Source organism: Odocoileus virginianus, chromosome 22, assembly GCF_023699985.2.
Source record: "Odocoileus virginianus isolate 20LAN1187 ecotype Illinois chromosome 22, Ovbor_1.2, whole genome shotgun sequence".
NCBI classification, from domain to species: domain Eukaryota; kingdom Metazoa; phylum Chordata; class Mammalia; order Artiodactyla; family Cervidae; genus Odocoileus; species Odocoileus virginianus.
Window position 1 is genome coordinate 18651858 of NC_069695.1, and position 221019 is coordinate 18872876.

The window sequence follows — 221019 nt, forward strand, 5'->3', positions numbered from 1 at the left end:
TCCCTGTCCTTCATTAACCTCCGGAGTTTGCTCAAATTCATGTCCATTGAGTCAATGATGCCATCCAACCATCTCATCCTCTTCCCTCCTTCTCCTCCTGCCCTTAGTCTTTCCCAGCATCAAGGTCTTTTCCAGTGAGTCGGCTCTTTGTATTGGGGTGGCCAAAGTATTGGAGCTTTAGCATCCATCCTTCTAAAGAAAATTCAGGGTTGATTTCCTTTAGTATTAACTGGCTTGATCTCCTTGTTGTCCAAGGGACTTCTTCCTGGATAAGAAGTCCAGGGGTGTTCCATTTGAGGTCAGTTGTGGAGTCCCAAGCCTGGGGGTAAGGAGGGACTAGATGATTGTATTAAATGTGTACAATTTACTTAGTTTTCTCTTAAAACTTCACTTTTGTTCATACTGAAAACTTCAGAGTTAGAAAGACATTTAAAACTTCTAGTTATAATTCTCTAATTTGATAGGATAAATTGAGAGTCAGAGAAGTTAAATGACTGGCACCAGGCCATTCAGAAATCAAATCTTGTTTCCCTGGGGCTAAACCTCTTTTTGCTGTACTGTGCTGCCTCTTATACCAGATCTAGAATGCTATTTATAAGGAAATGTCATTTAAGGCATGTTTAAACAGATCTGCCAAAACAGTAGTTGTGGGGTGCTTAAAAATAAGGACAGAATCCAATTTATTAGCGGGCTTCACCATATATTCCACTGACACAAAATTCCTCAGAAGTGTGGCTCACAGCCATTCTCAGACATATTCCAGGTCTGCATAAAATAGAGGACAAGCATTTAATGGTAGTTTTAAAAACATAGCTGATAGTAAAGCAAAATTGAGTCATTTTTCCCATACAGGAAAGTAAATGAGATTGAGCTATTTGATGTTTTCATCCACTTTAACCTGTGATGCAACTCTGAGACTGGGGAGGGGACCCCATATTACAGTAGGATTATTTCTGGAAGAATTATTAGCACATCAGATAATATAACATGGGAAGCATTAGTCCACTTGTTAAAAAAAGAAGAAAGATTATATTTAAATGTAGACAAAGGGGAGATGCTATAAGGAGAGGAGCCAGGGAGGATGATGGACAGTGAGGTTTCTGAGATGGTTATCACATCTCTGAAAGATCGTTAATTTGGAGTAAGTGACCATAACCCATAGATAGCAGGAAAGAAAAAAGGGTTCAAAGGGTGGAAAGGATGTGTCTTGCTGAGGAAACAACAGTTTGAACACAAGATGCATCTTTTCTAAAACAACAAAGCCCTTTTCCTCCAGCCCAGCAGATGAAGGAGAATTTTCCTGAAGAAGGAACCCAGAGGATGGCAAGGAGGACAGATGATGTAAAGATGCACAGGGCAAGGACAGGCAGCTCCGCAGCAGAGGAGGGGGCAGAAGTGGCAAAGCTGATGCTCGCCAGTGAGACCCCCTGGACCCTCCCAGGAAGACCAGGGGTGGGCGGGGCAGCACAGCGCAGAGCAGAGCAGTGTCTATCTTCCAGTCTGGTTCCATGACCTTCCAGCTCTGAGACTTTAGCAGATCACTTCATCTGCAGCTTTATGTGAAGGATTTAGCGGAATAATCTATGTAAAGTGCTTAGCTGGATGAAGTATGTTCTCAATAATTATTCCCTCTTACTGGTTTCTAGCACAGAATAGGCATTTTATAGATTTGAATGTTCTTCCTAACCTTCTTAGGGGGAGTTTTCTCATCACTACCTAGTAGAAGGCTGAGGAGCTCAGAAAGCCTAGAGCTAGGCTCTTAGGAAAGAGTTTATGGATCTCCTGCAGCTAGATTGATAGTCTCTGCATCTGTGTGCATGCTCAGTCATGTCTGACTCTTTGTGACCCCATGGAATGTAGCCCACTAGGCTCCTCTGTCTGTGAGATTTTCTAGGCAAGAATACTGGAGTGGGTTGCCATGCCCTTCTCCAGGGGATCTTCCTGACCCGGGGAGCCCTTCTCCAGGGGATCTTCCTGACCCGGGGATCAAACCCAAGTCTCCTGCATTGCAGGCAGATTCTTTACCATCTGAGCCACCAGGGAAGTCCCTGGATACATTTGATACTCTTAAAAAACATGCTTGCCTTCTAAAACATGCAAATAATTGAGACAAATTTATAACAGCTCACACTCAAATTCCACTTGATAGTTGGTTAAAGGAAACGAACTGAACTTTCAAAAATAGAGAACTACAATTAAAAAATCATCACACTGGTTAATCCATATCTCCAGTATTATTTAGTAAATTTTAGCAACATTAAGATACCATTATATACCGTTTTACTAAATACATAGAAATCATGAAATGCCAATTTTGGGATTTGTTGGATCTGAGACTGACATAAATTGTTTTAAATAAAATTTTAAACGTTTCTGGTCACATTTTCAATTGTTTAGTTTCTCTGGGGGGAAAAAAAAGGCATGGTGACCTGTGAAACTACTGGATATAATTTGGCACAATAATCCTACTCTATGGAACGTTCTACAAGGAAATACACAGATTAAAAAGTTATTTACTTAGAAATATTTACATAGTAATGCTATAAATATGACTACAAAATGAAAACAACTGGGAAAACCCAAACGGCTAAGAATAAGAGAGAGCTTAGCAAAGCCTGTCCCATGACAACAGAAGATCACTGCAGGAATATAAGAAGGTCAACTGTGTGACTGATGCATGAAAATGTGAAGTAAAATTAATTTTCTAAAGCAGACTGATAAAAATGTCAACTGTGAAAACGCTGTTGACATATGGAAATAAAAATTAAAATTAATTTGAAAGAGCAGAGCACACACCCTTTCCTGATTTCCTCTATGAGAAAACAACATCCAGCAAAGATAGTAACAGAATTTGGAGGGAAATAAATGAATTGAGTTGGGTTCATTGGATTCTTGTTCTTTCCTTCAAAGGTGCTTAAGTTGACCTATATTCATTAATAAAACAAGACCACAGGAATTTTATGGGCAGCACAAGAACTCTATGAATAAACAGACATGTCCACGCCCAGGCAGTGTAATTAGGAAACACTTGCCTTTTCTTCTCTGACATGGCCCATCCTCAAGGCAGGTGACCCCGTGGTTTACTTGGGAACATTTCTTCCTGATAGATACGCCCAGTCTGGATCATGTTAGTATTTTAGAATGGTAATAGTTGTTGGTTAGTTTCTTATGGTATAAAGAAGATAGCTGATGCACAATAAAATATTAAATCAATTTATATAATAGCAGTTACAAGAGTTTATGACAATCATGTCATCATGAATTACAAACCCATGTTTCAGTTATGACTCCGTAGGTCATTCTGTGCTATGGCTAAGATCAATCTTCCATCTGAGTCAAGATACATACAAGTCAAAGGAATGCAACCCCCAAACATTCTAGCTCAGTTCCTCTGCTGGAAATATTTTGTTACAAATGAATGCATGGATGAAATTACGGAGGAGGCAAAATTCTAAGAGAAAGATAACATAAGAAAAATAAAATTAGCTCTCTGGGATACAGAGGACATGAACAATTCTTTTTTAGAAGAACAAAATTGTCTTTGAAGTCACCTGTTTTATCCTAAAAACCCAGGCACATTTTGTCTCTGCTCCATAATATAATCCCTGTTTATTTTAATGTAAAAATAATGTTTTTTAATCATAAGTAAAATAATTTAATTCTCCCTCCTGTCAAAGCTAGAGACAAATTAACATTCCAGGAAGATGCCCATGGTTTTGTGTACTTTCAGTGCCTGCTTGTCCACTCCTGGGGGAGGACTAACCCCCACTTGTAAAATGGGGTTCAAGAATACCCCCTAAGCGAGCAGATTCGAATAAAGACATTAAAGTCACAAAAAGCCTGTTTGCTCTGCTTATAAGATTGCTTTTTGCATTTAAATTTGTCTTATTTCAAAAAGAAAGTGAAATCAGTAAATCCTTCCTAAGGTAAAGGAGTTTGTACACAGTTTAACAAATTATTTCCCAAATACTTTTATACTTGGTGAAAAATAATAAATAGTATTAACTTTTGCTTTATCACATATTTATTGTGGATTTGTGGGAAAAAAAATGCCACTAGATGCTTTCTTATTAGATATCTTGTTATTTAAGATAGGATGTTCTCAAGGCTGGATTGTCAGAAACCAGTGAAACCTAATTAACAACATTGTAAAAAGAAAGGAAAACCATAGAAATAATATTTATTTTTCCATTTGTAAAATAAGAAAAATGATACTAATTACTCAAGGTGGTGAGAGATGATATTAAGACCGAATGAAAAAGCACTAAAGGAGCACTGACAGTATGACAAAAAACCAATATTGTACAAGTGTAATTTACATAATCTGCTACTTAAAAATCTTCCCTCAGAGGTTAAAATGAAACATTAACAATGATAAAGAAGAAACACCTGGATAAATTGTTACCAAAACCTCTAACAAAGAATATTATTGCATAAAAATTTTGAAAATACTATTGAAATATAGGACAAGTACAGTAAAATATAAGTGGGTTGTAAGACCTTACCTACTTGCTGAGTAGACAATGAAGCAATTCAATGAACACAAATCAATGCATGGTACTCTGGCTTAGGGGTACTCATACACATGAAAAATTAAATTTGATTATTAAAACTGTTTGTGACAAAGTAGAACATGGGTTTGGGCAAGCTCCGGGAGTTGGTGATGGACAGGGAAGCCTGACATGCTGTGGTCCATGGGGTCGCAAAGAGTTGGGCACAACTGAGCAACTGAACTGAACTGAACTGAGAAGTCCCATCTTTGGATTCATGTTTGCTGTTCACTTACCTTGGTGGTGGTTCATTTCCAGGCTTAATTGAAAGCCTGGGGAAGAAAGATGAGAGCAGAGGACTGGCCTATGGATTGGAGCTCTTTAATAGAAACCAGCATGAGTCTCAAGATTGATGTGCTGTGCTGGAACCCAAGGTAAGATAATGGAAGATTCAGAAGGGCAATCAGATTTTGTAAGATGGAGTTTATCAAGTTGCATGTCTAGAGCTCTGTTTAATAGCCTCTCTGGGTCATTTTAAATGTCAGAGTCCGAAGAGTTGGCACCAAACAGAGATAAGGACTACGGACAAACAATATAAAACGGGGGGTGGGGATGAAGTTAATTTAACTCGGGAAATGAGACAGTGATTGAAGTAGGACAGGGACTTCCCTGGTGGTTCAGTAGCTAAGACTCCGAGATTCCAGTGCGGGGGGCCTGGGTTTGATCCCTGATCAGCGAACTAGATCCCACATGCTACAACTATGATTCCACATGCTGCAACCTTAAAAAAAAAAAGACCACACATGCTGCAACTGAGATGCATCACAGCCAAATAAATAAATAAACAAAATAAAATACTAAGAACAAAATAAAGAGCAGGACTCCAATCCCAGACAAATAGGCTGCTTACTTGTATACCTTTCAATCTAACAATGATAAGTGAAAGCAGAGAAAGAAGAATTAGAAGATACAGAAATGAAAACATACATAGGAAATATTCAATAGCTCCCTGGGATTGAACTATAGACACAGTAACTCTTGTCATATCAGCCTGGTCACCCTGCAGGGTTTACTGAACAATTGGTAATGGTCTGTTCTGGTGGTTCTTCCAATGTGCCCACCCGTCTTCACAGCCGCTCCACATGTGTAAACAGAGATGAAGTCTTGGGATGCTCAACACAGGAAGGTCTAACTTTCATCCTCTCGAGCCTATGTTGAATGACTCTCTTCTGCAGTATGTTTCTGATGAGCATTCATTCAGCTTCCCTTTGCACAGGATGAAGTGACATCAACTCTGGAAACTTCTATTGAGCACTTACTCTGTGCAAAGAATAGCGTGAGGTGCTGAGAAGGAAGTCAAGTCCAGTTAGAAATTGGAACTTGGAAAAGTTTCCATTTTGAAGGACCCATCCTGAGCCAAACAAAGCCACTGAAACAGATTAAAATAGGGCATCCATTTCCATGTTGTAGAAACACATGAGCATACAGTGGAATGCCAGAGCTGAACTCAGGAGTTCTGGGTCTGGAAATATGAAAGATGAATGACTGTTTACATTTTGTAGAGAAAGAAATATTTCGTGCATGATGGAGATCTGCAGCCAGTTGCTGTTGTTCAGTTGCTAAGTCGTGTCCAACTCTTTGTGACCCCATGGATCGCACGCCAGGCCTCCCTGTCCTTCACCATCTCCTGGAGTTTGCTCAGACTTATGTTCACTGAGTTAGTGATGCCATTCAACCATCTCATTCTCTGTTGCCCGCTTCTCCTCCTGCCCTCAATCTTTCCCAGCATCAGGGTCTTTTCCAATGAGTTGGCTCTTGGCATCAGGTGGCCAAAGTATTGGAGCTTCAGCTTCAGCCAGAGTCAGTATCTAAAACTAGGGCTAGGTGCTCTCTCAGCACCAAACGAGCTAGAAAACAGTTACTTTTGCTGCATACTTGCAGTGCAGCCAGAAAGAGGAAGGTGTGGGAGCAGGGCCAAGGCCCTCACAGCCTTGGTGAGTGTGCCTGCATTTTCCTCGCATTGTTGTAGGATGTCAGGCTAAGGCTGCTGAGAAGAGACCTGATGCTGGACAAGGCAGTGAGGCCCAGGCAAGGCAAAGGACAGAGAGCAGTGAGGAGTGGGAGAGGAGGAAACACACCTCACCCAAAATTATCTGAAGATGATTAACACCGATGAAATGACAGCCACACTGGGAGATGAATTTTCCAGTGCAGTGTGCGCTCCGTTGTTTCAGTTAAGTCTGACTCTTTAATGACCCTATAGACGAGCTCTTAGTCCATGGTGTTCTCCAGACAAGAATACTGGAGTGGGTTGCCATTTTCTCTTTCAGGGGATCTTTCCGACCCAGGTACTGAACCCTTGTCTCCTGAGTCTCTTCCACTGTAGGTGGATTCTTTACCCACCGAGCCACCGGGGAAGCCCACAGATAGGAGAACATCAAAATAAACTTACTGAGTATGCTTAAGACCCTCCCAGAAATAAAGGAATAAAGTCCATGAAATAAGTCATTATGAAAAAGAAAAAAAGTGACTATCTCATCCTTGCATGAAATATTCCCGTGATATCTCCAATTTTCTTGAAGAGATCTCTAGTCCTTCCCATTCTATTGCTTTCCTCTATTTCTTAGAATTGTTCATGTAAGAAGGCCCTCTTATTACTCCTTCCTATTTTTTGGAACTGCATTCAGTTGTCTATATCTTTCTGTTTCTCCCTTGCCTTTTGCCTCTCTTCTTTCCTAAGCTATTTATAAGAAGTTGACTGGGCATCAGGGAATATCCAAACTTTTTCATGTGAAAGCAAATAAGCAAAAACAAGGTCCTGTTGTATAGCATGGGGAACTATATTCAAAATCTTGTGATAAACCATAATGGAAAAGAATGTGAAAAAGAATGCTTATGTGTGGATGACTGAATCACTGTGCTATACAGCAGAAATTAACACATTTTAAATCAACTGTACTTGAATAAAAATTAACAAAAATAAATAAAGACATAAATAAACATCGAGTTAGCTAAAAAAAAAATAAAATGCCTAGTAACCATTAGTGTTCTAAACCCCATCACTCATGATGGACTATTGCTAATGTTAGACTAACCCACAATGTAGCTATTTAATTTCAATCTGCAGCTGTTCAAATTAAAGGGATTTACTACACTTGCTTTTGAAAAGTTCTGTAATAAGTGTAGCAATGCATTCCTGCTTATATTTCCATATAATTTGAATAACGGTATCATTTAAAACAGATGTCAGTTTCTTTGAATACAATCATATGTTGCTCTCAGCACTATGCGCCCATAGATTTATACTTAAGTAACCCAATATGAGGCTTTATGCCTGTATCACCTGTTTTATTGGTGCATCTTCTTTCTTATTTAAATCTAGCTCCTGAAAGCAGTGTTTTTGTTTTGTAAATATGTATGTGTATGTTAAGTCACTTCAGTTGTGTTCGGCTCTTTGCGACCCTATGGAGTGTAACCCGTCGGGCTCCTCTGTCCATGGGTCTCTCCAAGCAAGAATATTGGAGCAGATTGCCCTGCCCTTCTCCAGGGTATCTTCCTGACCCAGGAATCAAACCTGCATCTCATGTTTCCTGCACTGGCAGGCGGGTTCTTACTACTAGCACCAACTGGTAAACCCCTTTTGTAAATATAAGCCAAATATGTTCAATAAACATATTGTAAAAATAATTGTTTCCCCCCAAAAGTGAAGAAAAGGTGATGTAAATTCACTATTTGGATTTCAATCTAGCTTTCTTCGATTTTCTATAATATTAATATTGGTATTTCTAAGAGGCAGGTGGAACTAAATGGAGTCTTAATTCTTTCTGTGCTGGGGTCATTATCATTAAGACTTGGAGTCTTGAATGATAAACAAACACCGCTGGGATGGCCTGGGTTACACTGCAGTCATGGAAGCTCTTGTCCTTCCCCAGAAATCCTATCAGTGCCCAGGTGTGCAGCAGCGGGGGGATTCCACCCACTGAGCCCATGCTAATTTCATGTAGTCAGGTGAGCAAGTATGCAAAGGTTGCACCCTGAAGTGTGCCTGTTGTCATAGAAATACGTCCCAACTCCATAAGGTCTTTAGCATAAGCACGTTAAAATGGTATGAAAATAAGTACTCCACTTCATTAGATCAGCTCTAAATATTCTCTCTATACCAAAGCCTCTGTTTTCCTTTTTCTCTGGCTTAAATCTCCTTTTCTTAAATGATTAGAGCACAGAACACAGTTTGCATGTGTGTGTTTGTACCTGTACGTTTCTATGATCATGGCTCCTAACATAAACATAAACTGCATTAGTAAAGGGTTTTATATGTTCTTCTTCAAGAACAACACTAAATGATGTTTCTACCAAAGGACCAGTCTCATCTGAAAAACAAAACAGTTTTAGTTCTTGGTTTATGGTAGTCAATAAGAAATTCAAAAGATCATTTTGGAAATTATTGCTACTAGTGTTAAATTACTGAATTTTTTGCAGGAAGCAACTAACTACTATTTGTTTTATACCTTCCAGCTGATATTCATATACTAAAATTCATACACAGGAAACCTTCATGAAAGAAAATTCCATTGAAAAGTCACAAAATACAGTCTTCAATTGCCAACTACTTTTATTTTTTTCCTTTAATCTTTAAAACTTTTTTCTGCAATAGTTAAGTTTGATTTTTTAATTTATTTTTAATTAAAGGATAATTGCTTTACAATGTTGTGTTGGTTTGTGCCATACAACAACTTGAGTCAACCATAAGTATATATACATGTACCCTCCCTCTTGAACCTTGACCCTCCCTCCCATCCCCCCCTTCCATCCCACCCTTCTAGGTTGTCTCAGAGCATCGGGTTGAGCTCCCCATGTCATAGAGCAGCTTCCCACGAGCTATCTGCCTTATATCTGATAATGTATGTTTCAATACTACTCTCAGTTCACCCTACCCTCTCCTTCCCCAGCTGTGTTCATAAGTCTGCTCTCTATGCCTGCATCTCCATTCCTGTCCTGCAGACAGGTTCATCACTATTATTTCTCTCGATTCCATAAATGTGCACCAATATAGGGTATTTGTTTTTCTCTGACTTCCCGCTACATAACAGGTTCTAGGTTCATCTATCTCACCAGAGGGGATGCAAATTCGGTCCTTTTTATGACAGAGTAGCATTCCATTCAAAATTTATTTTTAATGGAAGGATAATTGCTTTACAATATTTTATTAGTTCCTGCAGTACAATATGGTGAATCAGCTATAAGTATACATATACCCCCTCAGCAACTTTTAACTGTAAGTGCTAGCTGCTCAGTCGTGTCTGACTCTCTGTGCTCCCACAGACTGTAGTCCGCCAGGCTCTTCTGTCCATGTAATTCTCCAGGCAAGAATACTGGAGTGGGTTGCCATTTCCTAGTCCAGGGGAATCTTCCTGACCCGGGTGTCGAACTCAGGTCTCCTGCATTGATAGGCAGATTCTTTACCATCTGAGCCACTAGGAAAGCCCTATTTTTAATTATAAGTCAGCCTAAACGATTTAATGTTCCTCCCCACGTGGGGACAAGGCTTTGTGACCAGCCAGTCGTTAAGCTCCCTGAGGGCAGGGCCTCAGCAGCACCTCCAGCTTCTGCTCCATCTCAAGCATCTACATCAGGGTCCCTGGACATCTGGGGTCGGGGGAAACAGTCGCCTTTTATTTTGAAGGAGAATCCTCTTCTCCGCGGATGCAAGAGTAGCAAAAGTCAAGAGCGAAAATGGTGGCAGCAGAGATGGGGTCGCCACACCAGAGGAGTGGCCGGACAGGGAGGACTCCGGAGGCAGCAAGTGAACCCGGAGAGCCAGCTGACACAGGGTGCGCGCGGCGGCCCGACGCGGGAGGTCGGGGGGCAGGCAGGCAGAAGTGAGTTTTGGGACCTTCTTTCCGGAGAGCCCACGCGGAGGAAGCCGAGCCCACCCTCCCCGCACGTGGGAGCCGGACCCACGCCCGCCGCGCTCCCCTGGGCGAACCCGCGGCGGCAGGTGCGCGGGAGCATGCGCCCGGGCGGCCCCAAGCCCGGGGCCCCCGCCCCGCTCTCCCCTCCTCCCTGGCCCAGCGCCGCTGCCCTGCCGCGCGAGCCCCGCGCTGCCGCTCCGCCCAGGCCTGTCGCCGGGTCCGCCCGGCGGGTGGCGCGGCTCTGCTCCGGGTAAGGAGGGCGCCGCCGCGCGCGCCGCGTGCCCGAGACCGCGAGGGCGCCCACGCGCCGCCCCCGGTGTCCCCGCGGCGCCGCCCCCGGTGTCCCCACGCCCCGCCGGCCGAGGGGCGGGCGCGTCGCCCGCGGTGGGCCGCCGGGCGGGGGGCGGCGGTTGGGGGTCGCCTCGCCGCGCGCCGCCTCTTTCTTTCTCTGTCCCCGCGGGGCGCGCGCTGGGCTCCCCGGGAAGGCGCTGCCCACTTGTCTCCCACTTTGGACGAGAGAGGGAGGACTCCCAGGCCCTCGCCGGGCGTCGTTTCCTCCCGGGCCACAGTCCTGTGGACCGAGACCCGCACCCCGAGTCCGCCCGGCCCGGCGATCTGGGTCCTACCTGCCCCCTGCGCGGGACTCTGCCCAGTGCGCGGCGGGACGGGCTCACCTGGACTGGGCTATCTGCTCGGTCGGTGCGGGCGTGTCCCCCGTGGGGGCTCTCTGACGAGCTCTGTCCCTGCCTTTTGCATCCTCTTATGGAAGATGAAAGTCCGCAGAGTGTGCTTTATTTCGTGTAAGCTTGCAGCCACTTAGAGGGGCGGTCTTGATCCGCCCACGCCCCGGAGTGGAAACTTACTGAAAGGACAGTGTGGTGGTGGTTGTTGAGGCTGCCGCGTGTGGAAGCCCCGAGAAGAGAGCCCAGTGGGGATCCGGTGGGGACCCCTTCGCTGGGCCACGTCCCTGCCCACGGCTCACTCTCCCTGCAGGTTATTCGGTGTCCAGCAGGGGCACCAGGTTCGAGGCCCCAGGGTTGGAGCTTGTCTAGAGGATGCTTCTGGTGGGCTCAGGTTTCAGTCCTTGACCTACAGAAGCCTCTGAGGGTCTCCTGATGGTTTCAGAAAAGGTTGAAGTGGTAAACGGTGGTGGAGTTTATTCTTGATGCTTGGTAATGGAAAGATGTGGAATGTATTTAGTTCTTCACCAGATGCTAGGTAACCTCAGTTACTGCTTATTGCACTTTAGAATCTGGAGAAAGTTGTCAGAGTAGAGGTTTTTGGAGTGCACAAATGGATTCAATTCTGCCGCACTGGTGTTACTGTTGAGCAGGAAGAAAGATAACTGCTAGTTACTATGCTCTCAGATTGGCAGGCACATCCTTGGATTTGTATTGCAGGTGACCTTGACCGTGGAATTGTTTCCAAAGCACTGCTGGACAGTATTGGGGTCAAGAGAAGAATTAAACTTACTCTGCCACTGCATCGAGCTCCGGGTCTGTGCAGATGGACAGAAGGAAGGAGAAAGGGGTGCCTGCCCATAAAAAGATGATAATGGTTTAGAGCCAAAAGAAATCATCTGCAGGGCCCAGTTTGGGTGGTGTGGACATCATGCCCTACCTGGCAGCCCCCACCCTCCCAAACTAGAAAGCTTGCTTTCACCTTTCATGACTCAGCGTTTCTCCTCTGTGAGGGCTTCCCTCATTCTCAGCCAGAGTTCCTCCCTTTGACCTGCACTTTCCCAGTTCACCCATCAATGCCTGTATAGAAACATGTTCTTTTTTAGTAACCCTGACTTTAGGTTTTGCCATTTCCTTTTTATTAATTAAAAAATTGAGGTATAGTCGACATATAACATTATTTTATGTTCCAGGTTTGCAACCCAGTGATTTGATATATGTGTGCTATGGACTAATCATCATCATAAGATTAATTAACATCCATCATCTCCAATGGTTACAACTTTTTTTTTCTTACGAGTGGGAATTCTTAAGAGCAACTTTCCCAGCAACTTTCAAGTGTGCAATGCAGTATTATTAACTACACTGCACTGCGCACTTGAAAGTTGCTGGGTGGCTCAGAGGTAAAGAATCCAACTGCCAGTGCAGGAGATGCAAGAGACAGGGGTTTAATCCCTGGGTTGGAAAGATCCCCTGGAGAAGGGAATGGCAATGACTTCAATATTCTTGCCTGGAAAATTCCATGAACAGAGGAGCCTGGTGGGGCTACAGTCCATGGGGTCGCAAAGAGTCAGACACGACTGAGTGACTGAGCGTAAGTGCACACACATGCGTGTTATTATCATTAATGATAGTCATCAAAAAAGGTGGTATGTATTCTTCAAGACTTAGTCCCTGTGTTTAAGGGATACATGTATGTCCTTCAAGGGTAGGAACGGGTCCTCAGATCTCTTTATTCAGGGTGTCTTTGCTGTGTGGACATAGCTTTTTAACGTCAACGATGCTAACCCTCTGGCACCTGGTATGGTACCTGGCGGGTGCTTCAGTGTACTCTTACCAGGTGTGTGGAGAGTGGAATCCAGGGGGAGCAGAGGCTGTGCGGGGAGGCGACGTCCAGGAAGCCCCTCAGATGATGGAGCAGGAGTTGCTGCTGGAAGCCCTGGCGTTGTCATGGTGAAGGGCAGGGAGAGCGAAAGCCACTGCAGGGAGGGGGAGGGCTCTGTGCAGGCAGCCCAGGCCCCCTGTTCCTTCCAGTGTGACTTGGGTTCCCTTCTTCAGAGCTGAAGGAGATTTGAAAACCACCATTAGACCCGTGATGATTGCTTTGACTAATTATTTTAATGAGGAACACCGCTGCTGGGAACTGGGGACTTGGCGGGAGAGCCAGGTTGGCGAGTTGGGAGCAGGGTAGCAGCCAGGTTCAGTGTTTAGAAAGCTGCGTTCACAGAGATGCTGAGATGGTGACTTTGGACAGAGGAGCTCTGATGCTGGGTCAGGAGAAAGCCGGCCGGGAAGTGTTCAGCACTCACGGAGGAGGGGCAACACTGAAAAGTAGGGGAGGGAGCAGTGAATTACACAGAGAGGAGGGAGCAGCTACCTCCCTGCTGGCTGAGGTTCCACCCAGTGAAGGAGACCCCAAGAGAAACCAGGATGGTCAGATGCGGGGAAAGCAGGTGACCAGTGACAGGGGAGCCCGTGCAGAGCCAGAGGGGGAGCTGCTTGTTCAGTCGGTACAGATGAATCATCCTAACTGCGAAGATGGATTTCAACTTGGCTCGGAGGAGGTGGTGTTGGCTGCAAGGCTCAGCGTGAGCCTTTGGTCGTGTTTTGCTTTTTAGTTAGGTATAGACATGCCCCCCTTTCATTTGAATAGTCTTTTGTGGTTTACAGGGTGTTTCCTCCTTGTAGCATCGGTGAACATTTTTGTTGTTGTTTAGTCGCTAAGTCTGGTGTCCAGCTCTTTTCAAACTCCGTGGGCTGTTACCTGCCCAGCTTATCTGTCCATGGGGTTTCCCAGGCAAGAGTGCTGGAGTGGGTTTTCATATCCTTCTCCAGAGGATCTTCCAGACCCAGGGATTGAACCCATGTCTCCTAAATTGGCAGGCAGATTCTTTAGCACTGAGCCACCAGGAAAGCCCATGGTGAACATTTTGAGGGTAGTTTAGTGTAGGAACAGATGTCCAAGTGAAGAAGAATTTTTAGGTTCATTAAAAAAAACAGTTCACATAATTCCAAAGGATCCATGCAATGAGTATTATTATTAAAACAAATATAGTTATTACATTGTAGTTAATAAAACAAAAACAATGAATTAGGATATACTAGGAAGAAATAACGAAGGCAATGGCACCCCATTCCAGTACTCTTGCCTGGAAAATCCCATGGACGGAGGAGCCTGGTAGGCTGCAGTCCATGGGGTCGCTAAGAGTTGGACACGACTGAGCGTCTTCACTTTCACTTTTCACTTTCATTCATTGGAGAAGGAAATGGCAACCCACTCCAGTGTTCTTGCCTGGAGAATCCCAGGGACAGGGGAGCCTGGTGGGCTGCTGTCTATGGAGTTGCACAGAGTCGGGCATGGCTGAAGTGACTTAGCAGCAGCAGCAGCAGGAAGAAATAAAACTCTAGTTACTTCACACACACAGACTTTTTTTTTTAATATTTGCACTACTTTTTTTTTTTTTTTAGCATTTAGAAGAATGTATCCCTATTTTGCGATATTGGGGGTTTCCCTGATGGCTCAGTTGATAAAGTATCTGCCTGCAGTGCAGGAGACCTGGGTTTGATCCCTGGGTCAGGAGGATCCCCTGGAGAAGGGAATGGCAACCCACTCCAGTATTCTTGCCTGGGAAATCCCATACACAGAGGAGCCTTTTGGGCTACAGTCCATGGGGTTGCGAAGAGTTGGACAGGACTGAGCAACTAACATCCCTATTTTATTTTGCAAATACACTTTCCCCAGTGCCAATGGAAAAATGAAAGCTTTGCCCTGAGCCCAAGGGATCTGTCGCTCTGCTCGCCGGGCCCCTGTATGCCTTCTGGGTGGAGTCACTGCAGGAGGGCCCCGGCCTTGGGAGCCCCCTGGAACTCTCTGCCTCCTTTCAGCTCACGTGTAAGCTGTTTTCTTAATGAACCTGGAGGCTGGGGAGAAGGCTTGTGCATCCATTCCAATGATGGATCTTTAAGTGGTGAGAGTGTGGTGGCTGCCACAGTTACTAACGGATTGATAACGTGTGTGGAAGGTGCTGGGTGGGGGACTGGGGAACTGGCAGCCGCGGTACATCTGTTGTCACAGTGCCTGGCCAGAGAGGGGGCACTCAGCCCCGGGACAGATGGACAGCAGGGCCCTTTCTTACACGGCGTTCTGCTGTGTGAGCTCTTACCATGGCTTTTAAGATTGTGACAGCTTTAATTTTTTTTTAATTGAAGTGTAGTTGATTTACAATGTTGTGTTAATTTCTTCTGTGCAGACTCCGTTTTACACATATACACATTCTTCTTCATATTTTTTCCCACTATGGTTTATCTCAGGGTGTTGCATATAGTTCCCTATGCTATACAGTACGGCCTTGTTATTTTTAATTTCTTTTAGATCAAATCATGGTTTCCTACTTACTCCTTGTTTTTTCTCTCTTTTTTTGAGGGAGGTGAGTGCAGTTCAGTTCAGTCGCTCAGTCGTGTCCAACTCTTTGCGACCCCATGGACTGCAGCATGCCTGGCTTCCCTGTCCATCACCAACTCCTGGAGCTTGCTCAAACTCATGTCCATCGATTTGGTGATGCCACCCAACCATCTCATCCTCTGTCGTCCCCTTCTCCTCCCACCTTCAATCTTTCCCAGCTTCAGGGTCTTTTCCAGTGAGTCAGTTCTTTGCATCAGGTGGCCAAAGTATTGGAATTTCAGTTTGCATCAATCCTTCCAGTGAATATTCAGGACTTATTTCCTTTAGGATGGACTGGTTGGATCTCCTTGCAGTCCAAGGGACTCTCAAGAGTCTTCTCCAACACCACAGTTCAAAAGCATCAATTCTTTAGCACTCAGCCTTCTTTATGGGCCAGCTCTCACTTCCATATATGACTACTGGAAAAACCATAGCTTTGACTAGACGGACCTTTGTTGGCAAAGTTATGTCTGCTTTTTAATATGCTGTCTAGGTTGGTCATAGCTTTTCTTCCAAGGAGCAAGCGTCTTTTAATTTCATGGCTGCAGTCACTGTCTGCAATGATTTTGGAGCCCTAGAAAATAAAGTCTGTCACTGTGTCCACTGTTTCCCATCTATTTGGAGCCTAAATGGGGGCAAGGCATTTTTGCTGGAAGTCAGCTTCATGTCAGTCGTGTGCTGTGTGCGGGGGGTGACTAGTACAGACAACTCCTGCCTTCCTGGATGGTACAGCCCAGTAAAGGGGTGGGGGCAGACTTAAAACAATCTCTCACATAAGCGTCTGAGGATAGACTTGAAGTATATTATGGGAAAGACCAATAGACGTCCCTAAGTTGGGTTTGTGGGTAGAAGCAGCGTCTCTGAGGAGAAAGCTGCTGGCCAGGCAGGGGACAGGGCAGGGAGAAGTTCAAGGAGAGAGGATGCACATGTGTGCAGGGGGATGGGAAGGGCACGGCTCAGGTGGACAAGGGACTGCGGGGGGAGGGGGCGTGGGAGCCAGAAGCCCAGGAAGGCCACACTGAGGGTCGTGCATTCTCTTTTTCTTGCCACAAGCAGGCTTTGCAGAGTGTGAGCAGGCGTGACAGGATCTGCTTTGTGATGGGCGAGGCCCCTGTGGGCTGCTGTCTCTAGAATACTGTGCAGGTGATAGGACCCCATAGGATGCCACCACGGAGTCCAGGTGAGGGGAGGTGGGTGTGGAGATGGGCAGAGATGGGGGGACTTCTGGGGGGCTTTGCAGGCGGGATTGACAGAATTGCTTAGGGATGGGAGGGTGAGATTACTTCCCTGAATATTCGCATGAGGAGCTGGGTGAATGTTCACAGATGAAGACTGGAGTGAAGTGGACTTTGTCATGTCAGTTGCTATGACTGTTTTTCCAGTGTGCAACCTCCTGGATGTAGGTTATTTTTAAGGAGAAAACTTGGTGGGAGGGCTTGCTCAGTTCACTGCATTTTTCCAAAACCCAGTGACTGCGTGATGCGTGTTAGACACCAGGAAATAAAAGGTGAGTGATTTTGATTCAATTAGTGACAGACTCAAAACAGGAAAGAAATTCCACAAAAATCTGAACATTTGGGGATTCAGTGACTATCCATCTTAGACTCTCGGTTTGATTGACAATGTAAACCACTAACCTTTCAGCCACTCCTTTTATTGTTATTATGGTCACATAACAAAGGAAATATAAAAGTTCTCCTCTTGCATTTTGGCTAGGAGTATCCATTAATTTCTGATCATTGCACCCTCCAGTCCTGGAACTAGAAATTACCAAGGTGGGTTATTGGAGATGCCGACATGGTGCTTTCACATCTATATATTTTGCTCTCAGTTTCTGAGGATGGTTAGAAAAAAGTCTTTCCCTCCACCCCCTCTCTCTTCCAGAACAGTGAGCTTGCTGTGATTTCACTCACTGTGAATACTTGCTGTGGATACTTTTCGGGCAACTTAACGCATGCAGTTGAGCTTGGACTGGGATCCATGAAGACTAACAGACCAATAATTTGAGACGAAGTCACCAGCCGAGGAGGGCAGATCCCATGCTTAGAGCTGATTTCCAAGTTGATAGAGATTTTATTTTCTTGGGCTCCAAAATCACTGCAGATGGTGACTGCAGCCATGGAATTAAAAGATGCTTGCTCCTTGGAAGAAAAGCTCTGACAAACCTAGAAGCATATTAAAAAGCAGAGACATCACTTTGCCTACAAAGATCTGCATAATCAAAGCTGTGGCTTATTCCAGTAGTCGTGTATGGTTGTGAGAGCTGAACCACAAAGAGGGCTGAGTGTCCAAGAATTGATGCCTTCTAACTGTGGTGCTGGAGAAGACTCTTGAGAGTCCCTTGGACTGTGAGGAGATCAAACCAGTTAGTGCTAAAGGAAGTCAATCCTGAATATTCATTGGAAGGACAGAATACTGAAGCTGAAGCTCCAGTACTTTGGCCACCTGATGTGAAGAGCCAAGTCATTGGAAAAGACCCTGAAGCTGGGGAAGATGGAGGGCAAAAGGAGAAGGTGGACAACAGAGGATGAGATGGTTGGATGGCACATCGACTCAATGAACATGAGTTTGGACAAACTCTAGGAGACAGTGAAGGACAGGGAAGCCTGGCGTGCTGCAGCCCATGGGTTGCAGAGAGTCATATGAGACTTAGTGACTGAATAACAACAGCAACCCTCAAGACTCAGCCTGTGGCCTGTGCGACAGGTCTGTCGTCATCAGCATCTTACATGTCAGGGAGCTCGTGGGCAGAGGGAGAAACTCGCCCGAGGCCTGCCGCTCTGAGGTGACGGAGCCCAATTTAAGCCCCAAGACTCTGGTTCTAGACAGAGCGGGGGGCTGTGAGAGGAAGCTGAGCGTCCATGGAGCACACGGGGCCACCGGGAAGGGCTCTTGTTCTACTTTCATGCTTTGGGAGATCAGCAATGCACATGGGAAACAAAAGATTAGAACAATTTAAAACATCCTCTTTTCAGACACTTACTTTTGTTTCTGCTTCAATTCTAAGACCCGCCTTTAAGGAAGAAAATAGTTTTGTTTTCGTCTGTCACCTCAGAAAGCAAACATGGTATCTACTTGGATTAACCTGTCACTTTCCAATTTACTTTATTTGAAAAATATTTGAGTCTATAGAAGCGGTAGAGTGGGTGTGTTTTGTTGTTAGTTCACTTGACATTTGGGCACATCTGAAGCAGTTTGGAAACCAAGGGCTACGCTATGATTCCCTGTTACTTCTTCTGGCCTTGTCTTCTGAGTCTGGGGGGATGCATTTTGTTCAGTGATGGTCTTGCTTTGCGACATGGGGTCAGTGTCCTTGTTTATGGCAGGAACCACCACAGTTTGGAGTAGAGGGACGTCTTGGTGGGCTTTCCAGGTGGTGCTAGTGGCACAGAAGCCACCTGCTAATGCAGGAGACGTACGAGACACAGGTTGGATCCCTGGGCTCAGGAAGATCCCCTGGGGAAGGGCTTGGCAACCCACTCCAGTGTTCTTGCCTGGAGAGTCCCATGGACAGAGGAGCCCCAAGGGCTACTGTCCCTAGGGTCACAAGGATTTGAACGTGATCGAAGCGACTTAGCATGCCCAAATTCTTTGTTTCATCACCTCTTCAAGTCCTCGTCATCTGTATGGAGACGGGCAGGGCAGGCAGAGGGGCGTTTGCTGGAGAGCTGTTTTCAGCCGCTGACCCTGAAGTGTGTAAGCGAGACAGGACCTCACATCAGGGGCCCTAAGGAGAGTGACTGCCTGGATTCTGTGCGGCCGGCACCCAGACGGCACCTCGCCCCTCTGAGGTGGAGGAGAGCTCGCTCCTTTCAGGTGGAAAGGTGAAACGTTCTGGCTGCCCTTTGGGAAGGTCTGATGAAGGGCCGCTCCATGAAGGCTGTGTGTTTGACATGTAGGAGACAAGCTTTCCTGTTTCCGGCATGGATGGGGTTACAGAGACACGGATGCAGGAACTGGAGCGCTTCCCAGAATCTGCAGAGGCACGTCTGCATGGTACGGCCTCGTTGTTTTTCTTGAGGGATCCCCCCCACCACTGTGAGTGGCGGGACTCAGGTTTAAATATTAACATAAAATGTTATCAGATGTGTAGAATTTTTGCCTCATTTCCTATTTTAGATGATGAGTCCCTAAAACGAATAATAGTGCCTGTATCAATGTGCTCTGTGACAATAAAAAGCTTGACTAACGTTCATGTCATCTTGTGTTAGGAGGCACTGAATTCAAAATTTTCTTCCTAGTATTTGCAAAATGTAATTATAGTGGGTTAAATTCTTGGAGGAAAAAGTTTTTAGGTGAAAGAAATAAGTCAGACCACATTTTCATTTTTTTAAAAGAAAAATGATCCGAAACAAATTTGGAACAATACGTATGTACATATATATATATATATATATATATATATATATATATATTTGAAAACATTATATATCTGTCTGCTGGGTTTATAGCTAGGGTGATCACTGAGTAATAAACAAGCCAGAACACTTTGGAGGGTGAAAGGGGAGCCTGTGGATGAGGAACAGCAGGTCAGCAGGTGTGACCAGACTGTTCTGTGCAAGCCAGGAGCTTTGATCCCCCTCGGCGTAAGAACACTCGCAGAAAAATCAATATTTTAAAAAGGAGAATAAAACGAAGAGTTGCAAATTTTTATTGAATATCGAAGAGAACTATAATTGGTTATGGAGTTTGATTTTCCTCTCCTTAGAAACTGATGGAGGATGAGAAGGTTGGATGGCATCACCAACTCAATGGACATGAGTTTGAGTAAACTCCAGGAGATGGTGAAGGACAGGGAAGCCTGGATGCACTCAATGGGTGGCAAAGAATTGGATATCCCTGAACAACAATTGTTGTGACCGAACAACAGTGCATTGAATTCAGAGAGGCGGGTCCCACCACCACCTTCGCCCCCACAGTCCGCTAACAGAAGGGGCCCAGAGGCTGTGCCTTCCACGGTGCCATTGGCCAAGGCCGGGTGACGGACGGTTCCACAGCTTGTCCATCAACAGTCTCCTCTTTATTTAATACAAGAGAATGACCTTGCTTAAGCCAATTTAGCTAGTAATTGTAAAAAATAAACGACTAATGGCAAAATCTGATGTCCCTTGAGGAACTAGTGATAATGTGAAGATCTTTTTATTTGCAAACATTTTGGGTAACATTGTAAAATCTGGTATTTTCGTGCAAGGTGAGGGATCCAGGAGGCAGCTTATTATAAGGAAATAGCTGCCTGAATTTTGTGTTTTCCTTGACTTTACAGGTCTGACCCTCGTGGCTCAGTGGTAAAGAGTCCGCCTGCCAATTCAGGAGACTTGGGTTTGACCCCTGGGTCAGGTGGATCCCCTGGAGAAGCTCTGTGGGCATTGTTTTCTTTATCTGAAATATGGGATCTGACAATTCAAACCTTGTTGGTGCCTTATCTTTGTAAGAAGAGTAATTTTCCTCATTTAAATGGCTGAAATGCCTGTTCTCAAATAGGAAGGCGACAGTAGGAAAAATCCTCTATTTTTTTCTTCTTTTGAGGAAGGAGTAGAGAGAATAATTCAGACCCAGTTTAAAGTAGCCTCTGTAGCTGTTGTGTGCATTAATGATTAACTTACTTATATTTCTCTTTGACTTTATAAAGTATAACTTGATTTCACAAAGCTAAAAGGAAAATAACAGCTCCTTAGACATTCCACTGGACAGTGTGTTTCTTTGATCTCTTTGTCTTTTTGTATGTGTCTTTTCCTTTCTGTCTCTCTCTCTGTTTTTTCTTTTTTGGCCTATGTGAAACATCATTATGCTTTTGGGTTTATACATTTTGTAATCTTTATAAACTCTGTATCTAGAAGGAAGCATTCTGTTGCATTAAGCATTCGTATGTACTTTGCATCATGATGTGATCATCTCAGCCTCTAATAGATGTTTTTGGTGAGGATGATTGTAATTGCATTGATTATAAGTTTAAATATTCAAGCCTAAGTTTTAAAAAATATATAAACATATCTTCGTAACAGCAGCATGAATCAACATTTTATTTAATTTGAGAACTTACATTATACTTACAATTTTTCTTGCCATAATATATCTCTAAAAAGCCCAACAACTGTCTTCATACTTGCTTGCTCGCCTTTATTACTAGCATGGAAGTTAGGAATGTCTTCTGTGTGGCTGCTTTTGAAACATGCCATACATTTTGTTTATGATATAAGCCGTCCACCTGAATTGCTTAAAGACACCTTCTGAAGTCTAAGATTATAGTTATGAAGTTATTAGGCATTGTATAGAGTGTATATGTGATTGATAACATAGTGTTATAATTGATACTAATTAACTTTAAAATAATTAGTTAATCAGAAATCTGTTGATTACATTTGAAAAATATATTCTTTTGATTATACTTATGGGTAAATTTATAGTGTAATTTGATTTTGTCCGTTTTGAAGTTGAGGAGCTCACTTTATCGTGAAGAACTCAGTTAAAAATAAGACAGCTCCCGATGACTTATCTTCCCCTCACAAAGTAATACCGAAGCCTTTAGGTTTGAATTGCGGACTCTCTGTCCTCTGTAAACATGAAGATTTGATTTTATATTTTAGGATGGACGTTCTTAGACTCTTTGGCCTCAGGATGCTGCTATACTCTAAAAAAATTATTAAAGACCCTGCAAGTGTTTTTATTATTATGTGTGCATGCTTAGTCGCACACATGGACTGTAGCCCATCAGGCTCCTCTGTCTGTGGGTTTCTCCAGGCAAGCATACTGGAATAGGTTGCCATGTCCTACTCCAAGGGATCTTCCTGATACAGGGATCGATCTCGCATCTCCTGCATTGGAAACGGATTCTTCACCCACTGAGCCACGTGGGAAGCCCTTTTATTATTATGTATGCTTTATATATCAGTATTTATTGCATTAGAAACTAAAATTGAAAAAGTTTAAATATGTGTGCATTTATTTAAATAACAGTAGTGAATTTATAAACATATTATATTTGCATGGAAAAGAGCTATTTTCTAAAACAAAAATCTTTAGTGGCATTGCTTTGTTATCATTTTTGTTGAGTTGCTAAGTTGTGTCCAAGTTCTTGACCCCATGGACTGCATTATGCCAGGCTTCCCTGTTCCTCACCATCTCCCAGAGTTTGCCCAAGTTCATGTCCATTGAATTGGTGATGCTGTCCAACCATCTCATTCTCTGTTGCTGTTCTTCTGCCTTCAGTCTTTCCCAGCACTGGGGTCTTTTCCAATGAGTCCAATGCTACCATGCTGTAAAATGTTGTTGGTATTAGAGAGATATGCCTTGGACCTGGGGTAACATTATTAACGTCTCAGGCTTTGGGGGAGCTCCACCTGGGGCAGTGGGGCTGGAGCAGTGGCCATGTCCAGGGTTCCAGGCCAGGGCCTGCCCTCAGTGAGCTATGTGACCTCTACTCTTATTTGCTTGGGCTTCAGTTTCTCTTTAAGTGAAATGAAACGGTTGGGTTGATTTGGATCAGGATTTCATAAACTGTGCTTCCATCAAACGCAAATTCATTGAATAGGCTTTCTGGGACAAAAAGGATCTGTTTTCAGCAAGATTAGAAATACAGTTTGGATTAAAGTTGAGACTCTTCTATCAATCGTACATCTCACTACTTTTATTTTCTTAAAATTCATCAAGAGGAGAGAGTTCGTGTTTGGGGCTCCTCAGCCTTTTGAGGCCACAGAGCACAAAGGTTCAGAGCCTGGGCTTTGGACAGAGTTCACTTTGAACCCCGGCTGTGCCCTTTCTTGCTGTCTAACCTTGCATAGGTTACTCACACTCAGCTTTCCCATCTGTAAAGCAGGTACCCTGAAGATTACATAATGCCTGTAGATCAGACATTTTGTGAAATTCCTTGCAATTAGTAAATGCTTAATATATGTTAGCAAGTCTTTAAAAAGAACAGGTTCTGATCCCATGATTGACTTATATCTCACTTGATTCTTACATTTTTTCCTGATGGTGGCGTTTTGTAAGAAACACTATTAAAATTTCCTTCACTAGCTTGTCTGGTGGCTCAGAGGGTAAAGACTCTGCCTGCAATGCGGGAGACTCGGGTTTGGTCCCTGGGTCAGGAAGATCCCCTGGAGGAGGGCATGGCTACCCACTCCAGCATTCTTGCTTGGAGGATCCCAGAGGAGGCTGGCAGGCTGTAGTCCATGGGGTTGCGAAGAGTCGAACATGACTGAGTGACTCACACTTTCACTTTCATGGTTAAATTTTCTAGAGAGTGTGGGTGTCTTGCTGAGGGTGACAGTATGAAGGAGATGTAGAGTCAGGACTGGGACTTCTGATCCCTCATCCGGAGCTCTCCTCCTCCCGGGACTGCTTTTCCAACACTCATGGAGGTGAGCCAGACGTCTCTTAGGCTGGGATTCCACTCTGGAGCCTTGTCAGCTTGGCAGACCTTCTTTACGCAATTGGCTGGTGTGGACGGTTCAAGAGATTGCTCAGGGTGGAGTTATAGAAGTGTAAATTAAACCTAGCAGAGCTGGCCTAGATCATCTTCTGGGTGGTCTAACCCATTTTATCTGACAAATGAGGTCACATCTTCCAGAGCAGTGAAGTCCCTACCTTCAGTTAAGCTGTATAATTTATGGTGAGAGTCATGTTTCCACCTTGAAGTGGGGGGGAAAGGCAGGTGAGGACAGACACCCTTCTGTGAAGTCTGTCCTGCTCTATCTTTACCCGCTTGGGGCTTCCTTGAGGACATTCTTTAGTGGCTGCAGTTTTTTGTCTTCACATGCGCAGAGATTCTGCCTTGAACTTGGCAGCACTGAACAGAGTCAGCGAAAGGATGAAGCTGCTAATGGTTGATGCAAGTCAGTCTATCCTGATGACTACATCTTACACAACCTGTGGCGCTTAGCAGCTGATATACCCTTCTAGTCACCAGAGAACCCTTCATCTCTGTCCATGTGCGTGAGCTGTGACTTTTCTCTAATTTTTTTTTTTTCAAAAGACCTGATTATGATAATTGGAGCCCAATAGGTGAAGGGAATTTTCACAGTTGCTAATGTGTAGGTAGCATTTTGATCAAGGCAACTTACAATCAGGCAATCAGCATTCGGAGGACTCCTGCATTCATATTAGAAGTGCAATCTCTTTTTTTCCTCTTAAACCTTCACCACTCAGAATCAGAATAGTTCTTTGGTTGAGGGTGGTGGGAGTAGATGGTTTAACAGACAAGATACCGAAGTTAAATGAGCTCCGGGATGGAAAGAAGGCATCTCACTCTTAAGGATATTTTGTTTAGTGCTATTACATGCTAAATTCTCTTTTACGAAGTTCCACTCCATACAGACTTAGAAATTTCACATAATGTTTGGAGGTTTGGTGAGAAAGTAACAAGATACGAAGTGGCGTCAAAGACTCCAGCTTGTTATCACCATTTGCATTTAAGATAAATGGTATTTCTTAATTACAATTTTTTGGGTAGACTTAAGCTAAAATGAAGTGTCAAGTGGGAACTGGTTTGATAAGCGACCAGTGCTTTGAATGGGGTACAGCAAAAGTCAAATCTGTTTAGATTGATCTAGAAAATCAGAAAAATTATCTGTATGCAAGGATACATAGACAGACACTGATGTAGTGCACGTGGGGTTGGAAGAAGGCTGGTCTGTGTTACCTTGGTTCCCATCTCCTCTCCTGGGTGGGCCCATGGCTTCCTCCTGAGCATGGGGAAGCGTCCTCTGTCTCCCCCGTGGCTGTCTTTGGGTTTTTAATGTCATCTCACACCAAGTCCTGTACAAACACAAAACCATTTTGGATTTAAAATGTATAGACAAGAAAGTCCAGATGGCTCCTGTGGCTTTTATTAGTAACTAGAAGGAGAACTTGGAGCAGATGGCATGAGGGTGAGGTAGAATCAGTGCTTTCTGCGGGCTGTGAGCCAGCTACAGGACAGTGGGGGGCTCTGGAGGGCCCCACCTGCTGCTTACTCACAGGGCCTTTGGTTGTGGTCACGTAAAGAGGGTGAGGCCACTTCCCTTGTGATGAACCTGACAAATGCTCATGAATCACTTTGCATCCGCATAGTTCCAGGGTAAGGGTTCCCCATTGTGATCTTCATGAATTTGGATTAAGAAAAGTAATTTAAATTAGGTTAATATGGGAATGATAAAGTTCCTCTTTGCCTAGGGCTTCCCAGGTATCATTAGTGGTAAAGAACCTGCCTGCCAATGCAGGACGCATAAGAGACCTGGGTTCAATCCCTGAGTCGGGAAGATTCCCTGGAGAAGGAAATGGCACCCCGCTCCAGTGTTCTTGCCTAGAGAACCCCATGGACAGAGGAGCCTGGCGGGTTACATTCCATGGGGTTGCACAGAGTTGGACACGACTGAAATGACTTAGCACTCAGGCACAGCTCACTGCTTAATCAAAAATGATGTACGTTGATAGACTTTTAATTTTGCAGGAAATGGACTTGCATGCAATTGACAGATTTTTAAGTCATTGAGATTAATTCATTAAATCTTGCCCTATGTTCTTGAATGTAATCAAATGATAATTCTTTAGAACTATTCCATTTTGCAGACCTTTGGCGTTCAGATAGTTGCTTCTAGCTGGTGGAGTGCTTCTAGCTGATAAACTTATGGTAGCATCTATTTCACTCGAGTCTTAGGTTCTCTGTGGACAAGATGGAAGGTGGTTATTATTACTCAGCATTTTGGCTTTCAGGCTAAAAGATGCCCCCTGCCCCCAGTATCCTTGCCTAATCATAGTACTACTGAAATCATGTCAAGTGAATCAAGAGTTAATTTATTGAAAGTATCTTGAGGAATTTGCGTAGTGTGTCTTTGACGAAATTCATTTTAAGAAACCCATGTGACTTGTATTTCTATACCTTTTAACTTGTATTTCTATACCTTTTATTTGATCACATCTGCTTAACTGAAGTCCATAGAATTCTTGCCTCATCATGCGTAACATATTCTGTAGGTTTGCTGATTGAAAATAATGAATGAAATACATATGTGATTGTTGTTGTTCAGTCACCGAGTCACGTCCGACTCTTTGCAACCCCATGGACTGTAGCACGCCAGGCTTCCCTGTCCCTCACCATCTCCCGGAGACATATTGATTAACAGCAAACAAATACATGTTGTGTTTTTGCTTTAATCATGTTCTTTTGAGAGCTTCCTCGTGAACAGTCACTCTTGATGACTTGTATCACACTACGAGTATGTCCATGGCAACAGGCCAGTGTCTCTTCTGTCCTCATTTTTCAAGTACGTGTTTATTAGAGGCAGAATATGTGGGAAGCCTGTAAAACAGAATGTGACTGTGTGAAAAGAAACTGCATTAAGTTGTATTTGTAGTAAGTTACAACTTACATGTTTTAGCTAAGTGTATTGATGAACCTTGATTTTTTCTTTTTTTTAGCTGCACTGCACAACTTGTGGGGATCTTGGTTCCTCAACCAGGGATCAAACCTGCACTCTTGGCAATGAAAGCTTGGAGTCTTAACCACTGGACCACCACTGTGATTTTGTTTTCTTTTTATCTTTGTGGTTTATTCTAGGAGGCCACAGGAAGTATTTAAGGGAAAATGAAATGTAAGAAAGAGAATAATTTTGACAAAATACTCCCTGAGAGAAGTCTGTTTTCAGTTTATTTCAGCTTTGAAGCTGGTGACTAGATCTCATTTTCTTTAATTCTTCAGCACACAGGGAATCAAGTGAACAGATGGAAAAATCTCATTATCCATGATGTAGCTTTCCTGTGCATTTTACCAGCAGAAGCAGGGTCACTGCCTGTATCCTACTTTCAGGGGAGTCTGTGGTTCAAGGCTTTCTGGCCTCTGCTCTGGGGAAGGAAGGACTCATAATGTGGAAGATTGCCCAGATGTTAGGGAGCTACAAATGACACATGGTCACAATAGAATTCATATTAATTTTATCTACCACTTTATTTTTCCAGATCAGAAGCTAGAGCATGCCATTCAGAAGTTTTCTTAGCTGATGTGAGAGAATTTGTTTTTGTCATAATAGGTTCTCAACACTTTTCAACAAATAGTAATATTTAACATTGATTGAGCACTTATTTGTGGAATGGACTGTTGTAAGTGAATGCATTAAGTAATAGATATAGATTAAATTAAAGATTGACTACATATGGCCTTTGGAAGTATAAGTCAGATTTGATGGGATTTTTAAGACATTTCAAAAGAATAAACATGCATTGTTTTGGTTTGTAAGCTCCTATTGATTTTCGAGCAGTCAAGAAACTCTAATACCTATATAATTAGTGTGCTGTGGGAACATATTATTTTTGTCTCCAAGAGAGCAATTGATTTCTGAGAACCTCGATACCTTAGCAAGATAATTGTGGAGAGACAAAGGTGAAACCTCAGTGGTTCAGAAGAGGAGTTAGTAGATGCTTTTTGTAGTGCTGTTGAGATTTTATTTTCCTTTCAGTGATTTTGACCGTATTCAAAGAAAGCATTTCAAAAATAAATGAAATGGTCTTATTTAACCCCAGGTACAACTTTGGCAGATCAGTGATGCAAAGACCCATCTCAACAGGGAGGTAAAATTACACGAGTAGTGTCATAAGGAAATCAGCTCGTATCTTTTTGGTGATCACAAAGTTCCTTACCCCAGAACAAGCCGTGCTTTTAACAGACTAGGAAGTAGACTTGCTATGTATGACTTCTTTGTAGAAACGACTGTGTTTCATCTCAGATAAGACACATTGATTGTAAGCTACTCCGCTGTTTTATTGGCTTCCCAGGTAAAGAATCCACCTGTCAATAATACAGGAGACCCAAGAGATATGGGTGCAGTCCCTGGGTTGGGAAGTTCCCCTGGAGAAGGAAATGACAACCCACTCCAGTACTCTTGCCTGGAGAACCCCCATGGACAGAGGAGCCTGGTGGGCTACAGTTATGGGATTGCAAAGAGTCAACACAACTGAGCAGCTTAGTACATACATACCACTGTTTTAAGGGCCAGTGGAAAGGGAAAAAAATGCCAAAGCAGAGAGTTATATAATGTTTTCTCATCACTAAGAATTTGTATTTTATTGAAAGGATTCTTCTGTTCTTACTTTAGCATATTTTTTTTATTATTTATTACTATTATATACATTCAAAAAAGAGATATCAGCTTACTAAGTTGGATTGGGCTTTTCTAACACTTGATCACCCCCAGTGTCCACCTCTACTCACTTACTTGTGACTCAGTCATCATTCTGTGTTTTCCATATGTCAGCCTGTGCCCCATATCTCACCTATGGTTGCCTCTGCACCTCCCAAACCCATTCATTATCATTATTATTGATTCCCAATCTTTCAAACTTTAATCAATACCTTCTTTTTGTGTCATCTCTTATTAATTGCCCTAAAATTAAAAATGTCGTATTTTCTGAAGTCCCAAATAATGAAATAAAAATGATTTTGTTTTGAAGTCATCATTTATAATTTTTGGATGTTTTTGAAGGTAGTTGGAAGAGCCGACTGGATTCAGAGCATACAATATGATTAATGAGTTGGAGTAATGTTGGGACAGCGATCCAAATCCTTCCCAGCGTTTTAAATTGGGGAGCTGTTTAGAGAGCAGCTGTCCACTTTCTGTTGCTACTGCCAGTGCTGATTCCTTGCTTCTAACATTTTTATTAGTCTTGACTCTTTCAATTGCAAATGACAGAAATCCAACTCCATCTGGCATAAGCAGAACAGGGACTTTTATTAGCTCATAAAACTAAGCGGTCTTGGTGTGGTGTTGGATTGGATATGGTTAGATTCAGGGGTTCTTCACTCTCAGCACTGGATTTTGCCTTCTTCTCTGGGCTCTTCAGAAGAAAAGCTATGACGGACCTAGTGAGTGAAAGTCCCTCAGTTGTGTCCAACTCTTTGCAACCCCATGGACTGTAGCCCACCAGGCTCTTCTGTCCATGGAATTCTCCAGGCAAGAATACTGGAATGGGTTGCCATTCCCTTCTCTAGGGTAACCTCCTGACCTCGGGATCGAACCCAGGTCTCCCGCATTACAGGCAGATTCTTTACCGTCTGGGCCACTGGGGAGCAGAAGCATCGCTTTGCTGGCAAAGGTCCATCCAGTCAAAGCTGTGGTTTTTCCAGGAGTCATGTACGATGGTGAGTTGGACCATAAAGAAGGCTGAGTGCTGAAGAAGTGATGCTTTCAAACTGTGGTGCTACAGAGAATCTTGAGAGTCCCTTGGACAGCAAGGAGATCAAACCAGTCAATCCTAAAGGAGATCAACCCTGAGTATTTATTGGAAGGACCGATGCTGAAATTAAGGCTTCAATACTTTGGCTACCTGCTGTGAAGAACCAGCTCATGGGAAAAGACCCTGATGCTGGGAAGGATTGAGGGCAGGAGGAGAAGGGGGCGACGGAGGATGAGATGGTTGGATGGCATCATCAACTCAATGGACGTGAGTTTGCACAGACTCTAGGAGATAGCCAAGGACAGGGAAGCCTGGAGTGCTGCAGTCCATGGGGTCAAAAAGTAGACGCAGTTGGGCCACTGAACAACGGCAGCTGTTGGCTTTGGCCTCAGAGAAGCTCTTGGTGGCTCTGCAGCTCCAGACTTACTTCTGTTAATTTTGAGAATCTCAGAAGATTATCAAATATATCTGCCCAGGATTTCCCATCAGAGTCCTGAAATCAAATCTCATTAGTTTTTCTTAGTTTGTGTATCTGTCCTTGAAATGATCACTGTCGCCAGGAGGGTTTAATTGAATTGACTTTTTCAGGGTTATTGCATACCCTGGAACTGCGTGGCCTTGGAGTGAGGCTCTCCCAGATAAAGATCAAGAAGCTGGACAAAGGAGGAGGAGAATGTCGGGCTGGCCAAACCAGCGATTCTCTTCCTGGCACTCTAAGCAGAAGCCCAGTGGTCTCAACATGTGTAAACCATTTGGCTTATCTGAGCAAGAAGGGAAAGTAAAAACTAGAGTACTGAACCTAGAACTAGATCTCTACCCTCAGCTCTGACTCCATCAGGCTTGTAGGGCCAAATAACTTTCCCACTTCAAAGTTATATCCACCAAGTATGAAGAGTGAGACAAGCTGATGGCGCCTGAGGGTGGCAGAGGGTCAAGTTTGGAAGAGTCCTTCCTGGGAGCCAGGGTCCCTGATGTACTTTCAGCCCCAACTGTACTTTTCTGCTGGATTTCCAACTCCCAGAGACCAGCAACTGTGCTGGATCTTGCATTTTAAACTTTTTGTCTCTAGTTTCTTTTTCTTAGTCCCTCCTTCTGGGTGTCCTTTAAGATGTATGTTGGTGCCTTTTAAATTATCCTTTATGTCTCTTCTCTTTTATACTTTTTAGCACTGGTTTTCCTCTTTTGGGTGATTGTTTTAGCTCTGGATTCCAGTTTTCACTTTTAAAAAGCATGCTTATATCTATCCACAGAGCTTTTCTTACCATATTCTGTATTTTGTTTCTAGATTTTCTTTTATCAAATCTGCTTTAAAAAAAAAACCAAAAACTTGAGCAATGTTCTAGTCTTGTCTTAGAGAGTCTATTTTTATTTATTTCTTTAAGAGTTTGTACATTCTTATTTTTTATCCTTCTAGGCTTTTCCTGTTATGAAGACTTCCGGGCGTTCATTTTTTGTTGTTTGTTTTTTTTTGCGTGTGCTCACGTGTTTCCTCATGTGTTCTGTTAGTTTTAGTCTGTGAACTCACCTCCAGGGAGAGTTTCGTGTGAATTCTGGGGGTGGCCCCAGGTGGTCGAGGTGTTGCTATGGGGTAGTTTTGCTGTCACTGATTTAAGCTCTCTGCATCTCTGGGTCGGGGGTGTACGTGCATGCTAAGTTGCTTCAAGTCGTGTCTGACTCTATGACCCTATGGACTGTAGCCTACCAGGCTCCTCAGCCCCTGCTGATTCTGAAGGTGGATGGAGGGAGGGCTTCAAGTCAAGGCGGGTGGGCGGTTCCCTAAGACCTGGGAAAAAACAGACAAAAAAGGATTCTTTCCTGGAGCCTCTGAAATAGAATAAAGCCCTGTTGACACCTTCATTTTAACCTTTCAAAATCCATCTAGGATTTCTGACCTCCGTAACTGTAGCATAAACTTGTGTTGTTTTAAGGGCCTGTGTTTGCAGTAATTTGTTAGAATAGGAAAGTAATGCACACACGGATGACCCAACAATTCCTACCAGAAATGTGCACCAGGAGATGTGTTGTAGAATGTTCAAGACCACTGTCTGTAGCACTCCACACCTGGAAATTACCCAGATGCTCGTCAGAAGCAAATAGGTTGTAACACAGCCTGCATCCTCTTCGGCGATGAGAGTGACCTGTCTGCAGCTCCATGTGACAGTCCGGAGAAATGTCACAGACGCGATGGTATTAACAGAAGAAAGTGAAAGTGTTAGTCATTCAGTCCTGTCTAACTCTTTGTGATTCTGTGGACTGTAGCCCACCAGGTTCCTCTGTCAGTGGAATTCTTAGGTAAGAATGCTGGAGTGGATTACCATTCCCTTCTCTGGGGGATCTTCCCCACCCAGGGATTGAACCTGGGTCTCCTGTATTGCAGGCAGATCCTTTACCATCTGAGCCCCCAGGCAAGCCCAGAACAAGGTGTATTGTGTTTGCCCACGTGTATAGAATATAAAAGAGACAGAAGTAGCAAGTTGTGCAGAAAGTCAGAAAGACCCTTGAGATCATCCTGGCGGGGGCTTAGAGACTGAAAGGGGACATGCTTGTAACATTCTGTTTCTTGATTTGGGTGCTAGTTACATGTGTCAAGTGTGTGAAAATGTATTGAGCCGCACGCTTATCTTTTATGCATTTTTCTGTGTATCTGTTATACTTGAGTTAAAAAAAAAAACATGTCCCAAACATAGTACTGTTTTCCACGAGAGCTGTGCAGTCTGGTCCGTGTGGATGGGGCGTGATCTCCTAGCCCGTGAGCGGGAGCATCAGACCCAGAACCTTGATTGGGTGATGGGCCTGCTGCTGTCGACTGACTCCCTCCTGTTCACTGTATCAGATTAGAGAATGTTTCTGTAGTACCGGGTTTTAATTTGCCCGACAAAAATTCCGATGACTAGAATTCACAAATACACAGTGCAATCTCGAAATGCTTGTCATAGAGACATGCACTAGTAACAAAACAGTTTGATTTATTTCTGCTAATAATGTATGTTCCTGTCATTTAATGTGGCATGTCGTTTCAGGCAGCTGCGCCAGTTGTCGTGATGTGAGTGCCAATGTGTTAAGGCCACCCCTGGAAGGAAGCTTATTTCGAACAGTGCTCAGTGTTGTGACATCAGAAATTTGATCTGGGCAAGGCTCCAAAGTGGCATTTGCTGGAAAAATCTGTCGTAACGAGTGTAGCCTGCTCTCCTTGCTAAGATGTGAAGTGGTCTGTTGCCCAGATCTTGGATTCTAGTCCTGGCTGTGCTATCAGCCACAAGAGCTTAGGCAAGTCACTCATTTACACGTTTTCCCATCATAGATGTTAATGTCACTCCTTTGCTGTAAACACATGCTTTGCCTCCATGGTGTAGCCAGAGTCAGCAGCAACAAGGTTTTGGAAATGGAAAACCATTCGTTAAGGTGTAAACTTTTGGAGTAAGGCAAGTTCTAGCTGTGTTCTGACTGGCTATGTCACTTGGGGCTCGTTACCTCTGGAAGGGCTGTTGAGAGGCTGCCCCGCAGGCTTGGCACACAGGAAGGGCCGCCTGGATAAATAGTGTCTGCTGGGATGATAGTGTCTGTGGTTTGTTCTGTGTCCCTGAGGTTGTTTGAGGCTGATATTGAGGGAGCTTGTAACTTGGTTATTGGATGACAGCATTCACAGGTAATGAAACCCTCACAGAAGTTAACTATGGGGACACAGAAAATTCCTCATATGAAAGTACCCTTGAAGGTTGCATGTTTATTATAAATATTTCAAATTTGCATTGAAGTATAGAGAATAAGGAAATGACTAGCTGTATGCTGGCCATTCAGATTTAATAATCACAGCGAAAAAGTGAAAGTGTTAGCTGGTCAGTCATGTCCGACTCTTTGTGACCCCCAAGGACTGTAGCCTGCCAGGCTCCTCTATCCATGGTATTTGGCATTGGTTTTTTTGGCCACAAAGCATGAGGGATCCTAGTTTCATGACCAGGGATGGAATGTGGACCCCCTCCCCAAACACTGTAAAGAGAAGTCTTAATCTCTGGACTTCTTGGGAAGCCCCATTGCTTCCCTTTTTTGAAAAAAAAAAAAAAAAAAAAGGGAAACATTGTTATTACAGCTGAAGCCTCCTGACCCCAGACTTGTTTATTTCCAGCCATCCTGAGATATAACTATGATGCTGTAGTTTGTGTCATTCTCTGCCATGTTTTTATATCTTCTTCGATGTTGATGTTATGTCAGCAGTCATCATGTACATGATCTGTGGCATTCTGCAACTTGATCTTTTTTGTCCAGATGTATTTTAGAGATTTACCTAAGATAGAATGTATATCACTCTAGCTCATTTGTTAAATACTGTGTTGCATTCCAGTTTTTAATATATTCCAATTTCTTTGTCCATTCCTTGATGCATATTTTGGGGTATGACCAATTTTTTCTTATTATAAACAATATCAGAATAAACATGTTTCATTTGTACACATACAAGTGTCTCTGTACATCTAGAAACAGCTGAAGGTAACTGGTGGTTGTACCAGGTTACAGTTCAGTGACCTGTAATGCTTCCTGGTGCTTCCTGCCATCTCTGACACTTGGCAAGACTAACCTTTGCCAGCCTCATTCATGGTGTGACAGGATGTTTATTTTTAATATGCATTTCCTTGTGTGTTTTTTTTTTTTACCTTGCCATAGATGTTAAATCTCTGAGCCCTGGATATTCTTCCAGCAAATGCCTTTTTGCTTAAGAGAACCAGACTGAGTTTCTCTAATGAGTGATTTACATCTGCATCTTCTGTCCCTGCTCAGACTTGACTCCATGGAGGCAGAGATGCTGGGTTTGGTGTCTACTCTGTGCCCATCAAGGAGCATGAAGAACGCTGATGCCTGGTTCACAGACTCCTCCTTCTTCAAGGGCCGAGGGGTTGGAGGCTGGCAGAGTATCCAGGGCTTCTGGCCCACCTGCCTCTTGCTAACGCACATCACGCATGCTCAGAAAGGGTTTGGGGAGCTCTGCCCCACCCCATGTGTAAGAAGAAAGGGATTTAGACACAGGGAAAATGGACTATTTGGTTAAAAAACAATATGGTGTCTATTCATCTTCTTCAGTTTTTCTTTCCTTATATTGGATGACTAAGGTAACCACTTCACCTGTCTAGGAAAATCCTTTAACATTTTACAGATACAAAACAATAAATTTCATAAGTAAGTTATAAAGCCTAGCAGAAAAAGAGACACAAAGGCAACATCCGGCTTAATGAAAACATTATGATAATGTTTGTTTTCCTGTCAACTGCTATGCTGAATTTTATGTTTATCATTTCTTTTCTTCTTCAAAGTAATTTCCCACTTAAGAATATATCTCTAAGGCACATATTGAGTGCTTTGGGATGGTTTTACATTAAAAATGTAGACAGGCTTCTGGTTTCCTTCGTTCATTCAATATTATTGCTCATATTTTGGTTCTTTTAAATGTAGTTGCAGTTGTTTCATCTTCACTATGTAACATTATATTATGTGACTGTAACACAGTTTTTCAGATTCTTATAGATATTTGGATTGTTCCCAGTTCCACCCCACCTCCAGTTCATTAATTTGAACTTGCCTCCTCAGTTCAGTTCAGTCACTCAGTCATGTTTGACTTTTTGCAACCCCATGGATTGCAGCAGGCCAGGCTTCCCTGTCCATCACCAACTCCAGAGCTTACTCAAACTCATGTCTATCAAGTCGGTGATGCCATCCAACTATCTCATCCTCTGTCGTCCCCTTCTCCTCCCACCTTCAGTCTTTCCCAGCATCAGGGTCTTTTCCAGTGAGTCAGTTCTTCATATCAGGTTGCCAAAGTGTTGGAGTTTCAGCTTCAGCATCAGTCCTTTCAGTGAATATTCATGACTGATTTCCTTTAGGGTAGACTGGTTTGATCTCCTTGCAGTCCAAGGGACTCTCAAGAGTCTTCTCCAAAACCACAGTTCAAAAACATCAATTCTTTTCTTTATGGTCCAACTCTCACATCCATACATGACTACTAGAAAAACCATTTGACTAGAAGGACCTTTGTTGGCAAAGTAATGTCTCTGCTTTTTAATATGCTGTCTAGGTTGGTCATAACTTTTCTTCCAAGGAGCAAATGTCTTTTAATTTCATAGCTGCAGTCACCATGTGCAGTGATTTTGGAGCCCCAAAAAAGAAAGTGTCACTGTTTCTGTTGTTTCACCATCTATTTGTCATGAAGTCATGGGACTGCATGCCATGATCTTTGTTTTGTGAATGTTGAGTTTTAAGCCAACTTTTTTACTGTCCTCTTTCACTTTCATCAAGAGGCTCTTTAGTTCTTCTTTGCTTTCTACCATAAGAGTGGTGTCATCTGCGTGTCTGAGGTTATTGATATTTCTCCCAGCAGTCTTGATTCCAGCTTGTGCTTCATCTAGCCCGGCATTTTGCATAATGTCCTTTGCATATAAGTTAAATAAGCAGGGTGACAGTATACAGCCTTGACATACTTCTTTCCTGATTTGGAACCAGTGTGTTGTTCCATGTCCAATTCTAACTCTTGCTTCTTGACCTGCATATAGGTTGCTCAGGAGGCGGGTAAGGTGGTCTGGTATTCCCATCCCTTGAAGAATTTTCCACAGTTTGTTGTGATCCACACAGTCGAAGGCTTTGGTGTAGTCAATAAAGTAGAAGTAGATGTTTTTCTGGAACTCTCTTGCTTTTTTGATGATCCAGCAGATGTTGGGAATTTGCTCTCTGGTTCCTCTGCCTTTTCTAAATCCCACTTGAACATTTGGAAGTTCATGGTTCACGTACTGTTGAAGCTTGGCTTGGAGGATTTTGAGCATTACTTTGCTAGCGTGTGAGATGAGTGCAGTTGTGTAGTAGTTTGAGCATTCTTTGTCATTGCCTTTCTTTGGGATTGGAATGAAAACTGACCTTTTCCAGTCCTGTGGCCACTGCTGAGTTTTCCAAATTGGCTGGCATATTGAGTGTAGCACTTTCATAGCATCATCTTTTAGGATTTGAAATAGCTCCACTGGAGTTCCATCACCTCCACTAGCTTTGTTCACAGTGATGCTTTCTAAGGCCCACTTGACTTTACATTCCAGGGTGTCTGGCTCTAGGTGAGTGATCACTCCATTGTGGTTATCTGGGCCGTGAATATCTTTTTTTGCATAATTCTTCTGTGTATTCTTGCCGTGTCTTAATATTTTCTGCTTCTGTTAGGTCCATACCATTTCTGTTCTTTATTGTGCCAAGCTTTGCATGAAATGTTCCCTTGGTATCTCTAATCTTCTTGAAGAGATCTCTAGTCTTTCGCACTCTGTTGTTTTTCTCTATTTCTTTGAGTTGATCACTGAGGAAGGCTTTCTTATCTCTCCTTGCTATTCTTTGGAACTCTGCATTCAGATGGGTATATCTTTCCTTTTTTCCTTTGCCTTTCGCTTCTCTTCTTTTCCCAGTTATTTGTAAGGCCTCCTCAGACAACCATTTTGCCTTTTTGCATTTCTTTTTCTTCGGGTTGGTCTCAAAACACTCACAGGCAAGTCTGGTTCAGTCTCTTGTGGGGTCACTGCCCCTTTCTGCTGGGTTCTGATGCACACACGGTGCCCTCAAGAGTCTGTTTCCGCAGTCCTGTGTAGGTTCTGGCAGTCTGCGGTGGGGTTAATGGCGACCTCCTCCGAGAGGGCTTATGCCATACCCAGGTCTGCTGCACCCAGAGCCTCTGCCCCTGCGGCAGGCCACTGCTGAGCTTGCCTCCGAATGGAGTGTAATTGCTGGAGTTTTGGGGTCACGGAATTTGCTAGAGCATCATCAACTTTCAAGTTTACACTGCATTGTTTTCCGTGTTCGCAGTGCCCCTCAGTCTTGCCAAGGTCTAATGTCCAAGTTCTTGAATCACCATGACTTAGTGTCTCACTGTGGTTTTCTAGTTTTGATCACCCTGATCACTGACGAGGCTGAGCTACTTTCCATCCATTTCTGTGTGAAATATGTATTCATAGTTTTGCCTCTTTTTCCCCCCTGTTTGGATCATGATATCTGTCTGCTCTTGCTGCCAAAAATATTGCCTCACAAACCTCCCCAAGCTCGAGCATCTTAAAACACCACCTGCTTATTTGCACAGTAATGGATCTTTAGGTGGTTTGAAATGGGGCTGATCTGAGCTGGGCCTGCCTGGGAGGTTCATGTCAGGCTTCAGGCTCAGCATGCTGGGCCTGGCTGCAGGCTGTGCATCGGCTTGGCAGTGCTTTACCTGCGTTCATCCCGGGGCCTGCTCTGAGGGGGAGAAGGGTAACTCTGTGAACGGCGGATGTTGCACTGCAGTGGGACTGGGACTGGTTGTCAGCGCACACTTTAAGCCTTGGCTCTCACTGTATCTGCCGATTGCCAAAGAAGTATTAGGACAAACCCAAGGCAAGTGCATTTGGTCTAAGTGGAGCCACAGCAAGAGTGAGGATGTGACACTCAATTCCAGGAGAATCGAGAATTCAGGCTAGGAAAAGTGAAGGGATGGACAGAGATAGTTCATGTAAATGGTGAGCAAAACAGAAAAGGGTTAGCTATGCTGATAGCAGACAAAGTAGACTCAAGGCAAAAACTCTTGCAGGAGGCAAAGAAAACATTATGTAATGATACAGCGATCAATCAGCCAGGAAGATATAATTATAAATACGTATGTATTTAACTTCAGAGTACGTCAGTGTAAAGCAAACATGAACAGAACTGAAGGGAGACCCAGACAATAACAGGTGCAGCAGGAAACTTCAGCACCCACTTTCAGTGACGGGTGGAGGATCTGAGAGAAGGTCAGAAAGGAGATGGATGCTTTGAACAACACCGTGGACCAAGTGAACCCAACAGAAAAAAACAGAACTTTCTACTCGACAATGGCAGAATATCCTTTCTTCTCAAGTGCATATGAAACTTTCTGCAGGATTAGTCATATCTTAGTTCATGAAACAAGTCTAAAGAAATTTAAAGTGATTGAAATCATGCCAAGTACCCTTACCAGTCAGAATGGAGTGAAAGTAGAGATCAGTAGCAGGAGGAAAACTGGAGAATTCACAAGTAGGTGGAAATAGAATAACAAATTCTTGAACAACCGTTGGATCAAAGAAGAAATCTGAAAGGAAAATGGAAAATAACCTTCGGAGAAATGAAACTGAAAACACAGCATACCAGAACGTAGAGGATACAGCAAAAATAGTACTAAGATAGAATTTATTGTGCTAAATTCCTACATTAAAAAAGAGGAAAGATCTCAAATAAGCTAAGGTAGAAAAAAGAGAAGAGACTAAACCCAAAGTTAGCAGAAGGAAGAAAATAGCAAAGGATTGGGCAAAAATAAATAAGATAGAAAAAAAAAAAACCCAACTCTTGAATTGATATTTTTTAGAAGATAAACAATATATTGACAGATCCTTAGCTAAAGTAGTTAACCAACAGAGGGAAGATTCAAATAAAATCAGAAGTGAAAGAGGATACAGCTGATACCACTGAAATAATAAGGATCATTAGAGATTACCGTGAACAATTATATGCCAAGACACTGGATACGTGAATGCTCAGTCGTTCAGTCGTGTTCAACTCTTTGTGACCCCATGGACTGTAGTCTGCCAGGCTCCTCTGTCCGTGGAATTCTCTAGGCAGGAATATTGGAGTGGATTGCCATGCCCTCCTCCAGGGGGTCTTCCTGACTGAGCGGTCAAACTGCACTGCAGACTGATTCTTCCCACCAGAGAAGCCCCTTACTGCGGGATACTACTTGAATTAATCTTCTAATGTTAAGCTGACTGTGCATTCCTGGTCATGTTAAAACTTCTGTATGCTGCTGGATTCAACCTGCTAGTATTTTGTTGACGATTTTTGTACCTATATTCTTAAGGGATGTGGGTCTGTCCTTTTCTTGTGATATCTTTGTTTGGTTGTGAAATCAAGATAACAGTGGTCTCACAGAATGAACTTAAAGTATTCCATTCTCTTCTTGGGGGAGAAGAGTCTGTGTTGTGTGAACTTGAGCAGTGTTTCCTCATCTGTGAAAAGGAGGTGATAATGGCTTAAATAAAAGTTGCATTGTCATAAGAATTAATTAATACGAATGAACTGAATTCTGTCTGCAGAGGAGATCCAAGCGTGCCAGGTGCATGTGGGCGCTCAGCTCACGTTAGCTGTTACTATCAATACAGGCAGTGGGGAGCTGCAGTCTGTGCCGAACTGTCCAGATGCGTTCAGTTGTAATTGCTTATTAATTTATTCAAACACCCACTACTATGTGTTACAGGTTCTGAGAATCAAGTGGACAAACATATTTTAGCTTGTTACATCTTTGGAATAATGGGAAATCAGTGCAGTAATTGGATATTTGTATTGGCTATTTCGGTGCTAAATTCACTTTATATTCTATGCAGCAACCTAGAAACAGCTGAAATATGCGTTTTCTAATCTGTGTGGACGTTCTCTCCCTCTGGGAACACCACGTGAATTGCCCATTTGTAATTCTTTAAAGGCATGCATTATTCTTCTTGTTAATATATGTGTATTTCTTATCCATAGGGAGACCATATATGATTTACTGTTTAATCAGGAATGTTTTGGGGAGTGAAAGGTAGTGTTATTAATAGTTATTCTAGGACAAGAGGCATAAGGCAGGACTGTGCTGGGTTATCCAGGGTGTATGGACGCATAGTTCTCTCCTCCAGAATGTCTGTTAAATCATTCTTATATTCTGCAAGTATCTGTGACTGTCCTGATGATAGTAGATGATTGATAAATATTTCTAGAGGAATTCCCAAACACCAAACACACAGAGGCAGACTGTACATTATTTTTATTGTTTATTTACTACTTTAATTTGAAGTATGGAAACTGTTCACAGGCTTTCTAATTGACAATCTAATTTGTCTGCTTAATTAGGGGGTCAGTAAGACAAACATTTAGCCACTTGCAGCCAGAAAATTCTATGAACCGTGAAGGAAAATAAAAGCGATTAAGAAAGAGGATTAATTTGAAAAGTCAGCACACTATTTCCACATTCTTCACAGAAATACAAATCATTTCTACTTATCCCTGTCTTTTTGTTTAAATATGAAACACTATGTAGAAGTTTCTTTAATTGAAATCGCTTAAAATAACCTTGTCCTTTGTAGCCGGTGTTTGGGAGCTGTCACAGGAGTGCCCTGGGGCATGGCTCCGCCTGCTGCTGCTCACCTTTGCCTCTTCTAGTTTTCAAATCTGACATTATTCCTCCTCGGTGCTGACATTTTTTTTTTTCTCTAAAGCTCAGCAGGGAGACATGTGGCTGACATGACATTTGGGACCCCTGGGAGTAGGCTATGTATCCTGGAAAATCAGAATAATCCATTTATTTTGATACTGGGCCAACGATATCAGGTTCAGTTTATGTCAAAAGAAGTGTTGTGTTTGGTTGCTTAGAATATATGCTGAGAATTGATGGTCAAAGGAATTACATCAAACTCCCCGCCGTCTGTCTGTCTGTCTGTCTTTCTGTGTATCAGCCCGTCTGCCACCTGTCTGTCTGTCTATCGATCCATCTGTCATCTGTCTACGTATCATTCCTCTCCTTTGTATTGTATTTGATGGAATTTGTATCTGATTCCTTTTTCTTTTTTTTTTTGTCTGACAGAATATATGGGCTGTTAAGTACCTTTTATATTTTTGCTTTATTATTTCTAAGTCTGAAGAGAATCTGCTACTAAATTGTATTTTGAAACTTCTCAGCATAAAAATTTCTAATTTTTTCCCCAATACAATAATGTAAATTCAAGCTTTCTTGCTTTCTGAAACAAACTGAAGTTACTGAGATAATTACCAGGTATTATCAGGACGGATCACAGACGGTGAGGAGAAGATCCTTAGTAGCCAGATGATTTCAGTTTGACAAGCCACAGGGTTTTATTAGTCATACGCAGGCCAGCCTCGGTCGTGCTTAGCATGCAATAATACTTTGCTAGAGGCATCAGGTCTAAACTGTTCATTTGCATAGATGTTCGGAGTATTACCCGGAGCTAAACATGATAAATTGTATTTACATCCAACAAAATGAGCGCAGTGCTATTGAATTTAGCAGGAAAGTGTCCATTTTAAAGACATAAATATTGTCTGGCCAGAAGCAAATGGCTGTGAGGAAGTGTTGTTTGTTTGTGGGTTTTTTGTTTTTTGTATACCAAGGAGAAAGGGAGGGGAGTTACAGAGTTTGAGAACATGCTCATCTATTAGTAGTCATATAGCCCTCTAACAGGAGTATCATATGGGTGCAGAGCTAATATCCTCTGGGCTCCAAGCTTTTCTGTAATTCGAGAGATGGGCGTATGCAGTTTGGGGCACGTGGAGAGTTTGTTGACAGCGGCCTGTGGAAACAGTGAACTGTGGGGATCAGGCGTCCACAGTCCTGATCATCAAGATGCTCACAGCCTCATACGGGAGACACCTCTGCAGATGGAAACAGGACGTGTCTGAAGTGTTGAGTGTTGTGGCTGAGACAAGGACAAGTGTGGTGTGTGTGAGGTAAGACACCGGAGCCGGAGGTGAGCGAGGAAGGCTTTTCTCAAGGAGGCTCAATTGTTCAGTCGCATCCTGCAGGATGAGTAAGCGTGGGAGAGGCTAACAGCAGAGGTGGCAGCTCTGAGATTGAGGGGCCAGCACCGTGCAGGACTGGGGAGCTGTGGGCATGTGGTGTCCAGAGGACCGGAGACCTGTGCTCATGATGCATGAGACTGAAGGGGGTCAGTGAGTAGGAGCAGAGGGGCAATGAATTCAAGACAGCTGAGTAGATTCAACACCCCAGCCTGGTGGGCGTGTCGGGGGAAGGATGAAGCAACGGTGGCTCCTCCGTCTCTGGCAGAGTCAGGGCCACCATTAGCCCAGAGGTGTTTTCATTTGAATTAGAAAAAGACATATTTTCATCCTGGCAGGTAGAAACTGTGTGGCAGGAGGAATGGCCGGTGTACATGTTACTGAGTCTAAGCTCACTGTGCTCACTGCATGACAGGCCAGTAAGTCGAATGCAAAGTGTCGAGACAAGGAATACAACTTTATTTGGAAAGCTGGCAGACTGAGAAGATGGCAGACTAATGTCTCAAAATAACCGTCTTATCCAGGTCTGGACTCCAGATTCTTTTATGGAACAAAGATAGGAGAGGAGGTAAGAAGGTAAGGTAGAAAGGCCATTAATCTTGCAAATATCTCCTGGAATGGTCAGCCTCAGGGAGGAAGGTGTCCATTTCTTCCTTCCTGTAGCCACCCACAGGTTGACAGGGTCCTGAACAAAGGCACTTTGGTTTAACATTCAGGCAGAAGAACAGGTTCCCCAAGGCAGGTTATTATGTTTGGACAGAATTCTTTCAGTGCACAAAAGCAATGGGAAGCAAAGGTTAAAGTAAACGAAACAGATCCAACCAGGAGTTAATTCTTCTCTGTACCATGTAGAGCCCAGGGTGAATGTCCATTTCCACCAGACCCTTGCCTCAGTGCCCTTGTGCAGTGCACAGTCTGAACAACTGTAGGGACAGATACGGGCAGATGGGCAGCACTGTCATCACTAGTGCAAATAGGAAGAACGAGAGGAACTGGGAGGTCATGGGAGGGGCAGTGATGTGCTCAGTTTGTAGTATTTAGGGTCACTGTTCAGGCTGTATGTGTGTGCTCAGTTACTTAGTTGTGTCTGACTCTTTGTGACCCAGTGGACTGTAGCCCACCAGGCTCTTCTGTCCATGGAATTCTCCAGGCAAGATACTGGAGGGGGTTGCCATTTCCTTCTACAGGGAATCTTCCCAATCCAGGGATCAAACCCACATCTCTCACATCTCCTGCATTGGCAATCAGATTATCTACCACTGTGCCACCTGTGAAGCTTCACTATTCAGGTGGAGATATCAAATAAGTCAGATATAAGATGCTAAAACACTAGGGACTACAGGTGATTTGGGTTCTTAAACTTTAAAAAAAATTGCATGTAAATTGTGGTTAAAATTATTCACACTGCACAACCTTTTGAATCATGGCTCCAGTGGGACTCATATAATTCTAAGTTTTTGTTCTCCAGAAAGGTTAATCTGCTCTGTCAAAAAACTAATTCCAACTACTTAAATGTTGGAGAATGTCTACTACTGTTGACTAATATACAAAGACTGGTCATGAGTAACTGGATTGGTGAAGTTTTTTACTTTCTCTGCTGCAGACCACCAGGCTATGCCTTGTGTGATAAGGACCTAGTACCTAGAGTACCTCTGCCTTGACACTCTCTGAGAGTCAGATCGTGTGAGTAGAATCTGTATAGGAAAACAGCAGCCAATCCATATTGGTTAGGTCAGCTAAGCAAAACCCCAAAGATTTCATGAGAGGGAGGACCAAAAGAAGTTGTATCTATTTTTGTGATATATGTTCTAGGTAAACCCTGCTTCCCAGGTGGTTCAGATGGTAGAGTCCACCTGCTGGTGCAGGAGACGTGGGTTCGACCCCTGGGTTGGGAAAATTCCCTGGAGAAGGGAATGGCAACCCACTCTAGTAGTTTTGCCTGGAAAATTCCATGGACAGAGGAGCATGGCAGAGTACAATCCATGGGATCGCAAAGAGTCTAACACAACTGAGTGACTCAAACTTTCTCTTTCACATAAGAGATGTTAAGAAGATCAGTAGGTAGTGTACATTTGGGGTGAATTCCACATTGCACTGTCTGTGGCTCATTGCCAGTGTCCCTTTTCATTAAGTTAAAAGTTTTAATACAGGAAGCATGCTCACCTGTATTGTTGCATCCACTGAGGAGGGAGATTTGGTCATTGAGGTCGTGTCTGAATTTTGCTTGAAATCTCAATCTCATCCTTTACTTTCAATGTTACCCTTCTGGTTCTAAAGTGACATTTCCAGCCGGCCAAGCAAAATAGCACTGACAGATTAAGCATCTAAAACATCAAACTAATGATAATTGGGTGCTTTCTAAACATCTGCTTTTGAGACAGTAATGTCATACATATCTTGGATATGTAATAATTTTTAGATGCTGATATTAATATCTGTCAATGAACATCTTCCTAGACTAATATTTCCATGTGTTTCCTGGTAGGGTTTTAAAACTATTTATGGTCTTCGGTGTATTTAAAAACATCAAATAGCACATACAGGTATTAAAATTAAAAGTAAATACCCCCTACTGCTACTAAACCCCCAGTCTTTTCATAAAGGAATCAACAAACAAAAAAACAAAACACAAAAAAGTGAAAAAACCCAAATCCTTTATGCATGTACACATATATACATTATACATACATACAAATGCAACTGCTGTTCTGAACTTGGCATTTTGCACTTACATCTTACAGATGCAAATCATCTCTTTGTTTTCAGTGGTGCATAGCATTCCACTCTGTGATATACTGTAACTTATTTAAACAGCACCCCCACAGTACACATTTAGGTGGTTTATATTTTTGTTCATCACACACCCAGTTACACCCAGTGTTCTTATTCCTGTATCTTGGTATAATTTTGCAATTGACGCACAAGTAAAATCTCACCAGTAGAATCCTTGTCTTAAAAAATTTGTGCTTTAAAAATTTTGGTAAGCCTTTCATATCATTCTCGAAAGAGGTCACCCCAGGTAATACTCTGTCTGACACAGTCCAGGAGAGTGCCTCTTGTCCTTAGGCCACATTCATGTCTCTTGTGGACGACTTGCCTGCTGATCTGGTCTCCGTGGTGCCGCTATAGGCTTGAAGAGGGGGCTTCCCTGCCCTCTTAGACTCCTTCTCACATAATGCTTTTCACAACAGCCCACATAGGTGGGTGTCACGTGGGTGCCTCTGGTAGCCTTTGCCACCCACCACCCAAGGACTGACTGGCAAAGTGCAGCCACATGATAACTGGGGAAGCTAAGCATTTTTTTCAAAGTGATTTTATGGATGTTTGGTGTGTATGTGGGTGTTCTGGGCATAAAACCCTAAAGCATATGTAGGCTGTAAAATTTCAAATTCCCTTCATAAAAATGCAAGTTTCTCAAATGAAAACAGGAAATTTTATTTGACTATACAAGAATAAAATATGTGTTGTCTAACTGTGGATATAAAATATCTGATACTGAATAAATGTTAGTTCCTGATCTTCCTCTCCCTCTGCAGCTCTAAGAATCTGTGACTCTGATCTCATCGGTGAGTTACAAACTTTGAGAAGTAGAAATACAAGGCACTATTTATTCTTATGCATCTCAGAATATTACTGAATAAAAGAGAGCTCACTTATGTTGAACAACGTATGTGACTTGAATCCAGGGTACATGTAGCCTTCAGAAAAAGAGAGGGTCCCTGGAAGTCAGAGTACAACCTTGAAGGGTGAAGAGGGCCTAAGGTGTCCATATGTAATGCTTTATTTAGTTTATTTAGAAATAAAAATATCTAATGCATATGTAATATTGTTACAATGAATGGTGCTTAAATCTAACCTGGTAAATTGTACAATGAGGGAATGAATTTTGCTTGCTTTTAAAGTCTGGCTGTTCCATAAATAGGTAACCTTGAGAGAGAAGGGAGTTGAAGGGTCACAGCTGAGATTGTCTGGCCAAGGAGGCAGTGGGATCCAGGGTGTGGGGCTGGAGGCAAATATGACACCTGTGATATCTAGTGGGATTGTGACGGCTGTAATGACTTGTCTGACTAGCAGATGCTTCTGTCGGCAGTATTATGAGTGCGTCTTGGGCCAGGGGTCAGGATATTTAGATTGTAGTCTTTGGCTCAGATAGTAACTGGCTCTGTGACCAAGGTCAAGCCCTTTGCCAGAGCAGGGCTCGGTTTCTTTGTCTCTAGAACAAACGTCTTAGAAGACTTTTAGGTAGTGCTTGTCGCTCAGTCGTGCCTGACTCTTTGTGACCCCATGGCCTGTAGCCCGCCAGGCCCCTCTGTCCATGGGATTCTCCAGGCAAGAATACTGGAGTGGGTTGTCAATTTTCTTCATCAGGGGATCTTCCTGACACAGGGGTTGAACCTGCTGTCCTGCATTGCTGGCAGATTCTTTACGGTGAGCCACCAGGGAAGCCCTACAAGATTTTTAAGGGCTTTTTAATTTCAACGAGGCTCAGCGTTGGTACCCAGTGAGCAAGTAAGATGAGCGGAGTGCATTTGGGTGCCAGGCTCACAGGGTCTTGACGGAAGAGCAGAGGACGTTGAATTTGATGTTATGGGCGCTGGACTCAACATACCGACAGGAGGGGAGTGTGGCTGGCTGCAGCAGGGGCAGAGAAATCGTTTTCATCATGTCCTTAGATAATGAAAAAGGGTTTAGAGTAGGGTTATTTTAAGTTCTTACTTTTCAGTAGCATCCATTTTTTTAAAAAATCATTTTGTTCCTCCATATAGGGGCTTCATTCCCCATATATGACTTGATACCAGTTTGCATCAGCCTGTGGAATTCATTACATGTGGAGGAACCATAGAAAGGAGATGTTAATAAAAGAGGTTTAGATTTTTCTCTCCCTTTTTTAGTGTGTTAGCAGATGCTGTTTTGAAGTATACCTGAGATTTTGTTTTTGTTCAAGTATGGCCAGGTAAACAGATGGAGACGACTTCCCTTGAAACGATAGTTTGTGATTCACGTTTCCCAAGAGTAGGCGTCCCTTCACAGGGGCGGGCCCCTGTGGGGAGGCCCCAGAGTCGGGCAGAGGGGAGGAGTTGGGGGGGATCTCAGGCAGCGGCCTTTGTTTGGTTTCCTGGGAAATGAATGGGGAGGCAAGGTCAGCAAGCTGAGCATGTTCAAGATCGGCTAGGCTGGATAATTCCAGTGGTCTCTGGCTACAAGGGCTGTCTCTGATTGTCCAGTACCTGGCCCTGGGGTTGGTTTAGGGCAAGTAGATACTGTCCCAGACTGCAGGAGCTGGTAAAGAGAGGGAGTGAGCTATGCACTCAGGAGTGCTTGGTTTGCATGTCAGAGGTGTGACCCCGGCAGGCTGTTTGCTGTCTCCAGGGATTGACTCACGCTGAAAGGGACAGTCCCTTCCCTGTCCACATGGCCCTCACATGTCAATCATGGAATACAGAAAATAAAAATCACCATGAATACAAATAGGAAAAAGATATTCCATTCAGGATATTTGAACAAAATGAGGGCATTTTTGCCTCTGCGTCTGCATCTCAGTTCCAGAAGCCGTCCTGCCTGTATTTTTGTCTGAAAGTTTAATCTCAGTTATCTTCAGTCTGTGTCCCACATAGGATCAGAGCAAAAGGGAATTTTGAAAAGCAGACTTGACACAGCAGGTGAAATTCAAAGAGTAGTCTATTACTGGAGATGCTGCATAGGATTTTAGCATTTTCTGTAGTTCTGGAAAGCAGTTGGTACCGCCCTTCATTCTTATGAAAAAGGGATGACGGCAGGATACTTGGACATCCTGTGATCAAGGACTTGTCTGACAGTAAGTGAACGGAAGGGCATCTGACGGCTCCAGGCTTACAACCCAAAACTGCCAGACACACATTAGTGGGTGAAAGTCCTTCAGTTTCACTTCCTTGATTGGAATTCTGAGACAGGGAACTCTAGGCACTGATTAATTATAAAACATCACTGCAAACATGTTCTATAAGTATATAATGCATCTGGGGCTGTCAGGAGGGGACAGAATAGCCAGCCTTTTGGGTTGTTTTCTGACCTCATAATCCTGGCTTCCAAAACCATGGATTTTAAGTTGGCTAATGGAAATGTACCATAGCAAGAGACTCATTTTATGTTCCTTCAACTATTATCTCCCCTTTTTCAGAGCAGTGGTTTTTTTTTTTTTCCCTAAAGCTTTTATTTCAGTTTTCAGAACTAAAGTTGGAAACCTAAGAAGGCACAGTGATGGTTTTGTTTCTCTGAATTCATCCTAATTTCCTGAAGTGTGCTGGTAGGGAGGATAAGGAAAAGTACTCATTTTTTCCCTTTAAAAAAAAATTAACTCTATTCATAATAGCGGTGTGGATTTGTAACCTTTATGAGATAATTAATTAGTCTCGACAGAAGCAAAGAATGTTAAAGCAAGCAGGAGCTTTGGAGAACATTTAGTCCAATCCCTTTATTTTACAGACAAAAAGAAATCAGGCCCAGAGAATACATGTCACTTGTTTCCAGTTACCCAGCTCTTTGTAAGGTTACCTGACTCCCAATTCAGCATTTTTCCTGCTCTGTCATATGATGTTAAATCATTTTTTTATTTGCGAAACATTTCTAGAAATGAGGTCAGTGTATCATAAGGAAATGTAAGTTTTTTTCTGTAATACAAAATCATGATTTTTGATGCATCTATCTACACATCTATAATCGTCAGTTCAGTTCAATCACTCAGTCATGTCTGACTCTTTGTGACCCCATGGACTGCAGCACACCAGGCTTCCCTGTCCATCACCAACTCCTAGAGCTTGCTCAAACTCACATCCATTGAGCTGGTGATGCCATCCAACCATCTTGTCCTCTGTCGTCCCCTTCTCCTCCTGCCTTCAATCTTTCCCAGTATCAGGATATTTTCTAATGAGCCAGCATATATAACCTTGTTCCGTCTTAAAAACACACACACACACACACACACACACACACACACACACACAAGCATGAGGACTGTGAGTAATTTAGCTTTGAACAAAGGTGATGTTATTTTTGTGAGGAATAGGCTTCTATCTATCTAGGCAGCATTTCAATAGCAAGTTAAAATGTGTGAACCAACATTCTCATCCACTCACTGAGTGACAGACAGCATATTATGTATTTCTTTTTATGTTTGAATGATACAGTGATTATACAAATGCTTCAGTAGCTGCTGTGCTCACATAATCAGCCCTGTTTCTTGTTACCATTTCGGTTTCGCTGTAGAACCTTTATGAGAAGAGACTTGTGTTGTTTTGAATTATGTAAATTTCCTGTGCAGTGACTGGGTAAAGAGGGATGGAGTTGAGGTGAGGAGCTGCCGTAGAAAAACACACCTGATACAGTGCATCATTTCATGTTTGTAGTGGAGCAGAGGTCGATAGGACTGGATTGCTGGCTCCCCACTCCCACCTGACCCCCCGCCTCATGGCTGTGGCCTTGCAGTGCCTTGTGTGGTCCACAGACCTTCAGCAGTGGCTTCATTAGGGGACTTGTTGGAAACTCTTGTTCTCAGGCCCTTCCAAGACCCATGGAATCCAAATCTGCATGTTAACAAGCTCCTCAGGTGATTCAAGCTCAGAGGATGAGATGGTTGGATGGCATCACTGACTAAATGGACATGAGTTTGAGTAAGCTCTAGGAGATGGTGATGGACAGGGAAACCTGGTGTGCTGTAGTCCATGGGGTCACAAAGAGTCGGACACGACTGAGCGACTGAACTGAACTGAACAGGTGATTCACATGCATGTTACAGTTTGAGGAGCACTGGGTTATAGCATGTTTTGTAAGGATGTAGCTATATTACTCACACAAAAAACATCCAAAATAACTTCGGACATGAAATCTGTGGGGCACCCAAGTACTGTTCTTGAACCTGGCATCCATGCCTTCAGTCTCCTTGGACCCAACTGGTCTACTTCTGGGAAGTCTTTCATATGCATCCTGGCCTGTGTGCAAAACGCCCCGTGTGCTGTTTTTTTTTTTTCACTGCAGCGTTATGTGGTTGGAAAACAGATTGGAGTCAACCTAGACATCCGTAAGTGTGGAGTCAGTTAAATAAATCATGAAATATCCATTCAGTGTGATACTATGTAACCGCAAATAGAAGGCGCATGCTCTTACAACCTGATACAGACCTCCAAGGTATTTTAAGTGAAAAGAAAGAAAACAGTGCTATCTTTGTGCACAACAAAAAGAAATTAAATTCATTTTCTTATATTTTTATAAAGACAACTTTGCAAGGATGTGTCAGAATCTAGTAAAAATGATTATTAGGTGGAGATATTAAGAGTTAGCCAGATGGGGGAGGGTGGGGGAGGGGAGGAGAATTTTCACTATCTTTAATGTTTCTCTATTTTTACTTTGAATCGTAAGAACCCAAAATAAATTATGTGTCTAGACTAAGGCATCTCAAGGAATCTCTCATAGTCAGTTCTGTATGACTTTATAAGCAAATGGCAGTCTGACACAGTCATCTTCAGACTTGTTGGTTTGCTCACCAGCTCAGTAAAGAAACTTCAGTCATGTCTGGATATACATGGATTATTTATTTACGAAAAATTAATGTGATTTACTTTTATACAAACTGTATTTTGTACCTTAAAGCCATAGACTAAAAAAGAAACAGAAAGTACAATATAAAAATGAAATTGATTGTGTTTATTTTAATAGTTAAAAACTAGTTTGCTCTCATTAAACTATTAACATGCATGGCTCTTTTTTGAAGCCTTGATTCAGAGCGTTGTGTTGCTTATTATCTGAAGTCTTCTTTTAAGGTTTAGTTTTAGTGGCTGTCATGCTTGGGCGATCAACCCTCCTGGTTTGTCTTGGACTGAAGGGTCCCTCAGATATAAGACTTAAGTGCTGTGACCAGTTCAGTTCCTGGCAGACTGGGACAGTCCATCACCCTGGTTCAGGTGATGTATCACTAAACCCTGATACTCCTTTTCCAGCATCACCCATCAGTTTACAGTCAGCTGCTGAGTTTTCATCTTTTGTGATGACAATCAGTTTCTCCTGGAAGTTAATGAATAGTGTTGCATATTTATAGTCCCAAAAGTGAGTTGAAAGCCCACTGAAGCTCTTAATTTGAAAGATTCTAAAATTGGGAAACTCTGTGCCTTGAATTTTAAGTGTAAATTTATTATGAGTTTTTGTCAGGAGCTTACCTTGTTTATGGGCTTCCCTGCTGGCTCAGATGGTAAAGAATCTGCCTTAATGCAGGAGACCCAGGTTCAATCCCTGGGTTGGGAATGGCTACCCACTCCATCTTGTTTATGGCCACAAAATTATGTAAATAAGGCACATATCTGGATAGATGCTCTTGGAGTACCTTTCAAAAAAGAAGGGATTCTTTTAATCTTTGTTGAATGGTCGGCTTTCCTCCAGGTCACTGTGAGCCTGGCCTGCTACACTGCTGGCTCTGGGGACAGAACCTTTTTGGGGTCACTTTTGTTGTCCGTGGTTTCTACACAGGGAGTTTTGAAGGCATTTGTCCACTCTGGGAGGATTGGTGGGACTAAACTTGGACTTGGATGTTACCCTAACTGAGCTTGTAAGCTGTAGTGTTTAATAGGTCCAGCAGGCTGAAAGCTGGGGGGCGGGACGGGGGGCTTGATGGGGGCAGGGGCGACCCTTTCTATCACGTTGCCTTTGATCCTTACTTTCAGTCATGTTTAAGCCAAAAGAGAGTTAAGACAGTAACAAAGGGTTCCTCCCACATCCTCATGGATGGTGGCATGGCCCTCACTTACCCCCGCAGGGCATCAGCTGCTAGTGCTAGCCCCTCCATCCACAACGCTCTTCATGGCTTGGCTATCTGCAGAAAGAAAACTCAGTTTTCAGCGTGTCCAACAGTTACCCAGAAATGTGGCCAACAGTTACCCAGAAATGTGGTCTAAACCACATTTTTTGTGTTCTGGGAGCAAGTTGATGAAGAACGGAAGCCTATGGATAGTGTGACCCTCCCCCCAACCCCCCAAGTCATGGTAGTTGTCACCACACTTTAGTTTTATTTTCTAATGAAGTACTTGCAAGTGACATTTTTATGGAGACAGCTGTAGTTGGTTTAAGTTTATTAGGTTAAATCTATGACAGTAGTATCACTTATTGACAGCGTCACATGCTGTCCTACAGACATCATCAGTGTCAGCAAGGATTCTCAAAGACATATTTCAAGAAAGAGTCCAAAGCTCTTGTCTCTTTTATTCACCTTTTAAAAAAGCTGTAAGCAAAGCAACTTCTGATTTGTGAACATTCCCTGTGAACAAGAAAATAAATACTGCTTCTTAGTTGGTTTATATAGCTCTTTGCTTGATTTTTCCTGGGTTGGTTTAATCTTACTAATGATGGCATTTATACTCTTCTGTTGAAGTCATGTTTTAGAGGAGGTTGTTCATTTGCTCCAAGATGAATATTCCTCATTATGGTTTTTAAATACATCTGTAGATTTTAGATAACAGCTTTTTAATATTCAACTAATTCTCTGATGCTTTAAATTTCAATTGACAAATTCTGATACTTTTTCCCTGGAATATATATTCCATACATATTGTATTGACTTCTGCACAAGCAGGCAGCTGTTGTTAAATTTTCTGTAAAATATAGTTGAATGTCAAACAACATTTGTGCTATTCTTATGAGAAATAAACATGTAAATTTGATAATTCTCCTCTAATGAACTTTTAAAGTACCTTAAGAATTGAATATTTGTTGAGTAAGCCTTTTTCCCCCTCCAAAAATGGAAGCAATTGAAAATAGCTTTAAAAAATGACAAACAAGTATTGAGGGTTTTCAAAAATATTTGTTTACTTATTTGCTTATTTATTTGGCTTTGCCAAATCTTAGTTGCAGCATGTAGGATCCAGTTCCCTGACTAGGGATCGAATCCAGGCCCCCAGCATTGGAATCATGGACTCTTAGCCACTGGACCACCAGGGAAATACCCGTATTGAGGTTTTTTGAAGAGCAATTATAATGTTTAGTTTTGGCACACAATATTGAAAATTTGTGATCTTCTACCGAGTGATGTTTAAAATAGAAGTTGTTTTCTATTAAAAGCAAAATACACTGCTTTAAATTTCCTTTCTTCTTGTGCTGTCACCCCAAGTCACATCATGTTTTTTGCTGAAAAAGCAAGGTACAATACACTAATTTGACAGTTACGCAACTTGATGTTCTGCTTCATTGAAATACTCTCTTGTTATGCAACACTGGAATTGTAGAAATAAATTTGGACACTACCTGGTCCTAAGAGCAGGGTTTTTTTTCTTTTTTAAACACATTTTCTTTTTTTTTTCTTCTCAGAGAGAGGTTTTGATTTATTATGTTGTTGTCTCTACCCTGCAGCTCTATTTTCACACTAATGTAAATTGTTTTAGATTCTCTTATTTCACAGTTGAAGCATTTAATTCTAGGAAAAGAAAAGCAGATTAAGTCAACAAATTTAAAATATTCAGACCCCCAAATTAAGAATTGTTTTAGTAATTTAGTATTTATAGTAATCATTATAACAATTGTGTGTTTATCTTAGTTTATTTCAGTTTTACCAGGAAGCAGCTTCTCGTTGCTCTCCTGTTGTCAGACTTGTTTTATATTTAGTGGTCCAGTCTGCAATGTGTCATCCTGTGGCTTATACTTCTCTGGATCTGACACTAGTGTCGTTGCTGTTTTCCCAGCTGGAGAACATAGCTTAATGTTTAGAAGAAGGATAAGATTTGCTGTGTGTATACTGATGCCAGCAAGATGCTCGAAGAATGCAAATTGAATTATTTGAGGGGCTTTTGAAGATTTGTATTTTTACCACTTTTAATGGGATAAAGGAAACCATTCCCCAAATTGCCTATTGTCCTAGTATTATAATGGAGATTTTCCTCCATGTAGTTCGGGAAATAGTTTAATCTTTTCTATAGGCTGCTTGTTAAACAAAAGAGATTTAGTCACTTACCTTCTGTCTTAAAAATAATAACAAAAGGAAAGCAGAAACTGTGAACTCATACATATTTATATGTGAACAGAAAATTATATTGAAAAATAAACCTTTAATTCTTAGCAGTGATTTTACAACAAACAGGGCATTTCTTTGTAAATCACCACAAAATAATTTATTGAATGCCCAGTCTCTATCATTGACACTGCCCTCTGTGTTAGAGATGATGAAGCTTTGAGGGACCATTTGATTGACTGATGGTAAACCCAACTTGGCTTCCCAGGGGCTCAGTGGTAAAGAATCCACCTGTCAATGCAGGAGACACAAGAGATGCAGGTTCAATCCCTGGGTTGGGAAGATTCCATGGAGAAGGAAATGGAAGCCCACTCCAGTATTCTTATCTGGAAAATTCCATGGACGGTGGAGCCTGGCGGGGTATAGTCCATGGAATCACAAAGAGTTGGATACTACTGAGCTGCTGAGCACAGTACAAACCTAACTAGCTAGTGGTAGATCCAGGATTTGAACCCACATCTACAAATTCTAAAGCATGTGGTCTTTCTACTTTACCATTTCCCCTTCTCTGTAGCTATTAAAACTCAGAGAAAGCTGGAATCTTGCTTAGAAATGCGATGGGAAGAGTAACTGCTAAAATTAAAGTGTCTATACGCCCTCTGTGTCCTTGGGGACTGGCTCAACTAAGCTATTTTGACATAGTCATGCCATAAGGTCAAATTTTTTGGTTCTTTTGGAAAATCTCAGCTATAATACTCTTATGTTGTTGTTGTTTTTTTTTTTTAATTACTGACTGTGGTAGAGACTCTCAAGAGAAAACTTGTCTCAGTTAGTATTATTTGCTAATAGAGACAGCAGTGGCTAGCTGCCTGTCGTCACTTTACTTGTTGCTCAGGCTTTGCTGGGGCTGCTGCTGCTAAGTTGCTTCAGTTGTGTTTGATTCTGAGATTCTCCAGGCAAGAATACTAAAGTGGGTTGCTGTGGCCTCCTCAAGGGGATCTTCCTGACCCAGGGGTGGAACTGTGTCTCTTAACAGCTAACCTGCTGGCAGGCGAGATCTTTACCAGCAGCGCCACCTGGGAAGCGCGTGTTGTCTTTAAACCCTCTCTAGCCCTGGGAAGCGCGTGTTCGGTCTTTAAACCCTCTGTGGCCCAGCTGAAGCCGACCTGCGGAGACCCTGTTGGCCGAGCGCCCCGTGTCCTTTCTGGAGAGTATCGTTCCAGGCCTCCCACCCTCTGCTCTTGCCCCTTACCCGCCACCCTCTGCAGGGGTTGGTCTGCTCAGCTGAGCAGAGCCCGCAGTCTAGACTGCACTGTCTGAAGAACTGTTCCCTCTGCCGGGAGGATTCCTCAGGCCTCATCCAAACAGCTGGTGCCTTCAAAACCTATTGTCTTCCTTACTTGCCTTATTTTATATTTTTCTCCCTATTCTATTTTCTCCCAGCATAGCCTAGGGCATTTGGTTTTTTAAAAAAAATTTTTTTTAATGCAATGCCTTATCTCACACTAAAGTTCAGCATCTCTTAAAAAAAGGCATATAATCAAGTCCAATCTAGCCCTTAGGAGCTATTGTTTAGTCTACTGAAGTCATAGATTACTGAAATTCTCAAGTATTAATTAGCTAGATGGCCTGAAGAAGAATTAACACAGCTTCCACAAGTGCTAGACTACTTCCAGGGAGCTGCTGTGCTGAGGGATGTGGCTCATTAAGTGATTCTGAAAGACTCAGGGACGCGCCTTGAGCGTTGTCCCCGCAGTCTCTGGTTAGAGGAACTGGTCCACTTCCTGGGTATACAGACAGAGGTACTCTCTTGCAAAATAATTATATGCCAGCGGAACTAATGTCTGCATTTTTTAAGTGTTGTGAGAGATCCGTTCACTTCCACCAAAGTAATTCCCTACCTGAGAATGGAATATCAACATCGGAAAAGTGAAAACCAAATCGGTTTTAATTTAGAAGATGCCTATCTTTTATTGGCATTTATGGCTTTTAAGGACACAATGAGATATTTAGGCATTTGGGATTTTTAACCTAAATAGCCTCATTTTCATCAAGCTGAAAAATTGTCACTGGAGAAGAAGCAGGGGAATTTTTTCCAACTAGTGAACTTTTGGGGGGAGGGAACATCAATAATTGAAGCATCCCCATGCACTACAGCAGAATGCTTCCCTGTAACAAGTTGTTCTCAGTATGTGCTTTCAGGTAATCTATTATCTCTTGATGATGGTTTGCAAGTGAACTAATCTTGGAATTTAATGGGTTAAGTCACCAAACCTCCCCTCTGGCATTCTGTCACTTCTGGGTGGGTGAGTGGTGGTCTGTGTATGTATGTACTGTCACAAAGGAAAATCATGCATTTGTTTCTTCCTGGAGTCAATCGGCAGATGATATAGTGGATGAAACTGTATAAAGCACATCAGTAGGGCAAGGGCCATGTTCATAAAGCCTGTCTTATAAAGACAGTTTGTATGGGCCATGTAGAAGCCTTTTATGTATGTATGTATCTATTTATTTAAAATTTTTTAAAAACTTAATTTTGTATTGAAGTATAGTTGATTTACAATTTTGTGTTAGTTGCAGGTGTACACCAAAGTAATTCAGGTATACACGTATATATTTTTTTCAGATTTTTTTTCCTTTATAGGTTATTGTAAGATATTGAATGTAGTTCCCTGTGCTATACAGTAAATCCTTGCTGTTTATCTATTTTATGTATAGTAGTGTGTATCTGTTAAACCCATACTCCTAATTTATCCCTTCCCCTTTTCCCCTTTGGTAACTGTAAGTTTATTTTCTATGTTTGTGACTCTGTTTCTGTTTTATGTGTAGATTTGTTTGTATTAATTTTTAGATGCCACATATAAGTGATATTGTATGGTGTATGTCTTTCTCTGTTTGACTTACTTCGCTTAGTGTGATAGTCTCTGGGTCCATCCATATTGCTGCAAATGGCAACATTTCATTCTTTCTTCTGGCTGAGTAATATTCCATTATATGTGTGCCACATCTTAAGCCAGTCATCTGCTGATGGGTGCTAGAGTTACTTCCATGTCTTGGCTATTGTAAACAGTACAGTGAACATTAGGGTCCATGTATATTTCTGAATTAAGAGTCTTCATCTTTTATGGATATGTGCCCAGGAGTGGGATTGCTAAATCATATCTGTTTTTAGTTTTTGAAGGAAACTCAGTGCTCTTTTCCATACTGGTTGTACCACTTCACATTCTTGGCAACAGTGTAGGAGGTTTCCCTTTCCTCCACACCCTCTCCAGGATTTATTTGTAGACTTTTCGGTTATGGCCATTCTGACTGGTGTGAGGTGGTATTTCACTGTAGTTTTGATTTGCATTTCTCTAGTTATCAGTGGTGTGAGCATCTTTTCATGTGTTTGTGGGCCCTCTGTGTGTCTTCCTTAGAGAAATGTCTATTTAGATCTTCTGTACATTTTTTGCTTGGGTTGTTTGTTTTTCATTTTGATATTGAGTTGTATGAACTCTTTGTATATTATGGATATTAACCCCTTGTTGGTCACATCATTTGCAAATATTTTCTCCCTTTCTGGAGGTTGTTTTTTTGTTTTGTTGATGAATTTCCTTTGCAAAAGCTTATAAGTTTGATTAGGCCCCATTTGTTTAGTTTTGCTTTTATTTGTTTTACCTTGGGAGACTGACCTAAGAAAATATTGCTGTAATTCATGTCTAAGAATGTTTGGCTTATGTTTTCTTCTAGGAGTTTTATGGTTTCATGTCTTATATCGAGGTCATTTAATTTAGATGATACTTGATATATTAATTATCCTTTTTTGTATATGTCCTGTCATGGATGGTCATCTTTCAGTATTGTAAAATCAAAAAAGTCTTTTAAAAAATCTACTAAAGTTTCTTAATAATAAACTTTGTCATTTATATGTATTGAAAACAGATATTTAATTCTGTGCATTCTTTAACACTATGAAAGCAGAGGGTGGCTCAGAGGTTTAAGCGTCTGCCTCCAATGCAGGAGACCTGGGTTTGATCCCTGGGTTGGGAAGATCCCCTGGAGAAGGAAATGGTAACCCACTCCAGTATTCTTGCCTAGAGAATCCCATGGACGGAGGAGCCTGGTAGGCTACAGTCCACGGGGTTGCAAAGAGTCGGACATGACTGAGCGACGTCACACACTTCACACACACACACACATGAAAGCAGACATCGTGGTAAACCTTTACTTCGCTAGAGAAGTTGCTAAGATGCCTTCAGATTATTTATGTTCTCAATCTGTCCTGCAGAGGAGCCTCTACACCTGTCATTAGGGGTTCCTAGTGGACAGTAAGACTCTTGAACCCAGGAAAGGGCCCCGAGTTCCCTTGAGGGGCAATGCTGGGCTTTGTGTGAAGACTGAGGCTCTGGTGAGAGGGTCCGTGGAGGGGTCTCAGTTGTGCAGGTAATGGATGAGCCTGTGAGTGCAGGGGACCCCTCCGAGGGTCCCCTCTGGGGGAGCTCCTTGAGCAGAAGGCTGAGGATGCCTCCCCGACCGCACCTCCCCCACCAAGCAGAGAGGAGGAGCAGCGAGCAAGGGTCCCCGATGGAGCCCCCCGAACCCGTGTGGGAGCCAGGACCCCACACAGCACTCTGGATGCAGGCTTTCCTCCTAGAATGATAGTCATGTTGACGTAGAAATTTTTTTTTCCCCCAATTAAGCTTAAAGCTATAGAAAGCCAGGTTTTAGAAGTTTCAGTCGCTACTGTTTTAATTTTGCTGTGTGTTGGGAAGTATACTACCGAGATAAGCCTCTGGTCTGCCATTTTCTTGGTACTTTTAATTATCTGTAGTTGTCTTCACAGGGCTTCAGATGTTAGGAGAAATTATTTTTCTCTGATAGTTGTTGTCATGATTAATGTTTTGTAATAGCAAATCTGAATTCAGTAATTCAGAAGGTAATCTGACAAGGAAGCTATATTTTATTGATGATTTTTAAAGCGTAGAAAGGTTTCTTGGGAATTGAAACCAGCTATTTAAATTAGTGCACATTTATGGCTTATCAGAGTGATGGAGCCACAGAGTGAGACATTTATGCCAGAACTAAACCTCAGGGAAATCAGTTCTTTCGTATTTAAAATGATTAGCTGATTTATTAGATAGTTCCCAGTCTGAAGCTTTGCGACTATATTCAAAACTATTTTGGAGAGTTAACATCAGAAGCTTTCTGTACAAAAAAACGCTAGGATAGTGGAAGGTTTTTGTAGATAACACATGCTCTTTTTTTTTTTATAAATCAGCTCCCAGAACATCATCTTAAACAGACAGGAAAATATTAGCTATGGATGCATTTTAAAAGTTCTTTTATAATTTCTGTACTTTATATATTTCAGTATTTTAAACCTCAGTTCAAATCAGAGAATACCATACTTACTGTGTGACACCTGTTGTCCTAAACTAACGTATTATTTGTGGATTCCTTCTTATTTTTCAGGCTAATGAAGTATGATTGTTTGATCCGTTTGTTGAGCATTTAGAAACCTTTGGTAGTGAGTTTGAAGAGGTGTGTGTGTGTGAGCTCAGTTCCTCAGTCTGTGTCTGACTCTTTGCAACCCCATGGACTGTAGCCCTCTAGGCTCCTCTGTCCGTGGGATTTCCAGGCAAGAATACTGAAGTGGACTGCCATTTCCTCTTCCAGAGGATCTTCCTGACCTAGGGATGGAACCCATGTCTCTTGTGTCTCCTGTATTAGCAGGCATACTCTTTACCACTGCACCACCTGGGAAGCCCTGAACAGTTTACTAAATACCAGTTATTCCTGATTACACTTTAGTATTAATTTCCCATAACCATGACTTAACAGTTTGAATAGCAGATGTTGGTTATCTTCTGGTTCCTCAGGTTGGAAGCTTGACTTGGGTCCCACTGGGCTAAATTCAATGGGCAGGGCTGTGTCCCTTCCGGAGGCTCGAGGACTGAGGGTGGGGAATCTCTTTCCTGCCTTTTCCAGCTTCTTGAAGTCTCCTGTATTCCTTGTCTCACGGCCCCTTCCTCTATCTTCAGAACTAGCAAAGGACCATCTCTTGTGTCTTTGTTGTTACAGTCACATCTTCCTCTGACCACAATTGGGAAATCTTGTCCACTTTCAGAGACCTCTGTGATCCTATTGGATCCACATGGATAAGCCAAGGTCATCTCCCCATCTCAAGAACTGTAAGCTAACCACACCAGCAGAATCACTTTTGTCATATGACATAGTGTAGTCATGGTTTCTGGGGATGAGGTATGAACGTCTTTGGGGGCTGTCCTGCCTTCATTAGCTCTGGTTGCAGAACCACTTTGGGCTTCTTTGCGGGAGTTGGGATGGCTGTGGACCTGTTGCTAATGGAACAACACCTCTACTGAGCTCCTTTGCTTTAGGGGTGTTTAGTCATGCATGTGGCACTAGTGGTAAAGATTCTGCCTGCCAGTGCAAGAGACACAGGTTCAAATCTCTGGGAAGATCCTCTGGAGAAGGAAGTGGCAACCCACTCCAGTATTCTTGCCTGGAGAATTCCATGGACAGAGGATCCTGGCAGGCTACAGTCCATGGGGTTGCAAAGAGTCAGACATAACTGAGTGCACACAAACGCACAGAGTCATGAGTCTACAGACACAGTGCTTTCTTGCTGCACATACACAACATGATCCAGTGAGGACTAAAGGGCTCTCATCCCAAAAGAGTCCTAAAGAGCTCGGTGGCAAGGAGGCCGATGGGGAGTCATGGAATCCTTGCTGCTGCTTCGAATGTGCTTTTCAGGAATTTAATTTCACAAAACTGTTCTAGATGTTTTTACATTAAGAAATTTCCTTTAAACAGTGCTAATTTATCTTTTGGCTGATTCAAGCACTCTATTTTGCCCTAAACGATTTGCAAGTGAGCTGAAATTCAGTATTCCTTCATGGATTTTAAACTTACATCCACTGAGAGTGATTGTGTTTTGAAAGGTTAGCAAGCTGTGAGGTTAAGATATGATTTGGGGAATAATCTATATTATTTTAAACACTTGCAATGTAAAGAGAACAAATAATCTTGAATACTGTTTTAAGCATGTCCATTCATCGAAGCCCAGCAGGAGATATCTCGAGTAGGGGAGAGCCTAAATTCTGATCGACAGAATTAATTAAATTAATGAGAACTGGAGCTCTGCTCTATTCACCAGATGACCTGAGACGTGTCTAGGATACAGAGAAGCAAAGGTCAAGGGAAAGGTATAGTTAATGACTTTATGAAGAGGATGCTACCGTCTCATATAGATGGATGTTAATTTGATGACTGCCAGCATGGTGTTCACAGGGGAGTATTTTAACATCAACCCATGGTTATGTGAGTCGACTTTAAGGTGTCTTGGCGATGAAAATTACTCCTGTAGAGCAACTGGCCCCGCACGTCAAGGGGTCAATCAGTTAGCACGGAGGGATCCCAGCACAAATGTCTCTTTACAATAAACTCTACCATCACCTGAATGTTCCTATAAAGATCCTGAGCTTTCTTAGTTCTTTCTCCTCAGGTGACAGACCTGGACCACTCAGGAGCCCTGATCTGCATCCAGTCCTCTGTTCAAGTGACCATTCACCTTGTCTGTGTCCCAAGTCAACCACCTGTGCTGAACTCTTATTGGAGGCGGCGGCTGTTTCTTCCTCTCCTCCTGCTTCTCCAGCTCCTCTTCTTCTTCCTCCCCTCCTTGCCCTTCTCTTCGTCTTCCTCCCCTTCTTTCCCCTCTCCTCCTCCTTCATCACTTGCTCCTTCCTTGTATCCTGATATCTTTTTGGACTTTATGTCTCGGTGCTTTCTCTTCCAATCAGATTTTTACTCTCTACCTTCCACTCCAGTGTTGAGAAGTCCCTGTGTTTCAGCTCTCATTCTCTTATCCTTTTCTACTTTTTCTCTTGATGACTTCTGTGATCTGGATGGTACCCCAGTTGTTTTTACCTCACTGCAGGTACATATCTCAGCTCCAGGCTGGGTGCAGGTAAACTCTTCCCGATTATCCTTCGCTATGTCAACTCACAGTCTCCCCAGTCTTCTTTTCTCTTTCTTGTTGATCTCTGTTTATGTATGAGTAAGTCACCACTTAACCCAGTCTCTTAACTCTGTGCCGTGTGCGCCAAGTCACTTAAGTCACGTCTGAGTCTTTGCGACCCCATGGACTGTAGCCCCCAGACTCCTCTGTGCATGGGATTCTCCAGGCACGAATACTGGAGTGGGTTGCCATGCCCTCCTCCAGGGGATCTTCCCTGCCCAGGGATTGAACCTGGGTCTCCTACATTGCAGGCATATTCTTTATCATTGAGCCACCAGGGAAACTCATATGCATCTTTTAATTTTAATTTTAAATAATCTAATTTTTAATAATTTTATTAATTAGCAAAAATATATTTAAAAGAGTTTGTATATCTAGGGGATGAAACAAGATGACTCAAGATGTCATTCTAGAGATGGGCACAATTTGAGCTCTTCAAAGAGGAGGGCATGGCAACCGACCCAGTATTCTTGCTGGAACAATTTCATGGACAGAGGAACCTGGCAGGCTACAGTCCATGGGGTCATAAACAGTTGGACAGGACTGAGCAACTAACACTTTCACTTTCAAAGAGAATTGCAGAATATCTAGTGGCTGGCCTTAAACATCTGATACAAGAATCAATGTCTGTCTTTCCTGAATTAGGGTTTTTTTTTTTATTTGTTTTTTATTTTATTTATTTTTTAATTATTTATTTTAATTGGAGGCTAATTACTTTACAGTATTGGAGTGGTTTTTGCCATACATTGATATGAATCAGCCATGGGTGTACATGTGTCCCCCATCTTGAACCTTCCCTCCCTATCCCATTCCTCAGTATCATCCCACTGCACCAGCCCTGAGCACCCTGTCTCATGCATTGAACCTGGACTGGTGATCTGTTTCACATATGATAATACACATGTTTCAATGCTATTCTCTCAAATCATCCCACCCTTGCCTTCTCCCACAGAGTCCAAAAGTCTGTTCTTTACATCTATGTCTTTTGCTGTTTCACATGTAGGGTCATTGTTACCATGCTTTCTAAATTCCATATATATACATTAACATACTGTATTAGTGTTTTTCTTTCTGACTTATTTCACTCTGTATAATAGGCTCCAGTTTCATCCACCTCATTAGAACTGATTCAAATGCATTCTTTTTTTTAATTATTTTTTATTTTTTTCCATTTATTTTTATTAGTTGGAGGCTAATTACTTTACATCATTACAGTAGCTTTTGTCATACATTGAAATGAATTAGCCATGGATTTACATGTATTCCCCATCCCGGTCCCCCCTCCCACCTCCCTCTCCACCCGATCCCTCTGGGTCTTCCCAGTGCACCAGGCCTGAGCACTTGTCTCATGCACCCAACCTGGACTGGTGATCTGTTTCACCCTAGATAATATACATGTTTCACATCCCACCCTCGCCTTCTCCCAGAGTCCACAAGTCTGTTCTATACATCTGAGTCTCTTTTTCTGTTTTGAAATGCATTCTTTTTAATAGCTAAGTAATGCCCATATGCATCTTAACCTTAATTAATAGTTAATAATAATTAATAAACAAGAAAAGTAAAGATTAATAAGAAAAGTAAATAATAAAAAAGAAAGGAAAAAGGAAAAAGTTTTTTTTTCTATTTTTTAAACAAAAGCAAAGGAATAATACAGACTTTTCTGTAGCAACACATTTGAAACTCTGGAGTAACTGGATGATTTCCTAGCAAACTAATGACTATCAAAACGCATCCAGGAAAAGTTGGATATTTGAATAGGTCAAACAGTAAAAGAGACTGGAAGACAGGATCACAGCTGAACTATTCTTCAACTTTAAAAGAACAAACAATTCCAATGATATTCAGACTCTTTCAAGCCATGTAAAAAGATGAACAATTTTTTATGACACCAGCATATGAAATCTGAGGAAAATAGTACAAAACCAAAACTCTAGGTGACAAATACATGTCACATTCAAGTATGAAATTCTAAATAAATATTGCCAAAATAATCCAGCAGCATATTAGAAAAATGATATCTTATTACCAAGGAAGATATAGCATGCAGTAATGTAAAATTCAGCAGTGCAACAGAGTTCAGTATTATAAAATCTGCCAACATAATTCCTACATCAGCAGATTAAAAGGGAAAAGCCATACAATGATTTTTAACACTGAAAAGATTTTTGATAAAATTTAGCCACCATTCCATGCACAAATTGATATGTAAAAGACTATAATAAAAATTATTTACCAAAATATAATAGTGAATATACCAAATAGCTAAACATCAAAATATTTAAATTAAAATCAAGAAATCGAAATGCCCACTGTCATCATTGCTATTCAGTATTGTTTTGGAGGTTTTAGTGAATGAAATAAGAAACAGAATTTAATGGGTGATATAAACTTTGGAAAGAGAGCTCTCTCTCTCTCTCTCTCTCTCTCCATATATATATATATATATATATATATATATATATATACACACACAGATGATGTGATTTTATACCTAGGAAACCCAGGGGAATCTAATTACTATACCACCAGAATGTCTGGGATTTCAGTACAAATTAAGTTTACCCAATTTAAATTAAAACCAGTTGAGATTCTAATTTGGAAGTGAATTCACTGTTAACTTGGGGCTAGGGGCGGGGAGGAGCTGACATTTTTGTGGCATGTATTTTCACTTGTTCAGATATTAAGTTACATGATTTTACTGTCTCTCCTTTCTTGTTCAGCGACCCCACTTTCTGCTCTGTGGCCGCGCAGGCTCCGGGATAATGTTCCAGACAACCCTTGGCAGAGGCTTTTAGCTCTCCCCTCTCTCCTTTTGCTCCTGCAGCTCCCACCTGGACTGCCTGCTGAATTCTGGTTTTCTGGGAAGGCAGTGGTCTCCAGGAAGCTTCCTCTGTTCAGAATCAATCCTCCTTCGTTTTGTTCGCAGATGCATTGTTTGGGTTTCTTAGCTGGTGCCCATTAGCACTGTGTCTGCCTATTTATTCACTAGAATGTTGAGTACCTCCATATGCTGGGTGAGGGTGACGCTTGTTTGTCTGCATGCGTGTCTCCCCCAGTAGAGCTGGCGCAACGTGAGCACAAGTCAGATCCCCAGGCATCCCCGACATGTTGTGTCCTGACTCTCAGCGCCCACTCCATGCAGGGAAATGAGCAGCAACTGGTTTTGAATTCAGTTGTATTGGAATGAGACTCAGCCTAAATGTGCAAATGAAAAATGCTGTCAGCAGAGCACGCAGAAGTCTTTGCTAAAGTGACACCGTGGAGTTATTAGAAGGTGAAGGTTTGGGAAGTGCAGTTATATTCAGGGAGCATCTGATTCTGGGTTTATATCCCAGCAGCAATAAGTTGTTAACACTGGGAAAATTATATTTTTCCAGTGGGTACCACAAAGGGAGGCATTATTTATATCCATGTATAATAAAATTGGTTGGTTGCTACCGACAGTTGTTTTTCTCACATATTCTAAGATGCAGTCTGATAGGGCTGGATGCAACATAATGTTTGAAATGAGGTTAAGATGTTGGTGTGAAAGGTTGTGTTTATGGTTAATGGAATTGGAAAGGTGTTTCTGGGAACAGGAGTTGTAGGATTTACATGGTTCTATCCTTAAGAATGACAGCTTATTCACTCTTCATTCCTTGCCATGTTTAATTTTAGATTAGAACATCAGTAATAAACATTGTGCAGTTTCCTAGAACTAGGATTCTTAACTGTCAGGTAGAATTCATCTGTCAGTGGTTCTTCAGTCTGTATTCTCTGGGGAATGGGGATGAATATGATGCTGAGTGGTTAGAGTGTGGGGCAAATAGAGTATCTGTACTTTTGGGGTTTCCAATAGTGGGACTCCTAAAAAGATATTTTATAAGTTAAAATGGGGTCATGCTAAAGAGAGAATTTTTAGAGCTCCCAAATTGATAAAACATTTCAGTTTATTTTTAATTTTGAAATGATTTACTTTGGGAAGCAATTTTTATCTACTTTTGTTTCTATAATATATGGTTAAATTTTGATGTACATTTAGTTCCCAAAGCAAATTTGATAAATAGCTTCATTTGTTGACAAATCGTGCTTTTTTTGGCAGTTAAAATCAGTGTGTATCATTTTTAAATGAAGAGGAGAGTGTTTAAAATCATCAATATAATTAAATATGGCACAGTTACCTTCAGTTAACAATATACTGTTATAATTTTTTCTTTTTTATTGAAGTGTAGTTGATTTATAATGATCCAGGTGTACAGCAAAGTGACTCAGTTTATATATATATATATGTTCTTTTTCATTATAGGTTACTACAATACAGAAAAAAAGTTTAAGGTTTGAAAAAAATCAGAGCTAGATGATAACTAGCGGTCTCCCATAGCCTCTTCTTCCCCTGCCCACCGTGTCCTTGTGGGCATCCATCTGGGTGTCTGAGGTGCAGGGCTGGCTTCAGTCTTACCCCTGGATCTAGGTTCTCTCCGTGTCTCTAGAATAGTCCTTGTTCTTACAAGGAATGACCTTCTTACCCATTGGGAACAACCTCTGTCACCATCCGGGTGACATCACTCCACACACACAAGTTTTTTAGGAATGCAACTGTCGTAGAAAACAAGATATTTATATCCGCTTTGGAGTCAACACTGCTGTAATGTTTTTGGTAAAGCGTCATGTTGTAAATGCTTATGTGAAAGCAGGAGTGTTGAGCAGTCTTACCAGAGGATCTGCAGGGTTTGTCACGTTGCTTTCTGTGTTTAGCAAAATCAAATGTCTCATGTTGTATAGAAATGGCAGCAGATCTGGTGCTGTGATGCCCAACAGACTATGCGAGCTCCTTCATGGGAACCACACGGAGTCATCCTGCCGTCTCCAGACAAAGGCAGGAAATCCACTGATGACAGTCCCTCAGCCTTATTTAATGGTTTTGTTGTTCAGTTGCTCAGTCATGTCCAACTCTTCATGACCCCATGGACTGCAGCACTATAGGCTTCCCTGTCCTTCACCGTCTACCGGAGCTTGCTCAAACTCATGTCCATTGAGTTGGTGATGCCATCCAACCGTCTCATCCTCTGTCACCCCCTTCTCCTTAAAGTGCAGTTAAAAAATTTTATACTTTAGTACGTGTATTTCTTCGCAAGAACAGGTCAGTGTGTTGTGGTGGATAAATAGTAATAATGTGCATGCTCTGTGGGTCTATTTTACACTAAAATTTGATATGAGTTTTTCTTTATAACCTGAGCTTTGATTACTCTTTTTTGTCAATTGCATATATGAATATCAAAGGAAAAAATAGTACACATTATTTATTTCTTTTTCAATTAGTAGACCAGGCACTGGGTCTGTATTTTTGTTCCAGAAGACAGCACACTTGTTGGCATGTTAAGAAGAGCTCAGGACATTTTTATTTGACATTTAGTTATTTGTTCGGCTGCGTCGGGTCTTAGTTGCAGCATGCAGGATCTTCATTGTGTCGTGTAGGATCTATCGCTGGGGCACACAGACTCTCTAGTTATGGCAAGCAGGCTCAGAAGTTGCAGCGTGTGGGCCTCAGAGCTGGAGAGCTTCAGAGCACGGGTTCTCTAGGTGTGGTGCGAAGGCTTAGTTGCTTCTTAGTACGTGGGATTTTAGTTCCCTAACCAGAGACCGAACTGGCTCCCGCTGCATTGCAGGGCAGATTCTTAACCACTGGACCACCAGTATTTTTTTAAGTGGTTAAAAGTCCACAAGAATTCTTCCTGTCCAGCTGGGTTGAGTTTGGCTTTTGTTACTCCATCAAGTTGCTTTATTGTCTTGAGATGTTTGAATGTTTGACTTGAAGGTGTACTTTATCAGCTGTCGCCACCAACGTGCTTGCAGCTCTGACCTTTTACCATCTGCACCTTCCCCAGGAACATTTTACTGCAAGATAAACATTAAAATTAATGTTCACATAGCCCTTTTTGATCAGTCTTCTCCAAGGCCATGTGTATATGAATGTGTGTTTGTGCAGTGTATGTGTGTATTTGGTTATAACAATGCTTGTTGACAATTTAAAAACTCTAGAAAGTAACAAGGAAAGAATATTTATGTCAGTCCCACCCCTCCACCATGTATAACCATCATTAGTATTTTGCTGTTTCTTTCCAATTACTTTTCTATGCATGTGTGTTTGTGTGTGTGTGGACTCATATATGCAGAGTGCCTTGCCTGAATAGGGGCTTTATAAATATGTTGAAAAATGAATGTTTTAATACATGTAATCAATTGTATTTTAAATTTTAAGATCATAAAATATGTACTGTTTTGTGTCCTTTGATTTTTTTACTTAACTCAGAAAATTCTCAAGATATTTTATAAAAACAATTTTTGACGGCTTCATAAGCATATATATGTGTGTATGTGATATATAAATATCTTTTATTTAACCTTTCTCCCATATTACTATTACTTTGCATTATTGCTGTAATAACATTGTGATGTCCCTTTTTACGATTAACTTTTATCAGGACCACTTCCTTATCATATCAACCCTAGAGGAGGAGTTCCTGGAACATAGACTATAAACTTAAAACAATTTTTGCTTTTTACTGCCCGGTTTTTATTATCTAGAAATGATGTTTCTATTGAATTACAAAGGATAGCTATCCATCTAGAAAAGCAGAAACTTAAAGTACAAAGAAGATTGGGAAGAAATTATTTATAATCCCAGCATGTAAAGATGACTTCATTTAAGATTTTGTTTTGCACAATTTTAGTCTTTTTTAATTTCCATGATATGTTTTTACCAAAAAAGGATCACTTTATTTGCTTAACTCCTTTTTTCCGCCCTTGGTGTGTCATTAGCCTAGACTTTCTCTGCCATTCAACAGTCTTCTGCAGTGTAACTTGATGACCTGTCGTTAAAATGACATGTCTGTATCAGTCCTCTCTTGATGAACCTTCAGTTTGTTTCCAGTCACTCACAGTTCGTTTCCAGTGCTCAGTCACTCAATCGTGTCTGATTGATGGACTGTAGCCCGCCAGGCTCCTCTGTCCGTGGGATTTTCTAGGCTAGAATACTTGAGTGGGTTGCCATTTCCTCCTCCTGGGGATCTTCCTGACCCAGGGATCAAACCCACGTCTCTTGTGTCTCCTGCATTGGCAGGCAGGTTCTTTACCACTGGCACCGCCTAAGAAGCCTAGATCCGTCTTAGCTAACATTTTAAATACTAGTCTCGAGACCCATGATGACCACGCGTGCTTCACAAGCTGTAATGAGACAGCTTGTTATATTATGAACCCAGATATGCTCAGGGTCACATTATGGCCTTGTCCATGTGCTTTTTGAAATTCACCTCAAGTGTTTGCTTGTCTACCTGTTTTTATCATCTCTATGTATTGTGTTGCCCCCCAGTTTTATGATGACTTCATTGGCGTTTAACAGTTCTCTCCACCAAAATACAAAACATGTTTTGAAAGAAGTTGTACTCCACTGTTTGGTTGGGGTTTAAAACACAAGGCGTGTCGAGGGCAAGAGGGCAAGTGTGTTTGCGAACCAGACTGTGGCCTGACACCGTAAGCTGATTGCTGGCTGGGACTCTGAAGATCAGAGCGAATTCTCATTCGTGTTGGTTTCTCAGTTCTGGGGTGAAACTGAAGCTGTATTCTGATCCTGTGGTTCAGAGCCTCCTCTTAGCACCCTCTCCTCTGAAATAGTGGGGCTCAGAGTTCCGGGGTGGGAAGCAGTTCAGTGGATCTGAAGCGGTGGACCCAGACAAACAGATCAGGAGCTCTTTTGTTCTTGGGAGGGGCCCGAAGTCCCCGTGAAGCCAGCTTATCTGCGGTTCCAGCTGGGAGCCCAATGTCATGTTCAGAGGAAGGAAAATTAAAAGAAGAAAGTAGTGGCATTTAGAGTCAAGGGTGGCCCATTTCACGGCTCTTCTCCTGCAGTTAAAGGAAATTTATACTAGAAATACCCTCGTCTCATTTCCCTGGGAGAGTTTCGTTATTCAGAGAAGAATATGTGGGTTTATTGTTTCAGACACCGGAGTTAGGATTTGTAGAATCCACTCAACACGGCTAGAGTTATCAGCCGACTTTACGAGTTATTTTTAAAAGTTCCTCTGTGAAGCTCTTTATTTTGTTCTGTGTGGGTTCTTTTTCTTTGTTCATAAAGATCTCTGTTAATCTGAAGCTGCTTAAATTCTGCGGTATTTCACCCACTGTGATCTGTGCTTTCTTTCCATTTCTGAGACTATTATTTGGTCAGTGGTTAGGTTAGGGTCGCTGTACACGCATGCTCACAACACTCAACACCAAATTTCTTACTATGAATAGGTCAGTGGGCTCCAGGGGATTGAGAATTTCTGCATCTGAGATTATAGTAGAAGAGATTCGCAAAGAAACAGTAGGAATTCCATTTACTGACTTACGATGTGCACTTTTGTTGTACCAGGCATTCTGTGTTCTCCATTTGTAGGAGGCCTCCCAGTATAATCTTGACAGCAGTTTGGGATTCAAACTTAATTTATGAAAAGTGTTCGAAATAACAAGGATGTAGTCTTTAAAATGAGAGTTTAAAAATACACAATCCGCCATCCGTCACTGCCATCTTCACTGCAGCTTTGCAGCCAGTTATGTTTAATTATGTAGGTGATGATTTTTCTCCATTAGTCTAACAAATAAATGGCAGAAACAGGCGTCACTTTGAAGAAGCAGTGTCGGAAGCAAGTCGTGCTGCCTGGCCTGGGTCTCCATGATGAACGGCTGTGCTCTGCTTATTAAAGTCTCCTGAATCAGTTATGTACTCTATGGGCTGATTAATGGCAAGTTGCTGTAAATGACAGCCATGTGGCTCTTGGTCATTTTTTGACGGGGGCTGGAGCGGGGGGTCTTAGACCACTTTGAACACCTTATGTAAGCTATTGATAATCTCTTTAGAGAAGTGTTTATATCCATTTGCACACACAATTTTATATAAAATTCCGATTTCCAGAATCCTCAAAAGCATCATGGACCACCCCGGCTGTTAAGAACAGCTACACTAAACAAGAAAACAAAACATCAGTGTGTGTGTATATGTACCTGAATGTGTGCTGTGTGTAGTGTGTGTGTGTATTTTTCAAGTTCTCCATTTTCTCTGTGATTAAAACAAGAGGAAGTCAGAAGGGGTTCTAATATTCCCGATAGTTTCCCCTCTTCGCTCAGGCGGAAATCGTAGTTTCTTGAAGAAGCAGCAAGGAAGGTGTTCCGTAACCTTTCGCCGTGTGCTGGCATCTCTGGGTGAGGAAAGAGTCATTGCAGGGTGCTCGGGGGTGGGGGGTGAAAGCTGTAGTGATGGGCCAGAAAGGTGGAATTGAAAAGCAGCTATAGAAGTCAAGTTTTTGTGAGCCGTTCATCGGGTCCTTGGAGGTCTCAGTAGGTACTGATCACTGTATAGAATGGAGACGTCTCTCCACCCTGAAACCCGGGTGTCGGTTTAACCCCCTGCCTTCCTCTTCTTGTGCCTCGGGCCAGTCAGCGGGTGGTACCTATCTTACCTCCCAGGTGGGCGTGGAGTGGCTCTTGCTCCTCCCCTTAGCTTTTGTTCTTTTTCTTTTTTTCCATTTATTTTTATTAGTTGGAGGCTAATTACTTTACAGTGTTGTAGTGGTTTTTGCCATACATTGACATGAATCAGCCATGGATTTACATGGGTTCCCCATCCCGATCCCCCCTCCCGCCTCCCTCCGCATCTCATCCCTTGGATAAGGAAGCTATGGTACATATACACAATGGAATATTACTCAGCTCTTGTTCTAGGTTGGTTGAGGGTCTCATCCCCCGTTGGCTGTCCCTACATTCCAGAATACAATGTAAACTTGCGCGTAAGCACAGACCAGGGTTTGAATTCGAATTCCATGTCTTTACTGATGAGCTGGGCAACTGGTGAGATTTGTGAACCTCTCTGAGCCACAGTTTCCTCCTGTGTGGCATGAGAATGGTAATGGCCCCAGTACTGGGGACGTTAAGGTATAAATGAGCTGAATTAGATGCTGTACGTGGTCCATGGCAAATTCTTTAAAAGCCTCCTCGACCATCTTTTCTATTTCTAATCTTGCTATGTTTCTAATTAATTCTCCACATTGCCACTAACAAGATCTTAATATAATGCAATCATTTTTTTTTCTTCCTAGTGACTAAAAGCTTTTGCTAGTACATCATCGACTGAGGATAAACCAAAAGGCCCTTAACAAGACTTACAAAGCTTCTCATGACCCGGGTCCTGCCTATTTGCCTGGCATCTATATCACTTGATCATCTGTGTGCGCGTATTGATCTCTTTAAAAAAGTTACAGTTCTTTAAAAAACTTACAGTGCCATTTACAAATTTTAACAAGAAGAGTTTAAAAATAAAATGCTTTCTCTTCGTTCTGGGTGAACCACTCAAAGTAATGTGCTATGTGTACCCCTGGATCTGCCTTGATGTAGTTATGGAGACCTGGGAATAATGTCCGTATAGATGGCGTGTGTACTCATCTGCTACTGGCTCTGTATTTATCAGTACATCACAGCCTCATGACGCCTCAGCAGATCCACATCTGTGACTTGCTATTTAATAGCTGCACTGAATTCTGTTGTATTGTATCTGTTTTCTCTCCATCTGAAATGATTATGTGTGCTGTTGTGGTCAGAACATAATTCCATTTTCCTCCCCCAATGGATCATCATGGGTCCTGATGCCATGTGTCCTTACTTTCCTGATTGATCTGATAGGAAATTCCTATCAATGGGGTCTGGTGTTCTCCACAACACTGCTTTCAAACTTTTGGCACCTTGGGATCATTTATTGGTCATGTAGCACATACTCTGATCTCTGATTAACAATATCCAAAAACTTGTCCTAAGTTTTAATTATAAAAGTTTAAAATGATGATGTCTTCAGTGTCACCTCTAACCCTTCACAATGACCTTCCATAGTGACCACTCTTGTTCTTCCATCTTCATTTCTGTTTAATGAGAAAATTGTACCGAACCGTTGGTAGGTTTTCAGCTGTGATACCAAGGGTTTGGTGGTTCTTCAGGTACATGTGGGTTATTCTGGATATTTAGAGCACAACTGAACCCAGACATTTTGTTTCACCAAATGCCATGTTGACACTTACCACACTCAGAGCCTGGTAGGTTGAGTCTCTATTTCAGCGGGAGCTCAGATGCATTTGCAACTTCTTCTTTGATCACATTTGTCCCGGGAATGTGTTTTTTTCATGCTCACTTCTTTGTTGTTGTTCATCACTCAGTCGTGTCCAACTCTTTGCAGCCCCGTGGACTGTAGCATGCCAGGCTTCCCTGTCCTTCACCATCTCCCAAAGCTTTCTCAGACTCATGTCCATTGAGTCAGTGATGCCATCCAACCATCTCATCCTCTGTCATCCCCTTCTCCTCCTGCTCTCAGTCTTTCCCAGCATCAGGGTCTTTTCCATTGAGTCAGCTCTTCACATTAGGTGGTCAAACTGTTGGTACTTTGGCTTCAGCATCAATCCTTCCAATGAATATTTAGGGTTGATTTCCTTTAGGATTGACTGGTTTGATCTCCTTGTAATCTGAGGGACTCTCAAGAGTCTTCTTCAGCACCTACAATACTCCCTTCTGCAGTATTTCTATTATGTTCTTTATCAATAACATGATTGATTTTTTTCCTCACTGAGTAAAGAAAATCGTCACATGTTGACAAAAAGCTAAATTCTCTGTGGTCTAGCTGTTTATATCACAATTTGCCTACATAAAACTTCCTGACAGCTCACCTTTCATATTTACAATTGTTACATTTCGGCCCTGGAGATACACGTCGAGGTGATTTAAGCTTTTGAAGGTGTTTCTGAGATAAACCATTTACCAAGGACACTGAACTCATGGCACTGGTCTTTGGTGTCATAAGGAATTTTGTTTCTATCATCTGCTTGTAAAATTCTCAGGAACCTCTTTCCCCCGACAGTCCTCACGTGGAGGTTGGGAAACTGTAGGGCCCAGCCCTCCTCCAGCTCCCTAAAAATGCACGCCTCGGTGGCTGTGGTTCCATTCATGTCCAGTTTCTCCCATTTTTTCCCATATTGAATTATGATCAGGGAAGCACTGTTGGCTGTCAGCTCTCGCCTGTGAATAATATGGAATGTCTGCTGACGTTCGGATGAAGTTGTCCATTTGGCATACTGGTGCCCTTCTAGGGGTGGGCATCTCCCTGGTGCCCTGCTGGTGCTGGCTCTGCCCTTCCTTCTGCAGTCTGTGTACTGAATCCTCTTTGCTCTTGCCGTGGTGCTCTCAGTGATAAACAGACGTATCCACCCACCGTCCAAGAGTTGTTCCCGCCGTACACTTGTGACTGTGTCCACCCGGGGAGCAAAGACCCGCTGCCATGCTCCCGTGAAAATGATTGCATTTCATAAAGGAATTTTGCCAGCAGCCCATCTGATTTTGTCAAGGCATTGTGTTTTCTTTCTGTTTGTTGTTTTCTAATGCCCTGACTCGTTTTGTTTTTAAATAATTGTATGTCATTTGTGCCTACTTCTGATATGAGGTGTGGAACTTTGAATAATCCTTCTTTTCCATTAGTGACAAAATCCATCACTTTCATACTGGAAAGCATTATTTTTAACTGTTCTGAGAAAAGAAAATGACAAAGCAAAACAACTTTCCTTCTATACCAAGCAGCACATGGCTTCCTTAGAAATGTCCTCGAATCCTTCCATGACCCCGAGCTGGGTTTTGTTTTGGTTTTGTGGCCGCTTCTGTCCCCAGAGTGGAACAAAGAGTTGGCAGCTTTTCAGAAGACTTGTGTGCTTACTTGTGCTCTGCCCACTAAACTGGTGTGACCTTGAGAAAGTCTCTTAACTTCTCTGGGCTTGAGTTTGATTTATCTGTAAAAGTATTTTTTCAGGTCCACAAACCGTATCGTTTTTTATGACTGAATTTAACTGGCTAATTGTTTGCTTTAAGTGTGTGCTTCCAGTTCCCTTTTTTAGCACAGTTATCAATTACGTTCATAAAATGTAAGAGTTTTAGAAAGGAAAAACATCTTTATCTGCCATGTAAACCATCCCACAGGAAAGAGATCGTTGACAGGCAATGATATTTCTCAGTAAACATTGCCTTTTGGATTCTTTTTTTTTAATTAAAAAATTTTTAAATATTTTTTAATTGGGGGAAAATTGCTTTGCAATGTTGTGCTGGTTTTTGCTGTACAACACAAATCAGCCATAATTATATACGTATCACCTCCCTTTTGAGCCTCCCTCCTCTCCCTCCAGCCCACCTTTCTAGGTCAGGTGGATGAACCTAGAACCTATTATACAGAATGAAGTAAGCCTTTCATATTCTTAAAATGACCGATTTGGTTTTTGTTTGAAACCCTCTGAACACTGCTGTTTTCGTTGCAACATCACATAAAGCTCCCAAATGTTCAGCCGAGAGAGCATTTTGAAATGCTGGCAAGAGTGAAGTTGATCATCCCAGCTCTCAGCTGTGTTTCACTGCCAGTGCCTTGAATTTATCATTCATATATGATATAATACTGGTCCCTCCCATCCCCAACTTTGCATCCTTCAGTTTTGTTGAAACATGAAAAATGTCCTCTCATTTTCTGCAGCTTCTTAAATTTCCTTCCAGCCTTATTGTTATCTTCTCCTCAGGTCTCTCCTTCCCGTTTGCTTTTCTTAGCCATATTGCATGCATGTATATATGTATCTATGTATATGGACGTGGTGCTTTTGAAGTTAACTGAGGAATTTCAAAGCAGCGAACAGGAGGCAGTCAAACAAAACTTGTTAAGTGCAATCTGCTGGGAAACAGAGGAGAAGTGAGAAGAAGGCTGGGAGAGTTAAACACACACATGACATTTATTTTTGTAGAAATAAAATATTCCTGAGAAATCACTCATTCTTGCCATTTCGTTTTTGGTTTCTGTCATCTTTCAAGTTTTTCCTTGGAACCTTGTAAAATGAGCTGTGAATGTAAGAAAGTTTTTCACGACATTCTTACAAGCCAATTCATAAAGATTTTAAAAACAGTTCCATGTTCTTCTTATATAAAAGGCGTGCACCCAAGTGTATGGAAGAAGGTTGAGTAAACGATGTTCCCTACATGTGGTTGAGGGCAGTGCCGCTTGAAAGAGAAGGTGGACAGTGGCCACGACCTGACATGAGGTGGCTTCCAGGGGACACAGGGAAGGGAACAGAGCCAAGTGCAAAACAGCCTGTATCATGTGCTCTTATATAAGAAGAAAGGGGGAAACAAGGGAAAAAAACAAGTGTAATTGCTTATTTTTACAAAAAGAAACCTGGAAAAGGTAAACCTTAGAAAGAGTGAGGTTGGTCCCCTGTTAGGTTAGAATGGTGTGGGGGATAGGATGTTGAGTGGAGAGATACTTCTTTGAGTCCCTTTTTGTAGAGGTTCACCTTTGGCAAATTTGATATTCTGCATATTAAAAGTCAAAATAAATCATTAGAAACTGAAAGAAAATAGAAATAAATGGAACTCAGCCACATTTCTCTCTTCTCTGTGCTGAGGAGAGAAAGAATGAATGAACAGTTCATAAATAGTAGTTTATGAAGAGAGTTTTTAACTGTGTGCCCCATTCTTGGATGGCACAGCAGGAAGAGAAGTTTGTGAACAGATCCTGAACTCTTTGTTGTGGGTTTGTTCATTGCTATAGTGGGAGTGAGAGAGTTCTGAAGCTACAGTAGATACGCTTTCCATGAGTAAGCATGGTACCTTGTTAGAGGAGGAACCCAAACATAGAAAAAGAAGAGCCCTTTGGAGATGGGTGGGAGTGTGATGGATCTTCTTGAACTTGCAATTTTTTGTATGTGTGTGTGTGTCTGTGTGTGTACACACACATACATGGGCTTCCCTGGTGACTTAGATGGTGAAGAATCTGCCTGTAACATGAGAGATCCGAGTTTGATCCCTGGGTTAGTAAGATCCCCTGGAGGAGGAAATGACAACCCACTCCAGTATTCTTGCCTGGAGAAATCCGTGGACTGAGGCTATAGTCCATGGGGTCACACAGAGTCAGACATGACTAAGCAACTAACATTTTCATATACATATGTAAATGTTTATTATATATATATATATATAAATATACACACATATGTAAATATGTATGTATGTGTATATTTTGTATACTTAGACAGCATATTAAAAAGCAGAGACATTACTTTGCCAACAAAGGTCCATCTAGTCAAAGTTATCGTTTTCCCAGTAGTCATGTATGGATGTGAGAGTTGGACTATCAAGAAAGCTGAGTGCCAAAGAATTGATGCTTTGAACGGTGGTGTTGGAGAAGACTCTTGAGAGTCCCTTGGACAGCAAGAAGATCCAGCCAGTCCATCCTAAAGGAAGTCAACCCTGAATATTCATTGGAAGGACTGATGCCTGATGCTAAAACTTCAATACTTTGGCCACCTGATGCGAAGAACTGACTCATTGGAAAAGAACATGATGCTGGGAAAGATTGAAGGCAGGAGGAGAAGGGGATGACAGAGGATGAGATGGTTGGATGGCGTCACCGACTCAATGGATATGAGTTTGAGTAAACTCCGGGAGTTGGTGATGGACAGGGAGGCCTGGCATGCTTCAGTCCATGGGGTCACAAAGAATCAGACAGAACTGAGCGACTGAACTGAACTGAACTGTATTTTGTATGTAACTGTAGTGAAGGAATTGGAGACTACATAATTGTGTGATCAAAATTATCATCACCAGTGACCCAGGAACACCATATAGATCCAGTTGTCATATCCTGGGAAGGACACATCATCACTCATGTCATATACTGGCGAAAAAAAAAATCATAACCTAAATCTAGTCACAAGGAAACATCAGACAAATCCAAAGCAGAGAACTTTGTTTTCAAAAATAAAGAAGGGAAAAGATTATATTCTTTGGAAATGTTAATGTTATAAGAGATAAAGTCTATGGAAAATGTTCCAGATTGAGGGAGACTAAAGGCACTTGTCAGTTAAATTTAATATCTGACCTGAAACTGAATCCTTCTCTGGAGGGGAAAATACTATGAAGTGTATTGTTGGATAAATTGGAAAAATGGAACATGAGTGGAAGATTAAAGTATTGAATAATGTTAAATTTAGAGACATTGATAACTGAGCTGTTGTTACTAAGAGAGCCTTCCTATTCTTGGGGAAAATAAACTGCTCTTAGGGAAAATTTTTAGTGTTTAGGGGTAAAGAGTGCCCCAATGATTAAAAAATCATATGTACACCTATTTCTCTATCTACCTATTTATATCTGTGTACACATAGACACTTGAGTGGGGGCAAGCAAATGAGGCGGAATGTTAACAATAAATCTAGACAGAGGCTATTCTGTTCTCTGTACTGTTTTGTTCTTGGAACCTTTAAGTTTCACATTTCCAAATGAAAAGGTTTTTTTCTTGAGTAAATTACCCTAAAAATAGGCATTTGTATGTTAAAATAGTCATTAATAATGATTAAAAAGCAGCTCTAGGTCTGACTGTACTATATTTTAATAATTTCCATTAGTATACTTACAAGTTTATTCTCAAGAATAAACCAATAATGCTGAATCATCTCAAAACTGTCTGCTCAAAAGCTGTTAATCATTCAGCAAGGCTATGGTAAACAAGACCTATACTGAAGAAAATAATAATGAATGGAAATGAATGAGAAAGTCTTCTATGAAAATAAATCCCTTTTACAATAGCAACAAGTATAAAAGGTATACAGACAAATATGATGAAGTCTATGTGAAAATTTTGAAAAACATCTTGGACAAAGAAATGATTAGATTAAATGAGAGGGAACAAGTTCCTAAATTAGAAAACTCAATCAGATACAGATTGCTCTCCAGATAGACTCATTATAAACAATGAAGACACTGTGATGTAGGCAAATATGCCAATAAATAGGATTAAAAGGCCAGGAAAAGACCCAGGCATGTAGGAACATGATATAATAGAGGAAATTTTGCAGACAAATGAAAGTATGGACTATTCAAAAAGTTTTTTTTTTAATAATTTGTTTTCCATGTGAAAAAATAGAGCTATACCACACTGTAGAAAAAAATCAATACTGTGGCATTGTAGATTTAAATAGGAAAAACAAAGGTTTAAAATAACACTGGGAGATTATTCATGTAACTTCACTGTTGCAAAGGATTTCATAGGCTAGATGTGCCAACAATAGAGGACATGATTTATATATTACATTAAAATGAAATTCTCAACAAAGTTATCATATACAAATGAAGAGCCAAGTCACAGACTGGGGATAGGTAACCGTTATAACCCCTGGTGGCTCAGATGGTGAAGAATCCACTTGTGATTCAGGAGACCTGGTTTGATCCCAGGATCAGGAAGATCCCCTGGAGAAGGGAATGGCTACCTGGAAATCCCATGGACAGAAGCCTGGAGGGCTATAGTCTGTGGGCCCGCAAAGAGTGAAACCCAACCTAAAGACTAACACACTCAACAAAAGATTGTTACCAGAGCTCAGGAGACTCTCCTTCAAATCATTAAGGAAAAAGGGGCAAATGAAATAAATGGGGTGTTCATGGGGCATAGACTTTGGCAGATGAAATATTTTAAAGCATGTACAAGTGACCATGCCATCTTTGAGGGCAAAATCTGTTAGAGCAGCCTTCTTTCTTAATACCTGTGTCACTGAGCTTCCAGGCTTGTGTGACTGTGTGCATAGCCACACTGCGTGTTTTAACATCAGACCGTGGAGCTACTTCAGTGGCTGATATTATGTTGTGAAATTTCACAGGACCAGCCCTTTCCAGAGCAAGAAAATGGCTTTCAGGCTGGAATAAAATTGGAAGGCATCAACCACCAACATCCATCTCTATTTTGTGTGCTCTCTGTAGCTGAGGTAAGAGATGATGTTACTGTTCGGCTAATTGCAATGACAGAGGAGAATTTTCTAGAGAACGACGAATTTCAGTGCTTTGTGTTATAAACAAGTTCCAATACATTGTGGATTCATTTTATTCAGTGATAGGTGAAATATGTTTTTTAATGATTTTTTTTCATTCTCTGAAGATTATAATTTTCTAGTAAGTCCCTCCTTACTAATGGTTACCCTTACTTAATTTAATTGGTAATAGTTTTCACCTGAGGTTGGTGAAATCCCTGAATCCCACAGTGTTGCTTTTTTTCTGTTAGAAGGGACGTAGTTATTCAAGTTTTATCTGCACTAATGAGAAATGTATATGAAAAATATCCATGCTTATGAATTATGCATTTGCCTATGTACATGAATTTTATGAAAATTATATAGGGTTAAGAGCCATTGATAAAAGTAAATTACTTATAAAATACAATATTTACTAAATATTTTGTTAGTAAATTGATAAAAGACCTCAGTATTTTGAATAACATTAAACATCAAAAACACTATTCACTTAATTGGCTGATTGATTACAGTTATTAAACTTGTATAGCATGTATAGGAGATGTGTTTTCCAGACTGTGTTATTTTCTTTGTTAAGTGTGCTGGATGCATATGTCAGAGTTGAAGTAAGATCATACCCTTGTTGGTTTTTGCTTGGCACTTCAATGTCTTGGGATGTGAATCTGAGCCAGGCAGCAGGGGATGGGGTTTCTGAAAGGAGTATTTGATAGGTATTGAATGTCATTGAGTAAATAACTTGTTGATCGATGGATATGTAAATTGATCTCAGATTCCTAGACTGAGTAAAAGGATAATTTTCTCGCAGAAAAAATCTTATACTTGAAAGATAGTGTCTAGTTTGTCAGCATTTAGTCTTATCCAGATGTCATCTATGAATTTGTTCTCTAACTTAAGTACTTTTGGATGTAACAATTGGTTCATATATATTGATGGTGTCAACAGAGTAAATGAAAATGTTGATTTTGTGTACACTTCAAATGCATGACCCAAAGATTGTAAACATTCTTTTTTGCAGGTGTGTGGTTACCATCTATGGCTTCATTTCAATGGTTATTTAAGCTGCTACGATTTTTGAACCAATGTTGGCTTCCCTGACATCTGTCCAGTGGGGTGGTGTGAAAAAACCAAACATGACTTATACATCCCTCAGGGTAAGCAGGAGGGAAAGGCAGTCAGCTTTATTTTAACAATGGTTTATGAAATACTAATAAGAGATCCTGCATGAATTGATTTTCAAAATGAAAATTTGATCCACAAAGAGCCATAAGACTACAAGGATACCACTCTTAGAAATAAATAAATGTCTTTAAAAGCATCAGTGATCATTTGGGTCAAGTATTCTAAGGTATGTAGGGCAGAAATAAAATCTTACAAGAGCATTTTATCTTAATGAAGTTTATTAAGCTTTATAAGGAATGAAGAAACTAATGTTTAAATTACATTAAAATAAAACATTTCCCTTAATCAGGGATGCTGCACAGTAAGGAAACTTGATTCACTGTATATCATTTGTTTCAAGCAGAAATCATGGCAAGCAGGGAACTCTGAAAGAGAAAAATTTCATTATTTAAAAAATTTTTTATTTTTTAAATTTTGGATGCATTGGGTCTCTGTTGCTGCTCATGGGCTTTCTCTAGCTGTGGCGGGTGGGGGCCGCTCTCTGGTTGAAGTGTGTGGGCTTCTCTTCATGAAGGAGGAAAGGAACAGGCCGAGCTGACTCCTTCTTGAAAAAGAAGGAAACTCCATCTTGCACTTTCAGTGAACTTTGGACTATGTGCCTGGTAGCCATGGGGATAACAGACCCATGGCGAACTGGCCTCCTGGACTGATAAACACCAGATTCCATACCAATGTTACCCATTCTCAAAAAGAATGTGATAATCCCCTATGTAGTCTATCACCTTTATAATCTTTATGGCATCCATTGGTGTAGTCTACAATGTATAACCAGCTGACCCTTCTGATTATGAATCATGGCTGTAACCTGATTATATCTCCGTTTAACACTTTCCAGGCTAGGTTTAAGGAATTTGGGTATGTGGGCTTGAGCAGTACACTTAACGGTATATAAGGCTTTCACAAAAATCGGTCGGGGTCCCTGCCTAAAGAGGAAAGTCTGCCTCAGACCCTCCGGTGTAATAAACTGCACTCCACTATCGACACTGCCCTTCTGATGAGTTTGTTTCCCGGAGCGTTTGGCTGGAACAGTCACAGTGGCTTCTCTCATTGCAGAGCACAGGCTGTAGGGCACGTGGGTGGTCGTGGCTTGGGGGCTATAGAGCTCAGACTCAGTAGTTGTGGCGCAGGGCCTGTGGGATCTTCTTGGACCAGGGATCAAACCCGTGTCCCCTGCACTGGCAGGTGGACCCTTAACCACTGGACCACCAGGGAAGTCCTTCACTGTTTTCTTTGGATGGGAGTTAAAAATCTTGTCTTAGTCTCCTCTTTCAGTTCAGTTCAGTTCAGTCACTCAGTCGTGTCCAACTCTTTATGACCCCATGGACTGCAGCACGCAGGCCTCCCTGTCCATCACCAACTCCCGGAGTTTACTCAGACTCATATCCACTGAGTTGGTGATGCCATCCAAATATCTTATCCTCTGTCATCCCCTTCTCTTCCTGCCTTCAATCTTTCCCAGCATCAGGGTCTTTTCAAATGAGTCAGTTCTTCTTGTCAGGTGGCCAAAGTATTGGAGTTTTAACATCAGCATCAGTCCTTCCAGTGAATATCCAGGGTTGATTTCCTTTAGGATGGACTGGTTGGATCTCCTTGCAGTTCAAGAGACTCTCAAGAGTCTTCACCAACACCACACCTCTTTAGCAAGAGGAACTGGGTCCGGCAGATGTGGCTGAAACCTTTCTTATCTGCTAAGGGCTAGTGAGGGGACGGTTCACAGGTTGTGATGCTAGTGAGCCCGTTTCCTTGACCAACAGACTTCTGTATTAATATAAGATCTCCTGCTTGGATCTTAGACTCCGGATGACCGTGGCAATGTCTAGAGTCACCATATAGTCGTTTTATTCTCGGGAAGCAGCTTGGGGTGTCCTCTGGGATCCACCCCCAAGGCTGGCGGCAGAGTCCACTGAGATTGCTGGATCTCATGAGCCTGTAACAGACCTCAGACTCATCAATTCATCAAGCCCTTACTGTGTGCAGACCCTGAGGACAGAGCTTTGAATAAAAGAAATCCTCTCTGTCGTCTTGGGGCTTTCATTCCAGAGGGGAGGGGAGGGTAAGCAGAAAATGATGCGTGTCTAGCATCGGCAGGGGTGGCAGCTGAGAGGGACACAAGGACTGCCCTTGCAGTAAGTGTGCTGAAGACAAGTGCCTGGACAGATGTGTTGCAGGAAGGAGGACCCCTTCCAGGGCCCGAAACTGGGCTCTTGTCTGACAAGAATTGTTGGAAATGAACTGTCCAAGGAGAAACATGTGCTGACAAAGCAAGAGATTTTATTGGGAGGGGCACCCGGGTGGAGAGCAGGGGGGTAAGGGAACCCAGGAGAACTGCTCTGCCGCGTGGCTCACAGTCTCGGGTTTTATGGTGATGGGTTTAGTTTCAGGGTTGTCTTTAGCCAATCATTCTGCCTCAGGGTCCTTCCTGGTGGTGCACGCCTTGTTCAGCCAAGATGGATGCCAGAGAGAAGGATTCTGGGAGGTGGTTGGACATGTAGTGTCTCCTTTTGACCTTTCCCGAACTCTTCCGGTTGGTGGTGGCTCATTAGTTCCATGTTCCTTACCAGGACCTCCTATCGTAAGACAACTTGTGCAAATGGTTACTATGGTGGCTGGCCAGGGCAGCAGTTTCAGTCAGTGTGCTTCCCCTAACAGACGCACAGGACGGACAGCCAGGCGGCTTCTGGGAAGAAGCCAGCCTGCAGGTGTGTGGTGAAACTACAGGGAGCTGAGGGCACTGGAGTGGAGAGGCGAGGGCCAGGACCGGGGAGGTGAGTGGCAGGTCTGGTCGTACCTTGAAGGCCCTGTAAGGAGTTTGATGTCTCTTCTGAATGTCATTTGTCTGAAGTGTATACTGAGCTGAGTGGTCTGGGCCAGGCTGAGACCAGCCGCGTTAGGGACATGGACAGGAGGGTCAAGTGTTTTGCCCATACAGACAAGGAGCAGAGAGCTGGGTCTGCCCCATGGCCTGGGGAGTTTTCTGTCATTCATTCCTGCACCTGGTTTCCCTGGGACTGCTCCCCATCAGGCCCTCGCTGGCCTGGGGACTCAGGAGCTCTGCCCTGCCCCCCTCTGCCCATTTTGGAAGCTTTCACAGGAGATGAGAGTCCCTCAGACCACCAGGTCCTGGTTCCATAGTTTAATGAGTTTTAGGATTTGTAGAGAATGACATGCATGTTGAGAAATCACACTCAACAGGTTTGAATTCCATACGCTGAAAAACACACTGAAGCAGTGTAGAGATTTTCACTTAAATCTTTTGTGTCTGCTGAACGACATCGAATTTATGGCAGAAAACTGAATAAGAATAATATGGTTATTATGCACATGGTTACATCTTGGGGGCATTGTGGGTAATCCATCCTTTTTTTTTAGGTTATGGAAAAGATAAATTTATTTGGATGGATTGCTTGAAGGCATAAAAATTACAAAATGCTCCCAAGAAATGATTCAGAAATTATTCAGAGTTCTGTAAGTATTTTCTTCCTTAGTATAAAGCAGATTTTTACTTCAGTTTAAATTTCTTAAAATTCACTGCGTATTCTTGTTCTGTTTAATCTTTTAAGAATCCTTAACTTCCTATGACTTTTATCACTAAATTTGTCAGTTTTCTATGGACAAACCTACCCCCCCAACACACACCTTTTAAACATACAATTAAGTACTTTAATTAAATGGAGAGAGTGGGAAACTTTGCATTGAAAGCCAGCTAACATTGCCTGCAAGGCAGCAGAACCGGATTTGATACCTGGGTCAGGAAGATCCTGAGAAGAAGGGAATGGCTACCCACTCCAGTATTCTTGCCTGGAGAATCCCATGGGCAGAGGAACCTGGTGGGCTTCAGTCCATGGGGTCTCAAAGAGTTGGACACTCCTGAGCAACTAACACTTCCACTAACATTTTAAATGCCTTTTAGAATATATTTCTTTTTGCTTTTAATGAGTTAGTCAATTAAACTTAGTCTGGTACTTTGAGACCTGCTGATAAACCAGGACTTTGACTGTACCTGATCCAGGTGTATTTACGTGCAAGGAAAAAGAGGGTGACATTTCATACAGATTCAAAGGGCTTGTGAGAACTGGGTAGCACATACTCACGTGCTCTATATCCCAGCAGCCTAAAGGGTGCTCAGGAGAGGGGGTCACAGCCCCACCTCCTCTGGGCCCTGGGGGAGCCACACACTGGGGAGGGGCCAGAAGTCTGGGACCAGAAGAGGCCTGGCCACCTGCTGGCTATGTCCCCTGAGGATGGCCCACCCGCTTCCCCAGGCTTCTGTGTCCTGCCTTGTAAACCAGTGTTCACAGCTGCTCAAAGTGTCTCATTGTTGTTTTTGTTCACTTGCTAAGTCCAGTCCGACTCTTTGTGACCCCATGGACTGCAGCACGCCAAGCTCCCCTGGCCTTCACTACCTCTCAGAGTTTGCTCAGAACTCATGTTCATTGAGTTGGTTATGCTATTCAATCATCTCATCCTCTGTTGCCCCCTTCTCCTCCTACTCTCTTTTTTTTTTTTTTTGAACTTTAAAGATCAGATTTGTTTGGAGAAAACAATAAACCCCAAAACCCAAAGGATGGGATTTTACATCTCAAGACCTCCTCCTTCTCTCAATCTCTCCCAGCATCAGGGTCTTTTCCAGTGAGTCAGTTCTCTCCATCAGGTGGCCAAATTATCGGAGATTCAGCTTCAGTGTCAGTCCTTCCGATGAATATTCAGGGTTGATTTCCTTTAGGATTGACTGGTTTCATAGACTTATATCAAGGAAAGAGAGTTATATGAAACTGCTTTTAAAAATGTACTAAAGGAAACTAAAGATCAAGGCCCAGTGTAGACAGTAAAGAAGTAGAAAGAAAACCTTCTTCTAGTCCCCAGAGAGTGTGTATACTTTATAAATTTCTAGCCTGACTAACTTATAGCCGTAGGAAAAGTGGAACTTTATCATTGTCATGATAATCCTTGGTGTTTTTAATACTAAAAAATATGTACAGGTATTAAAAAAAGCATTCATTGTTTTCAACTATAATTTATTTATGGATAAGTGCATGTGTTCCTTAAACATTGAGAAAGCCATTAATTTCAACTCTGATCAAAGTAAGTGATAATTTTAGTGCTAAAGAACATATCTCTACAGCATTTGCAAATCATGGTATTTGGAAATATACCACCCATCAAAAGCCTAGAGGGAGTGGAGAAATTATTTGATATTACCATATTCAGTTAACAGTGTATTTTAAAATTAATACCAGTTACTCTAAGAACTGAAGAGAGAAAATGATAAGGGAAATAAAACCTACCTGCATGACAAAGAGAAAAGCACAAAATAAAAGCTTGTGTCCTGGGAATTTTTTAAATGAATGTGTACCTGGTAACAGCCCGTTGCATATTTTTACTGGCTGGTTTCCTTCTGGAGGGCAAGTGTTGATGCTCGGTAGACTTTTCCGATGGTAAACGTCGCAGTTTGGACAGTAGCGCAGTCCTGTTTGGTGTCCTGTTTCTCTTTCTGCCTCTCCCTCATTGTGCTGTTAAAACAGGCTAACGCCTAAGGAATTTCAGATCAGCGTGAAGCTGGAGGCCATCGGCAGGAAGAACCCTGCCTTGATATGTGTGTGGCGACCATAGCAGATAATGTTGGCAATTGCTTGCAAGTGCATTTCGACAACTGGGATGATAGTTACGATTTCTAGTGAGATACCGACATGCACTGTATTTCCGTGTGTTCGTGTTTGCCGTTAAGAGTTTATGTTCACTCCACCACTGAACAGTTTCAGTCAAGTCGCTGTTCTTGCCATTCTTACAGTAATGAACATCAGGAATTTAGAGGCTGACTTCTCACTACCTTCTCTTGCTTGTGAACTGTTGAATTAAAGAGCCCGAGAAACTGTTTCTCCGTCTCTGAGAGGTTGCCTAATGAGGTCTCATCTAAAATAATGTGACCAGTTCAGAGCACTGCACCATATCATGTCTAGTTTGTAAGGGAAGCATTTCTGTGAAGAAAAACTTAAGAACTTGCAGTATTTTTTTTTCCCCTGAAAAATGTTGAACTCAGACTGTCATATTTTTAAAAGGAAAGATTCAGGGAGACTAGAGAGAATAATTTGAAAGCCTATGGGGAGCAGAGAAAATGTATGCTTGCCATGCCATTAAACTAACGTTGCATGAGTTAAAAGGATTTTCTGGGTGAAAATCTGAAATATGGAAGAGGGCATGGCAAAAATAATTTTTGTGGCCTTTCTTCATAGTATATCCTGAATAATCAACAGATCCCCGCCTGAGGCTGTGGTTCTTCACCTGCATGTCTTTGGGAGGGGGTCAGTTTTCATCTTTCAACTAAGCAGAGTGTAGGTTCATTCCTGTAGGTGTCTTAGGTAGAATAGTCTGGACCCCTGGAAAAGAAAGAGGGAGGAAATTGTAGGCATATGAAGTCCAGTCTGTCCTATTAAAATTTGGACTGACCTATTAATATTTTCTTGCTGCTGGCAAGAAGTGGTAGAAAAGGTTTATTAAAATGTTCACTCTTTGGGGAGATCACTGGCAGTTCAGGTCCTAGTCAAACACTTTTTAAAGAAATATTTTTAAATTTCAAGGTTATGTAAAAGAAGTTTGGCCACTCAGCTGACAAAATAGAATCCTAAAATTACTTCTGACTTGCTTAGGCTATAAAATATTTTAGCTGTGCAGTAATATTTTCCGTGTGTCTTTTAACATCCAGAATGATCATTACTCTTGGATTATTTCTCTAGTGTTAATACAGGATCTAAAATAGAACCCTGTTTTTGCAGGTGTGATGTCAGTCGTCCTTTAGGTCCAGCCAGTTGGTTGGTGTTAGGAGCATGGAAGAACTCTGATAGAACCCCAAGGTGAGTGGGCTGATTGAGATCTCTTTGAAGTCATCTCTGCCTGAGTGGCAATGCCCATTTTATTTTTGTTTGTGCAAACCACATTTCGATACAAAGGGTGTCATAAGGATACTGTGAAAGACTCTGTTAACCCTTGAGGGACCCAGAGGTTGGGAATCTGCAGATCCTTCCTCATAATACAAATGGACTGTGTTTATAAAGTCATATTAGGCAGCTGTTTAAAAATTGGTACTGTTTTTTATCCAATGAAATGAGAACCATTGCCATGAACTAACATTTAAAACTATTTATGTCCACCTATGTAATTTAACTTATAACTAATGTTAATTCATTAACTGACTTTGACCACCTGATGCAAACAGCAGACTTCATTGGAAAAGACCCTGAAGCTGGGAAAGACTGAGGGCAGGAGGAAAAGAGGATGGTAGAGAATGAGATGGTTGGATGGCATCGCCTAGTCAACGCACATGAGTTTAAGCAAATCTGGGAGGTAGTGAAGGACAGGGAAGCCTGGCATGCTACAGTCCATGGGGTGGCCAAAAGTCGGATACGGTTTAATGACTAAGCAACGTCAACAACACGGTTATTAAATATATACTTCACTTTGGAGTTAAATGTAAGAAATGCAGAAACCTAAAAAGTGAAAATTGATGATGAGAGCTCAGACTTGCCAGATTCTTTCACCCAGCCAACTTAGTGGCTGAACACTGACAGAGGAACTCATTTCTTGTTATGTATCTGTTTTCTTATTACAGAAGCAGAATCTCTCCACTTATTTAGTTCTCTGATTTATTTCAGTGGCATTTTATAGCTTTTCTTATGTAGATCTTATATATATATATATATATATATATATATATATATATATGTATTTGGCTAAAATTTATAGCTATTTTATTATTTTGGATGCTAATGTATATGGTACTGTGTTTTTAATTTCAAATTTCACTTGTTCTTTGCCAATGTATAGGAAAGCAATTGAATTTCTATATATTAACCTTGTATCCTGCAACCTTGTTATAATCAATTATTGATTCTAGTTTTTTTGATTAGTCGCTCAGTTGTGTAACCCTTTGCAACCCCATGGACTGTAGCCTGCCAGGTTCCTCTGTCCATGGGATTCTCCAGGCAAGAATACTGGAGTGCTTTGCTATTCCCTCCTCCAGGGGATCTTCCCAACCCAGGGACTGAACCCAGGTCTCCTGCATTGCAGGCAGAATCTTTACCGTCTGAGCCACTAGGAAAGCCCATAGAAGGGAGAGAGCCTAGTAAGAATAAAAGAAAGGGATCTATGTGTATTTGTGTAAAAACATTATCAAGATCTAATTCACATGCTGTACAATTCATCCATTTATAAAATCCAGGATTTTAAATATATTTACACAATTGTATAGCCATCACCACAGTCAATTTTAGAATGTTTCCATCACCTGGGCCACTTAGCTCTTATCCCCAACCCTCTGATTCTGCAGCATTCAGAGAACATCAACCTACTTCCTGTCTCACCCATTCTGAATATTTCATGTAAATAGAATCACACGAGCTGTGGCCTCTGGTGTCTGACTCCTTTCACTTAGCTTAATGATCTTAGAGTTCATCCACATTGCTGCATGTGTCAGAGTGTGTTGTTTCTTTTTAGTTTCTAATAATATTCTTTGTGTAGATAAACCAGTTTGCATATTCAGTTTATCAGTTGATGGGCATTTGAGCTGGTTTCGCTTTTTGACTCCTTCAAATAATGCTGCTGTGAATATTTGTGTATGCATTTTTGCTTGAACATGTTTTCTGTTCTCTTGGGTTTATACATAGCAGTGAAATTGGGGTCATACAGTAATTCTACGTTTGCCTTACTGAATAGTGAGTGAGTAATTACTTAATGACTTTTTAACCACAGGAGGCTGCACTTTTTAAAATTCCCACAAGTAGTGGGAAATCCCATGGAGCCCTGGCGGGCTACAGGTCACGGAGTTGCAAAGAATCAGACATGACTAAACAACAGCAACAAGAAGTAGTGTGTGAGGGCTGCCGCTTCTCCACCTCCTTGAGGACACTTGCTGCGTGTTCTTGTGTACTGCTCTGTAGCAAATTACCATGAAGTCCGTGAGCTGAAGCAGTACAGATTTCCTGTCTTGTTATTCTGGAAGTCAGGAGTTTAAGATGGGTTTCACTTCGGTTTTGGAATATTAATGAGGAATTAGTGGGATGGGCAGATTGAGGTCATTTTATGAAAAGACCTTTAAAAGTCAAAGTGAGGAGTTTATAGTCAAACCCTGATGTAACCACGGTCAAGCATTTGTTTTGCAATAGTAGGCCAAACTGGGGCTTCCCACGTGGCTCAGCTGGTAAAAAATCCACCTGCAATGCCGGAGACACTGGAGATGCGGATTCAATCCCTGGGTTGGGAAGATCCCCTGGAAGGGAAAATGGCAACCCACTCCAGTATTCTTGGTTGGAGAATTCCATGGACAGAGAAGCCTGGCGGGCTACAGTCTGTAGGTTGCAGAGTTGGACACGACTTAGCAACTAAACAACAACAACAATATGTGATTTAAACATTAGAGTACTCATCTTATTGTTCATACTGTTTTTGTAGCCTTTTCCCGCACTTACTTGAAGATATAATTTGAACATATTCCTTTTCTTTAAATAGTCCTTGATAACCTGGCTATTATTGACTGTATCCTTGTCTATATGTGAATATACTGCACTTTATTTTTGTATTGTACATTAATTTTGTCTAGTTCTTAAATAACAATAGAAGACATGCTTTTATAGAAAAAGTTATATAAGTTTATTACTTAAATTTTTTTTAATTTTAAATATTTTTAAAAATTTAAATAAAACTTTTTTTTTAAGTTTGTTATTATTTTGTAGTTGTTTTAAGTGGAATTATTAGATTGCAGAATATGGAGATAATTTTTAAGATTTTAGTAAATATTTCTAGATTGCCCTTCATATAGTTTATTTTCTTCCAACGATGTAAGAAAATTCAGACATTAAAAAGAAAGAAAATGGAACAAGACCAGGTATCTCAAAATATAGACACAGATTTTATGTGAAGATTTTAAATTTGTTTGCTTGTTTTTTTCTGTTGAGTTGTATCAATTCTTTGTCTATAACCTCATATCACATAACATAATTTGCAAACATTTTCTCCTACTCAGTAGGTTGCTTTTTCATTTTGTTGATGATTTTTTTTTTCTGTGCATAAGCCTTTTAGTCTAATGTAGTCCCACTCATTTCTTTTTGCTTTCATTGCCTTTGCTTTTTGTATCAAATCCAGGAAGTCATCACCACTATCAAGAGCTTATTGCCTTTGTTTTCTTCTAGGAGTTTTTAGGGTTTCAAGCCTTATATTCAAGCCTTTAATCTACTTTCCAGGTTTGTATAAGGTAAATTAACTTGCTCCATACTGGCATTTCTCTGTAACATATTTATGTTTGGTGTCCTCAATTACTAGATGGTAAATCAGTTTTCATTCACCAGTTTCCTTTCCCAATTCCAGGAATCTTTGTTACCAGTTCTCATCTGCTTTTGGCTTTTTACCTGTTTTCATTGTAGTTTTATGTCCTTGTACTAGTTTCACTGATGTTTTTGTATAATATACATGTATTTATACTGTATTATTACATTCATTTCTCCTTATACCCAAGTTACTCTCTCCTAGTAAATAGCAGTTGGAGGTAATTCCTCCATGCTAATTTTCATGAGCTAACTAGCATATCAGACCACTCTATAAAATGTTAGTGCCATAACACATTAAGAATGGATTTCTTGCTCCTGTCAAAGTACAGTCATGGTTGATGGGAGTCAGTTCTGCTCCATTTAATTACTCTCCCCCGGGTCCTTGGGAATCTTTCTCTCAGACCTGAGAATGGGAAGAGGGCTGATGGTCACACATGAAAGGGTTTTGGGGCCAGACTCAGAAGTGGCTTCTTGCATCATTTCTGTGCACATGCATTGGCCAGAATGCAATTACATGTCAGCATTTAAATGCATGGAAGTAAAGGGAGTGCAGTTCATCTGTTTTCCCAAGAGGGAAATAAACAATTAGCCATTCCATGCTATGCATTTTTTGCTAATTCCCATACAATTGAATATACACAGACATGCACACTCAAACATGCATATGTTCATGAATGCATGTCCTTTTTAAAATCATTGTCTGTGCTATAAAAATGGGTTAATATTGTGTACATCTGTTTTTATCTGCTTGTTCCCAGTTAGTGGTGGCTTTTCTTGGTCTCTACCATAGGGAGGCCTCGACATATGAAGTCACTGCTCTGCCTCGTGAGCATGACCTGAATCAGAGCAAGAAGTCGTGTCTGAGGGGCTTTCTTAGAGAACCCAGTCTCTTAAAATGATGGCAGAACCCAGTCTGACTTCCCTGGCACTGGTGGTCTAGCCCCTATTGCTTGCTGGCACTGGTGCTTGCTCCTGTCTCAGTGCCCAACAATCTTGGAGCATCACTGGGCCTCAGAGCAGCTCCCTGGAGATCTTAATCTCTGTAAATTGCAGGCCAGGATACCTGGGCTCCAGCTTTGCTTATTAAGTTGTCCTACCTTTGACATGTCAGCTAGAGTACCAGGTCTCACTTTCCTCATCGACAAAATGAGGAGTTATTAATAGATGAAGAGGACTCTTAAGTCCTCCCAGCATGTATTTATGGTCGATATCTGTCTGTTCTTATTGAACCTTCTTAGTAAGACTCAGCAGATCCCTGTTTATTGCTGGTTATTAAACAGACTGTTGTCCATTACTTAAGAATTGCTTGTCCTGGGACACCTATGATTTTTGGTTCTGGAATTGGCTTCTGGTATAATTACTGTTGTCTTGCCTCCATGGAACAGATTACCTGGACCAGAAGGTTAGGAATATAAGGATTTGTGTTATTTATTCATGATCCCAGTTTTCTGGAAAGAAGGATCAGTGGCAGGATCATGTTTCTAGTTAGGCTGTTGTTCCTGGGGAAAGTGATAGAGGATGTTGTGAGCAAAGCCTGGAATCCATCTCACCCTTCAGCTGGCCTTCTTACATGGCAAGTTGGGGAATGTCACATCTGCCTCGTGCAAATACTGTACATCAGACACCTCATCTGGGTTCTGTACAGCCTGCAGTGCTGCCTGGAAGCACCAGTGGGATTCTGAGGCACCATTAGGACACGATGATGTGCCAGAATCATTACTGGCTCAGCTTCCAGTGAATTGATGTGAGTGGAGCACGCTGTACACAAACAGAAGCTAGGTAAACATGCTTCTCTTGGCCATAAGTGAAGAGGCTGAAGGCTGTTGTTGTTCCCTGTATTTTTTTTTTCTTGTTTCAAATATGAATTTAGCCATGTGACCTGATCTGTCCCCTGCCCCTTCCTCTGTTCCTCTGCCTCTGCCCATGAGCCTGGCAGGACTCAGGTCTAGGCAGGAAGAGGAGATGGGGGAATGGGTGTCATTTGCAAAAGCTTTCATGGCTGGAAGACGCTCTGTTCTTTGGGTTCATTGAACAAGGAAGATAGAATTCATGCATGTGTTTTCTTTTTTGCACATGCACAGCTCATTTCTGGAGAGTCACACACAGGCAGTTAATACTTAAGAATCACTTAACACAGTCACAGTCTTTTATTTTCACATATTGATCACATATCCAGTCCCATCACTTCATGGCAAATAGATGGGGCAACAATGGAAACAGTGAGAGACTATTTTGGGGGGCTCCAAAATCACTGCAGATGGTGACTGCAGCCATGAAATCAAAAACTTGCTCCTTGGAAGAAAAGCTGTGACCAACCTAGACAGCATTTTAAAAAGCAGAGACATTACTTTGCCAACAAAGGTCTGTCTTGTCAAAGCTATGGTTTTTCCAGTAGTCATGTACGGATGTGAGAGTTGGACTATAAAGAAAACTGAGTGCCAAAGAATTGATGCTTTTGAACGGTGGTATTGGAGAAGACTCTTGAGAGTCCCTTGGACTGCAAGGAGATCCAACCAGTCCATCCTAAAAGAAATCAGTCCTGAATATTCTTTGGAAGGACTGAAGCTGAAGCTCCAATATTTTGGCCATCTGATGCAAAGAATTGACTCATTGGAAAAGACCCTGATGCTGGGAAACATTGAAGGCAGGGAGGAGAAGGGGATGACAGAGGATGAGATGGTTGGGTGGCATCACCAAATCCATGGATATGAGTTTGAGTAAGCTCCGGGAGTTGGTGATGGACAGGGAAGCCTGGCGTGCTGCAGTGCATGGGGTCACAAAGAGTTGGACATGACTGAGTGACTGAACTGAATTGATTGATCATGTAAAGCGAGTGGGGCTGTTCCTCTGGCCTCAGCAGCTGCGTCTGTCTTCTGGGCCAGAGCAGGATGCTTACTCACCAAGCATTCTTCACCCCACCACTTGCCGGTCTCATTTGTTGCCGTTACCCTGAATGTACTGGTCAGGTCCCCGGGGAGTCCTCCCATGTGGGGAACCTGGAGCTGGCTGAGGAGCCTCAATGCTGAAAGGGCAGATCAGATCTTGTGCAGAAATGTGGAGGCCCAAGTAGCAAGGAGTGAGTTTGTACGGTTTTTTAAAATATGAGCTGTAAAGGTAAATGCAGCTGCAGAAATATTATACCAATGTATATTTTAAAATTGTAATGAGAAATAGTAAACTTGGGAAATTGTAATTACAAACCTTTAATTATGAGAATAAAACCCTAATCGATGCAGAATAATTGAAAGAATTGGAAAAATCATCAATTCACAGTTTGAGGTCAGACAGTGATTGTGTTTTCAAACTTCTGAAGAGCCTCCTGGAGTGACCTGGCCATGCCACGTACTCACACCACCTTTGGACCCTGGTCCACCTGCTTGACCTTGTGGAATGAATGCATGGATCAGTGAATGACTGCTCGTGAGCATGAATGCAAGCAAAGCAGCCTACCCAGAGGTTATCATAGACTTCTATTCTGAATAGGGGCTATTAAAATGTTGTTGTTATTCAGTTGGTAAGTTGTGTCTGACTCTGTGACCCCATGAGCTTCAGCACGCCAGGCTTCCTTGTCCTTTACTATCTCCTGGAGTTTGCTCAAGTTCATGTCCATTGAGTCAGTGATGCCATCCAACCATCTCATCCTCTGTCGCCTCCTCCTCCTCCTGCCCTCAGTGTTTCCCACCATCAGGGTCTTCTCCAACGAGTTGGCTCTTCGAATCTGGTGGCCAAAGCACTGCAGCTGCAGCTTCAGCATCAGTCTTTCCAATGAATATTCAGAGTTGAGTTCCTTTAGGACCGAATGGTGTGATCTTTCTGTCCAAGGGACTCTCTAGAGTCTTCTCCAGCACCACAGTTCGGAAGCATCAATTCTTTGGTTCTCAGTCTTCTTTATGGTTCAACTCTTGCTTTTAGTTAAAAATACTAAAGTGGAGGTGACTTATTTACTATTGTTTCTATACACAAATGTAGGTGACCATTTTCCTCCTCAAAGTGCTTTGAAAGCCCCATCAAACTCTGATGCTGAGCCCCTCACTTCTGGTCCTGTCTGTCCGCTGAGTGGGAACTTTGACCTTTTCATCTCAGGGACTGCTGGACGGTCAGCGATGCCAGAATAAAATAGGTGGATCGTATGTAGCCCCTGTGTGTTACCTGTTCACCCATTTTGAGGGAACACCTTTTCACACATTTTGAGGCAATGTTGCTTTTAGCAATTTGTTAGAATACCAACTTGTAAAGTTCAAATTTGTACTTATACATTTATTCCAGGATTAAATCAAGTATAAAGAAAATGCACTGATAGCATAGTTAGAGATATTTATGTTCTAAACCAGTGGTTTTCAAGCTCTATTCCCTTTCAACTCTGTGTCCTCGGGCTCATCTTTAATCAGAATTTTATATAGTGAGCTTCTCCATATGATTTTTTTTTTTTTTTTACTGGAAGTCTTCTCAAGATTAAAAGGGGTTTAAAACAAAATGCTATTTCATTTTTTAAAAGCAGTTGATTATAATAGGTCCACTTTGGAGGAAGAGGGATAATCAAATTAAGAGGGCTGTAAGTTCTGGTGTACTAGAAAGAGTTAAGAACAGCAAAACATTCATTAAGTAAAAGTACCAGTTTCTTGTAGTTTCACATTCCTTCTTGCTTTATGTCAAAGCTTCATTTTACTTTTCTAAGAAGAAAATTACAAGAAGGTAAAATTACAAAAAGATCTGGTTTAAAAGGCAACCTCCAGGCTCTGTCACAGGGTTATTATGGGTTCACCTCAAGCTGTATGTCTTTGGCATCTGAAACAATTATGTTTATTATCAGCACAGTGACCTCAGGGAGAAAAGAAAGATTTTGAAGGATCAGAGAGTAAACTATAGTCAATATCCTCCATTCAGTAGACACGATAATGGATCTTAGAGAGAAATATGTTTTCATAGAAGCTGTAGAGTAACAAACCAGGTTTTGGAGAAATATTCAGCTGTTTTATAAGTCATGCATTATTGGAGGTTTAATTTTCCTGCTGCTATTTCTAAACTTGAGAAACCCAACACCCTTTCATTTTCAAGGAAGCCAACTTAACACTTTCATGTGTAATAGCTTTCAGAGTGAAACTTTTTGCCACCTCTTAAACACTGGCTACGTTGTCTTTTGACCGATTTTTGATGAATTTTCTTAGTTTTTGTGATTTGGTAAGCTCCAGGGCATTTTCCCCCACTCCATTTTCTTTAATATTCCTTGAGCGACCATCTTTGTAGACTCCTGGTTCCCAGCATTTTAAGACTGAAAAGAAACTTTAATACTGTCTAACATGGTTATATTAAAGATGAAATAAGAGCACAGGCTGTAGCTTTAAATTACATTATGGTGTGGTTTTAAAACAGCTCAACTGTAATAATTATGGCAACTTTTACCTGTTTTAACATTTAGATCTAAAGGATCATATGTTTATCTTTTCTAAGTTTTTGTTGATTTTTCCTTTTTGTCATACACCTTCAAAACTGAGCAGTGATAGTCCACAATTTAAGTTATAAGGTTAATTTTAGAAAAAAAATGAAAACATCTAAACCAATGGATAAATTATAATAAGATCCTTCTTTTGAACCCTGTAATCATTAATGAATTTATCATCAAATCTGTCTTTGTCTTTTAAATATCTTGAAAATAACCAAAACATTATTTTAACTCTTGCAGGTTTTTATGAAACCTGGATGAAATATTAATAATATGCATAGAATGAGTGTGTGTTCTTAGAACTACAGTTGTATATGCAAAAGTACAACAGTCATGTTTTAGAAAACGTTAGCAACACATCTGAATTGTTGGATTTCTCATGACTTGTCGGTCTTGTAACATCACAGCGATTGTACCATGGTTTTCTCCCGAATGTGAAACTTGAAGTTGTGGATAAGCAAAACCCCAGGTGAATTTGCCTTGCTACAATTATGGGTGTTGACGACCAAAGAATAAAGGTGCATGTTTAAATTAGTGTGATGTTATATTGGTGTTTTTCCCTGTGTCTCCTGTGAGTCTGGCTTCAGAGACTCTTAAGTTCTTGTCTCAGGAGAATTGAACTTGGCCTGAGTTCATTGCTGGTCTTGTGTCTCTGGTCTCATGTCTCAGCTGACATGTGTGGAAGAGGATTCTATAGGTTAGACACGACTGATTTTCTGAAGGCTTTTACACATCTTTGTTTGCACTTGCTGCTTCAGTTCAGTTCAGTCGCTCAGTTGTGTCCGACTCTTTGCGACCCCATGAATCACAGCATGCCAGGCCTCCCTGTCCATCACCACCTCCCAGAGTTTACTCAAATTCATGTCCATCGAGTTGGTGATGCCATCCAGCCATCTCATCCTCTGCCGTCCCCTTCTCCTCCTGCCCCCAAGCCCTCCCAGCATCAGGGTCTTTTCCAGTGAGTCAACTCTTCGCATGAGGTGGCCAAAGTAGTGGAGTTTCAGCTTCACCATCAGTCCTTCCAGTGAACACCCAGGACTGATCTCCTTTAGGATGGACTGGTTGGATCTCCTTGCAGTGCAAGCAACTTTCAAGAGGCTTCTCCAACACCACAGTTCAAAAGCATCAATTTTTCAGCACTCAGCTTTCTTCACAGTCCAACTCTCACATCCATACATGACCACTGGAAAAACCATAGCCTTGACTAGACTCGCTGCTTAGATGTCATAAATTTTGTTCCTTTTTAAAAAAAGCTTCTTTTTGTTGGTATCATCAGATTTTTCTTGAAACTATTGTCATTAAGAATGATTACCTCCTTGTTCTCTACTAGTCAAACAAAAGATTTGATTTTGAAGTGAAAATCGATTCACAGGTTTCTATACCATCCTTGTTGTGACATCTATGTTTTTTAAAAAATATACATGTCTTCGAAATTAAATTATCCTTAAGTGAAAGCCTTTCGTTTTTTTATATAGACAGCTGAAAGCAACTGTGGGATTCAATAAATCTTCTACAGCATATGACAGTTCAAAATACATTTTTCACCCAAGCACATTTTATTTTCATATTAATAAAAAAATTGAAGTCAATGAATATTTATAGGTTTTATTAATAAAGATATATTTAAGTTGGATATACAGTTGGATATAATTGAAAAGAAATCTTATTTGCTCTATGCCTAATTTGAAGATAACTTCTAATTCATCTCATAGAGAATAATCAATATACATATATATTTTAGTAAAATATAGAGGTGAGCATTTGGCTTGGCCATAGGTTATCAAGAGCAGATATTGGCAATGTCCTTTATTTTTCTGACAGGTGAAAACAATAACTGCTAAATGCTATTCAGGAATATGTTATAGGTGCTCTGTCCCACATACATTGTTATTAATGTTTACATTAAATTTAATTTTAAACATAATAAATTCTTATTTGTAGCTTTTTATGGTTTACTCTCATTATAGTACTTACTGTGGGAATGATCTTTGGATCTCATTATTATAAATTCAGTAATATTTCATTACTGAAAATGAGCATCAATTTTTTTCTTTATATTCTTACTTAACTTTCATTATAAAATCACTGCCTTTCTAGGAAAAGCTTAATCTGATAGTACATCAAATATTATTTATAATTTTAATTGATAGATTATTTTCTTGTGATTCCTAAAATACATAATACAATAGTATCCAGTTGAACATATTTGCCAGCTTATTGTGTGATCACATTGGATTAGTATTACCTTTTGAAATATCATTTGAAAATACCATTTGAAAATCTTTATCTCCTAAAGTAAATTTAGTATACTTCTTTATTTACTATCTCAGCTTTGAACTTTTAAACTCTCTTTAAGATTTCGCTGATCCTTCCAAAGAAATATTTCATGTGTCTTCTTTTTCTTTCATGGAAGTTGCTTTGTCCTTTATTAGTGGGAAAAAAGTTGAAAAGTATCTAGTACTTCTGAAGAGATTAGAACCCTAACGTTACCTCCGTGCTGTGGGCATAATGGAAATCCCTTTAGGATTTTAGGGCTAAATTAAGATGTGACATGGGGCTTTAGAAAATGTGTGGTGAATTGCTTCCACACACCCTTAGGTCTGCAAGAATATATCTGTCTTGAAATGTCTTGGGGCTTGTGGAGAACTTGAGGTCCCTCAAGGAGCCTCTGACCTCCTGCAGCACTTGCTGCCTTGCCCCCTTCCCTTGACCCTCCCCAGGCAGTTGGGTACATGCTCCTCCTGCCCCCGGAGGTGGAGGGGAGGAGATGGTCTGGGGGCTGGCCCAGTTGTCTGAATAGAAATAGATTATACAGAGAAGACTCAGAAGCATGGCTTCAAGTCCTGAAAGCAGTGTTCCCAAAGATACAGGGCATTGAAAATGAGCATCAGGTTTTTCCTCTGAATTCTTGTTCAAGGCGTTTACAGGTGGAGGGTGAGGCTGTCTTTGCAAGTAGGGAAATTAGTTTCTTTCCCTATCTTCTCTTGCCCCGAGGCATCTGTCTGTGCCTTTAGAAATGTGTTGATTCTCTTTTGAAGTCAGTATCCTCAAAGACTGTCTTTATCCCTGGCAGTGATGGATGCTGAGTGTATGTGTGAATGAACGGGTGAGTGCAGGGGTGCTCAGTGGCATGGAGTATACCCTAAAACCCTCCTATTTTGAATGGGAGTCCAGTGTGTTAGTCTCAGAGCACTCTCCCCTTGAGCTCAGCTGCCAGGAAATCTAAGGTGGCCTTCTGCACTGGAAAGTGCCCTAGGTCACCCTGGTGGGGTTTCATTCCAGCTCTGACTCCTGTTTAACCAAGTTAGTTGGTTACCTGACATATTTGCACTTGTCCCTCTGGAGAGCAGTGGCCCGCAGTGCCCACCTGGGAGGTTGGCTATAAGCATCGGGATAAGGAGCCTCGCCAAACTCCTGAAACTGTGCCCGGCTCCTTCTAGGACCTCGGTGGCCACCACCATGCTTACTGGTCAGTGCGGGTGCTCTGGGCTGCTCTCCCAGGGGCCCTGGGGATCAGGGAAGTAACCACCAGCTGTAGAAGGAGAGGAGACGAGCCCAGGCTCCCCGGGGAACAAAACAGCGAGTCTTCTGGAATCCCGGGGGATGCTGGCAGAGCACGTGTGATGTACCACGGGCACAATCTTAATATGATAGTGATGATGGTGTCAGTCAGGGCTTTTTATGCACTAGTGTATCCTCACAGCAGCTGGAATGTGTAATATATGACCCGGTGTGTCTGGCCTCTTTCACTTGCTGTAACGTTTTGAAGGTTTCATCAAGTTGTAGCGTGCATCAGTATTTTATCCTTTTTTTATTTCTGAATAGTATTCCACTGTATGGATGTATCACGTTGTGTTCATTCATCACCGATAGACATTTGGGTTGTTTCCCCTTTTGGCTATTTTAATAATGCTGCTGTGAATATCTGGGTGTGTTTTTGTGTGCATGCATGCTTTCGCTTCACTCAGGTACACATCTAGGAGTGGAATTGCTGGGTCTTATGGTATTTGTCTGTTTAAAATTGTTCTCCAAAGTGGCTGCACCATGTTACATTCTCATTGGAACCTCTCACAAAGGTTCCAGTTTCTCTACATCCTTGCCAACATTTGTTACTAGCTATTTTGTTTGTTTTGTAATTATCCTATTGGGCCTTATAATTATTACCTGTGACCACTAGGTTGCTTCTTGGCCAAGAGGAGTGGGATGCAGCAATGGTTGCTTTGTGGCTGTAGTAATAGTAGTGACAATAGTGAATGTGATGGTGTTTGGCCTCCAGTGTCAGAGACACAGTCCTAGTAGAGTAAGAAGACCCAGGTACTGAATATGGGGTTTGTTCCAGGTACCTACTTACGTATGTCATAGATCTCATCTTTATCTTCCCAGCAACTCTTTTGCTAATTTTTTATTGAGATATAGTTGACGTGTAGCATTGTATCAATATTAGTTTTAGGTGCAAAATATGATTCAAGATTTGTTTATGTTCTGCAAGCATCACCACCATAAGTCTAGTTACACAACAGCCCTTCTAGGTAGGTGTTATTTCTTCTTTATAGTCGGCATGGAGAACTGAAGTTCAGAGTGTCACAGGTAGTTTGTGTGCCTAGACGGTCAGTTGTGTCTGACTCTTTGCGACCCCATGGACTGTAGTCCATCTTCTGTCCATGGGGATTCTCCAGGCAAGAATCCTGGAGTGGGTTGCCATGCCCTTCTCCAAGGGATCTTCCTGATCCAGGGATCGAACCCAGGTCTCCTGCACTGCAGGTAGATTCTTTACACTTACATAGTTAGACAGCTAGTTTACACTTAGATGTTTTGCTCTCATTTTAGCTCTTACTTCAGAGCTATGATGAGCCATTGAAATTAAGGACCGTCATTTTCAGTGTTGGAGAGTGGGGCATGGCAGTCTGTGTCAAGATATTCTGCATTCTTCCAGGACTAGTCAGGCCAGATATTCTGATTTGCATACTGAAATATGGATTCAGTTGTGTGTAGTTCATTGGTAGGTGAGCTGTGAAGTTTTTCTTATAATGGCAAGACTTTAAGATACTACTTCTCCTTGATTATATGCGTGCTGAGTGCTAAGTCACTTCAGTTGTGTCCGACTCATTGCAACCCCATGGACTGTAGCCTGCCGGTCTCCTCTGTCCATGGGAATCTCCAGACAAGAATACTGGAGTGGGTTGCGGTGGATTACGGTGTATATTAATTACCATGGTTACTCTCTAATAAATATTTATGATGTACTCAGTGTGTATCGTGTTCAGTTTACAGCCAACTATTATGGTTAATAACTGTTCTTTTGTTTGGTTGCACATTGTACTCTGTTATATCTGAAAACCCATTACTGTCCCCTTATCAGGAATTGTACATTAAATTACAATAGACGGATGGATCTTTTAGGAAGTTTAGCCTTAATTTGGGGAAAAAAATGTATCCTTCTACAAATAAACATAAAAGGAGAACTTAAAACAGAGTAATATTTGATAAATATTTGCCCTGTGGGAAGCACTGCTAAGCTGTGAAATGAATTATAAATGAATTCCAAATAGATGTTTTAGGAACTTCTACTGAATCATTAATAAATTGAGTCTCTTCAGCAAGTCTTTTCATATTTAATGCATTAACTGGATTATGTATTTGTGGCATTTCTAAATGAAACAAGAGCATCATAGCCAAGAGGAATTGTCGGGGTAAGTGGTTTATATGTAGAACTTGAAACTAGTTTGAATTTTAGGTCAGACCAATAAGTTTAAAGCTTTTTGTTTGAAAACACCTGCAGGTGGACTCGTGCAAAGCGAAAGTCCAAATACAAGTCTGTGAGTGCTTGCTGTAGTTAAAGCTTGCCTGTTGCTTCGAGGAAGTCGCCTGACCCCCATGGGTCCCGGTGTAATTATCTGTCAGAGAGGGGGCAGAGTCTGGAGTGCATCCTGTCACTCGGCAGTGTCCCCAACACGGATGCATTTTTGAAAATGGTTTTGAAATACGAGGCTAAAACAAGAGACCAACATTTAAAATGACAGTCCTTTGAGCTAAACTTCTAATTAATGGCCATTACGGTGCCGCGGTGATTGATCACCGTCTTCATTTGGGAAGGAGACTGGGACAACTTTCAAAAATATCATGACCCATTAATGAAAAGATAATTTTCCGAGTAGGTGACAATATCAATTAGTGTCAGCCGTGATTTCCGGGAGAGTTGAAGCAGGTACATCCGTGTGACCGCGGTCATAACAAACAGCGACTGATGATAACTGCTCCTCTGCTTCCTCGGGTGTGGCGCCCCATGCTGCCTCGTCCTCTCCCCGTCCATGTGGCCACCCCCCAAGGGAGCCTCGGGGGGGAGCCAGCGCAGGTGGCCTGGGTGACTCGCCTGAGGCCACAGGGTCTCTGTGGTAGAGCAGATGGGGACCAGGTAGCCCAGGTCTACAGCCCGAGCTCTTCGCCTGTAGCGCGGCATCTCCACCCGTGCAGGGCAGAAAGTGACCCAGCCCTGGGGGCCGTGTGTCTCTGGCGCAGCCACTGGCTCTGTGGTTTAGCACAAAAGCAGCCATGAAACTGCTCGGAAGCTGTGAGCATGGGTGGGTCCCTAGAAAACTTTATTTGCGGACAATTCCAATTCATTTTACGTGTCATCAAATAGTCTGCTTTTGTTTTGCTTGTTTGTTTTCCAGCAGTTTAAAAATGTAGAAACCATTTTTAGCCACTGGCACGCACAGAGCAGGTGACAGACCCTGTGTAGCCCGGGAACTGTAACTGCCAGCTCCTGTCTTAACAGATCTGCCGTGCTGATTGGACGGTGAAATGAACTCACTGGGTTGTTACCTTTAGTATAAGCAGTTTTAGACCCCCACCTTCGCTTTTCGGATATTTGATTTGTGAAAAAAACCAAATCAGTATTAAATTTTCAATGTAGTTCTAGGTAAGTTTTATACAGTCAGTCAAGGAGGTAGAAGAGATAGAGCTATGGATGAACACTTTCTAGACTTAAATGCATGTTTCTTAGTAGCAATGGATTGTTGTTGTTTGGTTGGTAAGTCATGTCCTACTCTTTGTGACCCCTGGGACTGTAGCCTGCCAGGCTCCTCTATCCATGGGATGTCCCAGGCAAGAAAACTGGAGTGGGTTGCTATTTCCTTCCCCAGGGGATCTTCCCAACCCAAAAATTGAAACTTGCATCTCCTGCACTGGCAGATGGATTCTTTACCACTGAACCATCAGGAAACCCATCAATGGATTATCAGTCGTTCATTTAAGTTTCAGAGTAAAGGTAGTCAATCTCTCTGCCCCCACCACCCCATGATGTGTATTCTTTCCCAGAGTCCGTGTCTCTGCCACTGGTGTTGTTTTCTCCAAGAACTGTGTGGAGACTTACCTTGCACATTTGTTATGGAAGTCAGTGTATCCAGCTCAGAAACCTTCCCGGCAGCATGAAGAACTGCGGTGGCGGGGAGCTGGCCACCGGGCTGCAGCCACTGCCATGCTCCCGGGGACCCTCACCTGCTCATCCCCCCGCCTGACCTGCAGGATCTGCCAAGATCCTGCCGTGTGACTATTTGGCTGGAGGCGCCAGCTGAGTCACGAGCTCAGGAGAATAGAAATAGCACATTTCACAGCTTCTCCACAGAACACTGTCTGTGTGGAACCTCTTAAATAAAATATGACGATGAAGGAGCACTGGTTGTTCTGAACCCTTGTTTCAGGATCATGCATCTCTTTGAGTGTCTGCTGTAGACTGCGGAGCTGCGGAAGGCACGTGCCTTTGTACACAGAGGCTGGATGCTATTTGTGTTTCAAGGGTTAATGGACTTTTTAAAAAACTTTTTATTTTGTATTGGGTTATAGCCAATTAACAATGTTGTGGTAATTTCAGGTGAGCAGTGAAGGGGCTCAGCCATACATATACATGTATCGATTCTTCTCCAAATCCCCCTCCCAAGCAGCCTGCCACATGACATTGAGCAGAGTTCCATGTGCTCCACAGTAGGTCCTTATTGGTTATTCATCTTAAATATAGCAGCGTGTACATGCCCATCCCAAACTCCCTAACTATCCCTTTCCCCTGGAACCATAAGTTCATTCTCTAAGTCTCTGAGTGTCTTTCTGTTTTGCATGTAAGTTTATATCATTTCTTTTTAGATTCCACAGATAAGGGTTGCCATATGATATTTCTCCTCCGTCTGACTTACTTCACTCAGTATGACAGTCTCTCGGTCCATCCATGTTGCTGCAAATGGTATTATTTCATTCTTTTTACGGGCTGTCATTCCGTTGTATACATGTATCACATCTTTATCCATCCCTCTGTCAGTGGACGTACAGGCTGCTTCTATGTCTTGGCTACTTGTGCTACTGTGCATGTATGCTTTCAGATCATGGTTTTTTTTTTTTTCCAAGAGTTAATGGACTTCTGACCGAGTTAGTGGAAGGCCCTCCATTCCCTATACTCTATCACCTCATTCGAAGCTTTGCATTTACTCAGAAAGCGTGAGGCTGCTTGCCTGCTGCGATAGTGAAGACTCATTCTCCAGGCCTCGTTGGATGGTGCTGTCTAGACTCACTGCCTGAGGAGCGAACCAGAGTCTGTGGCTGCGTCTTAGCTTCGGAGGAGACGCGGTGTCTCCTGTTGCTCTGAACAGAAGTGTGCCGTTTCTGACCAGCTGCCGCGCTGACATCCCAAATGCCCTCAATAATACTGACACTTGGCTAATTATGCTGAGCATCATCTCTTTCTCTCACATCCTGCTTTACTCTATTTTTACCCCTGAAAGAATATCTCTCAAAAATAAAGAACTAAATGAAGACACCCCAGAATAAACTGATTAGGCAGGATGGCAAATACATTTCCCACCTTGTTACAAAATCTGTGTCGTTCCTTGTGATACAAGAAAGGGCGATAGACTCGGGCGGAAGGGGGATCTTCTCCAAGCAGGGTGTGGGAGGAGTCTCACTTGGGTTAATTTATTTCCAAATGAAGTTGTGTTATCTTCCCGTTGCTACTGTAACAAATTACTGCAAACTCAGTGGCTTAAAGTGACACAGACTGGCACATTCTATTTCCCTGTGTTGCTGGGCTAGAGCAGAGGTTTCAGCAAGGCCCTCTCCCTTCAGGAAGCTCTGAGGAGTCCAGTTCCCAGGCTTTGTCAGTTTCTGGAGAGTCCTCTGTTCCTTGGCTCTTGGTGCTTTTTTTCACCTGTAAAGTCAGCAGGCAGGACAAATAGAGTAGCACTGAAACATGTATATTACCATATGCAAAAGTAGATAGCTAGTGGGAATCTGCTCTATGATGCAGGGAACTCAAACCTGGTGCCCTGTGATGACCTAGAGAGATAGGATGGCATGGGAGGTGAGGGAGGCTCAAGACGGAGCGGACATATGTATGTCATGTTGTGTAGCGACCAACTCTTTGTGACCCCATGGACTGTAGCCTGCCAGGCTTCTCTGTCCATGGGATTCTCCAGGCAAGAATACTGGAGTGGGTTGCCATTCGCTTCTCCAGGGGCTCTTCCTGACCCAAGGATTGAACCTGCATCTCCTGCATTGTGGCAGATTCTTTACCGTGGAGCCACCGGGGAAGCCCAGACGTATGTATACATATGGCTGATTCATGTGGATGTGTGGCAGAAACTAATGCCATATTGTAAAGCAATTATCCTCCAATTAAAAATAAATACAAATTAAAATTCTATTGTTGATAACTGTATCATATTTCTATGCAAAAATGAATATATATCATAGTTTTCATTGTGAAATCTGTTTAAATATGAAGCTTCTAAATATTAAACAATATAAAGTCAGCAGGTATCACCTCCATCCCTCCCTCTGACATTTCTGCCTCGGGACATCTGCTTATCGTGGGCACACAGGATAACCCAGGATAGGATGGTCTCTGCTGTCTCAGAGTCCTTCACTTAATCACACCTTTAGGATCCCTCCTGTGATGTACAGGAGCATTTTCACAGGTTTTAGGGTTTAGGCTGTGACATCACTGAGAACCATCATTCCACCTACTGCGGTGGTGTCAGGTAAAGTTAAGATACTAACAACAGAAGAGGCCAGCCCTTCCTTCCCTGTAACTGGTATCTTTGCTTCACTGAGCTCCGTGGAAAGGACCATTCTGGGAGTCGGGGGCCCAGGACGAGACCTCACAGCCTGGCTGGGAGATGAGTTACATCACAGAGCAGTGTTGAGTGCAGGGCATAGACGCGTTCACCCACTGCAGTGCAGCAAGCAGAGATGCGGAGGGGCAGATGGCTGCTCAAGAAGAGCAGTCTCTCTTCTCTTAGAGAAAGTGTACAACATGCCTTGTTTTATTGCATTTCCAAACACCAAATGCCTTTATTTACTATCGTGTAGAGACAAAGGATATTCAGATTTAATGTTTTAAACTGTGTGCATGTGTATGCGTGAGTGTGTATTTGTGCACACACACAGATATATCTACTTAGTTTAACTGAGAGCCGCTTGGGCCGGCAGGCTGTTGCAGATCTGTCTGGGTATAGGGGCATCACGGTTAACTGCATGGCTGTGGCACTTTCAGGGCTCAGCTGCAGGGAGCAGGGGCCTGCAACTCAGGCAGCTGGAATAAATCCTCCTTTTTGCTACTACTCCTTCGAGACTTATCACCCACACCTCCTCTCCTGGCTTCCATCTCTGTGTGTGCATCCTTGCTTCCTTGGCAGAGCCAGCATGAGCCATGGAAACAAGGGACTAGGCTGCATTCATGGGGACGGTCTCCTCCTGACCCCGAGGGGGCCTTTGACAGACAGAGGTGGGGTGTGTAGATCTTGAAAATGCAGAGGGTGGATTTGTGTTGCAGGATTGTTGAAGCTGGGCTTCCCTGCTAGCTCAGACAGTAAAGAATCCACCTGCAATGCAGGAGTGACAGATTCGATCCCTGGGTCGGGAAGATCCCCTGGAGAAGGGAATCGCAATCCACTCCAGTATTCTTGCCTGGAGAATTCCATGAATAGAGGAGTCTGGAGAGCTACATACAGTCGATGGGGTCGCAAAGAGTCAGACATAAAAACCATCTTGGGGGCTTCCCCCGTAGCTCAGACGGTAAAGAATCTGCCTGCAATGCAGGAGACCCGGGTCTGATTCCTAGGTTGAAGCAAATGGGAGGGGAATCGGAGCTGAACTGTCTGTGGTGGGTCTGGAGGTGCAGGCAGGGCAGGGTCGTGGCCCTGTGAGTAGCTGATGATCAGGGACTCAGGAGGGACACAGAATGGATACAGGTGCCACTGACTGTATCCAGTATCCCGGCTTCAGGGTGGAACTGGGGGATCTTTTCCAGGTTTCCATGCAGGTGAAGGTTTCCTGCAGCTGCAGAATGTGGGCTCCCGTCCCCAGGGAGCAGGTTAGGAATGGGGGGGCTCCTGCCTCACCCTAGACCTGCCGAGTCAGAATCTGTGTTTGAACCGGAGCCCTCTCTGCAGAGCTGCAGTCCTGTGTTTAACCAGAACTTGATGTCACTTACATGTTCCGTGTGAGCATGTCCTGGGGCACACAGACCCAGACCTGTTTCTTCCTCCAGTGTCCACAGCTTACTAAACAGCAGCTCAGCCAGCAGCTGCTCGGTTCAGACACTGGGGAGCCATTCCTAAACCCTACCTGTCTCAGAATAGCGTGCAGCCCCCACCTCATCCTATTGATTCTCACTCCTGGTACTGTGTCCCTCATCTCCTTACGTCTCTTCATCTCCATGACAACCACCATAATGAAAGCCAGCATCAGCTCTCTCATGGACCACTGCGCTTCCCTTCCAGCTGGGCTTTCTGCACCCCCGAGACCCTGTCAGTTCATGCTACACAGAGATGCCAGAGTGGACTTACATGTGAAATGGAGCACCTGCCTTTAGGGGATGATTGTTGTTGAGTCGCTCAGTCGTGTCCAACTCTTTGTGACCCCATGGACTGCAGCACACCAGGCTTCCCTGTCCTTCACCATCTCCCAGAGTTTGCTCAAACTCATGTCCATTGACTAAGTGATGCCATCCAACCATCTCATCCTCTGTTGTCCCCTTCTCCTCCTGCTTTCAATCTTTCCCAGCATCAGGGTCTTTTCCCACAACTCTCAGTATACCTGACTAGGTCCTGCCTGCTCCATACTCAGCTCACTGTCTCTTCCCATCCTTTATCACTTGAGAGACAGCTGTGTGGTTTAGAAAACTGCAAGGATCCGGCGGTTTCCACAGTTCTCTTTGGAGTGACAGTGACGCTGCACTCTCCACCTACCAGGAATGCTCATGTTCCTGGCAACGCGCATTTGTTTCTTGGAGAGCCGGCCACACTCAGGACCCGTGCGGGCAGTGACAGCTGCTTCACGACCCTTAGCCCCTGGCAGAGCCCTTCCGCATGGATGGACGGTGCGTCTGGGTCTCGCAGTCATGGAACTCTGCTGCAGGCAGGCAAGAGGTTGCGTGGTAATGTTCAGGAAGGAAATCAAAGAATTCCATTTTCATATTTTTTTTTAAAAAAAACAAAGATTTGCTTTGTGAAGTCAGTAGATTTGTTTTTCTTTTTCCTAATAAATGGAATTGGGCTCAATTTTATGTGAATGTGCCAAAGGTGGAGGCTTTTAATCAAGAACCGCCAGGGAAGCAGAGGCTGTCGTCTCGTTCCCCACAGGTGCTTCGTCCCTGGCCATCGCTTCATCTTCTGCCATTTCTACTACCCTTCTGCAGCTCCTCTCTCCTCTGGGAAGGGGTTTCTGCCCTTTCTTTAGTGGCTGACTGTTTACAAACTTCTGAGTGAGGCCACATTGTGTCCCCTGGCCCTAGAAGACAAAGAGCCATCCCAAGGGGGTCTGACATTCAAGCCACATCCGCAGGTTTCTGGGGCTCCCGAGCCCATTCCAGCGTCCGCCTCCCTATCCACCATGTTCCCAGCCTCCAAGGAGGCTGTTCCACGGTTCTGTCTCCTCACACCCTCTCCCCCTACGCTCACAAGCCTCCATACTTCTCCTTCATAGGGAGACAGAATAAATGCAAAGAGGAATCACCCCATCCTCAATGGTCAGTCTCCTTCCCGCCAGGGTCTAGACATGTCCTTGGAGCCTCTGCCTGCCTCGGTGGGAGAAACATCCCAGATCCATCAGAGCATTCACTTTCCTCTTGTGTGAATTTAATCCGACATTAGATTACACACCTGTGTGTTTCGTTCTTTATCACGTTTTGCCACTGGAATGTAAGCTCCTGATATGTGTGTTAGGCTCTCAGTCATGTCTGACTCTTTGTGACCCCATGGACTGTAGCCCGTCAGGCTCCTCTGTCCATGGGATTCTCCAGGCAAGAATACTGTAGTGGGTTGCCATGCCCTCCTCCAGGGGATCTTCCCTACCCAGGGATTGAACCCAGGTCTCCTGCATTGGCATGTAGATTCTTTACTGTCTGAGTTGTGGGGGAAGAACTTTTCTCTCTTGGTTTCCCAAGAACTCTTGATGTCCTTATACCTATAGAGTAGCCCCAGTCCCTGGCATCTCATAGGAACCAAATAAACACTTGCTGAATGAATAGATGAGTGAGGGTTGTAAATAAAAATGCACTGATAGGTTGTTTACTGGCAGTAAATTACTATTATTAAGGATCGCTTATGACTCATTCCTTATCAAAACAAATGTGCATTAACCCTTGGCATTAACTGGATCTCCTCTACATAATCCCCCATAAAAGAGTAACTATAACACCACATGGGACATCGGATTTTAATTGGTGCTTCTGTGTTACTAATAGACTTTTAACAGGCAACACGGTAGCTATAAGCATAGCTAAGAATGATACAATATTTGAATAACTGAAAGCACGCATTATTTCATTATGCACGATGCCGTCTCCTTTGGATATTGACACAGTGAGTCATGTCAGTGATAATGGTGTCGGGGAGGCAGAGCCCATCTCGAGGCCATTATGCTAGAAGCACGTGACAAACGGGGGCCGAGGATGATAATGGATACATAATGGATACCGAATGGCTGGGATTCTGCACAGTGATGGTTGCTAGTGATTTCCTAGTAGTAATAACCTCCTTCTCTCAAAATAAATGTAACTTCAATGTTGAAAACTGTCAGCAGCATGAAGGGCCCCCATTGCTTTTGGGGGTGGCCCACTTCACTTGGCTTAAGCTTCTCCACCAGAAACCCGGGTTCATCTCTCTGCTTCTCAGGCACTGAGGCAAGCTGCTCTGACAGCCTGCACCATGTGACCCCCCCATCAATGTGTCAGCAGGGCCTTCCTCAACGAACACACAACCCCACGCCCCAGACTGATGTACCTTGTGCATATCTTCTCCTTTGCTTGTCTCCACACTGATTATTTCTCACTTGCATCCAGGCTTCTGGAATCAACACGTCGTTTGCACTGGTGCTTGGTGGTACCCTCAGGACCCCTGCAGCCTGGCCCCTGTGCGGAGCTCCCTCGCGTCCCCTTCACTCCTCCTTTGCTGGCTTAGGAGGCAGCTCCCCAGCTGGGGTGCTGTCCACTCTGTGCTCCTTCCTGCCCAGCACCCTCCTGCCAGACATTCTGAGGCTCTGCAGCTCCCCCAGTCAAGTGTTGTAGTGCGAGTGCAGAGATGTGCTTCGCTCTGTTCGCTCTTCGTAACTCATGTCACCACCCGTGAGCCAAGGCAGTGCTGGACCCAGGATTCCCTTCTGCTGAGGCTCACTGCAATGTCTCCATTTCCCTGGGTTCCAGAAACCACGTTTATTCAAGAATAAGGGCTTCCCAGGTGTGGTGCTAGTGGTAAAGAATCCACCTGCCAATGCTGGAGATGCAAGAGATGCAGGTTCGATCCGTGGGTAGGGAAGATCCCCTGGAGGAGGGCATGGCAACCCACTCCAGTATTCTTGCCTGGAGAATCCCATGGAGGAGCCTGGTGGGCTACAGTCCACGGGGTCACAAAGAGTCAGACCAAGATTGAACAACTAACACACATTAGTCTCTGTGTGACTGGGATGCAGATACAAGAGGTATGTGTGATCCAGGGGGTGGGGGGAGGCTGAGGATGCTGTGGGCAGGGTGGGGCAGGAGTGCAGAGGACAGAGGAGCCATCCTCGGGCGGGAAAGCCGGCCCCTTCAGCCCCTCGTCTGCCGACCTTCAGCATCCACCAACATGTATGATGACTCTGCTCTGGGTTGGTTTGCAAAGTGTTTTTTTAAAATTCCATTTTGTTTTTCTAGCATAGGAAAACCAGGCTTTATGGAATAGCTAATAAGGCCAATCAGATAAGCTGTAGGCATCTGCAGAAATTAAACTGAGAAGGAGGAGGAATTGTGTGGAATTTTAAGACTGTTTTTGCCTCAGCCACAAAATATTTTATCCCTAAAATAATGTTTTCATAATAAAAATAAATTTCAGCCATTTTTCAGCTGCAGAAATATTGTGAGGCTTTTCTGAGTTTGCTGTTTGCATACGTTTGCATTTGTTCCTCAAACAGTCAGGCTCGGAGTGATTGACTCATCCCAGGGGATCTGCCCAAACAGATTATGGGGTCACAGGACTCTTTGCCCTGCTCTCAGACCCAGGCAACCCTAACACCAGAGAGGAAACCCTGGCAGGTCGGTCAGCTCAGCATTACTGGGTAATTATACAAGTAGGTAATCCAGCACCTGGTGGAGGTGAGGTGTTAGCCACCCCATCTCCGGGGTGCACGGGTCCCGGGGTTCCACACTTCAGGTGAGGTGACGGGAGTTCTGAGGCTGGATGGAAACCTGCCTCCCTTCCCTGGACCACCCACCGCTGAGCCTGGACCCCCTTCTGCAGCTCAGGTGGGTTTGCTCCCAGTTGCCTAAACAAAGACAAAGCCTGCTTTTCCTGTGCTAGCAAAACAAAATGGAATTTTAAAGAATGCTTTGCAGACCAGCTCAGAGCAGACAGCATCACAATACATGTTTGTGGACGCTGACTTTGGCGGTTGATGGACGAGACCCACAGGCCACAGTGCTTCCCCTGCCACATGCTGGGAGGAGCATCCGCTCTGCTGGGGCAGCGAGGGCTTCGCTCACCTGCCCACCTGGAGCAAAGTGACTGGGGTTTCTCGGCGCTTCTAGCTGCCTGTGTCAGATGCATCTTTATTGCAGATGTCCTATCTGGGGGCCTCTGTCTTCCTTACTGGTCCTCCAGTGCTCTTTGTCTTGGCAGCTCCAGGCTAAGAACCACAGAGCATCAAGTGGAGAATCAGAGACCTTCCTGTTAGATGCCTTGATCTGGCTGGGATATTATTCGGGCCATCCAGCACATGGGCGGTCATCGCTCCATGGGCCTCTTCCCACTGTGCCTGCTTTTGAGTTAGTGATGACTCTGATGCCATAGTTGTCCCCTTACTGAAAAAAATAATTTTAAAAGAAAATGGCTAAAATGACTATATATAATCTATTAGGGGCTAAGATCCTTAGTAACACTTAAAATATTAAATATTTACGTTAAAATTTCAATATTAATTATATTGCAAGTGAATACTGGAGTGGATTGCCATTCCCTTCTCCAGGGGATCTTCTTGACTCAGGGATCTGACCCAGGTCTTCTTCATTGCAGGCAGATTCTTTACTGTCTGAGCCACCAGGGAAAGGGTTAGTCACTCAGTTGTGTCCAACTCTTTGTGACCCTATGGACTGTAGCCCTCCAAGTTCCTCTGTACATGGAATTCTCCAGGCAAGAATATTGGACTGAGTTGCTATTCCTTCTCCAGGGGAATCTTCCTGACCCAGGGATCTAACCCAGATCTCCTATATTGCAGGCAGATTCTTTACCGTCTGGGCCACTAGGGAAGCCCAAGAATACTGGAGTGGGTAGCCTATCCCTTCTCTAGGGAAACCTCCTGCCTAGGAATCAAACCAGACTCCTGCATTGCAGACAGATTCTTTCCCAGCTGAGCTACCCGGGAAGCCCATATAAGTATAAACATAATCATATGTATGATTATATTAAAATATATTTGTATATGATCATAAACATAATGGAAAATATAATTAGTTACTTATTAAGGATGATCTGTGTGGAGGTTGGCAGAACTGGTATATTATCTGAATGAAGGCCAGCAGTTGCTGATTTCAGATTTCAGAACCAAGGCTTTCGAGGTAGAAAAGTGGGAGAAAGGCGAGAAATGAATGCTGCTGCTGCTGCTAAGTTGCTTCAGTCATGTCCGACTCTGTGCGACCCCATAAACAGCAGCCCACTAGGCTCCTCTGTCCCTGCGATTCTCCGGGCAAGAACACTGGAGTGGGTTGCCATTTCCTTCTCCGACGCATGAAAGTGAAAAGTGAAAGTGAAGTCGCTCAGTCGTGTCCGACTCTTAGCGACCCCATGGACTGCAGTCTACCAAGCTCCTCCGTCCATGGAACTTTCCAGGCAAGAATACTGGAGTGGGTTGCCATTACCTTCTCCAAGAAATGAATGGATAGCCCTAAATATTCAGGAACATGTGAAATGAAACACTGGAAATAGTTTCTGGTTGGCAATGATGATTTCTTTTGATTTTTATCTAAAATAAACCAGAAACTAGCTTGAGATGATTAGATATTTGTATGATACTTTATTTTACATTATGTTAAGCTGTGTGACCTGCGGAGTTTCAGAGGATAAATAGCTTGTGAATAATTTTGTCTTTTTTTTTTTCCTGTACCAAGAACCCCGTGGGCAACTAAGGTATTTCAACAGACATAATTTAGATTCCTGATATTGACTTACAAACAAATGCGTAAGGAAACATGAGCAAACATGTTAATTGCAAGCATTCATTCTCCTCCATTGCTTGAAAGTTATGCACTGGCTTGAACATGTTTGATTTTCTCCAGAAATGTAATCCATTTTCAGAACACATTGTTGTGACTGAGCTAACCATTCGGTTATACACGGAAAAAGGAGAAGTCTCCTGCAGTCAGCTAGGTGGATTACTTGTTTCAGAGAGAGCGGTGTGTAGAAATATGAGAAAGTTGTAGAGAACTTTAAATTCATAACACAGCCCACCTTTAAAAACTTTGTTTATATCTTTATCAAAGCTACTCATATACGAAGTGCAAAAAGTAACTCTCCTAGTTTTGTTATTGAACATTAGTCCCAAGACCTCCTTCTTCCACTCTTTGCACTCTACAGAGGCATCCACTATCCTTTACTGGAGCTAATCGTTATGGTATTTACCCATGACTCCAAACATAGCCTTGTTCTGCACCATCATCATGTGCTGTGGGATCCTTGCTGTGTAGACAGAGCCTCTTCCCTCCCCCACGCACTGCCTCCCGCATACATGCTCTTCCCTCCATCTGTCCCCTCAATATAGAGAGATCACAATTTTAGTTAAAACAATTTTTTTTTAAATCCATGACATGTTAGTCATCATCATCTAGAGGCTTATGTGTCCCCTTTTGTATCCCAAAGAATAAATGCCTGAGAAGAATTCCAAGCAACTTTCACATGTTTCAATATCATCTTACTCGAAGGGAAAAAAAAAAGTGTTGGTAGCCCAGAGGTATGTCTGTAGAATAAATGGATAAGGTTTTGGTTAAACTTAAATGGGCTCTTTATTTTTTATTTTTTTAATTTAAATTATTTATTTATTTTACTTTACAACACTGTATTGGTTTTGCCATACATTGACTTGAATCTGCCGTGGGTGTATATGTGTTCCCCATCCTGAATCCCCCTCCCGTCTCCCTCCCCATCCCATCCCTCTGGGTCATCCCAGTGCACCAGACCCGAGCATCCTGTATCATGCATCTAACCTGGACTGGCAATTCATTTCACATATGATAATTTACATGTTTCAATGACGTTCTCCCATATCATCCCGCCCTCGCCCTCTCCCACAGAGTCCAAAAGACTGTTCAGTGCATCTGTGTCTCTTGTGTTGTCTCGCATACAGGGTTATCGTTACCATCTTTCTAAATTCCATATATATGCGTTAGTATACTGTATTGGTGTTTTTCTTTCTGGCTTACTTCACTCTGTATAATGGGCTCCAGTTTCATCCACCTCATTAGAACTGATTCAAATGTATTCTTTTTAATGGCTGAGTAATATTCCATGGTGTATATGTACCACAGCTTCCTTATCCATTCGTCTGCTGATGGACATCTAGGTTTTCCATGTCCTGGCTATTATAAACAGTGCTGCGATGAACATTGGGGTGCACGTGTCTCTTTCAGATCTGGTTTCCTCAGTGTGTATGCCCAGCAGTGGGATTGCTGGGTCATATGGCAGTTCTATTTCCAGTTTTTTAAGGAATCTCCACACTGTTCTCCATAGTGGCTGTACTAGTTTGCATTCCCACCAAGAGTGTAAGAGGGTTCCCTTTTCTCTACACCCTCTCCAGCATTTATTGCTTGTAGACTTTTGGATAACAGCCATTCTGACTGGCGTGTAATGGTACCTCATTGTGGTTTTGATTTGCAAATGGGCTCTTTAGATGTGTTTGTTTAGTACTATTTACATAACTTGAATGGCCATACCTGAATTTACACATTCACTTGTTTGTTCATTCATCCAACAAACAAATAGAGTGTTAAAATGCTTCAACACCTATACTCCAAATATTATCCAGAACTGGTGACAAAAAATATTAGAAGAAACATTCAGTTTCAAATTCCACATGGAAGGAACTTGGAAGCTGTCAGTCTGTTCTGACAACAAGGAAAAGTTGAACAGACTGAAAACTGACAGCTCTTCTTGGAGTCAAAAGTGAGGTGCCCCCAAGATTGGAGAGACAGACAGGTGGACACTGGGCCTCATGGCTCGCTGGAACAGAGTTGCTGAGCAGAAGCCAACCTGGGCTGGGCAGGAGGACCTGAGCCGTAATTGATGGCTTACTGGGGGCTCAGAGTTCAAAGCTCCAGGGGACCAAGTTGTGGTGGGGGGCACTTAAAGTGTTATGAGATTTACCAATAGGAGCTAGGCCAAGTTTAACTGGGAGCTCAACTGTTGTAAATCTAGGAGAAAACACCCATCACACGTCTGACAGCGGAAGGGGCAGAGGAATCATTTAGAAATGCATCAGGGTACTCCATCCTTCTTAACAGGGCTGCCTTTAGGGGAAGCTCCTTAACCAAAGCCCACCCTGCTGGGGCATTAGCAGAGCCTAACTGACTTAGAAGGGCAGATGGTTGTCATTCAGTCACTCAGTCGTGTCCTACTCTTTGCAACCCCATGGACTGTAGCCTGCCAGGCTCCTCTGTCCATGAGATTTACCAGGCAAGAATACTGCAGTAGGTAGCCATTTGCTTGTCCAGGGGATCTTCCTGACTCAGGGACAGAATGCATGTCTCCTGCACTGGCAGGCGGGTTCTTTACCACGGAGCCATCAGGGAAGCCTCAGCCAGAATATATTGCAACAGAAATCTCCAAAACATTATCAGGGAACCTGCAGCCAGAGCTGCTTCAGTGCTTAAAACTTTACAAATCTTAATGGCAGAGCTTTTGAAAATATTTATGTTAGTTATAACCGTAAACTCATTTTGAGAGAGTTTGTCTTCACACCACTTATGAAGGAGGTTTTTCTTCCTAAGACATTACCCACGCATCTGGCCGTGGAGCCCCAAGTGTGGCTGTTTCACGCCCAACTCTGATGAAATATTTAGAGATCTGTTAACCAAGATTAAAGCCCTGGGGATGCTGTTAGAAATTTGGTATTTTTATTTCTTGCAAGAATCCTTTGGCAAAAATATATCTTATGGGATAATCTAATTGTATTTGTTATAGCAGTAACTGTAGAAATAGAGAAGTAGAAACTTATGTAGACATATTTGTCAGAAATGGAGTCACTGAGAGTTGAATGTCCTCTGTATTAGGCCCTCCATCAGGTTTCTCTTGGACTCACTGTCTTACAAAATTTAAAAAAAGTCTATGGCCTTCAAAAATTACATTTTTTAAATTGTTTTGGCTATAACTCTGAATTTGATGGCAAATTCAGTTGATAAACAACTGTTCCATGGTATCCCCCTAAAGAGGCATTTCCAGAAGTTTTTATCCAGAACCCATCTTCAGAGTAATCTAGGACATGTAGTTTAAGAAAATGTGATTTCCAGGCATTATTCTTGATGTCCACTCCTCTAGCCCCAAATTCGAATCCTGATGGGGAATGGGGGCAGTTGGTACTTTGCTTATTACTAAAATTTGAAAACCACTGCCCAAGAAATACGATGAATTGGGCAGTGACCTTGACAAATGAAAGAATTTTAGATTGGCTATGGTGAAGCTATTGGTTTTTTAATTTAATGACAAGTTGTTTTCCATAAAGTTGTGTTCCTTATTATAGGAACGAACTAGATAGGAGGTGAGGGAGCTGTATTTGTGAAGGAGGAGGTTAGCGGGGGAAGGGAATGGAGATGATTTCCCCAGAGTGGAAAGGAAGAAAGGAACGGAGGGGCTGGTGGTTCCAAATACTGAGCAGTACCTCCGGAGAGTCAAGGTTTTCAAATCCCCATCAGCTGCTTGGAAATGCACATTTCCTGCCCTCTGTGTATCTCAGTAGCTTCTTGTATCAGATGGAGCTATTACATGACAAGGGTAGTTTTTTAAAGTATATCAACTCTTTTGTTCTAATTCTTTTCTTTCGTGGTCCCTCGACATCAGTTCTTGCCTGGATAGACACAGATAGTGTATAGCAAACCGATCAACTCAACATGGAATTAATGTTTTGTGCAAAACTGGGGGTAGTTCTGGATGGCAGTCCTGTGTTATTTATTCCATGTTGCTTTGTTTTCATTATGAAAACACCATTTTATATTCTTATTAATTTGTGTTGGACTTTAGTTGCTTTACAAAGCTGTGTTATTTTCTGCTATAGAGCAGAGTGAACGAGCTTTGTGTATACATAGATCCCCGCTGTTTGCATTTCCTTCCCATTCAGGTCACCAGGAGCTTTAAGTAGAGTTCCCTGTGCTATACAGTAGGTCCTCATTAGTTTTCTGTCTTATACATAGTATTCAGTAGTGTAATATATGTCAATACCAATCTCCCAGCTCATGGGAGATTGAATTCTGCCCTTGGTATGTACAAGAATATGCCCTTGGTGTCTATAAGAATCTGTTCGCTACATCTGTGACTTTATTTCTGCTTTGCAAATACATTCATCTATACCATTTTTCAAGATTCCACATATAAGCAACATTTATGATATTTGTCTTTCTCCTTCTGACTTATTTCACTCTGGATGACAGTGTATACTCCGTCCATCCATGTCCCTGCAAATGGCAGAAAATGCCTTTTTTTATTTTAAAAATGTAATTTCCCTCTACTCCAGTAGGTTCTTAGGTAGAGTGCTTCCAGATAACCTCACAATTTTTATTTCTGGATGTTTCTCTCAGTAAACTCTTCTCAGCTTAAGTCTGGCTTTGCTATTTACTGGCTGTCTGATCCCTGCAAACCTCTTAAAATGTTCCTTTCCATCATCCATGAAAACAAAGTATAGTGGTCATTAAATGAGAATGTGTGTGTGTATTACAACTATACCTAAAATGCAAAAGTTCACAACAAAAGGACTCCCCTCGCCTTACCGTGCGTGCCTGTTCTTACATTGTGGGATGTTTTGTGAAAATGTGACACAAGCGTCCTAGTCCTGCAATGAACAGGTGTCTGGCCTCAGTCCTCTTCCTGCTTCTCCCATCTGGCCCCCAGCAGAGCCCTGCATTCTCGGAAGTAAGATTCACTGTGGTCTCATTAGCATGAATAGTTATGAGTAATGGGTATTGGGATAATGTATGAAAACTCAGTTCTTCTTTCTAGAATGAAATTCAAGGCTAAGTCTCATTAACTGAAACCGTATTCATTTAAAGCTACACAGATTCAGGTACAGTAGAACCTCTTTCTAAATAAGTTCACATCATACATATAGGTGCTTATAATTCATTCACCACAAGCCTTTGAAATAGATTTGAAGCCTCTTAAATAAAATACACGTATCCAATAAGCCTGTTGAAATGGAAATTAAAAATTTAAAAACCATATAGCAGGAACAAACAAGCATAATAGTTACTTAGGCTAATAAAATTATTGTGATTGAGCATTAAATTGAGCTCCACTGTTCCCCAATAAATAGCTGCTTATTATCCAACTGCCCAAAGGAACAGAGAGCGGTGATAATTACCATCATGCGTCTTATTCAGCTGACAGTTTTTGAGGCGTGGAGATGTGTGAGCCAAGGTGTCAGGAACCTTGGAGGCAGCCGGATGACTGAGGCAGGGAAGAGTGCCTGGGTCCATGGGAAGTCCCCAGTGTGGGGACTGGAACCGGATGGCAAATGGTGAGGCAAAGCAAGAAAGACGGTGCAAGTCCAGACAATCGCCAGCTTTGGAGTTGTGTGAAGGATTTGTCCTTGGATTATTTATGTGCTGATCTAGTTCTTAAGTGTCTCAGTTATTTTACTGACCATTAATAACTAGTGCATATAGTGGTAATACCATCAGGAAGCTTCACTGTCTGTTTAAGGATAGGAACTTGAGACAGTGGCCAATTTCATTTTCCTACCTTTGTTTTCCAGTTCATCAAAATCTGGGCAAGAAGGGTCTATATATTCACTCCACTTTATGCAAACCCAAATATGTGAAAAATCATAAATGCATGAAATACAGTGCTGGAGATGATTTGCTCTTTAGAATGATTCTTCGCTTTACAAAAGGACTCTTTGTAAATATTCTTAAACTGCCACTCTTCTTTAGTAACATGAAAATCTGGTTAGAATTCTTAAAATTGGATTTTCCTCCCAAGTTATGAAGATCCAAAGATATGAAAATATCTTTCATAAAGACATATATGGATACAGAATTTGGTTATAAATTCCAAGTTTAGATGGCCCTTGTGGGGAGGGGGCATCATATCACTGGATTAGAAAGGGCTATTTTAAATATCTACTGTTTTCATCGTCAGTAATTATATACAGCCTTGGAAAGAGTAATTTAATATTTCTTAATGTAAACGTAAGGGGAAAATGTTGAATAGAGAACAGAAAAAATCATGTCTATCTGCTTTCAAAACATTTTTAGAGATATTTTCTTTTTACTTCTTCAGTTTTAGACCTAAATTCTGCATAGGATTCCCAGGTTTGTTCCAATAGCTATAGCTGAACTAGAAAGACTTAGCTCTCTTGCACACTGGATCTGGGAGCGCTTGGCCTGCCTTGTTTGTGTTTAGAGGTGGTTTCCTTGCTTTTGAAAGGCAAACTATTGCATTACAAAATTTAAAAGAGAAGGGCTTTTTAAAAATTGAGTATGGGTCACATTTATCTGTTTATTTGCATATCTAATAAAATTCTATTCTGTGTTGAACATAATAAATGATACAGTGTACAGAGTTGGGAGTATTTGTCTCCCTTTGAAAAGAATAGTTTATTTTATCAGACAGTTGAATACTGGTGGTTCTTCTTCATCTTGTTGAGGCTTTATTTTAACCTCTTTTAGAACTGGTCTGGAGTAACCATTATCTAGGACCTGGTTCTAGCATGTGCCTTTTTTGTGGCTCAGTCAAATCCTCAAGGTGTTGCCGAGGTCCCTCCACTCTGGCTTCTCTGTTCTCCAGCGGTGTGTGTCCTCCAGTTTGAGTGAAGGTCGCTCAGTCGCATCTGACTCTTTGTGACCCCATGGACTGTAGCCCACCAGGCTCCTCTGTCCGTGGAATTCTCCAGGCAAGAATACTGGAGTGGGTTGCCATGCCCTCCTCCAGGGGATCTTCCCAACCCAGGGAGCAAACCCAGGTCTCCCGAGTTGCCTGCGATTCTTTACCGTCTGAGCCCTATCTTTGTCTTGTTCTCAGCTCTGTATCAGCTGCTGTCCACCAAGTCTCATGTCACACGCGTGCAGCCCGGCCATTGGCCAAGGTCCTGTGAGTAACCCACGTAGACTCTGGGGTCCCCTTCTCAGAGCTCTGTCCTCCCTGGTCTTTGTCCTCCCATCTCCAGTTGCATCCTCAGCTCTGAACGAACGGCGATCTTTTCTCCTCAGTACAGCCTGACTACTCTCCAGAATTGTCCTTTCATAGCTGTTAGAATCACTCTTTATTAGGATCACTCTTAATCCGTCTACCTCATAGCACATATTGTTTTGCTTTCTTTGCCTCTTTGGGTCCAATGGCTCCATCTCTCTTCGTTTGTCAGGATATCGAGATTTATTGCTTCCTTTTACTCCATGCATTTCCCGTCAGCTTAAGGCTTATTCGATGGTGACCGATGGTGACTCTCACTGTTGAGGGTGCAGACCTTGTTCTTGCAGCGGCTGCAGGACAGGAAGTGTTCTTTGAAAAATATCATAGAACTTCTAGTTGGGAAAACAGATGGGTCCTACCCTTTCAAGTTCTATTCAATCCTTGACAATTCTTTTTTTTTTTTTTAATGTGACAACTTCTTTAATTTCTTGGAAAAACTGGTGCAACTGCCTTTGGTGGCTAGATCAGAAAGCTGTTTCATAGCATGTTTTCAGTATTGTTTCAGCTGTAATGTGAGATTATAACAATTTTAATCTCAACTTCAGAGGTCTGTTTTCTCATATTTTGACACAGGCATAGTGGTATACTGATGACCAAGGACTAATTTCGAACAGGTTCATTTTGATGTCTGGGACCACAAATACTACTGCTGGATGGATGCAGATAGCCCTGACCTTCACCTCATTGCATGGTGTGATGTAACAGGTCATCCCCTGGAAGTGCCACGTCGTGCGTATCTTGCTGTTCATGTTGTTGCTTTTTAAAGACTTAGCCTGAAGACTATCTCAGTGCTGTTATTTCATGTCATTGTAGGTGTTTTAAAGCTCAATATCACATAGGCGAATTGATTAACTGGTATTATAGCGACACTGAAAGCCAGTTATTCATAATTAAGCCTTAAAAGACATGCCTTGTATAAATGAAGAGTTATCATCATTATGGAATTATTTTGATAATGTAGTCTAGAAGAATCTTTGTTTTCCACATTTTAGTTGGGGAAAACTGAGCTAGGTCTAAATTCATCTGGGATCAAACCAGGTGTCATGTCTCCTGCATTGGCAAGCAGATTCTTTACCACTAGTGCCACCCTTGTTTGGATTAATTATTATTAATGTAGTTTATTATACGTTTCCTGATTAACCTATGTTTTATAATAATTCAAATCTGCATTATTAGTCTCAGTTTTAAATACCTAGACTTTAAGACATACTCGTAGTTCTACACACACACACACACACACACACACATATATCATCTACACCCACATTGTTAAAGCAAAAATATATACACATACACACACACATAATCATACTCCAGCATTTATTTTCTTACTTATTTATCACAGTATATTTTTACACAGGAAAGTAGAGATAATTCTTTGGTCTGAGTCCTACATAAAGGCAAAGTTTGAGGGTCTAGCATCAATGTTGCAATAGCTTCTTTACTATCTTGTCTTGTATGTTTGCCATAACATTAATAGTCTGTGTAAAATAAAAATCTAACCTTTTACCAGCATCTTTCGACTCAAGACTCCTGTGCCCATAGCAGGCCAGTCATGGTCTGTCCTCTGCTAACCTCTTGCTCTACCCTTCTGCCATTTCAACCAAGAACAGAATTGCTTCATTTATACGTAACAGGTTTACTCATAGTGCCTTGAACGTTGGCCTTACAAGATTCTGATGACAGTACATCACCTTTCTGTCCATTGCTCTCTTAGCTTCGTTTTCAGAAAGTCGCACCACACAATCAGTGCCTGAGGACTGAGGAGGTGGCAGGATCACTTACTCTGCAGCTTGGACCACATGTAGCATCTTCACTCTCGTGCCATCTCTTGGGAGTGTACTTGTACAAACAGCCGCATAAAATCATCTTTTACCACCCATGCTATTTTAAGTCAAAGCATTTACTCATATAATTCAAACCAAGTTTGTAAGTCCAATATCTTTGATTATCAGATCAAAATAATTATGTTTTGTAAGTAGATCTATAAAGCCAAACCCAGCATTTTATCATATATGAACAAAGTCATCTTAGCAATATTAATTTTCTTATATTTCAGATGTTTTAACTTTCAAACATTGTACTCTATAGTTTTACTTCAGTTGTATTTATATGACTCATCAGTTGCCTTCAGTACTTTATATAATATGATAGCCTTATTGATCAAACACTGCAAAAGACTATTCAACATTTAGGACTTGGAAAAGGACTTAGAAATCATCTAATCTACCTTGTTATTTGGTGGAGGCAGAACCTGACTTGAACTTTATCTGTTTTATTGGTTTATTCTAGTGAATTTTTATAAAAGATACAGCAGCAGGTCATCTATGAGGGGTATTCTGTGAAAATAAGAGCAATCAAAGAAAATATGAGGTATACACTTTTTATATCTGTTCTTCTCATCTGTTTTTCTTTATGAATATTTTCCTTTGACCCTTTTTCAACAGATCTGTAGCTTAGAATTATAATACATGCCTTGGAAACAAAGGAATAGAAAATAGAAAGAGAATATATATATATATGTATGCATTTTTTCTTCCTTCAGTGACTTCCTAATTTATGTTTGCAGGATCTGCAGTTTAGAAGTACATAAAGTATAATAAAATTGCTGCTATGAACGAGCAAAACTAAATGCAGATTGCTACCATGGTTTTGAAGACAGAGCAGATGGGCCAGTCCAGCCACGCTCCTAGAAGGGTGTTGACCTGAATTCAGAAGCGCATGAGGGGCCTGGACCAGCAGAGGGACAGAGGTGGCCTCTAAAGGTGGAGAGGCCGCAAGAAAGCACAAGTCGGATTTGTTGGTCTTCATGCAGATCTTATTAGAATCAATTAGAATTTTGTTTTTTTAAATGAGTTTGTATCGAACAGTGCCATTTCATCAGCGTCTTCATTCTCACTGCAGAACCCAAGCCAAGATGTACTGCACGTGATGGCTCCACACTTCTGTGGGAAATCTTGTGCAGTACATTTTGGCCAAGACCATGATATTTAATAACCCATAGTATTCCATCACGAAAATTCTTGAAAAGGTAACTATGAAAAGCCTCTTGAGAGAGAAACTTGAATGTCCCCACTCAGCCAAGAGAAACTTGAATGTTTCCACTCAGCCAGGAAGAGTGCCAGCTTATGCGGCCAAGTGACCTCCTGTTAGCCTCCATTACTGGCCATGTGCTAACCGACACCTGTGCCCACTGCCTCGTTGAGATCTCCTTTCCTCAGGCCAGGAGGGCACAGTTTGCCTGTTTTAGCTGATGTATAATTCTTAAGGGTAGATTTTTTTCTACACATAGAATCAAAATTAAATACTTAAGAGTTAGCACTGGGGTGTCAGGATCTTTTTTCTTGTGCTTTGCATGCCCTAAAAATGTCCTTAAAAAGATAAAAATATCAGGACCACATAAGACAGCTACAGGATTGCCTCTTGGCAGTATTTTTAGTCATGGCATTGGGAAACTGAAATCCCAATCACATTTGATGCTAAATTTGTTTAAATAGAGGTTGTTTCTTTTATTACATTATTGCGTGCTAAGTCGCTTCAGTCATATCCAACTCTTAGGGACCCTGTAGACTGTAGCCTGTCAGGGTCCTCCTGAGATTCTCCAGGCAAGAATACTGGAGTGAGTTGCCATTTCCTCCTCCAGGGGATCTTCCTGACCCAAGGATTGAACCCATATCTCTTATGTCTACTGCATTAGCAGTTGGGTTATTTATTGCTAGCGCCACCTGGGAAACCCAAGGGAAAGTGTTAGTCAGTTGTGTCTTACTCTTTGTGACCCCATGGACTGTAGCCCACCAGGCTCCTCTGTCCATGGAATTCTCCAGGCAAGAATACTGGAGTGGGTAGCCATTCCCTTTCTCCAGGGTATCTTCCCAATCCAGGAGTCTAATCCATGTCTCCCGCATTGCAGGCAGATTCTTTACCACCTGAGACACCAGGGAAGCCTGCAAATTACCCACTCCACCAGGCAATGGGATGCCTGATATTTTTTGCATTGGAAATTAATTGAGCTTGAGAAGCAAGATGGTGGACTTTGGAGTTAGGGAAGCTTGGGTTTAAATTTCCATTCTGCTCTGATGCCTATGGCTTTGGGCAGGTTTCTTCACCTGTGGGACTCGCAGGCTTGTGAGATTAAGTACCTGAACCACCTTGCTGCCTGCCGCTGGCTGTCTGGGCTCAGCAGCCCTGCAGGATGGAATGGGTGGGTGAAGAGTACAAGCACATTTGCTTCCTAGACTGCTGTTTCTCTTCATTGATCCAGAAAATTGGGAGTTGACTTGACTGCCTACAACTTAAAACAACCAGTCTGTTTTTTTCCTTGTTATGATTGAACTGTCCATGAAGGGGTCGCTGATGTCTGAACGAATGTGGAATAACATGTAGGACTGTTCCAAACATTGAGAGTGATTGACATAGACTTGAGATAAGCAGGCCCTGTAAGCCCCATGAAACTAAGCATGAAAGAGCTTTGCTGTTCTTTAAAATAAAAATTGGAATACTCTTTGTACCCAGTTCCAATGTGCATGTGGGTTTTTTTCCCCACACCAGCTGGGTGTCCCACGGTCCAGTTCAAATCTGACACTTGTCGACTTAAAAAAGTACCCAACATGAGAGCAGTGAGTTAAGGTTTATTTGGGGCAAAATGCAGACTGCACCCTGGAGACAGCACCTCAGATAGCTATGAGAGGCTGTTCCAAAGAGGTGGAGGAAAGGACAATGTAGATGTGATCTTGGTGAAGGGGGTGTATATGCAATCAAGCACTTATCTTTTGGTAGAAAGTTTCTTCCAATCTTATGAAGCTTCTGTTAGTCACGAGAAACAGTTGACACCATGAAGGATTTTAGAGCTTTTCTAGATACGAGGAGATACAAGAATTGGGCTCATAAAATGAGCTCCTGAGAATATCCAATTATCTGAAGACCTGTCCTGCCAGGTTTTCTTGGAGCACAGAGAAACTTATTTCTTCTCTCCACCCTGAACTCCTTTCAGGGTGTGTTGAAGGTCAGCAGCAGCAGCACAAGATTTAATGCTTGTAGAGGCAGATGGCAAATGCACGTGGCAAGTGCCAATTTGTAGTTGACACGCTGTCAACTGGAGGTGGTGGCTCAGTCCTACATTACTGCTTCCCCTTCTCCAGCATCCTCATCCCCAGTTCTCACAGGGGTCACAAGTCCAGGGTGTCACGTGTGCTTCCGAGGGACTGGCTATGAATCTGGAGGTTCCAGCTGTCCTCTCCTTAGGCTTGATTAATTTGCTAGCATGGTTCATAGAACTGAGAAACCTTTCACTCATCCAATCACTGGTTTATTATAAAAGGATACATCTGGGGAGCAGCCGGTGAAAGAGATGCTTAGGGTGAGGTCTGGGGAGGGCCATGGAGCTTCCCTGTCCTTCCCAAAACCCCCTCTCCCACAGATTCCATGGGGGTTCACCAACCTGGCCATGCTTTGGGGACTTTTCAGGGGTTTCATTACAGAGGGGCTGCAGTTCAGTCCTTGGCTACTGGAGCTTGAGTTCAGTCTCTGCTCCTCTCCCCTCTCTGGGGTCAGGAGTCGGGACTGGGCAGGACTGGAAGCTCCAAACCTCTCATCAGTGGTTGCTTCTCCTGACACCCAGCCCCCATTCTGTGGTGCTTTGCACTGTCACATCATTAATGTAATAAAGTGAAGTGAAGTGAAAGTCACTCAGTCTTGTCCGACTCTGCGACCTGTGGACTATACAGTCCATGGAGTTCTCCGGGCCAGAATACTGGAGTGGGGAGCTTTTCCCTTCTCCAGGGGATCTTCCCAACCCAGGTCTCCCGCATTGCAGGTAAATTCTTTACCAGCTGAGCCACATAAGACCCCTGACTTCTAAAAAGCTTTACACCCTTGGTGCCTTGGAGCAAACATTTCTTTTGAACCTGTTGTTTTCATAAAGAGTGCCAGAACCTGAATTCGTTTGCTTGTAATGAGAGCATCCTGTGTCCATTGTTGCCACACGGGAAAGTCGCCAGCCACCGACACACCCGTGTTGTGTCTGTGGAGGGCTGCGAGGCAGCACCTGCCTCTTGCCTTTACCGGGTTATCTACTGCCTGCAGCCTCAAGCCTTACCCTCCTTCGCGCATGATGTCAGGTATCATGTCGTGATTCAACTCATCACTGAGATGTTGCTGCTGGATTCGTGGGAAGATCTCCAAGTGCAGGAAGATGTTTTGTTCACATCCGAAATCTGAATGATTACTGTCTGTCTCTTTTTTTTTGCCCATGAGAAATCATTGCTGCAAACTGACTCTAATGAAATGCCGTTTTTTTAATCTATGAAAATTTGAATTGAAATAAACATGTATAGTTTAAAATCATATATAAAAAAAAAAAAGACCCCTGAAATTCCAAATCTCTTGGGAGCTCTGGGCCAGGGCAGAGGTGAAGACTACATCTATTTGTTGTTGTTATTCAGTCACTCAGTTGTGTCTGACTCTTTGCAACCCCAAGGACTGCAGCACGCCAGCCTTCCCTGTCCCTCAGTATGTCCTGGAGTTTGCTCAAACTCATGTCCATTGAATCAATGATGCCATCCAACCATCTCATCCTCTGTCACCCCCTTGTCTTCCTGCCCTCAATCAGCAACAGGACTTTTTCCAATGAGTTGGCTTTTCACATCAGGTGGCCAAAGTATTGGAGCTTCAGCTTCAGCATCAGTCCTTCCAATGAATATTCAGGGTTGATTTCCTTTTGGATTAACTGATTGGATCTCCTTGCTGTCCAAGGGACTCTCAAGAGTCTTCTCCAGTACCACAGTTTGAAAGCATCAGTTCTTCGGCATCCAGTCTTCTTTATGGTCCAACTCTCACATCTGTACATGACTACTGGAAAAACCATAGCTTTAACTAGGCGGACCTTTGTCAGCAAAGTGATTTCTCTGCTTTTTAATACATGGTCTAGTTTGTCATAGCTTTTCTTCCAAGAAACAAGTGTCTTTTAATTTCATGGCTGCAGTCACCATCCACAGTGATTTATTTCTCCTGGCAAGTCTATACTTCTTATTACAACTTACACTCACACAATCGTGAATGTGCCACAGGTGACATACACTTGCTCTCACTGTTGTTCAGTGGCTTCCCGGGTGTCTGATGAGAGGGTGTCAGCAGCTCTTCTCTTCACCTTCCCCGCTCAGCACAGCTTACCCTCCTTCACTCCACATGGGCGGCACCCTGCCCTCTGCCCCCCGGGTGCTCCTGCCTCTCGCCTCCATCTGCACGTGTGGCTCTTCAGCTCTTTATGTGGCTTTCGTATCTTGACCCCTGACTCTGCTTATCTTCCAGCCCTTTAAGGGATGCCGTGCCTCCTCACAGCGGCATGGACGGGCTTCCGGGTCCCTCAGAGTCCCACACAGGCTGTGCCGAAGCCAAAGGACAGCCCTGGGCCCATTAACTTGGCCCCTGCCCACCACTACACCATCACCTTCTAGTGGGATCTTCAGTGGGACCTCTTCCTAATGACACACAGTCATACTGTAGTATACCAGGGGAAGCAAATAGCTGGCCCTCATCCCAGCCTGGGCTGGGGGCTCACTGTTTACAAATTAATGCCCACTCAGTGCCAGCCTAAGGAGTGGGTTGGATGAGATCAGAGGGAGAAATGCACAAAGAGAGAGAAGGTCAGCACACACATGTGTGACCTCCTTTTACCTGCCTCTACTCCACTCACTCCCCTTTTCAGTTTCTTAAATAAGAATTCTTTCCACCCCAAGGGCCTTTGCATAAGCCATCTTCTCTGTCCAGAACAGTCCATCTCTTCTTCTAAGACATGACTCATTCCCACCCTTTAGAATTTGTCTCCTCTGGTCCCTTGTGAGAAAGGCCTTCCCTGGCCGCGTTCACTATGATTTTGCATTTCACCACTTCCTTTGCTCCATTGTGCATATCACAGTTTGTAATTACTCTAATTGTCTGTTTCTTTTTGTCACTAGTCCCAGTGAGACTATAAGCTTCATGAGTGGAGTGTCTGTCAACATTTTGCCAGTGTCTGGCTTCCAATAAATATTTATCTGTTTATCCATCTCTAAGTGTTACTTAATCACTTATACCAAAACCAGAAGCATATCAGGAGACCAGCCTAGCCTTTATAGAGTGAATTCTTGAGTAGTAGCTGTGCAATTAGTCTATTCATGCCTGGTAGGACACACATGGGCCAACACCCCCACAGCTAACAAAAGAACCTTTCATAAATAGGAAACTGACAGGCAGAAAATGGAGATTTCCTCGCTGGCTTCCATGTCGAAATAATTTTGTCATTGTTCTTTCTTTAGCTTCTGTTTGTTTTATATTTGGAAGTAATTATGAAACTTGATTACAAAATAAATTAAACAAGACATTATTATGAAGTTAAAATGTATATTAAATAGTAGTACAAACTATAATAATAATATCTATAACCTTTGTAGTTTATCTAAGGACCTTGGGAGCATTGCTAATTTATTTAACTGTTAAGCATAAATAAGCATACTAGAACATAATTTGATAAAAGATACAGCTCATTTTTATTCCATTTAGTTCATTCCATAGCAGATGTATAAATATGACAGTACAACTTGTAAATATACCATATGGGCTGGTATGTTGTTTATCCTGTTAAGAGAGATAAATGACTTAAATCTGCATTAAGAAATGAATGATTAATAAAGCCCTCTTTGGGACCTTTGGGATTAAGAGCATTTGGGACTCAATTTCTAATTGAGAATTAGAAAAGCTTTATTCTGTCAGAGATGGAAATCCCCGTAGATTATAGAATAAGAGTTAAAAGCAGGGGCTTCCTGGATGGCTCAGTGGTGGAGAGTTCACCTACCAATGCAGGGTACACGGGTTCGATCCCTAGTCCGGGAAGATCCTACACATTGTGGGCCAACTAAGCCCCTGCACCGCAGCTTCTGAGCCTGGGCTCTGAAGCCCTAGAGCCACAACTATACTGAGCCCGCACATCCTAGAGCCGGTGCTCCTCAACAAGAGAAGCCACTGCATTGAGAAGCCTGCGCACCGCAACAGCCCCCATTAATGGGGGAGTAGCCCCCATTAGCCACAACTAGAGCCTGTGCAGTAATGAAGACCCAGCATAGCCAAAAATAAATAAATACATAAAATTATTTTTTTTTAAAGAAGAGTTAATACAGATACAGTCCAGATCTGGAGTGATTAATGTGATGGTGGACAGATGTTATTCTGGGGGAAAAAGTGAAGATTGTTAACTTTTCCAGGTAACAACACATTTCCAATTTCGTTCTAAGGAGAATTTCATAAGGAATCTTTAGGATTTGTTCTTCCAAAATAACAGCAGGCAAGTAATCAGCAGTTTTAAGAGTCCCTAAGTACTCGTTGACTTAATAGACAATTACAGCGTATTGTGTTAAAAAAGAAAAAAAAAAGTTAGCTATTTTAGAAGTCCCTAATTACAGATTTACGTGATAGACTTATCAGGGAAAAATAATACATTTCAAAATGTACTTACAGTCTTAATGGTATTACTGTTTTCAGTGTTCCTTGCGGAAGGGCTTGTCGTGTGAGCTCTGTCTGCTGGAGGGGTGAGGGCAAGGTCCACCGCCGTGCTCTGAAGATCAGTCTCTGGTGCCCCAGGCAGCTGTCCTGTGACCAGGGGGCCTCAGTTCCCCATTACAGACCCGTAAACTGTGTCTAGACAAGGTGCAGCTCTGGGCAAAGTCACTGACCCTGAGAACAAGACCACACTAACTGCTGGATGTCACAGAATAACCCAGTGGTTTGACAGTGAGTGAAGCTGGTTCTTACGGTGGGCCAGTTTAGAGTCACATCTGGCCAGATGTGTGGACATCAGCACATGGATGTCCACCTTTAGAGATTTCTCTGAGTTGTCACCCTGTTCAGAAGACCATCACGCCTTCAAGGGAAGGGGACAGGATGCAGTTATTATACTCCTGCCCCTGTGTCCACCCTGGGGGACCTCGGATGATGGACTGACTGCCTGGGTTCCAGACTTGAGGGAGGGTTTTTCCGTCCCAGGGGATCGTGTTTCTTTGGCCACTGAATGAAGGTTTACGTGGTGTCAGCAGTATACTGAACGCTGTACCAGGATTAAGTAAGTCTTGAGGGACAGAACTGTGCTTCAGGGGCCAGAGGATGACGAAGGAGGAGGGAGGGGTGGTCTGTGACCGGCGCCGCTGTGGGCTTTGGCAAAGGTCGCTCAGGGCGACGCAGGGCTGTGCCGGGCCCCAGGAGGCAGCGTGAAGAGCCTGAGATTCCTCCTCCTGAGATGCATTCTCCTGGCCACACCACGTCTTCTCACGAATTAGGGCTTGGGGGAGGGGGTGAGGGCAAGTCCACGGTGGCTTTAAAGGCAAGTTCAGTGCTCCCAGCATCTTGAAGATGTTCTGTTCACTTGTCTTCCCTCATATGAGAAAGATGAACAAGTCCTTGTCCGTTGTATCTTATAAGTAGATATATCATAAAGGGTTCCATGGAATGACAGTAGAATTGCATATTTCTACTGTAAAATAAATGCTGTTTGCATTACGAGAGAAGCTGGAAGGAGATCGTGGGTTTTGTTTTCCATTTCACTCTGTGTTGGAAGCAACCAAGAATCGAGAAGCTGAAAACATACACTGACCTAAATTTGAATGAATGCTGCAAATGACAAGCTTATAGAATTGGAAATTTATAGACTGTTTGGTAACTAAGGGCCTTCGGCTTATACATGGCATGTCATCCATGCTTCAATACTCATTTTAAGTCAGAAAGTAAAAAATTAGAGTTGTTTTCCTTCACAAGACAGCCAGTTTCACTTCCTGTGAGACGACTGTGAATGGTAAGAGAGGGTGGACCGCCCTTATCCTCTTGGGCTGGCGGCTCCCCGTGCCCGCACACCAGCAGCAGGACCACAGACCTGTCCTCCAGGCCTGGTTCCCTGGACCGCATGGCTGGGAGCATCTCACGCTGGGGCTGCAAGCACAGTCAGAGATGCTGAGGCTGGCCAGCGGCCTGCGGTCCTCTGCTGAATCCACCTGGCCCCAGAGCGTTGTTTAGAGTGCTCCTAATTTGACTAATTCCTCTAGTCAAAGCTATGGTTTTTCCAGTAGTCATGTGTGGATGTGAGAGTTGGACTATAAAGAAAGCAGAGCTGAAGAACTGATGCTTTTGAACTGTGGTGTTGAAGAAGGCTCTTGAGAGTCCCTTGGACTGCAAGGAGATCCAACCAGTCCATCCTAAAGGAATTCACTCCTGAATATTCTTTGGAAGGGCCAGTGCTAAAGCTGAAACTCCAAACTTTGGCCACCTGATGTGAAGAACCGACTCATTGGAAAAGACCCTGATTCTGGGAAAGATTGAAGGTGGGAGGAGAAGGGGATGACAGAAAATGAGATGGTTAGATGGCATCACCAGTGGGATGGACATGAGTTTGAGCAAGCTCTGGGAGTTGGTGATGGACAGGGAAGCCTGATGTGTTACAGTCCATGGGGTCACAAAGAGTCGGACACAACTGAGCGACTGAACTGAACTGAACTGAATTTGACTGACGTCATTCCTTCACAAATATTTTCTCTATGCACCGTTATTTCTATCAGCACCAAACACGGAAGGTACTGAGCGTGAGGACACAGCTGCTGACGGCATGCCCCTTGTCCTCCCATAGCCTGGACACTGTCCTCAAGATGCTGTGCCTTGGATCATCCTGCCTTCTTATTGTTCCTATACTTGGCTGTTTTCCTGGGCATTAAAAGCTTTTATGTCTCAAGGAATGGTAAAGCAGAGTAACAGAAATAGTTTTGTAGGTTTCTGATCTTTAATGTGCAGTGTGTTTTCTAAATGCACGAAGAACATCCTCCATCATTTTCTTTGAAGTCATCGTTCTATATTTCTTATAGTGGACCTGTTTTGCAAAGAAAGTCTTTAGAATGGGAGGGGATTTTTTTTTTTTAAATGTAATGTCTCTGACCAAATATTACATGCCAGGCAGCTAGGGAAAACTTAACAACATGGGGAGGTCACATCTTATTCCAGGGGTAACTTCAAAATTCAGCAAGTAAGGCAAAAAAAAAAAGTCTCATCACAGTCACTGAAAAGTGTCTCGGTCTCCTTTGAGCCCAGCACAAAGTGTTTTCCTTCCATCAGCGAACCAGGCAGTCAGCAGGTGTAGGGAGAAGCGTGTGATTGGTATGAGTGGAGGGGCCCAGTTGTGTGAAAACCATACCACATCTTAAACTCTGGGGCCTTTGGAACGGGGTCGTCTGCTCCCATTGTGGGGAGCACAGGTTGGGAGGGGAGCTGAGGAGAGGAGTGGGGGTCTGTGACTCCCAGCACCTGCCCCTTCCCACGTCCACCCCCAGGGCCTGGTACGATCACTTCATCTTCATTCTGTGTATTTCAGATGTTTGATGACTTTGTCATACATGCCTACCCTTGCTGCCCAGGAGTAGCTAGGGATCACTGATTAGGAAAGCTTGTGTGTATAAACATATGAAAGTTGAGATTCCAGCAGTTACTCCTTGGGCAGTGTAGCAGACTAAAAAGAGCACGGATCTGCATGTTAGGGGTCTTGAATGCTTGCCCTAACTGCCAAAAGGTGATTTATGACCTGGCACAAATTATTTATGCTTCCAGCCCTTTATTTCCTGACTTTCAAAAATAATCAGATGGCCTCAGTCAGTGGTTCCCAACCTGGATGGGGAAACACTTAAGAAATCACCATTCAGAAGCCTGCCTTTGGGGTTCTGACTTTGTGGGGCCTGGAAATGTATGTATTTGAAATCTTTGAGTCCGTCCATCTGTCCTCTGGGGCACTCCCAGGCCCTCTGCCCTTGTCGAGTCCATGGTCTCCGTCCCGGTGTTCAGACGGGAGGATCCTGCTCCGGAGGCAGCCACACAGCCAGAGTCATGTCTGATTCCAGTAGTCAGAGCCCACGAAGAAGCCTTCTCAGAACGGGGCACCTCCATGTCTGTTTTTTGTTCTTTCCATCAGTCAGCACATGGGGGTGTCTATCTGATGATGTCCCCTCCATGGGGTTCCCCTCTTGCCCCCTACCGGGACAGCTCTGACACACCCAGGAGGAGTGTAGCCTGTCTTAGGTCAAATCCAGGCTTGTTCAGAGCCCCTGGGAGTGGTCTGGGGTGCGGGTCTTGGGGTTGGGGGGGTGAGCTGCCCATTCCCTTCCATTTGATCATCTGTTACAGACACAACAGACGAAGTTTCCTGCCCCTTAGACACGTGGCAACTCTGCCAACACTGTTCTCAAGTCATTCAATGTGGGAGCATTATTAACTGTCAAGTTAGGTTTAGAGTAGGAGCCCATGAGGAGAAATGTAATTATCTATTAAATATTTAAAAGCATTTCTTAAATGACTCCCAGCATTTTCCACTGAGAATATTCAAAAGCTCATTGTTGAGAATGCTCTTATTAAGTGTGGCCACGTGAGGTCAAGGCTGATGTGAGGAGCGACCGTGGATGCTGTGGTCACTGCTCTAGGTGTATCTGCAGGTTATTGGGATGGTGTTCCAGCTACCCCACTTTGGAGTCTTGAGTTACAGAGAGCATCTCATTCTTCTAAATAACGTTTATATTTATGCACATTTGGTTATGAGAACAGATGACGTTTCTGTCAGCAACTAATGTTTGATCTCTTTAGTCAGCAGATCATGTGTGACACTTTTAATGAAAATGGGACTTATTGACTAATTTCCTCTGTTAGCAGAAGGGGGCAAAAGCAGTTCAAGGATTGGAGAAGCTCAGAAACAAGTCACGAGCAACTGTGATACACTTAGAGTTCTAAGGCTGCCCCTTACCTCCCCTCATATGGACAAGGCAAGTCCTGGGAGTAAGGATAGCATAGCCAATAGTCTTGTGGCTTCTATTTGTAGCATTTTGTTGTATGAGGTAGCGTGGAAGGATGGAGACAGAAATAGAAACAGAGACAAAACAGACAGCAAGGGAGAGAATGAATGAGAATCAGAAAAGGAGAGGAGGGGGTGGATTTGCAGCACTTCCACTTAGATTCATTGGGAATAATCCACTTACACAAACCAAGCACCACATTCTTCATTTAAAAAATAGTTGTTTTCATATGAAAGATCAGCTAAATTAGGAGGTTCAGAAAGTAAGAAATAACTTTAGTTTTTTAATATTATCTTTGGGAGATAATTTGTGTAAGAGTTAAAGTTTAGAAGACAAGTGCATCTGCTTTGATTTCTTTCTTAAGAATAATGAAGAAATGAGACAGTCTAGTGAAGTAGTATTTGTATTGGAGGCTTTTTAATGTCACACTACCCTTCAGTTCCTCATTGTACACTTATCAGTTAGAAGGAGATTCAATTCACTTTACTTTATGTGTAAGTCAATTTCTCTGTAAGCCAATATATCTAAAGGCTTTTCTACTCCTAAAATTCTATGTGATCTCTGCGGACCCCTCCCAGTTTTCCTTTCCATTGGTCGAGGGCTTTGCTTTCCTGGTTTTTTTTTTTTTTTGAAAGGTTAAAATGGGTTACAAGACTGTTGGGCATTTGAGAAAGAGCCTAGTCTTGTGTGTTTAGTTGTAGCATAAAGTGATGGTACAAATCCTTTACTTCAGAGTGTTTGATGGAGAGGTATCTGGGATCAAACCTGTATTTCTCCCTTCTGTCCTTGATGTCATCCTGGCCATGTGTCACATCTCACCATTCACGCTTCCTTATGGCCCCGTCTCCTCCTCACTGTGGCTCAGGCCTGTGCATAGTCTAAGGCTCTGTATCTGATCCCTCGGGCCAAACCACCCATTTCCCAGAAGAGCCCTGGACCCCCGGGCCTGTGCCCACATGTAGATGGGAGACCTTCATTGCCCTGGTTCCTGGTGTAGTAGCTACACTATGCTGTCCTGTCCCTTATTTAAAATTACATGTGTGATTAAGTGCATTTTATTATATTCTGAATCCTTGCCAGCTGCTCCACTGTCTCCTTTTAAATACAGAACAAAGCACCTGTGACATGTTTCACTTTTCACCTTGGCTACTCGGAAGCTCTGTTGGGTCTGCCCTGTCCGCGCTGCTATCCCTTCTCAGTCCAGGACATCTGTAAGGAGGAACCATGTGATTACTGTTGTGTCCACCCATCCTGCCCAGCTCAATCTCATTCTGCATGTCTGCCTGCGTTAGGTGCTTGGTTAATTCACCTTCCTCCACTCACACTGCCATTGTTATGCTTGAAAGGTTTTTCTAGATCAGCTAATATTCACATTCTTTAGAATCCTTTTAAAAACCTATTGCATTCTCATTTCTCAAAATTATTGTTCTGTTTCTTTTATGTGTCACGAAATCTGATGGCCTGAAACCCATTACAGAAAGCTGTGGTGTTTGGTTACACCATTTTCATCTTCTTTTTGAGAAACTCATTATTATAGTAGAATGGGTATTTATTGTCCCTAATTTCATTAGAAGGTGGAGAATAGGTAGGAATAACCTATAATTTCAGTTTGACAGATATGCTTATTACTTGCATCCTCCAACACTTGGAGTAATTGTTTCACTAAATCTTGTTAGCAAACTCTAGTATAAATTTCCTGGGAGTTAGGGTGGAAAAAAACAGGATACTAACCTGAAAGTGTTAGTTGCTCAGTTGTGTCCAACTCTTTACAACCACATGGACTCTAGCCCACCGGGCTCCTCTGTCCATGAAACTCTCCAGGAAAGAATGCTGGAGGGGGTAGTCTTTCCCTTCTCCAGGGGATCTTCCCAACCCAGGGGTCAAACCCAGGTCTCCCACATTGCAGGCAGATTCTTTACTCTCTGAGCCACCAGGGAAGCCCTAAAGTTTCCAATCCAAAATAAAGATGGCTAAAGCTTAATTATTTGAAGTGAGAATATGTGTATATTTTAACAGTTTGCTTTATTTTAAAATTTTTAGCTCTAGATTTAATACTGCTGCACTCCTTGTCCAGTTTTTAATTTCAGCCGATTGAGCTCACTGTCTAGCTGAGAAAATAAAAGTTCTGGATGGAGACGTTGGTTCTCCCATCCCCACAGGTTGCTCCCTTTCCTAGAGCCCAGGCGTCCTTGGGTCTCACTGGCCGTGACTCGGGACATTCCCCAGAATCACACCCTCTCCTTCTACATCATCACGTTTCCTCTATGGAAACAGAAACAGGAAAATACCTCCTTGACCACAATCCACTTTTACGTCACCTTTTATACTACAGGTCCTCAGAAAATTATATCCTCTAAAAAAAAAAAAAAATGAGGATCGATCAGCAAAGTTCTTAGCTGTATTTCAACACTCCTTACCCAGTGCTGAACAGGATTCGGTCCAAGCTGCGTCACTCAGCAAGTGTTTTATAGAGAGCGGGCATCAGCACTGGGTGTAACATCCACTAGAGGACTTACAGACAAGCAGTGGCTGTCTAGTCACTCAGTCACGTCTGACTCTTTGCGACCCCATGGACTGTAGCCTGCCACGCTCTTCTGTCCATGGGATTTCCCAGTCAAGAATACTGGATTGGACTGCCATTTCCTTCTCCAGGGGATCTTCCAGACCCAGGGATCCAACCCACATATCTTGCATTGCTGGTGGAGTCGTTACCACTGAACCAGCAGGGAAGCCCAGAAAAGAGTCAAATGCCGGCAGACAGTACTTTCTCTTCCTCACCCCACTTTGCGCATCTCGCAGCACCTGGGTCCAGGTCCATCTGCCTTCCTTCTCTGCCCTCTTCAACACATGGGCATCTTTCCTCATGCTCTCACCTCATGAGCCCTTAAATCTACCTTCTGTGAAGATCAAGGAAGGGGGAGATGGGCAAAGCAGCACCAGCATCACCTAAAAATAGGCGAAAAAGCACTTATGAGCATCGCACATTGCCCTCCTCATGGGTTGTACTGCCTGGGGCAAAGTCGAATGGCCACGTCTGGGTGTGAGGGGAGCTGGAAGAGATGACTGTGTTAGCTGGCACATTGCTGCCGAGACCAGAGTCAGGGCTCATGAGCCAGAAGGGATCTGATCCCAGATGCTGGCACCTGCAGTGTCTGTCCTGCTGGCTTATGGCAAGTGAGGGACCCCATGAGAATGGGCATCTATGACCACGCTCTGCTGTGGTCTCGTGTTAGAACAAACATTATTCACTGCCCAGATAACTTCCAGTTTACAGGGATATTTCCCATTTCTTTTTTGTCCTCATGGAAACAATTCTACATTTATTCTTGGCTGAGTAAAATTTTCAAGGAAGACTTGAAATAAATGAGGAGTTATTCATGCTGCTAGTCAGCAGACCAACAGTTTATTTTAGACAATCTAAGCTCTGAAATGAGAATAAAATGTGATGATTTCACAACATTATGGCCAAGATGTACCAAAATAAGACTCAGAGGTGTTCACTGTTGTTGTCTTTATAGTTATTTATTCATTCACAAGACACACTTTAATTCAACATCTCTTGTGGGCAGTCACTACTGCAGCAGGTCGGGGATGCAGCATAAACAAGCTGGAGAAGGCAAATGTCCTCACACTCCAACTCACCTGATAAGGCGATGAGCAAGTAGATTAGGGAGGTCATTTCAGGTAAAATGGTAAAAAGAAGACAAAAAAGGGTAAGACGGTCAGTCAGGGATAGTCTCTGCAGAAGGGATTTTGAGCTGTGAACATTTTCTCTTGAGACCTAATTCTCCAGATATCCAAGTTACAAGTAAGATGTTCTTGGCAAATATACAATTACTTTCTGGGGGAAAGCATTAATTTTGTTGTAGGTTCCCTTTATCCTAAAGGCAATAATGTGGACTAATTCATAGGTTTCTCGTCCCCAACAGAGGGTTCTCTAATTCACCCTTGAGTCAGCCCATTAAACTTCATCAGACAAAATTTGCCAAGAAAAGTTAGATTCTGAAAAAAAAAAGAAAAGAAAAGTTAGATTCTGTGCGTTTTTATTGCATGCTCTCCTTGACTTCTTCTCTGTTATGTCCTTGCTGTGGTTTTTAATGAAGTAACTCTTCTCTGAGAGCCAAGGTCATGCCTCTCCTTACAGATTCTACAGGAGAGGGTCAGCACACCCATCAGGGCTCTGGAGAGAAATACGCATTGATAAATATTTAAAGTAGCACTTCACACCTTGATTGAATCAAGTGCATTAAAACAGTCCTGACAAAATACTCCTGTACCTGGCATTGGAAGTTGCTGGAACACTTTCCCTACAGAGCTACATCTGGGCTGGCTGGTGGGGACTGGTGTGTGGCCTGTTTACGGTTCCAGCCCTTTGCGCCCTGGCCTAGGAAGTGTGTCATGGGGCACGATTTGGAGAAAAGTCTCTTTATACTCTGTGCTTCTTTCTTTTCTCATAGATTCTTTTTTGTTTTCACATAAGCATACTTCTTTTTTAAAATCTTTTTATTTACTTGGTTGTGGTTTGCAGGATCCTGTGGTCATTGTGTGTGTGTTAGTCACTCAGTTGTGTCCAACTTTTTGTGACCCCATTGACTGTAGCCCACCAGGCTCCTCTGTCCATGTGATTTTCCAGGCAAGAATACTGGAATGGGTTGCCATGCCCTCCTCAAGGTGATCTTCCAGACCCAGGGATCGAATCCATGACTCCTGCCTTGTAGGCAGATTCTTTACCATCTGAGCCACCAGGGAATCCCATTGTCATTAACTGGGTAAAAAGAATTTTTATATCATTCATAATGTTTGGGTTTTGTTTTCATGTCAGTTCTGTTATTGTTATCTCAACTTTACATAGCTGCAAAAGATGAAAAATACTGTTTTTCAGGATGCATCTTTGGTGGTGTCTGTTGAGGATCTTAGAAACACACACCCCCCCCCACACACACACCTTTACATAGGCTAGAAGTTTGCCACAACACACCCAAGGTTATCATGAAACATTTTGCTGCTTGTATGTCAGAGCAAGAGGTGAGACTGTTGAAATGTTATTGCCATCTCCCAGAACCCTAGACATACTACTGTAATCATGTCTTGCTTGAGTTTCCTGAACAATTTAAACATTCTAAAATGAAAGTATTTATTTAACTTGTCTCAGATATGTGTACCTTTACCAAAGTCATCATTCTACAAGATGCTTTTTATATAGTCTCTAGTCTAGAAGATTCTTAAGCAAATATTTTTACATTTAAAAAAAGAGAGGAAAAAACAAGAAGCACTCCCTCCAGTTTCATATGCATGTTCAGTCACTCAGTTGTATCCAATTTTTTGCAACATCATGGATTGTAGCCCACCAGACTCCTCTGTCCATGGGATCAGCCAGGCAAGAATCCTGGAGTGGTTGTCATTTCCTCCTCCAGGGGATCTTCCTGACCCAGAGGTTTAACCCACATCTCCTGCATTGGCAGGTGGGTTTTTTACCCACTGAGTCACTTGGGAAGCCCCAGTTTAATTTAAAATGACTCAAATAACTTGTGCTCCTTTGGAAGGCTTGGAAGCCTAGACCTGCATTAAGTAAAGTGGCTGGTTTCAGCTGCTTTCCCAGGAAACACTCCCAGGCAGTGAGTGCCTGCAAGGAATGGATGTTGTTTTTATCATTTCATGTCAGAATTCCTCCTTCTGATGTTGAAGGTTTGGTGTTTTGAAAGGAAATAAACAATATTCTTAAAATAAGTTGTCAGCATCTTGTTTTGTACAGCTGACAAGAAGGGTGACATGAGGGTGTAGCTGAAGACACTTGAAGATAACTTGTCATTTTCAGAGATCAAGACTGAGTCCTCGGTGTCCTTTTCAGACGAATTTCAGACAGGCTTATTTTTGTTTTCAGGCAAATCGTCAAGGGGTTAAAAATAATGTTCAACGCTGTTTCGAGTTCATGTATAAGCTGCATAAACCATTATCTGAAAGAAATTGCATCAGTTCTTGTCTGCATGAAAACAGGACTTTTGGCACAAAATTACCACACCATTTACATTTTATTTGAATGAATTTACATAGTGAATAAAAAGAAGTAGGTGTATTTGTTAACACAGAAATATTTAAAGATGACAACATTGGGACTACAGGATGTAAACCTCCTTTTAAGCCAGGGTCCAGGATTAGACACGTTGTTTTTTCTAAGTGAGCAGAACACAGACTCAGGAACACTTGATCTGTGTCTGAGCTGTGAAACAGACAACGGTGATGGCCTTAGGAGGTACTGGTTATTCTTTACACACACAGCCAGGCACTGTAGAGTGTAAGCCCCCCACCCTGGTGCTCCAGGTGAATCGCTGGACCTGAATTGCCAGAGTCACACAGTCAAGAGTCAAAAGCAGAGGAGCGCTTGCCACTCCGGGTTGAGGGGTCAGATAAACCTAAGGTGTCTGGATGTCATCGTGGAAACTTCCAGCACCATTCAGCCTCTGTTTGTGGTTTGTCTGGAACAGTTTTGTCGACGCAAGAATTGTTGTTCAGTTGCTAAGTCCTGTCTGACTCTTTGCAGGCCCTTAGACCACAGCACACCAGGCTCCCCTGTCCTTCAGCTGAGTTAGCTCAGATTCACGTCCATGTAAGCATCAGGGTCTTTTTCAATGAATCGGCTCTTCACATCAGGTGATTGTGGAAGTCATTTCAGATCTGTTCTCTTCTCTTCACATCTGTTCCCCTGTGTGTGGTCATACCTTGTTCACCGGTTTGATCTGGAGACTCACACCTCTTATTTCCAGGAGCCCCTGCGCGGGTTCTTCAGTCGCTGCCTTTTCTCTTTGCACCTGCTCGCTTTCCTGCCCTGGTGCTCAGTCTTCTCTCCTATCTTAAGTAATTTGTCTCTTGTTCTCTTGCTTGGAGTAGTTAGTTCCTCGACTTTGTCTTCCATCCCTTTGATTTTTTTTTTAAACTATGCTATGATTTTTTTCTCCAGTTTCCAAGAACATGTCCTTATTCTCTGATTTGCTTCTCTGTTGCATCTTGTTCTTGTTTGAAGGCTGCATGTCTTTTCTTAACTCTCAGACAGTATCTGAGGCTGTGGTTTTCCTGCTCCCTTGCGTGTTGATTTGTCTTCCAGTTAGGTTGGCCGGTTGGAGGTTGTCTCTCTCCTGTGTGAGAGACATTTCTTAAATTGTGACCATCTTTCTCCAAGTTCTTTCTTGAGGACCAGGCACCTGCAGTCCTTGCCTGCATGCTCGGAGCCTGCCAGCTGGTGGGGCTCAGGGGTAGTGGTCAGGAGGGACCTGGCCGCTGCCGAGGAGTCCACCTCACCACCAGGGGTCTCTTCTTGAGGAAGTTCCTTCCAGCAGAGATGTGTCCTGTGGCTCTTTGTCACGTCATCTCTCTGCAGACTCCTGGCTTGCAGCTTACCCATTTGTTAGCCTTAAAACTGTGTGGACCTCTCTGATCCTCTGTCATTTTTTCTCTTGTGCTTTGTCTTTATGCATTTATAGCCTTTATTCATTTATTAAGTGTTTTAGCATCAAGAGAAAGGATTGATTGTCAAGAACAAATAATAAATTCAATTTTCCAGTCTGCCATTTTCCCCTAACTTACTTTTAAAACTTTATTCATCCCCCAATAATAATCCCATTAATAGCGTGTGACTTGATTTCTAACTCTCTTCAGTTCTGCCTCGTTATGCCTGTACCTTAATATACATACACAATATAAGATTTTCTACAATGAATCTTTGTTTCGTTTGGCTCTGTAAGTTTTATGATAATGGCTGATTAAAGTACTATGTTCAAAATGATCCTCAAATGCATGGTCTTAATTTTATATGCACAGAACTTCTGAATTTATTGTTGCCTTCAGTTAAAACTTTCATCCTGACAAGAGAGTACCTTAATGAAATGCACTCACATTTATCTGATTCTTTTGTCACTTGGCCTGTCATTTGCTTTGACTTCATGTTACCACATAGTGAAACCGAGCTGGGTAAAAATTTAAAAATAAACTTGCAGATGTATTTTACTTTAGTAAGTAAAAGGAAAGAGAATCCGACTTTAGATAACACTTTTAATTCTCAAAATGACATGATTAATGACCCAATTTAGTAAAAGCATTGATAATGTGAGAAAGATCAGCCCTGGGTCTTAAAATCACTTTTATCCATTATTATAAAATTCTCAAAGGTTTATATATATGTCTGATTTTACTGAACTGGGAAATAATTATATGAGAATTCTATTGGGTTTTTTTCTGTCTTTAAGGAAGAAGATTGCATATTGAATACTTAGTTTTATAGTGATTAGAGTGTTGATTTTCCAAAGATGCTACATTATTGACATCTTAAGGATTTTATGAAGTACAAAATTCCAAACTATATGAATTAAAAATATTATAGAAACCATATCTTTACTGTTTTATTTTTAATGATTTTATTAAGTGCAAAAACATACAGGCGCACACACACTCACTCACAGACACTTCTGCAGTTGTTATTCATAATTTGTTACAGAAAATAAGAATAATAAGCTATCTGAATGCTTCTTTCCACCTTGGTACACAGAGCTGTTAAAGCGCCCCTTGTAGAGCATGAACCATCAGTAAGAAACTTATAAATCAGAAATCTGAAATAAAGCCTTTAGTTATGAAAATACTAAGCCAGGTATGGTGAGTTTTAATTATCCTTTGTCTCAATTATTCCCATTTTGATGAAATAATAAATATAGCATCATATTCCAGTTCCTGTTATTACAGATCTGTGCCCACACATGTCAGATTTAATATTCATTTGCCTGCCTTTATGTGGGGCCAGATGGAGAGGTATATTGGCTATTTATAAGAACTAGCTAGCTGTTATTACTGAATTTTCCAAATTACTTCAACAATAATAGTGGGTGTGTTGAGGGTGGTTTAGGATTGCATTAGAAGTGCCAGAACAGAAATCCAAAATAAATAACATGGTACCATGTATCTACAAATGATGGGACTGGTGACTCAGTTAGACACATGGCGTTGACCTCAGTTATAATAATAGATTCTCCAAAAGGCACGGGTGTGAAGGAGAACAAATAGTTCTGCAGGTAATAAATGGACTTGGATCTTGGGGGCCTTTTATAGAACACTGTGAGCATCAATTATGTAGTAAATGCCAAAATTAATTTCAGAGGATACAGCAATCCCAGTCCTGGTTAAATGCCCAACAGAAACATGGGTATAAATTCCCCGAAAGCCACGTGCCAGGATGTGTGTGGCAGCACATTGATAGCAGCTCAAGCCTGAATCTTCCCAAACGCCCCTCAGTTGCCAGTGATGCTCTGCACCTCGTTTACACAGTGGGAGCCGTGGGAAGGAGATGGAGCAGACTAACCATGCAGCAACATGGATGTGACTCATGGACCAGTGGGAACCGAAACTTCTGAGCCAAACACAAAGGGCAAACCCTGAAAAGTTCCTTTAATCAAAGGGGCAAAAGCAGGCAAAATGGAACACTCCAGAAAGCTCCACACTGTTTCACCCCTGGGTGATGCTCTATTTCTTCACCTGATGCTCCTGGCCAGCATGTGTTCAGTCTGTGAAAACAGCTAATAACCTGGGCATTCTATGTATAAAGTCTACCATGAATAGAAAAAGGTTCAGGAACAATTGCTTCAAAAGTATCAGAGGTAGCCGTCCTGGCTGACATCTCTCCCATGTTTCTACAAGCTGACCCTCTGTGTTTGGTGGACCTTGCAAGAGTGTGACATGAAACCAGTCTAGAGAATTCTCCATGGAAATCTGATGTTTCCACCGGCAACAGTCGCAGCCCAGACCCTGGGCTCGGGGACCAACTCCAGCATCAGTTGGCCAGTCCCCCAGGCACCCCTCGCTGACATCCAGGTGCAGCTAGTCTGTTTTTCAGTTCTCACTGGAGTTTCAGAGTTCACAGGACTCATCTTAGGTTTTAATCTGCTTTGTATAGCTCTCTCACGGAGTAAAAGTGAACGAATGAGTGGAGCAAAATGTAGAAATTTCCCTGAGTTAGGAATTAGGAGACTCACTTTTCTGCCCTGTATGCTGTGTTCATTCCCCGGCCATTGGCTTATTCTTGAATCTTTTCACTCACCTTTGATTCAGGGGGAAAAACAACTTCTCCTGTGAGACAACAGGTCTGGCAGAGAGACATATTGGGAGAGTGAACACTCACCTTAAGTTCCTTCCAGTAGGATTTATATTTCATGAAGATCCACAGTTTTATCCTGGAATTAAGCCTCACGAGCATCTACCTCCCACACATGTGAAAGAGGCATGGAGTCTGCTGTCAGACGGAAGTTGGCCTGGCTTCTGGGCTTTACACACCACAGGGGATGCTGGAATCTTAGGGAGAGTAAAATAACAGGACCAGTCACCTGAGTCTCTCTCAAAGTGATCCACGCGCACGGAAACTCCCTCTCTCATCCCCACCGCCTGGGCCTTTGTCTGAGGATTCTCTGCTGGTGATTCACCATCACTAAAGCATCTTTTGAAAGAGAACAAAAAGGCAGGCTTTGTGAAGCGGCAGCACGTCACATCCAAGCATAGGCGCGTCTGCTGCCCTTGGCCAGCCCCCTCCTGCTCCCACACCCTCCACAGACCTGGCCCTTGAGGGAAGGAGATGAATGTATGGTGTTAACTAAACAGTGTGAGGAAGTGTGTATGGGGAGCCACGTATGGGAGGTCCTGTGAGGGTCTCCAACTGATCTGAGAGTTTTAAGAAAAGTTTCCCCAAAAGATATCTTCCTGGGTCCTAAAGAATGAGTAAGCGTCAGCCAAGCAAATGCGAGAAGAAGGGATATTCTAGCTGAGACATAAAACATGCATGTGGGTGTGCACATGTGTGTGGGTGTGCACATAATTTTAATCTTGCATACCTCGAGCCTGGACTTGGGTGGTGATGATGGGGGATGAAGGGGACACATGAGGCTGAAGAGTGGCTGGAGCCGTTCCCGTGGTCCTAAATCTTCCAGCCTGTCCTGGCTGCGGGTCTTCTCAGCCTCTCAGGTAAGAGGTTGCGAGTTCGGATGTTTCATCTTGCCTTCGTGTCTGAGCCGGTTCAGCCAGGCTGGTGTCTCTCCCCCAATTCTCAGGCTGGAGGCTGACTGTGTCCGTCACTAGCACGTCTGATGGAGTGAGAGGAAGTACTGGCGGCTCCTTCTCCTGTTACGAGTACAGAATATTAGACCTTCTCTCTGTGAGTTCATCCTTCAGCTGGTCTGGGATGTGGTATCAAGAACACATCTTTTCTAACAGTGTCACTGTGGTTTTGTTGCTGATAATCCACCGAGAAATTTTTGAATGACGTGTCAACATTGGGTTTCTGTTGTGTGCCAAGATTTTTGACAGATGATGCTGAATTTAATTATCACAACACACATTTTGCAAGAGACCTGATCTCCATCTCAGAGCTGAGGAAACCACGGTTGATTTTGGAGGGTTGGCCGTCTCCCTGGTTATGGGTGAGGCTGTTTCATGGACTTCCTGTGCTCCTCCCTCCCTGCTTCTCCACCATGAGGGTTCCACTGTCCTGGCCTGAGCTCCTCTCAGAGGCCCACCTCCTTCTCCATCACATTGAATATCAGGATTTCAACCTATAAACTGGGGTGGAGGGTGGAGCAAACATCAGACCACAGCATGGACTAATTGTTTATTCCAGAAATGTTATTGAAATACTGCTGTGCCCAGGTAATATTGTGAGAGCTGCGAGAAGTGATAAAGGATATCTAAGACTCTCAATGACCTTGTTGTCTAATAAGGTTGAAAATATAGGAAACATATGAAGGCAGGTGATTTAATGCAAAGCAGAGAATGATGAGCATCTCAAAAGAAGCACAGATGAGTGCTTAGGGTTTCAGGGGAGGGAGAGATTAATTTGTGCTGCAGTTGATGCAGAAAGCTTTCCAGAGGAAGTGAGGTTCATGCTGTAAAGTGAGAGAAGTCAGCCAAGTGAACCTGTCAGGGAGGAGGGGAGGTAGGAGGAGAGGCAGGGCGAGGGGGAGATGGTTTCTTGCTCGAGGAACCCCTCCAGGTCCCTCAGCGAAGCCAGGTCCAAGCATAAGCATCGCCTCTCTCCCCTGTTTTATCGTCATTGGAAATGTGTATTTATCCTGTGTGTGTGGTGTGTGCACCGTTCATTGTACCTCCAATGCCTGGAACAGTTCTTGGCATCTGGTAGGCCCTCAGTTAGTATTTGGGGGAGGAAAAGGAGAGAAGAAAGGGGGAAGGGATCTGAACTTGAATTTGGTCCTCATCTCCAAGTAGGCAGACGGTGGCTCTTACAGAGTTGATGAAAATGTGAGCCAGATGGTGCCTGCTATACTTAGCTTAAGTGTACACTGGAGCAATTTAAAAACACCTTGCTTCCTATTTACTATTATCTGGATGTTAAATATCCAGTTTGGGGAAACAGTAATTAGAATGTCGAATTCAAGTCATCTCGAAGTTGCCTGTGATTGGTAGGACAGGAGAAGAAAACTGCCCAGGAGTGGCACGCAGGAACGCAGTGGTTTTGTGCTCTTGAATCAGTGCTAGGTGAATCAGTGGGTATCTTTAAGAAGTCCCTTTGCATTCCTCTTGTTTGTGTTTACCAGATAAGGACACACAGTCATCAGAGGACTCCGAGGAGCCTGTGAGAGTCACTGTCGTAGGCTCCCTTGTGATTCCTCCACTGTTCTGGAAGTGAAATGTTCCCTAAATACAAGGTGCTGCTCCTTGGTCTTCATTTGCTTTTTTTTTCACACATTCCTCCCATTATACCTGTGTCATAGCTTTATTGTAAACGCAACAAAGCCCTGTCGGCGTTTGTGGTTACACAATGATAACTTTTTTGACTTATTTTGAACACACTTTCTTTTTTGAGCCTTTGTTCTATCACAGTTTCTGAAAACAAAGGAAGCAATGCCCATATCAGTGTATGAATGTGTTAGCTTTTAATTCTAATCAGATAAAATTCAGACATGTACAAAACACGAGAGAACAGTTTTTGTTCCACCAAAGATTCCCATCCATCTTCTCTGTTTTGTTATCAGTATATCCAGTTCTATAAAGTATTTTCTCATAATTTTATCTTTCCTGAAATTGCTTTTTGGGAACTATCGAGTGAAAGATGCAATATACAAACAAATTGAATTAAACATGAAAGACAGATGATTCAGGCTCCGTTCTTCTGGTGTGCTGGGGAGTTAACCAGGCACAGTTCATTAACACTAATGGAAAAATTCATCACTTACCATGAGCTTCTCCAGACATCGTAGGGCAATTTCTCCCCCTAATTTGTGATATAATTTGATTACTTCTAAATGTACTAAGATTCGAAAAGGAGGTATTTTATCAATCATGCATCTTAAAGATTACTTCTCATTAATTTAAATATGAATTCCTTTGAGAAGAGACTTCCTCCCCCCAAATCAATTATTTTCTATAAATATACCCATGACATCCTAGGCACTATAGCCTTCTTTACGTTTCCAGATAATAAAAGCATATACTTGCCCATAGTTTGACTATAACTTACATTCTCTCTGTGTTTTAAGTATGGCTCAAGATTCAGGAAAAAAATTAATTGTTTTTCTTAATTTGACTCAGAAATATCTATGGAGTAGGGATTTGGGACTTCCCTGGTGGTTCAGTGATTAAGAATCTGCCTGCAAATGCAGGGGATATGGGTTTGATCCCTGCTCTGGGAAGATCCCACAGGTTGTAGGGTAAACAAGCCCACATGTCACAACTAAAGCATAGCCCCTGCTTGCCACAGCTAGAGAAAGCAAAGCCGTGACAAAGATATGTGTACGCGTGTAGAAATGGACTCGCAAATGTGATGATGTCACATATCGGAGATAATGTTTATTTGCTCTGTCGCCAAAAGATTAAATTTGAAATCACAGGAGTCTCGAGCTTAATTAGGATTAGAGTTTTCCCTCCAGAAGCAGAGACACTCCAAGCCTGCAAAGGACTTGGTAAATACTGAGCAATCATACTTCATCACCTTCAGATCTTCTCTTTGGACTTAAAGTAAAAATTCACATTAGGACATGTCTTAACTCTGCAGCCCAATGCCTAAGAGAGTCACCCTTCCATCATAGTGAACATGCAAACTGGTTCTGGATACAGCTTCCATTAGTGATGGTACCCGTGGGTACCAGGAAGGCCCACTGGCCTCTGCTTCGTTTTTCTTTTGCAGGCTAAGTCGCTTCTGACTCTGTAACCCTGTCACAGAGTGGACTGTGGACTGTAGCCCACCAGGCTCCTCCCTCCATGGAAGTCTTCAGGCAAAAACTGGAGTGGGTTGCCATGCCCTCCTCCGGGGGATCTTCCTGACCCAGGGATTGAACCCACATCTCTTGCTTCTCCTTCAGTGGCAGGTGAATTCTTTACCCCTAGGGCCACCTTTCTTCTCTTTGCTTCAGTGGGAAAAGAAAATGTTAGAAAGAGGCAACAGTAAAGTATATGAGAAAGGAATGAGAATCTCTGCCATTTCTAAAGAAAACGAGAAAGTGAGGAGAATGGAATCTGTTGGAGACCCTCTTGTGCTGAAGTCCGACTGGCCCGAGTGGCTTCTGGGCACACGGTAGCTTCTGGGAGCCGTGAGGTCAGTTAGAGTGTGGGCCATGCTTGTGTGCATTTGCATTTGTGCATTTGTCAGCCAGGAATCCATGACATTTAGTAGATTCTCAAAAAGGATTTCGACTCCAGAGAGGCTCTGGAATAATATTTGTTAATCCTTCAGGAAAGATGGGTTTCCCAGGTGGCACAGTGGTAAAGAATTTGCTGCCAGTGCAGGAGCCACAGGAAACCTGGGTTTGATCTGTGGGTGGGGAAGATCCCCTGGAGAAGGGAATGGCAGCCCACTCCAGTATTCTTGCCTGGAGAATCCCACGGACAGAGGAGCCTGGCAGGGTACAATCCATGGGGTCACAAAGAGTTGGACACGACTGAACACGCACAGCATCAATCAGAAAGGACCTGCAGAGGAGAGAGAGCCTCAGAGAAAGGGGCTGGCAGGAGGCAGCTTACCAAGACAGAGAAATACAAGACTCTGGACAGTAATTGTGACGGTGACCACACTCCTCTATGGTGCGTGGACACACTCGCATCAGTGACGCTTGCACACGTGATGTAAACGATAAAACCAGAAGGAAATGGAGGAAATGTCGATGGTTTGCTGTGGGAAACCATCTACTACCATTCTATACTAGAAAGCTTATAATTTATAAATTATATATAGCTTTTCTAAAAACAGAAACTTCAGTATATAGCTTACAAGCTAAAATGAGGACAAGTAAAACCTTGTTCAGGCCCTAAGGTAGTAAAATTTCTAATAGTTTTCATGGTCTGAATATATAAGTAAACCTTGCATGAGGGGAGAAAGCATGGGGCAGAAATTGAAGTCTGTAAAGAATCAACATGTTTAAGATTTCACTGTCGAACTGGTTAAATTTAATGAGACAATAGAGATTTAAACCATTTAAAAAATCCAACAAAGTGAACATTTAGAACCCTGAAACTTCCAAAGAACATCCACCTTGAGGGTAAAGTCATGGGTTGATTTCATCTTTCTATTTTTCCTGTCAAGTACTGCTTTAAAAAGTGGCTCATCGCTGGTCTAGATAGAAATGGGGCCTTTTATCAAAGAGAAGCCGACGTATGCTACTGCTGAGAAGAGTTTGTGGTTTAGACTAAAAAGAAACCCTGTTACCTCTACTAGCTTCCTTCCTCCAGAACATCTCCGCTTTCAACGATCCCCAAACACACACATCTGCACAGACTCACAGTCCCTTGAAAGCTTCAATGTGCCAAACACAGGAGGCGGCGGGTGGGAGTGGAGGGCCTTCCCCAGAAAGCTCAGCTCTGGGAGGGAAGGGAAGAAAGCAGCCGGCCCAGCCTTTCTCTCTCCTGCCTCTGCACATGGCCCACCTGCCCTGAAACCTCGGCTCTGCTTCACTCAGTTTTCGGGATGGGGTCACTGTCAGTCAATGCCTCTAGCTCTGAGATCAGGTCCTATAGAGTCTCACGGAGAGCGGTGGATGGGCCTGAATAATCTATGCTGTTGCAAATTGGTCCTAGCTTCAGCTTTCTCGGATTGCACAGCTAACATATCCAGAAAGCTTAAAATGCCAGCTTATCTAGGCAGATTTGCTAACAAACACGCACAACTGGAACATTTCTATTGAAACTATTTTTGTACGGGCAAGTTTTTAAAAGATGGTAATTAGCAAAATTAAAGACAAAAGAAAACTTTTTCTGCCTTTTCAAATACTGCCTACCTGCAGTACCAAGTCAGAGCCCCACCTCCTGCCTGGAGCCCCGCCACCCTCACGCCACCCCAGCCACGTCTCTCTTGTCTAAAGGAGGCTCTTCTGTGTGAAATCGCACAGCCTCCCATCACCGAGAGGCTCTTAGGAAATCCGTCCCGCCTGCTGCAGCTGGAGGCCAGGGACCACTCTGCCGCTCCTGGGGTGCCTGGCTTAGCGGGAGTAACATGGGAAGCCAAGACACCCACTTAGAGCCGAGAGACCCGATGTCCTGGCATGTGGTGGAATTCACACTCTGAGCGGCCGTCTGTCTCTGCTGACCTGCAGAAGGAGACCACGGGGTCCCTCAGTCCAGCTGTTTAGAACACTGGAAACAGGGGACATGATCTTAGCCCCACCTGTGGCATCTCATCACACTCAGAGGGTTAGGCTACAGGGTTTGATGCCCAGATTGAAGCCTCCGAGCCCCACGGGCTGGTTTTGTACAGTCTGCATCAGAACCAGCTTTTCCTTCTGCTGCTGCTGCTCTGGTCCAGACCCTGCCTGCCGTCTGCTCCCGCCCCCCATCCCGTCCCTCAGCCTGCTCCTGTTTTGGCCAGAGCTGCCAGTACGAACTTCCCGACCATTAACCTTTCTTTCCCAGTTCAGGAACCTCCGGCATCTCTGGGCAGTTGAAGCTCTCAGGCCCCTCCGCACGGTGAGGAAGGGTCTTCAGGCTGTTTCCCGGCCCAGTGGTCTTCACCCAGGATCTTTGTCTCTCTGTCTCCACGCCTGGGACTGATGAGGCTAGACCTATTTCAAGAACCTGCCCCTGTGCCCTCCTTGGTCCTAAATTAATGAACAGCAACGGCAACAACAAAAACAATTTTATGAAAATATTCCCTTCCCAGAGTGTGTTTATTTAATGAAATAATGCATATAATGTAATATACACGTATAGTGCCTGGTACGTAGTATATGCTTAAGAAGTATGTATTCCTGTTTTTATGGTTATATCATTATTAAACATGATTAAACATGTACATGAGCAGTAACAATAAACTCACAATATAATATCCACTGCTTTTGCCCTTTAAAGACTTTTTTTACGGGGACCATTTTTAAAGTCTTTATTGAATTTGTTACAACATGGCTTCTGTCATTTACGTTCAGGTGTTTTTAGCCTCAGGGCATGTGAAATCTTAGCTCCCCAACCAGGAAATGAACCTGCACCCCCTGCATTGGAAGGCAAGGTCTTAACCACTGGACTGCCAGGGAAGTCCCTGATTTGCCTTTTAGATTTTTAATTCATCTTTTTGGATCCTCAGGTCAAAGACCCTTGAGGTAGGCTCTGTACAGTTGTCCAGGTTCCCTAATGCCTAATGCAGTGCTGTGCATACAGTTGTTGATGTTCAGTCAGTAAATCGTGTTCAACTCTTTGCAACCCCATGGACTGCAGCACGCCAGACCTCCCTTGACCTCACATCACCTCCATTGAATTTGAGAGTCTGCTCAAATTCAAGTGCATTGAGTTGGTGATGTCATCTAACCATCTCATCCTCTCTCATCCCCTTCTCCTTCTGCCCTCAGTCTTTCCCAGCATACAGTGGCATACAGGAAATATTTGTGGATGGAATCTTGGCAGCATCTCTGCCCTTCCCCCCCCGCCGCCCCACTCCTGGCTTCCACTCACCCAGGGTCTGCTTGGACACTTGCGTGGCCACGTTAGGTGGAATGTTGTATTTGGCTATGTAGATGAAACATTAGTTTGTGTGTATGTGGGTGTGAATATTTAAATTCTCATATAAAACATGTTAGGATGGAATGCAAAATCTTTTTTTCTGGCAAAAAATCAAGCCCGTCTCTTCTCTATTTTCTCCTCCTTTCTCACGGTTTTTATAAATTACAGCTTGTCCCAATAAAAAATTATCCAGATGGCCAGTTCCTCACATCACATTTTATTCCATGCAGAGAACCTGTCTTTGTTTCTAAAGAATTCCTTTTTCACCACATGTTCTATTCTTGAAACAACTCGGTAAATTTCGGAATGAAACTGAAAAAAAAAACACTGAATGGCTTAAATTCTCTCAAAGTGTTCTGATTTTCCTACCTTTCTCTCTGTATAATGAACAATGCCAGAGACATTACATAAATACATTAACATCATAAATATCCACTTGGCAACGCAGCCACTATGTAGAGGGTGATAATGTCAGGTATTCCACCACTTTTATTTATATATATGTATTCAGAGAAAAGTCTAATCCCAGAGGGAGTTTGGCATAGAACTTAAAAACCGAGATCCTAGCATGAATCTGCCTGGGTCTCAAACTCGACTCCAGCATACTGCCTGTGTGGCCTTCTGTGACTTACTTCATCTCTCTGTCCCTCAATTGCTTCATCTATAAAATTCAGATAATAATAGAACCTATCTTGAGGGATGTTGTGAGATTTCAGAAACTTACCATATAAAGAGAGCTTAAGTCAGCACATAACACAAAGTAAAAACTATAGAACTATGAGCTGTTTTAGATATTATGAGTATTAGATGAATCAAGTTGTGTTTAGGTATCATCTTTAAATTTTTGAATGATTTTAGTGCCTAAATTTAGTAGGAATAAAAAATTCATATATATATTTTAAATTAGTCTGGTCATCTCATATAAAATATTTTGCATGTTGATTCTCAATAACAAATAGTTAAAACAAATTAATTGAACAGTATGTCAAGATAGCTTATGGTAGAAAAAGTAGTGTTGAATAATGATTTTTTTGAAAGAAGTAAGTGTTCATTTTTATCCACAATTACATGGGTGCCCCTAATCTTTAGGCTTCCCAGGTGGCACTAGGGGTAAAGAACCTGCCTGCCAATGCAGAAGAAGCAAGAGATTCAGGTTCAGTCCCTGGGTTGGGGAGATCCCCTGGAGGAGGGCATAGTAACACACTTCAGTATTCTTGCCTGGAGAATTCCATGTGGCATCCTTAGGGTCGCCACAAGGACACAACTAAAGCGACTTAGCACACACGCATGCCCTAATCTTTATTATCTCAATGTGGTTTATTTAAACTTAAAAAAAAGAATTATATAAAATCCTCCCTTCCAGATTTAATAAGATTCCTAATGTTGGTTATTGCTAATTGGGATGATACTGCTTTATGCACATTAAATTGCAGAACAAGTTTGCCTTTGGTATGTTAACTGATTTAGGGGGAAGAGAATTGGCCATCAACTTTAGGAATTTGAAGAAAACCTGATTCTGAGACTTTAGATTGCTGCTCTCTCTATATATATGTATCATTTGTACTTGCTCACAATCCTCATAGAAGTAAAATTGGTAACACTTTAAGTCCTAGTTAGCTTTTGTAAGTTTCCATAGAAAATATTACAGGAATTCTGCAATTACAGCAACCTGCCTTTCAGTGTTTAAGGAAGTGTTAGTTGCTCAGTCGTGCCTGACTCTTTGTGACCCCATGGACTGCAGCCCACCAGGCTCATCTGTCCATGAGATTTTCCAGGCAAGGATACTGGAATGGGTTGCCATTTCCTTCTCCAGGGGATCTTCCCAACCCAGGGATTGAACCCGGGTCTCCTGCACTGCAGGCAGATTCTTTACTGACCGAGCTACAAGGGAGCTTTCAGTGTTTATCATGCCTTTTGATACCATTGGTCAAAAGGTCAATGTTACCTTAAAAACAAAAATTGTCTATTTAACATACTATGCAAGTTTAAGCTGTCCACATGTTAAAGTTGGATGGCAGTGAGGACAAAGCTTTGTCTCCCCCCCCCCCCACCCCTGCTTCCTGGCACACCCCCTGCTCTTCAAGTCTCTGTCCCCATCCTCTGAGAAGGCAGCACCCAGGGTTTCCTCACTGCCTTTGCTGCAGGAGGCAAGCCCCTCAGATGGTCTGTTCCATGAACACTTCCAAATACTTGGCCTCCACTCCCTCCAACAATTAAATTCTTATCTTTTGAAGATAACCCAGGAGACTTTAGCATCTAACCTCTCAACTCACATATATTGTCTTATCTAGGTCTGAGAAAGAAAGACTACAATTGGCTAGTAAAATAATTGAGACTAAGCTATACAATGCATGAATCTCCTAGAGACTGTGTTAGGAAAGAACTCTTCACAGTCTCACTACAGCCTAAGTCATGGGCTACATGAGGCCATGTTCCCAGACCAGGCTTCTCCTGGGAGCTGCTGGCCTTTCTCGGATGACTTCACTTTCTGGATCAGCAAGAAGGTTGTCAGCGACCTGACACTCTTCCTGAAATCCTGCTGACCTCTGGGTTTTACTTATGTTTTGAAGTACAGCACCCAAGGGACTGTTTCCTCTTTGCCAGCTTGCTTGAATGTGTAAAGCCTCTAACGTCATGTCATGGAGAGAAGATGCTAATAGATACCTGGGCCGGGAGGGAATTCAGAGCAGGGGCAGAGGCACTCAGGCCAGAAGGACTCTTGGTGTCCGAGGCCCTTCCAGGCACCCCGGGGTTGTCAGTGCCCAGCAGTGGGGAAGCTTCCAATTAGGTATGTGGTGACAGCTTAGTTACACTCTCCTGGTCCAGACTGTCCATCCTCCAGGGTTTGACAGAGCATGGCCCATTATTTTTATTAGGACAGGGTAGTCATAGAGAAGTAGGACCACATCAGCTGCTTGGGTCTCAGAAGATGAAAACGTGGTGAGTACAAGATGATAATAGGGTTGGATGTGTAGGGCCCAGAGCCCAGGGGCTGGAGCTAAGTTGGAGGAATCTGAAATGAAGGTGGGGAATCCCAGGCAGTGGGCAAAGCACGGTAAAAGAGAATAATTCAGAGGCGTAGGCACATGGGGGCCTGGCCAGCTGGGGGGACAGGCCTGCCTTCCAGGGGTGGGCTTGGGAGGCAGAGGGCTTGTCATGGGAGGGGGCCCAGCAAGAGCCAAGTAGGAACATGGGGCTTCCCTGAGGAGGGCTCCTGGGTTCTTTGCATGACAGTAGATGAGACTCTTTTTAAAATGTATTTTTACTTTCTGGCCATGCTGTGCAGCATGCAGGACCTTAGCTCCCTGACCAAGGATCAAACCCACGCTCCCCGCATTGAAACCTTGGAGTCTTAACCCCTGGACCACCAGGAAAAGTCCCTCTAGACCAGGTGTTTAGAAACAAAGTGTGTGTGTGTTAGTCACTTAGCTGCGTCTGACTTTGTGACCCCATGGGCTATAGCCCACCAGGCTCCTCTGTCCGTGGGGATTCTCCAGGCAAGAATACTGGACTGGGTTGCCATGCCCTCCTCCAGGGGATCTTCCCGACCCAGGGATTGAACCCGAGTCGCCTACATTTCCTTCTCCTTCATTGGCAGGCAGATTCTTCATCACTGAGCCAACAAGGACCGATGCAAATGCCAGGTTCTGTGACGCAGAGCCCATGAGGCTGAGCCCTGAGCTCGGGTATCAGAACTGGGCCCTGCTTCAGGCTCAGACCTTTGGACTTTAGATTGAACTGTGGGGTTTAGCGACTCACCAAAGGCTTCGGATCAGGACTGGTCCTGAGAATAAGGGGCAGCTGCACTGGCCTGTGGAATCGGGTGCTCCTGTCGTGGAAGGAAGGCGAATTCAGAGGCTGAGAAGCCTCAGGGACCTGATATCACCTGCAGTGATTCAGCGCTGGCCGCTCCAGCTCCAGCAGCCAAGGACGCTGCTCCGAAGAGAAGGGCAGGACAGTTTTAAGGAAAGAATATATACCAATACAGTTTTCTTTCTCTACTTCTTCTCAGATGAAATAGAAATTATACTTCCTTCTCAATTATACTTACATATTCTGAAAAGCAAAACTAGTATTTTTAATGGCGGTCATTTTTCTCTTTCTATTTATGAAGAGGTCTCCTAAGATCTCAGAACCGGTCCAAAAATCTTTTTTTAAAAATGTTTATTGATTTGCTCTTGGCTGTGTCAGGCCTTAGTTGCAGCACCACAAGCATCTCTAGTTGTGGCTCTGGGGCTCAGTTGCTCTGTGGCATGTGGATCTTAGTCCCGCCGAACCCCAGCCCAGGGATCGAACCTGCAACCCCTGTGTTGGAAGGCAGACTCTCAACCACTGGACCACCAGGGACATCCCCCAAAACCTCTTAAACTTTGCAGCTGTCTAGAAGTTTTTGTTTGTTTCACATTTGCCCCGTCTTGCTGTTGAACTTGAACCTGACATATTTAGAGATTATTCAGCTGAACTGTATAAAATTCCTGGTATTCAGCTGTGTCTGACTTTTAAAAGCTATGTAGTTTCTGCAGTCTCTTCCTCCTTTTCCTGCAAGAAGCACACATATGTTAAGGAGAGCTGTGGTTCACAGTGAGAAGAATCCCACCTCCCACGGGGTTCCCGCTCAGTCCAACCATCCTGCCCATGGTTTTCTTGCTTTCTTCACTCTGTCCACAATGAGCTGAAATTTGAACCTGCCACCTCCCTGTCCATCAGAAGCTACCATTTTCCTTCGACCAACAGAGACTTGAGGCATAGAAATTTTGGCTTATATGTCAGCAATTTGCTGAAGAGACTATGTCTTCGGAACCTTCCCCGCCTCCCCAATATTTGGCTAAATCAGTAGTAAGTTTCAAATGGTTTTTATCACACCTAGGACAACCACTTCAATCAACTTTGTTCTATGTGTATGGTTTTATGTAGAGTCGTGTATGTTCTTAAACACGCACATATACACACATATCCCCTGAAGGAGGAAGTGGCAACCCACCCCAGTATTCTTGCCTGGAGAATCCTATGGACAGAGGAGCCTGGCAGGCTACTGTTCATAGGGTTGCACAGAATCAGACATGACTGAAGTGACTTAGCACACATACACACATAACGGTGTGCGTGTGCAGAAAGGCTCGTGATTGGGATGCCATCTCTGTAACATAAATACTTCTGGGCACTGAACGCAAGTAAGCACAGAGCTGCAATCCAGAAATGCATTCTCAGCAGAGCTGAGGTTGAAAGTGGTGCCGACAATGCTACTGAAAGCCCATCGTCCCCACTCCTTACGAACTTTGATTTCTCTCCCATTGTTACCTTCTTTCAGGTTCTTCACCAGCATCTTCTGCAAAATATGCTCTTGTCATTTTATATATTCTTTTGAACTTCACACTTTATTCTGATCTGTGTAATAGGGAGATACTCTGTCATATGCCTTACCTCTCAGAACTGAGAAATACCCCATTCTGGTGATGCTCAAGGCCCTGCGTTGGTGCTAATAATTAAGTAATTTGTTTTGGGGTTTCCCAAGAAGGTGCCAAGTCACATTGGGAAAATTGTTTATCTTGTGTGAGCCTGTTTTCTTACCTATGAAAAATACATCAATGCTATCTTTGGTTTTTGCATGCCTTAGTACCTGTGAGACAAAGAAGAGCTGGAATGGGATTAAGAAATAAGTGAATGATTAAATGACTAAAAGGACTGATTAATGAGTGAAGATTGAGGAAACAGAATTTCTCTTAACTGAGCAAGAGGGCAAATGCTAGCTTCTACAAGTCTGGGCAGATAAGCCTGAGGAAGACGGCATGAGTGCTGAGCAGCACAAGTCACACAGGGGTCATGATACGAAATCAAGGAAATTCATGCCCATAATGATCATTAAAATAGCTCGAGTTGGGAGTATGTGTTGATGGATGGATAGCAACGTTTCTGAGTGATAATATTTTAGTGAAAACTCAACTGTGCATGAAATAAACATTTTCCATCTCTCTTAGGTTAGCCTAATACCTTTCAACTCTCATCTGCAGAAAATTCTTTCTAAAAATCTCTCTTAAATCTCATAAGTTGCAGCCTAAACCAATCGGTCCTGCTGGAAACTGCTTTATCACCACTTCACTCCTTACACAGGACCCAGCACAGACTGATTTATTTTCCCCTAGACATGGTGGACTGGGTACTACTGCTTTCTCTCTGAATAGTGCCGCTGCCACTCTGCACAAGAATTATGTTCCCTTTCTGACAGTGCTGAAAACGCCGTCCCACTTCAGCCCACATAGTTGGTGCTAATAATTAAGTGATTGATTTGGGGGATTTCCCAAGAAGGTGCCAAGTCACATTGGGGAAATTGCTTATCTTGTGTGAGCCTGTTTTCTTACCAATGAAAAATATATCAATGATATCTTTGGGTGTTTGTTGAACCCAGGTCTTCTGCATTGTAGGCAGATTCTTTACTGTCTGAACTACCAGGGATTCCCTTGGGTCTTTAGTGCTAAATACTAGAGATAATGTATGTAAAACACCTTGTATTGCAGTGGGCCTATGTAGACACTCAGTAGGGGTAGCTTTTGTTCTTATTTTAAATTGTATTTTTTTGAACATATCCCAGCTTCTTCACTAGAACTGTATACTCTCTAGTGCCTAGCATGCAACACATACTGAGTTAGTGGTTGTTGGATCAACAACTAGATAAACAAACTAATAGATCAATGCCAATTAATATGAACTACATAGCATGTGTGCACGGAGCACTGCTGTCTAGTGAAGTACAGGTTTACCCTGGTATGTTGGGCAAGGCTAGTGTTAACAGAATTACCCCACTCCAAATTCCAGAAGGCCCATTCCAGATCTAGTTTGGTACTGAAGCCCTCTGAGGTTAGACTTCATATAGGGGCTCCCTAGAAAACTCAGTCTATTGTAAAATAGAGGGAAACCTCATTGCTCCTGAGAGAGTCAATTCCTAGGCAGGTTGATAAGAAGTCCGGGGTCCCCAAGGAGGAGGAAGGGGTCTGGGGCTCTTGAGGAGGAGATAGGGGTCTGGAATTCTTAAGGAGGAGAAAAGGACAACCTTTTCATGAGAGCAGCTCCCAGTCCTGAGGGGGGGGGTGTATGTGTGTGTCTATATGTATGTATGTGTATGTCTGTGTGTGTCTGTCTGTGTGTCTGTGTCTGTGTGTGTGTGTGTATGTTTGTGTATATGTGTCTGTCTATATGTATGTCTGTGTATGTCTGTGTGTGTCTGTCTGTGTGTCTGTGTCTGTCTGTGTATGTGTGTCTATGTTTGTGTATATGTGTCTGTCGATGTGTGTGTATGACTTTTTTTATTTTCTCTGCATTCCTTAGTCACATAAACCTTCTTTTTCTTTAAGCCCGGAGCTGATGATTAGGCAACAAAGCAGCTCAGTTTAAACTCTGTACTAGGGATTATACAACAATGTATCCTGCTTGAGGAGAGTTTCTCCTTCTTGAAAACCTTCTGATTAATCCTGTTATCTTAAAATGTATACTATGGAAGTGGGTCTGGTAAGATCTTTCTACTGTTAGTTCTAATCCTGTCATCTTAAAATATAAATTGTGAGAGTGGGTCTAGTAAGATCTTTACAACCTTGAGACATTCTTTGGATTTATTATAATAACCAATTAAGAAAGTATTTAGCTTCCTTGCTAAGACTAGCGAGGGGGGCCCTCTCTGTTCCCCTTCTGATGTCTATGTCAGAAGCTCTCTCTGTCCTTTTTATACTTTAATAAACCTGCTATGGAAAAGCTCTTGAGTGATCCTGGTCCCTGGTCCCGAAGCTAAATCTTCTTCTTCGGAGATCACGAATCCGACATTGTTCACCGTTAGCTATCACTCCCTAATTTGATCATGACTTGAAAATAACAAAAGAAAACTCTCCTGTGTCAGAAAGGATTTATTATGCGTCGTGTTACCAGCACATTTACAGTAAATAGGAAGTGAATTCCTGGAAAAAAAGAGGGCACTGCCAAGATACTGATGCATTTGAGTCCATGCTCCCCCGGATGTAAAGGATGACAGCACTATCGTCAAGAGAGTACTTCCCAGACCTGGGGTGTGTGTGTCTGTGTGTATGTATGTGTATGTCTGTCTGTGTGTGTGTGTGTCTGTGTGTATGTGTATGTCTATGTGTATGTGTATGTCTGTCTGTGTGTATGTAGTGTTCATGTGTAGGTGTGTCTGTGTGAGCGTACATGTATATGCCTGTATGTCTGTGTGTGTATTTGTGTGTGTGTGTGTTTGTGTGTCTCTCTGTGTGTGTCTATGTGTTTATGTGTATCTGTGTCTATGCATGTATGTGTATTTGTGTGTGTTGTGTGTGTGCCTATATGTGTGTGTCTCTGTATGTGTGTGTGTTTGTGTGTCTATGTGTGTGTCTATTTGTATATCTGTGTGTGTATGTTTCTGCGTGTGTCTGTCTGTGTGAGATTCCTCACGGTCACAACGTTCCAGACGGGTTGGATCTGATTTTCCCATTTCACTGGGGGAACTGGAGCTTGGGCATGGACCAGGTCCCTGAGGGCGCCATCACGCCTGGTCATCCTCTGATGGCGCCTCCCTTGTTCAGAAACAGGTTAGAGCCTCTGGAGGCAGAACTGTGGGTGCAGAAACCTACTGGAGATAGCAGTCACCCATGGAAGGGACCAGACCATTGGTCCCAGCAGATCTTTGACCTGAACCTGCCGTCGGGCTCCAACCACATCTGGAATTCACAGTTCAGCCTCAACCCCATCTCTCCTCTTTCACCCACAATCGGCCCTTCACGTTAAAACACAAAACTTCCTAGCCAGGCTCAGGAGGATGAAGCAGACAATCAGATACAGAATTTCTGGATAAACAAATGATTAAAAAAAGCTTAATATTCTCTTGCTGGTAAATATGTTTAATCACCCCATAGTATTTTGTGATACAGGTAGTCCCATCAGGCATGAATTTTCAAGGATACAGACTGAGTCAGATGTTTACATGGCATTTTCATCGCTCCATTGCATGCGTGCATCTCTGTGTACTCAGTCGCTCAGTCGTGTCTAGCTCTTTGTGACCCCACGGATTGGACTATAGCCCACCAGGCTCATCTGTCCATGGCATTTTCCAAGCAAGAATACTGCAGTGGGCTGCTATTTCCCACTCCAGGGCATTTTGCCGACCCAGGAATCAAACCCTCATCTCTTGCACCCAGGGATAGAACCCTCATCTCTTGCAACCAGGGATCGAGCCCTCATCTCTTGCATCTCCTGCATTGGCAGGTGGATTCTTTACCACTGTGCCACCTGGGAAGCCCATAGTATTTCATGATACAGGTAGTCACATCAGGGCATGAATATTGAAGGATACAAACAGAGTCAGCTGTTTATATGGCATTTTCACTGCAGGTGCATCTTTATGACAGTCTTCTGTTTTCAAGTTTCTTAAATTGTGAAAACTGTATTGCTGATGACTATGCCTGTGATATCTGCACAGAGGGCAATATGGGAAGAAACTTAAATAGTGTGTTCCATGAAAGGAAAACGTCTCTATTCAGTGTTTCAGTTTTGGATGTGTGTCTGTTCCCATGACAGTTCAGCCCTGATGCATCACCCTAAATGGACGCCTGTGCTCTCATTTTTATACAAACCAGCATTTTCGACTGTCCATGTTTGGACAGGAGCTTGAAAAAGGAGGCAACACTTCAGGGTCATCTGAGAAAACTAACACAGGCAAATGTGGAATCAGGCTCTGACATTCAATATCAAAAATTCTCTGTAATTTGAACTTCAGTGGAAGACTCCAGAAGGTGAACAGCCAGTCCAGGTAAGGAAGTCTTGAAAATGTGAAACAGAGAGTAAAGCATGTAGAAGAGAAAAGAACAAACTTGTTGGTGATAATAGTTCCTTGTGTTTCTTCAAAATCTTTTTTTTAAAATTTTCTGGATAATATTATGTTCACTAACTCATAGAATTCATCTAAGCCTTGATGCTTCATTTTAAAAATATTTTTACTTACTTCATCCTCAGTAATGTGAATTGACCTCTAAGTGGAGGTATTATATGGAAGTCACAGGAAGCAAATCTCACGTGTAAAATTCTGTAAGACTGCCTGCATCTTTGGAGCCGTCTCACAGGTGGCATCTCTCTGGGCACGCGGCCTGGTATCCACATCCTCTCATCCCACCAGCACCCTCTCGCTCACCTGGTTCTTGTCATCTTTAATCCAGACATCCCTCAGACATGGTTTCCTTACTCTGAATAGTTTCCATTTTCATTTATCAATGGCACATCATCCTTTTGTTCCTAAATGTAAACTTATGACTATCGGTCCTCAGTTTTTTATTTGTTGTTGTTGTTGTTGAGTCATGTTTGGCTCCTTGCGACCCCATGGACGGCAGCACGCCAGGCTTCCCTGTCCTTCACCTTCTCCTGGAGCTTGCTCAAACTCATGTCCATTGAGTTAATGATGCCATCCAACCATCTCATCCTCTGTTGCCCTCTTCTCCTGCCTTCAATCTTTCCCAGCATCAGGGTCTTTTCCAATGAGTTGGCTTTTTCCATCACATAGCAAAGTATTGGAGCTTCAGCTTCAGCATCAGTCCTTCCAATGAATATTCAGGACTTATTTCCTTTAGGAGTGACTGGTTTAATCCCTTGCTGTCCAAGGGATTCTCAAGAGTCTTCTCCAGCACCACTGTTTGAAAACATCAATTCTTTGGCGCTCAGCCTTCTTTATGGTCCACCTCTCAAATCCTCCCATGACTAATAGATTGTTTACATTTTCTAAGAAGCTCCAGATGCAACTGTATTTGCACTTTTTTTAACTTAAATGAGTAAATAATCTAAATGACATTTAAGAATGAAAGCTTCATTCCCCATGCTGGGGATTATAAACACAAAGAAAATCTAATACAAAGTGAATGACTGGCAACTAGAAATGGAGCCATGAAAGGCTTGAGAGAGGTGAGAAGTGGGTGTCTTCAGACGCTGCTGTGGGCAGAAGGCACTGGTGTTCAGGGTTGAAGGACAGTAGACCTCCCAGGGTGAGCTTTGGGGAGCTGCTAGGGGAGGGGCTGCTGGTTCTCCCGACCCTCCCCCAGCCCTGTTCCTCCCACTCAGCAGGTGGGACCGGAAGGCGTGCACCTCTGCGCAGAGGCCGACTTGGCCGGGATGCTCTTGTACTCACGAGACTGGTCATCGGGAGAGTTTGGCTCGTGCTGTGCTTAGTCGCTCAGTCCTGTCCGACTCTTTGCGATTCCAGGGACTGCAGCCCGCCAGGCTCCTCAGTCCATGGGATTCTCCAGGCAAGAATACTGGAGTGGGTTGTCGCCCTCCTCCAGGGGATCTTCCCAAAGTTCGGTTCATAGGACACACTCTTCAGGTGGATTTTACATCCTGGACTGTGCATTTTGTTCCTTTTATAGAGCATTCAGGTGATGTATTTTCGTTCACTTAGCCGATTTAAAGTGTGGTGGCTCCGCACCCTCCCTCTGTGGCGTGCCATCCGCTGCCTCCGGGTACCAAGGCGCTCCTCTGTCACATCTGTATCCTGCATCTCATCCTTTGTTCTACACCCACTCCTCTTGCCGAAACTGCACGGGGTCTGGGTTTTCTTCACTGCTTTTCACACCCACGCCGTTTACAACTTCAAGTGGCTGAGAGCTTCAGCAGCCTTTCCATTTCCTAGTGGAGGGAGAAGTTTTTCTCTTTTTCTTTTTTCAAAAAATATTTTTCCCAGGAACCTTGTTTGTTTATTCCAGAGGCCAGTACATCCATTTGCTCTTACTCTTTTTGTTCGGTTCTGTTATCTTTTTTCCCAAACAAAAATGCTCTTGTAAACATTTTAGACATTCATTTTCAATGTCAAAAGCCAGAGAGAATAAACAGCTCTTTGAACTGCTTTAAAAAGCAATGACACCATGGTGTTCACTCAGAGGTTAGCCAAGCCTTTCTCTTCAGCACAGATGTACGGCTTCCCTAACTCCGCTTATGGTACACTGTTGAGTGCCTTATGGTTTTGAAGGGGGTTTGCACTGAAATGGATCAATAAGCATAATTACTACTTATAGAAAAAGTAGAGAATGTTAGTTGATGTGTGTATGCATGCCCATCACTTCAGTCATGTCTGACTTTTTGACACCAAGGACTATAGCCCACCAGACTCCTCTGTCCATGGAATTCTCCAGGCAAGTATACTGGAGTGGGTTGCCATGCCCTCCTCCAGGGGATCTTCCTAACCCTGGGGTCAAACTGGAGATTCCTGTGTCTCCTGCTTTGCGGGTGGATTCTTTACCCACTGAGCCACCTGGGCAGCCCTGCTAATTGATTCAGTTCAGTTCAGCCACTCAGTCATGTCTGACTCTTTGCGACCCCATGAACTGCAGCACACCAGGCCTCCCTGTCCATCACCAACTCCCCGAGTCTACCCAAACCCATGTCTATCAAGTTGGTGATGCCATCCAACCATCTCATCCTCTGTCGTCCCCTTCTCCTCCTGCCCTCAATCTTTCCCAGCATCAGGGTCTTTTCCAATGAGTCAGCTCTTTGCATGAGGTGGCCAAAGTATTGGAGTTTCAGCTTCAACATCAGACCTTCCAATGAACACCCAGGACTGATCTCCTTTAGGATGTACTGGTTGGATCTCCTTGCAGTCCAAGGGACTCTCAAGAGTCTTCTCCAACACCACATTTCAAAAGCATCAATTCTTCAGTGCTCGGCTTTCTTTATAGTCCAACTCTCACATCCATATGTGACCACTGGAAAAACCATAGACGGACCTTTGTTGGCAATGTGATGTCTCTGCTTTAATATGCTGTCTAGGTTGGTTATAACTTTTCTTCCAAAGAGTAAGCGTCTTTTAATTTCATGGCTGCAATCACCATCTGCAGTGATTTTAGAGCCCAGAAAAATAAAGTCAGCCACTGTTTCCACTGTTTCCCCATCTATTTGCCATGAAGTGATGGGACCTGATGCCATGATCTTTGTTTTCTGAATGTTGAGCTTTAAGCCAACTTTTTCACTCTGCTCTTTCACTTTCATCAAGAGGCTCTTTAGTTCTTCTTCACTTTCTGCCATAAGGGTGGTGTCATCTGCATATCTGAGGTTATTGATATTTCTCCTGGCAATCTTGATTCCAGCTTGTGCTTCTTCCAGCCCAGCGTTTCTCATGATGTACTCTGCATATAAGTTAAATAAACAGGGTGACAATATACAGCCTTGACGTACTCCTTTTCCTATTTGGAACCAGTCTGTTGTTCCATGTCCAGTTCTAACTGTTGCTTCCTGACCTGCATATAGGTTTCTTAAGAGGCAGGTCAGGTGGTCTGGTATTCCCATCTCTTTCAGAATTTTCCACAGTTTATTGTGATCCACACAGTCAAAGGCTTTGGCATAGTCAATAAAGCAGAAATAGATGTTTTTCTGGAACTCTCTTGCTTTTTCGATGATCCAGAGGATGCTGGCAGTTTGATCTCTGGTTCCTCTGCCTTTCCTAAAACCAGCTTGAACATCTGGAAGTTCATGAACTGCTGAAGCCTGACTTGGAGAATTTTAAGTATTACTTTACTAGCCTGTGAGATGAGAGCAATTGTGCGGTAATTTGAGCATTCTTTGGCATTGCCTTTCTTTGGGGTTGGAATGAAAACTGACCTTTTCCAGTCCTGTGGCCACTGCTGAGTTTTCCAAATTTGTTGGCATATTTAGTGCAGCACTTTCACAGCATCATCTTTGAGGATTTGAAATAGCTTAACTGAAATTCCATCACCTCCACTAGCTTTGTTCATAGTGATGCTTCCTAAGGCCCACTTGACTTCATATTCCAGGATATCTGGCTCTAGGTGAGTGATCACACCATCATGATTATCTGGGTCATGAAGATCTTTTTTGTATAGTTCTTCTGTGTATTCTTGCCACCTCTTCTTAATATCTTCTGCTTCTGTTAGGTCCCTACCATTTCTGTCCTTTATTGAGCCCATCTTTGCATAAAATTTTCCCTTGGTATCTCTAATCTTCTTGAAGAGATCTCTAGCCTTTCCCATTCTATTGTTTTCCTCTATTTCTTTGGATTGATCACTGAGGAAGGCTTTCTTCTCTGTTCTTGCTATTCTTTGGAACTCTGCATTCAAATGGGTATATCTCTCCTTTTTTCCTTTGCTTTTCACTTCCCTTCTTTTCACAGCTATTTGTAAGGCCTCCTCAGACAGCCATTTTGCTTTTTTGCATTTCTTTTTCTTGGGGATGGTCTTGATTCCTGTCTCCTGTACAATGTCACAAACCTCCATCCATAGTTCATCAGGCACTCTGTCTATCAGATCTAGTCTCTTAAATCTATTTCTCACTTCCACTGTATAGTCATAAGGTATCTGATTTAGGTCATACCTGAACGGTCTAGTGGTTTTCTCCACTGTCTTCAATTTAAGTCTGATTTTGGCAATAAGGAGTTCATGATCTGAGCTACAGTCAGTTCCCAGTCTTGATTTTGCTGACTGTATAGAGTTTCTCCATCTTTAGCTGCAAAGAATATAATCAATCTGATTTCAGTGTCAACCATCTGGTGATGTCCATGTAGTTAATTGATTACCAAGCCAAAAAGAACAAAAATCACACATGATGCTATTCTGTGAAATCCTCTTTTGTAAATACAGGTAACTGTGTCAGCAGCTGGGGGGTGGGGGGGAGGGGAGACCCATGGTGAAAGTCTAGAATTCTTAAGCCATACTTCTTCTTTCGAATCCTGAAACCAGAGTCATGCTCGTGCCCCAATCCTTGTCCCCTTTTTCTATTACAATCAGCATAACATTTTTTGGATCAATGGTCTTGGCAGTAATGTCTGCTTGGACCTGCTCCCTGCCGCCCACCCCTCCCCCCACCCCAATCTTCCTGACCCCTGTTCATGGTCCAGAATTCCAGCTGGAGGAAGAAAAAGAGAACAGGGAAATCAACAAGGAAAAGTATGTCTGCTCATGATGAGCAGATACGATTTATTTTAACTCTTTTCACAGTTTACTTGTGATAATCTCCTGAGGCTGCCTGTACTCTAACCCAGATCTTTGCTCTTAAAATAATAAGATACCCTGTAGAGGTGGAGGAGAATGTTTAAATCCCATCTGGCCTCTTTTACATGCTGAGGGAAAATGATTTTTACTTGGCCTATGTCCAAGGATAGGCATGGACATTAAATTAGCAAGTGAGAGTGTCTTAGTCGCTCAGTCATGTCAGACTCTTTGCGACTGTAGCCCACCAGTCTCCTCTGTCCATGGGATTCTCCAGGCAAGAATGCTGGAGTGGGTTGCCATTTTTTCTTCCCAGGGATCTTCCCAACCCAGAGATCAAACCCAGGTCTTCTGCGTTGCAGGTGGATTCTTTGCTGTCTGAGCTACTGGGGAAGGTACGGGGTTCAATTAGCAAAGATCAGAGTTTTAATTTCCCCTGGCTTCCAGTGCATCCACCATCACTGACCTCCGGACAGGCTGGCTCTGACTTCTTATACTGGCAATGCTGTGACCTTAGAATCTCAGACTGCTTACAGTTCCAGGGCAAAATATAAAATTAACTCTTGACTTTCTTCCAAAATCAATTAGATGCTGCCCAGCAATTGAGGAAGTTTTGTCTTTCCTTAACGGCACTCCAGTTTTGTGTTTATTTTTAAAAAGCATGCTTGTTCTGATGTTAATCTTTGGAGAGGGAACTATAATTAGTAAATTCTAAGTCTCCATGATTTAGTAGTGGAAATAGTCTATTTATGTTCACATTTTCTTAGTGGAGGGTCATGTTATGGATTCAAGTGTATTACATACTACTAGATGTATATAAGATTCATCTTCACAGTCTAAGTTTGCATGTTAATAGAACCTTAATAGTCTAAGTTTGCATGTTAATACAACCTCGAAGAGTCAGATTCACAATAAAATGCCACTACTGAAAAACTATATACTATTAGATAGAGTACCTTTTTGGTGCTAGTAGACTCAGTAGTGGGCTTCCCTGGTGGCTCAATAATAAAGAATCTGCCTGCAATGCAGGAGATGAGGATTAGATCGCTGGACTGGAAAGATCCCCTGGAGAAAGAAATGGCTACCCGCTCCAGTATTCTTGTCTGGGAAATCCCATGGACAGAGGATCCTGACAGGCTATAGTTCATGGGGTTGCGAGAGAGGGACACGACTCTCTGAGTAACTAAATCATCACCACCAGAGTGAGTGGTATTATATTCACGGTGCGTTAAATGCAGGCAAATGACCTTACCCTTGAGTATCTTGCATCCAGGAATGAACTCTACGGTGAAAAATGACTTTAATATATTACCTTTAAAGTTTCCCATAATCTTGTCATTTAGGCAAAAGGGATGTTATTGTCATTAGCATGTTGTCACTTAACTGGTGAGGAAGTCAAGGCTCTTCCTAGTAGCTAATCCAGGACCTGGGTCTTCTGGTTAAGTCCAGCATATTCTTAGTTCCGTAACCTCAGAGCACCAGATTTACCGACAGTAATGCTAATTGCACACACTCAGGTCCTGCTGCAAAGCCCCGTGAAAGACAACTCATATGCACGGTCTAGTGAACTTTATTTCATCCTCATAGCAGCTCTATGCGTGGTAAATACGCTGACTCTGGTTTTATCATGTCGGCACCTGAAGGTCCAGAGAGGCTAGGCAAAGTGTGCAGGACCACAGTGTGGCAGAACAGGTGGGATCTGAATCCAGAGCACCTGACCCTGAATTCTATGTGCATTTCAAAGCATCAGGCTGGCACCAACACAGCAGCTGGAGGCTCTGAACCTGCCTGGCTGGGTTAGATTTAGACATTCTCCTGCTGTTCAGGATTCTCAGGGTCATCTTGAGAGGAATTTATTTCTTACTTGGTGAAAATAGAACTACTGAGGGGGAAGGATCTTAACCATGTCCTCCCTAAACTGTTTATTCTTATTCATACTGTAGAATGCAAAACTTGCACCTTGAACACGTTTCTTTGTAATTGGTACTAAAGGCTTCAATCTGCAACAAGGGAATAAGATTATACTCACTAAACAGTTTCCTCATAAAGGAAATTGCTAGAAACGCAGCTCCCCTCCCGCACCTTATACAATCTGTTCACTGGCTTCCCCAGGCCAGCATAGGACTTTTTTCCAGGCCCCTCCCGTCCACCTCAGTATTCTCTAATAGTATCTTCTGCCTCCCCGAGCAGTGTTTAACATACTCTAATTCACACAATCGGCAGAACCATTAGTTGTAATAGCTGTCATATTCAATCACTGCTATTAAGAAAATCTAACAAAACGCCTTACAAAGCTCACTTTGTTTTTCCTAATGCCTGCCATATTATAAATTTTGCACACTTCCCAAAGGCCTATATTGACGATGAAAGTGGCTGGGAAAAAATCATGGTAATCAGACAAGAACGGCAGGCAGTAAGGTGGTTCCTTAATAATCCTAAGAATAAATTCCTCTGCTCTGAGCTAACTAGTTGGTATTCAAGACTCAAGTTACATGCTACAAGGTCCATTCTCAGAATTAAAGCAGCGTTAGCTGGTTGTTTCCTGTATGAACCTTCCAAGACCTTCCGTAGGTTTTCTTTAAGTCCGTCAGCCTCTTCACTTGCTCCTTCCCGCACGACTTCTGTGCTTCAGAAGGTGAAGTCTCCCAGGTGCCCCACGTTTCCTGTCTCTGGCCTTGGAGATTCTTATTTTTGTGCTGGTTCCTTTGTTCCATCCTTCCTGCCTTCTTCACTCCTGTCGCATCTTCTCCCTTCGTCAACGCTCCTTTTGGTCTTGAAACTTTCCACAGCAGTTCAGCCCATATGGGCTTCCAGACCTTAGAGGTGGTGTTTTACACATCTGTGAATTTCTAATGTCTAGCTCAGTGCCTGACACTAGCATTCCAGGTTTCCGTGCTACATTGTTCTTTTCAGCATCAGACTTGACCTTCACCACGAGACACATCCACGACTGAGTGTCATCTCTGCTTTGGCGCAGCTGCTTCATTCTTCCCGGAGCTATTTGTAATTGCCCTCTGCTCTTCTCCAGTACCATACAGGACACCTTCTGAACAGAGGGATCATCTTCCAGTGTCATATATTTTTGCCTTTTCCTACTGTTTATGGGGTTCTTCAGGCAAGAATACCGGAGTGGGTTGCCATTCTCTCCTCCAGGGGACCACGTTTTGTCAGAACTCAACCCTATGACCTGTCTGTCTTTGGTGGCCCTGCACCGCGTGACTCATATCTTCATTGAGTTACAAAGGCCCCTTCACCTCGACAAGGCTGTGATCTACGAAGGGGCTTATTTGTGTGTGTGTCTTATTTTCTCAAGAAGGCTAGAGGCTGCTAAGGAGTGAGAACTAGTCTTCATTACGCTTTTATTTTTTCTCCATTACTGTTCACGTAATAGGTTTTTAGTGAATCTTAGTTGATTGATTCAGATGCATATATTTGTTTTCCCCCGAGAGTCTCAGTGCCTTCAACTTGTAAAATGAATACAAATATTCGAGGCTTTGACTTTTGAATGGAGGTGTGTGGATGCAGGCGCTTCCCCAATAACTCAGATGGTAAACAGTCTGCCTGCAATGTGAAACGCAGGAGATCTGAGTTCAGTCCCTGGGTCCAGAAGATCCCCTGGAGAAGATAATGGCTATTCCATTCCATAAATATAGATGTATGATGGGGCCTGGAACATAGTAGAAACTATGGAAATAATATTTATCTTCCATTTTAATAAAAATAGTTGATTTTAAAATCTACAGTTGAACCCATTCTAACTGTGTATGTGCCACACATCTTTGCATGAAACGTAGAGATTTAGTCCTTTGTTTATTTAGTCTGAACTAAAGTAAACCCCTTAAGCTGGCGAGCAGTGATCAAAACACCAAGAGACCCTGGTCCTCAGCCTTTGGAGACTGTGGTTGGACAGGAAGCCCCTGGCCACTGCCCACTTCCAGCTGGACTCTAAGGGGCCTTGTCATCCAGCCAAATATGACAATCCTGGAGCTTTACAGTGAGAAAGGACTCAGAAGGTTATCTCAGCCAACTTCTGCACACAGAAATAAGGACATCAGAGCCAAGAATTTAGTCCATCATTGACACTGTCACTGGTGGCAATCCCAAGCCCTCTGACCCCCAGGCATCACTCTGCTCACCGTCCTATTCCCCATCCTCCCCCAGAATTAGGATGAGGTCAGAACAGAGTTGGTTTCTGGCATATGAGTACCTGAATGAACTAATCTTGCTGTATTCAGCATCCACATCATAGCTGTTGACTTTGCCCCGCATTTATCCACTGAACAAACCCTTAGAAAGGCACTGCTCCAAACTCCAGTGATACAGTAGTGGACAAAACAGACTAAACTCCTTGTCCCTGTTAAACTTTCACCTCGGGGTAAGAAAACTGCCCAGGCTGCTGAGTGATGGGATGGGGATCCAAGCTCCGGCAGGACAGCACTAGTCCCCCAGCCCGGGCACTGGGCTGCTGCCCTCAGGGCACCAACATCATTTCACCCAGGGAGCTGGATGAGCTCCTGGGTGTGCAGCATCTGCTGGGGCTGAAGGTGAGGACCAGGGGCCAGGGACAAGGAGAGGAACAAGACTCCCAACCCTGCAGGGAGAATATTTTCAGGAGCAAAGATGGAGGAAGGAAAGCAAAGTTAAACATAATGGAAGAGAGACTCCCAGGTCATGATGAGTGATAGGTGATGAGAGGGGGCCTCTGGTTTCAGCAGTTCCTGAAATCTTAGGTTTCTGGAGACGGTGAGCAGATCAAGGCAATCAAAAAGAACTAAACAATTCTGTTGAATATTTGGCAAGCTGAAACTGAGCTGAGTCTGTCAAGATCAGCCCAGGGGTGTGGACAGAAGCTGATGTGATGAAAGTACCCAGATACTGAATTCCGCTCACCTCGGCTCCCCTGGCACCTTTATTATAGTCTCATGTGTTTCCTAAACAAATTTACAGTCTTGCTAAAAAGTGATAATATAACCAATGCATGCCTTCAAAATATCTTTAAAAATATTTTTCTGTGCTTCTTTTCATGAGGCATTTTATGATCTATTGTGGATCTCTGGATTTCTGGAATCCTGCCTTGGCTCAGGCCCTTAGCAATTAAATGTTGAGAACAGTCTGTGCTCAAGTGTCCATGGTTTATTCCATCAAGGAAATATTGGTGTTCTTGCACCCCAGAAAAACAAAACTTTGTTTCCTAAGCACCAGCAGGCATTTTTTTCTCATCTATATACTTCCTTTGGCTTTAAAATAATTGTTGTTTAGTTACCCAGTTGAGTCTGACTCTTTGTGACCCCATGGACTGCAGCATGCCAGGCTTCCCTGTCCTTCACTATCTCCCAGAGTTTGCTCAAACTCATGTCCATTGAGTCAGTGATGCCATCCAACCATCTCATCCTTGTTGCTCCTTTCTTCTCCTGCCCTCAATCTTTCCCAGTATCAGGGTCTTTTCCAGTGAGTCAGCTCTTTGTATCAGGTGGCCAAAGTATTGGAGCTTTGGCATCAGTCCTTCTAATGAATATTCAGGGTTGATTTCCTTTGGGATTGGCTGGTTTAGTGTCCTTGCTGTCCAAGGGACTCTCAAGAGTCTTCTCCAACACTACAGTTTGAAAGCATCAATTCTTTGGCACTCAGTCTTCTTTAAGGTCCAACTCTTGAAATATTAACTGTTTGCACATGACTGGCCTGACATTACTGCTGACCACATGCAGTAGATGCTCCCAAGGCCAGTGCCGCAGTGGCTACTTCCATTGTTGTTGTTGTTCAGTTGTCCAGACACGTCCAACTCTTTTCGACCCCCTGGACTGCAGCACGCCAGGCCTCCCTGTCCCACACCATCTTCTGGAGTTTGTCCAAGTTCACATTCATTGCACTGGTGAAGCTGTCCAGCCATCTCATCCTCTGACACCCTCTTCTCCTTCTGCCCTCAATCTTTCCCAGCATCAGGGACTTTTCCAATGAGTCCTCTGTTTTCATCAGGTGACCAAAATACTGGAGCTTCAGCTTCAGCTTCAGTCCTTCCAGTGAATATTCAGGGTTGAGCTCCCTTAAGATTGACTGGTTTGATCTCCTTTCTGTCCAAGAGTCTTTCAGGAGTCTTGTCCAACACCACAGTTCGAAGGCATCAATTCTTTGGCATTCTGCTTTCTTTACAGTCCAGCTCTCACAACCATATGTGACCACCGGGAAGACCATAGCCTTGACTACACGGACCTCTGTTGGCAGAGTAATGTCTTTGCTTTTCAACACACTGTCTGTTTGTCATCACTTTCCTGCCAAGAAGCAATCATCTTTTGATTTCATGGCTGCAGTCACTGTCCGCAGTGATTTTGGAGCCCAAGAAGAGGAAATCTGTCACTACTTCCACCTTTTCCCCTTCCATTTGCCACGCAGTAATGGGGCCATGGCTACTTTCATTGCCATCACGATAAAGGCCACATGCTCAGAGCAGTGTGCCAGGCTCCCCCAGCTCAGCTCCAGCCGCAGCCTCACCTCTGGTCCTGCCTTTCCTCACACAGGCAGATGCTTCACCCAGATCAGTTGACCTGCTTATTCATGTCCCCAAATGCTCTCTCCTGCATTTCGCTTGTGCTCAGTCTGTGCTTTCCTCCTGCGCTCATTCCCTAGATCTCTGTGGTCCCACCCATCACTCACCTCCCCTTTCTTTAGAACAGACCCAGCTGCATCCTTTGCCTCCTCCCCAGTCACACAGATCCAAGCCCTCCCTCCGGTCCTCGTGAGCACTTCTGTACACCCAGGTCTCTCGTCGCCCTGTGCCATCTCCAGCTCCAGGCCATCTGTAGATGCTCATGGACCCTCCCGGCCCCCGTTCCTGGAAGGCGATGTGTAGGGGAGAAGAAAGCTGGCTTTGGAGTCTGTTGACTTTGCCTCCAGACTCAGTCACTCTCCATCATCGACTCACTATGCCCTTAAGACGGGCAAGTGGTTTAACATCTCTGAGCCTTAGCTACTTGACTCATAACAAGCATCCTTGTAGATTTTTTGTGGGAATGAAATGCAGTTAAGTGAAATGAAGAGTCTGGGAGTCCTTAGGTGGCACCTACCTCACTCAGGCTATGTAACTGAATCTCAACAGTTTACAGAGTTTGACTTGGTATATCTCCCTGATGATGTAATAATTTTGAAAGCAACACCTATTCCTAAATAGATCTGTGGTTAATCGCACTGCTTTGTATTTTTTGAAAATCCACTTAGTAAACTTATTTGATTTGTTCTTAAATTGCCTTTTAAAATCCTCATCAGAGTTGCATACTGGCTTCTATTCTTTTTAATTTTGCAGAATAGAACCTTGATCTTCATGGTACTATAGAAGGAAGTTTTCAGATAGTTTGAAAATCGACTCATCTTTACAAAACTTGTAAAGTTTGAGGGAAAATACCGAGTTATTTGCCAAAAAGATGTAAAAATTGTTCTTTCTTTTCCATCTTATTCTTTGCAAAATGACTCTACTGTGCACCAGTGCCTCTGGCATCCTGTGTGGACCAGCTTTCTCTTTTAGAGGCTCCCTACTTAGAGCCAAGTCCTCTTTCTACCATTCATGTTCTTTCTTATTAGAATGTAGATAAATCCTGATTTTATACATATATATACATATATATGTATGGAATTAATAAAAATATTCCACATAGTTCTATGCATGACCAAAGATGCATACGAGTTGATAGACTATGTTATAATATGTTGTTTCACTGATTGTTCTGAACGAACCCCGTAAGGCAAGTACTGTCCGGGTTTGGCAGGTCAGGAAGCTGAGGCTTCTAGACTTTTAACTATTCACTCTGGGCCTCCCACCCAGGGAACAGGGTGAAGACAGGGACCCAGGCTTTGGGTGGACTGATACCTGTCTGCATCATAGCAGAGTAACTACCTGGGACTAGTATGCACCACAGTGGCTGTGTGGGGGTCCTTCTTGTAAGACCCGAAGATGGGATTTCAACAGCAATTCTTTCTCAGCTAATTGCTTTTTTGATTAACAAAAAAAGTCTTCATGGTTAAAAAGTATCTGACTAATAGAATGTATTTTTACATGACATACATGTTTTTGGAGGGCTTTCCTGGTGGCCCAGATACTAAAGAATCTGCCTGCAATGCAGGAGACCCAGGTTGGATCCCTGGGTTGGGAAGAATCCCCTGGAGAAGGAAATGACAACCCATTCCAATATTCTTGCCTAGAGAATTCCATGAACAGAGAGGAACCTTGTGGACTACAGTCGAAGGGGTCTCAAAGAGTCGGATATGACTGAGGGACTAACACAAACACACACTCACATATACACACATGCACACACACGCATACACACACACATGTTTTTAGAACATGTAGATAAGATTGCCTCAAATTATGTACCAGTTCACCTTCCCTGATGGCTCAGCAGTAAAGAATTCAAAGACGTGGGTTCAATCCCTGGGTCAGGAAGATCCCCTGGGCAAGGAAATGTCAACCCACTCCAGTATTCTTGCCTGGGAAATCCCATGGACAGAGGAGCCTGGTGGGCTACAGTCCATGGGGTCTCAAAAGAGTCAGACACGACTAAGTAAGTGACTAAGCAATAACCATGTACTGGTCACTTAGGTTTCTGTGTAAGATTTAGTAACTGAATCCATTTCCTCATCCAAAATGGGAACTGAAATAGTACTAGAATGTCCACCTGAAAGACTTCAGTGAGAGTAAAATGAGAGTGTGGTTATCCAAGTGCAACCAGAAAATATACCTGCAAAGCAAGATTTTCTACTTTTCATTAAAATCTTAAATATTACAGATAAATTAATACATCCTCTCAAGTTCTGACCACCTACAATTAATTACTAAGTAATTAGTGACACTGGCAAAGTTTCATTTTAGAAACTTCCACATTCATTACAAACTATGAGCCTCAAGTTTTAATGAAGTTCCATGATGAAAGAGTTGCAGAATTAATCCTCACTGTATCCTGGAGCATCTTAAAAGTTAATTAATTCTCTGACATTCAACAGTGTAACTAAATTACTTTGTACAGTTGTTTGAGCACAATGTCTATAATCTTCTGATTAAAATACGCACAGAAATCATCAGGAGCAATTATTATTTACCACCTACCACACCATCACCTGCGATCATTCGTAGCTCTTCCTCAGAATCTAAAGATTATTCTCCAGAGACTTTTAGAAACTTCTGGCTACAACAGAACCAGAGGCTGGGGGCTTTCCGAGTTTCAAGTTTCAAAGTTAGAGTTTCTGAACAAAGATATATTTTTAAATCTTAAACTGGAGAAGACTTCTAACAAGGCTCCATGCTTCAGAATACCTGCTATTTCACCATTGTTTACCTATGATTTCTATTTAAATTTATGCTGCTGTCGTGATTTATTCCTGCTTCACAGGATAATGAATCCAGGTTTTATTTTTATTTTTGTTCTTTGCCCAGACTTGTACGGCAGACAAAGTGCTTGAAAATCAAAGGAGAAGAAGATATTGACTTGGATACACTCCCCAGAGGTAAAACAAAAGCACCAACAAAAACAGACTCTGATTTTTGTTCGGAAGGATGCCTTGTTTGTGTGTTCAGTTGGTGTTATTGTTCCAGAAAGGAGTGATGGGTAAAGAAGCTTCCAGAGGCCAAGAGACTTGTGCTTTTGTCTTGGGAACTTGTCCTAACCCTGCTTCACTGCTCTGACCTTCATCTTCTCATTTTTAAAGCGAGAGACCCCGTCATCTGCCTCTGTGATCCTCTCTGATGACAGGATAGATCTACACCTATAGGAACACCTGTCTCAGTGGTGGAGTCTCTCTCTGCCATCCCCACAGGGCATGGGGGGAACCAAAAGCATCTCCTTGTATCCTTATAAGTTGGGGGATTGGGAAATGAACTTCGTGAGCAAGACAGGCAAGAAGGTTGAACAAACTTAAGCATTAAAAACTGCGGGATTACTGATAGTGAAAATGTTAGTCACTCAGTTGTGTCCAACTCTTTGCGGCCCCATAGACTATAACCTGGCAGGCTCCTCTGTCCATGGGATTTTCCAGGCAAGAATACTGGAGTGGGTTGCCATGCCCTCCTCTAGGGGATCTTCCCGACCCAGGAATCAAACCTGTATCTTCTACACTGCAGGCAGATTCTTTACCTCTAAGCCAAGAGGAATTATTAGACTATAAGAAAAAAGAAGTGCATATTTTTCCTGATTGGGTTTCTTTGCAATTAAGGCTCAATAGAGACAGATGCCCTCTGTCATTTTGAGGTTATATAGTAGCAAGCTAAGGAATAATTTCCCCTTGGGTGTGTTAATCTGGTGTAATAATTTCTATTTGGTCTGATGAAAATGTTGATCATTTGTAATTAGTATGTCTTCAGCCACAGTAGTTTTATGTTTGTATCTTCCAGAATGTGATAGGAGATATGTTTATCTTCTAGAGGAAAAGAAAATTAGTGAGTTTTCTTCTCGTTTAACTAAAAGTTCAACAAATTAGCATAGTTTGATTGCACTGTACTTCACCTCCAATACAGTTACCCGTTCAACTTTTCTTAAAAGAAAAATAGGTGCTTTGCAGTCATTGATCAAAAGGGCTGTGACATCTGTTTTTTTTAAATGTAGTTGATGTACAGTATTATATAAGCTACATATAAGTATTATATAAGGTGTACAATATAGTGGTTCCCAATTTTAAAGATTTACTCCATTTATGGTTATTGTAAAATATTGGCTATATTCCCCGTGTTTTACAACATATCCTTATAGCTTAGTTTATACATTATTATGTATAATAATACATTGTACCTCTTATGCCCCTCCCTCTTCCAATTGTGTGTATACACCACATGTTCTTTATCCATTCATCTCTTGACGGACATTTAACTTGCCTTCATATCTTGGCAAATTGTAAATAATGCTGCCATGAACATTGGGGTGCATGTATCTTTTTAAATTTCTTTTTTTCTGAAGTATATCAAGGAGTGGAATTGCTGGATCATATGGTAGTTCTGTTTTTAGTTTGTTGAGAACGTTGCATATTGTTGGATAAGGAAATGGCACCCTACTCCAGTATTCTTGCCTGGGAAATCCCTTGGACAGAGGAGCCTGTTGAGCTACAGTCCATGGGGTGGCAAAGAGTAGGACCCGACTGAGAGGCCAAGTGCACACACCCCATGCTGTTTTCCACAGTGGCTGCATTGTCTACATTCCCACCAACAGTGGAAGAGGGTCCAAAAGGGCTGTGACTTCTATGGGCTGATTTCAGGCAGAGCCCAGGCTCTGCTTATAGCTGGAAGAACACTGGATTTTATCGCATCCACAAAGTGGGGAGGAATCTTTTCCTCGGAAAATGGAGGGGAGTTAAGTTGCTCTATTTTGTTTATGCATCTATATGTATCTCCCTTGCCTGAAGAATTTCCATGTAATATAACTAGATAGGGACATTACTTTAAATAAAATATTTCCTACTTCATTTCCAATGAATATTGAGGGTTGATTTCCTTTAGGATTGACTGGTTTGATTTCCTTGCAGTCTGAGGGATTCTCAAGAGTCTTCTCCAGCACCACAATTTGAAAGCATCAGTTCTTTGGCCCTCAGCCAAAGTGTGGTAATCACAGTTAACTCGAGCAGGATGTTCTAAGTAAAAGGAAACTGGTGACCTAGTAAGAGGACATAATGAATATTCTCAGTGTTAGTGCAGAACAATTTCAGCAGCCATCTTGCATCAACAGTACTGTAAGACAACACGAATGGAGTCCTGGTTCTTATGATAAGCAAGTCCTATAACTGTCAAACCCTCCTGCCGGCTCTCTGCTGCTTTCTGCAGGTGTCAGTCAAAATGTTAATGATAAGAACTTAGAAGATGGAATGAAATGGAACTCACGTTTCTCATTAAAAAGGAGAGTTATTAGCTTTGTGCGTGCATGCTAAGTCCCTTCAGTCGTGTCCGACTCTTTGCAACCCTATGGTCTATCACCTGCCAGGCTCCTCTGATCATGAGATTTTCCAGGCAAGAATACTGGAGTGGGTTGCCATGCCCTCCTCCAGGGGATCTTCCAGACCCAGAGATCAAACCTGTGTCTCTTACGTCTCCTACATTGGGAGGCGGGTTCTTTACCACTGGTGCCTTACTTTGCTTAAAATAACAAATAGCAGCCCTGTATCCCAGAGTCAGAGAAGGGCTGAGATTCAGAGGGTTGCGCTGGAGATTTGGAGGTGCTGAGATTCCAGTAATTAGTTCTTTTCCCTGCCAGATGCTCCGAGACACCTACACTTGCAGGTCTGCCAGAAGCCGTCTTGGTGGGGCCAGTAAGGCTCAGAGCAGGAGGAAAATTCTTGGAGCTGAACGTGGGGTCTGGACGCCTCTAGCCTCCTTCCAAGGATATCGTGAGCTTTTCTTCTTTTTTTCTTAGTTGATTTTTAGTATATTCTATATTATCTTTCATAAAATTCCCTTCATCCTTCTCTTCAGAGCAAACTCTTTTCCTGTCGAGTTCCAGAAACATGTGAAAATGAGAAGCCAGTTTTCTTGCTGAAATCATGTCATAGTTTATAGTTTATGGATTTTAAGGAATTGTAAGCCTTATGGACAAAATATTTTGAATATTCAAATGTGGAGAAAGTTATAGTGCACGGGTGGAGAAGTCTAGTAAAAATAAATCTGCTTTAATAAGGAGATACTTATTTTTAGTTTTGAGGCTTGAGGGGCTGACAGTTCTGGAAACTCAATTCCACAGCACCACGTCTGGTGCGGTGTGGGCAGCCACGCCGTGAGCTTCCTCAGAGAACTCCAGAAATAACCCTCTGGGACTGGAATCTGCTGCTGACACCTCCTCTGCCGCATCTGGTTATGCCAGGATGCAGCTTCACCTGTCCAAGTCACCCAGCCTGGGGGCTTCCCAGGTGGCGCAGTGATAAACAATCCACATGCCAATGCCGGAGATGCAAGAGGCACAGGCTTGATCGCTGGGTTGGGAAGATTCCCTGGAGAAGGGAGTGGCTACCCACTCCAGTATTCATGCCTGGAGAATTCCATGGACAGAGGAGCCTAGTGAGCTACACTCCATGGGGTCGCAAAGAGGAGCCTAGTGAGCTACACTCCATGGGGTCGCAAAGAGTTAGGCATGACTGAGTAACTGAGCACATCACCTGTCCAAGTCACTCAGCCCTCAGGCTGGTGTCCCGGGATGCAATCAGATACAAGTCGCTAAGCTGAGGGCCCTCTATGTGCTCACTGACCAGGGTTTGGGCAGAGTGGACAACCCAGTGAGCAGCGGAGAAGTGGATCTCTATTCTGGATGAGAATTACAGCTTCATGTTCCAACTCGGAACAGCTCTCCTCCTCCTGGGCTAACACGCGAGTCCTCGATTCTTAGATCCTCCACCCATCCTCCCAGGCCAGATGATTTTGTTGTTGTCTTTCCCAGCATCAGGTTCTTTTCCAGTGAATCAGCTCTTTGCATCAGGTGGCCAAAGTATTGGAGCCTCAGCTTCAGCATCAGTCCTTCCAATGAATATTCTGTGTTGATTTCCTTTAGGATTGACTGGTTTGATCTCATTATTATCCACAGTAGTGTATATATGTCAGTCCCAATCTCCCAATTCATCCCACCCATCCCCTTTGCCCCTTGGAATCCACACATTTGTTTTCTATGTCTATAGTGCTTTATTTTTAATGCCCTTTTATGTAAATTCTCTCTTTTGATCCACCCAACTACCGCTTTGAGTAGGGAGATCCTCTCCACCTGACAGGCCAGGAGGCAAAGGCTCACAGTCTCCATGGCTTAGCCCTTCGGGCAGCACATGTGTCTGGATTTGAAATCAGGTCCCACCACCCTTCTGCCAGGACCCTCCCCTAAGCCACAGTCAGAAGGACAGCCCGCTTCAGGGCAAGAGCTTTGGGGTGTCCAGGAAGAGCTGAGCTCGCTCTCTCTGTCCTTGAGCAGCAAGTGACCTTGGACAGGTTGCCCAGCCTACTGTCTATCACGTTAATGGAAAACGGTGACCACAGTTCCTGAGACAGAAAGCAAACATGAATCTGCTTTATGACTTGGGAAGTACTGGATGAATATGTTATTATCACCGTCACTGTGATAGCCAGCATATTAAGGAAACTGCTATTATTTCATGCTACTGCTAAGAAATGTTTTTTTTTTTTAAGTGTCTTTCCAGAGTTACAGACTAAAAACTAGGCAAAGTATGTTAATAAAAATCCACTGCCTGCCAATGGGGGAAATTTTTTTTAAAGCCTTATCTTTCTAAAGGCAAATAAAAGAAAAAAAAAGTCATCAGAGTAGCTACATGTAGAATAACTCAGAAATCTTTTCTTTTTTTTAGTTTAGTTTCTCATTTCCTTAACTATGTATTATTTAATTATTTACTTTATCACTATTTTATAATCTGATTTTTTACACATCAAAACCATTAAAGGTTTGGCAGCCAAAATTTGAAGGAAATGGCATCATCTAAAATTAATAAAGGAAAACAAGAAAACAGTGAATGATGGAGAACTATGTGAATAATAGAAAAACTGTTGTCTTTGCTAATAAATATTGTCTATGACATAAATGATATGTGATGTACCCCCACAAGGCAACAGTAACCATGACAACAAGAAGAGATGCAGTGCACTCAGATTGACTCAACCAGATACCCAGTTGGCACCCTAAATGCATTTCAGGTATATTTTCATATGGTGCTGAAATATTTTTTATTCTTACTTATGTAAGATAATAGCCCCCTTTAATTAATAAAGAGATTAAGTCTTCTTGTATCTCCCAACTTATGTAATAGATCAAAACAAAAACAGCCCAAGTATACCGGGGTCGGCAGCAACACACATTCTCTCCTTGGCAGTGGGGATTTCTAGGCCTGAAGAATTTCAGTTCAGAAATCATCTAACACAGTGACTATCCAGTGATCTAGCTAAGAATCACTTACATGCATTCAAGATGTCAAATTCTGATTCTCTCTCTATTTAGGCATGAGGTGCTTGGCATTCCTATTTGAAGTCTGCTCTCTGCAATAATGGAATGTCAGAGTAGCGGTGATGTCTGGATAGAGAAACTCAGAACCATGTTTGTCTGAAGGTCTTTTAAGAAAAGAAATTACACTACCTCATTCTCTCAGTTGCTCCAGGATCTCATACCTTCTCTCCTGTCTTACCCTTCTGCTCTACCCTTTAGGACAAGCTCTTCTTGTCCTAGGACTGAGCTCTTCACTGACTCTCTTTATGAGGTGTAAACACCAAGTTTAGTAAACTTGTTCTCATAAAATAGGCACTTTCTCTCCAAGAAGACTGTATATTAGGGCAGTTTCTTTCCAAGCCCTCAGTACTTATCATGGAGGCAAAACAGCATCTCACACCATCCACCTGATGGAGAGGCATGGGCTGTCTCTCTTTGATCCTGGAATATTTGAGAGGTGAAGACTCTTCTCTGTGGCCTGGAGATATTTCTCATTAGCACTGGAATTGGAGACGAGGAATGCAGGCCTGGCAACATCCTGGACCAAGCGATGAATAAAGGAGACATATGCTTTGCTTTGGGGGTGTCCACTCCCCAGAGACACCCACACAGTTCTCATGTGTTCATAGCCTCTGAGAAGGAAGATGTCCACACTGGGAGGAAGATGAAGTTATTAGAATTCCCTATCATGTATGGATGTGAGAGCTGGACCATAGCAAAGGCTGAGTGCCAAAGAATTGATGCTTTTGAATTGTGGTGCTGGAGAAGACTCTTAAAGAGTCCCTTGGATAGCAAGGAGATCAAGCCAGTCAATCCTAAAGGAAATCATCCCTGACTATTCATTGGAAGGACTGATACTGAAGCTAAAGTTCCAATACTTTGGCTACTTGATGCAAAGAGCTGACTCACTGGAAAAGCCCCTGATGCTGGGAAAGATTGAAGGCAAGAGGAGAATGTGGTGGCAGAGGACGAGATGGTTGGATGGCATCACAACTCACTGGACATGAGTTTGAGCAAACTCCGGGAGATAGCGAAGGACAAGGAAGTCTGGTGTGCTGCAGTCTTTGAGGTGGCAAAGAGTTAGAGATACGACTTAGAGGTTGAACAACAGCAATGAGAACATCCTGCATAGCACAGGGAACTCTGCTCAGAGCTCTGTGGGGACCTAAATGGGAAGGAAGTCCAAAGGGGAGGGGATATGTGTGTATGTATGGCTGGTTCATTTTGCTGTAAGCAGAAACTAACACAGCATTATAAAGCAACTACACTCCAATAAAAATTAACTTAAAGAAATAAAGCACTGTATTGTTGAAGGTATAACCAGTATTCAAACATGTCTCTGTAAGTTCATCAGAGTGGATTCACAGCACCTTAGATTTAACCTCTTCACCCACCTCCCAGTGGTGGGCATGTCCTAGACACTGTGTGACTTTTGCTGCTTCTCTGACCATTTGCTCAGGTCCCCTTTCAACATAAAAGCAAACTTCTTCTGCAGAAACTTTGGGGACTTTACTTTCCGTTGGACAGATTGGCATTGAAGTCTGAAGTGAAAAGCCATTTCAGCATCTCTTGACATTCTTATTCTGTTCAATGACAGTCTTCCCTTTCTTGTGAAGAATGCTTTCTGCTTGGCCAGAAATTTCTCCTTGGAGATGACAGAATCACTGTCTTACCATTAATGAATGTTACAGCCCAAATCCTTTCCATTTGAAAGAAATATGGACATGTCTGCCCGAAGCCTCGCTTTATGACAAATCAGAGGGAACCACTGCTGTCCCGAGACCCGAGGTCTTCTCAGCCCTGCTGGTGATGCACCTTCAGACACGGTGCTTCCTGCCCACTTGGGGAAGCAGTTCCATTCACAGGTGATATTCATATGTTTAAAAAAGAAGCTGCTGCATGTGGAGAGAAGCATAGTCCAGTCATCTGTGTTTCACACAAGTGCCCTGAAGTTTTGTGGGAGACCCTTCCCTGAGAGACTGAGAATCTGGGTCGAGTCACTCTTTCTGTGGCATCAGGCATCTGTCACAAGATGGGCTGCGTTTGGCTAAACTGTGGAGGTAGCCGCTGTTTATTTCTTCATGATGTTTACATCAGAATTTTTTTTTCACTTCTGTGAACATCGTTGTTTTTGTTTGGTCACTAAGTCGTGTATGACTTTTGGCGATGCCATGGCCTGTAGCCCATCAGGCCCCTCTGTCCATGGGATTCTCCAGTCAAGAATACTGGAATGGGTTGCCATTTCCTTCCTCCAGGGATCTTCCCAACCCAGGGCTGCAACCTGAGTCTCCTGCATTGCAGGCCGATTCTTTACCACTGAGCCACCTGGGAAACCCTCTGTGAATACAGGGGTTGAGTAATAAGTTTCAAAGGAATCCCTGTTTGAGTGTTGTTTCACTGTTTAGCCTTAAAATGAGAACATTTCCTGAAAAATCTTTCTAAATCAGCTCTCCCCAAATCCTGCAGAACACACACACACAGAACAAGTTGAAGGAAAAATGAAGCTATAACAGGAAAGAAGATGAAACAGGAGGGAGCAGAAAGGGAGAGCAGAACTTGTACAGAACAGAGTGAGGGACACAGAAGATTAAAAACACACACACACACTATGGAAGAAACTTTACTGCTTTCCAAACATGGTCTTGACGGCCATGGCACCTGTACCCAGCACTCAGCTCCTTGTAAGCCCAGAGACTTACAGGCATCCAGTGTGGATGAAATGAACATAATACCAGATGTCAGTAATCAAGAGAAGCTAGTCTTGGAATGAATGCCAAAGTGTTAGAAGTTTTCTTTGAGGGCTCCACGCGACCAAAGGTAGAACCTCTCTGAACACATCTAGAGAATTCCTTGGGAAAGCGCAGGAGGTGAAGTGGTCCCCGTCGTATGTCGTGGGCGATGAAAGCAGGGCAGGTGCGCAGGTCCGTACAGGCGCTTCCGCAGTAACAAGCAGCGGGGAAGTACACGGTCACAGTGTCTCTCGAACCCTGAGGCAGAAGGTGTACGTCCTAGGAAAGAGCTTCAAAAGCAGTCAGCTTTTAGGCTGTATTTTAGTGGCTTCCAGGGGTGTCGGGGTAACCCAGAAGTGAACAGATGAAGGCGAGGGGAAAGTAGCCACGCCCCCTGCCCGGTGCCACACCCCTAACCCTGCAGGACCTTCGCGGCCCTTCCTTGGAACCATTTCTCTGAATCCAGTCGTTCCTCTGTTCCTGTGGTCTTTCAACACATTCTTCCTACTCATTATTATTCCAGTGTTATTCCAGGTCTGGGGAGGGCGAGGTGGACGAGGACAGAGCTGTGCTTAGTGAGAGCCACTGACAGCAGCCAGAGGGGAGGGTGCTGGGAGGCCCAGGAGGGTGTCTCTGAGGAAGTGACAGGGGCCCCGCATCCATCAGAGCATCAGCAAGCAAGAGACCTGTGTGCGGAGGACAGAGCTTAGCTGACCCGGCCAGTCAGACTTTGCCCCAGCATCTGCATGACCTGGAGCTTCCCAGGGGGTGGTAGCAGTAAAGAACCCACCTGCCAATGCAGGAGACGTAAGAGATGCAGTTTCAATCCTTGAGTTGGGAAGATCCCCTGGAGAAGGGCAAGGCAACCCACTCCAGTATTCTTGCCTGGAGAATCCCATGGACAGGAGCCTGGTGGGAGACAGTCCATGGGGTCGCAAAGAGTTGGACATGACTGAAACAACTTAGCATGCACGCACTGCATGACCTGAGCCCTTTTGCAGTCGCTTCGTGAATAATGCCGAGTGCATCTTCCTGACTGCTTATGTGTCCATGAGACCGTGAACTCATGGCGCTGGACTCTGCTTGTTTTTGTTTCCTGTGAACCTGGCCTTGTGCCAGTCTTGCAGGGGACACTCCGTGCTGGATGCATCTTGTCGCATTTCTGGAACTAAGTCTCTTGCCCCTTTCTCTGTAGAAGATTTGTTGCCTTATCAAATTTATATGTCAGCTATGCAAGCAGTTGTTTTACTAATACACATAATTAGTTTACACATTGTCTTAACTCGCCCAGCCTGGTATATTTTGAAGAGCTAACACTTGCTGGAAATAGATAAAAAAAATCTCCTTACACCATTTGAAAATAGAAAGACATCATTAGTCAATCCTAAAGGAAATCAACCCTGACTATTCATTGGAAGGACGGATGCTAAAGCTGAAGCTCCTATATTTTGACCTTCTGATACGAAGAGCTGACTCATTGGAAAAGACCCTGATGCTGGGAAAGATTGAGGGCAAGAGGAGAAAGGGGCGACAGAGGATGAAATGGTTGGATGGCATCACTGATTCAATGGATGTGAGTTTGAGCAAGCTCCAGGAGATGGTGAAGGACAGGGAAGCCTGGCATGCTGCAGTCCACTGGGTTGCAAAGAATAGGACACGACTGAATGACTGAACAACAACATTAACAAGGACAGAATGATGTTTGAGTCTTCAAACCCTGGACTTATTCTTCCAGATACTGAACTTATTGTGGGGATTGTAAATGGACAGAACTTTCTAGTAAGATTCCCTGACTGTAGTTGGTTTTTGCTAGTTGTCCAGATGTGCTATAGGATTGGATTGTGGCGTTCAATTTGCATTGTCCAATTTCCCATCTCACCGTACATTTTCCAGTATGTTGATTTGTTCTTCGTCTGAAAACTAAAAGTGTCAGAACCCTTTATGCCCATTAACCTACTTACTTGCTGGATCTTGAAAGAGAAAATTCTTCACTATTGATAAAGTACCAAAGAGTCAGCTATTTGCAAAACTTAAAAATGGAGATTCTCTCTTTTACTTCAGAAGGTTAGATGGGAGAAAAAACACATGTAAGTTTTGGAACTCACTGTCCTTTCAGCTGCAAAGGTCAAACAAGGATATTTTACTTTTTCCTTGTCATTTGCTTAAATGTCTGGAAACTGATGCTTATTATTCCACAAGAGGCTGAGAAGGTACAGGAAGTCCTGCTTGTTCGTCATGACCAGCATCTGGCAGGGACTAGGCACTGATTCACAGTTATTGTAATCCAACATATTGAGTAATTGAGACTTAGGTATGTGTCAGCTGTCTGCCATACTCTGAAAATTGCAATAAATTTGATGCTGAATATATGCTTTATTGCTTTATGATTCAGACAGCCCTCCAGAGACTTTGTAAAGTTCTCAGTCATTGTTTTAACATCACTTTAAATTGTACTGTGATATGATAGCCCCCTTTAATAGGAATTCCCAGTCAATAGCATAATCTTAGTATTAACCTATATCCATAATTTTTAAACTGAAACTTCAAAGAGAAAGTATTTATGAAGCTGACTTCAAGGCAGCTTTTTAGTATACTTTTAGAACTACCTCTGATTGCTTTTCAGAGAACGCTGAGATACACGTTTTATAATTGAACAGCGGAGTTGGTACAGAGAAGCCTTGAAGGAGGTCCATCGTGATCATGCAGACAGTCAGTGGCTGTCCGTATTGAGTGGGACAGAGAAGCTCGCTGATGGGAAACGTCACAGGACTTGTCCAATGCCTCTGCAGTACCTGCTCCTGCAGCCACAACTGCCCCTTTCAACCATCCTGATGATGAACTTGTATCCTGTACAGCCAGGCATTCGTCATATCACATAATGCAAGCCACTGGGGCTTCCCAGGTGGCACTAGTGGTAAGGAAACTGCCTGCCAGTGCAGGAGATGTCAGAGATGAGGGTTCAATCCCTGGGTCGGGAAGATCCCTGGAGGAAGAAATAGCAACCCACTCCAGTATTCTTGCCTGGGAAATCCCATGGACAGAGGAGCCTGGCGGACTCCAGTCCATAGGGTCACAGAGTTAGACACCACTGAAGTGACTTAGCACACTCGCACAGTGAAAGGCGTTGCTGAAAAGTCAGGCACTTAAGATGCCGATGTCCTTCACACCACGTGGTACCCTAGGGACACCGTTCATCAGCACAAGCCCCCCGTCCTGCAGAGTTCCAGCAAAATACAGACTGGTGGGCTGTATTTCTCCACCAGACGTTGACCCTTTGATGGTCAATGTCTCCATCAAAGTCACAGAGTGAATTCAGTCCACAACGGAAATTTTCTAGAAATGGCTGAATTCATCCACTGAGTCTGCCTGACCGCAGGAATGTGCCAGGATTTCCACCCAGTTCTCCAGTGAAGACATGAATGCAGACTCTGATGGCCTCCATGGAGTCTCGTTGCCCCAAGGCCTACAGGCTTCATCAGAATCCTCACACACTGGCAGCCTAGCCAGTTAGACCTGCATGGTGTATCCTATTAACTTGTGTATGTTGAAGTCACAGCAGGGTGAAGACCAGAGGGAACGTCAGCAAGGACATTCCCGAAGGATGCCCCGCCACATCCAGGCTGAGAGTCCCAAACCAACACCCAGGGCCCTCATGGTCCGACTGAGACCCTGGAAGCAACAGCCACCATGGCCTTTGACATTCTCTTCCCCACCAAGACCCGAGGCAGGAGGAAAACAAGCATTACATCCTGGAAGGAGACTGGAGAAGTTACCAGCTGTGTTGGTATCACACGTCTGTGATTCTTTAATAGGCAGCATGTTGAGAAAACTTTTAACAATTTGAGAGAAAAATCAGTATGAGTTCTGCAACAGAATTTGCTATGAAAAATCCTTCCCCGTTATGAGCAGATCACTTACTGGGAGGAAAAAAAATCCTTCCCTCTACTGTCTCTGCCTCTCTCCAGAATTCATTTCAGACCCATGTTATTGCCCTAAGAGGAAAAAAAAAGAAACCTCCATTAAAAACCAGAAGTTGTACCCTGCACAGCAGCAGCCCAGAGCCTCAGGGGGACTGCGTGATTCTTATTCAAACAGCGAGTCTGAGGCTGCCGTGCTCCCGGGAGTCAGGTCTTATTTGCATTTTGGAAACTGTTCGGTATTGATTTTATTGAGTTATTTAAAATTAGATACTTTAGAAATTAATGTGCACAGGTATTGGTCATGGAGAATATCACCACTTATAAAAACTGAGAAAGTTTGCTCTTAAATTGCAAGAACGGCACAGTGACAGTACTAAGGTTGTTGTTCAGTCGCTCAGTCGTGTCCAACTCTTTGTGACTCCATGGACTGCAGCACGCCAGGCTTCCCTGTCCTTCACCACCTTCTGGAGCTTTCTCAAACTCATGTCCATCGAGTTGGTGATCCCATCCAACCATCTCATCTTCTGTTGTCCCTTTCTCCTGTCTTCAGTCTTTCTCAGCATCAGGATCTTTTCCAGTGAGTTGACTCTTCACATCAGGGGTCCAGAGAATTGGAGCCTCAGCTTCAGCATCAGTGCTTCCAATATTCAGGGTTGATTTCCATTATGATGAACTGGTTTGATCTCCCTGCTGTCCATGGGACTCTCATGAGTCTTCCCCAGCACCATGGTATTAATATCTTCATCATTTTGGAGACTACAGGTTAATTGCCTTTCAGGCTGGTGAGCATAACTAGTTTTCATTTAATTTCTACCTAATGGAAGAGGCTAGGACTAGGATAGGCAGATGTTATGTGGTCCTGGAGAATTTCCCTGACACACTTTGGGGAAGTGTTGAGGAAAACAAGATTTGGTGAGAAGTCAGATTATGCACAATTCTTCATCTTGAGGAAAAGCATACAGAGAATTAAGAGGCATACAGAATTCATAGGCATACAGTCCATCTTTTGACCTCCAAATACTTTGTCACTTTTTGTAGTATTTATTGAATAAAGTCTTATCTTTCTTAGTGATTTTTTAAGAGTTTAGTCCCTTAATAATTATTGTACCAAGTTGAATAGCATGAGTGTTGTGGAAAATAGTTTTTAGTACTCAAAATATTCCATTTACTGTCTTCCCCGATGCATACCTGTGTTTTTCAACAGAGTTTTGCTAGTTCCCTTCTTGACTGGTTTAAAAAAAGAATAAGTACAGAACATTATGGTAGAATTGCATTGGTGTAATTACATATTAAGGGCTTCCCACGTGGCACTAGTGGTGGCCAATGCAGGAGTTGCAAGGGATGTGGGTTTGATCTCTGGGTCAGGAAAATCCACTGGAGTAGGAAATGGCAACCCACTCCAGCATTCTTGCCTTGGAAATCCCATGGACAGAGGAGTCCGGCAGTCTACAGTCCATGGGGCCGCAAAGAGTCAGGCGCAACTGAGCACAATTACAAATTGGGCTTATTGTGCAAAATTACTTTTCTGAAACTGCTTTAATAACACCAGTCAAAAAGTTCCATTGTTGTTTTTGCTCTCTCCTCCAAGGAATAATCAGGGGTCACGTAGAGGAAGGACCAGGGCTGGCCAAGCTACAGTCAAGGCCACTCTCATGCTGTAAGAAGAGCTCTTAAATTAACCAGAGAGCTGCTGGGGGCTCCAGGGTCTTCTGGGCACTTATCAAGACCATTATCAGGTCTTCTGGGGAGATGTAAGCTCAACTCACAGGCAAAGCTATTGTCAAGACTTAAACTGGAAAAAAATTAGGTAACTGGAAGCAAAGCCCCTTCTGTGATTTTAGGGACAACAGTGACTTGTCTGATGAACCACTTAAGGATGGGAAAAAGCCTGGGCGAAGGTAAGGGTGCTCATCCTATGGGGTGCCAGCACCTGCTTCTCCCACTCTTCACCATAGCGAAGTTACATTGTGTTTTCTGTCTTTTTAACTATGGAGAAACTGCAGTGCATGGAGTGTGCATAACCTCCCAGGGCACACAGTCAGTACATGGCTGGCTGGCACCAATACCACTAGTTTGTCTTCTCCAGGAAGGCAGTAGGGGGTGGGGGGTTGTGACACCCTGATAAGTAGTTTGGCAGCAGAAGCTAGGGGCTCCAACCTGTGTTAAATCTGCCTGAGAAACCCCTTCCTGATTCCACTTGGAGACAAAATGAGAGTGGATTGTCCAGCTTCCCACAGTCATCTGTCGTCATAGCATGAACTCAGTCGAAGGATGTGTGTATTTTCATCAAAGTGTAATGAATCAGCAGAGCGTTCTAACTCTGCTTCAGAGAACAGGTGCCATATATCAATATCCACTTCCTTTCACTGCTTTCTTACAGGATTTTTCTTAAAGCTGTCACCTGAGTGCCTACATTCCAAACACAAATCAAAATCTTGCCTCCTCCAAGCATCACCTGAAAACAAAATCGGTTGTCCCTTATGAGTGCTCTTGAGAAAACATCCATATTTAACTCTGAGTCAATGAAAGTAAGTTAGAAAATGCTAAACCTACTAAAGGATCCTTTTGCTCTAAGATCAGCCATTCAACAAACATTTTACAAGGCAATCATTGTGTGCCCAGCACTATAAACTTCAAAGAGTCAATCCAATTGTATCTGGATCAGAGGAAAGAAATACAGAGCACAAAGTTTTTTAGTTGAAAAGCTCTGGAAAATTCTGGTCATTGGAAGTGAGATAAAAGAATTCATTGCTCTGTCATTTAATTCAAAAGCTTCGATCTCTATTTGTACTATGGTTAAAAGCACAAGTCCTGGATCATTTATTCATTGACTGATTCTGTTTTACAAGCACTGGGTGGACGTGGGGGTATGTTACTTCCCAAACCAGAGACAGTTCTTCGTGCTCAGTCGTTCAGTCATGTCCATCTTTTTGCAACCCCATGGACTGTAGCCCTCCAAGCTCCTCTGTCCATGGGATTTTCCAGGCAAGAGTACAGAAGTGGGTTGATGTTTTCTTCTTCAGTGGATCTTACCCTTCCCAATCCAGAGATCAACCCTACATCTTCTGCATTGGCAGGCCGATTCTTTTCCAACTGTACCACCTGGGAAGCCCCCATCTCCAAATATCATCAACCAGGGGCTTAGGGCCTCAATATATGAACTTTGGGAGGACACAAATATTCAGTCCATAACACCTACTTGATGAGAACATGCAAAAACGGTGATAGAATTGCTTATTATTTATGAGGCATGGCTGATCAAAGGCTCTCTCTTTTGTATTACTCTTCTTTGGTGAGATGTCATTTTTGTTGTTGCTGCTGTTGATTTCTCTCTGTTAGATGCCCCCTCGACACTGATGTGCCCTTGCTCCCATCTTTTATGTAAGCATGCCCACTCCCCCTTCCATGTTGCTATCTCTTGCTAGATGACCAAGTCAGGTTAACAGTCAAAAACTGACCTGAGACACTGATTTCTAGTATCCTCTAGGATTCTAGTATCTCTGTTAAAAACATGTTTAAGTAACTTACTTGTATCTGTATTGATATTGGTTAAATCTCACTGGGGGCACACATATTCGATGCAGCAGAATTTCATTACAATGAAAGCTATTTGCTCGTCTCTTGACTCCATTGTAATGAGATCAGAAAAAGAGTATATTAATTCTGAAGAATTTGCATAGTGTTTGTATGTCATAGAGCTTTGTATAATCCCATACGCCTTTGCACATGTCCATTCATTTACCAAGACAAAAGTAGAAAGCAGTAGAAACACAAATTACCAAAACACTGCTGGGGAGGAGAGAGAAAGCAAGCGTGACTATAGTGAGTGGAGGAAATAATTCTATAGCCAGTATTGAGGAATGGGGAGGAGGTGACGATGAAACCAAAAAGAAAAGAGAGAGAGAGATATTTTGAATCATTTCAAAAATATACTTCCCATTCTGGAAAACCTGACTTTTCCTTGGTATGCAGATGAGTCTCTCCCCTGGAGAAACCACCTGTGGCTATGACACTCGTTGCATTTTCCTTATATAGAACTGTTTTTCACAGAGAGCTGAGCAGCAGAATTACTTGGTCCATCCTCTAGTCTCTCTTTCCTCAAATCTGACATGATACTTGGAGTCAGTCTGGGCTGAGCTTGGGGTCCGCTTCCCCAGGCACGGAGCCCGTCACCAGCCTCTCCCGGACTGAACAGGGTCATAACCTCCCCCCGCTTTGACCCCAGTAAGAGCTGATGCTGAACCAGCTGCAAAGGACAGTGCCTTTATGTAGTTTTGGCCGCACTGGGTCTTTGTTGCTGCACTGGAGTGGCTTTCTCTAGTGTCAGCGAGCTGGGGCTACTCTCTGTTGTGGTGCATGGGCTTCTCATTGCTTCTCTTGTTGCTGTTGCGGAGCACAGGCTCTAGGCACTTGGGCTTCAGGAGTTGTGGTACACAGGCTAAGTTGCTCTCAGGCATGTGGGATCTTCCCAGACCAGGGATCAAACCAGTGTTCCTTGCATTGGTAGGTGGATTCTTAACCACTGGACCACCAGGGAAGTCCTGACTTATACTACATATATAGTGTAAATATGGTAAATCCTGAATATTCATTAGAAGGACTGATGCTGAAGCTGAAGCTCCAATACTTTGCCCAGCTGATGCGAAGAGCCAACTCACTGGAAAAGACTGATGCTAGGAAAGATTGAGGGCAAGAGGAGAAGGGGGGACAGAGGATGAGATGGTTGGATGGCATCACTGGACTTAATGGACACAAGCTTGAGCAAACTCTGGGAGACAGCGAAGAAGAGGGGAGCCTGGCGTGCTGCAGGCCATGGGGTCGCAAAAATCGGACACAATCAAGTGACTGAGCACAGCCTTCTTTGTAGCTGCGTGAGGCTGGAGTTACAGATCTGTTCCACCAGTTCTGAATTTTCACTTTGCAGGCAAGATAACTTAACCTGTTATTACGTACCTGGAATTTGTAGAAATCAAGTTTCCGGTCTTGCATTGCATCTCCAGGCGAGGCGCCCTGCACAGATCTCTACGTGAAGCGTAGTAACTCTATCCCAGGTAATTTCTCCAGCCCAAGAATGAGATGCTCCTGATCTATGTGAATTGCTCAAGATGCAAAGAATGGTTCCTCCCAGCAAGTTGTAAATTGCTGAGGAGTTAGAGAAGCAGGGAGAAGTAGCGTTTCCTGTGTACACCCTGCCTCTCAGAAATGGGCTGATGTGAGGAATCTGTCTTCTCAAGAACACAGTGTGCTTCCTGGCGGCAGGTGGACCAGCTGCCAAAGGCCCTTTTGAAGTAGAAACTAAAATAATGCTTAATGGTCATTCTGCTCCCATGGAGGGGGGGGGGCATAAATCAGAAGGACAGCCGGGCTTGGAATTTGGATCACGTGAGGCTTTTCTCAATGGTCACAAACTTCAGCCTCCTAACAAATAGCAGTTGGATTATTAAGTACTTTTAAGGGCCAGTCTAGTGAAAGAGCAGCTGTAAAACGGAAACACATGGAACCAGCTAGGTAACAAAAAAGACAAAAAAGGTGGTGGAAATAATTGGGTTTCTTAGTACTTCGAATATTTCACAGCAATGCCATTACCGTATTTATAAAGGACAAAACACCATTGGGTTTAATGGAGCTGCCTGGCTGTTTATGGTTTACATAATGCAGTTACAGTATGTTCCTTGTTCATATGCTTGTTTTAAAATGTATGACCTCTTTATTATAAGAAGTTTTAAGTGCAGTGAAATTCTTAGAAAATTCATAAAGTAGAAATTGAGATGGCAGTACATAAAAGAAATTTTGAAATAGTGTTTTTAATTTGAAAAAGTTGAAGTCAAGGGTAAAAGCAGATGCCTTGGGACTGCTCAGCTAGGACTACTGACTAAGTTTCATCACCCTTGACAGTTTAGAATCGAAAAGGTAATTTTTCTTTTCTCCATTTTCTCTCTCTTCTCGCCAATGAACTTACAATACTTCTGACTGATGTTAAAAGAGCCACAGGCAAGTCTGAGAAGGGTGACCCCTTGGAAAGTAAATTTGTGTTACCTTTTGCCCCATGAAGCCCTCTTCCTTATGGAAACAAGCTCAACACTTCACTCATTTAGTTAAAATAGTGAAAACTAATGCTTGGTAAATGGTGAGAAAAGGTACACATGTATGCGTTCTTGCTTTCTTTCCCTTAACAAGCTCATTCTCCCAGACTTAGCCTTTTTCCAGCTACAAGTCAATAACCCAGAATTCTGAGAAGGCAAAAAGATACATTATGGATTTTTAGTAGGTGATAGATGTGCTTGGTACAAAATTCTAAAGGTATGAAGAATTCACAGTGAAAATGTGTCCCCCTCCTCGTCCTGTCCTGCAGCTCCAGCTTGCACCCAGGCCAGGGCTGCTGTGTCTTCTCTTAGGGATGCCTGTGTGTGTGTGTGTGTGTGTGTGTGTGTGTGTGTGTGTGTGCATGGTTACACGTGTCCCTCTGCTCACTTAGCACAATAAAGTTTGGCAAACGGCTCACATCAGTGCGTGTGAAGGATCCTTGCCCTTGTTCACCACATGGATGGACTCTGACTTGATCGATGGCCATCCAGTTGGTTTCCCACATTTTTATGTAAAGAATGCTGAAGAGTGGTCCACATTTATCATTTCACACTGTGAGAAGACTCTGGGCAGATACCAGAAGGGAAATCACAGGTCCGTGGGGACACGCATTTTAGATAATGCCAGATTTTCCTCCATAAAACCTCAACAGTATACCTCCACCAGCAATGTGTGAGAGGAAACCCCCCCCCCACTTTCCAACTATTGTATTAGGAAATTTTTTCATCTAAACCAAAAAGATAGGTTAAAAAACATAGACTTAAGTCTGAGAGTGAGTATCTTTGCATATTTCAAGAGCCATTTGTATTCATTTTTCTGTGAACACTTGTCTAAATTCTGTTCCATTTTTCGGTTTAGTCATGGCTCTGTGGGGCTTTCCAGGTGGCACTAGTGGTAAAGAACCCACCTGTCAATGCAGAAGGCATGAGAGACGCGGGTTCGATCCCTGGGTGGGGAAGATCCCCTGGAGGAGGCAATGACAACCACTCCAGTATTCTTGCCTGCAGAATCCCGAGGACAGAGGAGCCTGGTGGGCTAGTGCATGGAATCACAAAGAGTCAGATATTACCTAGTGCCCATGCACATCCGACTCTCTGTGTGTGTATATACAGGGAAATTAGCCCCTTTTATATATTGCAAGTTGGAACTACTTTTTCTTTTTTCATTTGTCTTTGAAATTGCTAATGGTACTTTTTATGTTTTTTTAAATACAGTTTTTAGATACGAATATACCAGTCTTTTCCTATGTGGCTTCTAGTTTTGTATCACAGTTGGGCTTTTCTTTCCTTAAAAAAGAAATCTACCATTTCTTTATTTTATTGCTTCATGGTTTTCAGTTTGAAAGCATCTCTCCCTTTAACCTCTGTATTTGTGAATGGTAAGAGGTGGAGAAGTAACTTTTACCCTTGTCCTGGCGGTTGATCTAAGTGTTCACAATTTGTTAACTGAATGTTCCATCTGTTCCCCAACTGACTTAAATCTCACCTTCATCTTATACTAAATCCCTCTATGTACTTTATTTATTTGCATGGATCTACTTGTCTGTTCCTGTCTTAGTACTACATTGTTTCAAGTGCTGTAGCTTTATAGTAAGTTTTAAAATCTCAATAGCAGTTAGGCTCTTCTTTGTAAAAAATGTTTAAAATTTAGGCTACTCATGTCTTACTTGTGGCATGTGGGCTCTCTAGTTGTGGCACAAGGGCTCAGGAGTTGTGATGGGTGGATTTAGTGGCATGTGGGCTCTTAGCTCCCCTACCAAGGATTGAACCTGAGTCCCCTACATCCCAAGGGGGATTCTTAACCGGTGGACCACAAGGGAAGTCCCAAGGCTCCTCTTAACATTCTTCCAGCTACTCTTTCTTGCTTGTTTTTGCAAATGAACTTCAGAATCAGTTTTTCTAGTATGAAACCCAAATCCTGTTAGTCTTCCTGTGCTGTGGACTTAGTTGCTCAGTCATGTCCCACCTCTTTGCACCCCTGTGGACTGTAGCTTGCCCGGCTCTTTGGGGATCTTCCTGAGCCAGGGATCCAGCTGGCGTCTCCTACGACTCCTGTATTCATGAGTGGATTCTTTACCCCCTGAGCCTAAATTTATGGTTTAACTCTAAATGTGCTCCTTTATGAAGTTAGACACGATAAGCCTTTCCCACACTCAAATTATTCCTGTCCCTTGATAGCATTTCTGGTTTCCTTCATGTAGAAATTGTACCCTTCTTATGAAGTTTATTCCTAAGCATTTCATCATTTTTGTTGCTACAGCAAATGGATTCATTTCTTTCTTGATACCCTGGAGCTAGTGTTGATTGTGTATAAAAGCTGTCAATTTCTGTACAACAATTTTGACTTTGTGATCAAGTCAAATTCTCTTCTATATGTAATTTTTTCATGTAATTGCTTTCCAGGTAAATAAGTGGGTCACCTACAAATAATGATCATTTTACCTATTAAAAGCTGTTTGTTTTGTTTTTTCTGATTTTCCCCGAATTGACCAGCTTAGCAACTTTTGGACAGTAGAGTAAGCCTTCTCCCTGGCAAGTAGGAAGGGGATCTCTCTGAGACCACAGACCCCCACCCCCACCCCGTCTCCTGGGGGACCAACACAGACCTCTTCTTCTATCTTAATTTTGTTTGGCTAGACTCTTACTGGGCTTCCCAGGTGGTAAAGGACCTGCCCGCCAATGCAGGAGGCTTAAAAGATGCAGATTTGATCCCTAGGTCAGGAAGATCCCCTGGATAAGCACATGGCAACCCCCTCCAGTATTCTTTCCTGGAGAATCCCACAGACAGAGGAATCTGGTGGGCTACGGTCCATAGGATTGCAAAGAGTCGGACAGGACTCAGGCCACTTAGCAGCAGCAGTAGTCACTTACTGAAAGAAATTAGAGTAATTGATTTCTCCTGTTTATTGAACAGTGAGGTAGGAGATGGTCACAGCTTTTGTGGTTTATTTAAACATTTACTTTATTGGTTTCCTTATAAATTCTATTTAACATGCAGTAGCTCTAAGTTACCTAGATTTGAATATTCAGAGGATGGCTATTACACTGAGCAGTCTCATTATCTGGAAATGAGTAACCTTGGGAGGAGTCAGGGTCCTTCCCCCTCGAGCCTTCTCCAGGCAGCTCCAGCGTCTGGGTCTCACCAGTCTCACCAGTGGGAACCTCAGCCGTGCAATGCAGGGCATGCAGGGCAGTTAAGATCCCGGCCTGAGAGACTATTGATAAGCTTAGCTGGATGGCAGTCGAATTTATCAGAAGGTGAGGAAAATTAACGCGAGAAGTTACGGATGTCATCTTAGCTCAGAACTCAGCTGGTTGTGCAACCCTGGCAAATAGTGTAACCTCTCCGCTGTGATATTTTCAATCTGGGGATGTGACTATTATTAAATATTCAGTTAATTGATATTTAATATTAGTTAATAATCTTAATTAAAAGTATTCTTTCATAGTAGATATTCAGTCCTATACTTACATTTGTCCTTGCACTCTACCGTCTTTATTAGGAGACCTCCCTTAACAGCCCTGTGTGTTGCTGTTATTACTGTGGTTACTGCGGTCCCATGTGGCATTTTAGATAAGGAAGTGGGTTGGTCTTTGGGGCTTCTCCCTTGCTGCTTCAGCAGATTGAAGGAGCAGCTGGGCTATTTTTAATCAGCTGCCACCTCGAGCTCAGCATCACTCCATCGGGTGGCCTCCCTGCACAGTCCTGTCTACCACCATCATTTCAGAAAGTGGGTAAGGACAGACTCTCACCTCTTGCCAAAGTCACCAAAAGCTGGAGATGTCAAATCACAGAAATCAAAGTAGACCTCCTAGGGATAAGACATTGGCGCTGAAATCATTGTGAAGGTGTATGAAATATTTTAATGAAGGAAAGTAAGCTCTACTTGAAATCATATTAATAGTCAAAGGGAACAGTCACCAAGATTTCCTTTAAATTATAGATGACAAGTCATTTCCTTTCCTCTAATCAAGTACACTCGTGTTTGTCTCTTGTTCCAGCTGTACTTTTATCACAGTGGCCTAACTTTACATCCCTGTGTAAGACTAGAAAAGGGTCAATAGAAGGAAAAGCCACATTTAAGAAGTCAGTAATACCATGTGGAGTCTGAGAACTCACTGGGTTCTTCTTAATCTGTGACTGACATCGTTTAAGTGATGCGACGTAACCAGCAGTCATTGTCCTACCAGACATCAGACACAGGAGAGGCAAAATATCCACCAACGCTTTTTTTTTCTTTTATTTATTTATTTTGGCTGCCTTATGGCACACAGACTTCTCTAGTTGTGGTGTGAGGGCTTACTTGCCCCTCGGCATGTGGGATCTTGGCTTCCCAGGTGGTGCTAGTGGTAAAGAACCAGCCTGTCAATGCAGGAGACATAAGAGACCTGGGTTCAATCCCTGGGTCAGGAAGATCCCCTGGAGGAGGGCATGTCAACCCATTCTAGTATTTTTTCTTAGCAAATCCCACGGACAGAAAAGTTTGGTGGGCTACGTTCCATGGGGGTCTCAAAGAATCGGACATGACTTAGTGATTAAACAACAAGAGTACGATAGAATTTTCTTTTTCTTCTCATAAATTTTTTTTTATCTGTTTCTCTTTGTCTGGAAGGTAAGTTCCCTAAAGGCAGGAATCTTTGATTCTATCCCTAGATGTGTCCTAAGCATTATGTCAGGTACCAGAAAATAGTAGGTATTACATGGACAACTGTTGGATGAATGAATGGACAAATTAATGAAGTCATTGTATGCAGCCAGTATTGACTTCTTTGAAGCTCAGCAGAACTTCCTATTTCATGAAGAAAGTGGTTGGGGGCATATTAAATTTAGGGTTGAGCTATGTTTTTTTCAAATTATATATGGATGTGGGAGCCTGCTGGGCTGAGGTCCATAGGGTCACAAAGAGTCGGACATGACTAAAGTGACTAAGTATGCATGCACATATGGGATCATAGTTCCCCAAACAGGAATCAAACCTGAGCCCCCTGCATTGGAAGGTGGATTGTTAACTGCTGGACCATCAGGGAAGTCCCTCCATCAATACTTTAAAATATGAAAAACGATGAACATGTGAAACTATGCATAGTGAAGGTTTAGAAGAGAAAAAGAGTGAACATTTTTTTGACATGGGAGAAACTGGAGTATGTGATCACATAAATGGTTTAATAAGACGTCAATAGTATGAAAAGATTCAGGCTTGTCTTGAGGCTACAATTCGTTTTGGAAAGACCAGGTGAAGCTTGGGTTCCAAGAGAGGGTGAGGGCTGCAGAACGCAGACACAGCTGTGTCTGTGTTCAGACACCCTCCCAGGAGAGGCAGAAATGTGTTTTTTCTTCACCAGGGAGCAGCCTTTAGAGTGTATCTCTTTGTCCTGTTTACCAGATGATCAATGCCGCGGGTATCTTGTGGATCTTAGCTAAGCATCCTAGTTCTGAAACATCATTTTTCCAGGGTTTTGTTTTGTTTCTTACCAGAATTGAACCAGAATCCATGTTTTATGATGCCCTCCACAGATCTGTGAGCTTACAGAGGCCTTTGGAGGGACCCCACAAATATGATTGCCCCAAGGAATAGAGAGGTCTTGATGGGTTGTCATGAGTAAACAGGGAAAAGAAAAGAAGCTCCCCTGAAAAAAGGGCTAGAAATTATTTTTAACACCCTCTGTGATTATTTAGCTAAATGTAGGAGGCGTACCAAACTTTATTTTCAAGTATGTGACCTTTTCACAATCATAAGCTGTGCCCTGAAATGTGCCAGAGTATGCAGTAGTTTTAATTAGCCTCCCTATCTTATAAAACCAGCAACCAAACTGAATATGAGGCTGGCTTTTTTTTTTTTTAATACCCATCGATTTGAGTAATTAGAAGAAAAAAAAAAGAATTGCAAGGAATGTTCTTCAACTGAGCTTATCCTGGCTTTTTAAATTTTAACTAGAGCAGGGCAAAAAAAAAGAAAAAGTAAATGACACTATTTGGTTTCACTTCTTACTTTAGAGAAATGAATGTGGCCAGTTCTGGTTAATTAGCAGAGGCACATTTATGTCGTGGTGTAGTTCGGCCTGTGCACCTTGTGTGGGAAAGATAGGTGATTTGTGTTATTTTTCTCTGTGGGTTTTGGGGACTATGATTTAGCAAGGCAATATCCTGGAATACATTAGAAAATAACAATGACAGATCCATCTTGTATTTTGTGCCCTGAAAAGCTGTTAATGTAGATGTAAATGCTGTGCTTATAATATAAAAATGCTTGGGAATTACTGGCCCCTTAGCCAGGCAGGGCTTGTGAGAGGAGACAGCAAGACAATGAAAATCAGGTTTCCCCCAACTTGACTGCAGTGGCTAACCCTCTATAAAGAATGCATAGTCAGGCCCCCATTTGAAGGAATTCCATAGGCGACCATCCAAACTTCACAATAAATCACGGCAGTTGTGAACTTTGCAGAAGAGCTCTGTCTAATAAGAAATAGGGAGAACTTACAGTAAAGTAGGAACAATTATCCATCTTATGGGATATGGGACTTCCCTGGTAGTCCAATGGCAAAGATTCTGAGATCCCAATGCATGGGGCCTGGGTTTGATTTTTGGTCAGGCCACTAGACCCAGCACAGCCAAATAAATAAATATTTTCGCAAAAGAAAAATGAATTTAATATAACAGCTCACTGACAAAACTGTAGGGAGAATTAAATGGAGAGACTTCAACGGCAAATACCAAGCATGACACACAATAGGTTCCCATTGGGTAGTAGGTGTTTTATAAATGGAATGAATTTAAACGTATTTATTCAATGCTTCTTGAATGACCACACCTGAAAACAAATGAGGAACAAAGAATCCGTTTCTTGAATGTGACTAAAATAACAACTTTGGCCTGGGTCTATGAGGGGGACGTCTCTGGACTATAGCCTCATATATAATTTATCATTTGTCTCCATTAAACCGTAATAAATTATAAAGAACCAGAGATGCAGGCTTTGTACTGGAAACCTCCTCTGAATACAACCTGAGGGGACTATTTGCACCTCCACCACCTTCCTGCAGAGAATCATTTGCTATTAATAACATGGGACCATCTTTATTCGTCCACGATTTCAATTCTGTAAAATATCACATAAAAGCTGCCCTTTCCTGGACTCAGCCTTTCCAGCCTGGGATACTTAGGGACACTTGAAAAGTATAAAATCCGTGACTGTCTGTGCAACAGCAGAAATGTATTTAAGACACGGGCTATGAGATACGTGTGTGCTGTATGCTCAGTCACTCAGACATGTCCAACTCTTTGTGACCCCATGGACTGTAGCCTACCAGGCTCTTCTGTCCATGGAATTTTTCAAGCAAGAAGACTGGAGTGGGTTGCCACTTCCTACTCCAGGGGATCTTCCTGACCTTGGGATCAAGCCTGCCTCTCTTGCATCTCATAGTTCTTGGCAAAAGCTATATCAGTAATGTGTGTGTGTGTGTGTGTGTGTCTGTGTGTCTGTGTGTCTGTGTGTCTGTGTCTGTGTGTGCGCCTGGGCCCACATGTGTGCATTCAGTCGTGTCCAACTCTTTGAGACCCCATGGACTGTTGCCCACCAGGCTCCTCTGCCCATGGTGTTTTCTAGGCAAGAACACTGGAGTGGGTTGCCATTTCCTTCTCCAGGGTATCTTCCTAACCCAGGGATCAAACCCAGTCTCCTACAGTGGCAGGCAAATTCTTTACCGATGAGCCACTGGGGAAACCCCGTGTACCAATCATAGCCATGATTTGTTGGCATTCTGAAAATGAAGCAGAAGTGGATGGCAGAAATTTCGTATTATCTCTTAGTATTAAAGTGTTCAGATAATTTAGATAATCAACAACATAAAGAATACCCTTTTAGGACTCACCTCTTCTCCATGTGTTACATTATACTTCCTTGGTAGAAGAGCTGTGTCCTTTATGTTGTTGGTGATCTAAAATAACTGGGCACTTTAATCCTAAGAGATGATATGAAATTTCTGCCACCCACTTCCACATCACTTTCAGAATGCCAACGAGTTGATTGCGTTTAGTTTGGGGTCCCTGAGAAAAGGTTAAATATTAATTAACTTGCATAGCTTTAGGCAACATTGCCAGAATCCTGCAGCCCTCTCTTTTTAGCATTGCTAATCAGAATCTCTGCTGTTATTTTCTAAAGCTTAACTCTTAGAGTCTGGGTATACCACTGGTTTGTGTGCATGCTCAGTCACTTCAGTCCTATCCGACTCTTTTCAAGTCTGTGGACTGTAGCCCACCAGGCTCCTCTGTCCATGGGATTATCCAGGCAAGAATACTGGAGTGGGTTGCTATTTCCTTCTCCAGGGGAATCTTCCCGACCCAGGGATCAAACCCAAGTCTCTTGTGTCTCCTGTATTGCAGGCGGATTGTTTACCACTTCACCACCTGAGATGAACCAGTTACCTAAGAATCAGTGTTCCTGATTAGAAGTGGTTTGTTTACAGGACATAAAAGTCCCAGTTTGCCCTCAGAGTTTGGGTGGGGAGGAAATGGTAGGGCTTTTTCCGGTTTCAGTGGTTTCTATGAATCACATTGCATGCTCAGAACATATGAAACATCTCTTCTTACTTTTAGATGTAACAGATGCCACTGGATACTATGGTAAATGTGTGTGTGTGTGTACACTCAGTTGTGTTTGACTCTTTGCAACCCCATGGACTGTAACCCACAGGCTCCTCTATCCATGGGTTTCCCCAGGCTAGAATACTGGAGTGGGTTGCCATTTCCTTCTCCAGGGACTCTTCCTGACCTGGGGATCAAACCTCTGTCTCCTTCTTCTGCAGGCAGAGTCTTTACCACTCGCACCATCTGAGAAGCTCCGTAGTCGATGGTAATCGCCATGCTAGAATTCACCACTGTTGTGTATCAGGACTTTGGTTTGGGTGATCATGGAAAGAGGACCTGGATGAGATTCTCCAGAGACTCCCGTGGTTCTGTGTGCCCTGTGCCGTGGTCCTCCCTCTTCTCTACATCAGAATCTCCTATGTAACCTTTTACTAAATGCATGTACTCAGGCCCCACCCGAGCGATTATAACTTAGATATTCCGGAAATGGAGCCAGGTTCCTCTGATTTGGGGGGCCTGAGGGACTGAACAGGTCGCAGTAAGGATCTCCGGTGGCCCGTGAATGGGAAGGTGGGGGGAGAAAGGAATAGGGTGGGGTGGGGCAGGAGGACGAACCTACAGAGAGTAAACGTGCGGAGACCACGAGGGGCCGCACGTGCAACACATTCTCACGTCCTCACCACGGATCGAAGGAGAAAAGCGGTTCATGCTGTTGATTTCTGGCAAAACTGACATCAAAATCAAATGCTTGTGTACATTTTCAAGATGTATTTTCTATGGCAGGGACTTGACACCCGCAATTCTTCTTTATGACCCTTGTGACAGTTTGCCTTGTCCTGGGAGGCTTTTTTTCTCCTCCCTGATCTTTATTTCATTGACAGGCAAATAAATATAACTTTAAATTTCCCAGAGCACTCACTGTGGCCATGCCAGACAGTTCTTCAGGGTAGCCATTCCTCAACCCTTCATCCTAATTCTTCGACCATCTTTACATCATATTTCTGCTTCCTTATAATCTGTGTACAGTTTACAGAGCACACACCTGAACTAGCCCCAGAAGTGTCCAGGCGGCATTGGGGGTAGTGACCACAAATCCTGTTTTTAAGGAAAACTGTGTTTTAATGTGCTTCAGGCCAAAGGATCAAAGAAAAGGTTTCTATCCAGCAGCAAAGCTGACTGTTGATGGGAATCAGAAAGGTAGTCAGGGCATTGTTGAAACCAGAGGTGATAGTTTTTCTTTGACTTAAAAAAAAATCCCTGGAACAATTCTCCATCCCCCAGTCATTCCGTTCTTTGTACCTCGTGTTTGCGTTATCACAGGAATTGTGAACATGGGAGCATAGTTCAGCCTCTGTCCTCTGTGTCCAAGAGGTCACTTGTGTTTCTCAAAGCCACTGCATTTATGTTGCACCTGTCTGTCAATGGTTGGGAGCACTTGTTCTTTGGAGATGGCTTGGGGGAGCTCCCAAGGATTTAGTAAATTGCTACCTTCATGAGGGAAAATAAATGGGGAGTGGGGTGGGTTGAGTGCTGAGAAATTGATGCTTTTGAATTGTGGTGCTGGAGAAGACTCGAGAGTTCCTTGGACAGCAGAGAGATCAAACCAGTCAATCCTAAAGGAAATCAACACTGAATATCCATTGAAAAGGCTGATGCTGAAGGTAAAGCTCCAAAACTTTGGCCTCCTGATGCGAAGAGCCTACTCATTAGAAGATACCATGATGCTGGGAAAGATTGAAGGCAGGAGGATGAGTTGGTTGGCTGGCATCATGGACTCAATGGTTGTGAGTTTGAGCAAACTCCCAGAGATAGTGATGGACAGGGAAGCCTGATGTGCTGAAGTTCATAGGGTCGCAAAGAGTTGGAGACGACTTAGCAATTGAACAACAACAAGGAAATGAAAAGGCCTTGGTGACCTGGGAACATGGGACTGGATTAAACAACCATTCATATGTGGAGCAGTCAGAACACAACCGAATCTATGTCTCCGCACACTGACTTGTCACTTCACCCTCTTGGAATGTTCACTCCAAGTCTGCTTGTCAGGTACCTGCCAGCAGAACCTTGACCTCACCAGCAAATTCTGCCGTTATTTTCAAATGACAAGAGAATCTGCTTTTACCTCTTGGTCTTTTTTTAAATGTTTACATCCTTCTTGATATGCTGTCAGGGCTGACAGACTAAATGAGGACTTGTCACATGCCACTTTAGCTTGTCTCCATGTATTTTCAGCCCCCATTAAAAGCACAGATAGTAGTAATTAAGTCTTCTTTGGAAATCATCCCTGAGTGGTGATGTGCTTTCCATTTCCTTCAATGAGACACTGTACTTTGATAAATCACTCCATCGGCAGCAGCAGTAACAACAGAACCTGAATGACTGTAAACCCTTCTTTCGCTAATACTTAGCAAAGTCATCATCCAGGGCAGTTTCCTCACACCAGAATAAGGAGACCTACATGAGTAAGTTTTCAGAAACCCTCCTTCATCCTTTTCTTTTGGGAGGAGTCGCTGGTCACTCAAGAGATGAGTCAGAAGTGTTGGCACCTCAAGAAATGGCCTTGCTGCCTAGGGCCTCCCCTCCTGTGATATTCATCGAGTTTGGACCAGTCCTGAGGCCCTCTCGAGTGTAAGTCCCAAGAGAAGATCCTAAGAGTCCCTTTGTGATGAAAAAATTTCCATTTATTTTATTTCCACTTTGCTTTAAAAAAAAATTAGAATTAAGCGCTTACCAAACATAATAGAAAAGCTTTTGTATACGTGTGTGTATGTTAGTGACTCAGTCCTGTCTGAATCTTTGCGATCCCATGGACTGTAGCCCGCCAGGCTCCTCTGTCCATGGGATTCTCCAGGCAAGAATACTGAGTGGCTTGCCATCCCCTTCTCCAGAGGATCTTCCCAAACCAGGGATCAAACCCTGGTCTCCTGCATTGCAGGCAGATTATTTACTGTTTGAGCTACAGGGAAGTCCTTTACTATAATATAAATATTTTAGAAAACTGATAAATTTTAAAGCTGAGTGCTAAAGAATTGATGCTTTTGAACTGTGGTGTTGGAGAAGAATTTTGAGAATCCCTTGGACTTCAAGGAGACCCAACCAGTCCATCCTAAGGGATATCAGTCCTGTGTGTTCATTGGAAGGACTGATGTTGAAGCTGAAACTCCAATACTTTGGCCACCTGATACGAAGAACTGACTCATTGGAAAAGACCCTGATGCTGGAAAAGATTGAAGGCGAGAGGAGAAGAAGTCTGCTTGTCAGGTACCTGCCAGCAGAACCTTGACCTCACCAGCAAATTCTGCCGTTATTTTCAAATGACAAGAGAATCTGCTTTTACCTCTTGGTCTTTTTTTAAATGTTTACATCTTTCTTGATATGCTGTCAGGGCTGACAGACTAAATGAGGACTTGTCACATGCCACTTTAGCTTGTCTCCATGTATTTTCAGCCCCCATTAAAAGCACAGATAGTAGTAATTAAGTCTTCTTTAGAAATCATCCCTGAGTGGTGATGTGCTTTCCATTTCCTTCAATGAGACACTGTACTTTGATAAATCACTCCATCGGCAGCAGCAGTAACAACAGAACCTGAATGACTGTAAACCCTTCTTTCGCTAATACTTAGCAAAGTCATCATCCAGTGCAGTTTCCTCACACCAGAATAAGGAGACCTACATGAGTAAGTTCTCAGAAACCCTCCTTCATCTTTTTCTTTTGGGAGGAGTCACTGGTCACTCAAGAGATGAGTCAGAAGTGTTGGCACCTCAGAGAATGAGATGGTTGGATGGCATCCCCGACTCAATGGACATGAGTTTAAGTAAGCTCTGGGAGTTGGTGATGGACAGGGAGGCCTGGTGTGCTGCAGTCCATGTGGTCGCAAAGAGATGGATATGACTGAGCGACTGAACTGAACTGAACTGAAAAAATTTATGACATTTTGATTCCACTTGTTTGACTTAGTATGAATAGAATCCTAGATCTCTAATTTATATTCACTCAAAATTTTTATATAGTTCCATGTATTTTGGCATCTAGTATTACTGCTAAAAGTCTAGAAAGTTTATTATCTTCATGATTAAAAAAAAAATTGAATGAGGCTTGAAACTTCTAATCCGATTCTGAGAATATAAAGAAATATCATATTGTTTAAAAAAACAGGAAATGTGATCCAGTATTATTAAAGTACAGATTTTGTTCAAATCTCAAAAAAAAAAGCTTAGAATTATTCAGGGAAAAAATATTATATTATGTAAATAAAAGGAGACAGATGGGTTAAAGGGAGAAAAGACTATTTCCATTTTAGCTCAGCTTTGGAAATCTAGGCCAACACTGATAAAAATTGAAGAAACACAGATTGAAACCAGATCTGTCTCACCAGAGAAACCAGTGCTGCGTGAAGGCTCCCGCTTGGGCGGCTCTGGCTGGAGAAAACCACCCACCCTGACTTCAGAGACCTTGCTCTCCTATTAGACTTCTCCAGATTTGATTTTTTTTTTTTAATGATTCGAATCATCACCAATCAGAATGAATCATAAGTGATTTTTTTACGTGACATTTGGAGGATGTTTCAAAGGCAGAAAGCAGAGCCGCCGGACTCTTCCCCCTCAGCCTGTGTATTTCTTGTTAGATTAGCAGCATTTTAAAACCCAAACTCTCACTTGCTGACATTTTCATTAGCGCTTATTCCATGTTCTGGCTTTTAAATTTTAATGCCTGTCTTATAAAGAAGGAGAGAGTGGAAGCTTCCTAATCAGAAATGTATTCCTTTCAATTTACCATCTTCCAAAAAAAAAAAAAAAAGGAAAGAACCCCTTGTTGAATAGTCACGACCAGGATGTAAAGAGTCGTGGGGAAACACGATAAGGTGGGGACAAACACTGACTCTGGGTATCTGAGGTGTCACTGAGTCAGACGTGCGGCCCTCCTGTACACTTTCCTCCCTTGAATATGTGATGGATGTAACTCCACTGTCTTCCAGGGTTTTTTTTAATTGTGATAAAATATACATAACACAAAAGCTACCATTTTGCCCATTTTTAAGTACCCAGTTCGGTGGCATTAAATGAATTGACATTGTATGCAGTCCTCACCGCTTTCCACCTCCAAACTGGAACCCTGTCCTCCTTGACTAGTAACTCCCACCCCACCACCCCCAAGCCTCAGGTCATCACTGCTCTACTTTCTGTCTCTTTGTATTTGACTGTTCTAGGTATTTCATATAAATAGAGTCATACAATATTTATTCTTTTGTGTCTGGCTTATTTCACTTAGCATAATGTCTTCAAGGTTTATCCATGTTGCAGTATGTATCAGAATTTCATTCCTTTCTAAGGCTAAATAAATTTCCACTGTATGTATCTACCACATATTGTTTATTCACTTACCATCAGTGGGCACTGAAGTTCATGTCATTTTTGGACAGAGATCATTTCCCTGCTTCTTTTCCAATCGAGATGCCTTCCTGTGGGTTAGGAAATGTTCTCTTCTCTTCAGTTTTTGGGAAAAGTCTGAGAAGAATTTGGGCTTCCCTGGTGGCTCAGATGGGAGAGAATCTGCCTGCCAGTGCAAGAACCACAGGAGACCTGGGTTTGATCCCTGGGTCGGGAAGATCCCCTGGAGAAGGGAATGGCTACCCATTCCAGTATTCTGGCCTGGAGAATCCCATGGACAGAGGAGGCTGGCAGGCTACAGTCCATGGGATTGCAAAGAGTCAGACACGACTGAGCAACTAACACTTTCACTTTTGAGAAGAATTTATGTAAGTTCTTTCAGTGTTTGGTAGAATTCACCCATGGAGCCATCTGGTCCAGGGATTTTTTTGTCAAGGAGTTTTTGGTTCCTGGTTCAATGTTCTTACTAATTATAGACCTATTCAGATTCTCCATTTCTTCGTGATTCACTCTTGGTAGGTTTTGTGTTTCTAAGAATGTGTTCACTGCATCTGCGTTAATTTGTGGGCATACAAGGTCATATAGCTGTTCATAGTGGTCTCTCATAATCTTTTTTATTTCTGTAGAGTTGGTAGTAATTCACCCACTTTCATTTCTGATTTCAATAAGTTGAGTCTTCCCTTTCTCAGTTAATCTTTTTGATTTCATTAATTTTTCAAGAAAAACACAACTCTTGCTTTCATTATCTTTATTGTTTTCTCTATTCTGTTAATCTCCACTCTACTTTTATTATTTCCTTCCTTCTGCTAGTTCTTAGTTTTTCTTCTTTTTCTAGATCCTTAAATTGTGAAGGCAGATTGTTGATTTTTTTTTCTTTTCTTTTTTTTTTGATGCAGCATTTATAGCCATAAATTTTCAGCACTGCTTTCATGGAATCCCCTAAGTTTTGGTATGTTGTGTTTTCATTTACATTTGTATCTTTAAGGGACAAATACTTGTATTTTCTAATTTTCTTTCTGATTTCCTCTCTGACTCATTGATTAAGAGTTTGTCATTTAATTTCCACATATTTGTGGATTTCCCAGATTTCCTGCTGTTACTGATTTCCAGTTTTATCCTGTCATAGTCAAAAAAGATTCTTTGTATGATACATATATTTTAAAATGTGTTAAGACTTGATTTGTGGCCTAACATAAGGTTTGTCTTAGAAAATGTCCCATGTGAACTTGAGAAGAATGTGTATTCTGTTGTTGGGTATACTGTTCCATATGGGTTCTCTTAGATCTAGTTAAGTTATGGTTCTAGTCCTCTATTTCTTCACTTGTCTTCATGTCTGCTTGTTCTGTCTATTGAATTATATGCTCAGTTTTTATTACTTTTACCATGAGTTTGTTGCTGGGCCCCTGGTAGCTTTCTTTGTTCTTTCTTTCCTGCATTGGATAGTGTTCTGGGAGAGAGGCTGTGGTAAAAAACTTTCTTACTTGCTACACTGCAAGAAGATCAAACTAGTCAATCCTAAAGGTAATTAACCCTGAATATTCATTGGAAGGAAGGACTGATACTGAAGCTGAAGCTCCAATACTTTGATCACCTTGTTCGAACAGTTGACTCACTGGAAAAGACCCTGATGCTGGGGAAAATTGAGGGCAGAAGGAGAAGGGGGCGACAAAGGATGAGATGGTTGGATGGCATCATCAATACAATCGACGTGAATCTGAGCAAACTCCAGGAGATGGTAACGGACAGGGAGGGCTGGTGTGCTGCAGTCCGTGGGGTGACAGAGAGCTGGACACGACTTAGCAGCTAAACGACAATCCTTAAATACCTGGCTCCCAAAAGGCGAAGGGGAGAATGAAGGGAAAAAAACTTCAAGGCACTCTGAAATACCCTAAAAGCCACTTCAGCCAGCAGGGGTTGCAGCAGCAGCATCTGGTCCCTCCATGCCCACAGCTCCGCAGTCAGCCACCAGAATACAGAGCCCTGGCATTTGGAGGACGAGGTCCTGGTTGTCTACCCTGTACCTCCTGCAAGTCACAGGCAAACTGCTCCGGGAACAGGGGCACGGCTTCCGGCCAGGGGGCTGAGGGCAGGGCCTGAGTAGCGACCACCGTGCTGAGAGCCAGAGCTGACCACAATTAACTCTGACTTGTCTCCCAAGCCTCCCCTGGAAGCCGCACGCCTTCAAATAGACTCCAGGTTCCAAAATAGTCGCATCAGACAGCTTCTGCCAGTGCCGTCGCTGTCTGGAGAGGAAGCAGATTCCTGGCACTTCCTACTCACCATCCTCTCTGCCATCCCCAGGCTCTGCTGCTGAAGGCCTGGGGAGAGAGCGGAGGCTTTCCTGACTGCCCACACGGGTGTTTAACTCTAAATGATGGTAACTTTACCAAGATACACCCCGATTCTGGATTCTCATTCACCTGATGGCCCTTTCAGTTATAGATGCAAGTATCTTTGAGCTTATAGATACAAAATGCTCAGGAGAATGGGTAGCTTTTACTGTATGTTTGTTAAGTGTGTTAGTCGCTCAGTTGTGTCCGACTCTTTGTGACTCCATGGACTGTTGCCCACCAGGATCCACTGTCCATGGGGATTCTCCAGGCAAGAATACTGGAGTGGGTTGCCATGCCCTCTCCAGGGGATCTTCCCAGCCCAGGGATCCACCCCAAGTCTCCCACATTGCAGACAGATTTTTTAATAGTCTGAGCCACCAGGGAAGGTTTTACCGTGTGTGTATATATGTATACATGTATATATAATTTGTTTGTTTCATTGTTTTGCTTTTTCCTCAGAGACACTAACTATGCATTTGCTGGATCTCCTTCTTGAATCTTTTCTTAAAAATTCTTTTTTTTTTTTTTTAATTTCAATTGTATTTTGCTAAGATTTTTCATTTTAACTTTTGTATCCCTTGCCCAGTGTTCAGCAAGGTCTGTTCTCCCTTCCTGCTTCCTCCAGTTTCATCTTCATTCCTGTTAAGGTTTTATTTTTCCTTCTATTTATTTTGTGTGTGTGTGTTCTGCCTCTCTTCCTGTTAACTTGTTATCTCTTCCTCAAATGACTGCTTTTCTACTTTGTATAGAAATGGCCAAATTCTGAATTTCTATTGTTTTTATTTTCATAAAAGAGGAAGACCATCATGTAAATAACTTTTCAAAATCAGCTCATCTGAAAAATGTTGAATTTTTTAGAGGCCGAGTTTCAGATTTGGCCTCCAGCATTCATGCCCTATGACGGCAAGGCTAAAGGCAGTTGGAACACACCGTGGTGGGAAGTTGGGATTTAATCAAATTCGGGGAGCTCACCGCTGCTTTATTTTAAAGCCCTTGATTGCATCTCTGCCTTGCACATCCCGGCGTGGTGTGGCTGCCCCTGCAGAAAGCACAGATGGTGACTGTCAGACCCATGCATCAAACCCTTGGCCCTCCTGGAGGCAGCCGTGTCCTCCGGCTGGCATCCTGAATGTAGCTATTTTCCAACCATTTTGAAAATTAGCCTTAAATATACTTTTGGGGAAAAAAAAAACCAAAACACATTTCCGGATGCACCTTCTTCTTCTCCTAACAAAGTCTCAGTAAATCAGAATTATGAAAGGGAGCCTCATCTCCATTTGAGGGGAAAAGAAAACTGAGTTGTGGGCCATTTATAAAAGCAGATAAAGACGTGACATCTTCACGGACGACATGATCACAATTATTTTTACAGGGAAGAGAAAATGGAGTGATACACAGCAATTCCAGAGAGTTGAATGCTGGCCAGTGGACACAAGTGTAAGGAGACAGTTTTACTCCAGCCTAAGGAAAGTCTTCCCTGGTGGCTGAAATGGTAAAGAATCTGCCTGCAGTGCAGAAAACCTGGGTTTGAACCCTGAGTTGGGAAGATCCCCTGGAGATGGGAATGGCTACCCACTCCAGTATTCTTATTTGGAGAATTCCAAGGACAGCAGAGCCTGACAGTCAACAGTCCAAGGGGCTGCAAATAGTCAGACACAGCTGAGCAACTAATACTTTACTTACAGATATTTAGAAAAAAATTTCAACTTAAAACAATGAGTAAGGCGTACATAACAAGAGCCATGTAAATAGCATCACCGGCTCAACGGACAGGAGTTTGAGCAAACTCCAGGAGATAGTGAGGGGCAGGGTGAGCTGGTGTGCGGCAGTCCATGGGGTCACAAAGAGTCAGACACGACCAGGCGACTGAACGAACAGCAGCAACTGTCTGTTAAAGATGAATAAAGGAAATATGTCCTAAGGTGTCTGAGAGACACCAGAGATCTTTTCTGAGTGCCTCTTCTCCACTAAGCAGTAAACAAGGTGGACGCAGGTTCCGCCTGCACACGTCTCAGATCTCGGGCAGTCCGGCAGGTGCCCAGTGTGGCCTGGAGAGGACTTCAGGCACGGGGACTCAGGGCATTTGGAACCCGGGGGCCTGCGCTGAGCAATTCCCACCCTGATCCCCACTGCTGCAGGCACTCAGACTCCGCTGATTTCATCCAGGGCCGTGGTTCATTACAGCCCCCGACTCACACATTTATTCATTCACTTACCTTTACTAACTGGTAAGACTCTAGAGCTTCTCAGTACAAAAACATATATATTTCTAAATTGCCCAAAAAAGCTTTATTCAGTTAGAAGTATATGTTCAGTTTTTCCATTTGTTGCAAATTCCATTCTTGTGCTCTCTGAATAAAACCGTTGGGGGAGAAAACAGTATTTATTCTAGTTGTGTCCTTAAAGGGCTTCCCTGGTGGCTCAGGCAGTAAAGCATCTGTCTGCAATGCGGGAGACCCGGGTTCAATCCCTGGGTTGGGAAGATCCCCTGGAGAAGGGAATGGCAACCCACTCCAGTACTCTTGCCTGAAAAATTCCATGGACTGAGGAGACTGGTAGGCTACAGTCCATGGGGTCGCAAAGAGTCAGACACGACCGAGTAACTTCACTTGTGTCCTTAAAGGAAATAATAGCTGTCCTCACAACTCCCCTTTTTCATTACTTTTACTACCCAGGTTGAAATAAGCACAAGAGCTGTATAATGATGGTGATGATTATAATGCATAACTCTCTGAAGTTTTTGTTTGAAGAATCTCTCAGCGAAACCGTCTGGTGAGCAACACATGACTGACTTCATTTCTGTTTTCTTAGGATAAGGCATCATCAGGATGCAGAATGTATAATTACCCTCTAGGTTGAACTGATGTCTATCTCAGATGAGATGATGCTTCGTCAGGAGGCAATGTGAGGTCCAGAGAGGTTAGGTAACGTGCCTAAGGTCACACAGCTTGACTCCGGCATAGCTGGGATTAGAACCCAGGTCTCTCTGACTCTAAAATCCATGCCTACTCTTTCCACAGTAGTACGTATCAGGCAAAATAAAGTAATTGCTACAGCAATACACGGCTGTGGTAAAACGGGAAGGGGTTCTTTATTATAGCAAGGAAGGCACGGGGATCCATGGATCATGTTACAGGGCCTCCTTTGCAGGGAAATGAGTGGGGCGGATTCATGGTGAATCAGCTCCTTCTCCCTCTAAAATGCTGCATTTCCCTGCGAGGTCTCTGTCCTGTTCCAGGAAAGGTCTGTGGCTTGTGTTGTCCATGGCTTCTACCTTAGTTCCTTTTTATTTAATTGTTGTTGTTCAGTTGCTCAGTCGTGTCCAGCACTATAATTCAAAAGCTTCATTTCTTCGGCGCAAAGCCTTCATTATGGTCTAGCTCTCACATCCATACCCTACACATTGATTAATTCATGCCACCATTATTTACTGCGCTCCTAATAGGTGCCAGGCACAGTGAAAAAACACAGGGTGCCGCCTTCAGAGAGAATCAGGCTTCTTGTTTGGAAAGTTCCTGGGGTTATAACCAGCCTACGTGACTCTTAAGTCTTTGCTTCTCAAAGCCTGATCCTGAGACCCATCACATGAGCATCACCAGAGAGCTTGTAGTAATGACAGAACCTCAGGTCCCCACCACCCATTCTATCAATACATTAGCAAAACCCCCAGGAGACCCGCATTGCACAGCAGAGCCTGAGAAGCCTGCCCCGAGACTCAGAGCCAAGTCAGGGGAGGGGAGGGAGTTGGTTGGGTGGATTGTATGTTTAGTTTACAGCGGTTGTATACCTGTGGGTTTAAATTGTCCTTCACATAGCAAACTCCTTGGTACTGGAGAGCACCATTAAATTACAAGTAAGCAAATAGAGATTTATCTCTCCTGTTCGAAAAATGACAACTTTCCAGACACTGCTCATGTTTCCTTCTGCAAATATTTATCCAGTTACCCTTGCATTCAGGGGATTTGTGCTCGCTCAGACGTTGTGAATTGGTATTTGTAGGCTTGGCCAAGCACCTGCTTGTGTGGCCGGCACAGGGTTTTCATAAATGTTTAATCCTTTGCAAGCATTTAAAAACTGAGAGATTTTCATGTAAAAATGCAGACTTCTGGCTTCTCTTGAAAATTGGGCAGCCCCACATTCCTGATGGCACAACAGGCTGGTTCTGGGGGTCCCCCCTGCAAGTGGGGGGTGTGCTCACTGGTTCACCCAGCCCCACCCACTCCGCCAGCTCCCTGGACTGGAGGCACCAGAGCTGACCCTGGCTCCTGGAATGGCCATGTTTTAGTCACCTTCAAGGTCTCCGTTCAGAAGCAGCCCCCACAGGAGGAGAGAAAAGGTCAGGACTGGTGGTGAGGATGGATATATGGCTCCAGGCTTGTGATCCTCAGCCCTAGTGCAGGAGTTCATAAAGGCATCAGTGCCCACTCCCATCAAAACCCCAGAAAGTCTGACTTAACTGGTTTGGGCATCACTAGATTTAAAAATCTCCACAGGTGACTCTAATCTGCCTTGAGAGCTACCAACTGAGCCCACCTATGAATACATTACTTGCAAAAAATAATGAAATATGCCAAAGTGAGGAATAAAATATGCATACATATGTGTGTACGTGGATACATGGGCTTCCCAGGTTGCTCAAGTGGTAAAGAATCCGCCTGTAATGCAGGAAATGCAGGTTCCATCCCTGGGTCAGGAAGACCCTTGGAGAAGGAAATAGCAATCTACTCCAGTATTCTTGCCTGGAGAATCCCATGGAAAGAGGAACCTGATAGGCTACACTCTGTGGGGTTGCAAAGAGTCAGATACAACTGAGCGCACACACACACACACACACACACAAATTGACAGAATTTACATTGAAGTCTCATTTCTCTGGACGCTGGTGATTCAAGATGTTTTGTCTAATGACCGACCATCTACTTTCCTATAGACAGAGAGTCGGCCAAGCAGACGAGTACTGTGAGCAAGATGGCTTTAAACTGCTTTAAAGAAACTAGACTATTTTTTTTTTTGAGGATTTAAATTCAAATGCTGCCTTGAGCTAAATATAATTTACATTCTCTATTACAAAAACAAGAATTTGCAGGATACCAGCCAGCACTGTGAGTAGATCATCCAGGGCCCCTCTGACAATTGCTTTTACTGTAGAATTGCTTTTACTGCCTTGTCTATTATCACATAGCCTAAAATTCTATTAGTACTTTAATTGCTTTAGAATAATGTTTATTACTGTTGGAATTCAGCTGTTCATGCCACAGAAGTGTCCATCTGAGGGACATCATTAGAGGATGACTTCCTGTAATGCCACAGCTTTAGTGGGACCCGTCCCCTCACCCCCACCCTGATCCCGCTCAGGTCCTCAGATTTGCAAGATTTGTGCTGCAGCGTTCTGGCAAGTGAAGTGCCTGCCGTTTCAGGCAGAGCCTCTTGATGAGGGAGTCTGACAATCACCAGAGTAATTCATGCGATGGCTTTATGCAAGAAATTTCATTATTTCTAATAGCTGATGGTGGTTTAATATTTTAATGTAATTATGCTTAATTATATATTGTAATAACGCATTGATAAGGCTTTGGACCTGGGTCTAAGTAAAATACAGCTTGTGGAAAATTTTCCTCCAGTTTTTTTTTTTTTTAAAGAATTAAGTCCTGAAGTGAAACTGGATGCAAATCCGACAAGCAATCTCTTGCCAGAGAAAATATTGGCATAATATATTTGAATGGCCTAGTTTATCAGCTCCCTTGGCTAAATCCCCAAAGCATACACTGTTTGAAAATTTTTTCGGAGATGCTGTTCCTCACCCTTGCGCTAACCTACTTTGGGTCATTTCTATTTTGTTTTATGAGCTTTTACCAACCGGCCGTCTGCGTGTGGGAGACACATGTCATTTACTGTGATCGTCATCAAAGTGGGGGAAGAGGGCTTGGAACTAATGGCAAGAGAAGACTGGGGTCTCGCTGGTCTGTGCTGCTCACTGTGGCCGGACACTCCAGCTGGATGCAGACAGCAAGAGCTGGCATACAGCCCCCCAGTGTGGGGGCCGGGTGGACCCTTCCCCACCCCACATCCCCACCAAGGCATCTCCCTCACAAGGTGTGGGACCTGGAGCCTGACAGCCAGCCAGACTCGGGCCTCAGCAAAGTCCCCAGAAACAGAGGGGCCAGCCCGCCCACTCATGAAAGGAGAGAAAGGGAAGGGAAGGGGAAGGTAGAAAACAGACTCCAAAAAGGAGCAGTGCCTAACATGCACACAGTGCTGCCCCATAGAAGGAATCCAGTTCCCTTAAGAATCCTGCCTTGTTGCTGACTCACGCCATCTTCCAGGGGAGAAACCTGAGGCTCTGGAAGTGAGACGTGTGGACGCGGCACACACAGCGCATGCATGGGGCGGCCTCTTGCCGAGTCCAGGGCTCTGTCCCCACGTCCCAGCAGCCGGGCCACACCCGCAGGCAGCTCCTCACAGGGGACAGTGCTCTCTGGCTCAGAACTGTTCATTCTTTTCTTTTTTTTTTTTTGTTCATTCTTTTCTTAGCAGAGTTTAACAGTGCCTGTTTTGAAATCTTTCCTCAAGAGCACATTGTAAAGTTTAGAAAAAGGAAACAACAGAAAAAATTAAAAAATCTTGCCACCACCAGAGAAGAGAAAGGAGAGGAAACCTCCCAGCAGAGGCTCCCAGGGAAGGTTTATTAAAGGTCACCTCGTTCGTGACGGATGAGATGGTTGGATGGCATCACTGACTCAGTGGACATGAATCTGAGCAAACTTCGGGAGATAGTGAAGGACAGGGAAGCCTGGCGTGCTGCGGTTCATGGAGTTGCAAAGAGTTGGACATGACTTAGTGATGGAAAAACCACAACATCTATGAAGCTGTGGGAGAACAAAGACACATAAACCTCTTGGAGATGAGAAACAGCATAAGGTCTATGGGAAAAGGGGTGGGGGGCGGGGTTTTGGGGCTGGCTTTAATCCCACCTCTGTGCTTTGCTGGTCCTGGGACTGGGGACCGGGGCCAGGTCACTAAGTACCCACACATCTGGAACCCCAGCATCCCCTGGGGTGGGGCTCAGCCACATATCCTGTTAGCTGCACTTCTGGTGGGGCGGGGTCAGGGGGGTGTCCTGCAGGTGAAAGGTATTCTCATTTCTGTGCCTTTACTGATTCAACGTCAGAACGCATACGTGCTCAGTTCCTCAGCTGTGTTCAAGTCTTGCAACCCCATGAACTGTAACCTGCCAGGCTCCTCTGCCAAGGGATTCGCCAGGCAAGAATACTGGCGTGGGTTGTCATGTCCTCCTTCAGGGAGTCTTCCCCACCCAGGGATCGAACCGGCGTCTTATATCTCCTACATTGGCAGACAGGTTCTTTACCACTAGCATCACCCAGGAGGCCCTTCCATGGTCTGAATGGAGCAGGTGAAAGCCAGCGTCTCCCTCGGCCTCTCACTTTGTTCTCAGGGGCCCCAGGTGCCCCACCAACACCACTTCTGTGAATTGACTGCTCTCTCTGACCAGGTCACTCTTCCTTGCCAGACCTAAACCAGGATGGCATGATCGCACCCGGGCTGCTGGCTGGCCCCACGTACGGCAGGCACATTCAGAGTCACTCTGACACTGAGTTCTTCTCTGACCCTCAGCCGCATCCATCCCCCAACCCTGACCACAGAATCTGCCTCTTGACTTAGGCTGTCTCCTGAAACACATCTGCAGTGCCCTCTCCCCGCCCCCCACAAGCCCCTCATTACAAACCTCCTCTCTCCTCTGTGTCCTTCACCCTGATCTCGTGCTCTAACCTTGACCCACAGATGTCACACCTCAGGCCCAACTCCTACCTCCCAGGCGGGTGAGTAACCTGCTCCCGTGGATTCTTCCTCAGCCTTCATTTCCAGACCAGTCTTTGCCTGTGTGTTGGTAAGAGTCCTTGATTCCTTAAACGCCCATCGGTCCCTTCATAAGACTGTGTGATGTCAAGACCAAAGGCACAGACTGGGAGGCCAGACAGCCCAGCGGCAGGTCCTGACTCTGCCACTTTCTAGAAGGTTCTTGGGCAAGTTCCATTCCCTCTTTGTGCCTTAAAACAGTGCCTGGTACTTAGTGCTGCGTGAGAGCTGGGCCTTGTGGGGTGGGGTCAGCTTGGGAGGCAAAGGGGAGGAGGACTGAATTGTAGCAGTTTTGAGCAGGAAAAGCTGCGCATTTCACCTAGTATTGGATAGAACATTCTTTGCCTGCATTTCCCCTCCAGGGCTGTTTCAGGTCTGTCTTCACTGGCTCTATCTCTGCACACCCCCCCCCCACCCCACCCCGGCTGCCCTGCGCCGCCGGTCACATGACTGCCTTTGGTTCAGTCCATTATGTTTTTCCTTTTTGTCTTCCCTGGTCCACCCAGCTCTCTCATTAGAACTTGTGGGTAAGAGCTTTTTACTTACAT

At 43.0% G+C, this 221019-nt stretch overlaps 1 long non-coding RNA gene across 1 annotated transcript; it reads left to right on the forward strand.

Annotated features, from left to right (window-relative positions):
• Window positions 1–10438: 10438 nt before the first annotated feature.
• Window positions 10439–180974, forward strand: LOC110127702 (uncharacterized). Its single transcript, XR_011482726.1, has 7 exons — window positions 10439–10652; window positions 79917–80021; window positions 81079–81214; window positions 84612–84707; window positions 88013–88090; window positions 178051–178121; window positions 180848–180974. It is a non-coding gene; the product is annotated as an uncharacterized lncRNA (long non-coding RNA).
• The last annotated feature ends 40045 nt before the right edge of the window (window positions 180975–221019 follow it).